The sequence below is a fragment of the Silurus meridionalis genome, chromosome 17, assembly GCF_014805685.1.
Source record: "Silurus meridionalis isolate SWU-2019-XX chromosome 17, ASM1480568v1, whole genome shotgun sequence".
Classification (NCBI taxonomy): Eukaryota; Metazoa; Chordata; class Actinopteri; order Siluriformes; family Siluridae; genus Silurus; species Silurus meridionalis.
In genome coordinates, this window is record NC_060900.1 from 11,186,483 (window position 1) to 11,445,816 (window position 259,334).

The 259,334-nt window shown below is 39.8% G+C and overlaps 3 protein-coding genes and 4 long non-coding RNA genes across 15 annotated transcripts; 3 read left to right on the plus strand and 4 right to left on the minus strand.

Moving 5' to 3' along the window:
• The first annotated feature begins 31,450 nt into the window (after positions 1-31,450).
• Positions 31,451-142,938, plus strand: si:dkeyp-117b11.1 (B-cell linker protein). Of its 4 annotated transcripts, none has more exons than XM_046870603.1 (19): positions 31,451-31,497; positions 47,958-47,983; positions 48,084-48,118; positions 51,117-51,154; positions 58,583-58,676; positions 58,843-58,928; positions 59,026-59,086; positions 61,754-61,840; positions 61,921-61,949; positions 62,102-62,147; positions 89,069-89,093; positions 91,426-91,456; positions 92,203-92,230; positions 94,559-94,655; positions 94,909-94,940; positions 99,543-99,568; positions 127,039-127,122; positions 141,417-141,575; positions 141,710-142,938. In XM_046870603.1, exons 1-19 carry the CDS (start codon positions 31,495-31,497, stop codon positions 141,824-141,826), a joined length of 1,104 nt encoding a protein of 367 aa, XP_046726559.1. In that variant the 5' UTR covers positions 31,451-31,494; the 3' UTR covers positions 141,827-142,938. The 4 variants fall into 4 exon arrangements, with proteins under 4 accessions (XP_046726559.1, XP_046726560.1, XP_046726561.1 ...); XM_046870604.1 differs by having other exon boundaries at positions 89,072-89,093; XM_046870605.1 differs by lacking the exons at positions 141,417-141,575; positions 141,710-142,938 and adding an exon at positions 139,153-140,117.
• LOC124399586 lies at positions 56,015-57,952 on the minus strand. 3 transcript variants are annotated; one of them, XR_006928254.1, is made up of 3 exons: positions 57,878-57,952; positions 56,407-56,532; positions 56,015-56,294 (listed from the first exon to the last, which is right to left on the minus strand). It is a non-coding gene; the product is annotated as an uncharacterized LOC124399586 (long non-coding RNA). The 3 variants fall into 3 exon arrangements; XR_006928253.1 differs by lacking the exon at positions 57,878-57,952 and having other exon boundaries at positions 56,015-56,108; positions 56,191-56,294; positions 56,407-56,670; XR_006928252.1 differs by lacking the exon at positions 57,878-57,952 and having other exon boundaries at positions 56,407-56,670.
• On the minus strand, positions 85,924-87,784 carry LOC124399588. Its single transcript, XR_006928257.1, has 3 exons — positions 86,957-87,784; positions 86,810-86,866; positions 85,924-86,695 (listed from the first exon to the last, which is right to left on the minus strand). It is a non-coding gene; the product is annotated as an uncharacterized LOC124399588 (long non-coding RNA).
• A 174-nt stretch (positions 142,939-143,112) lies between the features above and the next one.
• Positions 143,113-144,679, plus strand: LOC124399587. Of its 2 annotated transcripts, none has more exons than XR_006928255.1 (2): positions 143,113-143,296; positions 143,432-144,679. It is a non-coding gene; the product is annotated as an uncharacterized LOC124399587 (long non-coding RNA). The 2 variants fall into 2 exon arrangements; XR_006928256.1 differs by having other exon boundaries at positions 143,437-144,679.
• A 10,127-nt stretch (positions 144,680-154,806) lies between these two features.
• polb (polymerase (DNA directed), beta) lies at positions 154,807-167,043 on the minus strand. The gene is made up of 14 exons (XM_046872170.1): positions 166,798-167,043; positions 166,037-166,094; positions 165,880-165,946; positions 165,658-165,732; positions 165,454-165,512; positions 165,327-165,376; positions 165,190-165,241; positions 165,045-165,099; positions 164,886-164,958; positions 164,291-164,361; positions 161,342-161,428; positions 161,189-161,256; positions 159,949-160,088; positions 154,807-155,370 (listed from the first exon to the last, which is right to left on the minus strand). The coding sequence occupies exons 1-14, from the start codon at positions 166,856-166,858 to the stop codon at positions 155,276-155,278; spliced, it is 1,011 nt and encodes a 336-aa protein (XP_046728126.1). The 5' UTR covers positions 166,859-167,043; the 3' UTR covers positions 154,807-155,275.
• A 16,606-nt stretch (positions 167,044-183,649) lies between these two features.
• snap29 (synaptosome associated protein 29) lies at positions 183,650-217,214 on the plus strand. Of its 3 annotated transcripts, XM_046870889.1 has the most exons (8): positions 183,650-184,055; positions 184,511-184,573; positions 184,907-185,182; positions 213,783-213,979; positions 214,677-214,763; positions 215,155-215,159; positions 216,493-216,582; positions 216,701-217,214. In XM_046870889.1, exons 3-8 carry the CDS (start codon positions 184,943-184,945, stop codon positions 216,859-216,861), a joined length of 780 nt encoding a protein of 259 aa, XP_046726845.1. In that variant the 5' UTR covers positions 183,650-184,055; positions 184,511-184,573; positions 184,907-184,942; the 3' UTR covers positions 216,862-217,214. The 3 variants fall into 3 exon arrangements, with proteins under 3 accessions (XP_046726845.1, XP_046726844.1, XP_046726846.1); XM_046870888.1 differs by lacking the exon at positions 184,511-184,573 and having other exon boundaries at positions 183,652-184,055; XM_046870890.1 differs by lacking the exons at positions 184,511-184,573; positions 215,155-215,159 and having other exon boundaries at positions 183,653-184,055; positions 214,677-214,762.
• LOC124399740 lies at positions 197,305-203,956 on the minus strand. The gene is made up of 2 exons (XR_006928276.1): positions 203,897-203,956; positions 197,305-197,652 (listed from the first exon to the last, which is right to left on the minus strand). It is a non-coding gene; the product is annotated as an uncharacterized LOC124399740 (long non-coding RNA).
• Positions 217,215-259,334: the final 42,120 nt, after the last annotated feature.

Here is a 259,334-nt window from a genome sequence, read left to right on the forward strand (position 1 = left end):
AAACCCAAAACTCTGCATTAAGGGCAGGTGACGAGGTGGCCTTAAGAACAGAAAGGGCCAAACTGTCCCAGAGCATCAGAGAGGCAAAGCATGCACATGCCCAGAGTATCCACAAACACATCACAGACAGCAGTGACACAAGGCACATGTGGCAGGGCAACCAAACCATCACTAACTACAGGACATCATCACCTGCCTGTAACAGTGATGGCTCCCTCCCAGATGCACTCCCAGATGCGCTTCTATGTGACAGCGGGGATGACCACCCATCCTTCCAACGACTTTCTGAGAAAGCTGAAGAAGGCACAGCTTTCACCACACATCCTTACAACCTTCTACAGAGGGAACATCAAAAGCATCAAGAGCAGCTACATTACTTCCTGGTTTGGGAACTTCACAGTCTCAGGTTGCAAGACAGCAGATAGTGAGGATGGCTGAGAAGATCATCAGGGTCTCTTTTTCTTCCATCATGGACAGTTACAACACACGCTTCATCCATAAAGGCTGACAAAACACACCACTTACACGCACTCTTCACTCTCCTGCCATCTGGAAAGAAGGAAAGAAGCTTTTGGGCCCTCACATACAGACTGTGTAACAGTTTTTTCCCACAAGCCATTAGACTCCTCAACATGAAGGAACTGGACTGATACACACAAATTCAACAGAGGGAAAAAAAACAACTTACCACTTGCACACTTCTGTTAAAACAATAGTTTACTACAACCAAATGATTTCATGTACATTATTTATTTTTTTTATTTGTATTTGGACAATGCTTTTTGCACAACCTTCTGTACTGTATGTGTGCACAACATTTTTGCACACAACCTTTATACTGTATATGGACAACCCTTCTTGCACAGGCTGCTGTACTGGTCGGCTCTACCATGTTACTGTTTTTCACTTGTCTCATGTTGTCTCTATTTTTTCTTCTCCTCCTCTATTTTTTTTTTGCACTAAGTGTTGCACATGTGCACTTTATGTTGTTAGTTTAGAGTTATGTGTACTTCTGTGTTCCTTGTGTTCCTTTTGTTAATTTATGTTGTTTGCTGTATCACCTTAATCATGGGGAAACGTTTCGTTTTACTGTATACTGCACTGTATATGGTTGAAATGACTTCCAGTTAAGCATGTGAGTGAGAGGACACAGGTGAAGTGCAGAGCATTTTATCATATAGCTGAATTCTTTTCAGGCAACCCAAGGCACCCGCCACCTTCATTTTCATTAGCTAAAGTTTTCATCATTCCTGACTTCAGGAAAGATGAAGAGCGGCTTTCACGGCCATGAGGAATAGCTTGTGTGGGAGGAATGTGCGATTCCCTCTAAGATTTTCCACCCGTCTTCTGATAGATCTTGGCTATGATAAGATTCAATTTGATTGCTCTCAAATAGCACAACAATGGTTTCACAAAAGGTATTCTGCATCTTAAAATGACAGTAGGATTATATGCATATTTCACCAATTTATAAATATCTATAAGGTAACTGTAAACCAAGTGGTTTCTGTTTTTAAGTAGCGTTATTGATTGCTTCATACATCAAGAGGATATTGCTTAAAGGCATAGGATTTACGAATGTTGTGGTGCTCTGCCTCTATTGTTTGGGAATGGAAAAAATAAGTTTTATGGTGTTCAGAGGTGGGTGGGAGGGATGTTTATTTATTTTATGTATTTATTTATTTATTTGTATAGTTTATTTATAAAAAATAATAAAAATTCCCCCACTGTCAATCTTTCTTGGTGGTCGGTGGTCTCGTACATCAACCGCCAGGGGGGGTCTCTGATCTCGTCCCCTGTACAGGCTGAAATGTCGGATCCTCTTGTGGTCCCAGGGGAAACTCCTCTCACTGAGAGCAGTTTACATCCCGGGCCCGTTGAATTGGAGAGCAGATGCCCTTTCGAGGCAAGGGCCGAGGCGGTGGAGCATATATGGCAGAGATATTACAGAGCCCAGATAGATCTGTTTGTGACTCGGGAGACCTCGCACTGTCCCGTCTAGTTCTTTTTTTCACACCCAGACCCGCTGGGGCTGGATGCCATGGTTTCCTCTGGTTATGAGTCATCAGGTCTTTTCACTCCTATTGGAGTCAAGGCTCATTCAACCCGGAGTATGGCAGCCTCTACATCTGGTCCGCAGGGGTGCCCCTGCAGGACATATATAAAGCTGCGGGTTGGTCCACCCCTTCGACCTTTGTCAGGTTTTACGACCTCGACGTCAGAGCCACTCCCGGCTCCTCTGATGCTGGTGATGCCCAGACACACTAGGCAGGGAATGGTCAGTATAGTGTGATTGAATACTCGTGTTTTCGATGCAGCTCAATTCCTGAAAGGGAACGTCTCTAGGTTATGTATGTAACCATAATTCCCTGAGGGACTGAGACGCTGCGATACTTCGGGCCATACTCCCTGCATCCCTGCTGTAGCATTTAGGTCCCAGGCATTCCTTTTAACCCTTGACATCTGCATTTATATCAAAGGATGAGCACCACGGCTTACACTTTTATTGGGGGTTTGTATACCACAGTGTCATACTCCCACCCCGGAAGACACGAAGCAGGACAAACCCTGACCTCTCCAGCTGACTTCAAATCAGCATTCAACTGATAACACAAGCCAGTCTCCATACCTTACACAGTACACACACACACACACACACACACACACACACACACACACACACACGCACACACACACACCACCCCAAAAGCCCCGAAAAAATTAACTCTCAAAACTTGGCCCCAGTACGTCTGTTTGTGACACACACACACAAATATACACACACACACACACACACACACACACACACACACACACACACACACACACACACACACACACACCACAAGGGAGCATTCTTTTATTAAATTAATAATAAATAAAGTGTCCCACATTACATAACACAAACATACATCTTGTATGTATCTTCTCCTGTAAATAAAACATTTAACTTCGTCTCAACAATAGTTACACTCTAAAGGTTTATTAATGTACCTCCAATTTTCCTTTCAAGGCCTGATGTCAAAGTTGCTAAAAATTATTTGCTCTTTGCTTTCCGAACAAGGGTGCATTTAATATACCAGAATATAACATTGTATTAACAAAGTTATACCTTAAATACTGGTATGTTAATGGTATGTTAATGTACCTTTGTTTTAATGCTGTCCTTGTTTTTCATGTTTAATATCAAAATGATCACAAAATTATCTGTTCCTAATTTTGCAAACAATGGTGCATTTTACTTGATCATGAAATGTACCATACCGTCTTAATACTCTTTGGAAAAAAACTATAAGTTCTCCAAAGCAAGGATAACCTGGAAACCATGCCCACAAATGCATGAACAAAGGAAGTTTCTCCCTCCAAAATTTAAGCCCATAGCATTGGCCAATCCCCCAAAGCTGGGTGGGATTCAGGACCTTTAAAACATCTTGAACCCAACTAATCAATAATCAGTAAGTCAAGTCAAGTTTGCTTGTTTACTCAGCTCGATTGGAAAGGCTCGGAGGCCTTTTTGGGATCTTCTGGCAAGCCTTACCCTTAAGAACAACAATTCTTCTGATCTTTAGGAGAACCTGGAAGAACATCTGACTCTCTCCTAACCGACTCTTCTAAGATTTCTTTGTCTACCGCATCCGGACTCTTGTGCTCCAAGCCAATGCAAGTAACCGTTTTATCCCAACCAATTGAAATGCGTGTTTAAGTTTGAGCCTCTTAATTTTAAGGTAAATTTGAATTCTTTGCTGATTTTTGTTAGGGTGTGGTTAATTTTGAAGTTTAAGCTTGCCATTCCTTTTCTTTTATTCTCTCTTTCCTTCTTTTCACTTCTCTTCCTCCTTTTTCCTAATTTTAACTTTTTGTTTATTTTTATTTTCTTTATTTCTTTTGTATGTTTGTGTAGTTAGTTTTATGTTGTGTTTTGTCTCATTCAACATTCGATCTGAACTACATGCTCTATTAATTGTACAGTATAAAGTAAAGGGGGGGTCACGTTTTTCTTGGCCAGGGAGATACCTCTTTTTGGGATTTAATAAAATATTATACTGTCTGTTTGGTGAAGAACAGACCAAATAATTATAACGTTAATTCCATTACCGTCAATTTAACAACTTAATTTAAATATTTAGGAGTACTTATAACCCCTTATAATTACTCACAAATAGATTTGGAAGCTACTGGGGGTGCAGCAAAACTTCACATCAGTCACCACCCTATCTCGTCAGGTCAAGTGGAACAAACAATTTGGACGGTGGTCAGCATGTTATGGAAATATGTGTCGGCCAATCAAAAGGACTGGGATATGAAACTTCCTCTGGTGCTCATGGCCATCAGGGCAACAGCACAGGAGTCAACCGGCATCATGCCTTTCGAACTAACGACTGGACGACGGATGACATTGCCACTGCACCTGCTATACCCACCCGGAGACTCCAACCTTATCACAGCTTATACCACCGATCAAATACCTCTAAGAACTGCACAAGCACCTGAGATCCACCTTTTTATTTGCCCAACAACACCTCCAAAAGATTGCTGAAGGTCAAAAGGCATATTACAACCGTAAAGCATCACACGAGGAACTGAACGTGGGCGATAAGGTCTGGTACTACTGCTTCACCCAGCCGACTCAAACTGCCTCTTATCGGCGATCAAAGAAATTCCTGCCGCATTGGATATGACCGCACGAGATTGTAGACAAACTCTCCCCAGTTGCTTACCGAATCAGGCTAAACCAGGGACAGAAAGAACCAGTTCTCAAATGGGTCCATCACAATCAGATCAAGAGACACATGGCCATAAGCTTGGAAAGACCGGCTTGGACTATTGCAAACTAGGCCTCGCCCTACTTCTGTTAAAAAAAAAATCAATGGAGTACAAAGATCCATGAGCAGGTGCACAGCTGCTCTTCCCCGCGCCTTCAACCGCAACCACTGGAGGAGCGAGACTCAGCCAGAGTCAACAATAAGTCTCACCAAACTTACCCTATGCCTGAGGAACCCAGGGCTGAGGGAAGCTAAGAGTCAACATTACCCGACCACCACGATTCACCTGTTTTTGTTTTTTTCCTGACCATCATAATCTACCTACCAGCCGACCTTCATAACTGTTGGATGACGAAGTCTCCCTTCATCAGAAACTTCACATCCGAAAGGGGGATATGTAGCGCCTGGCATGTCCCAGGCATTCCTTTTAACCTATGACATCTTCACCTTAATCAAAAGTTGAAACTTTTATTGGGGGTGGTATATCCATAAAGTGTCACACTCCCCCTTCCAAAGACACGAAACAGGACCAAACTCTGAACTCTTGTGGAGTTCACAAAGACCCTCTAATCCTAAAACACACACCCACACACAACTGGCTCCAGAAGGGCTGGATCCTACCACAAGACGAGATAACCCCATGCAGGTTCTCTGTTTGACCTCATAGGGACCCTCGACCATAAAACACCCACACATCAGAGGTGGCAAAAGTACACACATCCTTTACTTAAGTAGAAGTACAGATACTCATGTTTTAAAATACTCGGGTACAAGTTGAAGTACTGATTATACCTTTTTACTTAAGTGAAAGTAAAGAAGTCTTGTCTCTGACATGTACTTAAGTAAAAAGTAGTTATTACTTCTACCTGTTTTAGCTGTTAACTAGACCTCACATCATATTAACCCTCTGGAGTCTAAATTGCCACCGGCGCCCAAACGTGCTTTTTTTTTCAGATGCCAGCAAAAAGAGCTGAAACTGCTCGGTCATATTTGATCAAAAATGTCAAAGTAATACATCATTTAAATCTGTAATGGGTCTACTTTCATTTGTGTATGCTCACTATATAAACAAAACGTTGTATTTTTTTAAAATAAATAAAATAGTCAGGGTGCGCCATCTGTCGCCTTTGTCTGCGTAAACTTTGTTTAGAAACACGTCATCAAAAAGCGCTGAAACTCGGCCAATAGCTGACACACGGAAATAAAAAATATATCTTTAGACAGCTTAAAGTGTGTAGTTTTAGAATAAGTCGGTGAAATAAAAAACATATGTTTCCAATGAATATAAATCATGTGAAACCAAGTAGAGGCACAGATTTTCCACCGCAGCTCATTATCTGATAATGAGCTGCGAGCGGACACGCCCCCCCGCTATTCACAGGTAAAACAGTTCACACGTTGAGTCACACACACACACACACACACGCCCCCAGACAGTGGCATAAAACAATGCCAGAGAATTTACCTTTTCATCCAAAGAAGATTGCGATTCCGACGAGGAGCGTTTGCATTTTGAAGAGCGAGGACTTTCCAGGAGGTTGCTAAGATGAGTAATTTATTTAGTCTTACATTCTGATCATATACACGTTGCATGGTCGCGCGATCTTACGCGGATCGGGTGGGACTTTTTCCTCACGTTGAGGTTTTTCCGCCGCGTCCTGAGGTGTTATTCACCCCTGCTGAGATTTTCACAGTTCTTCAGCTCGATTCTCCTCCTGCTTTTGTTGTGAAAACCACCCAACACCTGTGAGGCCTGGCACATTTGCATTTGTTTACTGAGAGTGAGAGAGCCTAGTGAGTTCAGGAGACCCACGAGAGCTTGAATTTGGAGCTTGGACTAGCAGAGTTGTCCTCAGCTTTACTGTTAAATTCTGCATATCCTTGTAAAGGACCCTAAGTTGTCGGAGTTCCTCCAGAATGGCTGCCTTATCTTCACGGAGTTGCCAAATCTCCTGTGATGTCCTAGGCAGCTTGTCATTGCTTGGTAAACTGTGTGTCTGCCTCTAGTGTAGCCTGGAGATACAGCCAGTTTTGATCTGTTCTCCCTCGAAATTCAAGCTCTCGTGGGTCTCCTGAACTCATTAGACTCTGAGGGAGATGGTGAACTACAGTGTGAACTACCAGTGGCCATTCGACATCGTGCAACCTGTCACTCAGCACTGACCATTCAGCAGAGTCACTCAGCACTGACCATTCAGCAGTGGTCACTCAGCAGTGGCCTTTCAGCATGCATTCTGCATCACGCAACCTACCGAACAGCAGCTAACAGAAGATAGCAAGAATCACCTCATATACGATCAGTTCTATACCCAGTAAAGTTGAGTGTTCTGAATCTTGTACCGTGTTTTGACTGACACGCTGGGGCGAGTACAATCCCCTGATCAGTGCACACCAGATAGTGAAAATCCTAACATTTTGTCCTTCAAGCTGGATAGGAAACCTTCCTAACAATTGGTCGTGATTCTGTCTATTGTGACTGTGTATGTAAGGGAGTGGCATTGCATGACTACAGCACACAGAGTCTGCTTAGGTTTGTCATTGCCATAGTACATATGATATTTATATAAACCCATTAAGAGTGAGGATCATATAAATTTACCATTCTCTATTTGTTTATCTTCCGACAGCGTAAAATTACAAGCGTGCGCCAAAGCTTCATTTGCCTGTTAGACGTAGGAATGCTGCAGACCATCAGGGAGTCCATCAAGCCCGCAGAACAGAGCCGGACTGGAATTTGGCAATTCATGAACTGATGGCATTCATTTCAATTCTGTTTGTAAGAACAATCATGTGTCCTGTTGGTGCCATTGTGGATTGCTGGTCATAAAGCTTTCTGGTGCCAGTAATCAAAGAGACAATGCCCCGAGATAGATTCATTTCAATTATGCAACACCTTCGATTTGATGACAAGGACACGAGGGCAGAATGGGTGAAAACAGACACAATTGCTGCGATCTCCGAAATCTGGACACACTTCAACAAGAACTGTGCTGAGAGTTTCACTTCAGGAGAACACATGACCATAGATGAACAGCTGTTCCCTACCAAGGTTCGTTGTCCATTCACACAGTATATCGCAACCAAGCCAGACAAATTTGGGATCAAGTTCTGGATGGCCACAGATTTGGAGACCAAATATGTTTGCAATGCATCTCCTTACTTGGGAAAGGACCCCAGTCGTCAGAAGGGACAGAGGCTGACAGAGAACGTGGTCATGAATCTGACTGAGCCATTTTTGGATGATGGGAGAAATGTCACTACGGACAATTTCTTTACTTCACTGTCACTGTCGCACAGACTGCTGCAGTGCAAAACAACACTACTGGGCACGGCGAATAAAGTCCGGTTGTGAACTTTCTCAACTTGCAAAAGACACTGCACAGCGAGAGGTATTCTCCACTTCAGTGCTTAGAAGTGGCAGTGTCTGCTTGACAATTTATATACCTAAAAAACAAGACTGTGTGTGTTCTAAGTTCCATGCACCAAGACGTCACGTGACGATCGGTGACGGCAGAAAGAGGAAACCCAACACGATAACAGACCATAACCACATGAACGTATGTGAATGTGTGTATAATTTTACACCAGTGCTACAATGTTTTCTGATGTGTACTATATAGGCCAATAGAAAAAAAGCACATACACTCATGACACTCTCTCTCTCTCTCTCTCTGCAAATGTGCCAGGCCTCACAGGTAATTGGTGTGTTTGCACAACAAAAGCAGGAGAACAATGGCGCTGCAGGCCTGTGAAAATCTCAGCAGGGGTGCTACTAGGTGTGAGGTCCAGGGAATTTACGCAATTTTGCTTTCGCGTCATGTTCTCCAGCCTGACATCTACCTTCCTTTCCATATTGCTTTCTCATCTTCTGTAAATCTGCCTTTACCTTCTTATAACAATCTAAACATCTACATGTTTTTCTACCCCTACATCTAAATCAACATTTCCTTCCATCTGGATTTCTCCTAAAACCTCCTTTGAGTAAGGGGAATTGACCCTCAGGAGGCACATATGCTGTCTTTTTATTTCTCTCTGCAAACTCGTTTCATTTATCAATGTAGTCTTGTAAATCTTTATCAAAGTTTCCATTTCCTTTCACAATGCTACGTCAAACGTCCCTTCCTTTGGCCATTTCTTCACCATGCTCTAAGTTCTCTTTTGCCATTTATTTGAGATCCTATTTATGTTTTTACACAACGGATGTTTTAACACTAAGGTTTCCACAGGAGAGGCTGCCATTATGTCCTCTAGACGCTATATCGCTACAACCCTAACCTTACTGTTCTACTCACACGTATGCAGCTGTTTTATCATTAAACTTATTAACAATGGTATATAGTCTTATACAATCATATAACTTCACCTACAATGCCGAACAATAATAGTCACATTCTCTATTAATATTTGCCAGCCACTCAAATCATTTAAATAATACTTTCTAAAACATGCATCAGCACGATTTCTATTTTAATATAAGCATGGGTTTAAACAAAATTATATATTTAAGATACACCACTCCACTCAGTCCCTTTATGTACATAGCTCATACACACGGAACTCAGACAGACATAGAGTGCTCATTATCACTTTTTTCACTTATCCTACTCCATTTATGTTATACTCATACAATAACACAATGCTTCAACATACAAAAAGTATGTTCCTCATAAAAATGGTATCTATAAACCACTGGGCGCTCATCTCAACCAATGGCTTAATAGTGAGTATGTTTCCCATTTTATATATTTATATATATATATATATATATATATATATATATATATATATATATATATATATATATATATATACACACACACACACACACACACACACACACACACACAGTCGAACCCACTTATCTCGACCTCGGTTAACTCGCCAACCCTATTAAGTCGACGTTTTTGAAGTGGAACTGCCGAATTCTCGCTTTGTCTTAGCATTTTCTCATCGGTTATGTCGATTCTTATATGTCGCTGAACCCTAATATCTTGAGCACAAGGGGGGGCAAATTTGCCACTTAACGTCGGTTATCTCGATCTCCATGACCAATCGCCGGCTTTTGTCACGTCACCATCTCACTACCGTATTTTCGCGTATATAAGATGCGTCTTATAGAAAGTTTTACATAACCCTCATCCAGAGTGCATCTTATATACGCGAAAATACGGTAGCGAGACGGCACTGTGCAGCCGCAGAAGAACTCGTGAAAGTGGCGGAAAAAAATCAAGCCTTACAGAATGCTACAGGTGTAGGATACTTTTCAAAGCTGTGTCAAAATGAAATGACTCAAGAATTTAATTTTGACACTGGTTAGCTTTTTGTAAAACGAACTACACCCCGCACATTTTTTGTGATTTTGTGAGCGATCTTTGTGTTTATAATGTTGGAGAATATAATAAAGGTTTGTTTTGAGAATCGACGGTGGTTTGTATTGTATACTGGTAAATCTCTGCTGTTAGTTGGTGCACATATTCCTTTTGTTGTTAATGTTATGTGATGAACGGACGGCGAAAGCCGATGTGAAAGCAAATGAGCAGATGAGCATCAAAAGCATAGAATTAACAACGGCAGGATCGGGGGAATCCGGGATGCGCTCTGGGAAAAAAGGCGCAGCCGTTAAGAGAGTGCGGAGTCCAAATGGGAAGGCACGTACCAGGATACGCATGAACGATAACAACCACTGCCGTGAACCAACATATACCAACAATAACGGACGGTGAGAGTGTGGAAGTGAGGGGTTTAAAATAGGAGATGGTGATAAGTGCTAAACGTGCACGATTGAAGCAGGGAGCTTCAGAGAAAGCGGAGGTTTGACAGCCGCCAAAGGGGGCGTGGTAGGTGGTTTCCTGACAGTTAACAAACATGTATGCACATTTTTATAGCATGCCTTCATCAAACAAATCGCGGCAACGCTGTTGTGTAAAAAAAACTCCAAAAACATGTGCATGTACATTCTCATTTAATAATGCACATCATGTACATAAAGAAATTTCAAGCACGTTAATATATTGCCGCCATATTGGTTTTCGTTTGTCTCGATCATCGGTTATCTGGATGCTTTTTGGCGTCCCCTTACGCCCTCGACATAACCGGGTTCCATTGTATATATAACCACTGGAAGCTCTCTCGACCATCAGTACTTATAATTATGCGCACCTATGCCCATTACACCGCTTTTTACAAACACAGACTAATGCATAACCTATGCACATTCCTATACCAGTCTATGCTTATGTAGCCAGTTTGCTGCTAACCGCTGCGACTCCTGTCTGCATTGTTTTCAAGGAAGGCTCAGGTCCCACTTATCTGCTAATTTTCTCTTCCTCCTTTCTCCTTTATTTGCTACCAGCTCACGGCCTCCGATATGTCTGCATTGTGTTCAAGGAAGGCTCAGGTCCCACTTATCCGCTAATTTCCTCTTCCCCCTTTCTCCTTTATTTGCCACCAGCACACGGCTTTCGATATACAGGCACGTCCCTCTGACCTTCTACTTGTATCCTTTTGCCTGTTTCCTCTGCTCCCCTTCGGAATGTTGTTGTCCGATCTTATCTGCCTCGTGGAGGTATGACATCAATGATTTTAGGTAAGTACCATGATCAACAACTACAGGATCATGCAGCACCTGTGTGAACATAACATCTACCAGCAGTCTTGGTATATGCCCAAACATAAGCTGGAATGTTCAGGTGGCACATGTCAATAAGGTCTGAAAGGACGCTCATCCATCAGTCAAATGCGGTGAAAGAACCCTTTAACTTCTCCACAGTCAATGTGTGCTTGGAAAACACATCATGGTACCTTTTCAGTAAACATGTCTTTTGTCTCATGGCTGATGAGCAAGACTTGACGTTAAGATCGGAGAGGCCAACAGTTTCCATCCTCTGTTTGAAGTCAACAGATGAATTAGGTACACTCTGACACTCTTCTACAACCGCTTCAGCACGACTCAGCCCTTTGAGAAGTTCAAAATCCTCCACTGCAACACATGGTTAAACATCAGCTTATTTGCTATTTCTATTTAGAGTGACTGGATTGTCAGAGATGGTGACTTTTACAGGAACCCTGTGATCACCCCAAAATGGCGTGACAACTTGTCCAACCATTATGTCTTTGCACCCAGACCTCAAAGTCGTTGGTTCAAATACAACTGCAATCTTCCCCAGACGAGGTGCTCTTGCCATGCTAAGAGAGTAACACATTGCTGTAGCTTAACAAACTTATCTGTTCCAAACTTATCTGGTGGCTCTGAAACTTTTCAGTGATGTGTTGGCCAAGACATCCAGGAAATGCTCACATTTTGCCTTTGGCTCCACTGTTTGATTAGAAACAATTCTCCAGTAGTCACTGATACCTTTCATGCAATGTGCAAGGAATTTGTGCCAATGATCAGATCATCCTGCTGGCCGAGTACAACGAAAATGGGTACTAGGCAGCGTTCTCCATTAATTTTCAATTCAACTTCAAACATATATTTTGCTCTCGTAACCTTACCGCCACATCCTACTAAGATGACTTCCTCCTGAAGCGGTGTGGGTGTAGACAACACATTATCACATAACATCCTCTTCTCTGCTTCCTCACTAAAAGTGCAGGCCATGGAACCCGTATCAAGCATTCCCTTCAACGAAAACTGACACTTTAAAAAACGTAGAAAACTTTACACTGACTGGTGCATAAAACAACTCGTCGAAGGCCTCAACTGCCTGGACATTTTGTGCTATCACCTTGGTCCCAATAGGAGCCTGTGTGCATGGGAAAGATTAACACTCTCTAGGGGTTCTTCGCTTGCGTTCACCTATCACCCTTTCAAACGTTACCCATCTAGTTTAAAGTTGATGGACCACGGAATGGTGATGGGCCAGGCCTGCACCTGTCAATTATACAGTCTCTCTTACTATGCCCAGGTTGAAAGCATGCAAAACACAGGTGCTCTCATCGACAATGTGTCACAGTAGAGTGATCGTGAGATCTGCACACTCTACAGAACTTGCTCTGTGGCTGCCGAGTAGGCATTTGTACATTTTAAGACAAAGCACGGTCAAGAAGACTAATCAAAGTTCTTATGCAATTGTCATCACTCTGTGCAATACTGACTCTATAGGAGAGCTAACATCCACTTCATCACTCTCATAGGACATCTCAATGTGGCATGTCTGGGAGCATTATGACGTTTTGGTTTGGTTGACATCTGCTCTTTTAAATCTGTCTGGTACCGGTCAAGGTGCTCCTGGATCTCCTCTGCCGTCCATTTTTCTGGTGATTTAAAATGGAATACCGCAGCAAGAGTGGAATTGGGGCAGTACTTCACAAACATATAATAGCCACTTCTTGACATGGGTCCTCCATCCATCGTCCAAGTCTCTTTAAAGCTTCCTCTGCCAGATCCACAGCTTAATTCAGCCGCACCCAGTACTTCTCCTGCTAATGGAACAGTGCCATAAAAGTCGGTCAAGGGCATGCATGAATAGTTGGCATCAACTGGATTTAAAGCTAAATTACAATGAAGGGTAACTTTGACTAAATCTTTAACTTTACCCATCAATCTGCTCAAAATCTCTTGATGTTGTTTTGCTAATGGTATGCCTCTCTTTCGCAAATATGTATCTATCAGCTCCTCCCACTCACACACTCCCAGCTTGTCTGATGAATCACCAAACTGGGGTCTTTTGCATCTGACTGCATGACCCTTACTCCAGTCAAGTTAAATGAAGGTATGTCTGAGCATGTATTACTGGTACTCAACCCTTGCGTTTGTGCACCTCTACTCTGATCTACCCCGTTACTAGCCTCTTTTTGAGAATCTAACATTGTCTGTCTTACTTGTTAAGCGATATGTGCTATCAAACCTTGCCAAATTGGATCATTTATATCTGAGACACCTAAAGGCAAAGTATCAGCTGCTTAATTGGAACTATGATCAGTTACATGTGTGGAGCATATTACAGGAGGTGCTCCATTAACTCTACTCTCCCTGACAATTGGAACTTCACCAAAAAGCTTACCTCTTCCAAAACCAGGATTCCAAGATTCATCTCCTTTTAAACTAAATGCCATGCTCAGACTCACACCAAAAAAACATTATAACTTGATACATTTGTAAATGCAATGATCACGTTAGAAAAATTTATCACTTTGAGAAAAAGTATCACTAATGTGAGAAAATGCGTCAGTCAATATTGTCACAGTTCTCCACTAATAAACAAGTAACCCTTAATGCAGCATCCCTTGGTGACCCAGCTGGCGTAGATCCTGAAGCAAATCTTCATCTGGGTCATGGCACCAATGTAGCCGGTCTGCTGCTAACCGCTGCTACTCTTGTCTGCGTTGTGTTCTAAAGGAGATAAATCACTTGTGGGCACCATGTGACAATGCATTCCTGTATAATACAACACTTGAACCACATTAACAATGAATACCAGTGGCGGCTACTGGTCTGTCAGAGAGGGGAAGCTCATTTTCGGCCTACATCATAAAATTGTCTATTTATTTAAAAGTAAATTCTGCCCTACGTTCCTTTTCAAGAAAATGGTCTGTGACCCTGTCGTACCAACTAGGAGTCTTTTCAAGTGACTTGACCAGTGTCCTCTCAATGGCCAGCAGAGCTAGGCTGCTTAAACGGCCTTGGCCCATTGTGTTTCGGGTGTAGGACTTGAGTCGCTTTAAACAGGAGAAGCTCCTTTCTACACCTGCAGATGTAGCTCCAATTGTTGCCACTAATGAGAACAGTTTGTAAAGCTGAGGCATTGCACTGTCCAACTCCATGTCTTTAAGGAACACCAAGTAATCACACAGCTTTCCCCTGTTACCCTGCAAGTCCTGATCTGAATACAGGACTTGAAGTTCTGACCTCAGTCTTCCTGAATCAAAGTGATGGCCATAACTTTTCAGGACACTTTGGAAATATTAAACTCTGTAAAACTGAAACAAGGAATGTGGTGTATAATTGTGTGAAATGTATGATGAAAATCAAGCAATTTTGCCAAGCAAATATTAAAGAAATAGGTTGCAGCAGTTTTTATTTCGACTGAACTTGAGAAATCTGCGATGGGACTGAGCGCGAATAGCTTCAGTGATTCCTTATAGTACAGAAATTCTGTACTATAAGGAATTTCTCAAGTTCAGTCGAAATAAAAACTGCTGCAACGCAGTTTTTATTTCGACTGAACTTGAGAAATCCGCGATGGGACTGAGCGCGAATAGCTTCAGTGATTCCTTATAGTACAGAATCGCTGTCAGTCAAAAGGAGATGCAGTCTTTCGACAGACCCTCCAATCATCACGCAGAAGCTCGGAGTCCGGGCCAGCCCACTCCCATTCACCCCCAGAGACGCTGAGCGTCCGTGGGCGGGACATAATCGCAGCGTTTATCCAATGACCGTCTAGTTTCGAAGCGCTGAAAAAAACCGTTCAAAGCAGCCCCATTGAAGTCAATGGACGCTGGGCTTCAATAGGGAAATGCACTGTGACGCTGCGGGAATGTATGAGAAGGAAATCGAGTCAGCCGACCTGCTATATGTAACTGATTCTGAACGAACTCGTCTTTGAGATGAACGTTTTCTAACGCATTTTTAGTCAATAAAATGTTAATACAATAGTACATATTTGACCATTAATTTTGTGACATTATAAGGGAAGCCGAGCTTCCCTTGCAGTCTTAAAGAAATCGCCTCTGCTGCATACATATGGCCCACTCGATAAATCCTTACATTCTAAATCCACTTGCACATAAAACATACAACAGAACATCTCATAGTCTCAGAACTGTTTACAAAGTGGAATCAAGTTGATTTATACACTTAATAAGCTTAATTATATCATTAACTGAAGAGCTCTCACAAACACCAGCATCTGCAATGCAAACTGACGAGAGGTATGCGCTCACTTGAAAATGCTGTCCGCATAACACCAAGAGCGAATCTTAACAGCAAACAGCAAAATAAACACTTAATACCCAAAGAAAGAAAACTGAAATAATACAGCCATACAATAGGGATTTTTGTGAAAAAGCAAATTATGTATATTTATATTGCACTCATTGCTCGTTAAATGCTTATTAGCAGCTACTTTTAGATAATTTTTTACATACCTTAAAACCCATTTAACAGTACACTAGTCCAGTGCATGCATTCATTCTGTCTGGAATCAGAACCCTCACAATGTTCTTTATTTAGAGGGGTCTTTCTTAGGTGTCCTTACCACCATGGGTCATCCCCAGGCAACAAAACAAACGAAATATATATTAATCAAAACTGCTTACCTTTTTAGGTGAATACATGTTTGTGCTGCTCACCAAGAACGCCCATGGTGATCAGCCACACCTTTCTAACCCCCATGTTGGGCACCAAATGTTGTAGAAACGACTCAGAGTCACGGGTTTTGCTTCCAGAAGATGACAGCCTATATTATCACTCAACAAAAGCCGGAGTTGGTCCGCCGAGCAACTCCCTTTCCACTCACAATCCCACTTTATTTATACCTGGACCACAAATGCATATCCATACATCGCTATTCTCCATCCATACATTGTTCACCCAACATTTGTATCTCATTTAGAACCCCCTTAAACTTACAATTGTGGCACCCAAATGTCTAGGTACAGACACACACATAACAAACTATACTATTTCATGTATAGATACCACACGTCACATTCCTGTACACACACACATCAGAAGAACATTTTAATAGAAGTTACATACACATGTTGCATATTCATATTTGATTAACTTTATTCTTCTACAACCCAGACAAAGGTGCAAACTGTTGTTTTATATTAGGTGTAAGGTAATTTTTTTTTCACCAAATGGTTACAACTTCCAAGGTATTCTGGGGTTATTACTGTAAGAAATAAGAGATAAGGACATAAAATATCTTAATAAAGAAAACATTTATTACAGCATCAATAACTACAGCAGTGACAAAATACATGAAGTACTTTGGGTTTATCTGATTAAAAAAGAAACCTGGACAATTCCTGCTCAGACAATTTATACTGTTTTTCCTGCTTATAATGTAAATGGGATTTAGTCTTAAATGCGAATTAAGTGTAATAACTGAGTAATGGCGGAAATGGCCATGCAATATGGTCTATCCAGATGTCTGAAAATGGTAATCACTACCACTACCAATACGATTAATTTCAGAAAAAGTTACACACTAAATTGTCTAAAGTAAAATATATGGTGTTATGTGTCTGTGTTGTTTTTTATACTTTACCATTGTTTAGACACTGTTGGTAGAGGAGAGGTGCCACCCATTGTATTTTTTCTGATAGCGTAGCCTAGTGTAGTCAGCTAGTCTGTTGCTGTTTGTTAGTTAGGTTAAGCTTCCAAAATACAGCCTAGAGTAGACTTTTTTTATTATGTTCAATTCTTTGGCACTGTCCTTGTTCTTTTGCCTGTGTGAGTCTAGTCTTATTGACTCTGTTTGAATACTTTTAAAATCTGTTTGTTACCTTGCTGCACTTGACCAATAAAGCAATAACTACTCTAAACTCTAGTCGTACTATTTTTTTTTCAACACTGTCTTTATTAATTTGAAAGTTTAAAGAGAAAACAAAAAATATATATGATTACAATAATAACACAAGTAAACAAAAAAATTAAATAAAAGGGAAGGGGTAAGGTTTACATACTGTCAGGGAATGACCAGCTTCAAATCTCAACACTCCGGCCGTGAATCACCCTCTTACTAAGTGCCGGCACCTGGCGCTCATTATCATCAGACCTATATATAGCTCTCCCTTCCTCAGATCTATTTGTGTATATACACACAAATATATACATACATATGTACACATACATACACATGTACACACACACCCAAAACACATTTTGTCAAAAACAATGGCACATCGATATCCAAAATTAATATATGTTAAGCCAAGTTACCCGGAAAATAGACTCGGATCGTCCACCTTCAAAAAACCTATGAAGGGATTCCATATTCTGAAAAACTTTTCAGGTTTTCTTTTAACAATATATGTGAGTTTTTCCAAAGCCAAACAATGAGATAGTTCTTGTAACCATAGTTTAAAATGAGGGCTTCCTGTATTTTTCCAATGACGAGCTAATACCAGTTTTGCTTGTAATAAAGAGAATATCAAATTTCTTTTTTTTATCAGGGCTAGTAAAGGTGCATGTTGCAGGGAAAATATTTAGTATACAGAGTTTAGGACACTTGGAATTGTTTTGTTTCAACAACAGGGATAGAAAATCATTCAACTTGGGTGCATTTCCATAAACAGTGATATAAAGTTCATTTCTCTAGATTACATTTTATACATTGATCGGGAATGTTGGGATAAAATTTGTGTAGTAATTCAGGAGTGCTGTATACTGTCTTAATCCTTTTATATTGCAGAAGCTTGAATTAATTTGTATTATTTGTCTGAGTTTGGGTCTTTAGACAAATACACTGCCACTCATCTTCTATTATATTTTCATTTATATCTCGACACCATGCCAGATGTATATCTTCAGTATTTTTCTTGGACTTGGTGGAGATTAGTTTATAAAGCATAGAAATTTCCCTACCCCATTGAAGTGGTCTAAAGTAACTTTTTCTAAAGGGGATAGATTCAGCAATAAAGAGGAATGATTTATCTTGTTAATAAAATTCCTAATTTGGAGATTAAAAATGTGTTTTAGGTAGATCAAACTTTTTTTTTAATTCCCGGAATCTAAGCATAGTTTCATTACTATTTAAATCTCCCACCTTACACAAACCGTCTCAAGGTTACGAACGTAACCCTAGTTCGCCGAGGAACGAGACGCTGCGTCGAACGCTATGGGAACGCCTGCGTGACCACGCCTGAACCACGTGTGAAATCTAGCCAATAGGCAAGCCGTGACGTCATAGACAGGCGACGTTGCGTAAACCAGGAAGCTACAAGATGGCTGTGCGGTGGTAGCGACATTAGCTTCTGCAAAGAGAAGGTAAGCGCCGCGGGATGCAGGGAGTGTGGCACGGAGGCGCGGCGTCTCGTTCCTCGGGGAACTAGGGTTACGTTCGTAACCTTGAGACGTTCCCCTTCAGGAACTCGAGCTGCGTCGAAACGCTATGGAAATGAGTGTCCAATCACGCCACACTGACCAGACCCTGCCAAAGAGTGAGGGCCTCGCACCAGCACGCAGGACAGAGGAGCCCGGGTGGCTCTGAGGTCGAGGCCATAGAACCTGACAAAGGTCAGCGGGTGGACCAACCCGCAGGCCACAGACGCCCCGGAGTGACACTCATGTGGACCCGGCCGCAGAGGCCGCCACACTCCGGCGGGCGAGCCCTGAACGGGGACCAGGACTCGCAGCCGAACAACTGCACCGACCACCTCCAAGGACTCGCCCTGTGGAGATAAGCACCCAGTGCTCGCACTGGACACAGCCGGTCTCGTAACCCCTGGTCGGGGCTATAACAGAGGAGGGCAGAATGCCTGTAACACGACACATCGTGGGAGCACCCAGCCTCGTAAGAACACTCTGGCCATGCCAGGGGCAACTCCAGGTGGGACGAGGCAACTGCCAAGTCCCAGACAGGCACTCTGAGTCGTGTCCCGGCCACAGCCTCCGGCGCCGCGGAGGAAACGCGTCACCAATGGGACCTACCCAGCGAACACGGAAACCCTCAGGGTCGAAGGGTTAACCCTGCGGCAAACTGTACCTGCAAAACACCAGAACTGAACCGACCGGCAGTCATCTGGGTCCAAGTCATGGTGCTCACACCGTGACGCGAACAGTCGCCATCGCGGCGGCATACGACCTCCTCATGGAGGGAGCTCTGGAGTGGAGAGGGGCCTCTACTACCTCGGTAGAGAGAACAGCCGCTACAAACCGTGCCCCCTCAGGGGCCACAGTCTCCACAACACCGGGCGGGGGTGAACCAGGGTTCTGCCCGCCAACAAGGTGCTACCCGGAGGAGACAGACTCCCTACCGGCGAACCTATCCCAGAACTCCCGAGAGCAGCGCAATCGGGGGAAAGGCGACAGGCGTAGCCTCGCCAAGACCGCCCCACGGCAGCCACTGTCTCGACAGGGCGCCTGCTCAGGCATCCAACCGCCCCGGATGTAACCGCTCTAAATGAGAGAGTTCGTCCCGGGACCACAAGAGGACCTCCTGCGCCCGTTGCTCGCAAGGGCGAGACCGGAGGTCCCCCCGGTGGTCGATGTGCGAGACCACCGCAGTATTGTCCGAGCGGACCAACACATAGCGATCTCTAAGGACTGGGAGGAAGTGTTGTAACCCCAACAACACTGCCAGCACCTCCCGCAACCTATGTGCCACAAGAGACGCGGGCCGCCCACAGACCCTGGGCGGAGTGGCCACTCATGACCGCCTCCCACCCCGTGATGGAAGCGTCCGTCGTTAGCATTACGCGACGACAAGGAGTCCCTAAACGGGCCTCGGACAGAACGTAAGGTTCTACAATGCAACCAAGGCTCAACCGGCACACCGTGAGACCTTGATGTGACGATACAGACTCCTCAGGGGAGAACCTTCTGCCCGGAGCCACCACTGGAGGGGCCACATGCGGACGCTGCCGACATGAGACCCAGCAGCCTCTGGAACTGCCTCACAGTGACCAGGCGGCCTGCCCCTACCCTCCTGACTGCAGTGAGGATGACTACAAACCGGGCGGGAGACAACCGTGCCGCAACTCGGCCGAGTCCCACACCACGCCGGGAAAGTGGCCCTCCGCTGGGAAAAGTACACACTACCCGGCGTCTCAGTCCGAACCCCAGTACCTTCATGCAGGCGGAACAGCACCTCAATGTTAAACCGCCAGGTGCTCTAACGAGCCACCATCAACCAATCGCTGATATAATACAGAACGCGGATGCCCTGAAGCCGCAGCGGGGTCAGTGCTGCGCTCACGCACTCTGTGAAGGCACGGGTGAGGCGCTAGGCCGCACGGAAGGACCGATATTGGTAAGCTTCCCAGCAACCTCAGGAACCTCCGTGCGGTGAAGGACGGCTGCATGGGAGCATGCAACCTCCAGATCTAGCGATGACAAATCAGTCCTTGACATGACCTGAGACACGACCTCTAAACGAGAAACCTGAACCCGAGCCTCAAAAGTGAGTGGTTCAAGTAGCAGAGATCCAGAATGGGATGCAACCCACCGTCCTTCTTCGAACAACGAAGCACGGGCTGTAGCAGCCTGACTCGCAAACTGAGGGGGAACCACCGATGGCCCCTTTCCCCAGGAGTGTGCGCACTTCCTGTTCCAGGACCAGAGCCTGCACGGGTCCCACCAGGGCGGGACACACCCCGTCGAGCCGGGGAGGAGAAGATGCGAATCGAATCGCGCAGCCCTTCTCCACAGTACGCAGGACCCCCGAGAGACTCCAGGCAGCCCTACAGACTGACAGAAAGTCTCCACAGGGAGAACCAACCCCTCGGGGCTGGCCCCCGACCCACTCAGAGCGGCTGGAGCGGTGCTCTGCAGCCGACCACACCTCCTGAGAGGCGGCGGAACCCCCCGTCCGCAGCGATCATACGTGCGGAATACGGGGAGCAAACCGCTGGAGAAGCTGCGCCCTGAACACGACCCATGGCAGGGCTAACAGACAGTCCTCCTGAACTCGAACGGCAGGAGCAGCGTACTGCGGCCGTTGAAGCCCCCTGAGAGGCGGCGGATGACTCTCATCCGCAACGAACTGTCGGGCGGAAATAAGGGAGTTAAACGCTAGAGGGAGGCAGCGTCCTGAACACCCTGTGGCAGGGCCGACAGACCGGCCTCCCGGTGGTGCCAGGGAGGGACGAGCACCGTAGCATGAGGCGCGCACCGCCCTCCAAGAAGCAAGCCATCAGGCCTATGCACCACAGCCCGTTCACTAGAGGCGAGGACGACCTCAGGCCGTCCAGCCCCTCCTCGGGCCTAGAGAGTCGCCAGGGGCCCCTAGGACCTCCCGCGAGTCGGGTGGCAACACTCTCACCGGGCTATCTCGCTGTGCCTGGACGTACCAGGGCGCGGCTGCCGCTGAGCAGCCCCATCGGAGCAGCGAGGAACTACCACTGAAACGCCACCGCGGTCTCCTGAACCCGCCAGCAATCACCCTTACCCACAGCGTCACCAGGTCAGGCCAGGAGGGACACCATGACGCCAGAAGGAAGCTCGCATCATCCCCATAGCAGGCCAGCCTGGTATGCCTGCAACACACTCATCGTGGTGGAAGCAACCTGTAGCCTGACCTGCCGCCAAGCGCTACCCATCAGAGCCAAGCGGCGCTCAGAGGCAAACCAATAGCCATCACAGACGCAACACTCGGGGAGACATAGCTAGCTAGCGTCTCAACCACAAGCGGCAACGTCCCGTAGCCACGCCACGCAGCTCCAATAACATTCGCGCACAGCGAAAGAACATCGGAAAGCACGCGCGCCCACGGGCCTCCCAGGACCCAGACACCTCGGTGTGCAGATCAGGGAGTCGCTGAGGCTGTGACACAGTGCAGGAAACGCACAACCAGCTCACTGGGAGAAGAAGCAGCCGCCACACGACCGCCAAGCTAATCCAGCTCGGACCGGCCCGTGCCACGACCACAAGGAGCTCCATATACAGCACAGGCTGTGAGGAGTCCGCAGGCTCGCCAGCATCCACCAGCTCAACCTCCTCGGAGAGAGACATGTAATGCTGCGCCGCCGCACTGGGAGAAGAAGCAGCCGCCAGGCATGCTTCCCTAATATCCCGAAATTTCATCCACCTCGGAGGAAGAATACGGAGCACCGCGTCACACACACCGAAAAGAACCGATACCAAACGAGCGCAATCCCGGGAACGGAGCTCGGCTAGCAGCCGAGCGATAGCCACACGGCTAAAGCTAACAGCCGATACCATCGAGAGCCAAAGCCTCGAGGGAGAGCGCCACCGGAGAGCGCCTCTGAAATTCTCCCACCGGAGGAAGAATACGGAGCACCGCACACACACACCGAAAAGAACCGATACCAAACGAGCGCTCTCCCCGGGGAACGGGAGCTCGGCTAGCAGCCGGGAGCGCATAGCCACACGGCTAAAAGCTAACAGCCGATACCATCGAGCCAAAGCCTCGAGGGAGAGCGCCACCTCGAGAGCGCTCTCTGAAATTCTCCCACCTCGGAGGAAGAATACGGAGCACCGCGTCACACACACCGAAAAGAACCGATACCAAACGAGCGCAATCCCGGGAACGGGAGCTCGGCTAGCAGCCAGGAGCGCATAGCCACACGGCTAAATGCTAACAGCCGATACCATCGAGCCAAAGCCGCGAGGAAGAGCGCCACCTCGGAGAGCGCTCCCCGAAAATTCACCCACCTCGGAGGAAGAATACGGAGCACCGCGTCACACGCACCGGAGAAGGAACCGCCAAACGAGCGCAATCCCCGGGGAACGGGAGCTCGCCTTGCAGCCGGGAGCACATAGCCGCACGGCTAAAATGCTAACAACTGATACCCTCGAGAACCGACTAAGCACGCTCCTAAGCTAAGCAAACAACACATCGGCTGCGTGTCACCCCCCCCGAAATGAATCGGGGCAAGCAGGAGACACGCAGACGGAATTTTGCCTGCATATAAGCTCATGACTGCACGGATAACACACTCAAAGCGCTTACCCGAACGAGCAGAAGCTAATGTCGCTACCACCGCACAGCCATCTTGTAGCTTCCTGGTTTACGCGACGTCGCCTCTCTATGACGTCACGGCTTGCCTATTGGCTAGATTTCACACGTGGTTCAGAGCGTGGTCACGCAGGGGCGTTCTCATAGCGTTTCGACGCAGCTCGAGTTCCTGAAGGGGAACTTTTGTTGCCCAAATTTTGAATCCAGCATCATGTGTCCCAGGTGTAAAGTTAGTATTACCCCAAATAGGGGTAATTTGTGATAATTGAGGAACCTCCCCAAGATGTTTCAAGACTTCATACCATACCACAAAAGTATTTTTAACAAAGGGATTTGAAGTAGCTTTTTCAATTTAGGTAGGGGTGCCGAAAACAAATACAGGTTCAAGGTCTGGATATACAGGCCTCAATACATAGCCAAGGGATAGAACCAAAACATTGCTGCTCTTAGCTGAGCTGCTCAGTAATACCATTTAAGATAAGGCAGCTGCAACCCTCGTTCATATGGTAAATACAAAAGAGAGAGCCTCAGTCTAGGACACCGGTTTACCCAAACAAAATCGGAAAAAAAGCTTCTTCATACTACAAAAAAAAATGTTTGTGGCAGTGGTAGGTGTCAGAAATCCACCTGCCATGCCCCCTTCAGCGGCTGTCATGCTGCCGCTTTCTCTGAAGGTCCCGGCTTCAATCACACACACCTGGGACTCATTAAGCACTCATCCCCGGCTCCTACATAAACCCCTCACTCACACACACTCCCTGTCCGTTATTGTTTGTTTGTATGTGTATGCGTATCCCTACACTGTCCTTCCAGTTCAGACTCGTCTATCCTGCCACAGCTGCGCTTTTCCCCAAGCGCACCTCAGACTACTCCTTCCTCTCTTTTCCTTGTACCAGGACTGTGTGGACGTCACCCCTCCAGGGCATACCAAGGATATTACTCTCTCTATCTCTAAGGACTGCTGTATGGTGTGTGTTTGTGTTTCACTCACTTTATTAAACCAAGCGGGCTGCACTCCGGCTTCCGCCTCTGTTCATCTCCACATGACACTAGGAATTGACTGAATTAGGTACAAGATTTTGGGGAGTACATTCATTTTAAGTATATTAATATGTCCAATTTGAGATATTGGCAGAAGTGACCACTTATTAATTGACTCAGTGAATAATTTAGTTATGTAATTATAATTACTGGGGTCCAAATTATATATGTCTGGAATAGTTTTAATTCCAAGATACAGAAAACCTTCATTAACATTCATAAATTGGGTTTAACGTTCCGATTCTTTAAGAAATAAAATCATAGACTTAGACTCATTTATTTTATAGATCCAAATATTTTAATTAGACCAAATAGACATGGTATGGATGTACATAAGTTGGATAGAAATTATATAATATCATCAGCATATAAAGCTAATTCAATTTCAAGATTATTAATTGTAATCCCTGATATATCTTTATTTCTTTGTATTGCACTAGCCAAAGGTTCAATAGCAATGTAAAAAGAAGCAGTGACAGTGGGCATCCCTGGTGTGTGCCTCGTGAGAGCTGGAACGATTTAGAGATTATATTGTTAGTTAATAGTCGGATTTACACATACAATTTTGATCCATTTTCTAAAATAAGAACCAAAACCAAAACGGGACAGGATATCAAAAAGATAGCCCCACTCCACCCTGTCAAAAGCCTTCTTTGCATCTAGGGAGAGCAAAGCAGTATAAGGGGTCTCTTTTTTGAAGTGTATGACATTTAACACGCGTGTCTACCTTTCACAAAGCCATTTTGATCAAGATCAATCAATGATGGCAAATATTTATCAAGTCTACTAGCTAAGACTTAGCAATTATCTTAGTGTCTGAATTAAAGAGACTAATGAGTCTATAAGAACCATATTTCGTGGGGTCTTTCCCTTGTTTAAGAATTAAAGTTATGAGGGCAGAGCGCATGGACAAAGGGAGTTCTTTGTTACTAAATGATTTCTTTAACATTTCAATCATTGGGGTTATCAATTTGTTGTGAAAAATCTTATACATGTCTATAGGCAGACCATTTGGGCCCGGCGCTTTCCCACTATTCATAGAATGAATACGCAAGTCAATTGCTTGATCCAATGCTATGGAGTCTCTTCTGAGAATGTTTTATAAAGATGGGTATTACTTGGGGAAAATGATTTATAATATTATCTTCATAATAGTTTTGAAAAACCTTATTAATTTCATTGGGGATCTCGGTCTTTCGTCCATCTATAACTTCTATTTTGTTAATCACATTTACATTTTGTTGAGCATTGATACACCATGCCAACAGCTTTCCAGGCTTTTCTCCTTGGTCATAATATGTTTGTTTGAGTCTAGTTATATTAGCTACAGCCTTATTAGTAGAGATGTCATTAAATTCTGCTTTAAGCAAAAAAAGTTCCTGTCGAAGTTCAGGAGTATCTTTTCTAAGAATTTCTTCTTCTAAATCCTTAATACTTTGCTCTAATTCTGTCATTTTAAGATTAGTTCTATTGGTCTTGGAACTAGTAAAGCTGATAATTTGCCTACTAATATAGGCCTGAAATGCTTACCATCTTATTGAAGCAGAGATGCATAATCTGATAAAATAATACTACTATATTCACAATTAGATATATATTCAATCAGGACCCTTGAAATAAGAAAATAGTCTATTCTGGAGTAAGTATTAAAAGATGAGGAGTAGCAAGAAAATTCTCTCCTTGCTGGATTTTGAAACCTCCAGATATACGTTTAATCAAGGTCTTTTATGTATTGATTTTGTATATTCCTCCTCTGTGAATGTGAACCATCGGTACCAGTAGAACGGTTCAAACCAGGATTTAAAGTGGAATTAAAATCCCCACCAACTATTAAATTACTCTGAAGAGAGGACAGAATTAAGAAAAGATTATGAAAAAATTGTGGTTCATCTCTGTTTGGACAGTAAACATTCACAAGATTACAATATTCATTAAACATCCTACCTGCAACAATAACGTATCTTCCAGATGGATCACAAAAAGTTTTTAATACCTAAATTGGTACTGATTTATGTATCAGCACAGCAACCCCTCTTGAATGTGAGCTGTAGGATGCAGCTAAAACATGGCCGGGCCATCTTCTATGTAATTTAATGACTTCATCTGGCAATAAGTGTGTTTCCTGTAGGAACAATATTTTAGAATTTAGATATTTAACTCTATTCATCACTTGCTTTAATTAAATTGGATTACAGAGCCCCCGAACATCCCTTGATGTCAGTGTAAAACTAGAACCCATTGACATTTACAGCAAAATGTAATAATACAAAAAAGACCCAGCCAACATTTTCATGTGGGCCCCATGTGGGTTTTTGATGGGCTGTCACTTGGGCCCTGCATGGGTAACCCAAATGGGGCCCAGAGAAATTTGTCCATCGGCTCCACATGGGCCCCATGTGTGTTAGCCCAGATGGGCCACTGATGGGTCCATGGTGGGCTTTAAGTGGGGCCTGTATAGGTGTTCTTTATATGGGCCCATCTGGGTCCCAAATAGGTGATAAAAATGGGGCCCAAGTGGGCTACAAAAAGGACCCGTATGGGGCCCAAATGACTTAATCATGGGTCAACCCACAAATGGCTCCTTTATGGGATTGTTGTGGGACCACAGTGGGTGAGATTTGGGCCCCATTTTTGAATTTCATCATTGATTTCTGTTGGTGAACTTAATGTGTACTTAATCTTACTATGGAAAATCCATTGTCAAACCATTTCAAACCTCAGTTACAATGAAAAACTGTGCCTGACCAAACAAAGAACTAATATTAGTTGATTTTATGTGCTGCTATATGTTTAAAATTACATGGTTGAGTATTTGAACTGTGGAAAATTAATGACTTCAATTTAGAATGTGTAAATCACACTTAATTTAAATTAATTCAAGTAAACAAGAAACAGGAATAACAGAACTCCTAAAATAGAATAGTTCACTGGTGGGTCTATGCAGATGCCTTGGCTGCACACCTACAAATCAGTAAAGAAAGAGAAGACAGTAAAGGCAATTTAGAACATTTTAAAATACTACCATTCACAGCAGCATCTAAAAAAACATGCATCAATATAATAAGACATATCCTAGAATCTCATCAGAGAATTGTTCCCACCTCTGCCTCACACAGTAATAAGTTATGCCGGGGGACCAGTCATGGAACCCAAAATTATGAATATGACAATTAAAATATTAACCTTGCGTCTGAAATTGAATCTCTAATGAATATTTGGCTATTGCCAAAAGCCAGTGATTGAACAATGATTCTGATCAGCTGAAAGATGTAAGTCACACCTCGAATCACGGTGGCCCAAAAAGTTCAATGCACTGCAACTGAAGAAAACATATGCAAATACAAAAAACACCAGCAAATTAATAAAATATCTTCATCAGTTAAACAACACATGCTGCAAATCCTCACAACGCAACTAAATACAGAAACTTCCTGCAAATCCTCACAACACAACCAATTCATTGTGTATTTCATCAGATTATTTAGGATAATAATATTCAAAAGGCCAAGGAATCATAAACAAACAATAATAAAATAAACAAACAACTCACCTTTCAGGTCATCGACAACAACACAGACAAATAGACATTGAACAATAAGCAGTCCCAGACGGGTTTGTCTCTTCTTGTGGCCCCCTTGAAACATTTATTTTGTGATCTGTGCTATTTGGTTGTGTTTTGAGGATTTGCAGTGTGTTTCTGTACTTGGTTGCATTGTGGGGGGTTGCAGCACATGTGTTGTCAAACTAATAACGTTGTTTTTTTAATTTGCTGGTGTTTTTTTCTATTTGCATGTGTTTTCTTAAGTTGCATTAAGTTGAGCTCTCTCAGCCACTGTATAGATGCCTTGAGGATAAGTAATTTATAAGATATTTTTTCATCTCAGGGTGAAGTATTCCTTTAATTAAACAAAGGCAAAAACATTGATCGGGATAAAATATTATTAATTGTGCAGCCCTAGCTATAGGTTATATGACTTACACTTCCGGCTGTTCTGCCCTCCGATCATGGTCCCCCTGGGCTCTCAAAGCACGGTTGAATTCTCTGTCTCTTGCATTTGTGAACCATTTACCAAGCGCTGTCTCCAGCTCTTTCTTACTGACAGTTTTCAGCAAAGGATCTGCTTCAGGCTACCTGTAAAGCAAAAAAAATTATATAAAAGTAGAGCATGCTACTGCATCAACCAGGGAACAACATATTATTTGTATACGTGCAAGCTACATGAGCATAAGACTATGTCAAAAAAAAAAAAGACAAAAAATCACAAGGTTGTAAACACCTTCTAATCTACCATTTGCCCAAACTGTTAACTGATCTGAGTAAATTATTTTAAAATCACACAATACCATGCAAAAAGTTAAATGCATCAATATGGTGAATTTCAGGCTTTGTTGAGATTAATGTTTAGAATAATTAGTGAACATAGATCGATTATTAAATTCGTACTGGTGCACTTTGGACCGTGAATATGAACTGACCACAAAATGCAGTTTATTATCTTTACCGTAATCATGACGTATCATATCTTTAGTAATGTTTACAACTGATATAAATATGAAAGTTTTTATCACCTCTACCTATTTCACCTAAATCACATTAAAATAATGTTAAGTACTGTCACAATCTCCTCAGACCTTTTCTCTGTGTATTGTATATACACATGTTATAAAGGTAGTGAAAGAGAAAGATTACACCACAGTGCTTTTTCTGTTTCACCCTCCTGTTATCATGAGGACACTATATGGAGAAGATACTGGTGAAAATGTTTTGAAAAGTCATTATTTCCACATTTTAGTAGACAATTTCCTGGTTATCTGCTAATCGTTAAGAATGTTCAGTTTTCCACAGGTGTTTATATGGTAAACCAGTTCACTCTCCACACTTACCTTCGTTATATCGTGTCTGTAACTTTAATTACCACAAATCTTTCAGAAGTATACATTATATAAAAACAAACAGTAAAATGTGATTAATTTAAAACAAAAGATAATTTCTTCACATGACAGAGAGGTCAGGTTATCCAGGTCAGGTCAGGTGCTCCAGTGTAGTGAGTGATGAACGTTTCTTCAGAATCAGAAAGCGGGAACACGGGAGCCAATGGGAGACTCTGTGAGCTGCACAACCGATAACAACCCATGGGGGGCCCACATGGACATGTTGGCTGGGGAGGGGGAAGGAGGAGAAGAAAAATAAATAAAAATAAACAAAAAATTTACATCCGAACCACTATAACACAAAGTAACTTCCCAGCACACACATTACTAAAAAAGTGCATGGCGAACATCCCTTCTATGACTAGAATCCTAGTTACGTACTCTAATGGTCCTCTAATAGGTACGCTATAAGGTTGCCGAATTAAGAAGAAAATAAAAACTATCCAAAAAAAACCCCTTTCAATTATTCACGCGCTCTCATATACATTAGATATTATGCCCGTTAACCACAGGTTACTTTACATCAAGCCTATCAACTCAGTTTTAACTTTCTTTTTCTAAATTGGAGCCAGCCTTTGTGGGCTACGAAATCCAAAATTACCAAACTTGCTGTTTTACATTGTAGTGAGATTAAGCACTTGGAAAACGTAAAGAGCCGATAAAAAAAAACGTTAACTTCTACAAATGACTACTCTGTGGTGTGGTTCGCCACTCCTTCAGCATCCTTTTGCAAGCCAGAGATGAATTTGTTTGGTTCTTTGGGAGAGTTAAAGAAGTGACGACAGTCTCCATAGGTGACCAGAAGTTTGGCGGGGAAAATCATCCCGTACTTAATCTTCCTTCTCAAAAGATCTCGCTTTTTACGTCGTCAAATCGCCTTCGTTGTCTCAACACCCCGAGCTGCTCTCAATACTCTGACTTTGTCGGCATAACTTAGAAATTTAAGTATCATTGTTTTTGGCCTTGTTGGTGTATTTCCAGTTTGATTACCACTGGGTAACCTGTGTGCCCGTTCAATAATCACCAGCTTCGGGAAAGAGTCCGCACCCAGAACCTGAGGGAGCCAGTTTTCCAAAAATGAGGCAGGGTTATTTCCCTCGATTCCAGTTGGAAGTCCCAGAATGCGAATATTAGAGTGCTGACTTCTACATTTGGCCAAGTCAAGAGCAGAAGCAAGACCTGATACAGTTTTATCAAGTTTGCAAACCCTGCCTTGAAGATCGCCAAAGTCGTCTTTGGTTTGACCGACCCGGCCTTGGTAAGTCTTTCAGCAAAGGAACAGAAATCCTCTCTGACTTCTTTCATGGCAGCCAGAACCTCCTTGTATTGGGATTAAAATTCACTCTTCAAACCGTTTATAGCCGAAAGAATCTCGCTGTTATCGGGTTGAGTTGCAGCCTCGAGGTTAGCAATGGTGCCAGCTTGTATCACATCTGAATCAGAAATGGATCCTAACAACCCGCAACAACTAAATGGTTATTGTTCCCACACTCCTAACATATGGTTAAATGAGTGAGAGATTAACTAAACCCAAATGGGTAATATAATCAAATTATAAATTTGGCACAACACTGTAAAATTGTGTAAATCTAGAAGTATCTAGTCAGTGTCTAAGTAGTGCTAGATCTAATTGTTAGATCTTGTATTTAAGCCCCAAAGCCTCTCACTCATTGTTTCATATTTGTCATCCATTGTTTGGTGTTTTTTATGTTTTTTATGTTTTTTATGTTTTTTTTACATTAAATTCATTTCAATGATAAATACAATGTATTTGTAATAATTAAACATAAATAATATAAAACATAATACAAATATATATATCTTCCCTCATCTTTGCTTAATTATAATTTAATTTATAAAACAATTAACATGTACTTAGTTCTATACACTATAATCACATAGCTAATATTTGCTTGGGGTTTGATACATTCTGATAATGAGCCTGAAATACACCTATATTAGTTACAGTTATATGAGGAGAAACAAAATGCATGTTCTGATCGTTTTTGTTGATAAGTAACTGGTGGCAGGCAAATTACACCCATGGAGCAGGTATATGCAAAAACCCTAGGGGGAGATCAAATTTCCATTACACAGGCATATTTATTACACCTTTTCCAAGCTGCAAAATATAAGTTACTTATGTGGAAGGGGAAAGGGCTGTCACAATGGTAATGTACAAATGTTTTGAGATTTAAAAAGAAAAAATGCATGTAGTCTATTTGATAAATGATTACATAACTTATTTAATGCATATCATAAGAAAGAAATAATTAGATATAATAAAATTAGATTTAAGATACTATGTTTTTATAGGAAAATATAAACATCACATTTAAAAATCTGGGAAAAATAATGAATAATTTGTATCTGTGAACATTTTTATTAGATAATCACTAAACAAAACATGTTTTCAAAAAGTTGAAGTTAAATTCATTGCTGTTGAATGTGATGTGTTTCTGAACAAAAAAATTATGATAAATATGTTGCTGAGATTAAGTCTGTTTATTAGTAGCTTTATTTTCTGTTTGGCATCACCTACACTAGAGTGACTTAGCTGAGACTATAAAAACAATGAATTATGAAGAGCACATTAATTTAAAGCCTATTATTTGTGTTACAGCCCAACCTATTGTTAATTATATTGCTAATATAGAAAACTTTGTGTAGAATTCAACAGTTTTCATGGTATTCTTTAAGATGATTATATAGGTTTATAATAGAACATTTTGGGAATTCTGTTTTTTTAGGATACAGTACCATTGCAGTATATACTTACATATTATTATACATATATTACTTTGCATATATAGTAACTGAAACCATTTCAATTAACTATTAGATTTTATTTTTGATTTTGTGTGCTCACAAAATCAAAGTGTGATGAATGCCATTGAATTTAATAAACCAAACATTTACAACTCCTAAACCCTTCATACTTTAGACATTTTAACCCCTTTAACGTTTGTAAAAGCAGAAAGATTTTAATTTCATAATGTCAGGATAGAAATTTATTTTTGGGATAGCTCTGCTGGCACACTGGATAAGGCCTATGAAGTTTAATGACACACTGTTGAATGTATTATACATATTCAGATGTACAATTGGCAACTATCCTTTATGTTTTTCCTGCTTCCTTCTTCTTTGCATATTTTCTTCTGACTCCTTGTACCAGGAAGTGGAGATGTAAGAACAGACCTCTGTGAAAAATAATGTCATTGTTACAAAATATTATATATATATATATATATATATATATATATATATATATATATATATATATATATATACATATACATTATATATATACTGTATACTGTATACTGTGTGTGTATATATATATATATATATATATATATATATATATATATATATATATATTAATTTAACTCGTGTGTGTTTGTGTGTGTATATATATATATATATATATATATATATATATATATATATATATATATATACACACACACACACACACACACACGAGTTAAATTAATATATATATATATATATATATATATATATATATATATATATATATATATATATATATATATATATATATATACACACACACACATACATACACACACGAGTTAAATTAATTCCTGTAGAAGGGAAAAAAGCCTTTAAATAAATTAGTAAATACCTTTCTGGGTAACCAAGAGAAATACACCAGCATTACCTTAAATGCCTTTTTTAGTGTTGAAAAGCAACAAAACACTCTGATCTGTGTATCCTGTTATGACCCAGTCTACATAGGGTTTGACAAACTGTCTGATTAAAGACACATGGTGGCAGATTCAAGATTGATATATGAAGTATATTGTATCCTGATTAACCACTCCTCCACACTGCTCCTCCACACTGTAGAATGAGGCTACCCACTTCAGTTCAGGTCTCCTCCACCCCGTTTTCACAGGATCCTTCCCACCCTGGTGGGAAGCCAGCAGGCTCTGTTCATGGAACAGGAAGTAAACACTCTCCTGAGGAAAGAGGTCATCCAACAAGGTGGTCCCTCCATCAGAATGAGAGTCCGGGCTTTACAGCCGGTACTTCATAGTTCCCAAAAAGGACAAAGGGTTGCGTCCTATCTTAGATCTACATCAGCTGAACCGTTCTCTCAAGAGACTCAGGTTTAAGATTCTAAACCTAAAGCAGGTCATGCTTTAAACCAGATCTGGGGACTGGTTTGTCACGGTAGATGTAAAGAATGTGTACTTATATATATATCTACACAAAGCATTTCACTGCATGTCGTACCCTGTATGTATGTGTATGTGACAAATAAAATTTGATTTGATTTGATATCCATTCTACCATCTCACAGGAAATTCCTGAGGTTCCTAGGGCTTATGACAGCTGCGTCCAGTGTTATTCCACTTGGCCTGCTGTACATGAGACCCCTTCATTGGTGGCTCAGGACCCATGGGTTCTCAGAAAGGGCAATTCCCTCCACACCATCAAGGTCATGCGGCGATGCCTACATGCCGTTCCAATCTCTGGGCCCCGTGCTGTGAGTCCCCGGTCGTCACTTAATGCTAATGACGGATGCGTCCCTTACGGGGTGGGGAGCGATCATGAGTGGTTGCTCCGCCCGAGGTCTGTGGGAAGGGCCCCATCTATGTTGGCACATCAACTGCCTAGAGATGCTGGCCGTGCTTCTAGCACTGAAGCATTTCCTCTCACACCTCAGAGGTCACCACCTGGTGGTCCATACGTACAACACTGCGGTGGTCCTCTACATCAACCATTAAGGAGGTCTGCGTTTGTGCCCCCTGTGCAGGCTGGCGCACCAGATCCTCCTTTGGGCCCAGGAGAAACTCTGCTCATTGAGAGCAGTTTACATCCCAGGTTGGTTGAACACGGCAGCAGACACAAGGCAGTGGTTGAGACCTGGGGAATAGCGGCTCCACCCCAAAGTGGTGGAGCAGGTTTGAGAGAAATTCGGAAAAGCCCAGGTGGATCTGTTCATGTCTTGAGAGACGTCGAGAGACTGGTTCTCCCTTACTCCTCCAGTCCCACTGGGGCTAGACACCACGGCTCAGGCATAACCGAGGCAGTGTCTGTACGCCTTTCCCCAGTCACTCTGCTCCCGAGAGTTCTGGAGAGAGTTTGCCAGTAAAGAGACTGTCTCCTCCTGGTAGCTCCAATGTGGCTGAGCAAACCATGGTTTGCAGACCAGGTAGCTCTCCTTGAGCACCCTCCATGGGAGATTCCTCTGAGGAGGGATCTCCTTTCCCATCTAGGGGGCACCATATTTCACCCCCGCACGGAGTTTTGGAGGCTGTGGCTGTGGCCCCTGAGGGGGCACAGCTCCGAGGTTCTGGTCTCTCCACTGAGGTGGTAGAGACCATTCTCATTCGTTTGGGGGGGCTCTGTCTAAGCCTCCCTTCGAGCCGCTAGCTGATGCATCTTGGAGGCACCTTTCCATCAAGGCAGCGTTCTTGTGGCTATCTGCTCTATCAAGAGAGTAGGGGACTTGCAGACCCTTTCTGTGGACCCCTCCTTACTGGGGTATAGCCCAGGTATGGCTAGAGCCTTCCCGCACTCCGTACGGGTTACATCCCCGAGGTGCCCTCGGTCGTCCTTCAAACCATACGATTACAGACATTCTATCCTCCTCCATTTCAGGCCCCAGACCAGGAAGAAATTAACTGGCTCTGTCCGGTGTGCGCACTGGACACCTACTTCCACAGGACAAGTCCTTGGAGGAAGACTGATCAGCTGCTTATCTGCTAAAGCCCTCCAAAGAGAGGCCTCCATGCTAATAAGACTCTGAGCAGGTGGATTGTTGATGCCATCACATCATTTTATGAGTCCTCTGGTCTCCCCGCTTCTTTCAGAATCAGAGTGCCTTAAAAGCTCTGGAGTTCCCCTCTGTGCCATCCACATCATCTACTGGAAGCAGTGCCAAGAGAAACGCTGGTCCTGATGGCACACCACTGCACTGAACGTTTTCGGAAGAAGCATCGGAGTGCCGCGGCTTCCTGCTCCAGGTAAACCTTTATATAGAGATGCAACCGCAGCGATTTCCTTCCGAACGGTCCAAGGTAGCGTTCTTTATCTCACTCCTCTCCGGGAGAGCGCTAGTTTGGGCTCAATCGCTGTGGGATTCGGAAAGCCCGGTATTAAACGCCTATGCTTTGTTTACCGCGCACTTCCTGGAAGTTTTCAGCGCCGCTTCCGGGGTCCTAACCACCGCCGACCAGCTGCTCAGTCTGCGCCAGGGGAGTGTTGACTGTGGCAAGGAAAAACTCCCCGAGATGGCATAAGGAAGAAACCTTGAGAGGAACCAAACCAAAGAGGGAACCCATCCTCATCTGGGGTTCACCAAATGTCCATTTATTACAGATAAACGATGTTGTGGGGTACAGTGATGGTGATCAGAAGCAAACTGTAGTCCTGAGTCAGTGTAGCAGACTGTTGACATTAACTACAGTCCAAATCCATCCTCAAAGCTCCCGTTCTTACTCCAGAATTTTATGAAACCATCCAAGGATATGGATTATTATGTGTCCTTATTGTTGTATAAAAGTTATGGACACTGTGCAGTTGGGGACTCCAGCAAGACTCGCTATAGCACTATAATTAAAACAGAAAACCAGTAGGTAACACAGACTTAAGGGATCTCTGTGATAAGGGACGACCCACCACACCACCGTCAACAAACCTGAGTTCACTGAACATTCTATATCAATGTTCACTCCAGATCTGCTTCTTTAACTAAGAAAAATCTGATAAAAGACTTGACTAAATAAATATGTGTTCAGCCTTGACTTGAACACTAAGACTGTGTCTGAGTCCCGAACACTGATTGGAAGGCTGTTCCATAACTGTGGGGCTTTATAAGAAAAAGGTCTTCCCCCTGCTGTAGTCTTCATTATTTGAGATACCAACAATAGCCTGCACCTTTTGACCTAAGTAAGCATGGAGGATAATATTGGTACAGAAGTTCACTTAGATACTGTGGCTAAAGTGCTTTATACGTAAGTAGTATTATTTTATAAATCAAATCAAATCAAATTTTATTTGTCACATACACATACATACAGGGTACGACATGCACTAATATGCTTTTTACGATGGTCCGGCATGAGGGAATAGGATGGGGAGAAAAATAAACCAAGAAAAATAATGTAGATAAATAAAGTATGAACTATATAAAATATATAAAGATATATATATATATATATATATATATATATATATATATATATATATATATATATATATATATGAGAAGAAAAGTGTATAAACATGGTATGCTTATGACAGTAAAACAGTAAGAATTTAAGGTGGTTGATATGATTGTCCTTAAAGTGTCCGTGTGCATGGTGTGGTATAAACTATAAAGTGCACTGTGCTGTGCAAGTCCAGAGATTAAAGTGTCATAGTGCAAAAAGAAAAAGAACAATATGTGCAGAGAAAAAGTGTGACGATGGAGCGAGTGTACCAGTTCTAAATCCTGGGTGTTTTCTGGTTCAAACTCCGAATGACCTGCGGGAAGAAGCTCCTCCTCATTCTCATGCTTTCAGGGAGCGGAAGCATTTTTCTGAATTCAACAAAGAAAAGAGTCCATTGTTGGGATGGCTGAGGTCCTTTACAATCTTCCTGGCTCTGGTCCGGCACCGCGTGCTGTAGATGTCCTGCAGGTTAGGGAGCTCGGTGTGGATGGTACGTTCAGCTGAACGCACCACCCTCTGGAGGGCTCGCCTGTCCTGCATGGTGCTGTTCCCGAACCAGGAAGTGAGGTTACTTGTCAGGACGCTCTCAATGGTGCATGTGTAGAAAGCCTTTAAACTACCCTCTCAGGTGCTAAAGTCCCTTAAGCGTTTCAGATTGTACAGAAGCTGCCAGGCCTTATTCACCAGAATGTTGGTGTGACAGGACCAAGACAGGTCCTGTGTGATGTGAACACCTAGGTACTGGAAACTGTCCACTCTCTCCACTGGGGTCCCATTGATGTTTAGCGGTTGGTATGACTGCTCCTGCTTCATGCTGAAGTCCACTATCAACTCCTTAGTCTAATTACTGCGGAATTCTAATCAATGCTAAATTTAATTGGGAGCTACTGTAGACTGATTAACCCCCTGAAGTCACCGCTGGCACCCAAACGTGCTTTTTTTTCAGATGCCAGCAAAAAGAGCTTAAACTGCTCTGTCATATTTGATCAAACATGTCAAAGTAATACATCATTTAAATCTGTTAAGGATCTACTTTCTTTACGTACGTCTGTATGTCAAAAAAACTTACACGAAGCCAAAAGACAATCTGGCAAGGGATAACAGGAGCCGGCGTCTATTTATACACACAAAGATGGCCGTCACGCCAGCGCCGCACCCGAAGCGGAAGTTGGATTACCAGAAGTTGGATTACCGGAAGTGCGTGCGCTGTTGGCTGACAGTCTTTTGACCAACCCGGTAATGGGGTGCAGGTCGGCGCCTCCGGTTGGCCCAGCGAGCATAGCTCGGGGAAGCTCTAAGAAGTGCTGTGCGGGCCCTCCTTCAACTGAGTCGACAGAGCCGAAACTGAGCCAATGCAGATGGGATGGAAGCCTTAGCCTCCTGGGTAGAAAATAGAGGGGATTGATAACCACAAACCGTCTGAAAGGAAGATAATCCAGTGGCGGCAGTAGGTAACGAATTATGGGTGTACTCAACCCACAACAGCTTGGAGGACCATGAGGAGGCATCTCACAAAAGCTGCAAGCTGGTGCTCCTGTCCCCCAGAGAGGATGCGGATGTCTAGGAGTGGTTTGGAGAGGGCAGGAAGGATTTGGCTTGGTGAGGACCTCCCCTTCAGCGACGAGCCCAGTCTTTTACTGGGCAGGAAACCGCCATGTGTCCAGCCTCCCCGCAGTAGAGACACAAGCCTCTGGAGCGACGCCTCTTCTTTTCATTTGGGGATAGGTGTCGGCGGGCGATTTTCATAGAACAGGGTGGAGTGTGGGGTTCTGGTACAGTGGTGTCACAAGGGAGTGTTCAACGTCGGTATTTTCCAGAGTTCGCCGGAGAAGGCGAAGAAAGACATGCAGTGGGGGGGTCTGGTTCTCCCACTCAGCAGTGGTCCACTGGAGAGCGGAACCTGATAGCAGGGAAATCACATAGGACACCTTGGCTACTTTGGTGGGAAAAGAAGAGGGTTGAAGTTGAAAGATAATGCCGCACTGAGTGAGAAAGAAGTGGCAGTGTCCTGGTTCCCCGGAGAAACGTGCCGGTGGCATTAGGTGAGGTTCACAGAAACTAACCACGACCGGAGCAGGTTCCATCTCGGTTGATGGTGCAGGTGAGGCTACGGGTGTGGCTACAGCCGAGGTACTGGGAATTCTGGCTATTCACAGGTAAAATAGTTTAATGAGTCACACGCCCCCCGGACAGTGATATAAAACAATGCGATTCCACTGAAATTATTACACATTCAGCTGCGTTTAAAAGATGACACGCTACACCGGTGAGGAAGCTCTTCAGATGGTTTTGGACAGTGATGAAGAATTTACTTTTTCATCCGAAGAAGATTGCAATTTTGACGAGGAGCGTTTGCATTTTGAAGAGGGAATAGACCCATTCGAGGACTTTACAGCAAGTTGCTACGATGAGTAAGTTATTACATCTTACATTCTGATAATATAAAACTAATATTGTTTGTAGACATCTCTGCCTAGCTTTTGTCAGCATTGCCTTTTAATGTTACAACAAATATCTGCCAATATCTGCTCATTTGTAACATTAACTGTTTGTAATCGTATGCCCTTAATATTGTTGATGTTATATAAAGTTATATAGGTCAGTTTTGGTTAGTCTCACTCAACATCCTGAAAGGCTATTATGTAGTGTTAGCTAGCAGAGATGTTCCGGAATGCTGAGGTGTAAATGCTAGCTAAATTACTGCCTTACGAATGTAACATTTTCCATTATTTGCTCAGCTTTAAATAGTGATAGTGTAAATGTCTGAGATGCATTATGGTCTATGGCCCATCAACAAACATTTATCTGTCCTATTGCCCATCAACAAATATGCCTATAGGCTATACAATGCATGCTAACAAATATATTTTGTTCAATTGTATTCATCAAAAATAAAATATATTGTTTGATTATTTTTAGGAATGTGGCTGCATCACCGTTGCCTTCACTGGAAACTCACACCAGGCCATGCAGGCGTCGCTCCATTTTGAGTTCGACTGAGAATCATCCTGAGTAAGTACATATTTTATATTTTCTTAAATTATATTTAGTTTGAATCATTATTGCATTGTATGACATATGCAAACAACTTTATCAATGACACAATTAGTGATGTTCATGTGTCTCTGTGTGTGTTTGTGTTTCATAAACAGATGTGATCAAGCACCTGCTTCAAAAAGGGCAAAGGCAGCACACAGACAGTCCACCATGTCATGGAAGGATCAGACAGATAATGACACAGTTCCACAGACTCTGCGATTCCTGCCCACACGTGAAGCTGGACCTCAACTAAAGTCTTCTGACTCTCATTCTCCATTTAGTCTATTTATAATGTTTTTTCTCAGAGAGTGTTGTGTCAACTCTGTGCCACAACACAAATGCTCAAGCTGCCAAGTCAATAGCCAAGGGACGCAAATACAAATGGAGAGATGTAACCATGAGTGAGATGTATCGCTACATTGGGCTCTTATTTTACATGGCAATGGTAAAGTTGCCCTCCATCATAGACTACTGGTGACAGAGCAGTATTTTCACAGTTCCCTTTCCAGCAACAATTATGTCAAGGGACAGATACGGGATAATTTCCTGGAACATACACATTAGTCACCCAGATGCAGACAAAGAAAATGACAGAAAGAGGGGCACATCTGAACATGACCGTCTGTTCAGAGTGAAACCACTTATGGACACAATCCGTAAGACAAGCAAAGCAATCTATCATTCTAGAAGACATTTAGCCATGTATGAGAGGATGGTAGCATGCAAAGCTAACACTGGGATGACACAGTACATGAAAGCCAAGCCAACTAAATGGGGGTTCAAGTTGTTTGTTCTTGCCGATTCCTCAAATGGATACACCATGGACTTTTCTGTATATACAGGAAAGAACAACTTTCCCACATGCCATGGACTATCATATGATGCTGTACTGTACTGTATTGTTTTATTGTTACACAATTCCCTTTTTAATGCTGTCCTTGCTAATGTGTATTTTAAATAAACCACAAAGGAAACATATTCTTTCTTGTATTACTGTTCTTCTCACTCAAATCCTGGCTCAGTGATCCACAGCTCATTATGTATTCCACAGCTCATTATGGGACCCCTTGTCTACACATCTGTCAGTAACAGCATGTCGACGCCTCTTCGCATATGGCCTTTCAAAGTAGAAAGTGTCTTTTAAATCACTGTATTGTTTAATATGAATGAGCAGGCAGTATGATTTTCACATGATTTAAAAAAAAAACCTACATTAGAAGATCTGTTCTCAAAAAGTCTTGTGAAAACATGTTTACTATAGGTTTTGTGGCTTTATTTCAGTGATTTTTTTGAGCATGTCAAAGTCTCTCAATGGGCCCAAAACACCCTCAGACTCCAGAGGGTTAAACCAGGGGTGAAGTGGTCATATTTGGTCATAGTGAGGACTCTGCATTCTGAACTAACTGAAGCTTATTTTTTGCACTTACTTGAACACCCGACAGTAAAGCATTACAGTAATCTAATCTAGATGTAACAAAAGCTTGAACTAGTTTTTTCTGCATCCTGTAACGACATCATATTTCTAATTTTAGCAATATTTCTAACTAATTTAACATGAGCCTCAAAGGAAAGACTAGGGTCAATAATCACACCAAGGTATTTTACTGTTGTACACACTAAGATAGAAACACCATCCAGAGATGCTACGCAATCAGAAAGTTTACTTCTAGCTGTATGTATTTCTAGTAAAAGTACTTCCATCTTATCTGAGTTGAGCAGATGAAAGTTATCAAGCATCCACTGTCTAATGTACTTTACACACTCCTCAACATTTTCAAGCTGATCTCTCTCATCTGGCTTTGCTAAAATATACAGCTGTGTATCATCAGCATAGCAATGGAAGCGAATACCATGTTTATGTATAATTTCACCCAGAGGCAGCATAAGTGGGCCTAAGACAGATCCTTGCGAAACACCATACTTTAACACAGAGAGTGTGGAGTACTCACCATTTACATCAACAAACTGATAGCGATCATTCAAATAAAACCTAAGCCAGGAGAGAGCGGTTTCCTTTATTCCAACAACTTTCTCAAGTCTAGCAAGCATATTGATAGTATTATCATTAGTGTCAAAAGCTGCACTAAGGTCAAAACAAGTAACGAAACAAAACCCTGATCAGAGGCCAATAACAGGTCATTTACCACCTAAACCGATCGCTATCTCTGTGCTATGATAAGGCCTAAATCCTGACTTATACATTTCAAACATGTTATTCATAAGTAGATGTGAGCATAACTGCTGTGCTACAACCTTTTCTAAAATCTTGAAGATAAGGGGAGACTTGATATTGGCCTATAGTTGGACAGCTGACAAGGGTCAAGGTCAGGTTTCTTAATTAGGGGGGTTTAGGTACAAAAAAAGTTTATTAAATCTTAAACGGGTTCAATTACATCTGGAATTATCTGTTCGAGGAAACTTGTAGTCAAGGGATCAAGAATGCAGGTTGATGATTTTGATGAGAAAATAAATGAAATTAAGTAATTCTTTTAAAAAGGTGTAAAACTTTGTAATTGATTGGAAATAGTTTGGAATTATATTAATCATCTGGATTTTTTGCCTGATGTGTTTTTGCCTGATTTGTCAGTGCAGTGCTTAAATGTTTTGCTAATTTTGCTGCCGTGCTGAATATAAATCTAGGATTATGCTTGTGATTTTCTATGAGGGTGAAGAAATATGCTGATCTGGCAGAACTAAAAGATTTTCTATAACAGGAGGCTCTCCTTCCATGCTATTTGAAATACAGTCAATTTGTTTTAACACTATTTACGTTCTAATTTCTGAGTGGTCTGTTTTAAGGTGTGCAAATGATCATTATACCACAGTGCAAATTTTTTCTCTCTGCTCATGTTGGTTTTAAGGGGAGCTACATCATCTAGAGTGTAACGAAATGTTGATTCTAGGTATTCAGTGGCCCAGTCGAGCTCTGCGGGGTCAGATGGAGATCTAATTAATATCGACAGTTCCAAAAGATTATTGATAAAACTCGCTGCTGTAGCTGATGTGAATGTATGATTAACACGGTAACATGGCGAGGTACTAATGTAATGACTGAGGCAGATTTTGAAAGAGATAAAATAATGATCTGGAATAGATTCAGACCGTGGAATTATGACAAAATGTTTTTGAATCCAAATGTTAATAACAAATCAAGAGTGTCCCCACCAATATGAGTGGGTCCTATAACATTCTGATTAATTCCAACTGAATCTAAAATAGACACAACTGCTGCTCTTGAGTCTTTCTAATTATCTAAATGAATATTAAAGTCAACAACAATTAATGCTTTGTCTAAAGAAGTAGTTAAATTTGTGATGAAATCTGCAAATTCTATGAGAAAATCAGAGTATCACCCTCGGGTCTATAAACAATATTTAATAGAATTGACTGACAAGAGCTGCTTTTGGACACTAAATATTTTATGTTGTGTAAAGAACAACTAGTTTTTTATGTAAAGCTTAGATTATTATTATAAATAGCTGTGACTCTGCCTCCCCTGCCATTTAGACTGGGCTGGTGTATGTAACTATACCCAGGATGACTCACTTCATTTAATGCTATATATTCTTTCGGTTTAATTCACGTTTCTGTCAAACACATTATATTAAACTCCTGGTCGGTAATAATTTTGTTTATAATCAGCACTTTTAACATTAGAGATCTAATATTCAACAATCCTATTTTTAGATCACAGGTTCTGGCTGTGTATTTAGTCCTATTTATTTTCATGTTAATCAGGTTACTTATACAGACTTTCTGAGAATTTCTACATTTTGGTTTCGCTCGGAGGACAGACACAGTCTCAATATGGTGGATCCTGAGTGACGACTCTGTGCAGCTAGCAGACAGTCGGCTTAACCTGTCTGTCTGCTCCCTGGCCTTGGCTCCGGACAGTAACTTGTTGATTAGTGCTGTTCTGAGACTATGACATATACTACCAAAAAATCAGAGCAGCACATATAATACACACCTCTTACCGGCTCCTTAGCCCCTGAGATTATTCGTTGTTGTTGAAACCCCTGTTCTGCTCTACTCTGGTTTTGAACTCTGGACTGGTTTTTGGTTTGTGTTCTGCCCTCCCTGTATTGCTCAGTTTGCTAGCTTTGATTTTTTGGACTGTTTTTTCGGTTTTGTTTTTGTCTTCCCTGCATTGCCCTGTTAGCCTGTGTTTTTGACCCTGGACTGTTTTTGGACTGTGTTTTTGCCTTGCCCCATTGTTCAGGTTATTTCTTTTTTTTTCTTACCCCTTTTCACATCCTGCATTTGAGTTCTCACTCACCCAAACGTTCTGACAGAATAATCTGGTCGTGCATCCTGTCTCACCCGCAAGGTCCCTGACAGAATATTCTGGCTAAAAGATGGACCCATCAAAGTGTTGGGCTTGCTCCACTGCAGACCAGCAATTTAGGGACCCATCCAAGATAGTCTATTTTCGGGGTGCGTCATGAGCAATCTCTGGCAAACCAAATGGTTTTAAATAATCTCCTTGAACGGCTCCAGTGCCTGAGCTATGCTTGCGGGAGCTGCCCAACCTCAGCTTTCCTGTCTGATTGGGGATGTCGCAAAGCTCTTTTGCCCTGCTGAGCATGCCCCCAAGCCGCTCCAGAGTCCCGCCGAGGGTGCCGCTCCGCTCCAGAGTCCCGCCGAGGGCGCCACTCCGCGCCCAATCCTTGCTGACTACATTGCTCCACCCCAGGGTTTCTCCAAGGTGTTTGATGGATCTCCCAGGAGCAGCCCCAGCTACAGCATTATCTGTGTTTCTAACCTGATCGCCCAAGAGATTGTCAGAGAGCCACTCAAGATCCCAATCCTTCCCTGTGTTACGTTACTCTGTGTAACAGCAACTGACAACTGCCCAAGTGGGGAAGGCTACCTCAGACACAAAACAATGCCAATAATGCTACAAGTGGAATGTCATGCTTGCTCTGAACAGCCCCATCATTCTGGGGTTTCCCTGGCTCTAAATACATGATCACATGATTTTATGGCAACACAAAGAAATAAAAAGTTGTTTTGAGTTTTGTCTAGAGAACAACCATCACCACCCATGTAATAATAATAGACACTCCATGTCTAGTACACTGCCTCTGTCCCTGCAAAAATCAGGCCCTCGAGGTTTTTAACAAGAAACATGCCACAGTACTCACACCACCGACAATGGGATGTTACCATACACCATACACCATCCCCAATGTGACACCTCAGTGCTGCCCCTGAGACCAGAGCTATGGAGAAATACATTAAGGAAACATTAGCTGCAACAGAATGGCCCTCACCCTTCACCCTCCACATGAATTACAAATATTTCTGGGTTTTGCAAATTTCTACCAGAGTTTCATTAGGAACTACATTATGAGAGCTGCACCACTGACAGCATTATTACTTGGGAAGCCACATAAACTCTGCACACCTCATTCAGTACTGGACATCCAGAAATAAACTGCCCTTCTCAAATCACTCAAAACTATCAAAACAAAACATAAAATTGAAGTTGCTGTGCAAGGAACTAAGTCCACTATTCATAAGGCCATTCAGAGTTATATTTCAAGCCAACCCGGTGACCTACAGGTACCGCATCTCCCCTCTTTTCTCATCTCTCTACCAAAGCCAACACACCCTTCCGCTTCCTTTTAGAGTGAAGGTACCCCAGCTTATATAGTTCGATCAATTGTGAACTTATGATGGAGAACAGCTTTAGTATTTGGTGGAAAGGGAGGGGTACGGCCGAGAGGAGCAGAGTTGGGTAAACACAAAAGACATTCTGGATGCATCTTTTATTGAAGAGTTTCATCAGAACCAGCCAAATCAGCCAGCACCCAGGAGTAGGGGGCACCGACGAAGAAGAACAACACATGGCGGTGTTCATAGTAAGAGGATTCTGTAACAGTGGAAACTGCTGTATCCCCACCATCCCAACAAAGGGAGTCATCTAAGCACTTCAGGACTACAGGGCACTTCTGGATAATTGTGTTTATAAGGCCTTCTCATGCTAAGCAAGTATTGTCAATTCTTGTTTGCATACCAAGCCTTAGTTTCTGTTTATGCTTCTGTGTGTACTGACCTGTTTGTCTTGTTTTGTTTTACTATGATTCTCTGCCTCTTGACTTTTGGTTTGTTTGCCCTGTGGACTGCTCTACTGTGCTTTTGACACTCTGCCTGTTTTCTGACTTTGTCTTTGCTTCGTTTTCTCTCTTGGGACTGTGTTTTGTGCTATTTCTATTAATAAATCTGCAAATGGATACCCAAAACCTAAACACAGCATTTCACCACAAACACCCCATACCAACTGTCAAGCACAGTGGTGGAGGAGTGATGATTTGAGCTTGTTTTGCGGTCATTAAATTGACTATAAACACCTTTGTATACAAAAGTATTCTAGAGAAAAATGGAAGGCCATCTGTCTGACAGCTAAAACTTGGTCAAAACTTGATCATGCAACAGAACAATGATCCGAACACACCATCAAATCTACAAAAGAATGACTGAAATGCTGTGGCAGGACCTTACGAAAGCTGTGCACCAACAAATGCCCACAAACCTCAATGAACTAAAGCAACATTTCAAAGAGGAGTCTCAATGATGTGAGAGACTAATAAAGTCATACAGAGCATAATTATTTCAAGTTAATGCTGCTAAAGGTGGTTCTAAAGGCTATTGCAACACAAGGTGTACTTAAATTTTTACACACTGTTTCTCCATTTTAGTTATATTTTTGCAAAAATAAATAATGACATGGTGTATTATTTCAGGTGTCGTTTATCTGAGGTTGTTTTTACTTACCTATTTGATTCTGAGAGGGCTCCATTCGCGAGTTCCCACGAGCGCGCTGGTCTGTTCCCGAGTTCCCATGAGCGCACCGCTCTGTTCCCGAGTTGCCAAGAGCGTGCCGCTCCATTCCAGAGTTCCCACGAGCGCGCAGCTCCGGTCTTGAGTTCCCACGAGCGCTCCGCTCCCGATTTCCCACGAGCGTGCCGCTCTAGTCCAGAGTTCCCACTAGCGCGCGGCCCCGTCTCAGAGTTCGCACAAGTGCACCGCTCCATCTCAGAGTTACCACCAGAGCCTGATAACTTCTTTTTTGTCTGACTTAATTGCACAGCAGAGGTACCAAGTACACATCTGTTTGAAATACGTTCAAAACGTAAATAAAATACATTCGAAACGTATATAAATATATTCTTATATAAATAAATAAATATAAAACGGGCAAAATCAAAACCTTTAGCGCAACACGTTTATTTCATTACATCCTTTCTCTTTACTCAGTTATAAAAAATATATAAACTCCGCCAAAAAATAATACAAATAAATAAATAAATTAAGTCTTAAATCAGCACCAAAATCCGACATGACGCACACATCTAGTAACAATTTACAATAACAATACAGGGTAGACAAATGTGTCTGCACATTTTATGCCATTTTTTTTCATCATAACGCCAAAACTAACTTAGATTACTCTGTCTTTTTTTTATCTTACATATAAGAGCAATACATCATTCAAATCTGTAAAGGGTCTACTTTCATTTGTACACACTGATAATAACAACAAAACACTGTGCTTTTGTAAAATAGAGCAAACACAGGGTGCGCCTTCTGCTATCTCTGTCATCTTTCTTCACAGACACACAAATAAAACAACCTGAATCTAAGTAAATAGCTGCCTCACATACATAATAAATAAATGTAGAGAAATTAAGGTCATAAGAGGTACGGTTTCTCCAGTGTCACCTCATTAACTGTTTGTGTGGAAACATAGCAAAGGTTTCGTTTGGTGTCCTAATAATTTACATAATTAAAAAAATCATAATTACCTAAAAACGTTTACAAGAATATTCGGTCTTCGTGCTCTATGTTGAGTTTGGTTTCACAAATAATAAACATACATTGTGTAATGCATCAATATTTGTCCATGCCCATGTTGATTAGAGTTTTAAACAATTGGAAAGTATTAATCTAAGGTACATTTAGAACAGATAAAAATGTGCAATTAAATTGTGATTAATCATAAGTTAACTCATGACAATCATGCACTTAATCGCGATTAAATATTTTATGATTATGACATGACATCCCGTTACCAGAGTGACATTAATACAGGTATAAGTAATGGCTACCTTTCACTTAAGTACATGTCAGATCCCAAACTTCTTTACTTTAACTTGAGTAAAAAAGTAGTCAGTATTTCAACTTTTACCCAAATATTTTAAAACGTATCTGTACTTCTACTTAAGTAAAGGATGTGTGTACTTTTGCCACCTCTGGTGGCAAGTGAATATAATAAAAATATAAGCATATAAAATAAAAACCAATTCTGGAAAATATATCAATGCATTCTGAACAATCAGATTTGATCATTTTATAATGTTTCACATATTTGCATACTTTTTTTCCATACACTTTTTCAGAGTTTCTTTGAAAAGCTGAAAAACTTGTAAGTATTTGTAAATTACATACTTTCTTCAGCTACTATTTGAATATTTATATTCATATATGTTTTTAAGAGTTATGTTATTTTTAATTATTTTGTGCAGACATTGTGGACCTCCTGCTACACCCAAACGAATAGGTATGGTGTATAATTGTTTGTTGAAATAAAATGACTAAACAATAATGTGTAAAACAATTAATCAAGTCCTAATTTATACATTTTGGTAGATGTAGAAGTACAGTCTTGTCTTTAACTGAAGATCTAGAAGTACAAACTTGTTTTTAGCTGAAGAAAAGGCATGTTAATTCTTGTTGAAATTTAGCATAAAACATTTGGAACTTCAACATGCCTTTTTTTTCAGTATTGGAGCCTTCTGGGGTAAGCATGCATTAAAGTCATGGCAGTGGGGTGCACTGTCTATTGTACCTGCTAAAATGTGTAGATTTACTAGTAGTTTTCTATTGGTCCTTGACTCCCTTAGAAGTTATGAGGAAGAAACCTTGAGAAGAACCAGACCCAAAAGTGTAACCCATCCTCATCAACCAGTGATGATGTCTTGTAGCACAACCCTCTTGTTGCCAAGGTCTTGGGAACCTCTTTCTTTCTTTAAATGGATGATGAATTCATGCATTCATGAATTTGTGGGGATTTGTGGTCAACCTTTTTCTAACCTATCAACATGCACTATCCCAGCTGATCTACAACCCCAATTCCAAAAAGTTGGGACACTGTGTAAAATATAAATAAAAACAAATATAATAAATCCATATTCTATTCACCATAAAACAAACAAACAAACAAACAACTAAATGTTTAAACAGAGAATATATACCATTTTAATGCAAAAATAAGGCTGCAAGACATCTAAAAAAATTCAGGACAAGACAAATTTTATCACTATGTAGCATCATAGTAGCATCATGTACTATCACTGTCCATATACTGTACATCTGGGAACTGAGGAGAGCAGTTTTGGGAGAGGAACGTTGTTCCATATGTGTCTGATAAAGGATTCTAGCTGCTTAACAGTTCTGGGTGTCCTTTGTTGTATTATTCACTTCATGATGTGCCAAGTGGTAAAAGGTCTAGACTGCAGGCAGGCCAGTTGAGCACCTAGACTCTTCTACTATGAAGTCATACTACTGTAATAGATGCAGTTAGCGTTGTTAAAAAAAAAAAGATATCTTAATGGAAGCATTTGTTGCTCTAAAGCCTGTATAGATATAGCCTTTTCAAATGAGGATGTGGCATCCATGGTTTTCCAAAATAAATACAATTTGCATTTGTTTGACCACAAAACAGTTTCCCACTTTGCCTCAGAGAGGATAGTGGCATTTCTGGATCATGTTCACACATTCCGTCTTCTTTGCATGATAGAGATTTAACCTGCATTTGTGGATGACATGGAAAACTGTTCACACACAATGATTTCTGTAGTTGTTAATGAGCCCATGCAGGAATGCCACCTAAGGGCCCGAAGGTCATGGGCATTGAATATTAATTTTTGCCCTTGTCGATTTTCCAGATTCTTTGACACTTTTTGATTATATAATGTAATTAAATGTAATTTAATGGTGAGATATTATGTATAACTGTTTTGCAGTTATTTTTTGTTGAGGAACTCTATTCTGAATTTGTTCCAATATTTTGTAAAAAACTAAATCTTTCACAGATTGGTAAAGCTCTTCTTGCTTACTTCTGAGAGACTCTGCCTATCTAAGATTTATACCCATTCATCTTACTGCCCTGTTGTCAATTAACCAAATGAGTTTCAAAATGTTTCTCCAACTGTTTAATTTTAATAACAAAATAATAATTCTTTTTTCAGACTTTAGTTGCCCTATCCCAATTTTTTGAGACATGTTGCAGTCATCAAAATCAAAATTACTTTGTTTTTTCTTCAAATGGTACATTTCCTCAGTTTAAACATTTGATATGTTTTCTATGATCTATTGTTCAAAATAGATCATAAAAACATATCAAATGTTTAAACTGATGAAACATTTACTTTTTCCGCATGAGTTCATGAGATTTGCAAATAATTACATTCTGCTTTTATTTACATTTTACAAAGTGTCCCAGTTTTTTGGAATTAGGGTTGTAAAACACTTTTCACTACTTTGTGAAACCACCTGCTCTCTTGCTCTTGCTTACCTTTTTGGTGTTTTGTTATTTCTTAACATGATTGTATTAGTATGATTTTTTTTAGGTGTATAGAATTCTGGAATTAATATCATAATCTGGTCAAACCTATTCATGTGAACTGCTGAATTGGTAATGTGTTTAATACAAAAAACTGTTAATGTGTTGAATGCTTATTTCCCATTAATACTAATTTCACCATAACTGTGGTCCTTTAAACACAGGACAACAACCAGAATTTGTGTTTAAAACTTATGTATTCTTTTGCCAATGTACATACAATGCTGAGGTCATTTATAAAGTCACAAAGTGAGAGTGTTCCAGCATTTTCTCTAAATAGACACAATCTTAAGGAAAATTATTCTGAAAAAAATAAATCAGTTTACTTTATTTTTGCGAGGTGGTATCAAAATCTTTTTAGACTAGCTTTGTTCTAGCTCTGTCTCTTTTGCCGAATCAGGATCTCTTGTTGTCTTCCAGTGATGTTCTTCCGCTTTTGAAGCGCACATTCCACTCAAAACCCCTTGAATGACTTATTGCAGCATCGCTTTAAACTTGATAAATCATGTCAAAAATCTCTCTGGCAGATTGGGCCAGTTTCACACAGAATTTGTTTGCTCTTTGTTCAAAAACTGCCCATGATCAAATCACAGACATGGTAATGCACATGGTCAGAATAGCACCATTTGCCCAGCTCCCGATGTACGCAGGATGATGTGTTTTAGCACATTGACTTATGAAGATATAAGGTGCTTCCTGTGACTGTGCATCGGCCTTGTGCTGCCATCTGTTGGCATGTTACAAAACTAGCCTAGAAACTTTTTGATAACACCTTATACATGATTGTATACAAAAATACAGGTACTTATTTCAAGTATGAGTAATTATTTCAGAATTATAGGCATATGTTAGAGGATGCATAATACAATAATGAACATGTCCATTTTCATTACCAGGCTGTTGGTACTCTATTTTTTCTATTCACTTTTTTCAGATATCAATGCGGAATGTGGTTGGTCTGAAGATGATTTAGTAAGTATGGTGGTTGCAAACACAAGCTTTTTGTAATCATTTGTCAGCCAAGCACTAAGGGTGCATAGGCAAACAATTGTAATTGTATGTATTTTCATGTTTCTTTAAAACAAATTATGTAGTCAAGCATGTGCTTATAGCACAAATGTTTCTGTTAGCATTTTCTACTATCTCTTACTTTTTTCTTGATATAGCTTATCAGATGGATCAAACCATTGGCCATACAGACAGGAAACATGCTAGTAGGAAGTAAAAAAAACCCTGCAAGTCATAAAAGAAAACCACAAACATATTTCTTTTTAGACTCTTGAGCAAAAAATCATCAATACCTTGTATTCTGGGAACTTGTCCTAGGACTTTTGGAGTTAAACAACTCAACATAGAGTATGACCCCTGATGATTAAAAAAATCTTGTTGAGGTGAAAAATATATCTGCCACATCAACAAATTCAAACATCATTGCATCTGTTTTTTGTATGTGTATTAAAAATAGATTTTGTGTTGATTTTTTGTTATATAATCTGGGATTGTTTGGTTCTTTGTAAAATAATTCTGGAGTTGCTGTCATATCAGCAGGCTCAAAACTGCTTGGGAGAAGGCTTATATCATCTGCTTCTTCTTCTTCTTCTTTCGGCTTCTCCCATTAGGGGTCGCCACAGCAAATCATCCGTCTCCATACCCCTCTGTCCTCTACATCTGCCTCTTTCAACCCAACTACCTGAATGTCTTCCGTAACCACATCCATAAACCGCCTACTTGGCCTTCCTCTTTTCCTCCTTCCGCTTGGCTCCATCCTCAGCATTTTCCTACTGATATACCTCGTGTCCCTTCTCTGCACATGTCCAAACCATCTCAATCTCACCTCCCCTACCTTGTCTCCAAAACGTTCTACATGCGCTGTCCCTATTATAAACTAAGTTCTAATCCTGTCCATTCTTGTCAACCAGCAGTGCCTTCCTACCAGACAAACTCAATCACTTTTTTGCTAATTTTAATCAAGGACAGTTCACCTCAAATGCTGACTCTTTTTCTGCTGACAGTCCACTATCACACTGAACAACAGATATCTATTCAGCATTTAGCAGAGTGGATGCATGCAAAGCACCTGGTCTGGAAGGCAAACCTGGACGTGTGTCAGAGCATGTGCTCGTCAACTGGCACAGGTGTTCACTGGCATTTTCAACCTGTGACTGGCCTAGGCCAATGGTTCCCACATGACTGAAGACTACAAACATTATACCAGTGCCTAAGAAAGAATGAATGATTTTTTCCCAGGTGCACTTACCCATGTTATTATGAAGTGCCTAAAGAAAATAGATCTGAGCCACCTCACTGCGAGCCTACCACTTATATTGGACCCACTCTACTTTGCCTGTTGCCCAAACAGTTAGACAGAGGATGCAATTTCCACGGCTCTTCATTCAGCCCCCACCCACCTGGATAAAAGCAACACTCACATCAGAATGCTGTTCACTGTCTTTAGTTCTGCATTTAAGGCAGTCATCCCCACTGTACTGATCACTAAGATCAGTGACATAGGTATGTTCACCTCCACATGCAAATTAATTTTGGACTTTCTCATCAACAGACCTCAGACTGTTAGGTTGGCAAACAGGTATCCTGAACCCTTATTTTGAACACCGTCATCCAACAGGGCTGTGTTCTGAGCCCACTACTTTACTCCCTGTTCACCCAAGACTGTGCTCCTCTGCAACTTTAACAACTTTAGCAAGTATGCAGATGACACCACAGTGGTTGGCCAGCTCTACCGGGTAGAGATCCGAAGCCTAGCCTGGAACTTAAGTAGAGAAATTCTTGGGAGTCCACATCTCTGAGAATCTGTGCTGGCACCAGAACACTTTAGCTTTGGTTAGGAGGGCACAACACCATCTGTAATTCTTAAGTAATCATAAGAAAATTCATCTGTCTCCAGGGATTCTAATTAGTTTTAACTGCTGCATCATTAAGAGCATCCTAACCAACTCCACCTTGATGTGGTATGGCAAATCCACTGTGTGTGAAGGGAAAGGTGGACAAAAACTACCCACCACATCACTTATTTTACACATATTTTGCCCTACATACATTTTGGTCTAATATTTTACACACACTAATATATATATATATATATATTTCTTTTTTTTTTTTTAGGCCTGTCAAAATTTTAAATTCGTTAATAACTTTTGACAGAGTTTTAGGCTGATAGTATCCTAAGTTTGCAACAATTTCAAACCAGTGTTAATTTATTCAATAATAGACATTTCAAAGCACTTTTGAAGTTAAAATAACTAAAAACCAAAAATGGTTCAAATAGGTGTGCATTGTCTCACTAATCTGTAACAGGATATTAAATCAACATTTAATTAGTTTAATAACATTGCTATCTTTAGGCAATTTTATTTAAATCTAAATTGAATTAGAATTCTGTTTTTTTTTTATATGTATAAGCAAAATTTAGTCGGTGTTTGCACAATACATAACTTTATATATTTAAGTTTAAAGCACTTTATTTTGTTAATTATTGTCTAATATAAATACATTTAAATCCATGTCAATTATAAAGATTATTCTACACACCAAATAAGGCAAAACATCAGTTAAAACATTTTAGGATTCAGAGCCCTTTTATATATATATATATATATATATATATATATATATATATATATATATATATATATATATATATATATATATTCTAGCAGTAAAGGCTATATATTCTGTGCACACATAGTAGGTCTCATCTTTGGGGTTTTTGGTCCCTTGCCATAGGTCTACGAGCATGTTCAGTTCCCTTCAAAATTATTGCCACCCATGGTAAAAATTAACAAAGAAGGCTGTGAAATGTCTTTATTGTTTAACCTTTGGATAATTTATTCAAATAATTTACAAAAATACTCTTCTCTTATAAATGTCAGCCAATTGCAAACAAAACACTTGTATTTATTTTGTAAATAATAAGTAAAATCTATTTAAAGTGTTGACACTATTTAAATTTTTAATGTTTTAGTACACATGGGTGTGTCACAGTGTAGGTCCATGAAGACAGGAAGCCTGAACCTTTTAAGTATCTGGAGATATTTTATACAGATGAATGGTCTCAGTACTCCTGCCATGTATCCAACAACCTCATCAGCCATTCTACAAGAAGACCATCTCTAGGTTACGTATGTAACCGCAGTTTCCTGAGGGAATGAGGCACTGCGTCTAAGCGCTTTGAGAACGTGTGTTCTCTCCATATATCTGGGGTTCGAAGAGCTCGCCTTTATCTCCTTCAGGTTGCATCTCCTGCATAGCACATAGTCCACCTGTGTGCACCTTCCTCCACTCTTATACGTCACCCTATGATCCTCCTTCTTCTTAAAATACGTGTTCTCCACTGCCATTTCCATCCTTTTAGCAAACTCTACCACCATCTGCCCTTCCACATTCCTCTCCTTAAAACCATACCTACCCATCACCTCCTCATCACCTCTGTTCCCTTCACCTACATGCCCATTAAAGTCTGCCCCAATCACCAATTGTTCCTTCCTAGGTACACCATCTACCACTTCATCTAATTCACTCCAGAATCTTTCCTTCTCCTCCATCTCACAGCCAACTTGTGGAGCATAGGCACTGATGACATTTATCATCATCCCTTCAACCTCCACCTTCACGATCATCACCCTATCAGAAACTCTCTTCACCTCCACTACACTCTTACTGTACTCTTCCTTCAGAATCACCCCTACACCATTTCTCTTCCCATCCACACCATGATAAAACAGTTTAAACCCACCTCCAATGTTCCTGGCCTTACTCCCTTTCCACTTTGTCTCCTGAACACACAGCATATCTACCTTTCTCCTCTCCATCATATCAGCTACCTCTCTCCCTTTACCCGTCATAGTACCAACATTTAAAGTACCAACCCGAACCTCTACTCTCCTACACTGCTCCTTTTCCTGCCGTCTCTGTAGACGTCTTCCTCCTCTCCTTCTCCCCCTTCGGCCAACAGTAGCCCAATTTCCACCGGTACCCTGTCGGCTAACGATACCTGTGGCGGTCATTGTTAACCCGGGCCTCGACCGATCCGGTATGAAATTCTCATTTGTGATCCGCATATTTGATTTGGCACGTTTTACGCTGGATGCCCTTCCTAACGCAACCCTCCCCATTTACCCGGGCTTGGGACCGGCACTAAGAGTGCACTGGCTTGTGCCCCCCTAATGGCTGGGTTCAAAATATCCACTACCTTGTTCCCCAATATTTCAACATGTGCTGGTACCCATAAAATAAAACAACCCTTATGCTTATGTTCTTTATGTAACATTATAAAAAAATTTGCAATAATTCATATATAAGATCTTGCCGTGCTGTGGAGATTCCATGCTCTAAACCTTCCAGTGCAAATTTTGAGTTGTGCATATCACAGGGCTTTTTGCCTGCTTTACTTGAATCCATTCTAGAGCTGGTAAGATTGCTATCAGTTTTGTTGAGATTACACATATGATCTGACATTTTGAATTTGTGCTTATAAATATATCATGCTGCAGCTGCCTTGTTTGTCATTCCTGCTGCTTAGTCCTCAACTCCGGAATCCCCAATTTGTTACCAATTTCTTTAGCCTTTTGTCTGTTTTCATATTTGAAGAGGGTGTAAATATTATTGTAGGGTACTATAATGTATGTTGTTTGATTTGGTTTAGTAAATCACATTTTTGTTTTTAACATCTCACTTCTTTCCATTCTGTTGTGTGAATAGTATAAAAAAAATCTTCATAATCAAGTGCAGCATGATCTGAGGCAAAGATTTAAGGCTGTGAATATCCAAAATTGCAATTTTTAAAATCAATTTACAATAGACTTTTCAAATGAATCAGTGAAAGAAGAGTTTAATAAAACATCATTAGTGTCTTTCAACATGTCATTCTTGAGGTGTTGCTAAGTGTAGCAAAATCACTGGTTCCGTGCTGAAAGAAAGAGAGACAGGCAAGCAGAGATTTCTTTATTTACTTAAATTTTTACCACAGTGCTTTCCTTTCCAGTACTCACGCCAGGGCTCACTCATGGCCTCGCTGTTAGGAAAGCCTTTCCAGCTTGTAGCTTGTAATACCCCCCTTCCAGCACAGGGTTTCAGCTCTACTATAGCAAACTCGCTGGTTCCGCACAGGAAGAAAGAGAGACAGGCAAACGTTTACCAAGCAGAGCTTTCTTTTTACTTAAATTTTCACCCCACGCTTTACTTTTTACAATATTTACAATACTCACGCTGGGGCTAACACTCGCAGTTCGGGATCCGCCCGTCTTACTCAGGGATTGGCACGCTTTCTCTTTTAGCTCCCGCCTGATTTTCCATCTAAAACATGGCTTTCTCCCTTTATTGGCATCGACGGACTGAAACGGAGCACACTGATTAGTCTTATCAGCTGCAGGTGTTTATTACCACTCATTTCCATCTGGCGCGGCCCCTTACTCAAGCCCCATTTGCACACTAAGATATAGTGTTAGGGTCCTGTTGGACCATAACCTTGTTTGCCCCCTGGCATCTCTCTTTCCCCATTTTTGTTAATTTCCTCTTCCCCCTCTCCCTCTGCCCTCCCCACTACTTCACCTGTTTCCCATTATCCCTTCCTTATTAACCTGTTAGCCTTCGGCACAGATTTTGGAACTCACAGCTGGAAATGCCCTACCTAATTTTAAATTTTAACAGTTCCTGATAAAAGTGGGCTACATACACAATTTAAATATCATTAAAAAGAAGACACTTTGAGCTTTACTGTCCATTATTTAAAATTTAAATTGCTCAAAAAGATTATAAAATTATTATTAAGTTATAAAATTTGAAGTACTGTGAAAATACATTTCCTGAATTGACATTTTTTTAAATTGCAATCATTCCTGGAGCAATCCAGAAAAGTAATGCGTTAAAAGGCAAATGTCTCATGAGTTTATATTTGAAATTGAATTAAGATATCATGAAAATGAGATTCCTACAAAAGATTTCTCTGAGACTATGTCTAGTTAGCCCTAACCCCACCCAGCCCAAATTTTAGGACTCACAGCTGAAATGTCCTACCTAATTTTAAAAATGTTAACAGTTTTTGACAAAAATGTGGCATATACACAATTTAGATATTGGAAAGAAGACACTTTAAACTTTACTGTCTATCATCAAAGCTGATATTGCTCGAAAAGATATTAAGTTATAGATGATGAAGTGCCATGGATATATTTGGATATATTTCCTACACTGAACATTATTTTTATTTCATATTTAAATACATACATTCAGTCCTGGAGCAATCCAGAAAAATACTGAGTTAAAGGCCACATGTCTTATGAGTTTATATTTTAAATTGTATGAACATTTTCTTGACAAATGAGATTCCTACTCCCACTGTTTTTAGAGCAACCTAATAAACTCAGGTTGCAATTCATACTCTATTCATACAGTCTGCATATAAATGAATGGCTGACCATTAAAGGCTATTGTTGTACATGTTTGGCTATTGATATTAAATTGGCATTCATAATGATGGCTAGGTAGCCAGACAAGCTATTGTTTTACAGTAATGGCCATTCATATTGATTTGTGGCCATTTCATTCCCAACAATACACACACACACTTACTTATCAAGCATTTCTCTTAGAAAAGTAAGTGTGTGTGTATTGTTGGGAATGAAATAGTCACAAATGTTTGCATGTTTGATTTGGCATTTTATATCTTGAAATACCAACCAGAAAATACTCAGAGAAGTCATTCTTGATGGTCGCTTTATTTAGGACACATCACAGCAGCCTAACATACACACATTAAGTGTTAACAGTGGTGAGCCCCGATAGCTCTTCTTCACAGGCTTTTAACAGTGCCAAGACATTACATTACTGCCACCTGCTGGACATACATAGATCGATCCCACCATACAACAGCTGTCTTTACAATTTCCCCTCTTCCCTAGTGAAGGTTTCTCTCTGTTTATGCTTAAGCCGATCATTCTCCTAAGGTAAAAGATCTTGCGGTGTATTTCTCAAGGTTCTAGTTTATTCTTTACCAGGTTCTTATTTTTTTTTGTGGGGGGGATTTTTGCCTCAGAGGTTTTCCTAGTTATTTTTAGATTCAATATTTGACCAGCTTTCTGGTTTCTTTCTGTTGTTTCTCTGTTTGAGTTTTTTATGCTGCTTTTTTCTCTCTTTTTTCCCCCAATAAAAATCCTGTCTGGAATCCCCTGTCTCTGAGCTTGTCTCTGCAAATGGCTCCTTCCCTCACCCTAGCTCTCCTCCCCTTCGCTAGTGTTCGTGTCCCCACCCCTGACATAAAGCCATACTAAATAGCATTAACGTAGAGTTTTTAATGCCTTTAACTGTAGCATGTTTTTATATAATGGATTGTGACTGTGAAAATCTTACAGTCAAGGTTTTTTTTCTCTGGTGATGTTTCTGTAGAATGAGGAAGACGGTGATACATATGAAGCTCCCCCTTGTGAGCGCCCTACCATCAAAGTTCAACATCGGCATTTAGAAGAGAATGTATACCTTGGTAATTCTTGCTAACTTTTTTAAATTTTATTAAACAGATTTAAATGATTTTTTTTTTTTGCATAATGTCAATGCCTTTTTAGTGGATATTCTGTTAAAAAATCTACTTAATAAAGTGCTTAACTATAGTAAAAGCAATGTTTTTAATCTCATTGATTTATGTATAGGCTACCCAGAGAGGCCTATCAACTTCATAAATCCCCAAAGACAAGTAGCACCACCACCAAGACCAGCCAAGAGCATACCTAAAATGGTATTAAATATTATAAAAAATTTACCTGCTTCTACAATTGTAGAGTTAAATATTAGCACAAGAAACAAAATGTGACAGGAAGCTTTTTTCCCCCTAGAAACCACCTAAGCCACTACCTGACCAAGAGCAGTTCTCCAACAGTTCCAACAACAGAAAATGTAAGCTCTTATTTACCTTTAAAGTTGTACATTTCAGAAGTTCATTTGTGTATATATTTCTTTAAGATAAATCTACCTAAAAGTGAAAGGCAAGACTGAGCTTAAATCCCATTTCCCATTCATGTTAACAAACATGCTTTGTTTTATTTTGATGCGATCAGAATTGCTAGTCCATTATTGCATGACAGTTTAAATGATAATGCTTTATTTCTTAGATTGAGAGAGTTTGTGTGTGTTGGGTGTTGTAGTCAGTGTCAATCTCTAAAAATCTTAAAGTAGTTGGGGAGTCGTGGTTATTGGTGGCTAGCTTTGTAAAATGCATTTGAGGATTATAGTAAGCACATATGCGTATTTAATATATATTTAGTTCTAACAAAGCATTATTTTAAAAATGCTAAAGTGTGTGTGTGTGTGTGTAGGTGTAGGTGTAGGTGTACGTGTGTGTGTGAAATATGCAGTCTTAGCTGGTGTAGTGAACACTGGAAAAAAAGTAAATGTTGGTACACAGGTAGCTGCAGCTGTGTGTTGCAACAATGTTGCAGGGTACAGTGATGATGATCAGAATCGAAATATAGTTCTGAGTCAATGTAGCAGTCTGTTGACATTAACTACAGTCCAATCTATCCTCAAAGCTCACGTTCTTACTCCGGAATTTCATGGAACAACCCAAAGCGTTGATGAGAAACCGTCCCGAGCTGCACAGAGTGGCCTGGCAGGCCTGGATGAAGTGGGAAGATCCCCTCTGTGGATCTTCCCACTTCCCACAAACCTGAGTAATTGTGTGAAAGTGAGGGGACGACAGCATACAAATATCCCAGTTCACCAAACACTCTATATCCATGATTCCTCTAGATCTGCGCCTTTACCTAAGAAAAAATATACCGATAAATGGCTTGATTAAGTCGTGGTTGAAAATGTATTTATTTAATCACTGAGACTGTGTCTGAGTCCCGAACACTGATTGGACGGTTGTTCCATAACTGTGGGGCTTTAAAAGAGAAAGATCTGCCCCCTGCTGTAGTCTTCATTATTTGTGGTACCAACAAATAGCCTGCACCTTTTGATTTAATTAGGCATGGAGGATCATACTGGTACTGAAGTTCACTCAGATACTGCGGTGCGAGACCGTTAAGTGCTTTATACGTCAGTGGCAGTATTTTAGAATCAATGCGAGATTTGATTGGGAGCCAGTATAGACTGATTAAAACGGGTGATGTGGAAGCGATCAGGGAAGCGCTTCCGGTCCTTGAAAGCAAACAAAGAGAGAACGAGCAGGAGCTGGCCATTCAGTGTCTAACCCAGGAGACACCCAGCAACTAGTACCTAGACTTGTCTCTCCGTTTTACTTTTCCTTCACTGCACAATTATTTTTGCACTATTGTATATTTCACTTTAACTCTGGACTGTCACTTTAACTTGGGACTGTCACAGCACAGTGTCACTTTGTCACCTTATACCGGCACATGGTCACTTTTTAAAGACAAATCACACTAAAACACTTTAATCTGTACCTCTGTCAATATCTGTCATACACATCCATTTCTGTGCAATTTGTGTGTGTGTGTGTGTGTTTATATATATATATATATATATATATATATATATATATATATATATATATATATATATATATATATATATATTTTTATATATATTTATATATATTTTTTTCCTTCAAGTTTACATGTTGAATAGTCATAAAAAAGCATTCCACTAAATGTACTCTGTATGAATGAATATGTGACAAATTCAATTCTGGTGTGGGTGTAGGTTTTCATTTCAACCAAGAAAGTTCACACCAATTTACTTGTTTAAATCCAATGATTTTTATTTTTTATAATTATAAGGTGTGGCCCTTGATTGGTTGGAATCAAAACCTGCACCCACACTGGCCAGTTGTGGAAAATATTGAGTACCACTGTTATAAACTGTTGAATCTTTGGCCTCCATAGTATTTGCTTAATTTCCTTATACCTGTGACAACACACAGTAATTTCAGGGGGTTAACAATGTTTAAATGTAGTGCTAGCAAGCAAATTACCCTTGAATGTGTTGCTGATCAAAACTCCCATCAAAATGTCTAGGAATTGTTGCGTGTCTTTCCTCTGTATGCTGTTCTGAGGTGTATTAAAAAATGCACAGCTTTTTCTATACCCGATCAAGACAATGATTGAAGGATTCTCTTTCTGCAAAGAAACAGTGCCAGCTTCTGCTTTAATGGGCATTTTACTTCTGAGGCTTTACTTGAATTAAGGTAGACTTCAGTGTGGGTAGGTGTTTTATACAAGATGTATATCTAAGGGCAAACCTTTCCAGATATTTGCTAGCTAGCTTACTTGCACACCAATACATCTAAATCAGAAAAGGGGAAACCATTCAATGTTGCATTTCTCCCAGTACATAAAAAACATGCTAGATGGATTGGCTAAACTAAACTTCCCCTAGGTGTGAATGAATGTGTTTCTGAGGAGCAGTGTTAAGCAGCCATCCTGTTTCTGCCTGACACACAGGGTTCCTAGAATGGGATTCTGAATAAGCTAAATTGGTTTTGAAAGTAAATTAATGCTTTGTCGCAGGTAATTCTAGACCTAGTTTGCAGCCTTCATATTTAAAGACCTTAAAGTACACAATCTCACCACATTTATTCCTCTTTTTTATTTGTTGAAGGTCCTGACACCTCCCATAACTGGGCCAGTAAAAAAATGGCCCCTAGAAAGAACCCTCCACCTTTACCTGCTTCTCACCAAGATGAAGGTTTTTTTTTCACATATATTTTATAGTGACATCAAAATGAAAGGATGTATGTTGTTACTAATCAGAATTTAATCTTTCAGATGTTTACCTGGATCCAAATGAAGGACAGGTAATTTATCTGTATGTAATTTAAAACATATTTAGGATAATAGGCTAATCTTACTGTGTTCCTGCATAGAGCACAATAAGAGCTTTAGTGAACTTTGATGTACATAAGTGAGTGTAATGATTTGTAACAATATTGTGTTTGATTTGTTTCAGCGTGAAAGACAAACTACACATGATTTATATGTGGAACCTACAACAGGTCATTCTGAAACCTAATGTATTGTTATAAAGTGTGTTTAAATGAACAATTCTGACAGCATTAGTGGATAAGATTTTGTAAAAAGATTCAATATCAAATTGTAGGGTGCATCATGTACACTGAATAATCAAAAACATAAAGAGCTTTATTCCCAAGTATGTTTGCACTTACAAGGAATTTGTTTTGGTGACAGAAGCTTCCAGTTGCACTTTTATGATAAATAAAAAAATAAACAAAGTAATAATAATAATAATAATAATAATAATAATAATAATAATAATAATAATAAAAGAATAGTGTTATTGCATGTTTTTTAAAGAAAAATAAATAATGAGTAATATTGCTCTGAAGGCCCAGGAACCTGAATGACTCTACTGTTGCCACAGTGCTGTTCATAATGGTGAGTGGGGGGAGTGCTCGGAGGTTTCTCCTAAAATCAAAAATCATCGCCACTCTTTTGAGCGTGTTAAGCTCCAGGTTGTTATGACTGCACCAGACAGCCAGCTGCTTAACCTCGCTTCTATATGCAGATTCATTACCATCTCTGATGAGGCTGAGTGTCATCTGCAAAATTCAGGAGCTTGATAGATGGGTCTGTAAAGGGGCATAGAAGAGCAGTGTGGAGGCGATTCAGCAGATGAATATTAGGCAGCAAAGTTCTCAAGCCACACCTTCGGAACTTGACCAGTGCGCCGGGTCGCTTCCAACGCTTACGGGCTTGAAGAGCGCAACTGCTCCGCCAACTACAATGTCCTGCAAAATGACCGGATAGTCAAAAACCAGTAAAATACGGAGTTCTGACTGTATTCGGCCCAGGGGAGGAAGCGGTTCCAGGTGGTTTGGTCCTGATTACAGTACGACCGGAGGTATCTTCCGCTCTGCCTGCCTGTTGGTCTGTGGGTGATATCCCGATGACAGGTTTACGGTGACCCCTAGGAGTCTGAAGAACGCCTTCTAAACGTGGGACGTAAACTGGGGACCTCGGTTGGACACAATCTTCTCTGGCAGGCCAAAGTTCCGGAAGACGTGATGGAAAAGTGTCTCCGCAGTCCCTAGGGCCGTAGGCAGGCTGCGGAGTGGAACCAGCTTGCAGGCCTTGGAGAATCGATCCACGGCCACAAGGATGCAGGTGTTGCTATCCGAGCTAGGCAGATCTGTGATGAAATCCACCCCTAGGTGGGACCATGATCACTGCGGAATGGGCAGGGGGATCAGCTTTCCTGTGGGTGTGTCATGGGGTCTTGTATATCGCACAGACAGGGCAGCTCTGGACGTAATGTGCAACCTCCCTGTTCATCCCGGGCCACCAGTAGCGAGCTTGGGCCAGAAGGAGAGTCTGTCTCCCACCCAGGTGGCCCAAGCCTGGGACCTCATGGATCGACTTCAGCAGGGACTGGCGGCACGGCCTGTGGACGAACATCCTTCCTTGGGCTCGTCGGGGACATGGATCTAGGGCAGAGCGTCTGCCTTGCCGTTCTTGGAGCCCGGATGGTAGGTGATGGTGAAGTGGAACGTGGTGAGAAACAGGGCCCATCTGGCTTGTCGGGGGTTTAGGCGCTTGGCTTTCCGCAGGTACTGGAGGTTTTTATGGTCAGTGATGACTGTAAAGGGGTGTTCTGCCCCCTCCAACCAGTGACGCCACTTCTCAAGTGCCAGTTTGATGGCCAAAAGCTCCTGGTTTCCAACATCATAGTTCTGTGGGGGAGAGCTTTCTCGAGAATTAGGTGTGGGGTTGCAGCCACGGGGGGTTTCCCGACTGCTGGGATAAGGCACCCCCTGTGCCGGTGGAGGAGGCATCTACCTCCACAATGAACGGGTGCTGTGGGTCTGGGTGTCGCAGGAGAGGGGCACTACTGAACCTCCTCTTCAGCACCTGGAATGCCTGCTCAGCCTCTGGGGCCCATGCACCTTTCCCTGGTCTATCTGTATACCAGACGCACTGATCACATAGCCTAGGAAACAGCAACTCCTGCCGGTGGAACTCGCACTTCTCCAGGTTGAGGTAGAGGTCGTGTTCCCAGAGTTGCTCTAGGACTTGGGTGACATGGCTGCGGTGTTCTGTAGGATCTCAGGAGAAGACAAGAATATTGTCAATGTACACCACCATGAACCGGTGGAGAAGCGGCCTGAACACTTCGTTCATGAAGGTTTGGAACGCCGCGGGGGAAATGAAAAGACCATAGTAGGAACTGACTTGCGGACGCGCACCAGGTTGTATGCACTGTGAAGGTCTAGTTTCGTGAAGATCCACGCACCCCTTAGATCCTCTAGGGCAACTGGTACCAGGAGGAGCGGGTACAGAAGTGGAGCGATTTAAACGTTCTTGTTGCGATAGTCGAAGCAGGGCCAGAGTCCTCCTCCTTTTCAATCAATCATTGCTTGAAGATAGCCATTGTTGAAATTACAAGAGACTGAACAAGCACCTGGGCAGCCTGTGTGGACAGAAATGGGTACACCTGCTTTCTACTAGCGTGGCCGCTAGGAGGATCGAGATTGGAAGTGGACAAGCAGGTGGTGAAGGCACTGCTCCCTGCACTGGTTGCTCCACTCGAGGACGTCACACGGGTTCCAGGACAACTTCGGTGTGTGTAGTACAGGCCAGGGGTGTCCTCGTGGAGTTCTTGAGGACGAGAAACCAGATCTCCTCACAATGGAGCAAGCCGACCTGGAGGATGACCTTCGGGGCACAGTACTTCACCCAGCCATGCCCCAGGGGTCTCCCTTGGATGGTTTGCACCGCCAGCTCCTGTGATCATCTCTCCTGGCACAGCTGCAGGTGCTCTAGACAGTTATAAGAGATAAAATTTGCCCGTGGGAGCCGGAATCTACAAGGGCTGATACCAGAAGGGAGAGTGTGGGGGTGATTAATGTGACCAGGAGCTTAAAAAGTAGTGAGTGACTTCCGCAGTGAAATCGACCGTATTCACCGCCAGGCGTGGGGGTCGGGCCGGACACTGAGTAATGAGGTGTCCATGCTCGCCACAATATAGGCAAGCTCTGCTGGACAGGCAGTGCTCCCTCTCTCTCCTCAACAGCTGTTGGGATCTGACTTGCATGGGTTCAGGTTCCAGAGTAGATGAGATGGTGCGTGGAGGGGCAGGTTCCATCTCTGGGGAATGACAAGCCGCCAGCCGCTGGGAAATGCAGCTGGACCGCTAAATAAACGCCTCTAGCCCCAGCGTATGGTCATAGATGGCCATAGCCAGCTTAATGTCGGCATTCAATCCTGGGAATCAGGCTGGGAGGCTGGGAGGACCCTTGGCGCAGGGTAAGGAGCTGATCAGCTGTGGTGAGGGCCCCAGTGGCGGTGCAGAACACCTCCGCAAAGTGGCTGGTGAATAGCGCATATGATAGTTATGATACGATGATTGCCCAGGACAGCGCCCCTCTGGTGAGTAAGGAGATAAGGAATGCTATCCAGGATCAGTCTTGTGCAGTTGCATAAGAAAGCCCCTGCACTCAGCTGTGGCTCCGGAATACAAACCTGGAAGAGCCATCGGGCCACTGGAGGTGGAAGGGGAAGCCCCGCAGGTAGAGGCCAGAGCGAAGGCCTCCTGGAGCGCAGCGACGAGTTCCTTGATGGCATCCGAGGTAGAACCCAGCTGCGGATCCATCGAGGTAAGTGGTTGGTACCAGTCCGATCTTCTGTCACGCGTGGACCAAGAGTCTTAAACGGGAGTATGGTTAGACACTTTATTAGATTGAATACACAAGGCAGAGGGGCTTGAGGAAAACACAAACCGAAGAGTCTGTATAATCCGTAATGCGGGTAGAATCCGTAATGTGGGTAGTCCAGGGATGATCGCCAGTGTGAACCGTAGTTTGGACGGTGAGATGAGTGTAGGAGGGAAGCATGGCTGGTGGTTCCCTGACACCTATACTTTTGGTGGAGAATTTATTATTATTATTATTATTATTATTATTATTATTATTATTATTATTATTATTAATAGTTAGCAAAATATATTACAATTTAATAGTCAGATTTCCTCTGTTTGCAGTTGTCATGTCTCCTTCTGTCATGTTATAAATTAGTGTGTGTCTAGTTTACAGTTATTCTTTTCCTTGTTTAATTTATGTCTGTGTAAACACCCCACTGTGTAAATTTTGTGTTTGCGAAGTAGCATATGTTACATTATCTGACAGATTACTATGCTGACATCATGGATGCAGAGGGTGAAAAAAATGCAGTGGATATAAAACACTGTAAGAAAAAATCATGAGGACAACGATGATCGTAATGACTATGATTAAGACTATGATTAGGATTGAACTGAAATTCTACATCAAACTACATAACTGCTTTTGTGAAATTTAAGTGGATGTTGTGGATGAACTCATTTTGATATAGCGTGGGGTGGAATCTGGGTTGTGGCAGACTGTATTTCCCCCTTTGATTCTTTTGGCCATGAAGCATCACATCCACTCCCTTTACACAGATTACACCTCCTGTTTTAGTCAGGTGCCCAGTGGCAGTGAAGCCCTGCTTTAGGTCGTCCTCGACCCTCAAAGAATTTTACCAGTCATCGGATCATCACCTCATGCACACTGGTTATTGCTTAATCCCATTCGGCATGCTTACCATGCAATTTTGGTAAATGTAAAATTGTATCCGTCATTGGGTCATATTAGACATATTTCTATGAAATATTTGAGTATATGTAAAATTTTAACTGGGTTTGGAATGGAGGCCTTCAAGAACCATCACAACCAATAGAGACGTCCTACACTGATCATTGAATTATCCGCAATCTGATGTTTTACCATGCAACACATACACATTTACATAATACATTGACAAATAATTAAAAAAAAACCAGTGAGGCCTTTAAGAACCATGACAACTAACTGAAACATTCTATAGTGATTATAGAATTTGCAATCTGACGTCTTAACATGGATCACATACAATATAATATTTGGCAAATAATGAGGAATATATATACATACAGTGATCTCTAAAGTTACATCCAAAATTAAACCTGAATATGAAATAGCTAACTCCATCATGTATTTGTTTGGACAAAATGTTTTTCTGCTTTCAGACCTGCGCAAGCTTTAGGAATATGACAAACAAGCTTTCTTTTGCATCACTGACATTTGCACATCCTCTAGTTTTGGTAACTAAAAAAAAAAAATTCTGGAATAAAAAAAAAAAAAACAACTAATTGCTCTTCTGGATATTGTCTGTTCATATTGTCTCATCTTCACCAAACCAGCAAGAAGTGCTGGTTGTATCTCTGTGTATTCTTGCATCATTCTTGTCACTGAAAAGGCCAATGTTACCATCCATTCAGCCATCATGGTTTGGTGATTCTGAAAAACTCAGGAAAACAGAAAGGATTGCCCCCCTTCCTCTTTTCACACACAAACGTTTTCAGCGTATCCGGAGTTTCCTCTGAAAACACTGGGCACATTACAAGTAAATGAACATTGAATGGGATGAAAGCCCATTACCAAAGCATCACTTAAGTTTAAGGTGTAGCACCTCTAAATGCTGTGGGGAGAAGCATTACATGTTAAAATTCAGCAGTTAACTCTACTCTTTTTTTTTTGGTGTTACTTATAGTAGAAATAACCCATTATTCTGCCTTTACTAGTGTGTGTGTGTAAACTTGCTTTACCGATAGCTAACAGTCTCCAATAAAGAACCAGGAAGAGTCTTGCTCTTTTAGTGTGTTTTACTGGAAGGACTATGAAACTGTAACATACAGAAACAAAGAATATTACAATCTCAATAGGGTGAATAGACAATGCAAATGTAAAATAAGTATTTAGAATTAACTAAAACCCTCAAAACGATCTCATTAGCAAGCAATTAGCATGATGCTAATATACATGGAAAATGCCACAGGGAAGCTAACAGTAATAACACCACATATTGTCTTACAAATTACAAATAGAAAACATGCAAAAATGACTAAATTTGGTATCTAATTTGGTATCTATTTTAGGGGCCAAAATATTAGTTTACAGACTTTAACACTCTGGAGTATGACTTGCTGTAGGAATGTTAGGAGAATAACTGAACTACGGTAGCTTTGTGTGGACAAAATACAAGAAACTCAAAACACAAATTACTGCCCTCTTGAGGGAAGAGTTCACTCCCTGCCTGGTATACTGCTATAACACTAAACAGGTAAACATTACTGCCTAGCATTTGTTCTTTAGCACTCCACCTCTTGTCCGGCAGATACTGATGTTCCATGGTCCAAACATGTCCACTCTGACGTGTAAAAGGAGGAGTTTGGATGAGATGAACAGCTGGAATGTCTGCCATCTTTTGTTGTTGTACATTTCCTCTTAACCTGCGGCAGGTTGTGCATTTGTTGAGAACATTTGTCACCAACCTTTTTCCTCCAAGGATCCACAGTCCAGCAGACCTGTTGGCTCCTTCTGTGAAGTGTCTACCTTGGTGCAATCTGTTCGTGGTAGAACTGAACCAGCAAAGCGCCAATGTAATGCTTCTTTGGAATAACGATGGGCTGGCTTTTTCTTGAGTTATTTCAGCAGAAGTCACGTGTCCTCCTACTCACACCAGTCCTTCTTCATCCAAAAACACATTGAGATTCTTCAGTGGACTGTGTTTTAGTATGTCCTCTCTTCTGTTTAAAGTGTTTATTTCCTTTCAAATGTCTCGCCTTGAACAGTTCGTACAATAACTAACTTTGTTTGTGTTAGAGCGTCCATCTTTGATACATTTGAGTCAGGAGCTTTTGAGATAGATCTGACCTTTTCAATGAGTTTGACGTTTCCAACTGGAGAAGCGCTCAAACCTGTGTGAGCCGAGCGATTTTGTCACAGTTGTGGTTGCAAATGTTGAGACTTGTAGGCGGACTTCAATGACTGTGGCAGGTTCAACAAGTTGAAAGCTGTTTGGTTGCACAGGACACTCTCCATCACTTTTCCTCAAGAAATCAGGACCAGTAAACCAATAGGTAGAACTAAGTAGTGAAGCTGGCACATGTCGTGTTCCATGGTGGGCAGGATTGATTTCCGTGCTCACAAAGTTCCACTGACTGGGTTCAGATGACTTTCTGATGCGAGCAACATGGTTGGCGACATAGACATAGAACCTTCGGCTGGTGTTGTTGATGTAGCTTAAGACTACTCGGCTGTCAATGTAGTATTTCACTTTGTGTTCATATAGTAGCATATAGTAGCATGTCTGCCAGCTCAACTGCCAGAACTGACGCATATAGCTCCAAGCGAGGTACTGTGTGGATTTGTCTAGGAGTTAATTTGGACTTGCCCATGCAGAAGCCTACAGTGCCTTGCAAAAGTATTGACCCCCCTTGGCATTTTTCCTATTTTGTTGTCTTACAACCTGGAATTAAAATGGATTTTTTGGGGGTTTGTATCATTTGATTTACACAACATGCCTACCACTTTGAAGATGCAAAATATTTTATATTGTAAAACAAACAAGAAATAAGAAAAAAAACCTGAAAACTTGACCGTGCATAACTATTTACCCCCCCCCCCCAAGTCAATACTTTGTAGAGCCACCTTTTACAGCAATTACAGCTGCAAGCCTCTTGGGGTATGTACCTATAAGCTTGGCACATCTAACCACTGGGATTTTTGTCCATTCTTTAAAGCAAAACTGCTCCAGCTCCTTCAAGTTGGATGGGTTCCGCTGGTGTACAGCAATCTTTAGGTCATACCACAGATTCTTAATTGGATTGAGGTCTGGGCTTTGACTAGGCCATTTAAATGTTTCCTCTTAAACCACTCGAGTGTTGCTTTAGCATTATGCTTAGGGTCATTGTCCTGCTGGAAGGTGAACCTCTGTCCCAGTCTTAAATCTCTGGAAGACTGAAACAGGTTTCCCTCAAGAATTTCCCTGTATTTAGCGCCATCCATCATTCCTTCAATTCTGACCAGTTTCCCAGTCCATGCTGATGAAAAACATGGTGTTCTCAGGGTGATGAGAGGTGTTGGGTTTGCGCCAGACATAGCGTTTTCCTCGATGGGCAAAAAGCTCAATTTTAGTCTCATCTGACCAGAGTACCTTCTTCCATATGTTTGGGGAGTCTCCCACATGCCTTTTGGCGTACACCAAACGTGTTTGCTTATTTTTTCTTTAAACAATGGCTTTTTTCTGGCCACTCTTCCGTAAAGCCCAGCTCTGTGGAGTGTACGGCTTAAAGTGGTCTTATGGACAGATACTCCAATCTTCGCTGTGGAGCTTTGCAGCTCCTTTAGAGTTATCTTTGGTCTCTTTGTTGCCTCTCTGATTAATGCCCTCCTTGCCTGGTCCGTGAGTTTTGGTGGGCGGCCCTCTCTTGCCAGGTTTGTTGTGGTGCCATATTCTTTCCATTTTTTAATAATGGCTTTAATGGTGCTCCGTGGGATGTTCAAAGTTTTGGATATTTTTTTATAACCCAACCCTGATCTGTACTTCTCCACAACTTTGTCCCTGACCTGTTTGGCATGCTCCTTGGTCTTCATGGTGCCGCTTGCTTGGTGGTGCCCCTTGCTTAATGGTGTTGCAGACTCTGGGGCCTTTCAGAACAGGTGTATATATATACTGAGATCATGTGACACTTAGATTGCACACAGGTGGACTTTATTTAAGTAATTACCTGACTTCTGAAGGTAATTGGTTGCACCAGATCTTATTTAGAGGCTTAATAGCAAAGGGGGTGAATACATATGCACGCACCACTTTTCCGTTATTTCTTTTTTAGAATTTTTTGGAACAAGTTATTTTTTTTATTTCACTTCACCAATTTGGACTATTTTGTGTATGTCCATTACATGAAATCCAAATAAAAATCAATTTTAAATCCAAGTTGTAAGGCAACAAAATAGGAAAAACGCCAAGTGGGGTCAATACTTTTGCAAGGCACTGTACGTGGATGTGACCTTCGGTGTCTATGGTTTGAAGGTATGCAACTGCTGATATGGCTGATATAGAAGCGTCTGCAAAGACACACAGCTCTCTTTGACAGGTAGATTACAGTGATGTGTTCACATACTGTCTAGGGATTTGTAGTTTCTCAAGGTCAATAAGTGAGTTATACCACGATTTCCATTGTGCCTCTTTTTCTGCTGACAGTGGAGTGTCCATTCACAGTTCTCTGAGCACAATTCTCTGATGAGAGCCTTGCCTTGCATGATAATGGGGGCTGCAAACCCAAGGGGATCATACAAGCTGTTAACAGCAGAAAGAATGCCCCTTCTTGTAAATGGCTTGTCTTCTCTTGACATGAGGAAGGTGAAACAGTCATTTGCAAATCCCAGTTAAGCCCTAAACTTCTCTGTAAGGGCAGGGGCCCCTGCACCAAGGTCAAGGTTTTTCAGTTCCTTTGCACGTTCTTCAGATTGAAACACTTCCATTACATTTGGGCTGTTGGAGGCTATTTTGTGCAAGCAAATGTTAGAGTCTGCAAGCATTTCCTTGGTGCTTTTCAGAGTTTGTATAGCACTGGCATCTAAAGGAAAGGAAGCCAGTCCGTCATCAACGTAAAAGTTTTTAAGAACAAACTGTTTGGCCTCGTCACTGTACTCATCTTGTGTAGCCAGAGCCGCCCTATATTGCTATGGTGGGAGACGGACTATTTCCAAACACGTGTACAGTCATCCTGTATTCTCTGATGACCTTTGTGGGATCATTATCTTCGTACCTCAGGAAACGCACAGTCGCAGTGGTCCTTACGAATGACAAAACAATAGAACATTTGCTCTATGTCCGCAGTGATTGCCACAGGTTCTTTGCGGAAACACAAAAGGACCCCAATAAGTGTGTGTTCATGTCTGGGCCGCTCAACAAAACATCGTTCAGAGACGTGTCTTCGTGAGTGGCACTAGAGTCAAACACTACACGCATCTGTTTAGGTTTGCGAGGATGGTAGACGCCAAAAAACGGTAGGTACCAACACTCTTGGTCTTTGTCGGTTGGCAGGACGGGTTCTGCATGTCCTGACTTAAACATATTCTGCATAAAGTTCAAGAAATGTTCTTTCATGTGGGGCTTTTTGTCAACCACGCGACGCAGCGAACTGAGACGTTTGACTGTTTGGTCTCAGTTGTTGGGTAGTCTGTGCCTGTTTGTTTTCAAGGGTAGTGGCGCCACCCAGCTGTTGGACTCGTCCATAAACATTTGCTCATCAATGATCACCAGGAAGAGTTCATCCTCCACTGACATGGCAGGTTTGTCTTCATGTGGGGTTCTCATGAACAATTTCAGTCGTTTTCATCTATGTCAATCAAGCTGGTCATGTTCAAAGAGTTAAATGGGGAGTCAGTGCTCAGGACCTTTTCTTTGACATAGAATGAGTTGGGGCAAGAGTCCAAAAGAGATGTGCTTCCGTTGCTCAACACTGTTGTGTGATAAACGAGGTCGAGGCGCTGGGCATACGGAGCATTGTGGGGGCCATTGTAGACTCTGACCTTGTGCATTCGTGATATATCTCGTCCAAGGAGGACCAGTATTGAAGCATTAGGGTCCAAATCTGGAATCTTGTCTGCCAGATGCTTGAGGTGAGTGTTGTGTATTGAGTCCTCCGGTGTTGGGATCTCAGACTGATCATCTGGGAGCATGTTGCACTCGATTAATGTGGAACACTAGTGTTGGCGTGCCCTTGTCTCACTTACACCTGAGCAGGTTTTCAACGTGTAAACTTTGGGGCCTGTGTTAACGTTAAAAATCTCAAAGAATTCTGTCTTTCCTAAAGACCTATTGCATAGGCTTTCACTGCATTTTCTTTCTAAAATGACAACATTTGGTATCTAATGGAAGCTAAGATCACTATGAAACAAATACTTACAGACAGATATTTTTAGGGGCCAAAATATTAGTTTACAGACTTTAACACTCTGGAGTATGACTTGCTGTAGGAATGTTAGGAGAATAACTAAACTACGGTAGCTCTGCGTGGACAAAACACAAGAAACTCAAAACACAAATAACTCTTCCCCAAGGGGGCAGTACACCCATACAATTCCACCTTGAGAGATTGGTTTAACTAAATACACATTAGTCTACATATATGTTTGTTACATGTGTAACTTATAGCAGATGTTTCCATAAGAACAACTGCAGAGATTGTAATTTTAATAGTATAAACCTAATTTCAAAGTTGCTTGAAACAAAATACTACTTGGACATTACAGGAGTCTTTTTGGGACCGAAATGCATAAAATGCATAAAAAGTCGTTAACCAAGGCAACATTAGCAAACAGAGTTTTTACTCTTAGGGGACAGCTAACCATTTTACTACAGACCCCATAGCCTTATTGAATACTACTGTGAGTTCACATATAGTTTCTTTTAAATGCACAGTTACCTGATCTGGGTTATCAGAATGTGTATTTCTTCGCCGAAGGAAATAGGTTGGTAGACGTCCATTTCCTAAAGACCAGCATTTGTGGACTATGTGGCCAATTTTTGGCAAAGGGAACAAAATTTACTTTGCTTATCTTGCAACTTCGATTGCTCCCATTCATCTATTTTATCCCAATTATCTGACATCAGTCCTAACACTCCAAGCAGTCCCTGTTTCCTTTTTAACTTATTTGCAGTTCTGCCGTTTACTTTCTGAGTTAAGGCTCCAGACAAGGTGTGTCAGGATCTCCCGGGCACTCTGCGCGCACTTCTGGTTTCGCGGCAAGCACTTCCGGTTCTGCGGTGAGCACGGTGGATATCTTGCCGTTTTTCCCGCACCTCCCAGTATTTAAGGACAACCAGACTTTAGCTCAGGGCCAGATTATCTTACCGGCTACATAGCTACTGAGATTTCTTTTGCCACCCTGCTTGCTCTGGTTCCTGATCCTGTACCTGTTCTGCACTGCCTCTGCCCTGATTTCAACTCTGGACTGTTTGTGGTTTGTGATTCTGCTCTGCCCTTTATTGTTCTGTTTGCCGGTTTATGGATTTTTTTGGACTGTTTTTTGGATTTGTTTTTTTTCTTCTCTGCATCGCCCTGTTTGCCTGTGTTTTCGACCCTGGACTGTTTTTGGACTTTGTTTTTGCCTTTGCCCTATTGCTAATCTTATTAAAACCTGTTTTCTAAATACCCCTGTGTGCATCCTGTATTTGGGTCCTCCCATTCACTCACCTAGCCCTGCACCTGTGTTCCCTGACAAGGTGTCTGACTCTGACCAGAGTCCCTGGTCCAAGCAGTCCCTGTTTCCTTTTTAACTTATTTGCAGTTCTGTCGTTTACTTTCTGAGTTAAGGCTCCAGACAAGGTGTGTCAGGATCTTCCGGGCACTCTGCGCGCACTTCTGGTTTCGTGGCAAGCACTTCCGGTTCTGCGGTGAGCACTTCCGGGCCAGTGGCCATCTTGCTGTTTTTCCCGCGCCTCCCAGTATTTAAGGACAACCAAGACTTTAGCTCAGGGCCAGATTATCTTACCGGCTACATAGCTACTGAGATTTCTTTTGCCACCCTGCTTGCTCTGGTTCCTGATCCTGTACCTGTTCTGCACTGCCTCTGCCCTGATTTTAACTCTGGACTGTTTGTGGTTTGTGATTCTGCTCTGCCCTTCATTGTTCTGTTTGCCGGTTTGTGGATTTTTTTGGACTGTTTTTTGGATTTGGTTTTTTTCTTCTCTGCATCGCCCTGTTTGCCTGTGTTTTCGACCCTGGATTGTTTTTGGACTTTGTTTTTACCTTTGCACTATTGCTAATCCTATTAAAACCTGTTTTCTAAATACCCCAGTGTGCATCCTGCATTTGGGTCCTCCCATTCACTCACCTAGCCCTGCACCTGTGTTCCCTGACAAGGTGTCTGACTCTGACCAGAGTCGAGACTATTGGCTCCTCCTCTCCTTCATTTACTGTCACAGTCGTAGTGACGTGAATTGGTATTATGGGAAATCTAACTGTATAGTCGGAGCATTCACTTTTGAGTGACTGAGAATCTCTCTCAACCCTTATCACTGTCTTTCTGCAAATTAAATATTTCTGGAACTCGGTTTTACAATGCAAAACTACCAACCTTTTACTGGGATTTTCCTCAGTTGTGCCATTCTTTATCAGAAACTGACAGGCAGCCTTAAATTCCTCCAAATCGTTAAACAAGGTTTCAACAGATGATTTGAGCATAACAGTTTTTAGAAATGTGATCTCTTTCTGCAATCTGTCCTTTTATTCTTTCCATATTGTTTCACAGACTTATTAATTTTTGTATAAATGTCTCCGATACTGACTCTAGAATTAAGCTGCTTATTTTTAAACTGTTTTAAACTCTACAGAGCCACTGTGCACCGCGCTCTTTAAATTATCACCAATTTCACTCTTTCTTTAGAAACTTAATAATAATCCCATAGGAAGTTTAAATTTCTTTAGAAACTTTTAAACTTAAGCACTTTGCTTCAGTTACTTTAGAAACAATTCAATTCCAATACAACTCTGCCACCACACTACATCAGAGTGATTCAGTTTTGTTAGAATCTTACACAGAAATATACAGAACTGCTTATACTGAATAAACAAAATCCTTAAATGCCCTTAAAATTTTTCTTTTCTAGATTTTTTAAAACGAGGGGTTTCCCTGAACTAAAATAAAAGCATAGAAGAAAGAAACTGTTTTTCTTACCTTTCCCCACTTTTTATTTTTTTGGAAATCCCTTGCTGGGTGGCTCAGCAATGTAAGAAAATATTATGGACAACCTAAGGCAGGCTTCACCACCACTGGTGTAAGGATGGTCAGATCTGTTCATGGTGCCAGACCCCGAGAACTGCCATGCAACTTCATGAGGCCAGACCCCGAGAACTACCATGCAACAAAACAATAAACCTTCTAATCTGAGTAGAGGATCTCTTTGATCTGAGGAGAGAAAGCCATTTGTTCAGCTGCCCAGTCACCCATCCTTGAGCCCCCCTCTTTCCCCTTCTGGGGAGATGGCTGGATCATGGAAAGGTGACTGAGAAGGTCCCGGAATTCAAGCTACTTTACTTGCATAATATAATAACTACAATTTAGAAATGTATACATTTTACCTTCACATGTTTAGTATCATTTTAAAGGTCTCAGTGTGATTGGAAATATGATCTCATTTCCATATCAGTAGAACAGACCTCAGGTTTGGAGAAATTCTGTCCTACTGACATAAGGGTTGCCCCGGAGAAGAACCTTACCAGGTGGTCTAGGTGACATTTGGTTTTTAGGTCACCAAAGAAAGGGTGTGCAAAGCTTTTATTACTTTGAATTTACAAGTGTTTACGATGGTTTGGGTATTTAAGGAAGTTTGGCAAAACACTCCGGGAAGCATTCGATAGTCAGAACTTCCCACACAGTCTCTGTGTGTCTCTATTGCCAGGTATAGTGATTCTTTAACATTTCCTTAGTAAACTGTATTGCTAAAATTTTTAGTTTAATGCTGATCATGTTATACAACTTTTTCTATTATTTGTTTTATATGTGACATTTGTTTATTGATTATTACCTGGCAAATAAATATAAAATTCTTTATTAACTGTGAAATTTCCTGAAATCATTTATATCTAGTTGATTATGTAGTCTGGCGTTACCGCAAATCTGTGACCAGGATAGTACAAACTGAAGGCTCATAAACGGATGGATTAATGTAACAAAGTGCAATCTATTTAAGTAATCTTTTACAGCCACGCAAGAAGGACTAACACGCAGCATACCTTCACCCACACTAGTGGATTCCGTCATTTGGCCATTGGGTGGGCACCCTACACTGGGCACCTGCCTATGACAGGAGTTGTAATCTGTGTAAAGGGAGTGGATGTGATGCTTCAGTTCAAATAGCATCACAGGCGGTCTGTAAGAATTTACAGTCTGCCACAACCCAGATTCCACCCACACTATATAAAAATGAGCTCATTCACAAATGGCTTAAATTTCACAAAAGTGGTTATGTAGTTTGATGTAGAATTTCAGTTGTATTAATCTTAATCATAGTTTCAATTTAGTCTGGAAGAGCCAGCAAGCTATCAAGGACTATCTCTAACCAAAAGGTGTCTGAGACCATGATTATCATTTAAACAATACCCTAACCTGACCTGCTGGGGGGGCCATTACAACAGTGACCTCTGGCTTGATCAACCAGCCATGTGTTCCTCTATTCATTTCCTACACTTAATTTACATTTAAAAGCTAACTCCTATCCACACTTCAAAGGGAAAACAATATAAAATATCTGGGCAGAGCTTGTTGTTCTTTCTGACTCCGATGAACCCAAAGTGCTTCATGTATTTTGTTACTGCTATGCTGTTATAAACTTCTTCATTACAGTCATTGCTGTCTTCATAATTTTTTCTTAAAACACATACTTGATAAAATGGCAGGTTTTTAAAATGTAAAAAATGAGACCTAAATATATAATTTCAGAAATTTTTACAAAATGTGCCCTTTAATCTGTACAACCCAATAAAAACCAAACTAAAATCTTAAAAAAAAAAAAAATTAAAATTATTAAACTAAAATAATGTGGTTACATTAATATGCACACCCTTAGACTAATACTTTGTTGAAACACCTTTTAATTTTATTACAGCATTCAGTCTTTTTGGGTATGTATCAGCATGGCACATTTTGAGTTGACTTGACCTTTTGCCCACTCTCGTTCTAAATCTGTCAGATTGTGAAGGCATCTCCTGTGCACAGCCATCTTTAGATAATTCCACAGATTTTTTCCACACTTTTCAGACAGATTCAGGTCTGGGCTCTGGCTGGGCCATTCCAACACTTTAATCTTCTTCTGGTGAAAACATTCTTTTGTTGAATTTGATGTATGATTTGGGTCATTGTTGTGCTGAACATTCTAACATTTAACATTCTAGCAGAAGCTTGAAGGTTTTGTGCCAACTTTGATTGGTATTTGAAACTCTTCATAATTCCCTCTGACTTGATAAAGGCTCCAGTTCCAGCTGAAGAAAAATAGCCCCAAAGCATGATGCCGCCTCCACCATGCTTCACTGTGGGTATGGTGTTCTTTTGATGTGCAGTGTGCCAAACATGCCTTTTGGAATTATGGCCAACTCATGTTTCAACCTTGGTTTCATACGACCATAAGACATTTTCACACATTTTCACACTTTTCAGAGACTTCAAATATGTTTTTGCAGAATTTAGCTTTGCTTGGATGTTTTTCTTCATAAGAAAAGGCTTTTCTTTTGCCAGCCTACCTAATAGCCCAGACATATGAAGTATGCAGGAGATTGTTGTCACATGTACTACACAGCCAGTACTTTACCAGTTTTCTCCATCTTTTGTTGTGTGTTGAGTCCGGGTTGTACAGATTAGTCATACAGTTTGTGACGGTGTGTGTGGTGACGGGTGTGTGTGACGGGTGTGTGGTCATCCACAATGCTGTTGGAGATTGTGGAGATTGTCAAGATCACCAAATTCCTTGGTGTTCACTTGGCGGATAATCTCACCTGTTCACTTAACACCAGCTCCATCACCAAGAAAGCCCAGCAGCATCTCTACTTCCTGAGAAGGCTGAGGAAAGCTCATCTGCCTCCCCCCCATCCTGACCATGTTCTACAGAGGAACCATTGAGAGCATCCTGAGCAGCTGCATCACTGCCTGGTTTGGGAACTGCACCGTCTCGGTCCGCAAGACCCTACAGAGGATAATGAGGACAGCTGAGAAGATCATCGGCGTCTCTCTCCCCTCTATTATGCACATTTACACCACACGCTGCATCCGCAAAGCAAACAGCATTGTGGATGACCACACACACCCATCACACACACACTTTTCACTCTCCTGCCATCAGGAAAACGGTTCTGAAGCATTCGGGCCGCCACATTGAGACTGTGCAACAGCTTTTTCCCGCAAGCCATTAGGCTCCTAAATACACAGAACTGAAAGGAAAAACACACACACACACACACACACACACACACACACACACACACATTCAAATGTGTGTTATCAAACTGTACAACCTGGATTTAACACTTAACACACACTGATCACTCATCTCAATCCATTCCACTATCAACTATTTATTATTATTTATACTTGACTGTACTACACTCTTTAACTGCTGTTTTTTGCACCTTTCACTGTTACTGTTTACATGCGTCTTTTGCACCTTCGACTATATTACATTTTACCACACTGTTTACATGCTGTTTTTGCACCTCTTGGCTGCTGCTGTATTTTTGCACTACATTGTGTTTCTTATATTCACTCCCGGGTATAGTTTCTACAGTTCACAGTACTGTATAATCAAGTATACAGTAGGTTTACTGGTAGGTTTGTGTCTTGTCTTGTAATGTCTGTCTGTACTGTTTGTTGCCTGCACTGTTTGCACCAAGTTGCACTCGATGCACTTTATGTAGCTTGTGTTGTGTTGTAGATTTATGTTGTTGTTTAGTGTACCACCAGGGATCCGGAGGAACGTTGTCTCGTTTTTACTGTGTACTGTGTACCACTGTGTATAGTAGAAATGACAATAAAAAGCCTCTTGACTTGACATGTCAAGTCAAGTCAAGTCAAGTTTATTTGTATAGCGCTTTTCACAACAGACATTGTCTCAAAGCAGCTTTACACAAATCAACAGTGATGGTGAATGGTGTGAATTTGTCCCTGATGAGCAAGCCGTGGCGACTGTGGCAAGGAAAAACTCCCTTAGATGTTATGAGGAAGAAACCTTGAGAGGAACCAGACTCAAAAAGGGAACCCATCCTCATCTGGGTGACATCAAGAGTTTGATCATAAATCTTTCAACAATAAAGAACACTGGACAGTGAGAACTAACATGATTACTGGAGTATAAGATTATAAGTGATGGTCTTTCTGCAGTCTTATACAGTCTATATGGTTAGTATGTCCCAGTTAGTGCATTTAAAGCAATCCTGGAGAGCAGACATGGATCCTGCTGGCCAGGTCCTCACCTGCTTTCGAGCTGGTCTTGAACACCTGCTGAGTGGTCTGTATGCTGGGATCAGCATAACAGAGATGTGGTCTGATTACCCAATGTGGGGGCGGGGTTTCGCCCGGTAAGCACCCCGGATGTTTGTGGAAACAACAACCAGCGTGTTTTCTCCTTTGGTTGCAAAGTCCACATTCTGATGATATTTAGGAAGCAAATCAAGTCAAGTCAAGTTCATTTCTATAGCGCTTTTCACAACAGACATTGTCTCAAAGCAGCTTTACAGAAATCAACAGTCAAGGTGAATGGTGTGTATTTATCCCTGATGAGCAAGCCGTAGCGACTGTGGCAAAACTCCCTTAGATGTTATGAGGAAGAAACCTTGAGAGGAACCAGATTTAAAAGAGGGAACCCATCCTCATTTGGGTGACATCAAGAGTTGGATCATAAATCTTTCAACAATACAGAACACTGGAGAGTGAGAACTAACATGAGCACTGGAGTGTGTGATTATAAGTAATGTTCTTTCTACAGTCTTATACAGTCTTTATGGTTATAAAAAACTAGGAGCTACTGAGCAACTCATAAAATAGCTCAACATTTGTGATCATCACAGGTCCAGCACCAGGTTCTCCATTCCAGAGCCTTTAAACACTCCAGGAGGTCCAATGTCAGAACTCCACACATGAAGTGGGATCCCATTGGCACTGGTACGTCCCTAGATGGTTCGGGATGTTTGCGAGTTCGGCATCTATTTTTTTAAAGGTCCATAATCTTCATGAGGTGAGACGTGACTGGAGCTGGCCAAACCTCAGGATGCCTCGGGATGGGGAGAGAAAGAGAAGCAGTGGAGAGAAATTAGCGTAGCTGCTGTTCATGATATTAACAGCACAAGTTGATAATGTGCATGTGAATCAGATGTTCTGGAGCACAAGGTTATGATGTGAGACGTATGTTATGTGTAGGCTTTGCTAAAAAGATACGTTTTTAATCTGCACTTAAACTGGGAGAGTGTGTCTGAGCCCCGACCACTGTCAGAAAGACTATTCCAAAGTTTAGGAGCTAAATGTGAGAATGATCTACCGCCTTTAGTGAACTTTGCTATTCTAGGAACTACTAGAAGTCCAGAGTTTTGAGATCTCAGGGAGCGTGACTGATTGTAGCGTGTTAAAAGATTGGATAGATACATGGAAGCTAAACCATTGTGTTTTGTAAGTAAGTAGTAGTATTTAGTAGTCGATTCAAAACTTCAAAACAGGTAGCCAGTGTAGTGACGATAAGATTGGGGTTATATGATCATATTTTCTTGACCTTGTGAGAACTCTGGCTGCCGCATTCTGAACTAACTGAAGCTTGTTTATTAATGATGCAGGACATCCACCTAGTAGTGCATTACATGGATGAGCTTCTCTGCATCAGATATAGATAACATGTTTCTTAGCTTAGAAAGATTTCTAAGGTGAAAGAAGGCTGTTTTTGTAACTTAGTTGATATGATTTTTGAAAGAGTTGCTGTCTAAAATAACCCCTAGGTCTTTTACCATAGTAGTTACAGAACTAGTAGTTACAGAACAACTGTCTTAATGCCGGTTGAAATGCTGGAGCTTCTGTGGACTGTTTTTTGGGTCAATGAGCAAAATCTTATCAGAATTTAATAGTAGAAAGTTATGGGTCATCCAATCTCTTATTTCTTTAACACACTCAGTTATCCGAGCTATATCGCCTGGTTTTGATGAGATATATAGCTGGGTATCATCAGCATAACAGTGGAATCTAATTCTATGTCTTCTAATAATATTTCCCAAAGGAAGCATGTATATTGTGAAAAGCAGGGGTCCTAGAACTGAACCTTGTGGCACGCCATAGTTTATTAGCATTAACCTGGATAGCTCACCATGTAAGTCTACGAAATGGTAACGATCGGACAGGTAGGATTTAAACCAGCCTGTCCCTGAATGCCAATATAATTTTGTAAGCGATCTAGGAGGAGATCATGATCTATAGTGCAGCACTAAGATCTAGTAAAACGAACAGCGAGATGAAGCCTTGGTCTGAAGCTAAAAACAGGTCATTGGTGATTTTAACTAGAGCAGTTTCTGTGCTATGATGGGGCCTAAAACCTGACTGAAACTTTTCAAAGATATTATTCTCTTGTAAGTGGGAACATAACTGGACAGCATCAATCTTTTCTAAAATCGTAGACATAAATGGGAGATTTTAAATGGGTCTGTAATTTGATAGCATGTTTGGATCCAAATTAGGTTTCTTAATGAGGGGCTTAATAACTGCTAACTTGAGGAATTTAGGGACATGACCTAAAGATAGTGAGGAGGTAATAATATTGAGAAGAGGCTCACCAGCTGTATGTAACACTTCCTTCCATAGATTAGTTGGAATGGGATCTAACTGACATGTTGTTGATTTAGCTTTGGTAATAACATCATACAGCTCTTCCTGTCCTGTACATGTAAAGCAGTGTAGTTGTAGGTAAGATTGTGTCAGGAGATGCTGTCAGAGGTTGGACTGCCACAATTGTTTTTCTAATGCTATCAATTTTTTCAGTGAAGCAATTCATAAAGTCTTCACTACTAAACTGTGATGGAACACATTTTTTAGATACCTGATTTGTAGTTAATTTAGCTACTGTACTAAAAGGAACCTGGGATTGTTTTTGTTGTTTTCTATGAGTTTGCTCAGGTGTTCAGCTCTAGCAGCTTTTAGCGCCTGTCTGTAGCTGAGCATACTGTCTTTATACGCAATTCTAAATACCTCCAATTTAGTTTTCCTCCATTTTCTCTCCAGAATACGGGCTGTTCTTTTGAGGGCATGCGTATGACTATTATACCAAGGTGTAGGTGTTTTTTCTTTAACCTTTTTTAACCGGACGGGAGCAACAGTGTCTAGTGATGTGCTAGTGAGGATACAGTCTATGTTGTTAGCCATTTCAACAAGATTATTAGCAGTTATGGGTTTAGTGAGAAATCAGGCAGGTTATTTATGAATCTGTCCTTAGTGGTCGGAACAATAGTCCTACCACGTAGATAACGTGGTAAAACAGGGCTAATCTGCTCTACTGGTAGTGTGTACAGTATGAGATAATGGTCTATGATGTCATCACTCTGGGGTAAAATATGTATATAAGTGACGTCTGCTCCGTGGGATATTATTAAGTCTAGTGTGTGGTTAAAATGATGAGTTGGTTCGGTGACGTTTTGTTTAAACCCAAAATAGTTTAATAAGTCAACAAATGATAATCCTAGAGCATCGTTTACATCAGGGGTGTAAAACTCAAATTCACAGTGGGCCAAAATTAAAAACCTGGGACGAAGTCGCGGGCCAAACTCAATATTTATTGAAAATTTGACTGCAATCTTCTCTCTATGTGTAATGTTGAACCGTTTCATATGGAAACAAACTTTATTTTTGCATAAACATGGAATCTAAAACAACCAAAGTTTAATATTATAAACACATGAGAAATTAAATTTGAAATAAAACACACATCAATGATATTTCTTATGTGTCTCTCGCGCTTTCATTTTTTTTTATATATATATATATATATATATATATATATATATATATATATATATATATATATATATATATATATATGGCCCAGAAGTGCATTTTCGGTTTTCGGCCGAAAGACTTTGATCACCGAAAAAACACGGCCGAAACAGTTTGTTGTGATGACGCAAACAGAAACCGTGGCCCGCACGTGCATGTCTAAAACAACATGTCTGCGGTGTGGACGTATTTCAGTATATCTGAGAAAGACCCACGGATAGCGATTTGCAAACATGTAATGCCGAAATTTTGTCTGCAAAGACTTTCTCCTTGTCGGGTTTAATTTATCACCTGAAATCCAAACATCCCGATCATTTCATTTCGGTGCATCCCTAATGTATATATATACACACACACACATACAGTGGAACCCACTTATCTCGACCTCGGTTAACTCGACAACCCTATTAAGTCGACGTTTTTGAAGTGGAACCGCCAAATTCTTGCTTTGAATAAGCATTTTTTAATCGGTTATGTCGCCGAACCCTAATATCTCAAACACAAGGGGGGAAAAATTTACCATTTAACGTCGGTTATCTCGGTGCAGCCGCAGAAGAACTCACGAAAGTGGCGAAAAAAACAAGCCTTACAGATGCTACAGGTGTTGTATTGTATACTGGTGAATCTCTGCTGTTAGTTAGTGCACATATGCCTTTTGTTGTTGAATGTTATGCGATGAACGGGAGGCGAAAGTAGAAGCGCGGCGCTGAACAGCACACGGGAGAATGTGGGATAATCAGCAAAAGCATAGAATGAACAACGCCAGGATCGGAGGGGGGGGGAATCCGCGATGCGCTTTGGGAAGAAAAGCGCAGCTGTTGAGAGAGTGCTGGTGGGAAGGCACGTACCGGGATACGCATGAGCGAGAACAACGACCGCCGTAAACCAACATATACCAATAATAACAGACGGTGAGAGTGTGGAAGTATAAATAGGAGCTGGTGATGATGCTAAACGAGCACCATATGTGCGCGATTGAAGCCGAGAGCTTTAGAGAAAGCGGCCAAGAAAGCACCTGCTACACCGAAGGGGGCGCAGCCGGTGGATTCCTGACAGTTAACAAACGTATGTATTTTTATAGCATGCCTTCATCAAACAAATCGCGGCAACGCTGTTGTGTAAAAAACCCTCCAAAAACACGTACATGCACACTCATTTATTAACGCACATCATGTACATAAAGAAATTTCAAGCACGTTAATATATTGCCGCCATATTGATTTTCGTTTATCTCGATCATCGGTTATCTCGATGCTTTTTGGCAACCCCCTAGGACATGAACATAACCGGGTTCCACTGTGTGTGTGTGTGTGTGTGTATATTTTATATATTATATATATATATATATATATATATATATATATATACACACACATATATATATATATATATATATATATATATATATATATATATATATATATATATATATATATATAAAATTCCTTTTAATGTAAAACTTTTCACAGGCCAACAACAAAACAACCAAAAATAATAGTTTCCTTCAATTAAAAAAAAAATAAAATAAATCTTTTAACCATTAACAGTCCATGCCTTGAAGTAGGAAAAGTGCATAAAGACAACCTTCATTCAAGCTTAGTTTTTACACTCTGATTGGTTGAAGCCAGATACCAGGTATCATGTCTGGGTTTAGGCTCTGAGATGAGAAAATCCTCAGGATTGAGTAAATATGTTCATCAGTGAGACTCCTGAGTGGTGTTTTGTTCATCTTCATTAAAGAGAACAGTTACACACAGATATGTGCTGCTGAACATAGAGAGGATTTGAGCAGCTTGGGCATGGAGTTGGAGCAGTGTGTCGGGGAGGAAACATGGAAACTGTGCAGCACACACAGAGTCGTACTTTGACTTGAGCGTGTCACTAAACTGGAGTTCAATCAGCTCCATTTGGAGGTTGGTTGGTGCGCGTTCCACGCCAACCAAAAACGGATTACTGAGCAGTTCAAATCTACATTTCATACGGTGGCCAGAGTGAGAGATAGTAGGGGTTTTCTATATATGTCTGAAAGTACAATTTTAAGAACGAGCACTTCCAACGATTTAAAGATGAATCCTAATCTCTGACTAACATTAAGAGAGGCACTATAAATGGTTGCTACACCACCCCCACAACCAGTCTGACGGGGCTCATGCTTATAAACATATGCTGATTGTGTCGACTCGTTTAGACCCATATAATCATCTGGTTTAATCCAGGTCTCAGTGAGACAGAGTGCATCGAGATTATTTTCTGTGATCATCTCATTTACAATGAGTGCTTTGGGTGCAAGTGATCTAATGTTTAAAAGACCAAACTTTAGAACTTTTTTGTGCTTGCTTATCTGGCATTTTTCAGTTTTAACTGCAGTAAGATTATTTCTTGATCTTGTGTATTTAATTCTTGGTTTTACTACACGAGGAATAGATACGGTTTCTATAAACTGGGCTGTGTGTGTACTTGTAACTATTTGTTTTGTTGTAAAAGTGTTCTCAGTCGTAAATTGCCTGAAAGCAAAGTCCTGAAATTTGCATGTGTAGCAACTACGTCACCCCTTCGAAGCGAATTTGAAGGAGAAAAACACTGTTTAGAGCATGGGCCCAAAAACGAAACCCTTCAGATGCCTAAGGTACAAAAATATATTACAAAATAAGACAGAAAATAATATACATAAACACAAACATGAAATAATTGATACCAGTAGCTCATCCAGAATTTGTCCCAGCTCGCAAAGAATTTAACAGCCAGCTCAAATCTCTCACTATGATCACAGCTTTCGTTGCATGTGGCAAACCTTTAGGCTTGGGGGTACATCCCTCTTACATTATACACTCAAAAGGAAATAGCCACGATTCAAATAATACACGCTCAAAACATAACCCTTCACTCATAGCTACTAAAGAAACACGGCAAACTTAAATCTCATACACAAAGGGATGCACACACGCACACAAAAGACAAGCACCATGATTTAAGCTGGCGACATAAGGCTGGGAAGGGATCATCAATAGAAATAAAAGTGAAAGAATACAAAAAAACAAAGCCCTGGCCAACCGGACTCGTACACAAACAATTCACACGATACACGTGCTGCCACCATGCAGCACACTCCTGAGACCGGCCAACCAGGGAACCAAACAAAAACAACACGGGAGAAACAGCAATTGACAAATCTAAAACAGAAAAACAAAAATTAACAATACATCACATGCTTTAAAACACTGCACATTTAAAACCATGGTTACCAACTGCACACACTTATTTAATTAAAATATTAAATAATTTACCTTCCTTGGCAGATAGCAGATATAACAATCAGTTGATGTTCCAGCAATTATCCAGGTCTGAATCAAAACACATTCCCAAAGAGAAATACAAATAAGACCTTTCATGCCATCTTATTTAAACAAATAAGACAAAGCCCATATATTTACCTACACCAGCAACTGTCAACATACACAGTCAGCATTACTCAATCTATCTGCATCTAAATAAACAAAAACAATTTTCCCATAAAATCAAAATAAATCCCTCTAAATAAACAAACTAAAATAACAAACTTGGCCTACCTCCTCTAGGGCGACCATATCCTATGTGCTTCCAAAACAGGGCCCACATTTCGAGGCCTCTTGCTCAGTGCCTGCTTAAAAAGTCCTGGGATTATTAGCCAACCACACCCCCACTGGTAGGCAGTTGCCTGGCTACACATGGTTTAAATCTCCGGTGACGACAACCTAACCGTCAGGGTGTGTTTTGTAGTTCGCTAATGGTTCCGTAGAGTATGCTGAGCGATTCCTTAGCATTATCACTAGGTGGTATGTACACTCCAAGCACAATAGCGGTGGTGAATTCCTGGGGTAAATAAAAAGGTCTACATCTCACAACAATATAGTGAACACAGAGATGCAGCAGTGTCTGTATTCACGCCGAGTAGCTTGTTGGAGTCGGATGTAGTCCAATTTGTTCCGAGGTCGCGTAGCTTTTGCCGCAGATCATCATTTATTGTGTTATTGGGGTTGTTTCTGATTTATTTGAGTGTTTGGTGGTGGTACACACAAACACCAGTTGCGCCGATGTCCATATGTTGCTCCGATGTCCGTATGTTGCTTGTACACGCTAATGCACGCTAATGTACACACTTGTACACGCTAATGCAATCACAATTTTTTTTTTTTAATAAAATAATTTTTTTTTTTTTTAAGGATTTCTTTGTTTTTCAATTTAGTTGTACAGGTTATAGGTCACATTAAACGTGGAAAAAGTTCTGACATGATTTCTTGGTCAATTTTTGTTACATCACAAAAACATGGCATTTAAACAGGGGTGTGTAGACATTTTATATCCACTGTAGTAATCATGATGTCCTAGCTCAAATCTATCAGTGTCCCTTAGTAGCATTTTTACCTTCCCCAGCTTTGTTTGATGGCTTTTACAAACCTAAATATTTTTTTTATTTTTATGCAATGGCAAATTTATTTTGAAAGTCTGGTGGCTCCAAAGCCTGAGGGGAGTCAATGGCTCATATCTGAGGCTGATTAGGTGCTTGCCAGCCAGATGTTGACAAGGTGGCCCTCAAAGACAAATTTTAGCTAGAGGGTGAAGAGTCCACCCAAGACCTTCTTTTACCAGGGTGTGATGGTGCAGCCTTCCCCCATGACCTGCTCATGCCAGGATGGCCACCTCCACAGACCTGTTCACTCAATATTATACTCTGCACTTGCATCTATTTCTGCCATCATGCATACATTGCATGACAATAGACTGAGCAAAGTAATTGTTGTTGCTTGTAAAAGAAATTAACAAACTCGGTGAAGTAATCATGTATAGAGTTACCCATGTTTGCTTCCTGTCAAAAAGAGGATAGAATGGTGAATTTACAAAGTGTGTAACACTAAGACAAGACTTTTTTTTCTGCTATTCATGTGGTCTTAAAAGTATAGCCTGCTAAACATGTATAAATAAATAACTAATGGCTAATAATTATACACTCATTAAGATCACTCTGAAAAGTAGCATGCATTGATGCAAGTCATATAAAGGGTCACTGAACGCATTACTGAACAAATATGAACAAATCCTTTTGGTAAACAAAATAAAAAATTTGGTCACTAGGTGAATTGGAATAACCATCGCTAGATGTGACAAGCACATGTTCTCAAAGCGAAGTTATATAAGACTTGTTAATTTAACATGTGACTCAAATATTTTAAAGGTCAAGGACTTTCCCATAGAAAAAACAGTAAAAAATAAGTCAGTAAAATGAATTTACCTTGCTTGGTAAACTGTCTAAACTTTTAAAAGTGCATACTCATTTTGTTTATAGGTCTTAAAAAAATAAATAAATAAATAAATAAATAAATAAATAATAAGAAGAATATAGCCTGTTTAAGTATTTCAATAATTCTGTTGTTTTTTGTGATCTGATAGTAACAGCTCATTATTAGACTTAACTATGTGCACATTTTGTTTAATTTATTATTTAAATGACTTTTGCTTGTGCCCCCCTGTGCCCTCTGGTGGTGTTCACATGATGCCATTCGAAACAGTAGTGAAAGATCTTCCTCTACCTGTGTAAGTGTGTGTACATTTAAACATTGCTATGTGAACTGGTACTTATATTTACATTTGTGATATTTGGTAGTGGTACTCCAATGAGACCTGACTCACTTTTAATCTAATTTGGACAAATTATAAAAATTGTATACAGTATTTTTTGCTCAGTGGAGTATACAGGTAGTCCCCAAGTTATAATGGCAATGCTTTTTGATGACTGAATCATAACTTAAAAAATAAGTTGAGACATGGCCTAGCCTAACCAGGAGTTTTAAAGTATGACTATTATTATTTGCTAGTATGCTGTTGTAATTAGTTAATAATTCCAAAAGTTACAGAACATAATTTAGCAAAAAAGCAATTTATACTACCATAATGTTTAAACTTTACAGTATTATATGTATGGTATGTGGCAACTCAGTTTAAGTGTCCAGCGACCCAAATATAAAGGAGTAGGACAAGTGCTAAAATTAGGCTTTTAAACACCAAAAACACAAAAAAAAAAAAGAGCCCTTAAGTCGACTGCTGGCGAGAATAAGTCATCTCACAAGGTGGAAGATGCACACATCCTGGCCTCATACAATCGAAAAAATGTATTCGATCCATTGTAACTTGGGGACAATATAAAGTATATCTCACAAAACTGAATACACCCCTCTCATTTCATTAAACACCAACTCCCAAAAAATTGGGATGTTGTGTGGCTTGTCATGTGTAGTGATCTGCAAATCCTATAAACCCAAGGAAAACATCACATGTTTAAACATAGAAAATATACCTTTTTTTAAACATTAGAAGGTCATTTTAAGATTGATGGTAACATCAACATGTCTCAAAACACATGAGAGTAAGGCATATTACAAAATGGGAGATGCACACATCCTGGCATCATACAATTGAAAATTTTTAATTCAATCCATTGTAACTTGGGGACAATATAAAGTATATCTCATAAAACCCTCCTTATTTCACTTATTTATGCTGAAATGTTAGGGGTGTACTTAATTTTGTGAGCTTGTGTGTGTGTATATATAAACCCCAATTCCAAAAAGGTTGGGATGTTGTGTGGCTTGTCATGTGCAGTGTTTTGCAAATGCTATAAGACCATAGAAAACATATCACATGTTTAAACTTAGAAAATGTACCTTTTTAAGAAAATTACAAGGTAATTTTGAGTTTGATGGCTAAATCAACATGTCTCAAAACAGCTAGGACAGAGCCATTTTTACCACTGTGTAGCATTAATTAGTGGGCCTTAATTGTTTTATTTTTTATGCACTAACTGTTTTTAGTTAGTGAAAAGTTTGGTGGATGCTAAATTGTTCAGCACCTGGACGTTTCTACTAGGAAGCCATGCTGTTAATATATAATAGATAAAGGGAGTGATTTATCATTGAAATATGAAAGGGCTTTCCTGAAATATACTTCTGAATAGAAGCATATGTTGCTCTAAAATCTGTTTATACTTTACAGCACTGATGGTGCCTTTTTATATGTGCAAGCTACCCATTCCATCAGAGATGCAGTCTTTTGAATTGTGTGCTGTTAAGTCAGATAATCCCAATCCTCTTTAGTTCAGAGCATCCATGTTTTCCAAAAATAATTTTGAATTTCGATTTGTCCACTTTGCCACAGTCCATCAGCTTTGGCCCAGAGAAAATGCTCACATATAACTTCTTTGCATGATAGAGTTTTTACCTGCACCTGTGGTAATCATGGCAAAATGTGTTAATTGACATGATTTCTGGAGGTGTTTCCATGCCCATGCAGTCATTACCAATACATGCTTTTAATGCAATGCCACCTGAGGACTGGAAAATTACAGGCGTCCAATAAAAATTGCTGCCTTTTCCTGTGGGCATAGATTTTTCCCAATTCTTGGAAGCATTTTATAATATTATGTACTGTAGATTATAAGATATTGGAAGTTTTTGCAATTGGATGCTATTCTGAAATTGTCCCACAATTTGTTGTAGTTTTTTGCAGATTAGTGAATGTTTGGCCAGCTTTACTTCTAAGAGACTCTGCCTCACTGATACTTTTTTTAATACCCAATTATGTTATTAACCTGTTAGCAATTAGTTAAAAATTCCTTTTAGTAAATGTTTTCTTTTAGTAACATTTAATTTTTTGTTGCCCCTGTCCCAACATTTTCCATACATGCAGAGTTTAAAAAGTTGACCTGTTTTCTATGCTCTATTGCAAATAACATGGATTTGTGAGATTTGCGAATCATGGCATTCTGCTTTAATTTACATGCCATTCAGCATCCTAATTGTTTTGGAATTTGTTTGTTTGTTTGTTTGATGTTATACTAGTTTGTTCAGTGCTTTTTCTGTTGTCTTATCAGTATGAAGCCACCTGTCCCCAGAGCAAAATCTGTAAGTATTGTATACATACTATACTATCAATAAGTCCTGTTGTTACATTGGGAGTGCAATGTAATACCATTATCTATATTTGTATAGCAATACAAATTTGTACACTGACAGAAAAAAAAACTCTTAGGTAGCATTTTATTAAGACTGTTAATTTATTTGATTGGAAAACACATGCACCCACACTCTTGCAATTTACTCCCACCTTTCAGTGGGTAAAACTGAAACACATATACATACATGCACAGATGCTCAGCTCTGCTCAGCATCTCTCTCCTCTGAGGCTCTTTTCTTTCCATCCTTTTCTTCTTCCCTGCTCATTGCAACAGAGAACACTGATTAGACAAATCACCAGCAGGTGTGTGATTCTCACCTCTCGTTTCCTCCAGTGCTGCCTTCCACACACAAACTGGAGCTTGTCCATGACCACACAAACACATATAATAATGTGCATATAACAAAATTATGTTTTCAGTAAATTACATGCATATTTTTTTTGTTCCCAGCAGCAGAAATAAAGTATATATTGTTATTATAGTAATATATTTTTATGTTTTTTTTTATTTCTATTAAAATACTTTTTCCTTTGCCTGGATACTCTACCTATATGTTCAAATATTAATAGCACACTTCAATACATAGAATGTTTGGTTACATCCTTAATGATTGTCACCAGTCAACCAGCCATATGCACATGTATTTCCAGACAAATGCATATTAAAAAAAGTTAATTTATTTGCTATCACTAGAACTCTCTCATCACCAGTGACATGGCAGGTCAGTCTTCCTCTCTCAAGTTCTTTTTGCTTGCACACTTTGTGTTGTTTTTGAGTAGAGTTTAAATATTCATGGTATATATATATATATATATATATTCAAAAAGATAGCAGCTTATTTATGCAGTTACCTTAGTATTTTGTATGTTTATTATATGTTTATAAAAAAATACGATCTTACTGGATGAACAACATCAGTCTTGAATTTCAAACAGGTATTTCAACCAGAATGTTTGCACAATAGTTTTCATTTAAAAAAAAACTGCCATACCAGTAGAGCATGAGTTGTGGATTGAATAAATGGTTTCAGTACAATCATTTTCAAAATTTTACCCCACAGAGGGTGGTAGAGGCCCTGTATATGCTAATAAATGGTCCTCATCCAGCTAACCTACCTTGTTATAAAGTATTCTTTTTTGCACTCAAAAGCACTTTTCTGGGCTTGGAGCAGGGCTGCACACATCTCAAGAAGAGCATGGTCTTGTGTCTGCTGAAAAGTGTGAAGAGCCATCGCAAGCTTGCTACTCCAGCTCTGCTACCCCCAGCTCTGTCTCCTGTCTTTTACTCAATGCCACTGTCTCTAAACCATACAACATAGCAGGTCTCACCAAAGTCTTATAAACGTTTACTCTTGCAGATACCCTTATATCACAAATCACTCCTGCCACTATTCTCCACCCACTCCACCCTGCCTGCACTCTTTTCTTCACTTCTCTAACACATTCTCCATAACTTTGCACTGCTGACCCGAGATACCTGAACTCCTTCACCTTCTCTACCTCTTCTCCCTGCAACCGGTGCGGTTGCAGGGAGAAGAGGTAGAGAAGGTGAAGGAGTTTAGGTACCTCGGGTGAACTGAGTGGTGCACTCCACTGCCCATCCCTCTTATTCACACACATGTACTCTGTCTTACTCCTACTGACTTTCATTCCCCTTTTCTCCAGCGTGTACCTCCACCTCTCCAGGTTCTTCTTAACCTGCTCCCTACTTCCACCACAAATCACAATATCATCCTCGAACATTATAGTCCAGACTCTTGTCTGACCTTGTCCGTCCGTGTCCATCACCACTGCAAACAGGAAAGGGCTTAGAGCCGGGGTTAGTTTCCTTTATCACTTCTGCAGTAGTTGCCCAATTATCCAGCACCTCTTCACCACCACCAAGCCCCTGTCTGACCTCTTCCCTGACTCTCATACTACAGTCTTCCTCCTTTAGTTTCCAAAACGTATTTTCTTTCAGTCCTCACTATCCTCCTTTTTTTCTTCACCTCCAAAACCATCCTACAGACCAACCACCATCCGATGCTGTCTAGCAACACTGTCCCCTGCCAACACCTGACACTTCAGAAACTCACTCTATAATTTTTCCTTCTCCTCCATCACACATCCCACTTGTGGAGCATAGCCACTGATTAGATTTATCATCACCCCTGCAACTTTCAGCTTCATGTTCATCACCCTGTCAGAAACGCTCTTCACCTGTACTGTACTCTTCCTTCAGAATCACCCCTACACCATTTCTCTTTCCATCCACACCATGATAAAACTGTTTAAACCCACCTCTAATGTTTCTGGCCTTACTCCCATTCCACTTGGTGTCCTGAACACACAACATATTTACCCTCCTCCTCTCCGTCATATCAGCTAACTCTCTCCATTTACCAGTCATAGTACTAACATTTAAAGTACCAGCCCGAACCTCCACTCTCCTACACTTCTCCTTTTCCTGCCTTCTCTGTAGAAGTCTTCCCCCTCTCCTTCTTCTTCTTTGGCCAACAGTAGCCCAATTTCCACCGGTACCCTGTTGGCTAACAATACCTGTGGTGGTTGTTGGTAACCCAGGCCTCGACCGATCCGGTATGAATTTCTGATTCGTGATCAGCATATTTGATTTGGCATGTTTTACGCTAGATACCCTCCCCATTCATCTGGGCATGGGATCACCACTAAGAGTGCTCTGGCTTGTGCAACCCTAATGGCTGGGTTGCATACACTCACAGGGTACATTAAATATATTTATAATACAATCAATTCTCTTTCTTGGGACACAAAAAGCATTGAAACCACGAGAGTTTACTATAAAAGACATAAATCAAATAATACACTTTCAAAATGGCAACATACACACACAATCAAATTTTAGCATTATTTAGCATAACCGGCAGTAAGATTTCAACATAGATATTAAGATTAAACATTAAGATTCATTAACATTAATGAACTGAGGGGGGTCATGTTGCACAATTTTATGTTTAAGGCTATACATTAGAAAATGAAACTGTAAAAATCAAGGATTTTTCTTCATGACTAAAACATAGCATCAATTTCAGATGTGAAGGTCCACAATATTCCTGCCCATGTACCATTGCCAATCCAAAATATCAGACATCCTCTTGCTATTGAGGCCTTAAATGATGCCAAGCCCAGGTAAGATGTACGCACTCACAATATGTAGGAATATATAAATTCATTGTATTTACAGAAAAGTGAAATATTAGTAAGGTTTTTTTAATAATAGAGAGTTTACTGTCAAAAGAATAGGTATTTTATTATTTTTTAGAAAGTAGTTATCTAGAAGTAATGAAATGCAGACATGACTGAATGTATTATTTGCTGCATATAACAAACCAATCTCTAACATACTATATGCAAACATAATATATATATTTTTTCTTTTCAGCTCACCCATTTCTCCTTCTGTAGATGGCACTGGTATGTTTTCCTTTGTATTTCATATATATTACTGTACAAAGTTTTAGGCAGTTGTGAAAAAAATGCTGAAAAGTAAGAATGTGTCAGGGATTCCCCTGCCACGCCCCCCTCGGTAGCTGTCAGAGATTCCCCTGCCACGCCCCCCTCGGCCGCTGTCAGAGATGCACCCTGCCACTCCCCCCTCGGTAGCTCTCATGGTATTCACCAGCATTCCCCGCTGGTTCCGTATCCAAGTTCTGTTTCGTCTGGATCACTTGCTGCCGTTGCCGCTTACTTTCGTTTGGACTCTCGGTTTCATTTTGGATTACTCGTTTCGAGTGGATGTTCTTTGTTTGTTTTTCTCGCCTCGGCAGCAGTGAGTGTTTCTTTGTTGAACTAAATAAACTATGATTGACTTGCTTCCGCTTCCGCGTCCTGTCCGTCAGCCTGACAGAAGAACCGACCAAAACCGAAAGCGGAATCGCCCTCCCGCGATTTCGGCCGCGATGGATCGGCAGGCAAACCCGGCTTCAGATTTTCACCGGGAGTTCCAAGCCGTTTCTCGCGGCTCAAAGCCACAGAAGCCGGAGCATGAAAGCGCGGCTGCGCCACGCCCCTCCGCTAACGCGAGGGGATTTCCGGCTCGATTCTCCAGGAAAGGAGAAGAATTGGGCGGATTTCTGAGGAACATCGGAGAGTATGTGGAGGAAAATTTTTCCCAGTTTCCCTCCGAAAGAGCCAAGATCGCCTTCTGCGTTTCTCTCCTGTCTGGTGATGCTCTCTCTAAAACCAGCAGATTATGGAGCGCCAATGGGGGCGATTTCGGCTCACTCGCCGAATTCTGCGAGCTTCTTCTGGGGATGTGTGGGATGGAGGTGGTGGATCTCCACGACAGTCCCCTTGAGGATGAAGAAGCTTCGTTCCATGGGTCTTCAGAGTGCGCTGCTTCGTTCCAGGATTCTCCAAGGTGCTCGGCTTCATTCCGTGGTTCTTCAGAGTGCGTGGCACCGTTCCAGGGTTCTCCAAGGTGCGCGGTTCCATCCCTGGGCATCCAAGAACGCGAGGCTCAGTTCCCGGGTTTCCACGGACACATGGCCCTGCCCCTGGGTCAGTACAAGCGCGCTGCTGTGTTCAGGGGTTCTCGTGGACGCTCTGCACCATCTCCGAGTGTTTGCGAGCGCGCCCTGGCATCCCAGCACTCCCATGAGCAGTCCGTGCCGCCACCGAACATCTACAAGCGTGCTGCCCTGTTTCGAGGTTCCCGTGGGCGTGCCTTTTCGCCACAGTGTCTCCGGGAGCGCGCCTCTTCGCCACAGTGTCTCCAGGAGCGCGCCTCTTCGCCACAGTGTCTCCAGGAGCGCGCCTCTTCGCCACAGTGTCTCCAGCAGCGCGCCTCTTCGCCACAGACCCGTCACGAGAGAGCCGAGCCGCCACAGACCCGTCACGAGAGGCCGAGCCGCCACAGACCCGTCACGAGCGTGCCTCTACGCCACAGACCCGTCACGAGAGAGCCGAGCCGCCACAGACCCGTCACGAGCGCGCCGAGCCGCCACAGACCCGTCACGAGCGCGCCGGGCCGCCACAGACCCGTCACGAGCGCGGGCCGCCACAGACCCGTCACGAGGCGCGGGCCGCCACAGAGTCGTCACGAGAGCGCCGGGCCGCCACAGAGTCGTCACGAGAGCGCCGGGCCGCCACAGAGTCAGCCACCGAGTTCCGCCGAGGGTGCCGCTCAGCCTCAGAGTTCCGCCGAGGGTGCCGCTCAGCCTCAGAGTTCCGCCGAGGTGCCGCCAGCCTCAGAGTTCCGCCGAGGTGCCGCTCAGCCACAGAGTTCCGCCTGGGTGCCGCTCAGCCACAGAGTTCCGCCGAGGTGCCGCTCAGCCACAGAGTCCCGCCGAGGTGTCGCTCAGCCTCAGAGTCCCGCCGAGGGTGCCGCTCAGCCTCAGAGTTCCGCCGAGGGTGCCGCTCAGCCACAGAGTTCCGCCGGGGGTGCCGCTCAGCCACAGAGTTCCGCCGAGGGTGCCGCTCAGCCACAGAGTCCCGCCGAGGGTGTCGCTCAGCCTCAGAGTCCCGCTGAGGGTGCCGCTCAGCCTCAGAGTCCCCAAGAGAGCTCGCTCCCGTTCCAGAGTCCCCAAGAGAGCTCGCTCCTGTTTCGGAGTCCCACAGAGAGGTCAGGCCGCGAAGGGGTCGTCGTTTCCCGGCGCCTGGCCGCGAAGAGGTCGTCGTACCGCCGCCTGGCCGCGAAGAGGTCGTCGTACCGCCGCCTGGCCGCGAAGAGGGCGTCGTACCGCCGCCTGGTCCTCCTCAGGGCGACGGCTCGCCCCCTGGTCCTCCTCAGGGCGACGGCTCGCCCCTTGGTCCTCCTCAGGGCGACGGCTCGCCCCCAGGTCTTCCTCAGGGCGAAGGCTCGCCCCCAGAGATTCCCCTGCCACGCCCCCCTCGGCCGCTGTCAGAGATGCACCCTGCCACGCCCCCCTCGGTAGCTCTCATGGTGCCTCATTATCCCGTGCCTGCCTAATCACCGACAGCTGTGACTCGTTATGGTGCAGACTATATAAACACACGTTCTCGAGTCACAGGCTGTCGGTTCTTGTATTGTCATGCTGGTGATACCCGTGGCTGCTCGACCGCCAGCATTCCCCGCTGGTTCCGTATCCGAGTTCTGTTTCGTCCGGATCACTTGCTGCCGTTGCCGCTTACTTTTGTTTGGACTCTCGGTTTCATTTTGGATTACTCGTTTCGAGTGGATGTTCTTTGTTTGTTTTTCTCGCCTCGGCAGCAGTGAGTGTTTCTTTGTTGAACTAAATAAACTATGATTGACTTGCTTCCGCTTCCGCGTCCTGTCCGTCAGCCTGACAGAATGTAAGTAAAAAGAAAAAAGTGTTTATTTTTTATCCATTAACAAGTTTAGTGCTTTCAGTGTTTACTTTTGCACACTTTATACACTTGCACAAAGTCAGGGATTTTATTTCGCGTGTATGATTAACCAATTATACCAAACAGGTGCTAGTCACCAATTTCATATGTGTGTTGAAACGCAGATAGTACTTATTTGGAAATAGCTGTGTAGGAGGCTTAAAACTGGGTAAGGAACAGTCAATCTCTAATACTAAGGTGAGACAGCTTTATGTGACTGGCCATACACCTTGGCAAGACTGAACAAGAAAAAGCACATGGTAGTTATACTGCATCAGCAAGGTCTTGCCCAGGCAAAGTTTTCAAAGTAGTATCAAAAAGTGCTGTTCGCACTTTTTTGTGTGTTTTTTATATCTGTCCTAACTGTTTGCACTTTTGTCTTGCACTGGCTTTCAAGATGGTGCCATCTTTCTCATGCCTTTATACAAACAATGCCTGTAACTAATCAGTGGCCACTCTTCTTCTTCTTCTTCTTCTTCTTTTTCTTCTTTTTCTTCTTCCGGCTGCTCTCATTATTGGTCAACACAGCGGATCATCCATCTCCATACTACCAATCAGTGGCCACTCTGCAGGATGCGTTAGATGAGGTAGACTGGGACATGTTCAAGTGCAGCTCGGATGACATCATCATATTTACGGGAGCAGTTGTGGGATCTATTGGAAAACTACCAGAAGATCAGAACGTTTCCCAACCAGAAGCCGTGGGTGAATGAAACTATTCACAATGCTCTGGAAGATGTACATTGGAAGATGTCTATCAGTGCCATCAGCAAAGAACTGGTGAAAACCAATAGGACCCATATAGACCTATTTACTATTTAGAGAAGTCTGGCGAGAAATCGTATTCATGGAAAGGTTTTGGCCAAAAACACATACCTCTGACATGGAAACAAGGCTATGCACAAAAACTTAGGAAGTGTGGTGCAGAAAAATATCAAGAGGTTCTCCGGACTGATGAGTCAGAATTTGAAATATTTGGCTGTAGCAAAAAACAAGTTGTTTGGATTATTAAGTCTGACTGGGATTACATGAAAGTGTAAGTTTGTCTCTGATGAGCAAGCCGGTGGCAACTGTGGCAAGGAAAAACTTCCCGAGATGGCATAAGGAAGAAACCTTGAGAGGAACCGGACTCAAGAGGGAACCCATCCTCATCTGGGTTGCACTGAATGTCCATTTATTGCAGATATAGGATGTTGCGGGGCATTAACTACAGCCCAAATCCATCCACAAAACTCCCATTTTAACTCCGGAATTTAATGAAACCACCCAAGGCCATGTGAAACCATCCCCAGCTGCACAGAGTGGCCTCCAAACGAAGAGGATACTGGACGAAGTGGGAAGATCCGCGGAGGGAAGAGGGACAGGAACAGTGGTCACTGGAACCTCAGGAGCATGTTTAACTCGAACAACCTTATTTTCTTCAAAAAACTGTTTTGTGTACCTAGAAGAATTGATGCTGTTTGCAAGTAAAGGGTGGTCTCATTAAATATATTTATTTTATTTTATTCCATTTATTTATTTAAGATTTTGTTCATATCAATAATCACTGTTCATATCAATAATCACACAATAATTACTTTTTACAGCATTTATTTTAAAAGTGCCTAAAACTGTTGCACAGTACTTTATTTCCTTTCTTTCTATATCTAGAGTTAGGGTTTAATATATTTGCTTCAAATTGTCACACCTATTCTTACTCTCTCACAGCACCAGTGGAACACTCTGGAGGAAAGGTAAAAAAAATCTTTTATGCATGGATAGCAAACACCACTCATGTTCATTAATGTCAATAATATACACCACAGTATTTTGGGCTAGGGTTAAACACTATTTGCAAAGTAATCACCTCTCAGCCTTAACCCCCATGTGTGTAACCCGTTTGAAATTCAATTTCAATTTAATTCATTATTATTTTTATAGCGATTTTAACAATGAATATTGTCTCAAAGCAGCTTTACACAGATAATGTGGTGATTAAAAGTGAATATGTTCTTTATAAGTAAGTTTGTCCCTGATGAGCAAGCCGGTGGCGACTGTGGCAAGGAAAAACTCCCCGAGATGGCATAAGGAGAGGAACGATACTCAAGAGGGAACCCATCCTCGTCTGGGTTGCACCGAATGTCCATTTATAGCAGATATACGATGTTGCAGGGTACAGTGATGATGATCAGAAGCTAAATGTAGTCCTGAGTCAGTGTAGCAGACTGTTGACATTAACTACAGTCCAATCCATCTTTAAAGCGCCCGTTCTTACTCCAGAATTTCTTAGAACCACCCAAGGCGTTGATGAGAAACTGTCCCAAGCTGGCCTCCAGTCAAAGAGAACACTATCCAGAGACAGGCCTGGACGAAGTGGGAAGATCCACAGGAGGGAGAGGGGCAGGAACAGTGGTCACTGGAACCTCAGGAGCATGTTTAACTCGACTGAGAGTGAGAGAGAGAGAGAGAGAGAGAGAGAGAGAGAGAGAGAGAGAAGAGGGTGACAGGAAGAGATGGATATGGATTATTAAGTGTCCTTATTGTTGTATCAGAGTTAATATCATTGTGCAGTTTGGACTCCCGCAAGACTCGATATGGCAGCATAAATAAAAGGGAGAACCAGAAGGTAACACCGATATGAGGGATCTCTGGGATAAGAGACGACCCACCACACCACCGTCAACAAACCTGAGTGAACGTGTGAATGTGAGGGGACAACAGCATACAAATATCCCAGTTCACCAAACACTCTATATCTATGTTACCTCCAGATCTGCGCCTTTACCTAAGAAAAAATCTACTGATCAAAGGCTTGACTAAATAAATATGTTTTTAACCTCGACTTAAACACTGAGACCGTGACTCCCGAACACTGATTGGAAGGCTGTTCCATATAATAGAAAGATCTGCCCCGTGCTGTAGTTTTCATTATTTGAGGAACCCACAGATAGCCTGCACCTTTTGGTCTAAGTAGGTGCGGAGGATCATACTGGTAAAGAAGTTAACTCAGATACTGCTTTATACGTCAGTAGTAGTATTTTATAATCAATGCGAGATTTAATTGGGAGCCGGTGTAGACTGATTAAAACAGGAGTTATGTGGTCATATTTCCTAGATCTAGTGAGGACTCTTGCTGCTGCATTCTGATCTAACTAAAGCTTATATATGCACTTACTTGAACACCCAGACAGTAAAGAGTTACAGTAGTCTAATCTAGAAGTAACAAAAGCATGAACTAGTTTTTCTGCATCCTGTAACAACATCATATTTCTAATTTTAGCAATATTTCTAAGGTGAAAGAAGGCGATTCTGTAATATTATTCACATGAACCTCAAAGAATCCATTGTTAAGCTGATATCTCTCATCTGGCTTTGCTGAAATATACAATTCAATTTAATTCATTTTTATTTGTATAGCGCTTTTAACAATAAACATTTCTGTTCATGATGAGCAAGCCGGTGGCGACTGTGTCAAGGAAAAACTCCCCGAGATGGCATAAGGAAAAAAAACAGACTCAAGAGGAAACCCATCCTCATCTGGGTTGCACCGAATGTCCATTTATAGCAGATATAAGATGTTGCAGGGTACAGTGATGATGATCAGGCATATACATATACAACTGTGTATCATCAGCATAGCAATGGAAGTGAATACCATGTGTAATTTCACCAAGAGGCAGCATATATAAAGAAAAAAGCAGTGGGCGTAAGACCAATGTTTACCTCAGAGAGTGTGGAGAACTCACCATTTACATCAACAAACTGATAGCGATCAGTCAAATAAGACCTGAGCTAAGAGAGAGCTGTTCCCTTTATTCCAACAACGTTCTCAAGTCTAGCAAGCAGTATAGTGTGATCAATGGTGTCAAAAGCTGCACTAAGATCGAGCAAAACAAGTAAAGAGACAAAACCCTGATCAGAGGCCAATAACAGGTCAATTTTGCTACCGTGCTGAATAAAAATCAAGTATTATGCTTGTTATTTTCTATGAGGGTGAAGAAATATGCTGATCTAGCAGCACAAATGTTAACAACAAATCAAGAGTGTGTCCACCACTATGAGTGGGTCCTATAACATTCTGAATAATTCCAACTGAATCCAGAATGGACACAACTGCTGCTCTTAAGGAGTCTTCCTGATTATCAAAATTAATATTAAAGTCACCAACTATTAATGCTTTGTCTAAAGAAGTAGCTAAATTTGTGATGAAATTTGCTAATTTGAGAAATGAGAAAATCAGAGTAGGGCACTGGGGGTCTATAAATAATAATTAGTGGAATTGACTGACTGGACCTGCTTTTGTGCATGGTCACTACATATTTTATGTTGTTGTAAAGAACTTCAAATGTTTTACATTTGTCTTTAGTCTTTTGTGTGACGCTTAGATTATTATATATAGCTGCGACTCCGACCTCCTCTGCCATTTAGACGGGGTTGGTGTATGTAACACTACCCAGGAGGACTCGCTTCATTTAATGCTACCTATTCATTCGGTTTAATCCACGTTTCTGACAAACACAATATTTAAACTCCTGGCCGGTAATAATTTTCGTTTATAGTAAGAAAAGATAAGATAAGATAAGATAAGATAAGATAAGATAAGATATACCTTTATTCGTCCCACAGTGGGGAAATTTCTTTGTTACAGCAGCAAAGGAAAGAAATAAAAATAAATACAAATATACACATACTATAATATACAGTATATACACAGTACAATGTATAAATACAAATAAGGGAAGTAAAAAAAGTAGGCATTGCAGGTAGTATTTCACACAGGTGGTATTGCACGTATTGCAGGTAATATTGCACATGTTGCATGTAATATTGAACACAGGTAATGTTATTGCACAGCTAAAAAGTATTAACAGTGTTGTATTTTGGTGACTGGTTTTTACTGGGAACAGCTTTGATTGTAAAGTCTAATAGCAGAAGGAAGAAAAGACCTTCTGTAACGCTCCTTCAGACACTTAGAATGTAACAGTCTTTCACTGAAGGAGCTGCTCAACAATGTAATGGTTACATACAGGGGGTGAGAGGCGTTCTCCAGCAATGATGATAGTTTTGCTACAATCCTCCTTTTTCCCACCCACTGTACAGTGTCCAGGGGAATCCCCAGGACTGAGCTGGCCTTCCTGATCAGCTTGTCCAGTCTCTTCCTGTCTGCAGTAGAGATGCTGCTGCCCCAGCAGACCACTCCATAAAATATGTCTGAGGCCACCACAGAGTCAAAAAAGGTCTTCAGTAGCTCTCCTTGAACTCCAAAAGACTTTAGTCTCCTCAGCAGAAAGAGTCTGCTCTGCCCTTTCTTGTAAATTGCCCCAGTGTTGTCTGTCCAGTCCAGTTTGTTGTTTTGGTGAACACCCAGGTATTTGTAAGAGTCCACTCTCACAATGTCCTTTCCCTGAATGTTCACTGGTGATAAAGTTTGTTTGTGCCTACGGAAATCCACTACCAGTTCTTTGGTTTTCCCTGCATTTATCTTGAGGCAGCTCCGTTGGCACCAGTCCACAAAGTTCTGTATAAGTCCTCTGTACTCCCGGTGATCATCATCCGTGATCAGACCAAAGATGGCAGAGTCATCAGAGAACTTCTGTAGGTGACAGGTTGCTGAGCTTAACATGAAGTCTGCAGTGTAGTAAGCGCTTTTGACGTGAGAGATCTAATATTCAACAATCCTATCTTTAGATCAGAGGTGCTGGCTGTGCGTTTAGTCCTATTTAATTTAATGTTAATCGGGTTACTAAAACAGACTTTCTGAGAATTCCTACATTTTGGTGTCGCTCAGGGGACAGACACAGTCTCAATTATCACCTATACTACAAGAAATGAGAGCAGCACCTTCCCAAGTGGGATGGATACCGTCCCGCACTAACAGGCCAGCCTTGCTCTCAAAATTGCTCCAATTATTTATAAAGCCCACATGGTTTTTGGAGCACCACTCGGACATCCAGCAGTTCAGCGACCATAACCTGCTGTAGGCTACATTGCCACGTCGCATTAGGGTGGGGCCAGAGCATGTTACTGCATCGGACATTGCCTTCGCTAATTTACACACCTCTATAATATTACTCTTGGTAACCTCTGACTGTCGAAGGCATAGATCATTAGCTCCTGTGTGAAAAACTATCTTAGAGAACCTGTGCTTTCCTAAAACCTAAGCTGACCTGCTATGTTCGGCGCCCTGGCTCCCGGTATACACATAACCTGTGCTGCTGGTGCCCCTAAAGGTCTAGCTAATTTCACGTGCCTCAGAATAGAGTCTCCTAAAACCAGAGCTCTTTCAAGTTTCTCAACGGGTGCTTCACTGAGAAGAGCAAACCTGTTGGACACGTGAAGTGGAGAGGAATGGTGCTCCCACGGCGAGCCTTAGCGTTAGCTTTGGCTTTGCGAGTATGATGCTGAGCCGTCACACACTTGCCCAGCTGCAAGGGCTCTAATGCCGGAGTTGGGGGAATGCTAACTCCACCTAGGGCATCCAGACTTTCCCCTGTAGAACCTGGACTGCTCTCACACTCACTACTACTCTCTAGACTCTGGATGCGCTCCTTTAGTGCTAAGATCTTCTCCGTCAAAGAGCAAACTAGCTTACACTTCTCAGAGATACAATTATTGTTAACAACGGAGAAAGACTGACTAAACATGTCACACTTCACACACTGAATGAACAGGATGTTTGCCATAGCAGAGAAATTACATACCTTAATGTGGTTACTGTAGTGTGTGTTTGTAGTTCTGGTGGGAATGTCCTCCACTCACTGCTTTCCTGTTTGGGTTTCTCAAACAGGGAAAAATGCGCTCTTCCGAAAGCCAAAATAGACTAAATGGAGCCAACGGAAAGTAAAGGATGCAAGAAATCAAAACGATATTTTGATATTTTAAAGCGATGAGAGAGAGAAAAAAACAAACTGTAAAAAACGCTGATACAAACAAAATTCCCGGGAAACAATCAACAACAGGAATCAGGAACTGACTTCACCTTGACCTTTGAAATCCCTGCTATCCCTGATCTATACCTTGCCTGGGCTATCAAAGTTAGGTAGAGGAGGTCATTGATAAGGAGATATGGGTTGGGCATAATATGATGCATACCTGATAATGTATCCTGCTAGATTGTGATAGATTTATTAATAAATAGTAGTTACACTACATTTAATTGAGGATTACATTGTTGATATTGCTTAGGATGAGCAATATAGGATAACCACTTTAATAAACAAAGAATAAGCATTTATGAAAATGATTATGAACACTGATCAATTTCTTTTAGTACGTTTTAAGATGGGATTTAAAAACACCCAAGGATTCTGCATACCTAATCTCTGAGGGCAGGGAATTCCACAGTGTGGGAGCCAAAGAAGAAAAAGTCAGATCACCCACAGTTTTCAGCCGTGTTTTTTGGGCAGTTAGAAGACCAGCTTCAGAAGAGCGTAGAGCACATGAAGGTGTGTAGGGGGTTAACAGCTCACACAGATATTGAGGGGCCAAATTATTCAAGGCCTTATGAGCATGAGAATTTTAAATCAATACGAAAACTAACAGAAAGCCAGTGCAATTTTTCCAGGATAGATGCGATGTGTTCCCTCGCACTGGTCCTAGTCAGAATTTTAGCAGCTGAATTTTGTACCACTGTAATTTACTTAGTGTAGCTTTAGGAACTCCAGCCAGCAAAGCATTACAGTAGTCAAGACGTAAAAATACAAAAGTGTTGATCAACTTTTCAGCCACAAAGAAAGTCAGCATGGGACGTATTTTGGCAATGTTTCTGAGATAAAAAAAACGACGCTTTGACAGTGCTATGAACATGATCAAATGTTAAATTGGTGTCAAATATCACCCCCCAATTTTTTTGTTTAGTTTGGAATTGTAAAACAGAGCCATCCAAACTTAAGGTTACGGACTCTGCTTTACACAACTGATGAGGTGAACCAATACGCATCACTTCAGTCTTGTCACTGTTCAGACAAAGAAAAGTTTCAGACATCCATTTCTTAATCTCAGTAAAACAATGAGAAATAAAAGACACAGGCATATTGACATCAGGTTTAGAATGTATATATATGTCATCGGCATAAAAGTGATAGTTAAGACCAAGTGATCTTAAAAGCTGGTTGTTCTAAAATTTTGGCGAGGAATGGAAGATTAGAGATGGGACAAAAATTGTTCGTATTGTCAAAGTTCATGTTGTTAGTTTTTGGTACTAGGGTATACAACACCGGTATACAGAGAGTTATTGATAATTCTCAAAACAACAGGAGAGAGGGAATCAAAACAAGATTTAAACAGACAAGATGGTATCTGATCAACTCTGGAAGTTGAGGCTTTCAGTTGTTAAACCATATTACGTAATGACTGGGAGTCATGAACAGCAAAGTTAGAAAGACAGATACCAGAGAATGCAGACACACTTAAGGATGAGGTAGCTGTTATGCGGAAATGGAGGCGGAAGCCGAGGTAACAGCAAACAAAGCTTTATTTAACTCAAAAAAGGCAGAGCCAACACAAATACCTGCATTCGCAGGGATAATCTGGTGGTGCGCTGGGATGCGCGACCCACAAAGTCCCGAACTGAAAGGGCAGTCTGAAAGTACAATCCCACTGAAGGAATCCGGGAAAAAAGGGAGAGTAATGTTCCTAGGTGCGCCAGGAGAGAGACGCAGTCCACACGAGGAGAGAGAGTCCGAGTCGAACGGTATGTGGCCGAGGAAAAGCATACGCGAACAGGCATAAACGTGCGCACACACATAACCACATGAACCTACAATAACGGACAGTGAGTGTGGGTGAGTGAGCGGTTTATATGGGAGCCGGGAGTGAGTGAGTAACTTGCTTCAGCTGTGCATGATTTGCGCTGCGAGCTTGGGAGCACGCGGAGGCAATGACAGCCACTGAAGGGGGCGTGGCAGGTGGATTCCTGACAGTAGCAGTGTTAACAATGTGATTACGTATATTTTCAATTTTGGTGCTAAAAAACTTCAAAAACATATTACATAGGTGAGTTGAAGCTGGAACATTAGAGAGGCTGTGATTTTTAAGCAGCTTATTGATTGAGTGAAACAGTTTTTTGGGGTTTTTCTGATTATTGACAATTAACTGAGAAAAATACACAGATGTGGCTGATACCATTTCAGCCTTATATTCAAGTAAGCTGACTTTCCATGCCTGGTGATGAACAGTCAAACCTGATATGCACCATCTACGCTCCATTTTGCGACACAAAGCCTTCATTGTATGCAAATCATTATTGTACCACGGAGCAGAGCGTGTAAAAGAAACAGATCGTGACTTCAAGAGAGCCAACGTGTCCAGGCCAGCCAGGAGGAAGGAGTTCAGCATAAAAACATTATTATCCAGATCCTCAGATAGAGAATCACAACTCAAAGAAGAGTCAGTAAAGTCTAAAAAATCAGTGGGCTCAGTAGATCTCCACTTGCGATAATTAATGATGCGAGAAGAAGTAGTGTTCATGACAGATCAGACAGACCTAAATCAAAAGTTGAAATGAGACACAAATGAAACGGAAATCACAAGGTCTAAAGTGTGGCCTTTGTCATGCGTAAGAGTTGGTCTAATTCAAAGCACTCAAATATGGACAAAAAGTCTTTAGTTATTGTGGAGTCTTTTACCTTCACATGGATGTTGAAATCACCCAGGAGAAGAATTCTTTCAAATCTGAGGCAAAGAAAAGAAACATATCTGATAATTCAGATAAAAAGTCTTTATTTGACTTAGGAGGCCTTTAGTCTGTAGCCACTGCAGTAGAAAGGGGGGCAGAAACACTCAAAACAAGGCACTCAAATGAGTCAAATTTGGGGGCAGCCACCAGACGCATGTTGACCTGTTGATTGTGTAACACAATGATACCCCCATCTCTGCCAGAAAAACGCGGAAAGTCAAGTCATCCATAGCCAGCAGGTGTTGGTTCATTAAAAAGAAGACCGTCAGATTCTTTGTGCCACGTCTTAGTTAAACCGACATGGTCCAGCTTTTGTTCTATAATAATGTCAAATAAAATGACAGCTTTGTTGTTGACAGAGCGCGCGTTAAACAGTGCTGATTTCAGCAGACACAAGGGAGGAGATGAATCCGATGCAAGCTCCCCACACCCGAGAGCTGATTATTAAAATTAACTCCTGTAGGTCTAAACAGCAGTCTATGGGGTTTACGCAGAAATCTTGGATAAGCGACAGGTTTAGATGTTGAGCTCTCAAAGCTCCGCCTTGCCGAGCGATGTATGTAACGCTTAGGTCGCAATATTCCAACATGACTGCAGAAAACACGTACATCTTTTGCCAAATCAAAATGTCTGTTCAGGTTCAACAACTGGTATGCAGTGTACCTGTGAGCCATTCGGGGAGGGTCCACACCAACAGCAGCCTCACAGCGGTGTAAGCAGTGTATGTCCTGGACCACGCAACAAAACAGTGAAGTCCAGTAAACAGCACTCAGAGATAAAAGCAGTAATCCAACATAAACGGGGGAGAGGAGCGGCAGCCAAAATGCGCCAGCGTGCCCTTTCAACCGGAAGTCAAGAGTACCCGGTGAATAGACAAAGTTCTTAAGCAAAACTGCCGGAGGTCAGATTTTGGAAAAATCTAACAAAAAAGAGGTTTGAGCGATCAGGGCCTTTAATGTTCCCGTAGCCACACCCATCTTTGGTGGAATGGCCAATACAAGGCATGAACTTTTGAGCGGGATTTTAACAAATGGATTTTTTTGGACATTTTAATTAGCCATTTTAACACCCCAGCAGGCCACTATTAGTACTTGGTCATGTCGTTTGGCCTAATTAATGCCCCAGCTGTCTTCCAGGCCCTGGTCAACGACGTCCTTTTGGACATGCTCCAATGTTTGTGTTCATCTACCTGGACGATATATTAATCTACTCCCGCTCCTTGGAAGAACACCGCTGCCATGTACGAGCTGTGCTCACCCGACTACTTCAGAGCCAGTTGTATGTGAATGATTCTGCCTGGATCCTTACCGTGGAGGAGTGGCCCAAACCTGAAAATCGCAAACAACTGCAGAGATTCCTCAGCTTTGTGAACTTTTACTCCAAGTTCATCAGATGGATCCTGCTTGGATCCTTGCCATGGAGGAGTGGCCCAAACCTGAAAATCGCAAACAACTGCAGAGATTCCTCGGCTTTGCGAACTTCTACCACACATACCTACTGGCCTCTCCCCCTTTCCAGGCCGACAGTGACGGTGGCCCCGCCTTCACTGTGCACCATCTCCTATGCTCAAGACGCAGAGGAAGAGGCTTACAATACCTTATGGACTGGGAGGGCTATGGTCCTGAGGATCATTAATGGGTGCCTGCACGTCACATTTTGGATTCCAACCTCATTTTCTGTTTCCACCGGGAACGCCCGGACCAACCTGGTGGGCCGTCTGGAGCTGGCCTAAGGGGAGGGGTACTGTCAGCCAGCGGTGCGCACATTTCCGGTTCTTTTGCTTCCAACTTCCGCGGGGTAGCGTTAACTTGCAACCGTCTCGGCCGCCATCTTGCTGTTGCGTAAATGGATGCGGATTCCTCGCATTCTCTGCCAGATTGTCTCGTTGGCTTCCGTGTCGGTTTGAGACTTTTCTGCCCCTTGTTTTTTTTGCTTCCCGCATTTTTGGTTTCGGTTTTGGATGTTCTGGTTTTCTTGGATTTGTGCCTTGCCGCCATGTTGAACTGGAGCTGAGTGACGGCCACCACGGAGACCCGGAACGGAGTGACTTCCTAGTGACATCTCTGAGCGAGCCCGGTGACAAAACAACGCCCACGACGGAGGATAGAGGTCAAGCCGTGCCCTCAGCTGGGTCCTAAGGCCAAACAACGTGCTCAGCGGGGATCGGAGACTGAGCCTGACTTTGCTGGAGACTGGGAACAGGACAACGACCTTGGGGGAGACTAGAGACTGAGCAACGGCCTCCGCGGGGTTCAATGGCGTAAGATTGCCTTTCGGGGAGTTTAAGGGCAAGACGTCGCCTTGAGTGGAGCTCGGTTGGGTGACGTTGCCTTGCGAGGAGCTCGGGAGCGAGACGTCGCTTTGGGAGGAGCTCGGGAGCGAGACGTCGCCTCGGGAGGACCTCGGGAGTGAGACGTCGCCTTGGGAGGAGCCAGGGACTGAGACGTCGGCCTTGAAACTAATCTGAGTGCTCTGGGGCGCTCTGGAGCGGAGCTGCACTCTCCTTGGGACCCTGGAATGAAACAGAGCTATCCTGGAGGTCCTGGAGCGGAACGGAGCTCTCCGGGAGGTCCTGGAGCGGAGCGGAGCTCTCAGGAATGCTCTAGAGCGGAGCGGATCTTACAGGGACGCTCTGGAATGGAAAATTCGCCTCCAGTCATGCTCCACAACTCAGTGGCCAGAAAGAGGGACTCTCCAGACAGCAGACAGATATGAAGCGCAATCTTCGCTCTTTCTGAGGGGTAGAAATACGAATACGACTCCATGTATCCGCCTACACTCCGTAAAAATATGCCCTACTCCGCCATATTGCCGGAGAAGCGAGCTCAACACAGGGTAAAGCCAAACACAAACACTCGTCTTGAAATTGAATAATCCGGTGGTGCGCTTCAGGAGCGTGGTCCACTAAGTCCTGAACAGAAACGATAGGCAGTCTATGGATAATCCACGGGTGCGCTTGGTAGAAGCGCGGCGCTGAACAGCACACAGGAGAGCGTGGGATGAGCAGCAAAAGCATAGAATCAACAACAACGGCAGAAGTGGGGTAATCCGGGGTGCGCTTTGGGAAGAAAAGCTCAGCCGTTGGGAGAGTGCGGTTTTATTTGTTCTTAGTCCCTGCCACAGGCTCCTAAAGCCACCATATTGGAACTGTGACTCTTGTTTCCTCCCATAGCGCCTCTTTGCTTCCTTCACCACTCTGTGAACACTGTAAGACGCAGCCTTGTACTCCTCCATGTCCCCGGTGTCAAGCCCCATGTTGTAGGCAGCGGAGCGGGATCTCAGTGTGTCGTGAATGGTTTTATCCAACCACGGCTTCTGGTTGGTAAACGTTCTGATGGTGTTTTTTTGCACCGTATTATCCGCTGTCCGCTGTATAATCCCACAACCGCTTCCGTAAACATGTTGACATCATCAGAGCTGCGCCTGAACATGTCCCAGTCTGCGTCAGAGGTGGGAAGTAACGAAGTACAAATACTTTGTTACTGTACTTAAGTAGATTTTTTTTGTATCAGTACTTTACTCCACTATTTATTTTTCAGACAACTTTTTACTTATTACATTTTTATGCAAATATCTGTACTTTTTACTTCTTACATTTTCAAAACCTAAAGTAACGAGCTGTCGTTACTTTAGTTTTAATCCATTGATTTGGTGAAATATAATTTTTTTTTTCACTGCGCATTGATTTCAGCCGAACAAACAATTTCCTGGTAATGCGCGTCTTTTTTAATCCACTGGTGTATAAAGTCCTGTCTCTCACTCACCACAGATGTAGACTAGTTTACAAAGCTAAGAGCTAAAAATAAGCAAGCAGAAGGCAGTAAGAAGTTTGGGGTTAACGTGGATGAGAGGGAGTCAGTGATGTAAACATGACTAAGAACAGAGACGTTCCTGATCATCATCATCTTTTCTCTGCTTGTGTTCTATATGTGGATGTTCAGCCTGGACACATTCATTAGGTAACAACATTTTAAATTCGTTTTGTATTAATATATATATATATATATATATATATATATATATATATATATATATATATATATACACACACACTGGAGATCAAAATTACAGAACAATTTATAAACAATTGAACAATTCTGAAATAATGCCATCTTCACTGCTCAACAGTTGAAGGAGTTTTTGTCCTGTCTATACCATGCTACCAGAACACCTTTTCCACAAAATAACTAAGGCATTAACAAATAAAAAAACATTATTTTGCAGAGAACACACTGATCAAAATTAGAGAACACTTTCAGATACCTCCCAGTTATTGGTGTTAATCTGGCACCTGGTGCTAATTTCCTTGATTATCTGTCAACCCCTATTTAACTGGCAGCCTAACTTCCAGTTTCACTGACTCTGCAAGATGGTGGGCCATTCTAAAGTGAATGAATGCCTCCGGCAGCAGGTTGTCCAGATGAAGGCCAAAGGGATGACCCTATTAGCCATAGCAAGACAAGTTGGTCATTCCAAATCTGTGATTTCAAGAATATTGAAACTTTACATCAGAAACTCATTCAAGTCTGCCAGGAAGGCTGGTCGTCCACAGAAGACAAATACAAGAGAGGACAGGATACTGCGGCGGATCATAATGGGCAATCGTTTCCACACTGCAGCTGGAATTACTCACCAGTTTAGCGCTGAACAGGGTAAGGATCCGTCTCATCATACAGTGTCTCGACGTTTAAGAGCATTTGGACTGAAAGCCCACTCTGCAGTGACCAAACCTTTCATTAGCAGAAATAATCAAAAGGCTAGCCTAAGCTTTGCTGAGGAGCATGTTGTGTGGACAGAGGAGAACTGATCCAAAGTTCACTTTAGTGATAAAAGCAAGTTTAATTTATTTGGGTCTGATGGGAAACCTTATGTTCGGTGACAAACTGGAGAAAGACTAAACCCAAAGTGTGTAAAGATGTCAGTGAAAGTGTCATGGTTTGGGGCATGTTTTCTGCAGCAGGAGTTGGGCCCCTTATACAGCTACATGGCAGAGTGAATGCAAATGTTTATCAGAACATTCTTTAAAAACATATGGTTCCTTCCCTGTGTTCATCACCCAATCAGCCTGCAGTGTTCATGCAGGACAATGCTCCATGTCACACAGCAAAACGGTAAAGCAGTTCCTTGAAACTGAAAACATTGAAATAATGACATGGCCTGCCCAGAGTCCTGATCTCAAACGAATAGAGAACCTCTAGAAAATCCTTGGCGACAAAGTTATGGCCAAGAAACCCACTACAATCACCAAACTGTGGAGGAGACTGGAAGAAGAGTGGACCAAAATCACACCAGAGCAGTGTGAGAGACTAGTTCTGTCCTGTGGCTGCAGATGTGCTGAAGTTATTCAGAGCAGAGGCCAGTACACTTTATTTTAATTGCTGACTGTTGTAACCTTCAGAAGATTTTGTTGTAATCTTTTTCCATGCTACAGTCATTGTTGTTCTCTAATTTTGATCAGTGTGTTTTCTGCAAAATAACGTTTTTTTTTAAATGCCTTAGTTATTTTGTGGAAAAGGTGTTCTGGTAGCATGGTATAGACAGGACAAAAACTCCTTCAACTGTGGAGCAGTGAGGTGACATTGCATAATTATTCAATTGTTTATAAATTGTTCTCTAATTTTGATCTCCAGTGTATATATTAGGCTGTCAAAATAAAACGTCTTTTAAACGGCACCAAATGTTATTAACGCGTGATCAATTCAGCGCCCATTTCTGTTTTTACCATTTTTATCAAATAAATGTAAATAACTAAATATAAAAGAGATGAAATTAAAACCTTCTGCAAAACATACATTTATCCACAACATCCTTTCTTTACTAAGATATAAAATAAATAAATAAACTCCACTGAAAAATACTTTTAATCAGTAAACTTTTGTTTTATTTCTGTGCCAAGTCTCAATTCAAACACCAAATCCGCCATGATTCACACAATTAACCCTCTAGGTGGCGTTTTGTGGGTTTTTCCCTCATAATGGCAAAACAAGCTTAAATTACTGTCTTTATTGATCGTACAGATTAGATGTAACAATACATCATTCAAATCTGTAAAATGTCTATAATTATTTATATATATTTACTTTCACTTAAGTAAAAAAGTATAATCAGTACTTCAACTTTTACCCGAGTATTTTAAAACATGATTATCTGTACTTCTACTTAAGTAAAGGATGTGTTTAGTTTTGCCACCTCTGGTCTGCATCATCCAAAGCGTCCTGAAGAGCAGCCACCGATTGGTCAGTCCAGTCAATCCGCGACCTCAGGTCAATCCGCAACCTCCCTCTGAACCAGAGCTTCCTGTTTCAGCCTTTGTTTGTAAACAGGCATGAGGAAGATGGCGGCATGGTCCGATTTCCCAAACGGTGGACGTGATTTTGCCTTGTAGCTGTTCTTGAATGTTGTGTAACAGTGGTTCAGTGTCCTTTCACACCTGGTGGGGCTGGTGATGTGCTGATGAAAGTTCGGTAGTGCGCACTTGAGGTTGGCACTGTTCAAATCTCCTATCACAATGAGCGCAGCGTCCCGATGCTGTGTTTAGTGAAGTGTTATTGTCTCATGTAAATCCCATACTGCAGTGTCCATGTCCGCTTGAGGTGGAATATAAACGGCACTGACTATGACCGAGCTGAATTCCCGAGGTAGATAAAAGGGCCGACATTTGATTGTCAGTAGTTCCAGGTTTGGTGTGCAGGAGCGGGAAAGAGGAACGATGCTCACGCTGTTGCACCAGTGCTTGTTCACCATCAGACACACTCCACCTACACTTGACTTCCTCGACTCCTGTTATGTCCATGGGGTAAACCGTGAACTGTCAAGTCAAGTCAAGTTTATTTGTATAGCGCTTTTCACAACAGACATTGTCTCAAAGCAGCTTTACACAAATCAACAGTTAAGGTGAATGGTGTGAATTTGTCCCTGATGAGCAAGACTGTGGCAAGGAAAAACTCCCTTAGATGTTATAAGGAAGAAACCTTGAGAGGAACCAGACTCAAAAGGGGAACCCATCCTCATTTGGGTGACATCAAGAGTTTGATCATAAATCTTTCAACAATACAGAACACTGGAGAGTGAGAACTAACATGATTACTGGAGTATAAGATTATAAGTGATGTTCTTTCTGCAGTCTTATACAGTCTATATGGTTAGTAGCTCCTAGTTTTATAAGCTCAGCATTTGTGATCATCACAGATCCAGCATCAGCTTCTTCATGCCAGAGCCTTCAAAAACTCCAGGAGGTCCAATGTCAAAACTCCACACATGTAGCGGGATCCAAATGGCACTGGTACGTCTCTAACTGTGTTCAGCCATGTCTCGGTGATCTATTATCTATTATGATTATCAATCATAATAGATAATTTTCTAATTATGATTATCTCGGTGATCAATCTATTATTACCATTAGGAAGATTTCTATTTGACAGAGAGGAATCAGCCTTTAACGCCTTGACAAATAATAGAGGTTTGAGTAAAGCAGTGTTAGAGTCCATGAGGTTTCCTTTGTGTCCTCTAGAAGGTACGGATCTCCTTAGCTATGTTTGAGCTTTGATACATGGTCAGCTATGCTACTAGGGAATGAGACCGAGGTGATACGTCTGAAGATCCAGCACATTTATCCACAGAAATTCTCCCACAAACTTAGTAGAAGACACACAATTGCAAATCCAAGATGGCAGCATCCTTGTTTTGTGTGTAAAACGTGTTCTAGTTTTTATACTTATATTTCATATTAGTCGTTCTTACCCTTCGAGTTGTTTTTGTTCTTTTATTCTCCGTGATCAATAGTTTTATGGAAAAGTTGCGAGGGTTTTATATATTTTTAAATACTTCGTAGTTATTGGCTCTGTTTTATTTTGCCACCAATGCGCCGGGTACAGAGTTTTAAAGATTTCACCTATTCTGCAACTAATGAATGCCGAATATGGAGTTCTAAGGATTACACCTTCATTCTTTTGAAGGAAAGTGCACTATTTTACTTTGTATTTTGAAGTGAACTTATCTACTAGTTGTGGTGAGTTGTTTACCGCTGTATTTGTCTTCCGACGACTTTCTTCGTCGTGGTCGTGGATCGATGGCCGTCCCAGCTGGGTATTCCGGGCTCTGATGTCGATACGAACGAGAGGAAGGCGGCGGCCCACCGGGTTTAAATACAATTCCTCTTTCTTAAAGGAAAGTGTCTATTTGGATTTCAAGATATCTTTCGCTGTTTTTGATAGTCTTTTTTTTGTTGGCTTTTTTACCGTGGTCCGTGGTTTGGTGTTGGCGTGGATCTTCTCCCCTGTATCGTGGCGTCTGGCAGCATTTTCGTGGGAAGAAGGCGATCTGGGGGTGCATTTTTCATCAACAAGGAAAGACTTGATTACTCTTGTGGTCATTACCTGTGGATTTTAGAACAATGCGGCACGTAAATTCTATTTGCACCGCGCTGGCGGTTTCACTTTTTATAATAATCAACCTGGGAAACGTCAACTACAGGTATGATTCAGTCTCCACTTTACATCATGAATTCCCTGCTGTTTTAGAATTGACAAACTTGACAAGTATAGGTGTGTACACATATGTATATTTTGCATGGGATCACCAACTGAAGTTATTGCTTTTAAATTTTGTGTTTGATGATTTTATGCCTTTTCAAGCACAAACTGAATATTGCATTGTGAATTACTCCACTTTTTTAAACTCATCTGCTAGAAGTGTAAGTAAGACGGTGAGACAACAGAGTTTTATAATTCTTATGTTATTTATATCTGGAAATGTTTCTCCAAACCCTGGTCCATTTAATGATTGTGATCCTACTTTTAAAGTTCCGGCTGATTTTAGATCTAGATCAGGCCTGGGTTTTATTCATATGAATGTGAGAAGTCTGCTCCCCAAGTTGGATATGGTGCGTATTTGGGCAATGAATACAAGCCCTGATGATTTGGTAATATCTAAAACCTGGCTCAGATAAAATCATAGGTATAGATGGTTATACTGTTTATAGGGCTGATAGACCAAAGAGGGGAGTGGGGGGGTGGCAGTTTATGTTAAGGATAGATTTGAAGTCTCTACACTCTGAGTCAGTAGTAAACAAAGACGAATTTTTAGCTTTAAATCTTATTGTTTCTAAAACCTTGCATCTTACTATAGTTGGATGTTATAGACCTCCATCAGCTAGTAATGATGCTATTTCCTCCTTAATGCATACATTGGCCTCTTTGAACTATAAGGAGTTAGTACTTATGGGTGATTTTAATGTGAACTGGTTACAGCCGCCATCTGATAGTTTCAAAACAATCTGTGATACTGTGAATCTCTTTCAGTTATTAGAGACTCCTACCAGACCAAATTTGAAGGATCCTAAAAAGTCCACATTAATTGATCTAATTTTTAGCAACACTCCCCATAAGTACTCTTCAGCCTCAGTATTTGCTAATGATGTTAGTGACCGTTGCGTCATTGCTACAGTTAGGGATACTAAGTTACCGAAGTATAAGCCTCGTATTATTACAAGGCGATGTTTGCGGCATTTTACCGAGCAAGGTTTTCTCTTTGATATAGCACTGTATTACTGGGACAGGATTTTCCTTATTCCCGATGTTGAGTCTGCTTGAAATTTTTTTTAATGAAGGTTTAATATCGCCTATCAATATGCACGCCCCATTAAAAAAATTCAGAGTTAAAGGTAGAAATAACCCTTGGTTTTCTGAAACTCTATCTGCTCTTATTCGTGAGCGTGATGTTGCGTGGGCAATAGCTAGACAATCCAACTCATGCTCAGATTGGATCTGTTTCAGGCAGCTTCGAAATCGATATACAGCTGCTATTAGAAAAGCTAAGGCTGATTATTTTATTGCAAATACTGCTAACTCAAATAAACCGAAGAAATTTTGGCAGAATATAAAACAGCTAAGAGGAAGTAAGATTAGCTCTAGTTTTCCTTCATGTATAAATATGGATTCCTCTAGTATTTCAGATAAAGAGCAGATGCTCAATTGTTTTAACAATCATTTTGTTGCATCTGGCACTTTGTTTGACACTCAAAATAATACATGTCTGGATTGTAACTCAGACTTTATGAATGCAGAAAGTCATTTTAAATGTGCATCCCTTATATCTGAAATTAGCGCAGATATTATTACTTCCCCATTAACTTACATTTTTAATCTCTCACTAAATACTGGTGTTGTTCCAGAAATATGGAAATCAGCTTATGTATTACCTCTGTTAAAAGGGGGAGAGCCTGCGGAGTTAGATAACTACAGACCAATTTCAAAGCTTTGTGTTTTAACTAAGATTTTAGAATGTTTTGTTAGTGAACAGCTTACTTGTTATTTGAATACAAACAAAGTGTTGTCTATAAATCAATCTGGATTCCGCAAAAATTACAGTACCACTACAGCTGTTTTGAAAGTTTTAAATGACATAGTGGGATCAATTGATAAAGGTAATTTCTGTGCCTCTCTTTTTGTTGATTTATCTAAGGCTTTTGACACGGTGGACCATGATATACTGTTGCATAGATTGAAAAGTGTTGGTTTATCAAGTTACGTAATTTCTTGGTTTAAAAATTATTAAAGCGGAAGAACTCAATGTGTCCAAATTGAAAGATGTTTAACTGGTTCATTAGTTACTGCTAAAGGTGTTCCCCAAGGATCCGTGTTGGGGCCCCTTTTATTCACTATTTATATTAACAGTCTTGATCATGCAAAACAAGATGTTAATCTCCATTTTTATGCAGACAACACTGTCCTGTACTGTAGTGCTTCCTCTGTGCAGCAAGCTCTGTGTAAACTTCAGTTAGCTTTTAATGTCATTCAGTCACGGCTTTCTAATTTAAAGCTTGTTCTGAATAGTGATAAAACTAAATATATGGTGTTCTCGGGTTCAAAGAAACTCGAAGGTAATTTGATTTCTTTTCAGACACTACAAGGTTCAATGAGCAAATTAGTCAAAGAATACAAATACCTTGGCATCATTGTCGACGATGCTTTATCATTTGGCTCTCATATTACTCAACTGAAGAAAAAATTGAAAATTAGGCTTTGGTTTTATTTTAGGAACAAGTTTTGTTTGTCATTTAATGCGCAAAAGAAATTGATTTCTGGTACTTTTTTATCTGTACTTGATTATGGTGACGTAGTATATCAGTTTGCTCCAATCTCTATTCTTTCTACCTTAGATGCTGTTTATCATGGTGCCCTAAGGTTTATACTACATTGTAAATCTTCTGTGCATCATTGTACCTTGTATAAAAGCGTGGGCTGGCCCTCTCTGTTCAGTAGGAGAAAAATTCACTGGTACATAATTATTTATAAAGCTATCTTGGGGATGTTACCTTCGTACCTTTGCAGTTTAACGCAACAGAAATCTGTCACAAAATACTCTTTACGCTCTCAAAACTGCTATACGCTGTCAGTTCCTTTTGCTAGAACTGAACTGGGTAAGAAATCTTTTGCATACGCAGCACCGTTTGACTGGAATCTTATCCAATCGAAATTGAAGTTGCAAAATCTTCTCTTCATGGACCAGTTCAAAGTAGCTATTTGGCAACTGGAAGACGACTCTGTGAAATGTAACTGTTTTTAAACTTTGTTTGTGAAATGTAATTGTTTTAACTGTGTTTGTGATGTGTAAGTCTGTAACTGAATGTATTGCTGCTCATCTTGGCCAGGTCACTCCTGTGGAATGAGATTTTTAATCTCAGTGAGTTTCTACCTGGTTAAATAAAGGTAATAATAATTTGAGGGAAGAACTTGAGGGACAGTCAGCTCCTTTGGCTCCGAAGAAATGAAGACGGGTGTGCATGCATGTGTGTGTGGTTTATCCGCAACGCATAAAGCACAATACCTCTAATAAAAGCAGCCACCATTTTGAACTGGCATCATTCACATACAAATATAGGTTGCTCCTCTCATACAATAACATAAGGATAAATAACATTACATAATGTATTGACTTGCATTGCTAAATATTAACTCCTTCAATTGGATTTACTGACTATATCTTCTTCCTCTTCTTCTTCTTTTGGCTGCTCCCATTAGGGGTCGCCACAGCGGATCATCTGTCTCCATACCACCTTGTCCTCTACATCTGCCTCTTTCAAACCAACTACCTGCATGTCTTCCCTCACCACATCCATAAACCTCCTCCTTGGCCTTCCTCTTTTTCTCCTACCTGGTGGCTCCATCCTCAGCATTCTTCTACCAATATAATTTATGCCCCTCCTCTGCACATGTCCAAACCATCTCAATCTCGCCTCCCTCGCCTTGTCACTGTCTATATATAATAGAAATAAAAAAATAACCTTATTAACAATATGCCAACATTGCACAATCTCTTTTAACAAAGCGAAATATATTTGTTGGCTTCCGGTTTTGGCGCTATATAGCCAGGTTGCTGGGTGGCGCTCTAGTTGGGCGGCTGATTAAAGGAAACGTCAGGCCAGCAACACCGGCGCCGGCAAACACCCAAACACAGGTTAGCTGCACTAACCGTAACTAACAGTAATCCCCTGTTTATCGCAGTGGTTAGGTTCCAAAACTACCTGCAAATAAAGAAAAAATTGCAATAAACGGACGCCACCAGAAAAAATCTAATTGCATGTATACAGTACTGTAATGTATTACATTTTACTTCATTTTTTTATAATTAATGATATCTTTTTAATAATTTTTATTATTTCAACATAAAACTTCATAAAAACAAATCTCTATAAGTTTTTTGGTCTATTGAGACCAGGAAAATCAGCTGAAAGAAACAAGTTATGTGGCAAATACAATTCAGCAATAAACCGAGAGAGTGAGATTAGAACTGCAGTATTTATGATACAGTACATGTATTTTAAATGCATATTTCAAATACAGTGAGGAAAATAAGTATTTGAAAACCCTGCTATTTTGCAAGTTTTCCCACGTAGAAATCATGGAGGGGTCTGAAATTGTCATCGTATGTGCATGTCCACTGTGAGAAACATAATCTAAAAAAAAAATCCAGAAATCACAATATATGATTTTTAAACTATTTATTTGTATGATACAGCTGCAAATAAGTATTTGAACACCTGTCTATCAGCTAGAATTCTGACCCTCAAAGAATTGTTAGTCTGCCTTTAAAATGTCTACCTCCACTACATTTATTATCCTCAATTAGATGCACCTGTTTGAGGTCATTAGCTGCATGAAGACACCTGTTCTCCCCATACAATCAGTAAGAATCCAACTACTAACATGGCCAAGACCAAAGAGCTGTCCAAAGACACTAGAGACAAAATTGTACACCTCCACAAGGCTGGAAAGGGCTACGGGGAAATTGCCAAGCAGCTTGGTGAAAAAAGGTCCACTGTTGGAGCAATCATTAGAAAATGGAAGAAGCTAAACATGACTGTCAATCTCCCTCGCACTGGGGCTCCATGCAAGATCTCACCTCGTGGGGTCTCAATGATCCTAAGGAAGGTGAGAAATCAGCCCAGAACTACACGGGAGGAGCTGGTCAATGACCTGAAAAGAGCTGGGACCACTGTTTCCAAGGTTACTGTTGGTAATACACTAAGATGTCATGGTTTGAAATCATGGATGGCACGGAAGGTTCCCCTGCTTAAACCAGCACATGTCCAGGCACATCTTAAGCTTGCCAATGACCATTTGGATGATCCAGAGGTGTCATTAGAGAAAGTCATGTGGTCAGATGAGACCAAAATAGAACTTTTGGGTCATAATTCCACTAAACGTGTTTGGAGGAAGAAGAATGATGAGTACCATCCTAAGAACACTGTGAAGCTACTGTGAAGCATAGCGTTGGTAGCATCATGCTTTGGCAGTGTTTTACTGCACATGGGACAGGGCGACTGCACTGTATTAAGGTGAGGATGACCGGGGCCATGTATTGCGAGATTTTGGGGAACAACCTCCTTCCCTCAGTTAGAGCACTGAAGATGGGTCTAGGCTGGGTCTTCCAACATGACAATGCCCCGAAGCACACAGCCAGGATAACCAAGTAGTGGCTCTGTAAGAAGCATATCAAGGTTCTGGCATGGCCTAGCCAGTCTCCAGACCTAAACCCAATAGATAATCTTTGGAGGGAGCTCAAACTCCGTGTTTCTCTGCGACAGGCCAGAAGCCTGACTGATCTAGAGAAGATCTGTGTGAAGGAGTGGGCCAAAATCCCTTCTGCAGTGTGTGTGCAAACCTGGTGAAAAACTACAGGAAACGTTTGACCTCTGTAATTGCAAACAAAGGCTACTGTACCAAATATTAACATTGACTTTCTCAGGTGTTCAAATACTTATTTGCAGCTGTATCATACAAATAAATAGTTTAAAAATCATACATTGTGATTTCTGGATATTTTTTTTTACATTATGTCTCTCACAGTGGACATGCACCTACGATGACAAATTCAGACCCCTTCATGATTTCTAAGTGGGAGAACTTGCAAAATAGTAGGGTGTTTAAATACTTATTTTCCTCACTGTATAAAATATGATTTTGTCAAAATAATTTAGTGTTTTGTATTTTTTGTAGCTTTTAAATACTGTAAAATACTTTGTAAGAAGTCTACATGATCACATCGTAAAACTGATAGAACCTCTGATTGGTGCATACTCAGTAGCTTGCCCAGACTTGAGATCTGAGAGATGTTGAGATCAGAAAAGAACATTTATCCATATGGAAGAAGGTGGTCAATGTCGGAAACTGAATATTTTCTGCTAAATATTACCCTAATTATTGTAGCTGTTTCACGGATCATTTTGTATACCATTGTATGAATGACCAGTGTTGGGCAACGTTACTTTTAAAAGTAATGCATTACAATATTGAGTTACTCCCCAAAAAAAGTAACTAATTACGTTACTTAGTTACTTTTTATGGAAAGTAATGCGTTATATTATTTGCCATTAAAAAAGAAGTTATATTAGGGCAAAATACATGTTTTAAATATTTAAAATGCTTAATAACTTCTTAGAGAACAATAAGATGATCGACTAAATTTTGACCACAAGGCTGAACACTTTCCAGTCCACTTCTGTACACTGCTTTGCAATCTGCCTTCGCTATCAGAAATGTAACTATCGTTCATGTATATAAGGTTAAGGGTGTGGGATGTACACCGGTGATGTGGAGGGAGAACATACCTCTTGCTGTCATCTCGTAAAATTTCGTGCAATTCCGTAAATATGACCTCGTCCACATCTACATCATTCTCTGCTTCATCATCAGCTTGAAACATTCTGAACGCTTTTTTACAAAGTTTGCGTAGTGCTGTGCTTTGCATGAAGGTATTGTTGGTTTTTTTTAAGTGGTATTTTTTGCAGTTGACAAGAGCTTTTCACCAACACATAATCTACACTTAACGATTATTCCTTTCTCCTTTTCCTCGACTTTTTCAAAATAATAAGAATTATTATTTACTTTCATTACTTCCATCGCAGTAATGTAATTCTCTGGTTTGCCTCCGCTTCTGACCAGCTTCTGTTCTCGTGGCTCACACGTATAAATGCACGATTCTACGTGACTACGTTTGTTTTAATTCAGTATTTATTTTTTTATGCAAAATAATTTAACTGGAAAGTAACTCGCATTACTTTTTTTTTTAAAAAGTTATTAAAAAAAACCTCAGATATTAATGTGTAAATTTATAAAGTAACGCGCTACTTTACTCGTTTTACTCGTTTACACGTAATATTATTACGTAACGCACATTACTTGTAACGCATTACCCCGAACACTGTAAATGACAATATATTTATGATGAACAATCAAATGATTAATTAGTTAGAAACTAGCTGCTATGAATACAGGTGCCATCAGTTGTCTTCTTATGAATAACTTGGTTGTCACTGAGTCATGATTAATGATGCAAAGTATTACCAATTAAATACCAAACACTAATAAAGTAAATTAGGATACAATTATGAGTCATTCACAAACTGTTAAACAACTGTTGGTTGCTTTGAACTAACTTTTATCTGGCAGATCACAGCGATATGTATGTAAATATTTGATCTGTTAACTGGTTGCATATGTTAGATTTATTGCATGATTCGGCCAGAGTAAAGCTGCTGCTATCAAACATTGTTTACTTAGTCAGCTTAATGGTGAAGGGATCAAATAGGCCAGTTAGCAGGTTTGCGAAGAAATTTCATTCTCCCTTCTAAAAGTATTTATTTATTTATTTTTAAAATACAAAAATACAGTAGATTATTTTGATATATAGTGTGGCTGCTATATATTGTTTTATTTTAATACACTTAAAGTTAAGGTATTTTAAAATACGTTTTGATGCATCTTTGCTAACCTTGTCTACCACCATTGTTAAATTTGCTGATGATAAAAAGGCCTATTTTGGAGAAGATGAAAAGATTTAAAAACAAGTGGAGAACAATTTATTTCTGAAACTTAGCATACAAATGAGATGCTTGTGCATCTTAAATGAAGATCAAAGTGACCCCAGTAAAGAGAGTGGACAGTTTTTAATACCATGATGTTAACATCACACCAGACTTGACACATTCCTGTCAATATCCACACCCGGGGGAAGAAACCCTGTCCTCATTTTTCCACCTAGAATAACTAAGGGACTTACCCTGCTTACGAGTTCTACCTGGCTCTAAGGTTTGTAGATAGCCTGTTCAATGTTGTGGGTTTGGGCTCAAAGGGTCAACTATTCTATGAGAGAGAGTACCAATCACATCACACCTTAAGACCCCGACACAACCCAGGTGGATCTGTTCGCATCTCGAGACGTTTTTGTACCCTAGAACGGGTTACTTCCCTAAAGTGCCCTCGGTCGTCGACCCCTGAGGAGGCCCCAGACCAGGAAAAACTGAACTGGCTGTGCCCGGTGCGAGCCCTAGGCTTACTTCCACAGGACGGTCCACAGGACAATCCCTGTGGGTAGTCTGACCAACTGCTCATCTCATACGGCCCTCTGAGGAGAGGCCTCCCTGCAATAAGCAGACCTTGAGCAGGTGGATCATTGATGCCATCGCATCCTCTTATGAGTCCTCTGGTCTCCCCACTTCATTCGGCATCAGAGCTCACTCGACCCGGTTCAGAGCTGAACTTCGTCCGGTTCTCCAACCTGGACATCGGTGCCACTCCTGGCCCCACTGTCCTTCGACCTAAAGATGAGTCCACTAAGCACGACTTGCCGCGGGAAAACATGGCACATAGTGAAGGTCTCTGGCACATAAATTACATTACCCGTGGGGGGCAGTCATGTTTCATTTCCACTTCAAGCATTTACTGAAGTAATACAATATGCATGCACATACTGACAGCCAGCGACAGAGCTCAAGAACCCTAGAAGAGAAATAAAATATGAATGATTCAGATATTGATGTTTTTTACATAATTGCATGGGTGTTTAAACATTACTGTAGGGTTCATATTCAGTTATTCAGTTCAAATGATTTTTTTTACGTTAGTCTGGTGAACACTACTAAGAACATAAAACATGTTTGACAGGTAATTTATGTAGGATAAGTTAGATGGCTGCCTCTGTGTTTTGTTGCACTTTATGTATTGTTTTTGTGGTTGTTAAAACAGTTTGCTGTGTTGGTACCGGGAGCTCATTCACCAGAAAACAGCTTCAGTTCGTAATAACTTATTTCATGGGTTTATTAAGACATCTGTGATTTTACTTGACATTCTGGTCAATGGTTCTCCAAACGTAAACCCCGGAGGAGAGGAAAATGTGCCGGTGCGCTCGTACACCTCCGCAAGTATCACACACCCGTGCCGGAAATATTTCTCTCCAATGTGTGTTCACTGTGTAACAAAATGTTACAAACTACAGCTTCTGCTGGAAAATAAATGAGACTGTTCTTCGCCCTCCATTATGCACTTTACGAGAACGTGGCTGTGTGAATGGATGCCGGACTCTGTGCTGCAGCTGGCAGTTTTCCAGAGAGCAGACCACAACATGGAGGCAAGACGAAGGGTGGAGGAAATAGTTTCTACATTAACAGTTTTTGGTGCAAAACTGTGTGAAAGTGATTCATTTTGAGTCTTATTTTATAACTATAAGCTCTTCTACTTGCCGTGCGAGTTTATTAATTCATTTATTCTGGATGGTGTTTACATTCAACTGTGCAGGAGGCACAGCACATGCTCGCATACCAGATCCAGTGTGTGGAGTGCGCACAACCAGACTCATGTATTATTGTCTTTGGCGAATTGATGGATTTACCGGGGTGGTAACTGCCACCATAAGAAAATGACAAAAAATATATACCCATAAATAATGGCAAGAAATCTTGTCTTTCTATTATAGCGTAGTCCAAACAAACAAGTCTTACAGTATGTACTGCTTTGTTTTGGTCAACAAAACACACTCAATGCAACTACTCTGATCACTAATCACAAACAAATTAATTTATCCTGATCTTTGACCATGTCATGGTCCATATAACTCCTGCATACAAGCAGAAATTAAAGCTCTCCAAACCTGTTGAACTTTGAGCAAACCAACAGCCTGGATAAGGTTCACTGTCACTTTGAAAGACAATGGGACAGCTTGAATATCATCTCCCACAACACCACAGCTATATCCCATCAGCTTCACCTCCCACATTACAGCAGGGACTGGGGCCTCTACACAGCTGAACACTTTAACCACCCACCCCCCCTAAACCCACCAACAAGGACACATTAGCAGAGCTTTTAAAAGACAGAACCCCCACAAAGAAGCGAGACCAAAACTATTTTATACCCAACAGTAAGAAATTAATCAAGAATAACATTCTACCATTAAAACTTTCTATTAATGACTGCAAGTAAATAACTGTAATTGGTCATCTGAATAAAAATAATAAATATATTTTCTGCCTTTCTTGAAAAACAATACAATTTTACAGTATTTTAGCATTAAAAATATGATTGAGACTAAAGAACTTTGTCCCTTGAAATTATGGTAATACTGTTATTGTAACAGAAGACATAAATAGACTCTAAAACTCTAAATTGACACTTTCTTAAAGATGATGCTTTCAAAAATATATGTATTTATTGTTTTTGTTTGATGTGTGTGAAGTGTTGATCTTTTTTCACTTTACATTTTTTATCTACTAAGTGCCCATTCATTCTTTTGTCTGTAATGTAATGCCCCATGATAAAAAAGACTATAAAACTATAACCTATAATTATACACTTATATTATACACTTAATTATCTTTTGCACTTTGTATTGTATTTTTTGCACGCAAAGGCAGTCATCTTTAAATTTAAATAAATACAAATATTTAACTGGTAGGCAAGTTATTTCTAAAATATGTTTTATTTTCTTTCTACATTCAGAAGGTACTTTTCCAGGAAACCACTGTTTCATTTGAAAAATACTGTAAAATACAGGCCACCCTGATAGTTCATGGTGCTTTGTTCTTCAGGAAAATCACAACTCAGACAACATTGCCTTCAAAGTTCCAAGCAACCTAACAAGGCACTGATATACACACAGTGTAGAGAGAACCCAGCACAAAAAAACTAGTTCTAGACAATTTCAATTTCTCTGCCCATTTTGTGCAGTGTGAACAATGGAGGATGTCAGTAAACAGTATAGTTTATTTTCCAGGGGCGTGGGCTGAAAGACAAAGAGTGGTTTGCTGGAATATGTGGACGCAAAACTGCAGAGGACACCTTACTGAAAGTTAATAAGGTAAGCAGCCTTTAGACAGTGATACCACATAGCATGCAGCTTACAATGCAAATCCTTTATTGCAATGATTGAGGCACAGTCACATACAAATACAATTTGCAATTCCTTTTGAAAATTGTCTGGAATACCCTTTCATAGAGAGAGGTACTGTTCAAGATTTGCTAATTTAAAGTTGTTACTTCAAATTTGTATCAGTACCTGAAACAACACAGAGAAATATATGATGATTGCATGACAGAGAAAACCTATATTAGTAAAGAAACAGCTAAACAAACAACAACAAATAACCTGTTACCTGAACAAAACAAAACACAACTACAGATGTGTCACACCATATGACAAGTCTAACAGATCTCGCTGGTTGGAAGAAAGACGACAGGCGATGGTTTAACATACAGAGCTGTCTTTTATTTTTAATTCACTTTCCTTCCCTCGTACTCACCCACTCACGGTCCCGCAAGTGTTCTCTTGATGCCAACCCGAGAAACCGTACACTGTCCTGGATTGGCACTCTTCACTCAGCGACCACCGCTTCTTTCCATCACGTCTCCATACACACCCTCAGCTCCGCCCAGTCTCTTTTTCTCTGGTGTTTTACATCCTGTGTAAAAAGAGCTGTTTCTAGCCTTTTTGGCACCCTACTCAAGATTCCTACTATCCCCCCCCCATCTTATTTTTGTGAAAAAAAAAGATTATTGTTTTATTTAATTTAGCTCTACTTTTGAGAAAATAAGTTTTACTTTAATGCAAATGTTAAATTTTGTAAAAATAAATATATTTTAAAAACATTCTAGTTTTAGAAATGTACATTTTAGCATTATTACTAATCTGTGTGTGCATTTTCTTTGATAGCCAATCAAGTTAATTCATGGTAACATTTATTATATCGCAATCGCATACTACAATATTGACTTCAATAATCGCAGCATGACATTTTTCCCAAATTGTGCAGCCTTAATTTTAATTAAAGGGGAAAAGGTTTTTGTGTGTTCATACCATTCTCTGTGTAAACACCATAATTTGTACTCTCAGTTTGATAGAAAAAAAAGAAGCAGCTTCCTTCCCTTCATTATGCGATCTGAATGAGCCCAAATATCTGAATATCTAAGTGTTACAATGTAGTGCCTATAGATAATGTCCTGAAGTGAATATTGTAATCGAGGTATTGACAGAAGCAAATGCAGTTAAACATTTTCTCACAGAAGCATCATTAAAAATTTATAGCATGAGGCTTAATTGAGGACAAAGCCCAGGCAATTTACAAACAGTTGTTTTACTGGACAAAGACAAAAAACAAAACCACAAAAGAAGAATCAAATAATAAAATACAAGACTCTATACAATGAATAAGTAGACACATAACACATGCACATAAAAATATAAACTGCCTAGCTAAAAAAAAAAAAAAGAAAAACCTGGTCAGCTATGTTGCTGAATCTAGACTAGACCAATGTTGTAGAGACTAGGCATGATGTGTGCATCTCTTCATTCTCCTCTCTTCTTACCCTGATGCATCTATCACTCTGGAACAATGTACGTCTGGACTTATCTGCCACATAACCTTTTTTCATAACTCTAAAGTCTAGCAAAGTGAAGATTTTTTCCCCCTTATAAGTCTTATTTATAACTTATTTTTATTAAGGCTAGTTAGCTGTTTAGTACCAAACTCTGATGTTCTCTTCAAACTGATAATGTGTAAAAGGAATTCACTTTCACTCTCCAATATAAAATTTGGTTTCACCAAATGTTAGTCATCTATGATCACAATTATTATATATTTATGACAATTACTTTTTTAGGATGATTGTTCATTATCCTAACAGATTGTAAAAGTTAACCTAATTTTAGTAGTTTTAGCAACTCTCCTTATTTGATTTCTTTGCTTGATGCAGGCTAATAACTTGATCCTTGTGAAACGCAGTAACACCTATTCCACAACCACAGAATATGTCTTAGAACAAGTTTAAGAAATTAGAACACGTTTAAGAAAAATTAAGCAACTCCGTGCATCATTGACCGTTATTAACGTGTTGCCAGCTGAATCATTTTAATCACTGCAGTAATTATCCAATGGAAGGCTCTTAATTATTTGCTTAGCTTAATCCAGGTGCTGAACTTTTTTGCCAGGCAGTATATTAACTGTAATGCTTGAATAAGTATTTAATGTGAAGAAATATTGTATGTATTTTTATAATGGTTTGCAAAGTTAACATTTGAAATTGTGTATGAAACTAAGTTTAAAAGATTATCAAATACTAAATATTTAATTAAATAAATTTTTATTTGTATAGCGCTTTTAACAACGAACAAACTCAAAGCAAGAGATCCGAGGAGGGGAGAGGGGCAGGAACAGTGGTCACTGGAACCTCAGGAGCATGTTTCAACCAAGAGAGAGAGAGAGAGAGAGAGAGAGAGAGAGAGAGAGAGAAAAGGGATGACAGGAATAGAAGGATATGGATTATTATGTTTTTATTGCTTGAATGAATTGAATTGAAAAAACATACGCCACCCCAAAAATTTTTTGTATACAGTACTGTACTGTATTAACATTTTACTTTATTTTATAATTAATAATGCTATTTTCATTACAAAATGTTATTATTTCAACATAAAACTCCATAAAAACAAATCCGTTAAATCGGGGGCGTGAGATTCGATCTACAGTAAAGTGGGGGATTACTGTATTTATGATGCATGTATTTTAAATACTTATTTCAAATATAAAATATGATTTTGCTATTTGGATTTGATAGGGTTAATGAAAACGGCTTCATATGTTGTATCAAAATACTTGTGTTTTGTTGTTTTAAAATACTGTAATATACTTTGTGATTAGTCTACATGATGACATCATAAAACTGTTGCCTCTGATTGGTGCATACTCAATAGTTTGCCCAGACTTGAGATTAGAACAAAAAAATGTATCTATATGTAAGAAACAAGAAGGCTACCAGCTTTTCAATATGATGAATATTGTTTGTTTACAACTTTTACAAATATTGTTTGTTGTTTGCTGAGTATTGTTTGTTTGACAATCAACATATAACATGCTAACAGTGTTATTAATAGTTAAACGTTTTGGTGGTGAAGAATAATGCTAGTAGCCACATTCTTAAGTTTATATATATATATATATATATATATATATATATATATATATATATATATATATATATTTGCATGTATATCATATTATTATTATAATATGAAAAAATAGCTTACTTTAAAGGAATCTCTAGCTTGTTACATCTTATTGTGATAGTTAGAAAGACAAAATGTTTGATGGGCTAATTCAGGTAAAAAAAAAGAAAGAAAAAAACAGTAGAAAGGGCTCTTTCAATGTCTAAATCCCTGATGCTCATCTTTATAATTTTAGTATAATAATTATTATCTAAGTATTGAAGTGCAAGATAAGCACTTCCACTAGGAAATTCTACACTTAGAACACTGCTGCTAAGAATAATAGAAGAAGAACGGGAAAAGATAAAAGAATTACAATAGACATTCTTTACTTGCTGCCACATCTCCTTGTACTCCTGCCTACTTTTCTCATCACTCTGTTGATCCCAATTCTGTTTTGCCAGCCTCTTTCTCCTTATGCCCTCCTGCATGTCCCTTATTCAATCACCACGTCTCTTTGTCTTCCTTTATATTTCCAGATGTCACACCAAGTAGCTTCCTAGCTGTCTCCCTTATCACTTCTGCAGTAGTTGCCCAATCATCCAGCACCTCTTTACCACCACCGAGCGCCTGTCTGACCTCTTCCCTGAACATCACACTACACTCTTCCTCATTCAGTTTTCACCATCTTACTCTTCTTTCAGTATTCACTCTCCTTCTCTTCTTCTTCGCCTCCAAAACCAACCTACAGACCACCATCCAATGCTGTCTAGCTACACTGTCCCATGCCAACACCTTACAGTCTCCAATCTCCTTTAGGTTGCATCTCCTACATAGAACATAATCCACCTGTGTGCACCTTCCTCCACTCTTATACATCACCCTATGATCCTCCTTCTTCTTAAAATACGTGTTCACCACTGCCATTTCCATCCTTTTAGCAAAATCTACCACCATCTGCCCTTCCACATTCCTCTCCTTAAGGCCATACCTACCCATAACCTCCTCATCACCTCTGTTCCCTTCACCTACATGTCCATTAAAGTCTGCCCCAATCACCAATCGTTCATTTCTAGGTACACCATCTACCACTTCATCTAATTCACTCCAGAATCTTTCCTTCTCCTATATCTCACTGCCGACTTGTAAAGCATAGGCACTGATGACATTTATCATCATCCCTTCAACTTCCAGCTTCACGTTCATCACCCTATCAGAAACTCTCTTGACTCCTCCATTACACTCTTACTGTACCCTTCCTTCAGGATCACCCCTAAACCATTTCTCTTTCCATCCACACCATAATAGAACAGTTAAAGGTGTCTCCTGAACACACAAAATATCTACCGTTCTCCTCTTCATCATATCAGCTACCTCTCTCCCTTTACCAGTCATAGTGCCAACATTAAAAGTACCAACCCTAACCTCTACTCTCCTACACTTCTCCTTTCCCTGCTGTCTCTGTAGACGTCTTCCTCCTCTCCTTCTCCTCCATCGGCCAACAGTAGCCCAATTTCCACCGGTACCCTGTTGGCCAACGATACCTGTGGCGGTCGTTGGTAACCCGGGCCTCGACCGATCCGGTATGAAATTCTTAATCGTGACTCGCATGTTTGATTTGGCATGTTTTACACTGGATGCCCTTCCTAACACAACCCTCCCCATTTATCCGGGCTTGGGACCGACACTAAGAGTGCACTGGCTGGTGCCTCCCTAATGGCTGGGTTCAGAGCGGGTTGCCAATACAAAATAATAAAACAAGACTAATTCAAAATAAAGTAATGCCAAAGCAGAATAAAGAAATGAACATGAACAGGGAAACTCTGGGAAGACAGGCGGTACACCAGGAGACTCGAGAAGACCAGAGGCTTGGGAAAACTCGGGAGGACAGTGGTGGCATCTTGTGGCCAAAGCAAAAACAAACACCCCAAAAAATATCCAGACCCTGACATTTAATATCTATTTATTTGCTGGGCAATGCTAAGAAGTATATTAAATAGTAGCTGGAGCTTGCCAAAATCAATCACAAGTTGGATTAAAGCTAGGTTTGATTTAAGACAATTTGGCATTTGTCCAATATAGTCTATGCAACAACAAACTGTATAAGTGAATGAAAAGCACATATAGAGGAGGTATGTACACAACAAAGGGCCTTGGATTATTCCTTGTCTGTAAAAACAAGCTTAAGATCAGACTCCCAATTCCACTTTATTTTAGAGAAGGAAAACTGTTTTAAATATGGAATACAGTACCTTTACAGAGATTTGTTTCTGGAACCTGATCAAGCTCTTGTTTAGGAGGTGCATGAGTGCAATGAGAAAATGTATTTCCTATAGATTTATGAATCTGAAGATATGGGGGGGGGGTCAGAAATTATTCTGACGAATGAGAAAAAGTAACAAATGTAGCTTCATGAAAAAGATCATACATGTTTACAATGCCCCTTCTAAACCACAATGCAAGAGAGCCATCAAAATTAGACAGTAAAAAGGTGGGATTTTCATATATAGGTGCCCGATGTTGCCAAAATGTTTTCTAAATTGTTTCCAAATTAGATGTCTTTAATGCAAAGACATCAACAAAGAGAATAATAAAGCATGTAGGGACATGAGTACAGAAACTACATTCCATTTTAATCCATGTCAGAACCCATGGCATTGTCTGTAGTGTGACTGGCTCCAATATCAAATACAATGAATATTTGCCACCCAATAATAGATTTAGAAATAGGAGAGTGCAAAACCGTTGGATAAACGATTTCTGGATTCATATTGGGCCTCTGTTTCAAATAAAATCAGACATCACTTGATCTAAAGTCTTAGAGAAGGTTTTTGGTATACTTTGAAACAGGAAAAGTAATATAGGAAGAATATAATTTTTTTGTAGTATTGAGTCTGCCTGCTAGAGAAAGTGGGAGAGTTGTCCACTTAGGAAGATCTTGTTTTTTTCTCCCAAAATTGCAAAGAAATTATGCTTAAAGAGGTAAACATACATCCATGTTACTGTTACTCCTAGGTATCAGAAATTATCTGATGCTAATTTAAATGCTAATATTATGTTGGAAGAGCTTTCGCAGAAGAATTGATTGGGAAAATCTCACTCTTATGTAAGTTTAATTTATAAACTGAAACACCACTGAACTGTCTTAGAAGAGGTTATTTAGCTATAGCAAACAAAAGAGGGGACAGATGAAGAGGGAAATAATCAGAACTAATAGCATTTGTTTTCCAGACGGCGGGACAAAAATGTATCAATTAAATTTTTTTTATACAGTGGAACCTTGGAAATGTCCCTGAATACGTATAATTCAGAATACGAATCATCATTCGCCAACATTTTCATATCGGTTTACGCATAAGGATTCAGGATAAGAATAATTCGCGGCCAAAATTTTGAGGGGACGTTGGTTCTTCCATCATGCAACCTCTCACTTTTACCGCCTTAGAAATTTATTTAGCATCTTGAATTAATTGTGATAGCACCATCTAAGCGATGTTTATCGCTGTGTCTTTGGTACGTTAATAATACAGTATAGTAGTCATTACTGAACAGCATCGTATACACTTTTATCGAAGTGCATCTTGTGTAATATACCAGTAATTATATTATTTAGTGTTGAAAAAGTGACTATAAATTTTAATCATGTCGCTGAAGGAAAAGAAGCCTGTTATTTAAGGTGGAAGAAAAAAAGAATCCATCACTGTGAAACTAAAGAAGGAGATCATCAAGAAAAAATAACATATAACAGTGATTCCGGTGATAGTTTAACCCACATCATAATGAAAGGAGATTCTCCTTCCAAACAATAATTCTCCTTCTCCTCCACCGAACGTCATCTCCATCATGCCAGCATTCCAGCAATGCTGGAAAGGCACAATAATCCTGGGATACGAGGAAAGTGAAGTGCCAGTGGCGGACACAGTAGAACGCCTTGGAGGTTAGGAAAGGCTGAACGAAGCCTCCAGGTGGCTGCCCCAAGCACTTTCTGGCTGAAGGTCTGAGGTGGAGCGACGCCCTTAGCGGAGGTCTGAGGCGGAGCGACACCCTTTGCGGAGGTCTGAGGCAAAGCAATGCCCTCTGCGGAGGTCTGAGGCAGAGCAATGCCCTCTGCAGAGGTCTGAGGCAGAGCGACGCCCTCTGCAGAGAGGGGCCCAGGAGCCAGGTGAACACTGGAGAAACCCGGGGGTTGAGCAACGTAGTCAGAAATGATTGGGCGCTCGGCGGGACTCTGGAGCGGAGCGGCACCCTCGGCGGGACTCTGGAAAGGCTTAGAGGTAATCTTGGCAGGTTGGAAGGGCAGGGCGATGTTACTAGTCAGACAGGAAGGCTGAGGTTGGGAAGCCCCCCCCCAGCAGAGTTTAGGGGCTGGAGAGACAGCCCTCTCAGGAGGTTATTTAAAACCATTTGGTTTGCCACTGATTGTACATGATGCACCTGAAAATACTCAGCTTACTGCTGGGGGCTGAGATTCAAAATGTCGATCATCTCAGTTGGGTCCCTGAATTGCCGGTCTGGTGAAGCAAGCCCAACGCTTCAAAACATCAGCTGGGTCCATCTTTTGGCCAGATTATTCTGTCAGTGAGCTCATGGGGGTGACTAGGTAAGTGAGGACCCAAATGCAGGATGCACACAGGGTTATGGAGAAAACGGGCTTTAATTGAAGTGCAAGCAGAGCAATAGGGCAAAGTCCAAAAACAGTCTAGGGTCAAAAACAGAGGTGTGAGCCAGATAAAGACTTCCTGTTTACCTTACATACTAACATCGTAAATATTCTATAGACACTGAACAGACAAAGGAATGTGTGTGAAACAGTGTGAAAACCGTCTTAACACTAACAGTCAGCTAGTCTCTGAACTGGCAAAACAATGAGCCAGTTTAAAATAGGACATGGCAAGCTTAATTCAAGATTCAGTCAAGCCGTTGCAAGCCTCTCTTGACACGTTAAGGGAGACAGTAAGCTCGTTTCAACACCGACTCACGTCCACTGAGATCCAGATCCTGAAGGGCTAACCTTCGTATTATTAACATTCTGGAAGGCCAAGGCTGCTGAGGCTTTTTGCAGACAACGCATTCATGCGCAAGATTTAAGACTGGCTTTGGCCATATTAGGCTGCACTGTCTGTGAAGGTAAATAATAATGGTAAAACACTCAGGAATGTGGTCATTAAAAACGCCAAGAAAAGATGTAATTTTTGCATTTGTTTCTGTTTAATGCCTTGTAATTTAAGCTGCACAATTTCAGCTGCACAAACATTATAACAATGCTATGCTGTACTTCATGTATATATAGTGGCTTGGGGTTCCTCAAGAAGTTTGAGTGGTAAAGAATGGAAAACCGGGAGCCATGCGAGTTAAACCGATTTCTGCAGCTTGTTTTAGTTGGGGAAACAAGGGAGTATGTTGGGAAGTTTGGTTATGCGTTCTGTTTATCAAAAATTGCTGGGGAAGTTTTGTTTATGTTATGTCTTCAGAAGTACTTAACGGTGAGGAAATGTGTATATTGCTGATTGCATCTCTGTGTTGTGTCTGCCGATTTAAATTTATATTAGCACCTCTAATATGGCTGATTTAGATACATTTCCGGGGTGGGTCGAAAGTTAGATTTGTTAGCTGGAGTGTTAAAGGCCTAAATGGCCCAGCCAAAAGAGGCAGGATTTTGGCATATTTAAAAAAACTAAAATCTGAAATAATATTTCTACAGGAAACCCACCTATGCATTAGTGATCAGTTTAGACCCAGGAAATAATGGGTGGGACAAATCTTTCACTCTAATTTTAATTCTAAAGCAAGGGGTGCTGCGATTTTGATACACAAAAACATCCAATTTATGGCCTCTGCTTCTATTATAGATCCTCAGGGTAGATAGAGTCTCTGGGAGTGTATATCATGTTCCTGTCTTAGTAGTTAACGTATATTTCTCCAACTGGGATGACGTGAGTTTTATTGATAAGCTTGTTTTTTTACTGCCAGATCTTAACTCCCATCTCCTGATATTTGGTGGTTACATAAATACTGTTATGGATTCACCTCTCGATCGTTCTAATCCCAGGTCTTTATCCTGTTCTAAAATGGCCCAAGCCTTATCCACATTCTTAGATCAAGTGGGGGCCGTTAATCCTTACTGATTTCTGTTTCTACGCAGAAGATTATTTCTATTTCTCACAAGTACACCAATTAGATCTCATTTGTAATCTGAGGTACAATGAACGACCTCTGTGGAGACTGAATCCGTCCTTGTTATCCTGCATTCTGTACATTCGTAACTACAGCCACAGATAAGTTCTTATTACATAACAGATCAGAATCTATATCAGCATCTACATTGTGGAAAACACTTAAAGTAGTTATCAGGGGAGAAATAATCTCATACACACACGGACAAAATTGTTGGTACCCTTCGGTCAATGAAAGAAAAACTCACAATGGTCACAGGAAAAACTTTAATCTGACAAAAGTAATAATAAATAAAAATTCTATGAATGTTAACCAATGAAAGTCAGACATTGCTTTTCAACCATGCTTCAATGGAATTATTCAAAAAAATGAACTCATGGAACATGCCTAGACAAAATTGATGGTACCCCTAACTTAATATTTTGTTGCACAACCTTTTGAGGCAATCACTGCAATCAGACAATTCCTGTAACTGTCAATGAGACTTCTGCACCTCTCAGCAGGTATTTTGGCCCACTCCTCATGAGCAAACTGCTCCAGTTGTTTCAGGTTTGAAGGGTGTCTTTTCCAGATGATATGTTTCAGCTCCTTTCAAAGATGCTCAATAGGAATGAGGTCAGGGCTCATAGAAGGCCACTTTAGAATAATCCAATGTTTGGCTCTTAGCCATTCTTGGGTGTTTTTAGCTGTGTTTTTTGGGTCTTGTTGCAAGACCCATGACCTGCGACCCAAGACCCATGACCTGTTGCAAGACCCATGACTAAGCTTTCTGACACTGGCCAGCACATTTCTGTCTAGAATCCCTTGATAGTCTTCAGATTTTATTGTACCCTGCACAGATTCAAGACACCCTGTGCCAGATGCAGCAAAGCAGCCCCAGAACATAACAGAGCCTCCTCCATGTTTCACAGTAGGAACAGTGTCCTTTTCTTGATATGCTTTATTTTTCCGTCTGTGAACATAGAGCTGATGTGCCTTGGCCAAAAGTTCCATTTTTGTCTCATCTGTCCATAGGAGATTCTCCCAGAAGCTTTGTGGCTTGTCAACATGTAGTTTGGCATATTCTAATCTAGCTTTTTTATGATTTGTTTTCAACAATGGTGTCCTCCTTGGTCGTCTCCCATGCAGTCCACTTTGGCTCAAACAATGACAGATGCAGTCTGTCGCTGATGTTCCTTGAGCATGGAGTTCATCTTGGATCTCTTTAGAAGTCTTTCTGGGCTCTTTTGTTACCATTCGGATTATCCGTCTCTTTGATTTCTCATCAATTTTCCTCCTGCGGCCACGTCCAGGGAGGTTGGATATAGTCCTAAGGATCTTACATTTCTGAATAATATGTGCAACTGTAGTCACAGGAACATCTAGCTGCTTGGAGATGGTCTTATAGCCTTTACCTTTATTATGCTTGTCTATAATTTTCTTTCTAATCTCCTGAGACAACTCTTTCCTTCGCTTCCTCTGGTCCATGTTGAGTGTGGTACACACAATGTCACCAGACAACACAGTGACTACCTGGAGCCTCATATATAGGCCCACTGACTGATTACAATATTGTAGACACCCGTGATGCTTATTAGTGGACACAACTTGAATTAACATGTCCCTTTAGTCACATTATTTTCAGTCTTTTCTAGGGCTACCATCATTTTTGTCTAAGCTTGTTCTATGAGTTTCTTTTTTAAAATAATTCCGTTGAAGCATGGTTGAAGAGCAATGTCTGACTTTCATTGGTTAACATTCATATAATTTTTATTTCTTACTTTTGTCAGATTAAAGTTTTTTCTGTGACCATTTCTGTGACCAATTTTTACAAAAATTTGCAAATAAATTAGCCCCTATTCTTCTTGATATGTTTGAGGACTCTTTTGAAAAGGGAACTTGCCACAAACCTTAAATGAAAGCGAACATAATTATTTTGTTAAAACCTGGCAAAGATGCCTTAAAATGTAATTCTTACAGGTCAATCTCCCTCCTAAATGCTGATACTAAAATCTTGTCAAAAATCCTTGCTTTACGTTTAGATACAGTAATAGAGAATTTAATTTCAAGAGACCAAACAGGTTTTGTCAGGGATTGACATTCTTTTAGTAATATTTAGAGACTGCTGGGGGTAGTCCACTTATCTAAACTTGCTCAGGACCCTGTCCCTCAGGTTGTCATTTTACTAGATGCTGAAAAAGCATTCGACAGGGTTGAGTGGAAATAGTTATTCTCTGTGCTGGAAAGATTTGGCTTTGGAACACATTTTCTCTCACTGGTTAAATTATTAAACTTTTCTCCTGTGGCATTGGTAATTACAAATAGGGAAGTCTTACAAATTACAAATTTGAAGTCTTTTCCTCTATCGAGGGGTACAACACAAGAGTGCCCTCGTAGCCTTTAACTTTTTACTTTATCCATCGAACCCCTATCCATAGCATTAAGATGCTCAAGGCATTTTACTGGCATTAACAGTAGGGACATAGAACATAGAGTATCTTTATATGCCGATGATATGCTGTTGCATCTTTCGGATCCGATTGTATGTATTCCACAAGTAGTTAAGATTTTGAACACAGAAAAATGCGGAATTGATAGAAAGATGCCTCCAAGATCCCGGGAATGGCACCCCCCTCCTTTCTGCAGTTTACTCCAGGTATAGCCAGTGCCTTTTTGTACCCCAGAATGGGTTACATCTCCAAGGTGCCCTCGGTTGTTCCACGACCAGTAAGGTTACATGCATTCTATCCTCCTCAGATTCAGGTCCCAGACCAGGAGAAATTAAACCGGCTGTGTCTGGTACGTGCACTGGACACCTACCTCCACAAGACGGGTCCCTGGAGGAAGTCTGATCAACTGCTCATCTGCTACGCCCCTCCGAGGAGAGGCCTCCCTGCTAATAATTGTTTTGATGCATAAATACGGTCTAGTTTACCATATTGTTCAGAAAGTTAAAAAAGCCTATTACCCAACGTCTTTAAATAAAGACGTCTTTAAATAAGCCGGACTCAGACATTTCTACACGTAAACAAGCTTTAAGCATTTCCCAAAGTATGTTTGCTGTCTATAAAAAATAATCAATACCTGTATGATGAGTTGAAGGAAAAAAGGAAAAGACTGTAAAAGTTGGATTCGGAACAAACAACTTCAAAGGAATTAATTGTTTTCGAAGATTGTGATAAAAGAGTTAATTTGGGAAATTATCTAAAACAGTGTTTAAAACACAATTACAGTCACCTCCCATAATCAGCTGGTAACGGTTCAAGTCTGGGATTTTAGAAAAAACTTTATTTAAAAGTCTGTGTTATTTTAGTGAGGTGCATTAACACTTGCCAGGGTAAATTGATTATTATAGAGGGTGCCTGAGATGATCACATTTAATTAAATTCAAGCTAGATTCTCTAGCGCTTTTCACAATGGACATTGTCTTAAACAGCTTTACAGAATTATAAAACAAATATTTTTGTGAACAATGTGTATTTATCCCCTCACATACAGTACCTAACCCTGGGATCTGAAATAACATTGAAAAAATCTAAGGGAGTATTTTTATTAATTAAGATGGCAGTACCTCAAGCTTTAGAATTAAATTCTAAATGGAAAACCAACCCAACCCATGAACTTAGCAAGCTTTTATGGCACAATTTGATGACAGAAAAACATATACAGTGGAACCTCGTTGTACGAGCATAATTCGTTCTTGAAAATTGCTCGTGTGTCCATTTGCATTTCTAGTGAAATAAAAATAAAAAAAATTTCAAAAGTTACTGTGGGAGAGCGTATGAATACGGGAATAAGGAACGCCACAACCGGTCAGGTGCAAAGGCTTCACATCCACTTTTATTTGGTTTTTATGTGTCGGTCTCTGGCGCGCACACACACACACACACACACACACACACACACACACACACACACACACAACAAAACAAATCAAAAACATAAAAAACCCTTATCCCCTTGTCAGGGATCCACCTGCCACACCCCCTTTTGTGGCTCTCTATGCCTCCGCTTTCCCTAGAGCTCCAGGCTTAACCACGCACACCTGGGGTTCATCATCAATCATGCCTCCGCTCTCTCTGGAGCTCCAGGCTTAATCACGCACACCTAAGCCTAATGATGATTAATCCACCCCGCTCCTACATAAACCCCTCACTCACACTCGCTCCCCGTTCGTTATTGAATGTGTTGGACATTACGTGCTGTATGTATGGGTTCCTTGTGTCACAAAGGGTTCTATGTTTTCCGTTTCTGTTCGGATCTGTACCGGCTGCGCTTCTCCTCCTTGCGCATCTCGGATCAGCTACGCTTCTCCCCAAGCGCACCTCGGACTCGCTCAAACCTAAGGACTGCTGTGTGCGTGTGCATGTGCATGTGTGTGCGCGTGAGTGTGTGTGCACGTGTGTGCTTGTGTGTATCTCTCTCCCTCACTCTCTTCCTTAAAACCCAAACGAGCTATACTCCGGCTTCCGACTCCTGTTTCACTCGTGCCCTGACACCCCTCCACGTGTCCAGAACGAACATAGGATCGAACATCCATAACTTTAATAAACTCAACACCTGGTTCTTTCAACTTTGGCTGCTTTTTCAGTAGTGCTCTGTGAACCAAAATATGATTAAGAGATTATGTTATCAGCAGTACATCATACATGACTAACTGAACATGGTCTCACCCAACTATTATGAAACAAGAGCAAGTTTTGTAAACTTCAAGTGATCAATGCTAAACAAACTGCCAAATTGTGGATTATATTCACTCTATACACAGTCACTCAATTTACAGTATGAGGAATGTCTAACATACATGCTAAACTATTTTAAACATTCAAGGGTTTTCAGTTAATGTTTCATAACTCTGACCATGATATTGTTATTGATGCTATGTGATTTTATGCATTGCACTACTGCCATAATAATAATAATAATAATAATAACTATAATAATAATGATAATAATAATAATAATGCCATAAGGTAAAGAGGTATGTGTGATATATTTTGTATTGTGTTTACCTCAATCAGGATGGCTCCTTCATGGTTAGGTGCAGCACGGCCCAGAATGCAGCACAACCTTTTACTTTAGTTGTTCTTTTTAATCAAAAAGTCTACAACATTCCTGTTCGCTTTCTGAAGGACTCCAGCAGCTATGCCCTGGGCAAAGAGGGAAAGAAATGTGAAGAGGTAAAGTAAAAAAATACTTGATTGTAATTTGTAGAATGTATTTTATTATGATGCACTATTCTTTTTCCTAGTTTATACAAATTATAAAAAGAAGTGCAGCATATTAAACACTTTTTTTTTTTTGTCTGTATCAGCTTTTTAGCAGTCTGCAGGAGATGATTACTCACCACAAGGACAACCCCCTTTTGCTCATTGACAGCAAGAGTCAGGCTAAACAAACAACATATCTCACACACCCTGTACACTTGTAACAAACCAAAATACATGCAGACATGTATACCATACTCCATACTCTGATAATCAGTTAGGATCAGTAGTTGATAACCAGTAAGATATATATAGTAATACATTGATATATAATAGTTTATTCCATTTGATCCAATAGGTTTAAGTCTATTTATCTTTTCTTTTACAGTGCAGAATTTAACAGAGATTATACTGCAATTATTTAGTGATTTTTCAGAGGTGTCTAGTTCCCAAATGCTTCTAATGCTTTTCTTTAATTAAGGTTTATATTAGGGTCTTTTTTTAGCAGCAAATTCATTATTAAGATTTGCAAATTCCAATCTGTGCAAGTCTTGGTGTGTGTCTGGACCGGGTAATAGTGGCACATGTATCTGCATGTCAGCAGTCATTCACACTAAGGACAGACTCACAGTTCCTCAAAGCCTAGAGTAAACAGAACAGCCTTGACCATATGGCTTATATATACTTTTCATGATTTTTAATGTTTAATTGTTTATTTGTTTTAGGCTTTCATTTCAGAGTACTTTAAGACATACATTGAAACTGCATAATTATTAATAACAACTGGAAATATTGAAGCTTGCTAAAACATTTGACTGTTAGTGTATATGCTAATATTCTTCAAAATAATAAACAGATAATAATAATAATCTTTCAGCTATTACTTAATATTTTAACCTATGCACCACTATAATGCCTTTATTACTTATTTTATCATGCAGTATTATTATCGTTTATGGTTTGTGTGCCTGCGTCCTGAAGCGGCCATTGTCTGCAGGTGTTAAGTTAAAAAATCAATTAAATGAAAAGGGGCACAAGTAATCATGAAAAACTACATATCATTCAAAAGTCAATTACTACTAAAGCATTAATTTTCTTTAATGGAACACTTATAAGGAATGTATTTGCTGAATTGGGGGGAGGAAGTATTATTTGTATTCATTAAAAAATAACTTTCACTCAAAACACATAAAAAGAAGCATGGTTTTATAACCTATAGAGTTACAAACACAATGAGACTTCTTCCATTAGGGGTCGCCACAGTGGATCATCCTTCTCCATACCCACTGTCCTCTACATCTGCCTCTTTCAACCGAACTTACCTGCATGTCTTCCCTTACCACATCCATAAACCTCCTCCTTGGTCTTCCTCTTTTCCTCCTTAATGGTGGCTCCATTCTCAGCATTCTCCTACCTATATACCCCATGTCCCTCCTCGCCACATGTCCAAACCATCTCAATCGCACCTCCCTCACCTTGTCTCCAAAACATCCTACATGTGTTGCCCCTGTAATAAACTAATTTATAATCCTGTCCATCCTTGTCACTGCCAACGAAAACCTCAACATCTTCAGCTCTGCTATCTCCAGCTCCACCTCCTGTAGTTTTGTCAAACAAACACAATGGGACTACCCACTAAAAAAGTGACCTGGTGATCTGCATGTGGATGGAAAATCTGGGCATATTTTACATCTGTGAGTTACAATATATCTTCCTTTATAGTTTTATATGATGATTTTCCGTTTGTTTTTACAAGAGAAATGCTTGAAAAATGTGTGTGTGTGTGTGTGTGTGTGTGTGTGTGTGTGTGTGTGTGTGTTTGAATAAAGTCTAGCAGGTGGCTTCAAAACAGGGAGAGAGAGAAAAGGACCAGACATAGTATCAGATAAATGTTTATAGGAATAAAGATTTTTATGCAATCTTCATATCTTCTATATTTAACATTTTTTTAAATATAAACTCTGAACACATATGGCTTTGTCAGGACAGTGAGGACAGGAGCAGAGCGACGCCCTCTGCGGAGATCAGAGGCCGAGCGACACCCTCATCGGAGATCATAGGCTGACCGACGCCCTCGGCGGAGATCAGAGGCCGAGCGACACCCTCGGCAAAGATCAGAAGCAGAGCAACGCCTTCGACAGAGGTCAGAGGCTGACTGGTGCCCTCGGTAGGACTCAGGAGCACAGTGGAGCGGAGCACTTGACGGAACACTGGAGCGGAGTGATGCGCTTGGCGGAAAACTGGAGCGGAGCGCTCGGCGAAACACTAGAGGGGAGCAGCGTGCTCAGTGGAACACTAGAGTGTAGCGGCGCGCTCGGCGGAACACTGGAACGGAGCGGCACCCTCGGCGTAGCACTGGAGCGGACCGTCGCACTTGGCAAAACACTGGAGCTGAACGGCGCGCTCTGCGGAACACTGGGGCAAGCGATGTGCTTGCCGGAACACTGGAGCGGAGTGGCCATAATACACCTTTGTATTATATGCAGTTTTCTTTCTTGATAGATACCCCTATCTGAGTCTTTTCTCCAAATTTTTTTTTTTATGTTGAATATTAAACTCGAAAGTTTCAAAATTTAAACTTCTAAATTTCTAGTTTTAAACTCAGAAATTCCCTGCCCCTCCCCTTTCAGTTTTTTTTAAAATCCCAAAGTACCCCTAATACGGTGTTGTATGTTCGGTATGTGTAATTGATAGTGGAAAAAAGGAATGTTATGGTCCCATTATTTTATCCACTATGCCAAAGTCAAACAGACGGATTATCATGGCTGCGGATACACACGAAGACCAGTCTAAATGATTAGTCATTGGATCATGCACTTTGGGAAACAGCCCTAACTAAAAAATTTAAATTATCCGCACCTATTACTACACACCTCAACAATGGAACTGAAACAAATGGACATTTAGTGCCGGTGGTTTCCTTTTTGATTCTGGTTCCTCTCAAAGTTTCTTCCTCATGCTATTTCATGGAGTTTTTCCTTGCTACAGTCATCACTGGCTTGCCCATCAGGTATAAACAATCTGAGACAATGCTCATAGTAAAAAGCATGTTACAAATAAAATTTAATTAAATGTAATTTTGAAACAGAGTTCCTGGGATTTCCTGTAAAAAGAGTTGTTAAATCAACTTCGGTCAGTATGCACTGCCAAATGTCTAATGTCCTTTACACACTCCTCAAAATTGTTAAGCTGATATCTCTCATCTGGCTTTGCTGAAATATACAGCTGCGTATCATCAGCATTGCAATGGAAGCGAATACCATGTTTATGTATCATTTCACCCAGAGGCAGCATATATAAAAAGAAAAGCAGTGGGCCTAAGACAGATCCTCGCAGAACACCAAACTTTACCTCAAAGAGTGTGGAGAACTCACCATTTACATCAACAAACTGATAGCGATCAGTCAAATAAGACCTGAGTCAAGAGAGAGCTGTTCCCTTTATTCCAAGAACGTTCTCAAGTCTAGCAAACAAAAAATGGTGTCAAAAGCTGCACTAAGGTCGAACAAAACAAGAAAAGAGACAAAACCCTGACCAGAGGCCAATAGCATTTAATTTACCACCTTAACTAGCACCGTCTCTGTGCTATGATGAGGCCTAAATCCTGACTGATACATTTAAAAAATGTTATTCATAAGTAGATGTGAAAAGAACTGCTGTGCTACAGCCTTTTCTAAAATTTTGGATATAAAGTGGAGATTTGATATTGGCCTGTTGTTGGACAGCTGACATGGGTCATGGTCAGGTTTCTTGATTAGGGGGTTGATAACTGCCAGTTTGTAGGATTTAGGTACATAGCCAATGCTAATGGAAGAGTTTATTATTTTTAAAACAGGTTAAATTACCTCTGGAATTATCTGTTTGAGGAAACTTGTAGGCAAGGGATCGAGAATGCAGGTTGATGATTTTCAAGTCAAGAGTCACAAAGCTTTTATTGTCATTTTAACCATATATAGCTGATGCAGTACACAGTGAAATGAAACAACGTTCCTTCAGAACCCTGATGCTACATAAAACAACATAAAACAACAATCACAGTAACAGAAAAAACAGGGCCAAGGACTAGTAAGAAAAATCCTTGCCACATAAAGTGCGTGTGCAACCTAGTGCAACCTAGTGCAACCACTGCAAAAGACAACACAAGACAGTGCAGTACAACACAGGACAGTGCAAGACAATACACAAAACACAAAATAGCTCCACCATTAAACCTGTCATAACAAAATAAAGTAAACAGTAGCAGAAAAATGCAAACAGAATATTGTAAACATAATATTGTGCAAATGAGCAAATAGCAGCAATCAGGATAAAGTGAACTGTAGCAAAAAAAATGTAGACAGAATATTGTATTCAGTGGCTCAGTCAAGCTCTGCGGGGTCAGACGGAGATCTATTTAATATCGTAATTTCTGGAAGATTATTGATAAAACGCGTTGCTGTAGCTGACGTGAATGTACCGTAATTTCTGGACTATTAAGCGCACCCAAATATAAGCCGCACCCTCTGAATTTTACAAAGAATTTTATTTTAAACATAAATAAGTGAAACCAGAAAAAATCCAGGGAAAAGCCATATATTAGACGCTTTATTGTTTAAGCCGCGGGGTTCAAAGCGTGGGGAAAAAAGTAGCGGCTTATAGTCTGGAAAATACGGTACGCTTAAAACGGTAACGTGGTGAGGTACTTATGCAATGACTGAGGCAGATTTTAAAAGAGATGAAATATTAGTCTGAAATAGCTTCAGACTGTGGAATTATGACAATTTTTTTTATTTTTAATCCAAATGTTAACAACAAATTAAGAGTGTGTCCACCACTATGAGTGAGTCCTATAACATTCTGATTAATTCTGACTGAATCTAAAATGGACACAACTGCTGCTCTTAAGGAGTCTTCCTGATTATCAAAATGAATATTAAAGTCACCAACAATTAATGCTTTGTCTAAAGAAGTAGCTAAATTTGTGATGAAATCTGCAAATTCTATGAGGGCCCTGGGGGTCTATAAATAATAATTAATGTAATTGGCTGACTGGACCTGCTTTTGGACACTAAATATTTATGTTGGTGTAAAGAACTTCAAATGTTTTTCATTTGTGTTAAGTCTTTTGTGTGACGCTTAGATTATTATTATTATAAATAGCTGCGACTCCACCTCCTCTGCCATTTAGACGGGGTTGGTGTATGTAACTATACCCAGGAGGGCTTCATTTAATGCTACATATTCATTTGGTTTAATCCACGTTTCTGTCAAACACATTATTTTAAACTCCTGGTCGGTAATAATTTTGTTTATAGTAAACGCTTTTGACGTGAGAGATCTAATATTCAACAACCCTATCTTTAGGTCAGAGGTGCTGGCTGTGCGTTCAGTCCAATTTAATTTAATGTTAATCAGGTTACTTAAAACAGATTTTCTGAGAATTCCTACATTTTGGTTTCGCTCGGGGGACAGACACAGTCTCAATTTGGTAATAATCTGATATTATTATACCATTGTTATGTAGTGAAGGATTAAGAATTGTTAGTACTTGTCCAGGTGCAATAACTAGTCGCTCAATATGACACGGGCTGGGTAGGAATTTTTCCTTGAATTGGCTTTGTTTTTTCACCCACCCCTGTGAGAGAACTAGGTTTGGGAAAGAGCAAAATAAGTTCTTGTCTTTTGGGTCCTTATTACAAGGTAGTGGTTAACATAGTTTGTTACTAGAGGATGATTTGTTAGCCTATTGTAGCCTATCTGAGAATGTGACTTCGCATTTCTGTATTCTGTATTTTTGTACTCTCACAATTAATAGTTATATAGTACGTTACCCACTTTGCACACATGGCATCATACATGGCAGCATGCTAAGCCACTGGAATTAATCTTGCACCTCCCAGTGCATTTCACTCTGCACAGCTCTTTGTCTCCCCAACTCATTCCCTATGTTTTTCATGTTCTCTCCTCACATCCTTATGCTCATGTACTCACTGAGAAACTATGATAATATAAGAAAAATCCTTGAGAGCAACTACAAGAAAATACTTACACATGGTGAGAATGGGTATGTGTGTGTGGTCACCTGTGTGTGCAAAAATAAAAATGACAGTGTGGATGTGGCAGGAATAAAATGCTAAAAAAAAAAAAGCCAAATTTAAGGGGAATCAGAACAAATGTACAAACCCTAAATGACACACAGACGGGATTGAAATTGAAATGTACGCAGATAATGGTAACCAAAGTTTGGGGATTTTTCCAAAGTTAAGTGTTCGGGCAAATTAAGGTAAAGGCACATTGTGTATATATACTACACTGATCATTTTGCCATTGATTTTAAAACTAACTTTGACATGTCATGAGTATGCACTATAGTTGGTTGTGGCTATATTGTAATAAACTCTATCTTGCTTTTTCTCATCCACATTTTCTTTTTTTTTTTTGCAATTTTTTTTTTCCAATCAACATTGGAGCAAAAGTCAGTACAAAAAGAACCAGCTACTGCTGTGTCAATTTTTTGCTTCATGTTCCACTACTTTTGGATGGGGTTGTGTTCGTCTGGTATGTGCATTATTTAATTAACCAATTCATTTCTTTTGAATAAACAATTACTGAATTAAAATTATTCTGCACAATGTAAAGCGATTAACAAGTGTTCTAATAAATCACAGTGGAAGAATGGTACTGGATAATCCATTCAATTTCTTATAGGGTGATGAACGTGAAGCTGGAAGTTGAAGGCATGATGATAAATGTCATCAGTGCTTATGCTCCACAAGTGGGTTATGAGCTGGAGGAGAAGGAATAATTCTGGAGTGAGTTGGATGAAGTGGTAGAAGGTGTACCTAGGAATGAAAGATTGGTGATTGGGGCAGATTTCAATGGGTATGTAGGTACGTGTTTACTGTTAGGAATGTTGTTCCACATCAATATAATTGCCTTATAGACTTATTTGTTATGACACTTCTCAAACTGCTTTCAGTATCATATTATTTATACAATGATGTATATTCAGGTAATCTAAATGTGTGAATGACTCCAGTATCACAGTATCATTTTGCAGCTGCTCTGATTTCTAGTGAAAACCTGTTGAAACTGCATTTTATACAACCCCGATTCCAAAAAATGTTGGGACACTGTAAAATGGAATGCACTGATTTGCAAATCTTACAAACCTATATATTTTTTTTTACAACATAACAGAAATCATATCAAATGCTTAAATATACCATTTTTGGGGAAAAAAATTGATGGCTGCAACACATCTTTAAAAAGTTGGGACAGGGCAACAAAAGACTGGAAAAGTAAGTATTAGTAAAACGAAATAGCTGCAGGAACAGGTTGCAACTTATAAGGTTACTTGGCAACAGGCCAGTAACATGACTGGATGTGGTGAAGGAAGACATGCAGGTAGTTGGGTTGAAAGATAGAATATCTTACAAAGGCAGAGTCTCTCAGAAGTAAAGATCTTCACCAATCTGTGAAAAACTGCATCTACAAATTGTGGAACAAGTTCCGAATAATGTTTCTTAACATAAAATTGTAAAGCTCTTATCATCAAACATCTACTGTGAATAAAATGTGGGGTCATGCGAATTGGAATTAAGGTTGTAGATCCAGACCATTTTTGCATAATCAAGTGGCATCTTTCTTTCGGCTTCTCCCATTAGGGGTCGCCACAGCGGATCATCGGCATGTTTGATTTGGCACATGTTTTTACGCTGGATGCCCTTCCTAACGCAACCCTCCCCATTTATCTGGGCTTGGGACCGGCACTAAGAGTGCACTGGCTTGTGCAACCCTAATGGCTGGGGTCGGTTCCCTGACCGGGGATCGAACCTGGGCCGCAGCGGTGAGAGAGATGTATCCTAACCACTAGACCACAAGGGATCCTCATAAAATAGCCAAATCTATATGTGGTTGTTAGATTCTACCCCTACACATATTTTTTTGTAAAACACAAAAGTTTTGTAAATGAAAATTACTTATTAATTATATTAATTAGTTATAGAGTTGACCAATAATGCAGTAATACTACTTCTTCTTTTGGCTGCTCCCATTAGGGGTCTCCACAGCGGATCATCCATCTCCATACTACTTTGTCCTCTACATCTGCCTCTTTCAAACCAACTACCTGCATGTCTTCCTTCACCACATCCATAACCCTCCTTTTTTGCTCTTTTCCTCCTTCCTGGTGGCTCCATCCTCAGCATTCTCCTACCGATATACCCCATGTCCCTCCTCTACACATGTCCAAACCATCTCAATCAGGCCTCTCTCACTTTGTCCCCAAAGCGTCCTACATGTGCTGTCCCTCTAATAAACTTGTATCTAATCCTGTCCATCCTCGTCACTCCCAATGAAAATCCTCAACATTTTCAGCACAGCCACCTCCAGCTCCACCTCCTGTCTTTTATGTAATGCTACTGTCTCTAAACCATACAACATAGCAGGTCACACGACAGTCCTATAAACTTTCCCTTTCACTCTTGCAGACATCCTTCTGTCACAAATCACTCCTGCCTCTTTTCTCCACCCACTCCAGCCTGCCTGCACTCTTTTCCTCACTTTTCTAACACACTCTCCATTACTTTGAACTTTTGACCCAAGGTACCCACTTTCATCACCTCTTCTCCCTGCAACCGCACCACTCCACTGCCCTTTTAACCTACTCCTACTGACTTTAATTAATGCAGTACTACAAGTGTGTAAAATATATGTATAATTTTTTTGTTTAGTTTCAGGAAAATATTGAATGAAATTAAATATTTACATTTAAAAATAAAAATAATACAACCAACTTTGGTTTTGTGCTCTTTTGGTGAAAACAACAATTCTAAAAGTAAAGAAATCTTTATTGTAGCATCAAATAAAAAGCAGATTAAACAAACACTCCTATTAACATCCCAATAACACAAAGACTAACTAAGAAGCTAGCAGATCATTTTCTGTCAATACACAAATCAATCAATCAAATAAAAATGCATTTGAAGAATTTCTATGAAATTTCAGGTTACTCCCAGTGGCAGGAGGCCAATCAGAACTTGGCCAATCATATCTGAAGTTAAAGCCTGGAAAGAGAAATGGGATAATTCCAGGAGAGTGAGGACTGAAAGAAGAATAAGATGGTGAAAACTGAAGGAGGAAGACGGTAGTATGAGATTCAGGAAAGAAGTCAGACAAGGGGCTAGGTGGAGGTAAACAGGTTTAAGGTGGAGGTGGGACTGCATCAAGTATTGGCTCTGAGCCCTTTCCTGTTTGCAGTGGTGATGGACAGGTTGGTGGACAAGGTCAGACAGGAGTCTCCATTGACTATGATGTTTGCAGATGATATTGTAATTTGTAGGCAAGAGTAGGGAGCAGGTTGAGATGAGCATAATGAGGTGGAGGTATAAGCTGGATCGAAGAGGTGTGGAGTTGTGCAATTGCAGGGAGAAGAGGTGGTGAAGGTGGATGAGTTTAAGTACCTGGGGGCAACAGTGCAAAATAATGGGGAATGTGTTAGAGAGGTGAAGAGTTTATGGGACTCTGGTGAGACCTGTTGTATGGCTCAGAATGTTGTATGGCTCAGATATAGTGGCATTGACAAAAGACAGGAGGCATAGCCTGAGGTGGCAGAGTTGAAGATGCTGAGATCTTCATTGGGAGTGATGAGGATGTCCAGAATAAAAAACGATTATATTAGATGGACCAGGCATGTAGGTAATTTTGGAGACAAAGCGAGAGAGGCACGATTGAGATGATGTGATTGGTAAAAGAATGCTAAGGATAGATGTGGTAAGGGAAGACTCTGAGCAGACACAGTTGCAGAGTGGCTTTCACTCCTTTTTCTTGCAGCTCAAATTGTGAAATAACCAACAGATAATAACTTATTAATAAATAGTACATAATTCTCCCAGGTATTTAGACTTATAAAGTAGGCTTTGGAATTGTAATATTGCTTTAGTTTAGTTTAGTTGTAAAGTAGCAGCAAGTTAGTTTACCTAAGCAAAACTGAAATTATCTTTTCTATCACTTGACATAAAAATTTAACTTTACCAAAATGAAGCAGCTTTCAGTCATGGGTGAGAAAGAAGTCAGTCAGCATGTCCTACGGCCTCTTAGGGGGCACATCCCATACAGCAATGTATGACAGCACGACAAAATGTCTCCTCTTTTCTTATATCATACCCAGTTTAAAAACATGTTTTTCTGGCCTTCGTTGTCTACTGTTTTACACCTCTCATCTACTAATGTACTTATTTTGATTATATACTTTAATGCATAAAGCTCACATATTGCTTGGTACAAAAGTGAAAGTCCTTCCATATGCTTATTGCCCTACATGAGCTTGATTATATTTCATAACTAAGTGTGTCTAAATAAAGGACTTAGACCACCACTACTGAGATTAATAATACTGAAATAAAGACTGAATACTAAGTAATGCTAGATGATTTTTTTTATAAGCTGTTATAATTCAAAGCAAAGCTGGCCTAAGCTAATTTTCTTAAAAATTTCTCTACAGCAGGTAGTTTGAAAGAGGCAGATGGAGATGACAGAGATGCATGATCTGTTGTGGCGGCCCCTTACGGGAGCAGCCGAAAGAAGAGGAAGACAGTCTAGCCCAGGGGTCACCAACATGTTGCACGCAGGCACCAGGTTGCCCGCAAGGAACACGAGTCGCCACGTGGGCCTTTTCTAAAAATAGGTCACTATAGCGCCACTTGGCAGTGAGCTGCATCTAATTTCTTTTATTAAAATATAGATGACTAGATATAGATGAATATCATTAACTATTAATAATAACATATAATTAAAGGTAAATTGAGACAATTTATTTCAGAAGTGTGTATCAAACTGGTAGCCCTTCACATTAATCGGTACCCAAGAAGTAGTTTTCCGTTTCAAAAATATTGGTGACCCCTGGTCTAGCCCATCCACTAATGACAAAGAGAGAAAGTATCCATGCAAACTAGAGGTGCTAATTTTAATTTTATTCCGGTGACTAAAATCTTTTGAATTTTGTTAACCAAAATGATTACTGATGCATTTGGTGACTCTTTCCTATTTCCAAAACTTACATCAGTGCAAACAATCTAATCTTAATCACAAATAATAAGGTCACAAATAATACAGTGGAACCCGGTTATGTCGATGTCCTAGGGCAGGGGTATTCAATTAAAATTCAAAGAGGTCGAGTTACTAAAATTTTCTCCCAGCAAAGGTCCGAATCTTATGTTGTCACTTAAAATAGTGTACCCTCATGTTAATAAAATCAATAACGCACATACATTTCTATATAATTTATTGTTAAATTTCAAGTGTTTTCAAAGTACTATGCTTTTAACATACCGAAAAGTCTGAACTTGTATGGCACTTGAATGGAAAACAATACTGTAGTTGTCTTTACTACATGTCAAGTAACAGACACTGAAATTATTCTGAATAAAATAAATAAAAAGTGCAAACACAGCTTTGAGCAGCCTGAACTTAGGGCCTATTTCAAGTAATGTAAAACATTCAAAATCTTTTGAATAAAATAAAAGTGCTTTTAATCTTCAAGAAAAAAAATAAACAAAAGACATTTGAGCTGCCACCTTTTTAAAACATGAACTACATTTTAAATAAAATAACACAGGAAACTTAGGCGAATGCCTTTTTGTTTACCGTCAAGTAAAGTTTCTGCAGCCGCATTTAAGCACTCCTTTACAACTGTCACATCGCTGAATGCTTTCTTGTGTTGCGCCAAAATCCACGCGATCTTTAACGAACACTCATTTGCACGTTGCTGCCCTGTAAATGCATGCGTGATGACACGAGTAGACCTGTCATACTGTGCTTTCAATTCGATAATTTTACTTGCCCTCACTGCGGACTTCTGCGGGTACATTTCCTCAAACGACCCGTGTTTGGTCTCATAGTGACGCTTAACGCCACATTTTCACAGCATATGAGACACAAAGGTTTATAACTGGCTGCAGGCAGAATAAACATGTATTTGTCCGTCCATTCATTTTTAAAAGTTCGGTTTTCAGCATCTACTTTTTTTAATTTTTGAGCAAGCCATTTTCTTTTATCTCCTCTCTATTTCTCTCTCACACTCGCTGTTGCTGAAAGGTAAACAATCGATTTGATTGGCTTGGCTATTGATGACGCTCCTGTCGTAATTACTAGATTAGCTGCGCATGAACAAATGATTGATATTTTTATTAATATCAAAGATTTTAACGGGTCCGGGCAGACTCGTCACTCGGTCCGGACCCGGACCGCGGTCCGCCATTTGATGATGCCCGTCCTAGGGGGTCGCCAAAAAGCATCGAGGTAACCGATGATAGAGATAAACGAAAATCAAAATGGTGGCAATATATTAACGTGCTTGAAATTTCTTTATGTACATGATGTGTGGTAATAAATGAGAATGTGCATGCACGTGTTTTTGAAGGGGTTCTTTACACAACATTGTTGCCGCGATTTGTTTGATGAAGGCATGCTATAAAAATACGTACAGTACATGTTTATCTGTCAGGAATCCACCTGCCACACCCCCTTCGGCCCCCTTCAGCGTGTCAGGTGTTTTCTCGGCCGCTTTCTCTGAAGCTCTCGAGAAAGCTTTCTTCCACACTCTCACCGTCCGTTATTGTTGGTATATGTTGGTTCACGCCGGTCGTTGTTATCGCATTACGCGTATCCCGCACGTGTCTTCCCACCGGCACTCTCTCAACGGCTGCTCTTTTCTTCCCAAAGCGCATTGCGGACCCCCCCCCCCATCCATCCTGCCGGTGTTCATTCTATGATTTTGCTGGTCATCCCACGTTCTCCCGTGTGCTGTTCAGCGCCACGCTTCTACTTTCGCCTCCCGTTCATCGCATAACATTTAACAACAAAAGGCATATGTGCACTTACTAACAGCAGAGATTCACCAGTATACAATACAACACCTGTAGCAGCTGTAAGCCTTGATTTTTCCGCCACTTCCGCGAGTTCTTCTGCGGCTGCACCGAGATAACCGACGTTAAATGGCACATTTTTTCCCCCCTTGTGCTCGAGATATCCGATAAAAAATGCTTAGACAAAGTGAGAATTTGGCGGTTCCACTTCAAAAACGTCGACTTAATAGGGTTGTCGAGGTAACCGAGGGCGAGATAACCGGGTTCCACTGTATTATGAAATGTAATTTAAGGGAGCAATAAATAAATAATACATACATGCACCAGTCTTGCTTGTTTTCAAAAAGCTTTAAGCAAAATGTTGGTTGTGGATTTTAATAGTCAAATAGAATTTTGCACAGATCTACAATTCACTTTGCAAATTGCATAAAAAGTAGTCGAAATAGTCAGTGTAGAAACTATGGAATAATAATACCAGCTACAATAATACACAGCAGACAACAAAGTTGCATCTCATTTCCTAAATTGTTTAAACGTTGACACATTCTTTGTCCTGTTCATAAGTAACAGTTTGTTGCTAATGTACTTATCCTTACAGCAATCAAGCACATTAAAAAAAGAATGGTAATGGTTAAAATAACAGTAGCTTTAAAAAAAAAAAATAAAAGTAACTTTAAGTAAACATAATAAAAACCTAGTTTTTTTTTTTATCCAAATAATTAAAAAGACAGATATTATATCCACTGCATACTTTTCTTATTTCTGTACAACCCCACAACCAGAAGCTACGATTCCTTGTATTATGTCAATGAAAATTCTTTTTTTTTTTTATTCACTGCGTTCTTTTGGCTCTTTGTATTTCATGTGGATGTAGTCAAATATGTCCTTCTCACTATCCACCATTAGGGGCTCTCCAGGCACACCTGAAACACAACACAGAGGCAAAAATATATTTGCACATTTTGTTTAAATATACAGTGTCATTAAAAGTATTCAGACATGTGAACAATTATTCAACTATTTCTGTCTCCTGTATATATATATAATCCAATTCTATTGAATATAAATTTTAATCGCGAGATTATATTATATATATATATATATATATATATATATATATATATATATATATATATATATATATATATATATACACACACAGTACAGACCAAAAGTTTGGACACACCTGTTTAGAAAAATGACTATGAAAATTGTAGAGTCACACTGAAGGCATCAAAACTATGAATTAACACATGTGGAATTATATACATGTGTGAAACAACTGAAAATATGTCATATTGTAGGTTCTTCAAAGTAGCCACCTTTTGCTTAGATTACTGCTTTGCACACTCTTGATGCCTACTTTGAAGAACCTACAATATGACATTTTCAGTTAACTTTTTTGTTAAGTTATATAATTCCACGTGTTAATTCATAGTTTTGATGCCTTCAGTGTGACTCTACAATTTTCATAGTCATGAAAATAAAGAAAACTCTTTGAATGAGCAGGTGTGTCCAAACTTTTGGTCTGTACTGTGTATATAATACAGTGGAACCCGGTTATGTCGATGTCCTAGGGGGTCGCCAAAAAGGATCGAGGTAACCGATGATCGAGATAAACGAAAATCAAAATGGCGGCAATATATTAACGTGCTTGAAATTTCTTTATGTACATGATGTGCGTTAATAAATGAGAATGTGCATGCATGTGTTTTTGAAGGGTTTTTTTACACAACAGCGTTGCCGCAATTTGTTTGATGAAGGCATGCTATAAAAATACATACAGTACATGTTTATCTGTCAGGAATCCACCTGCAAGGCCTCTTCGGCCCCCTTCAGCGTGGCAGGTGCTTTCTCGGCCGCTTTCTCTGAAGCTCCGGGCTTCAATCGGGCACATATGGTGCTCGTTTAGCATCATCACCAGCTCCTATTTAAACTTCCACACTCTCACTGTCCGTTATTGTTGGTATATGTTGGTTCACGGCGGTCGTTGTTATCGCGCATGCGTATCCCGGTACATGCCTTCCCACCGGCACTCTCTCAACGGCTGCGCTTTTCTTCCCAAAGCGCATCGCGGATTCTGCCAGTGTTCTTCTACTTTCGCCTCCCGTTCATCGCATAACATTTAACAACAAAATGCATATGTGCACTAACTAACAGCAGAGATTCACCAGTATACAATACAACACCTGGAGCAGCTGTAAGCCTTGATTTTTCCGCCACTTTCACGAGTTCTTCTGCGGCTGCACCGAGATAACCGACGTTAAATGGCAAATTTTTCCCCCCCTTGTGCTCGAGATATTAGGGTTCGGCGACATAAAAAAGTCGACATAACCGATAAAAAATGCTAAGAAAAAGCGAAAATTTGGCGGTTCCACTTCAAAAACGTCGACTTAATAGGGTGGTCGAGGTAACCGAGGGCGAGATAACCGGGTTCCACTGTATATATAAACTTTTGGTGTGTACTGTATATAAAATATATATACAGTACACACCAAAAGTTTGGACACACAAGGTGTGTACTGTGTAATGTATATATATAGAATAATAATAGAATTGGATTAAATATAAATTTTAATCGTGAGACATATACATATATATATATATATATATATATATACACACACACACATACAATTTTTTTTTTAGATTATGTCTCTCACAGTGGACATGCCGCCCTTCTTGACAATTTCAGACCCCTCCATGATTTCTGAGTGGGAGAACTTGCAAAATAGCAGGGTGTTCAAATACTTATTTTCCTCATGGTACTATATATGTATTATATACTATTTATAATCACTATTAATACTTTCCAAATTTTTTATAATCTAATCTACATAGGCATGGACAAATATGAATGCTTTATGCAAATGCATGTTTATTATTAAATGTTAATGAAATTATTAAATGTTTTGAAAGTAATTGTTTTTATAATTACATAATTCTTCAGGACACCAAACTGAACTTTTGCTATGTTTCCACAGGATGGTTTTAATTGCCTTATGTGTGCAGCATGGCACTTTTTTGGTTTGGGGAATAGAGATTTAAGTCTCTGATTTATTACCACAGTAGTTTGCAGTATCGAAATTCTTGAGAATGCTACCCACCAATAAAGAAGAATCATGGCGGATTTTGGTTCTTTATTTAAAACTTGGCACATCAGTAAAACAAATCTTTAGAGATTAAAAACAATATTTAGTTGGAGATTATATATTTTTTTTATATCCGAGTGAGGAAAGGATGAAGGTTGAAATCTCTTATTTATTAAAATTTTAAATAAAAAGTCAAACAGAAATGCGTGCTGCGTTAATCACATGTTAATAAAGTTAGTGCCATTAAAATGAATTTGCGGTAACGTGTGTACCCTAAGTGAACATGTGAAACTGTTATGAAATATTAATATTTTATGTGAGCACCATTGTTCCCCTTCAGGAACTCGAGCTGTGTCGAAACGCTATGGGAACGCTCCTGCGTTGTCCACGCTCTGAACCACGTATGAAATCTAGCCAATCGGCAACCCGTGACGTCATAGACAGGTGACGTCGCGTAAACCAGGAAGCTACAAGATGGCTGTGCGGTGGTAGCGAAATTAGCTTCTGTTATCTGTGCAGTCATGAGCTTAAATGAAGGCAGAATTCCGTCAGTGTTGGGGTTACAACACTTTCTCCTAGTCCTGAGAGATTGCCATGTGTTGGGCCGCACGGACAATACGGCGGTGGTCTCGTACATCAACCACCAAAGGGGCCTCCGGTCTCACCCCTTGCAAACGACTGGCGCGGGAGGTCCTCTTGTGGTCCTTGGATGTCTGAGGTAGACGGATGTCTGAGGATGTCTGGGTAGACACCCATTGGTGACATTTCCTTCACGGCGGATGGAGACTCAGAGTGTCTGTCTGGGACTTGGCAGTTGCCTCGTCCCGCCTGGAGTGCTCCCACACGATGTGTTGTGTTACAGGCATTATGCCCTCCTCTGTCTATAGCCCCCGACCAGGGGTTACAAGGCCCGGCTGTGACCAGTGTGAGCACTGGATGCTTATCTCCACAGGACGAGTCCTTGGAGGCGGTCGGTGCAGCTGTTCGTCTGCTGTGGCCTTAATAGGGTGGGTCTTCTGGCCGATGGGCAGACGTTAAGCAGGTGGGTAGCGGATGCCATCCTTTCAGCTGCGAGTCCTGGTCCCTGCTCCGATCGGGGTCAGGGCTTGCTCCACCGGAGTGTGGCGGCCTCTACGGCCGGGTCCGCTGGAGTGTCACTCCGGGACATCTGTGATGCTGCAGGTTGGTCCACCCCGCTGACCTTTGTCAGGTTCTATGGCCTTGACCTCAGAGCCACCCCGGGCTCCTCTGTCCTACGTGCTGGTGCCGAGGCCCTCACTCTCTCTGCAGGGTCTGGTCAGTGTGGCGTGATTGGACACTCGTTCCCATAGCGTTTCGACGCAGCTAGAGTTCATGAAGGGGAACGTCTCTAGGTTACGGACGTAACCCTAGTTCCCTGAGGGAACGAGACGCTGCGTCTCCATGCCACACTCCCTGCACCCCGGGCGGCGCTTACCTTCTCTCTTTGCAGAAGCTAATGTCGCTACCACCGCACAGCCATCTTGTAGCTTCCTGGTTTATGCGACGTCGCCTGTCTATGATGTCACGGCTTGCCGTTTAGCTAGATTTCACACGTGGTTCAGAGCGTGGGAAACGCAGGGGCGTTCCTATAGCGTTTCGATGCAGCGTCTTGTTCCCTCGTGGAACTAGGGTTACGTCCATAACCTAGAGACGTTATCTAGCACTGCTTCAATCCTCCTGGGCATGGAACTTTGGACACAGTTCATGTACACTTAGTGTTTTCTCTCTTTTGTTGCCAACTATTTTGACAATAATGTCTGTATTTTGAGTTATTTTTAGAGGACGGAAAAAATGTTATGCTATGTAAGCTGCACATTGACTACTCTAAAATATACCCAAGTTTCATTTCTGTACTATTGTCCCTTGAGAAGATATACTTAAATGTTTGCTGAAATGTGAGGGGTGTACTCATTTTTATGAGAAACACACACACACACACACACACACACACACACACACACACACACACACACACACACACACACACACACACACACACAGGCCTGCATTAATGTTTAGTCAAGCCACCACTTGTTGCATTAAGTCTTAGGGACAAAGTGACTTTCACCTATTCTTCTCCGCAGACTTGCTGCAGGTTGTATAGGTTGGTTGGGTGATGCTTGAGGACATTTTTTAATGTATTTTTTCAAATACTGCCACAGATTCTAAATTGGATTGAGGAATTGAGAATTGAGGCCACTGTGGGACATTTCCCTATATTTTTTGTTTCATCCAATTTTCCCTTTAATTTCCTTACTAATATATGTAAAACTAAAAGATTTAAAAACTTTATATATTAAACTTTAAGTGCAAAGAAAAAAAAAGGTTAATATCGGCCATTGGAATAGGCAGCAATTGAAACAGTCTGAAGTATTAATATTTTCTTACCCGTGACTCCTAGTGGACGAATAGTGTACTCATTAAGGGTGAAGCCTTTCTCAAGAGCATGGGTTCTCATATTCTTATTAAATATATCACTTCCAGTAAAGTACAACACACCACAGAAATACTGATCTTTAGGAATGAGTCTGTAGATAAAGATAAAGAGAATATTCAGTGTATTCAAACTTAAACCAAAAAAGTGAGTCCACTTTTAACATTATTAAATTAAGTATTCAATTTCTTTCAATTTCCTACTGAAATTATTCAAACAGCAAATACTTATTTTAACAGTTACTGAATATAAAATGTTAATATTATAATAGAAAAATAATTATGTGCCATTTACAAAGCACCAGATGAAAATGTTTTTGAAGCTTTTTATTCCTAAGCCCTCCACCATATTAGGTTTGAGTTGACTTTGATCACTCAAATACTGTATGTAATAACTCCGACATGTAAATGTAAATATGGTGGATTATACCAAACCCAATTCGAAAAATGTTGGGACAATGTAAAATTTAAATAAAAACAGTGAAACAATGATATTAAAATCTAATAACCCCCGTAATTTATTTACAATAGAACATAAGAATTGACCCTTCTTAAAAAGCTTGACTGACAGGCATTCTTATCATGCCGGCATGGCTTGTCAGGTATACGAAGGGTTATGAACTGTGCAAACCATGCAAGGCTTTGGAAATTCAAATGCAAAAGTAATTTAAATTCCTTTTGAGTTTTGGCAGGCTTCACATGCGACACAGAGAAAGTGAAAAAGCTAATACTGTCATTAATATTGATATTTAAATATGACATGGTCATAACTCAAAAGACATGGAAAATACAGTTGCAAATGGACTTTGCCTTTCCATTTGAAATTTGGCAGACACTGTTCCTTTGTCAAAGCAAAAATGCAAACGGTAATGCAAGATTTGCAATTGCTTTTGGATTGTCACAATGTATGTGTCCACATATGGGAAGCACAACTGCAAATACAATTTGCAATTCCTTTTGAATTTTGTCCGGAATATCCTTCTATAATATGTATTAATTAGATTTGCAAATCATTGAATTGATTTTATTAACATTTTGCACATCGTCCCAACTTCTTTTGGAATTTGGGTTGTAATTTACACCACAGGATTCTTATTTCTGCCACTAAAAATATGGCTTAAATATTCAATGCTTAATTAATAATTATTAATTATGCTGTAGTAAATATGAAAGGTTCTTAGTAGAGGACACCAACCTGATATCAATACGGCGGTGATCATAATCCTTCATGTCCTCAGCTTTTCTTTGTAGCTGGCATACACCCTAAGGAAAGACAAGCACAGAATTTTTTTAGAAAGAAAAGGAAAGAAAATTAAAAAAAAATTTTTAAACAATTGACTACTCGCACCATGAATTTTGTATCTCCTTTGGACAAAGTATCAGTGATGAAACCAATAGACTCAAGGTGCACCACAACTGCATGGAGTAACTTGGGCTAGAAGAGAAGGGAATAAAAAGGTGAAAAATATGTGCACAAGACATTTCTCACCGCCTTGGTATTTTTCCACATACCATGTTACAACCTACCTAATCATACACTCATGTGGCAGCAAGACAGTTCATAAAATAATGCCGATACAGGTCAGTAGCTTATAGTTCACATAAAACATAAAAATGGAAAAAAGTGTGCTCTCTGTGACTTTAACCATTGTATAATTGGTGCCAAATTGGCTGGATTAAGTATTTCAGAAACTGATGATCTTTTTTCTAACACAACAGACCCTAGACTTTACACAGAATAGTGCAAACAATACAGTTAGAATTAAGTTAGAATTTATAGCCTGTCAGTTTAGACCATTCTGGCCATTCTTTTCTTAGGTTCTCATCAACAAGGTATTTTAGTATTTACTCACCATTCTGAATAAACTCCAAAAACTTGTGTGAAAATCAAAGGATTTTATTTTAACATTTTGTTTTACAGCCTTAGTCCAAAATGGATAAAATTTATTATTTTCCTCAAAATTCTACAAACAATACACCATAGTGACAATGCGAAAGAAGTATGTTTGACATCTTTGCAAATTTATAAAAAAAATAAAATAAAAAAATTACTCAAGCACCTTTGGCACCAATTATAGCCTTAAGTCTTTTTGAGTATGATGCATAGCTATTTTTGGGCAGCTTGCAGAACCTCTCAATCTCCATCAGGTTGGATGGGGTGTACAGCCATTTTCAAATCTCTCCAAAGATGTTCAATCGTGTTCAAGTCTAGACTCTGGTTGGGCCACTCAAAGACATTCACAGGGTTATCCCATAGCCACTTCTTTATCTTTTTCCTGTTGGAAGATAACCCTTCACCTCCCTGACTAAGGCCCTTCTTCCTCCAATCACTCAGTTTGGCCGGGTGGCCCACTGTCAGAAGAGTACCGTATTTTCCGGACTATAAGCCGCTACTTTTTTCCCAGGCTTTGAACCCCGCGGCTTAAACAATAAAGCTGCTAATTTATGGATTTTCCCTGGGTTTTTCCCGGTTTCACAAGCTTCAAGCCAAAAAACTGAGACCCATAACATTAGACCAATGAAATTGCAGAACGGGTTAAGGTAAACCAATGAAACTCTCTATATTAAATCAGATGTGCTCCCACTGAATCGGCCCGCACCACATCATAAATATGGATGATGTTCCTCTGACGTTTGACCTGCCGCTCACTCGGACTGTCTACAGGAAATGCGAATCATTCGTCATGCTGAAAACAACTGGGCATGAAAAAAACGCACTTCACCTGTGTTCTGAGCTGCACGGCATGGGAGAAAAGATTCACAGATGGTGATTTTTAAACGCACGATGATGCCAAAAGAAAAACTCTCGAGAGAAATAGTTGTGAAAGGAAGGATGAAGACAGTGAACAATTACTTTCTTGGTAGGCTACTGTTTAGATACAAGCCGTTGTAACACGTTGTATCAGGGTCAAGGGATAGCTCGCTAACTCCAGTTGCAACAGAAATCACAGACAGGTTTCCAAAACTCGTGCTTTTTTTAATTTTCTTGGCAACAGCGTTACGGGTTAGTCAAAGAAACTTAGAAATGAGCATCAGAAAATAATAAAGGACATATTCCTCGGCCTTGCACACATGCAGTTATACCGGAAAAATGTGGCGGCAGGCTATTCACAAAATGCCGCTCTGCTCTTAAAGGAGCCACAACATATTTTACCCGTTACACTGTGTAACAGACACTGTCTTTCGTTAAAGCCTGTGTAAAGTTCATTAGTTTCAGTGTAGACACCTGCAGCTTATAGACAGGTGCGGCTTTTTTATGTTCAAAATAAAAATCTTTGTAAAATTCAGTGGGTGCGGCTTATATTTGGGTGCGCTTAATAGTCCGGAAATTACGGTACTGGTAGAGCCAAACTTCTTCCATTTACAGATGATTAAGGCTGCTGTGCTCATCGGGACCTTTAATGCTGCAGAAATGTTCTGTACCCTTTCCCAGACCTGTGCCTTGATATAATCCTGTCTTGAAAGTCTACAGACAATTTCTTGGCTTGGTTTGTGCTCCGACATGCACTGTTAACTGCGGGACCTTATTAGGTGTGTGCCTTTTCAAATCATGTCCAATCAACTGAATTTACCACAGGTAGACTCCAATCAAGTTGTGGAAACAGTGAAAGAGAATCAGTGGAAACAGGATGTACCTGAGCTGTGAAGGCTGTGAATACTTATGTAGATATGACAATTTTCAGTTTCTTATTTTAAATAAATTTGCAAAGATAAAAAAAAAAAACTTCTTTTATGTTGTCATTATGGGGTATTGTTTTTAGCATTTCGAGGAAAGTAATGAATTCTGAAAGATTTTATCCATTATGGAAAAAAGCTGTAACATAAAATATAGAAAAAGTGAAGCGCTGTGAATACTTCCCAGATGCACTGTATGTGTCAGAGTTCCCAGAGATACAAAAATTAAAACTAACTAACTAAAACTAATAAAATTCCACATGCCTTTATAGAATAGAATAGCCTTTATTTGTCACATACACATTACAGCACAGTGAAATGTTGTTCTTCGCATATCCCAGCTTGCTTGAAAGCTGGGGTCAGAGCGCAGGGTCAGCCATGATACGGCGCCCCTGGAGCACAGAGGATTAAGGGCCTTGATCAAGGGCCCAAGAGTGGCAGCTTGGCGAGACCGGGGCTTGAACTCCCGACCTTCTGATCAGTAATCCAGCCCCTTAACAACTGGAGCTACCATTTCCCCCCTTTACTAGGCTTCACTCTTTTAAACCAGCTGCATGCTTTCACAAGAGTCTTTAAAGTGTAAATAAATAAAAAAATTACCAATGTAACATCAAGTACTTACTTGTTTATGGGATTGGGAGGTAAACTCTGGGTGAGTCAGCAGAATATCAATATCACCACTTGACTCTGCTCCTGAAATTGTCAGAGATTATAAGAATTATACAGTAATACCACGGTACTCGTTGGCTGCTTGACTCATCAAATTTGCTATCTATCACGTTATGACTACTGAAAAAGGTTTCGGCACTCATCATATTCTCGGAACACCGCACTGCCCCTTGCAATGAAACTTGTGAGTGCTTCAGGCACTCAGATGCATGTAGAACAGAAGCAAACAGATGCATGTAGTGTCTCCTTTTAGCTCACAAACTGTGCTATAGAGTTCTCTTTAGTGCTTTCTGTGCATTTTAAGCCTAAATCATGAATCCTAAAGTGGTTAAAAATGCTACCAACTACTTCTTGGGGAAACCAGTTTCAGCACACATCACGAGTTCCGGAATGAATTACCGACAAGTACCGAGGTGTTACTGTATGTGATACAATACACAGTGGTTGGAGTAAAGATTATAGTCATTATGTTGTTACTGAGTGGTGATCTAGCAGTTATAATGTATAGTAATGGTGACAGAATTATTAATAATTACAAAGTAGTAAACCTCGTCTGTAGCTGCCACAGATAGTGCCAATGTACTCCTGGTCAATCTGCTCCAACTCTTGTAATATTAAAGCCTGGGGAAAACCACCAAGTAAAATAATATGGCAATACATATAGACTTTCAAAATGCTGAAATTATGAAACTTAATTAACAAACTACCTCCATTTTCTCCATCTCTGAGCGGGGAATTCTCTTCTCAAACTCTTCAAAATATCTTAATAAAGGTAATTAAATTATACTTACATATACATACACACAAATCAATCATCTATATTTTAGACTTAATCTCTGACTGTACACTTACTTTAAGCCAATCTGCTGATGATGGGTCAGTTTATGTTCAATCCTTTTCAGATCTAAAAGCAGGGCAATTAAAAAGCTCTGGCCATAAATTGTAAACAATTAAACAAAAATAAATGTAAATAAATACAGAAGACAAACCATCTAGGGTCTTAACACCTTCATCATAGAACTTTCTAGCAGCAGCTGGGCTACAAAATAAAAGATTTAGACTCAGTAACTGATGAATTAAACAAATTTTGTTATGTAAAAAAAAATATTTACCTACCCTATTCCAGTCACTCTAGTTAAAAAGTTGATGGAGGAACTGGTGTCATCGCTGCGAATCTACATTTGATAAATTAGACACCAATAGTACAACAATTAAAATTTGATTTCTTCCTACTCTTCTGCTCATTGATGCAAACATACCAGCTATAAATATTTGGATAACTGTAAGTAGTCCTGCAAAATTAGCACAAGGACTAAATACCTTTTCCAGTTTACGAAGCTTCCCTGTGGTTAAATACTCATCAATTTTCTCAGCAATCTTTGCACCAACTCCATCCTAAAGGCACAGGATATTTTTGTTTATTACAGCTTGTTTAATAATTCTACATCTATTAAGGTTTATTAAAATTCTCTTTTAAAAAATTTAATTATTATTAAGAGATCAAATTAAAATTTTAATAATAAGGAAACAGTGTTTACTTACCAGTTTCTTGGCTTCTGTGCCACTTTTAATTTTATGTGGGTACTTAGCAATCACAGAAGCAGCTTTTCTATGAACGTATAGTGGGTTACATCTGTTTATTCAAGTATCGCTCTTCAAGTACATATTTACCAGTAATGAACTAATGTTGTTGATTTACCTGTATGCATTGTACTTATGGATGGCCCTGTTTACATTTTTTTCATAATTGGCCAATTCTAAAAAAGAAAAAGTATCCATTCAGAAAAATAGGTAAGGGGAATTAAGGCAACATTAAAGAAAATTTTTAATTTTTATTTTATTTTTTCTTTACATCCACACACAATATTTACTGTATGATTTGGTTATAACATGCATATTTGACATGTTTTTACAAGTCTGTTCATAAAAGCACTGCACCTTTAGACACAGTATAGGCAGTCTTCAGTGTTTTCAGTGTATTCTTATAGTTCTGTTATTCTTGGCATGCAATAAAATATATGATTTTTTTTTTTTTATGAAATAGACTTATCGGTCTTAAGGTGTCAACAGGTTTCTGAAATACAGCCCATTTGGCACCAACAACCATAGCGTGGTCGTGGTTCACATTTTTTCATTCTAATCATTGAGGTGAAGATTAACTTAAGCACGACCTGTAAAAACTTACATTTCACATTTACTATTTTGGGATAGCCCTATCAAAACATCTAAAATTTTCACACAGAAAAGTTAACTAAACCGCAGCTACCCAAGCAGATGTGGCTTTTTAAAGGTGGAGCAAATCTTAACATACTTAATAAATGTAATTAGTCTGCAGTGTCATTTAAATGCACAGAACCGAAGCAACATAAGCAAATCAGCGCATAAAATTAGCTATGCGTACATTTAACTACACAGCTAGCTGTGCCTTTTGTTTGGACTGTCAAGCAACCCAAAACTTACCAATAAGAAAGTCTGTGATGCCTTCATTTAAAGTTTCTTGCGGTGCTTTCCGTTTGCTCATGATTACTGTTGATAAACGCTTCAGTGCCAAAACGCTTAGCAGTATTTCAATTTACTCAAGGTGAGACGAATGACTGAAGAAATAGACAATATCTAAAACAAAGAAATTCGCTGCTGCTGCTGCTACTACCGCAGTAGCTTCTTCTTCTGCTGCTGCTTTGGGCGTTTCATTGCTTTGTTTTGGTACACGGTCTGCCACCTCCTGGAGTGGAGTGCGGATACAGTAAAACCCCGTTTTACGAGCATAATTCGTTCTTGAAAATTGCTCGTAGGTCCATTTGCTCGTACGTTCGAACTGATTTTCCCCATAAGAATAAATGTAAACGTGATTTAATCCGTTCCGAGATCTCATCCGATCGCTTATTTCTGCACTTAAAAAGTATTTGTAGCCTGTTTGAGACGCGCACCACGCTCTTAACCTCCTCGGTTTCCATGGTAATTCTATTTACTTTCGTTTTCAAAGCACCATCACGGATTTTTTTGGGAGACATTTTTCACGATTTCTAGTAAAATAAAAATATATAACTAAAAAAAGTTAAGTTTTTGCTGCACTGAACAACGGGAGCAACCGAGTGATACGTCATCAACTAAGCGACTGATGCGACCCTCCACCGAAAACGGGGAACTGGCAGCATGGGTTTGCTCGTGCCTTCGAAATTTGCTCGTATCTCCGTTTGCTCGTACTATAGGTTGCTCGTACAACAGGGTTTTACTGTATAATAAAGTCTAAAATTAGTCGTTCCTTTTTTTATTTAAGTGAAAATAAAATACTATTGATTGTATCAAGGATGTGCTTTAAATAAGAGCCGTAAAAAATACGTAAATTTAAAAAAAAATTAATAATAATTTTATGGCTCTTATTTATAGCCGCTGTACAGCCTCGCTATATATATATATATATATATATATATATATATATATATACAATGGTGTGAAAAATCTTTGCCCCTTCCTGATTTCTTATTTTTTTGCATGTTTGTCACACTTCAATGTTTCAGATCATCAAACTAATTTAAATCCCAGCCAACATGTCCATGTGGGCCCCACATGGGTTTTATCTGGGTTATATGGGCATCACGTGGGCATGGGGTCAGAGTGGGGACTTTGATGAGCTGAATGTGGGCCCCAGCTTAGACAGGGTTGTGGGCCCCAGTTAGGTTGCCCATTTTGTTTATTCGAGGGCCCTGTATGGGCCACATTTGGGCTATATTTAGCTATATCCCAGCCAACATTGTTATGTGGGCCCCATGTGGGTTTTTGATGGGCTGTCACTTGGGCCCTGCATGGGCAACCCAAAAAGATTTTCAGTCAATACATTGACTTTTTTCAAGTTTAATTTCAAATTTGCTTTCCTCCATTAAATAGAACAGAAATATCTTTTAAATTAGACATGATTCATAGCTTGTCTTAACAATGAGACATTTGAGATGTCATGGCTGGCTCGATTTTTAATGCACTTTGTTGTTACCAGATCGACTTTCTCAGAATAAAATGTAATAAAATTAGAAAGGCACACTGAGTAATGAACAATGCTAAATTCCTAGAGGACTTATCAAATAAAAATGTAAGTTTTGATTACCTATGCATGAAAACTAATCAATACTTTTTCATTTTATGCACAATCAAAGAGGTAACAATGTTGATTGTCCAAACTTTTCCTTTTTTTTTGTTATTGATAAGTTAATCTTATTGTCCCTGCATAGCAAATGCAGGTTGTAGTCACTCAATGCAGCGATGGGCAGAACACTTTTTCCCTTGTGAAAGCTTGTGTTTTAATCAAACTTATCTTAATCCAACAAATTGAACTAATAATTAGTATAGAACCTATTTGATACAATAAAATGAGCTTAATTAAACCTATTTAGCCTATATCTTAATCAAACTCATGTAACCTATTTACTCCAAGTATAATTAAAATAATAGTCTGATACTAATAAATAGATTAAAATAGGGTTTGACTGAAGTTATGCAGGTAAAACATAAACAATGTACAAGGCAGACTTAAGCACGTTTATTGGGGAAAGAGGAGCTTGTAGGCCGTAGTCACTGAAGAAGACATGGGAGAGCAATCAGGATCAGACTCAGGGGAAGATATGGGAGGATAATAATGATTGGGTAATAGAGGGGGGGAATGAGGAGGATAATGAGTATTGGACGAACATGAAGGAAAAGCAGGAGATGATAGATTTAATGCGGGTATGCGAGTCATCATAGTTTTCATTGTCAGTCTGTGTCTCCTGATGACAAACAGCAGGCAGGTCAGACGAGGTCTGTGTGCCCATATCACATGTAAAAGTATGCTACACGACGCGAAGAGGCAGACATGGGTTCTCTGGAACAGCTGGAGTAAAGAGATTTAATAAATTGGACAATTTCAGGTGCGAAGGAGAAGAGTTTAAACTGACGATACTGTCTGCGGAGAATGCTCCTAAGAGCTGTCCCAGAACGTCTAAGAGATGAAGCTGAATAAAAAAGGAAACCAAGAAAACACTATCCAAAGGCAGGCCTGGACAAAGTGGGAAGATCTGCGAAGGGAAAAGAGGCAGGAACAGTGGTCACTGGAGCATGTTTAACTCGACCATGAAAGAGAGAGAAAGAGAGAGAGAGAGAGAGAGAGAGAGAGAGAGAGAGAGAGAGAGAGAGAGAGAGAGAGAGAGAGAGAAGACAGGAAGAGAAGTAAATGGATTATTATGTATCCTTATTGTTGTATGAAAGTTAATGTTACTGTGCAGTTGGGACTCCGGCAAGACTCGCTATAGCAGCATAGTTAAAACCAACCGGAAAAGGTAGGTAGTTTGTAAATGAAAACTTACAGATCATTGGATGAGACACCTGTCATTCACCTGTATATCTTGACTGACAGGTGTCTTGTCCAATGATCTGTAAGTTTACATTCACAAACTATACCTACCTTTTCCGGTTTGTCTGAATCGTTGCACGAAACACATTAATAAATTCGAAAACAGAATGACAAGTCAGACAAACCGAAAAAGGTAGGTATAGTTTGTGAATGGAAACTTATCAATCATTGGACGAGACACCTGTCATCCAAAATATACAGGAAGTACAATATTTTTTTCCCTTTTATTTATTTATTCATTCATTCATTTATTTATTTATTTATTTATTTATTTTAATTAAGCAATTACCCATATACAAACAACATACAAATATACACACATACATAAATAAAATTTATAATAATATTAATAAAATTAAAGTAAAAAAATGATAAAAATAAACAGGGCTATGGTTTATTCTGTAAATCATATTTTTCTATAAAAGACAAAAGATTCATTGCATTTTTCTTTCTAATCACTTTTAGGGCTTTTGTGAAAGAAATAAACCCATTATAAAATCCAAAAAAAAAACGTTGGTTTCAAGTATTTCAAATTTGTATATAAAATTTCCCCATCAGACGTATATTATTAACAAGAAAGTTATCTCTGTTATTGTTTATCACAGTTTGGGTTCCTTGGCGGTCTATGGTTAGGATTTGGTGCTTTCACCGCCACGGCCCAGGTTCAATTCCCGGTCAGGGAACCAAACCCAGCCATTAGGGTTGAACAAACAGTGCCAGTACCAAGCCCAGATAAATGGGTAGGGTTGCGTTAGGAAGGTCATCCAACATAAAACATGTGCCAAATCGTAAAATTTCTTAGATCTTTATGTCATGATATACTGCAGCATCTCCAACATCACTGAATATGAATTTCCTTCCTCAAAGTATCTTTGAATTAATTCCAGTGTTTCCTTGCTTGCCAATGTTTATTTCTGTTATTTTTTAATATTTAAAGGTGTACTAATCCAAATAATATAAAAAAATTTCAAAGTAAACGGAGAACTTTACACATGTACAAGAAACAAAGTTATAAGATTTCATACTTCCTGTATATTTTTAATGACAGGTGTCTCGTCCAATCATCGGTAAGTTTCCATTCACAAACTATACCTACCTTTTCCGGTTTGTTGTATTTGTCGTTGTGTTTTTGGATTTGTTAATGTGTTTCATGCAACGATTCAGACAGACCGGAAAAGGTAGGTATAGTTTGTGAATGGAAACTTACAGATCATTGGACAAGACACCTGTCAGTCAAGATATACAGGTGAATGACAGGTGTCTCGTCCAATGATCTGTAAGTCTAAATTCACAAACTGTTAGTGTTAAGATGGTTTTCACACTGTTTCACACACATTTCTTTGTCTGTTCAGTGTCTATAGAATATTTACAATGTTAGTCTGTAAGGTAAACAGGGAGTCTTATCTGGGCTCACACATCTCCGGCTAGTATATCCTCTTGTCTAAACAGGAAACAACTTTAGGACAGCCTTTTCTCTGTATGTGTAAATATATACGTTCTGTGTCTGCAATAAACCAGAAGAGGAATTACATTTGCTGCATTCCTGTTTATTTCTTCTTCCCTGATATCAGAAAGGCCTACGGGCATCACAGGTCGTATGAAAAACCTCTCCAAGAATTAAGTTTCGTTTGGGCATGATAAAAATCTAACACAAGCTATACCTACCTTTTCCGGTTTGTCTGAATTTTTTTTGTTGTGTTTTTAAATTTGTTAATTTGTTTTCGGATTTGTTATTTTGTTTTTTAATTTGTTATTTTGTTTTTGGATTTAGTGTTTTCTAATTTGATAATTTGTTTTTGGATTTGTTAATGTGTTTTTAGATTTGTTGTTTTGTTTTTGAATTTATTAATTTGTTTTCAGATTTGTTGATTTGTTTTTGAATTTGTTAATTTGTTTTCGGATTTGTTAATTTGTTTTCGGATTTGTTGATTTGTTTTTGGATTTGTTAATTTGTTTTTGGATTTGTTAATTTGGATTTGGATTTGTTAATTTGTTTTCGGATTTGTTAATATTGTTTTGCACTTCTCGGCCACCGTATAAAAGGGAGAACCAGAAGGTAACACAGACATGAGGGATCATGGGACAAGATACGACCTACCACACCATCGTCAACAAACCTGAGTGAACGAGTGAGGGGATGACAGCATACAAATATTCCAGTTTACCAAACACTCTTTATCCTTTAACCCTCCAGATCTGCCCCTTTACCAAAGAAAAATCTACTGATAAAAGACTTGACTAAATAAATATGTTTTCAACCTTAACATGAACACTGAGACTGTGTCTGAGTCCCGAACACTAATTGGAAGGCTTTTCCATAACTGTGGGGCTTTATAAGAGAAAGATCTGCCCCCTGCTGTAGTCTTCATTATTTGAGGATTTAGGTACCAGTGCTGATTAAAGAGTTGATTAATTTTAAAACAAGTTCAATTACTTCTGGAATTATCTTTTTAAAGAATGAAGCGGGCAAGCAGGAACATGCAGACGGAATTCTGCCTGCATGTAAGCCCATGACTGCACAGATAACACACACAAAGCACTTACCCGAATGAGCAGAAGCCTATGTCGCTACCACCGCACAGCCATCTTGTAGCCATCTTGTAGCGTCTGCTGATGATATCACGTCTTGCCTATTGGCCAGATTTCACACGTGGTTCAGAGCGTGGACAATGCAGGGGCTTTTTGACGCAGCTCGAAGTTCCTGAATGGGGAATGCCCATTACCGATTGTATACATATACATATACATATACATATACATATACAAAGCCTTACATTTTTATATGTTGTAATCACAACAAATAATATAAAATAAAATAAAAGGTGTATCCTGAATTTTAAACCTATTAAGGCTAAAGGCATTTCCACATGCTCTCTTTGTGGGCAAAGAAACTGGTAGATTAATCTATAAAATCCTCTTTGATTTTGTTTGGAAAAACAAAATTCACTATGTTAAGAAAGTTGTAATAATGAATACAATTAAATATCGGGGATTACATTTTCTTGATTTTTCATCCCTGAACAACACCTTTCATATTAACTGGATTAAACAGTTTTTGTGTAATACAAATTCAGTCTGGAATTTTATCCCTAATTATTATTTTTCTAAACTAGATGGTCTCCCATTTTTACTCAGTTGCAATTATAACATTCATAGAATCCTTTATAAGTTATCTAAGTTTCATAAGCAAGTATTACTTGCCTGGTTCCTACTTTTTAAGCACAATTTCTCCCCACACCAGCATTTTATTTGGAACAATCAAGACATTGTGTATAAAAACAAGTCTCTATTTTTCCAAAATTGGGTTGAGAAAAACATTTTGACTCTGAGTTGCAATTATAAAATTAAACAGAGTTTCTCCAAAAAGACCCCTACAATCATCACAAGTCAGGCAATTCGGTGAAGGCAAACTGACTTAGAGGATGTCCCTCCCTCTTGTGTCCCGTTGATGGAATGCGCTAAAGGTACATGCCCTGTAGTTAAGCTTTTGGTTGGTGGTGTTGCCTCCCAGTGCCTGCTGGACACTGGTAGTCGGGTGAGCACAATAACTGAGCCGTATTTTCGGAACCATCTGTGTGGGGAAGATGGTGACATGCTCTCCACCACTGGCTGGCTAAAACTCACAGCTGCCAATGGGCTTGACATACGCTATTTTGGCTTCCTGGAGTTGGAGGTTGAGGCCATGGTAATTAAGATGCCGCACTGTGGCTTCTTAGTTGTTAAAGACATTGTTAGCCCTGATAAATCACTCCCATGTATTATAGGCATGAACATAATCAGTCATTGTAGGCAGCTAGTCAATGCAGAATTTGATACTACCTTGGATGCAAAAGTGGATTCCGATTGGAGGGGTGTTTTTCCGAAGGCACAGACGTGTACTATTGAAAGGACCTGTGTTGCAGTGGTCGCTCGGACAGAGCGAATACCTGCTGGGTCTTGGCAAGGGCGTCTAATAGAGATCTTGGAACTGGACAGCTTAGGATGTTAGAACCTTTGAGTACTCCATTGTCAGGAGGTCTGGTAGTCATTCCTACGCTTGTTGATGCAATTAATTTTTGTATACCTTTTGAGATTTTGAATCTTTCTCCGGAGGATGTGTTCTTGTCCCCTGGGACACGGTTGGGTATCCTGTCAAAAGTAGGGTGTGTAGAGAGTTCACAGCATTGTGAAGTGAAATTTCAGTGAATCTCAGCTGACACTGAACAAGTGACTGTAGATGTAATAGGTGAGCCTAATAGAAACTGTTTACAGCACATCTTGGATAAGATTGACATGGCTGGTACTGAGGACGAGCAAGCTCAGTTCAGGTCATTATTAACAAAGTACCTTGATGTATTTGCTGTAGAAGATGAGGACCTGGGGTATACTGTTAAGGTTAAGCATGAGATTCACTTGACCGATGATGATCCTGTTACACAGCCATATCGTAGGATTCCACCAAATCAGTACCGTGAAGTGAGGGAACATATCTCCAACTTGTTACGAAAGGGAGTCATACAGGAGAGTAACAGTGCCTATGCATCACCTATAGTTCTGGTGCGTAAGGCAGACGGAAGCATTAGGTTATGTGTAGATTACCGGAAACTAAATCAGAAGACCAAGAGGGATGCATTTCCTTTACCCTGCATAGATGAGAGCTTTGATGCTCTGCGGGGAACGCGATATTTCTCTACAATTTATCTAGCAAGTGGCTACCATCAGGTGGCGGTGGAGGAAGGAGATCGGCACAAAACAGCATTTTCAACCCCTTTTGGGTTATATGAGTATTTACAGATGCCGTTTGGTATCTGCAATGGGCCTGCGACCTTTCAGAGGTTAATGCAAGCCACCATGAATGACCTAGTCTTTCAGATTCTGCTGGTCTACCTAGATGATATTTTAGTGTATTCCTCAACGTTTCAAGAGCACTTGGCTAGACTGGATACTGTGTTGACGCAGCTGCAAGAGACTGGTCTGAAGGTAAAGCTGGAGAAATTTTATTTTCTTTAGTCAGAGGTTTCATTTTTAGGACACCAGATATCTGCGGATGGTATCAGCACAGACCCCCTGAAGGTAGCTGTTGTAAAGCAGTGGCCGGTTCCAAATACGTTAAAGAATTTAAGATCATTCCCTGGGTTCTGCAGTTACTATAGGGGATTCATTCAGGGGTTCTCTAAAATAGCTGGTCCCTTGCATGATGTGGTAAATTTATGTTTGAATAGTGGAAGTGTAAACTAAACTAATGCTGCGGTGTCTGTGGACTGAAGAATGCCAAGCTGCTTTTGACAGTTTCAAGGATAAGCTTACGTTTGCACCTATACTAGGTTTTGCAGACTTTACCAAACCGTTTATTGTGGAGACGGATGCCAGCATCCAAGGGTTCGGTGCTGTTCTGTACCAGCATCAAGGAGACACCAAGCGGGTGATTGCCTTTGCAAGTAGACGACTAAGGGATGCTGAAAAGAATGATAGAAACTACAGCAGCATAAAGCTTGAACTTCTTGCTCTTAAGTGGGCAATTGGCGAAAAATTTTGAGGATATTTATTGGGTTCCAAGTTCACTGTGATCATAGACAATAACCCTTTGTGCCATCTAAAAACAGCCAAGATTGGTGCAATTGAGCAGAGGTGGGTTTCACAGCTGTCTGTCTTTGATTTTGATGTCCAATACCGTCCAGGATATCGAAATGTAGTAGCTGACACACTCTCTAGGCAGCCATTTGCAGGGGAGCCAGAGCCTGTCTCAGTTGATTCTGAGTATGATGGTTGTGTGGCAATTTGTAGTTTGATTAGACGTGGTACAGCCCTAGACCCCGCACTTGTTTCTGCTGGGCTACACAGCTGTAAAGTAAGGCAGATGCGGCTGGTGGAATATGATGATCCTAATGGGCTGAGGCAAGAAAATACACCCACTTTTCCAGGTTATACTACTGATGAGCTTTGTGCCTTTCAACAGCAGGATTCTGTGCTTAGTGTATTTAGGAGGTTGTGGTAGCAAAAGAAGAGACCATATGGCAAGGAGCACATTGCTCTGCCTAAACCTGTTCAGTCCATGTTGGAACAGTGGGATAGGATCAGGGAGCGTCAAGGTTTACTGTATCGAGTGATTAGGGATGTGGTAGATGGGGAATGTTATCAGCTCTTGTTGAATTCTAGCCTGAAGAAACCAGTTCTGGAGTGTGTGCACAACTCTATGGGCCATCAAGGCATTGAGCGTACCTTGCACTTGCTAAGAAGCAGATGCTTTTGGGTGGGTATGCACAATGATGTTGCCCAGTGCGTTAAAGATAACAGCATTGTGTGTTAACTAAAATGCCACAACCAAAGGACCATCCACCAATTAAGTCATTCTTGGCTTCTAGGCCACTGGAAGTAGTTGCTGTAGACTTCACTGTGCTGGAACCGGCATTAGATAAACGTGAGAATGTTCTTGTCGTCACAGATGTCTTTACAAAATTCACTCAGGCCTTTCCTACTCGTTCAGTTGTAACTAAACTCTGAAGCCTGACCTCTCCAAAGAAGGGGAGTCAAAAGATTCAGATGAAGACATGGTTTTGATGGAGATGAGTAATGGTAACGCAGGGCTGGGACTGCTTCAGTCTGTCTGCCCTCAAGGCGTTGAGTCAGTGGCTGATGCTGACCATGCCAGTTTAAGTGTCTGATTTTGCTAGGACCTCTAAAACAGAGGAAATGTCTGACACCACTAGTAAGACAAAGGGTCCTGTGGCTGCACCACGTAGGAGCAGGAGACTAAATGCAGGTCAGCACTCAAATATGTACCATGAGCCCAAGTCTGTTTTGGACACCGCTACTGTAACTCAATCAACTAGTTCTACTGTATTCTGTGAAGCAGTAAAGGAGGTTGAGAGAAACTTGGTCCTGAAGGAGTAATTGAGGCGCTTACTTTGGTGCAGGAGAATGTAACCGGGTGGTAGTTTAAGGTGCATTTATTTCTTTATGCTACAGATTATGCCTGCCTGGTGAGAATGAACACAGGGTTCTTTAAGAGATGCTTGGTGGCGTCATCGCATATGTGTGTGGCGTGGTCCACCTGAGAATGGAAATCGGGGAGTTAACAGGGATATAGGCTTTATCTAGTTACCTAGTTATCTACTTTAACATTATTAGTTTTCTAGGTGAAGGATCCAGTATCATCCATTATTAAGTAAATTTAAAATAGAGTGCAAATTTCTTACCCGTGTTGTTTTCTGAAGGGTAATGTATGTCTGCAGTAATTTGTGTGGATGCACTATTTGAGGTGCAAAGGTTAGCATAGTGTGAGCTAAGGTCAGTGTTTGGATGTATATTAGTTTAAAATGCATCAAATATCGATTTGTGTTATTTCTAAGAAAGATTTCAGAATTCTAATCGTTCATGAATGTGTTGATTTATTTAGCATATGCAAGCCATACGAGTTCTCTTGGTGTGTTCGGCCTAACAGAGCATAAATAGCACTGAAGGCTAAGTTTGGAAAGTAAATAAACCGGCATGTGCTACATAAATCAACACATTCATGAACGATTAGAATTCTGAAATATGGCATATAGGATCTTGGAGGAGTAATTAACTTTTCCTCAGGTTGGTCAATAATCTAATCTTTAGGCATTTGTTTCTTTTTTTTTTAAGAATTGCCAATGCCGTATTTTGTTTACTGGATAAATGTTGATTTATTGTTTTATATATTGCACACCATAAAAACAGATTCTGTACATCAGGTAGTACTTTATTTTATTGATTTTTATTTTATTTTATTGATATATATATATTTTTTTATATTAATTTTGTTTAATCTAACTCCTCATTTATCTTCTTCCACATAAAAGAAGGATATATATATATATATATATATATATATATATATATATATATATATATATATATATATAGTATTGTGCTAGTTACTAAAGAATAGTAACTAGTTACAGTTATCGTTACTTCATTCAAAAAACTTAGTTACTTTGTTGATTACTTACACCAAAAAGTAATGCGTTACGGTTAAAAGTAACTTTTTAAAAGAACATTCTTTAATGTTCCCATTAATGCCCTTTTATGCGTTATGGTCTATACAAACACAAAACTGACTTAAACACAAAGTCATTTTTAAACAATATTTTATTTAATCAGACCAGCACAAACTGAATATATCACAAGGATTTCTGAAATAAATAACAAAACAAGCTTAATAATATATACAGAATCAAAAACTAAAGTGGCTTCTGCTGTTGAGCCCTTTAAAAATGTTCCTTTCACAGCTTAAGTATGAAAACTATCAACAATGTACAACAGAACACCAGGTTCCGAGTTCCTGGAGGAGCTTCGACAGATTGGAGTTGCTGTTTATCGCAGTGGATACGAGCTTCGAACCAGAAAGACACAGCTTACATTTGACTTAAAAGTTTTTGTCTTTATACTCAACTAAAGTGAAATAATGGGCATATTTCCAATTTGAGAAACTCTTCTTGCTCTCGCCTCGACTTGCCATTACTGCCGCACAGACCTGAATAACCGGAGACACGCCTACAGTGCGTCTTCTTCATGTATACAGAGGGCAATCCACCAATTCTACAATGCGTCCTGCTGTAAACAGGTTAGACTGCTTCATTCATTCATTGTAGTATTCAGTGCATGATACGGTAACGGTTACTTTATTTTTAAAAGTAAGTAAGTAAGTGTGTGTGTATATATCTGTACCGGTAACGCGTTACTTTTGACAGTAACTAATACTGTAAAGCGTTACGGTACAGATATACACACACACATTATATATATATATATATATATATATATATATATATATATATATATATATATATATATATATATATATAAATAATGTGTGTGTGTATATATCTGTACCGGTAACGCTTTACAGTATTTACAAAATACACACACATTATATATATATATATATATATATATATATATATATATATATATATATATATATATATATATATATATATATATATATATATATATAATAATGTGTGTGTGTGTGTATATATCTGTACCGGTAACGCTTTACAGTATTAGTTACTGTCAAAAGTAACGCGTTACGGTACAGATATACACACACACATATATATATATAATAATGTGTGTGTGTATATATCTGTACCGCAACGCGTTACTTTTGACAGTAACTAATACTGTAAGCGTTACGGTACAGATATATACACACACTTACTTACTTACTTTTTAAATGAATGAATTTCGGCTGAAGTGTAGCCTACAGTCTAACCTGTTTACAGCAGGACGCATTGTAGAATTGGTGGATTGCCCTCTGTATACATGAAGAAGACGCACTGTAGGCGTGTCTCCGTTATTCAGGTCTGTGATTCTGTATATATTATTAAGCTTGTTTTGTTATTTATTTCAGAAATCCTTGTGATATATTCAGTTTGTGCTGGTCTGATTAAATAAAATATTGTTTAAAATGACTTTGTGTTTAAGTCAGTTTTGTGTTTGTATAGACCATAACGCATAAAAGGGCATTAATGGGAACATTAAAGAATGTTCTTTTAAAAAGTTACTTTTAACCGTAACGCATTACTTTTTGGTGTAAGTAATCAACAAAGTAACTAAGTTTTTGAATGAAGTAACGATAACTGTAACTAGTTACTATTCTTTAGTAACTAGCACAATACTATATATATATATATATATATATATATATATATATATATATATATATATATATATATATATATATATATATATATATCCTTCTTTTATGTGGAAGAAGATAAATGAGGAGTTAGATTAAACAAAATTAATATAAAAATATATATATATATATATATATATATATATATATATATATATATATATATATATATATATATAAATAATGTGTGTGTGTGTATATATCTGTACCGGTAGCGTTACTTTTGACAGTAACTAATACTGTAAAGCGTTACCGGTACAGATATATACACACACACTTACTTACTTACTTTTAAAAATAAAGTAACTTCGTTACCGTTACCGTATGGTGCGTTACCCGTTACTTTTTTAAATGAATGAATTTCGGCTGAAGTGTAGCCTACAGTCTAACCTGTTTACAGCAGGACGCATTGTAGAATTGGTGGATTGCCCTCTGTATACATGAAGAAGACGCACTGTAGGCGTGTCTCCGGTTATTCAGGTCTGTGATTCTGTATATATTATTAAGCTTGTTTTGTTATTTATTTCAGAAATCCTTGTGATATATTCAGTTTGTGCTGGTCTGATTAAATAAAATATTGTTTAAAAATGACTTTGTGTTTAAGTCAGTTTTGTGTTTGTATAGACCATAACGCATAAAAGGGCATTAATGGGAACATTAAAGAATGTTCTTTTAAAAAGTTACTTTTAACCGTAACGCATTACTTTTTGGTGTAAGTAATCAACAAAGTAACTAAGTTTTTTGAATGAAGTAACGATAACTGTAACTAGTTACTATTCTTTAGTAACTAGCACAATACTATATATATATATATATATATATATATATATATATATATATATATATATATATATCCTTCTTTATGTGGAAGAAGATAAATGAGGAGTTAGATTAAACAAAATTAATATAAAAATATATATATATCAATAAAATAAAAAAATCAATAAAATAAAGTACTACCTGATGTACAGAATCTGTTTTTATGGTGTGCAATATATAAAACAATAAATCAACATTTATCCAGTAAACAAAATACGGCATTGGCAATTCTTAAAAAAAAAAGAAACAAATGCCTAAAGATTAGATTATTGACCAACCTGAGGAAAAGTTAATTACTCCTCCAAGATCCTATATGCCATATTTCAGAATTCTAATCGTTCATGAATGTGTTGATTTATGTAGCACATGCCGGTTTATTTACTTTCCAAACTTAGCCTTCAGTGCTATTTATGCTCTGTTAGGCCGAACACACCAAGAGAACTCGTATGGCTTGCATATGCTAAATAAATCAACACATTCATGAACGATTAGAATTCTGAAATCTTTCTTAGAAATAACACAAATCGCATATTTGATGCATTTTTAAACTAATATACATCCGAAACACTGACCTTAGCTCACACTATGCTAACCTTTGCACCTCGAAATAGTGCATCCACACAAATTACTGCAGACATACATTACCCTTCAGAAAACAACACGGGTAAGAAATTTGCACTCTATTTTAAATTTACTTAATAATGGATGATACTGGATCCTTCACCTAGAAAACTAATAATGTTAAAGTAGATAACTAGGTAACTAGATAAAGCCTATATCCCTGTTAACTCCCCGATTTCCATTCTCAGGTGGACCACGCCACACACATATGCGATGACGTCACCAAGCATCTCTTAAAGAACCCCTGTGTTCATTCTCACCAGGCAGGCATAATCTGTAGCATAAAGAAATAAATGCACCTTAAACTACCACCCGGTTACATTCTCCCTGCACCAAAGTAAGCGCCCTCAATTACTCCTTCAGGACCAAGTTTCTCTCAACCTCCTTTACTGCTTCACAGAATACAGTAGAACTAGTTGATTGAGTTACAGTAGCGGTGTCCAAAACAGACTTGGGCTCATGGTACATATTTGAGTGCTGACCTGCATTTAGTCTCCTGCTCCTACGTGGTGCAGCCACAGGACCCTTTGTCTTACTAGTGGTGTCAGACATTTCCTCTGTTTTAGAGGTCCTAGCAAAATCAGACACACTTAAACTGGCATGGTCAGCATCAGCCACTGACTCAACGCCTTGAGGGCAGACAGACTGAAGCAGTCCCAGCCCTGCGTTACCATTACTCATCTCCATCAAAACCATGTCTTCATCTGAATCTTTTGACTCCCCTTCTTTGGAGAGGTCAGGCTTCAGAGTTTAGTTACAACTGAACGAGTAGGAAAGGCCTGAGTGAATTTTGTAAAGACATCTGTGACGACAAGAACATTCTCACGTTTATCTAATGCCGGTTCCAGCACAGTGAAGTCTACAGCAACTACTTCCAGTGGCCTAGAAGCCAAGAATGACTTAATTGGTGGATGGTCCTTTGGTTGTGGCATTTTAGTTAACACACAATGCTGTTATCTTTAACGCACTGGGCAACATCATATCTGGTGTCCTAAAAATGAAACCTCTGACTAAAGAAAATAAAATTTCTCCAGCTTTACCTTCAGACCAGTCTCTTGCAGCTGCGTCAACACAGTATCCAGTCTAGCCAAGTGCTCCTGAAATGTTGACGAATACACTAAAATATTATCTAGGTAGGCCAGCAGAATCTTAAAGACTTGGTCATTCATGGTGGCTTGCATTAACCTCTGAAAGGTCGCAGGCCCATTGCAGATACCAAACGGCATCTGTAAATACTCATATAACCCAAAAGGGGTTGAAAAGGGGTTTTGTGCCAATCTCCTTCCTCCACCGCCACCTGATGGTAGCCACTTGCTAGATAAATTGTAGAGAAATATCGCGTTCCCCGCAGAGCATCAAAGCTCTCATCTATGCGGGTAAAGGAAATGCATCCCTCTTGGTCTTCTGATTTAGTTTCCGGTAATCTACACATAACCTAATGCTTCCGTCTGCCTTACGCACCAGAACTATAGGTGATGCATAGGCACTGTTACTCTCCTGTATGACTCCCTTTCGTAACAAGTTGGAAGTATATATATATATATATATATATATATATATATATATATATATATATATATACAGTGGAACCCGGTTATCTCGCCCTCGGTTACCTCGACAACCCTATTAAGTCGACGTTTTTGAAGTGGAACAGCCAAATTCTCGCTTTTTCTAAGCATTTTTTATCGGTTATGTCGACTTTTTTTATGTCGCCAAACCCTAATATCTTGAGCACAAGGGGGAAAAATTTGCCATTTAACGTCGGTTATCTTGGTGTAGCCGCAGAAGAACTCGCGGAAGTGGCGGAAAAATCAAGGCTTACAGCTGCTACAGGTGTTGTATTGTATACTGGTGAATCTCTGCTGTTAGTTAGTGCACATATGCCTTTTGTTGTTAAATGTTATGCGATGAACGGGAGGCAAAAGTAGAAGCGCGGCGCTGAACAGCACACGGGAGAATGTGGGATGAGCAGCAAAAGCATAGAATAAACACCGGCAGGATCGGGGGGAATCCGCGATGCGCTTTGGGAAGAAAAGAGCAGCCGTTGAGAGAGTGCCGGTGGGAAGGCACGTACCGGGATACTCTTGAGCGATAACAACGACCGCTGTGAACCAACATATACCAACAATAACGGACAGTGAGAGTGTGGAAGTTTAAATAGGAGCTGGTGAAGATGCTAAACGAGCACCATATGTGTGCGATTGAAGCCGGGAGCTTCAGAGAAAGCGGCCGAGAAAGCACCTGACACGCTGAAGGGGGCCGAAAGGGGCGTGGCAGGTGGATTCCTGACAGTTAACAAACATGTATGTACATTTTTATAGCAGCCCTTATTAAACAAATCACGGCAACGCTGTTGTGTAAAAAAAACCCTCCAAAAACACGTGCATGCACATTTTCATTTATTAACGCACATCATGTACATAAAGAAATTTCAAGCAGGTTAATATACTGCTGCCATTTTGATTTTCGTATATCTCGATCATCGGTTACCTCGTTGCTTTTTGGCACCCCCCTATATTATATATATATATATATATATATATATATATATATATATATATATATATATATATATATATACATTTTTTTTTTTTTTTACACATATATACATACAGAAACAGATATACACATATACTGTGTGACGTATATGACGTGCTGTATGTATATGATATACATACATATTGCACGTCGTATATATTATATCCTGGGCTAGTCGACCCGTAACGGAAACACTATTTATACTGCGCATGTGCGCCTACTTCCTGTCTTAAGTTATGTAATAATTTACGGCAATTTTGGTGAAATAGACGCATTTCCGCACATGCGCAGTTCAAATAGTGTTTCCGATACGACTCGAGTAGCGACACGGGTCCAAAGTGCAAACATGGACGCGGCCATGTTTTACACGTCATTTTAGTCTGGTTGTTCCATGATAAATGTTGCAATTACCAACTCCCAGTTGAGTTAAACGTATCATTGCGGAAGTGGGAAGTCGGAATTCAAGTCATTTTTGACCCAATGCACGAATCGCCCATGTTTTGTTAGCAACGAGCTAGGCAGAGGGTAGTTCTATTTTATGCTTTTTTGACGAGTCACCTCGAGGCTGAGGAGTCCATCCCGTGTTCTCGAGGATTGTTTTCATATTTTTCTTTTGGAAGAGGGGGCAGTTGCTTCGCACACACTTGTGAACGTCAAGACAGGACATATTTTAGACAGTCTAAGCACTAGAATTATTACCGTCAACGATACACGGTAGGCTTGTCCTTTTGTATTTTCAAATCGCTATAATAGTATGGTTGTAGGTTATGTAGACTATCATACACTTTGTAATTGTGTGACTAGTATGCGTAGGAAAATGCACCAAAGCTATGATACGAGATATCCTGACAGATAGATGTGGCAGTGATAATTTTGCAGAAGCTGTTGAGTAAGTACAACAAATATAAAGGCTCTGGGCACTGTAAAATATGTGCAGAAGCTGATGAGCAAGTACACTTAGAATATATATGTAATTTTATTAGTGAAGAATGTGTGCAAGGCACAATATGTTTTGGAAATGTGAAATGTATACATTTACAATGTGGAATATGTGAATTGGATGTAGGATGACGATAGAGGATATTTACTTTTTTTTAAATGACTACAAAACATCACAGTACAGGGTTATTAAAAAAAAAATGAACCGATATCATGACGCGATTCTTTAGTTCTCAAGCATCGTCATGGAATGAGTCAGTGACCATTTGAAAGAGGAGTTATCGAAGTTGATTGTGAGTATAATACTTGTGACTTGGCTGAAGTTTTGTATAACTTTTCCTTAATAAAATATTGCGTAATGAAATTGGATCATTCTTTTTGAATAACCCTGTATTATAATAAATGCAAATCAGAATTGATAATGCAAGGTGTAATTTTCCCCATTTGTAATGTTATAACCTTGTCCATCATATAAAAAAATCTATGTTTAAGTCTATAGTCCACCAGTATACTCCACCATATTGTGATCTCTGTTCAGGGATATTGGCTATTTACCTTATTTAAACACTGCATGTTTCTATGCTTTAGTGCAAAAACTTAAAAGATTCCTATTCCTTTTGATATAGGCTTCCACATTATCCAAACCTTGTCTGTGGTTGGAAATGTATCCAAACTTCCACAACCCATTTGCAAATGACAATGAAGAGCATGCTACAACAGCAGCAAAAAGCTTTAACTATGATAAAGATGATAAAGATGAAAGCACAATGAACCCAGAAGATCGACACCAGAGGCACCTGGAACAAGAGGTGATGCGTACAGCTCAGTCTGCCATGGAGAGTAGCAGTCGCTCCCTTTCCCTCATCTATGATTCAGAGAAAATTGGGAGAGAGACAGCAGAGGTAAGATAATTTTGCTTGTTTATGCACAGTTGCATGTTTAATTTAATAAAATAAATAAAATGCATCCAAATTATTGGTTATTATTTAATACTAAGTATTAATATATTGCATATATTTAAATAATTATATATTGCCAAAAATATGTGAACACATGATCATTACATGTGGGCCTTCCCCAAGTGGTTGTCACAAACTTGTAAGTATACAGTTGAATAAAATGTCATTATATTATACAGTATATTAAACTGAAAAGCTCAGAATTGCCTCATCATGAGAGTATGACTGTACAAAGTGTGGCCCATGGTTTGCTGAAGCTGGTGTGAAAGCTCTTGGTTGCCTGCCATTTTAGCTCATATAAAATTTTAAATCCATGACCATTGTTTTTTTTTCTTCTTGAGATTAGTAAATATAATAATAATAATGATTATTATTATTTATTTTTTTTTATTATTTTATACAGCGTTTTTATATGTGCATCTCAAAGCACTTTACAAGCATTAAAAACACAAATAACAACAAGACAAACATCATACATAAATCACCTGAAAGCCACCCTAAAGAAATACGTTTTAGAAACATGCTTTCAAAACACAGAGTTTCAGCCTTTCTAGTTCCAGTTGGGAGAGAATTTCATAATTTTGGAGCTCAAGAAGAGAAAGACCAGTCAACCATTAACTATAGATGTGTAGAAGAAACAACTAGTAGACCAGAATCACAGGAACGAAGATCAGTGTGTACATGGTTAAAAGATGTGACATACAGTGCTCCCGGACTATTCACATCGCTTCGTTTATACATTTTGTTCTGTTACAGACTTTTTTATTTTAATTTATTTGCAAAGATTTTCAAACACACTTCTTTCACTTTGTAATTATGGAGTATTGTTTCTGAGTTTTAAAGAAAATAATTAATTCAATTAATTTTGGAATAAGTCATCTTCTTCTTCTTCCGGCTTCTCCCATTATGGGTCGCCACAACGGATCATCCGTCTCCATACCCCCCTGTCCTCTACATCTGCCTCTTTCAAACCAACTACCTGCATGTCTTCCCTCACCATATCCATATACCTCTTCCTTGGCCTTTTGTTACAGCCATAATTTTGAAATAAGGCTGTAAAATAATAAAACGTGAAAAAAAGTGAAGTGCTGTAAATACGATCTGGATACACTGGCTGATTGATGTATGTACAAAGTGTACATTTGTGATCCTGGAAAAAACAACAGTATTTCAAATCTGAAATCCAAGATGTATTTATTCATTATTATAATACTGAAGATGATTTTTTTTTGCATGATGAATAAGTATCTGGCTATATTTCTCAGCATTGAAGACACCACTAATTCTGACCAAATCTCCAACTCCAATTGTAGAAATGTAGCCCCCAAACTTACAGGAAACCTACACCATGAGCACCTGTGGCCATTTTCTGCACCTTGTTTCCTATAGTTTTGTGCAGAGTTTGTCACATAGTCTTAGTCATCACTTGAGTTTAGTTATTTGCTGATGGCACTGCTGGACATTTTCTAATGTTGGAGGGAAATATGCATGATGTGTCTTTCCTTTGCTGCATTAAGTTTCCTTGGCCAGCCACTGCATCCTCAACATTACCAGTTTCTTTGTGCTTTTTCAAAATGGCTTGAAAGCTAACAGCACATCTTAAAACCCCAGTCGGCTTTAAAGTCTTTGCCTGGGAGAGACCTTGCTGATGCAGTATAACTGTCATGTTGGAAGTTGGTCTGCCCATTTTCAGCTGTCTAGTTCATGCAGGTTTTTCTTAACAATTTGGATAGACATGGCAGCGTCCATTTTCTCTCCAGTCCTGATGAAACACCAGTCCCCACTGAAGAGAAAGACCCCCACAACATAATCATGCCAGCACCATGCTTCACAGTAGATATGGATATGGTGTTTTTGGTTGTGTTCCGTGTTTGATGATATCTGGCAAAAGGTCCTATGGCCAGATGAAACAAAACTTTGGCAAGAAGCAGAGTTTTTCAGGTATGTTTATGCATAGCTTAAAAGAGATTGAGGATGGCACTTTTTCAGAAAAGCCTTCTTTTTCATACAGACCAGCTTTGTGTAAAGCTTGTGAGATCAGGCTTTTCTTTGACCTCTTGGCAGCTGCTAAAAATTCTCAACGTCCTCATGGTTCTGTCATCCAGTTTGGACAGATGGATTGAGCTAGTCAATGTGTTGGTGGTAGCATACACTTTAATGTTCTTAATGATGCTCTGAACAGTAAACAGAAAGATAGCTAAAGCCTTTGATCTTTAATAAAAAAATGTTTAAGCCTTTTCTTAACTTGTGCCTTTCTTTAACAATCCCAGAGGTCTTTTGCGAGCACTTTCCCAAACATGGTAAATTATTTGCAATACCATGCATTACTAACAGTGGAATCTTTAAGAAACAGCTGGTTTCATCCTGAAGTAATCAGAACCACTACAATTGAGATCAGGTGGGGCAGTTAGTCTGGTGGTTAATCTGGAAGTTAGTTGGTTACACCTGAGCAAGGTTATAATTGTTTACTCTAAGGAAATGATCACTTTACCAAATCATGTTACCAAATGAGGTATTTCACTAATTAATATTTAGTAATCCTCCAGAATGTTTTAAAATGTTTCTACTTTGATGATGGGGGTTATAATGTGTACATACAGCTAAAATATACCTAATTTTCCAGGGTGCACAAAAGGTAAAGGTTTTTACACTGTAAGCCCAGACAAGTTGAATTTACTTAAAATATTTTAGGAAACTGATTGCCTTAAAAAAATTAAGTAATGTGTAATGAAAACTTAAGTTTAACTTAAATGCTAAGTTTATTCAACTTAAAATGTTTTATAATATATTTCACTTTGCCCTTTTATTCCACTTAAAAACGTAATGTTCCAATGCACTAAATTCAAAGTTGATTTAATTTAAAATTGTTTGTAATATCAATTGCTTTATCCCATTTCACCACTTAATACCTTGTTACAGTGAGTAAAATTCTATTTCCATTAAAATCATAAAATTGGAGCATTTAAATTATAAAAAAAAGCAAAACCCAGTATATTTTTTGTTTTTGTTTTTCTTTCAATTTTAAACATGAAATTTTACGTCTTATCTTAAACCTTTATTTATTTATTTATTTATTTATTTTTAATTTTTTTCATTATTTAAACAGAAGTTTCATCATTAGCACTTGAACTACTAGCATTTTGTCAAATGAACGACCGCCTGGTGGTAAAACAGAGAACCACTGGCAGCTACCAAGTTACAGTTTAGAGACGCCTGCTTGGTGTTCCACGCTTGAAACCAAAAGTTGTCATTCTTGTCCTAAGAGCATATTTCACATAAAACAGCCTGAAGTCTAGCAACATTACGCCTCTGCTATTTTAAGAACTGATCTTACTGGTGATTCATGATTCATGTGAATTATTACAGTCAGTATCTTAGAATCAAAACAAATCACATAAAAACTCTGGTATGATAGGGGACACATTCTCTGAACGCTGGTATGTTCATTGTGTGGATAAAATTGGCAATTATATTTTAACATTTGTTTTGAACAAATAAACAATAATGGGAGCACCTATTATGATGCCACTGCCAACAGGCCATAAAACATACACTGTAAACAACATTTTGCTATTTTAAAATGCTTTTTCTAAAGTGTAACATTACAAACTAAACACTGATATTTGGAGCTACCCACAACCCTGCTTCACACTGCATTTTGGGTGCCAGTTCACTTCTACCCAGCTTGAGCATTACCTGCTGAATAAAGCTGAAAGTGTGTTTTATGCTTTTGGGGTAGTCCAGGTGCAGGGCATAAATCAGTCCAAAAAGGACATCGAATGCCTGAGGCAGGTTGGCCAGTTTATCTATCACCACACTCCCTTCCAAGACAATGTCCACTCTGGATGGGTTGAGCTGAGGATTTTCTTGATCAATGCAGAGGATTCCCACTGGAAGTCCTTTTTAGTTTCATCCCAACAGAGGAAAAACCATATAATTAGAGAAGTTGTAATTAGACAGATAATGCTCTCTTGTCCACCAAAAAGTACCTCTGTTTACCTCCATCTATTTATAATGAAAAGCATGGTAACTGCACTGACATTTAATTATTAAATACTGGCTGTAATTTGACTTTTCTTAAACTGCCATAATTGGATCTGTACATTGGTTTTACTTGTTGCAATTCCTCTTCTCTCCCCTGTACCCAACTAACTTTCCACTCTTCATCCTCTAAAAGCAGTGGTTCCCTATTACTCCTTACTAATCCTATCCACTACCTGCTTCACCATCTTCACACCATCTTCACACCTTCCAACCTCGCTCTTTTATTTACCTTCGTTCATCAGCTGTTCAAAATACTCTCTCCATCTTCTTAACACACTTTCCTCGCTAGTCAACACATTTCCATCTTCATCCCTTACTGCTCTAACTTGCAGCACATCCTTTCCAGCTCGGTCCCTCTGCCTGGCCAATCGGTATAAATCCTTTCTCCTTCCTTAGTGTCCAACTTCACATACCTCATATGCCTTTTTTCCTAGGCTTTCGCCACATCAATCTTTACCTGCTGCCGCATCTCCTTGTACTCTTGCTTACCTTTCTCATCTCTCTGCCGATCCCAATTCTGTTTTGCCAACCTCTTTTCCAGATGTCAGACCAAGTACCTTTTTAGCTGTCTCTTCTATTACTTTTGCAGTAGTTGCCCAATCATCCCACACTTTTGTACCACCACCGAGCCCATGTCTGACCTCTTTCCTGAATCTCACACTACAGTCTTGTACGGTGCCCACCCAGTGGCCCAACAACAGAATCCACTGGTGTGGGTGAAGGTAAGCTGTGTGTTAGTCCTTCTCACGCAGCTGTAAAAGATTACTCAAGTGGATTGCACTTTGTTACATGAATCCAATTTATCCAATCCTAATTTTATAATAAAGATTTAACGTGAATATCTATAATTTAAGATGATCACCTTATTGGTTGTACTTCTTTAATTTTAGATTAGATTAGATTAGATTCAACTTTGTCATTACACATGTACAAGTACAAGGCAACGAAATGCAGTTTGGGTCCAACCAGAGTGCAATAACAGCAAGTGCAGGATATATAGTTTTTACATGAATTTACATAGGTAAATAAAATGAAATATAGACTATAAACAGTAATTTAAAGATGTACTATAAATGTAGTATACAGATGAATATATGTACTAAAAACACAATATACAGATTCATATATATATATATATATATATATATATATATATATATATATATATATATATATATATATATATCTACTATGAATATAATTACAGATGAATATGAATATATATGTACTATGAACAATATTTGTACAGATGAATATATATATATATATATATATATATATATATATATATATATATATATATATATATATATATATATATATATATATATATATATATATATATATATATATATATATATATATATATATATATATATATATATATATATATATATATATATATATGTATGTATATATATATATATATATATATATATGTGTATATGTATTGTAAACATGATATACAGATGCCTATTACTATACACAGAGAAGAATCAGAATAGATTATTCTAAGCATTCCATCTTTTTAAATAATCATTTATTATGGTCCTGGAGTCACTTAGAACCTTGTGCTTGGCTAACGATACCTGCTCACGGAGACGCATTGGCCAGTCCGATTCTTAGTCAGAGGATATAACAGTAAACTAATATTCTTTAAGTAGGCCGCCCAATGCTTGCTCATGCATAAAGAATACTGTATTTAGTCACTTAGTAATAACTTGCTAAAGTCAGAGATAGTCAGAAATCAGAAGGTCCCAGACATTGTGCTCTATGCTCCATCCGTTCATGAGCCTTCAGTTTGTACTATCCTGGTCATAGATTTGCGCTAACACCAGACTACATAATTAACTAGATATAAATGATTTCAGGAAATTTCAGAGTTAATCAAGAATTTTGCATTCATTTGCCCGGCAATAATCAATAAACAAATGTCACATCTAGAACAAATAATAGAAGAAAGTTACATAACATGATCAGCATAAAACCAAATGATTTAGCAATGCAGTTTACTAAAGAATTGTTAGAGTTACTGTACCTTGCAACAGAGACACACAGAGACTGTGTGGGAATTTCTGAATACAGAATGCTGAGTGTTTCACCAAATTTCCTTAAATACCCAAACCATCGTAAACACTTGGAAATTTAAAGTGATAAAAGCTTTGCAATCCCTTTCTTGGGACAGGATGTGACCTAAAAACTAAATGTCACCTAGACCACCTGGAAAGGATCTTCTCCAGGGGAACCCTTATATCAGTAGGACAGAATCTCCCAGAACCTGAGGTCTGTTCTACTGATATGGGACTGAGATCATAATTCCAATCACACTGAGACCTTTTAAATTATATCAAACATGTTAAGGTAAAATGTATATATTCCTAAAATGTAATTACTGCATTATGCAAGTAAAGTAGCTTGAATTCCGGGACCGTCTAAGTTACTTTTCCATGACACGACCATCTCCCCAGGAGGGAAAGAGGGGGCTCAAGGATAGGTGACTGGGCAGCTGAACAAATGGCTTTCTCTCCTCAGATCAAAGAGATCCTCTCCTCAGATTAGAAGGTTTATTGTTTTGTTGCATGGCAGTTCTCAGGGTCTGGGATCATGAACAGATCTGACCATCCTTACAGTCTTTCCAACATTTTATTTTTCTTTCAGTCCTTATACTCCTCCTCTTCTTTACCTACAAAACCATCCTACAGACCACCATCCGGCGCTGTCTAGCTACACTGTCCCCTGCCAAAACCTTAGTCTCCAATCTCCTTCAGGTTGCATCTCCTACATAGAACATAGTCCACCTGTGTGCACCTTCTTCCACTCTTATACGTCACCCTATGCTCCTCCTCCTTACTAAAATAAGTATTTACCACTGCCATTTCCATTCTTTTAGCAAAATCTACCACCGTCTGCCCCATACACATTCCTCTCCTTAAGGCCATACCTACCCATCACCTCCCCATCAACTACTACAAATGCCCATTTAAGTCTGCCCCAACAGCAATCGTTCATTCCTAGGTACACTATCCTCCACCAATTCATCTAACTCACTCCAGAATTTTTTTTTCTTCCTGAGTTCCTTGTGTACTTTACGCTTGTTGCTTTGAAAGTGAAGTAGGCCCCGCTTTCAAAGTTAGTAATTTATAAGGACATCTGACTTTATGGTTTTCTTTTAAGTGTGCATTATGCAGGTGAGTAAAGTAGTCAGTTTAGAAGCAAACTTGCCAGACAGACAGCAGAATTTAACTGGTACATCTACATTTGGTTACTGATCTGGAGTTTTGGTGTGAAGGCGGGATAAGTGTACTTTTGGTGAATTGAGTAATTTAACTGTACATAGGCATTCATGATGTAAACAAGGAAATGGTTCTGTTCTTGCACAACTTCCATGTTTTAGCCTATAGTGTTTAAATAAAATAGCTTACAAACAGCCCATGAAATGATATACTTGGTTTTTGTCTTATACTTGGTTTTTGTCTTATACTTGGTTTTTGTCTTTTGTCTTGTCTTGTGTTGTCTGTCTGCACTCTGTCTGTCTGTACTGTTCTTTTGTTTGCACTGTTTGCACCAGGCTGCACTCGATGCACTTTGTTGTTTTGTTGTTTAGTGTAGCACCAGGGTTCCGGAGGAACGTTGTTTCGTTTTTACTGTGTACTGTGTACCACTGTGTATAGTAAAAATGACAATAAAAGCCACTTGACTTGACTTGATAAGGTTACTTTACAGGTGACAGGTAATTGACTATTAAACTAGTTTTTTTAGTAATTTTTTACTTTTCAAAAACAGCCGAAGGAGTGATAAAGCAACATTAGACAAGTTAGCTAGCTAACGTATCAGGTGAAATTACATTATTTGCGCGTTCGTGTTCCCTAGATAAATTAGCAGTTTTAAAATGTCTGTTAAATTGATGAATATTACAACAAAATTTACTCTACTTACAGACTCTACACCTCTCTAGTGAAAAAGCAAACATTATAAAACACAAGGTTCGGACTTCTTGGCAAAAACACTCAACAGATTCAGTAGACCAGGGGTGGCCAACCAGTCAGAGACCGAGAGCCACATTTTTTATTGTGTTACCACAAAGAGCCACATCATACACATGGGCACACATGAACATCACCCATCCCTTCCTCTTACACACACACACACCTCTGCTCAGCCAGATTTATTGTAAATGTCACACACCAACATAATGACAGAAATTGACTCCTACAGTTCTAAGACCACAGGCCAGTCATTTTCAACAATGAACATTGTGTCTCACACACAAACTCTTAGTTTAACCAAGTCTACAAACAAAAATATAATAATTTACAATAGCATTTTTCTGTTATTGTTCATGTTACTTATGTTCATGGACTTTTGGCATTCCTTGCCTTGAACAATCCCCTTCAAATCTGCCTCGTATTCCGTTGTTGCCACTCAAAGCAATTCTTTCACATGGGTGTCAGTCAGAACAGATCAATGCTTTGATTTCACGTGTTTCAGGGTTCATGTGCGTGTTCACTTCGCTTAAGTTTAATACGGTATTTTCGTCAAATGCGCATGTGCATGAGATGAATATACCGCAGGGGTGGGCAATTAATTTTACAAGGGGCCACATGAGAAACCTGAATTGTGTCAGAGGGCCACACCAACGATAATATTTTAGGGATGCACCGAAATGAAAATTCAATTCAAGTCAATGAAATCCATAATTTTATGTGTTATGCCTTTTGCCTTGGCACCATCACTGGAAAACTTTCCTGCCTTTTCAAAAACTTCCGCTACAGACGGAGTGCGCATGCTCGGATTGACTTTACTTTTCTGCGCCGCGTTCTTCTCATATTTAGAATGGCAATTGGGATGTTTGGATTTCAGGTGATAAATTAAACCCGACTTGAAGAAACTCTTTGCAGATACACCCCTCTTGAAATTTCAGCATTGCATGTTTTGCAAATCGCTATTCGCACACCGCAGACATGTTGGCTCTTATCCAGATAACAGTGTGCTGGCTGCGCTTTTTTATTGCGTCATTACAATTTCGTCTGATATACCGCAAAATTTCCCAGTAGGGGCAAGCTCATTTAAGTCTTAAAATACCGCATTGAACTCAAGCGAAGCGAACACGCACATTAAAAAACCAAACAAACACAAACTTCGATATGAACGTGAGAGCCGCATGAAACCAGCCAAAGAGCCGCATGCGGCTCGTGAGCTGGGGGTTGGCCACCCCTGCAGTAGACTGTGGTACAGCAGTCTGACCCATTGCCCTTCGAACTTTCCTGCTGAAAGCAGCCTTTTCCAGTCACTTTGGTGGGAGGTTAATGCTGGGCAGTGTTTGCCCACAGCGACCGTTACACCAGCCCCATGTCAAGGTAATGTTTCAAGCTAATGGGTCACAATCAGCCTCTCGAGTGAGACAACACCACCACTAAAAAAAAAGGTGGAAAATTAATTTTGGTCGAACCAGGCGGGTGAAATAACGTAAATGACAGGTGCACATTCATATCGTGCATTACCTGAAGAAACGGCCAATCACCAACTTTAAATTCTCTCTCTATGGAGATAGAGGCATGGCCACGGCTATAACATACTACTGTTAAGCGATTAAACTTAAAATTATTCACATATTACATTACTATTAAATGCAAGTACAGTGGAACCTCAATACTCAAGATCTCAATAGTTCGCGGCTTTTCATTTGGAACTGGACTAAGTGTAACTTGTGAAAAATCTGATAGTTCGTGAGAAGCTGCGAGTGGCTTGAAAGTTTGGAGTAACAGTTAAAAACTGATTTTGTACTAATAAATTACATTAAAATGTTTGAAAAACTATTTTATTATATTATTTATTTGGAATATTAAATAAAACATTGATCACAAGTAATTCACAATTTTTGTTGAGTTTACAGTACATGTAAGAAAGGATTCCTATTCAGTTGTATTTCCACGCTCACCACTAGAGGCAGACATACAGTTTACCAAGCAATGACAAGCTACCTATGACATCACAATGCACCGTCCTCCATCAAGACTATAAAAGGCCAGAACACAGCAGTTGTCATTGACCAGCGGCCATTCGACATCGTGCAACCTGTCACTCAGCACTGACCATTCAGCAGTGGTCACTCCGCAGTGGCCTTTCAGCATGCATTCTGCATCACACAACCTACCGAACAGCAGCTAACAGAAGACAGCGAGAATCACCTCATATACGATCTATTCTATACCCAGTAAAGTTGAGTGTTCTGAATCCTGTACCGTGTTTTTACTGACACGCTTGGGTGAGGACAATCCCCTGATCAGCGCACACCAGATAGTAAAAATCCTTATATGGTCCTTCGAGCTAGAGATGAAAACTTCCTAACATTTGGTCCTTCGAGCTGGATAGGAAATACTTCCTAACACTTGGTCCTTCACTTGGATGTCAGAGCAACCTTCCTGTGAGTGTCTACGACGCAGAACTCAGCCCCATCCCACCTAAAAGACTATGAGGTGAAATACTATACACAGCGTTCACATGAACAAGAAGAGGATATACAGCAAAACACAATTAGTGATGAATCTAGTGTGTTAACCCCTGATTATAGTGATTCCCTTCCTTTAAGTTCACATACTGATAACATCGACCTAACTGCTGGAGCTACTGGCGCTCCGCATTCGGATGTTAACTTACAACAAGATAGACCATGGCTCACCACACTGCCTTTTGGAAGTGATGGAGAGGAGGAGCCTTTGTTACTAGAGGACGAGACTGCACCCACATCCGTTAGGCATAACTCAAAGCTTTAAGACCTGGAGAAGATAGTTAGGCAACTGTATGAAGATCAAGTGGCCTTTCACGAGGAATACCTACAATTTAAAACCCTTTATCAGGATATGCAGAATTTAACAGTTAATCTGCAAGCAGCTCTGCTAGCACCCCGACTACAGCGGGTCATAGAGACTCCAGCCCCATTGCCCAGAACTATCTTTAAACCACCTAAAGCATTGGTGCCAGAGCCAGTGCCCTATATTCAGCGGTCTACTCCCTGTAGACCCCAAGTGCCACCTAGTAAGAGTCCCTTTAAGTCAGAAACGGATGCATGTGCCTGCGGGACAAAGAACTATCTTTAAACCACCTAAAGCAGTGGTGCCAGAGCCAGTGCCCTATATTCAGCGGTCTACTCCCTGTAGACCCCAAGTGCCACCTAGTAAGAGTCCCTTTAAGTCAGATACAGATGCATGTGCCTGCGGGAGAAGACCACAGCCTGATCCCGATCATAATCTACAATATCCTTCTTTGATGGGGCGGCTTCAGAGTGTTGTATCTCCGGACATGTCCTATAAGAACCTGCATCCAAGAATTTCAAACTTCACCAGTCCAGACCCTAGAGAGTTCACTCATCCAAAGTTAGCCCTTGATAACATTTATTCCCTTCCTTTTTAGTTTTAATATATTAAGTTAATTAAGTTCAATTATTTTAAAAAGTATATTGTTGCCTTTAACCAAAACAAATAATCCAGTTTTATTGATTAGTTTATTCAATGAATCTACAGGTATTAAAATTTTTTTCCAACAAGAATGTGTACAGTACAAAAAATGAAAACTGCCTTTATTTTCCAAAAGTCTTATAAATGTTTACTTATTACAAAAATACTAATAAAACTATAAGCATTTACAAAATAATAATACAAAACAAATATTAAAAAATAAGGCTTTTGTATTATTTCCCTTTTTTTTAAACTGAAAAAAAAAAGCTAACAATGCATCAGTTATTCAATGCAATACCAACATGAAGGAATGAACATGATCAGTACTGAAACAAATGTACTGCTACAGCAAACAGCACAACTTTATGGAGAAAACATACAGTATGTCCTGCCTTATGACAAGAGTTTATTTTTTCCAGGACCTGGACCTTGTTTGAATGCTTGTTTGCATTTAGTTCCATAAATAACTTTTGAAATACTTAAAAAGTGTATCTCAGATCTTGGGGGTAAGCCAAGTTTAATGCATTAATTAGACAAAGTGTCGCAGAACTTGCATTTGCCACATTGTTTAGGTTTTCAAATATTTGGATGCCTTTATTGATGATGCCAACATCTTCATATGGGTCTGTAGCATCTGCTCCTTCATGTACGATGTCATAGATTCCCAGGGTGGGGTTCTGCATCGAGGTTGCAACGACATCATGTTTAACATCCTAAAAATATTGAGTATAAAAAGAGAATTACCAACAGATCAAGGGTGAGAGGGAGGGGATGGTTGCACAGAAACATAAAATACGTTTTAAAAAAATTTAAATGACTTACCATATACTCCTTCACAAGGTTTGACGGTCTTTATTCAGGTAGACAATAAGGGCTTTCAGAATGCATTCTCGTTTTTTTCTCGATGGAGACATTCTGAACAATGTAAAATGAGCATAAGTTAGCGCTTTACTGTACATCTAAAACTCTAAGTAGCATCATACAGATTATCCCACTGTGATGTTTTTACAATAGTCAAGTTTGTCTATCCTAGCGACCAGTACGAGACATCCAAAAATGGTCCTAAATCAGGAGAATTTTTCAATTTCTGCTATGGAAAAGATGCACAATAATCTTTGAGGTCAGAGTTGTTCCAATTGTTGCAGGTGCAAAAACAACTCTGGTGCATACTGTTTCATTAAAACAGTCTGGTTCCAAATGAAAAGTTGAAACTATCCAGGTCGCAGATTCGGTAACACCCCGAAATTGAGTTACAGTACAGAGGTTTTCCAAGACAGGTTCTACATGGAATAGGCCTTGCAAGGGTCTTTAAAGAAGTTGAGTCCTCGCACTGTGCGTCAGGTGCAGCAAAATGTCACAGTACATGTTGGAATCCACAGATTTTTCTGCTTCCACCGCCATGCTTGACTGTACGCAAGACACAGTTTTCTTCGTACTTCTCACCAGGTCGTCGCCACACACGCTGGACTCCATCTGAGCCAGACAAGTTTATCCTAGTCTCATGACTCCAAAAATTCATGCTCTTGGACAGGTTGTTATCCAGCAAACTGTTTGTGGGGTTTCTTATGAGCAGCTTCAGAAGAGGCTCCATCTGTGCATGTGCAGATATTACCTGTTGACCAAAGCGTGGTACTGCAGAAACCACCAACTCTATTTCATTCGTTTTACTTAAATTAGTTGTCTTAAACTGAAATATTACTTTTTTTATTTTGTCAACACAACTCTTAATTTTAATACACAAACTTAAGTACATTATTTAATTTAAACATTTATATTCTTTGGACCAACAGCAGCCACATTTTATTTTTTTGAGTGCAAATTTACAGAGGCTCGCCTAATAGCAGACTCATTCTTGAATTTCTCTCGGCCATAAACAGACACTATGACTATGCTTAATGACAGATATGGACTACCTTTTCAGTTAGCCCTAACTAAGATAGCCGTCATTAGCCAGTTTTAATCTGTTCGCCCTCCAAATTCAAGCTCTCGTGGGTCTTCTGAACTCATTAGGCTCTGAGGGAGATGGCGAACTACAGTGCGCCAACACATGCAGCACGCTTACTCACCAAGTTACCTCCGGATTTGCGTGCTTTATTCAAACAACACCTGCCTCATCAGAATTCCTACACTCTACCGGATCTGGCAGAGTGGCTCAAGCTTGAATCTCGGTGTCAAGAATCTAAGAACTCGAATCAGAGAAAGGATCAGAGAAATAAGATGGTGCGGCCCAAACCAGGCCCAGCGGCGAAGCATAAACTCGCTTCTGTCCTGCATGGAGCTGACCGACCCCCAGAAGCAGTTATTCGAGTGCTGACGCCCTCGCATCAGTCCAAGCCAGGACGGGGATCTGAACAGAGCAGACCTTTGTGCCCATACTGCCATAGTACTGAACATTTATTTAAGCCAGTGTACCACTTTCCAGGCGTTCAGTACAAATCAGATGATCAAGTGGATCAAAGACAAGAACCGTTGTTGGAAATGTGGACGATTAAACTTAGCTAAAGATTGTACCCTAAAGAAGCCCTGTCATCTGTGCAGTGGGAAACATCTTCAAACCCTTCATGTTAATAGCCGACCCTGTATCTAGACAGGCCAGAAGGTTCCAAGCGTGTTCTGCTGAAAGTGATTCCCGTTGTATTACAACACAACAATCGAGCCCTGAACACTTATGCAGTACTCGATGACGGATCCGAAATAACTATGTTACTCCCAGCTGCAGCTAAGAAACTAGGGCTACAAGGACAGAACTTAGGATTTAACATTAAGAACTATTCGACAAGATATCAAGAAACTCAATGGGGCAGCAGTTTCCTTTAGAGTATGCTCTATATTCCAACCCCAAAAGAGTTACTGGATCCAGAATGCCTTTACCTCTGAGCACTTAGGTTTGGCTAAACACTCTTATCCCATTGAAACACTCCAGCAGAGATACCAACACCTGAAGGACATTCCTTTACAGCCTATTGATAAAGTACAACCCCTCCTTTTGATACGAGCAGACCATCCTCACCTTATAACACCCATTGAGCCTGTACGCCTAGGGCCCCCTGGAGTTCCAGCAGCTATCAGAACTAGACTAGGCTGGACATTACAAGGCCCAACATGCTTTTTGCAGCAACAGCTACAGCCTCAACAATGTTTAAATATTTCTATCACTCCTAAAATGGAAGAACTATCCCGGAATGTAGAGAGACTATCGCAAGGTGATACTATTCCACACAGAAATGAGAAATGAATCACGCGATCAAAGCAGGATCGAGTTGCAATGGATCTGTTGCAAACCAGAACAACCAGGGTGATGGTAGATGGAGTGAATCGCTACGCAAGACAACTACCTTTGAGGAAAGCTAATATGCCACAACTCTGTGCCTCTAAGAACTTTGTTATGCCCAATTTAAGAAGACTAGAGCGGCGGTTGGCAAAGGATTCCGTGAATGCAGTTGCATATAATGAAGAGATTAAGAAGACTAGAGCAGTGGTTCTTAACCTAGGGTTGATCGAACCCCAGGGGTTCGGTGAGTCAGTCTCAGGGGTTTGGCAGAGGTCAAGACACACACCCGACTCATATGATTCGTGATGACACGCCCCGCTTGGCCATCATTGGCTGCAGGTGATCACGCAACATCGCTTGGCCTATCTGTGCTGCAGGGAATTTGGTGCGCTCAGTACTCGACTTGTGACTGTCATGATAGTACGTCGTGTGATTTATTTCTTAATATTTTAATCCCTCCATACTAACTATGTCGAGCTAAAAAAGAATGTGGTCAGACGAATATGTACAATATGGATTCACATGTATAACGGAACGTGATGGGAGTCGGCGTCCTAACTGCATGATTTGCAATGCCAAGTTGAGCAAGTCTAGTCTAGCACCGGCAAAACTAAGAGAACACTTCCTTAAGCATGGAGATGGAAAATACAAGTACACAACGCTCGCTGAACTCAAGGTGAAGAGAGCCAGATTAGATGAAAAGGCTACTCTGCCTGTTCTCAGCTTTGTACCCATCAACAAACCAATCCTCACAGCATCGTACGAAGTTGCTTACCTGACCGCAAAGCAGGGCAAACCACACACCATTGGTGAAACACTCATAAAACCAGCTGTGTTGAAGATCGCGAATATCATGCTGGGAAAAGTGGCTGAAGTTAAGTTATACCAAATTCCTCTTTGAAATGACACCATCAGTGACAGAATAGAGGACATGAGCAAAGACATCTTGGCTCAAGTAGTTGCAGATCTGACTTCAAGCCCGGCAAAATACAGCCTTCAACTCGACGAGACCACAGACGTTTCCAATCTAAGCCAGCTTGCTGTATTTGTGCGCTATGTGAAAGACGACATGATAAAGGAAGATTTTTTATTTTGTAAGCCTCTTACAACAACAACTAAGGCAGCCGATGTGAAGAAACTTGTGGTTGACTTCTTCAAAGACAACAATCTTTCGTGGGATATAGTTTCTGCAGTTAGTTCGGACGGAGCTCCAGTCATGCTGGGAAGAATGTCTGGTTTTGGTGCGCTAGTGAAAGCCGATGCACCACATATCATTGTTACGCATTGTATTCTGCACAGGCATGCGTTGGCAACAAAAACCTTGCCTCCAAAACTGGCAGAAGTATTAAAAATTGTAGTGGAATGCGTGAACTATGTGTGAAATTGTGCTCTGAGGCACCGCATCTTCAGTAAACTGTGCAAAGAAATGGGCTCTGAATTCGAGGTACTTTTGTACCATTCTAACGTTCGGTGGTTATCCCAGTATTTGTGCACCAGTAAAATATATATACCTATGTTTTGAATTTGAAAAAAATCATATTTTATTTTTTCAATTAAGAAGGGTTTGGTGGAGGCGCATATGAAACTGGTGGGGGTCAGTAGGAACCACTGGACTAGAGCTTGTTACACCAAACAGGTGGAGTCAAGGTCCACTTGTTTTACTTCAAGCTGAATCAGAGTGGCCAATCCTGCCAACCCTTAAAACCTCTGAAGATAAAGTGGAAAAGAGAGCCAGTATATTTTGCGGTGTCTCACAAACATCAAAGCCCTTAGATCCCAGTAAGTACAATTCTTGGAAGGACCCTGTTGAAGCCACAGTTCAACACAGTCAAAGTGATTTAGATCAACCTAGTATACCTACCGCTAAGGCTTATGTGACAGCAGAACATCTCCTTTTTCATAACATTTAACAAGACAGTTTTCCAGAGGAATACAAACAACTAAACTCTGGTAAGCCCCTATCCACTACAAGTAGATTACTCACTTTAGCCCCAGAATTCGACAAAGCCAGCTATAGACACTGACTCCTTCCTCATGGCTCTGAGGAGATTTGTAGCACGCAGAGGCACCCCCTCAGAACTGATATCTGACCAAGGCACTAACTTTCAGGGTGGAGAGAGAGTGTAAAGAGATACCTTAAAGAATTGCAGCCCGGAACTTTAACCGCATCTAGCCAAAAACAGGATGGAATTTTGGTTCAACCAGCCTAATGCCCTTCACTTTGGTGGCAGCTGAGAAAGAGAGATCCGATCTCCTAAAAATGCCCTCCATACAGTAGTAGGTGCACAAACAGTAACAGAAGAAGTTCTCCAAACAGTACTTATCGAGATAGAGGGAATCCTTAATAGCAAACCTCTAGGTCAGGGGTGGCCGAGCCGCATGTGGCTCTTTGGCTGGTTTCATGCGGCTCTTACGTTCATATCGAAGTTTGTGTGCGTTTTTTTTTTTTAATGTGCGTGTTCGCTTCGCTTGAGTTCAATACGGTATTTTAAGACTTAAATGAGCTTGCCCCTACTGGGAAACTTTGCGGTATATCATACGAAACACAATTGTCATGATGCAGTAATAAAGCGCAGCCAGCACACAGTTATCTGGATAAGAGCAACATGTCTGCGGTGTGTGGATAGCGATTTGCAAAACATGCAATGCTGAAATTTCAAGAGGGGGTGTATCTCCAAAGAGTTTCTCCAAGTCGGGTTTAATTTATCACCTGAAATCCAAACATCCCGATTGCCATTCTAAATATGAGAAGAACACGGCGCAGAAAAGTAAAGTCAATCCGAGCATGCGCACTCCGTCTGTAGAGGACGTTTTTGAAAAGGCAAGAAAGTTTTCCATTGATGGTGCCAAGGCAAAAGGCATAACAAAAAATTATGGATTTTATTGCCTTTTGAATTGAATTTTCATTTCGGTGCATCCCTAAAATATTATCGTTGGTGTGGCCCTCTGACACAATTCAGGTTTCTCATGTGGCCCCTTGAAAGAATTTATTGCCCACCCCTGCGATATATTCATCTCACGCACATGCGCATTTGACGAAAATACCGTATTGAACTCAAGCGAAGTGAACAAGCACATAAAAAAAAAAAAACGCACACAAAGTCCTTGTTTTCTACCCTGAAACACGTGACATCAAAGCATCAATCTGTTCTGACTGACATGTGAAAGAATTGCTTCGAGTGGCAACAACGGAATACGAGCCAGATTTAAAGGGGATTGTTCAAGGCAAGGAATGCCAAAAGTCCCACTAAGTAACATGCATAGTAGAAAAAAAACGCTATTGTAAATTATTATATATTTTTTGTGGACTTGGTTAAACTAAGAGTTTGTGTGTGTGAGACAGTGCAGCGTTCATTGTTGAAAATGACTGTCCTGTGGTCTTAGTACTATAGGAGTCAATTTCTGTCATTATGTTGGTGTGTGACATTTACAATAAATCTGGCTAAGCAGAGGTAGGTGTGTGTGGGTGGGTGTGTTTGTGTGTGAGTGAGTGAGTGTAAGAGGAAGGGATGGGTAATTTTCATGTGTGCCCATGTGTATGATGTGGCTCTTTGCGGTAACACAGTAAAAAAATGTGGCTCTCGGTCTTTGACTGGTTGGCCACCCCTGCTCTAGGTTATGTCTCCTCCAATGTAGCAGATTTCGACTCAGTTACCCCAAATCTCCTGCTCATGGGGCGGTCAGACAGTTCTTTACCTCAAGTGATATACCCTGCCAATGAATCCATTGGACGACGTAGATGGATACAAAGTCAAGTTCTCACTGATCGTTTCTGGTCAAGCTTCATGAGACACTAATTACCCAATCTCCAACTACAATATAAATGGCATGCAGAGACTAAAACCCTTGCAGTTGGGTCTGTTGTTATGATTGTTGATCCCCAGTTACCATGAGCCCTTTGGTTGATCGGGAGAATGTTGAGGACATTCCCTGGAGCAGATGGACAAGTAAGGTCTGCAGAGGTCAACATTAAAGGTTGCTTGGCCAGTTACCCGTCTCATTAATCTACCAGAGATAGCAGATGAGGATGACACTAAGATCAAACCGACAGACTTTTAACTAAGATTTAGGAGCAAATATGCTATGCATATTTGGGGGTGGCAGTGTAAGAAAGGATTCCTATTCAGTTGTATTTTTAAGCTACCTATGATATCACAGTGCACCATCCTTCATCAAGACTATAAAAGGCCAGAACACCGAGCAGCAGTCGTCATTGACCAGTGGCCATTCGACATCATGCAAGCTGCCACTCAGCAGTGGCCTTTTAGCATGCATTCTGCATCACGTAACCTTCCGAACAGCAGCTAACAGAAGACAGCAAGAATCTCCTCATATATGATCTATTCTATACCCAGTAAAGTTGAGTGTTCTTAATCCTGTACCGTGTTTTTACTGTCACGCTGGGACGAGTACAATCCCCTGATCAGCGCACACCAGATAGTGAAAATCCTTATATGGTCCTTCGAGCTAGAGAGGAAAACTTCCTAACATTCAGTCCTTTGAGCCGGATAGGAAAAGCTTCCTAACAGTACATGTACAATTCCCCTTGAAAAAAGGAACCATCAAAAAGAGAGAGTCAAAACCTCGCTTTTTTTTTGTTACTTGTGAGGGGTCATAGAACGTAACTTTAGGTATCTCAATTTGGGAATCGCTTCGGGTGTGACCAATCCAGGAAGCATCAATCACACCACGTCTGTCGGCTGAAAGACTAATCACGACAGTGATGCGGGAAGTCCCGCCTCATTACATACACCGCTGCTGATGGTCCCTGCCTCATTCTCACATATCACTTTTCCATGCACTGCAAGGAGGGAAGTGTGGTGAGATACCTCACTCCTGTTATCAGAGAACCGGGGTTACGTAAGTAACCTAAAGTTCTCTTTCAATCATTCGTTCGGTATCTCACTATGGGATATAGACAACTCCCATATTGCAGATATGCTGTCCTAAGCAGATGTCAACCAAAATATAAAAAAATAACACGAGATTTCCATCCCTCAACGAAGAGAGCGGAAATGTGAGAAATGAAAAAACATCCAATTTACGATGTTTCCATCTCCCTTTGTCATTTTTTTTTTTTTTTTTTTTACACACTCAGGACGGAATGAGACACCGAAGCTCCGTGATGTCCAGCCTATAAAATCGGACAAAAGTCAAGTCAAGAGGCTTTTATTGTCATTTTTACTATACACAGTACACAGTAAAAATGAGACAACGTTCCTCCGGAACCCTGGTGCTACACTAAACAATAACATAAAGCTACAACACAACACAAGCTACATAAAGTGCATCGAGTGTAACCTGGTGCAAACAGTGCAGACAAAAAACAGTACAGACAGACAACACAAGACAAGACACAAAACCAAGATAGCGCCGACCAGTAAACCTACTGTATACTTGGTTATACAGTACTGTGAACTGTAAAAACTATACCTGGGAGTGAGTATAAGAACACAATGTAGTGCAAAAATACAGCAGCAGTCAAGATGTGCAGAAGACAGCATGTAAACACTGTAGTATAATAAAGTTGAAGGTGCAAAAAAAAGCATGTATACAATGTAAACAATATAGTAAAGTGCAAAAGACGGCATGTAAACAGTAATACAGTGAAAGGTGCAGTTAAACAGATATCAGTTATCAAATATAAGGAATTTGGTGCGCTTGACGATCTCCACTGAGGATCCATCAATAATCAGTGGAGATTGGTCGCTCTGTGCTCTCCTGAAGTCCACAACCATCTCTTCCGTTTTGTCCACGTTCAGAGACAGGTTGTTTGCTCCACACCAGGCTGTTAACCGTTGCACCTCCTCTCTGTATGCTGACTCGTCGTTCTTGCTGATTAGACCCACCACGGTCATGTCATCAGTAAAATTGATATGATTCGAGCTGTGCATTGCTACACAGTTGTAAATCAGCAAAGTGAACAGCAGTGGAGTGAGCACACAGCCCTGGGGGCCCCAGTGCTCAGTGTGGTGGTGCTGAAGATGCTGTTCCCGATCCGTACTGACTGAGGTCTCTCAGTCAGGAAGTCCAGGATCCAGTTACAAAGGGAGGTGTTCAGGCCCAGTAGGCTCAACTTCTCAATCAGGTGCTGAGGAATGATTGTGTTGAATGCTAAACTGAAGTCAATGAACAGCATTCGTACATATGAGTCCTTGTTATCCAGATGGGTGAGGGCCAAATGGAGGGTCGTTGGAGATAGCATCATCCGTGAAAAGGTTTGAAAGATACGCAAATTGCATGAGGTCCAGGCAGGGTGGAAGCTGGGTCTTAATGTGCCTCATGACGAGCCTCTCGAAGCACTTCATCATGATGGGAGTGAGCGCGGCGGGACGATAGTCATTGAGGCAGGATATGGTAGACTTCTTCGGCACAGGAATGATGGTCGTTGTCTTAAAGCACGTGGGAACAATGTTACTGTTTAGGGAGATGTTGAAGATGTCAGTAAAGACATCCGCTAGCTGTTCTGCACATTCCCTAAACACTCTGCCAGGAATGTTGTCAGGTCCAGCAGACTTCCATGGGGTTAACTCTGCATAGAGTTTTCCTCACTTCAGCTGTGGTTAGACAGAGTACCTGGTCAGTGGGAGGAGGGGTGGTCTTCCTTGCCTTCACGTTGTTCTGTACCTCAAACCGGGCGTAGAAGTCGTTGAGCGCATCTGAGAGGGAGTCATCACGCACACAAGCAGGTGATGTGGTCTTGTAATTCGTGATCGCCTGGATGCCCTGCCACATGCGCCGAGTGTCTCCACTGTCCTGGAAGTGGTTGTGGATTTTCTTCGCGTGTGCGCGCTTTGCCTCTCTGATGGCACGGGATAGTTTGGCCTTTGCTATTTTTAAGGCCGCCTTGTCCCCTGTTCTGAAGGCAAAGTCTCTTTGTTTCAGCAGCACACAAACATTTGCAGTCATTCACAGCTTCTGGTTGGAGCGTGTAGTGATGGTCTTGGAGATGGTCACATCATCAACGCACTTGCTGATGTAGCTGGTCATTGATGATGTGTACTCCTCCAAGTTGATGGAATCGTCATTGGTTGCAGCCTCTCTAAACATATCCCAGTCAGTGCACTCAAAACAGTCCTGAAGAGCAGAAGTAGCTCCTTCTGGCCAGGTTTTCACCTGTTTCAGAACCGGTTTAGAGCGTCTGATGAGCGGTCTGTATGCTGGCATTAACATAACAGAGCAGTGGTTTGAGTATCCGAGATGGGGGCGGGGCTCCGCACAATACGCACCGTATTGTTGTTTGTGTAAACAAGATCCAGCGTGTTCGCTCCTCTCGTTGCAAAGTCCACATGCTGAATGAGTTTAGGAAGCACAGTCCTGAGATTCACATGTTTGAAATTTCCGGCGATAATAAACAATCCGTCGGGGTGAGCATTCTGCAGGTCGCTAATAGCACTGTAGAGTTCACACAGTGCCTCCTTAGCATTAGCACTGGGAGGAATGTACACTCCAACAATGGAAACAGTGGTGAATTCTCGTGGTAAATAAAAAGGTCTTAGTCTTGAGTCATTTACGAGAAATCCATAGCAAACCGCATACAGGAGTTATGAACTGAAAAGCATGAAGTTCACTTACCTGCTTCGTGGTAGAAAGAGCCAATAACAAAGCGACCTTCAGCGAAAGTAGCTTCAAACCAATACTCACTATAAGCTCAAAAGGAGGCTGAAAGAGCACGCTCAGGACCACTGACAGATCCCATGGTGGAATCAGCGGCTTTGAAAACGTGTTCAGGTGCCGCGCTCCCTTCATAAACCTGCACACAAGCGGGTGATGACCAATAGAATTTCTATCAATCCCTACGTGGCATGCAGAAACAGCGGCGAAGGTAAACCTTAAAGGTTGAAAACGCCCTGCCCATATCTAAAAGTTCTTGCAAAAAGCACAACACCTCTGCCACAGAACAGTGAAAAGCGACAATCTGTTTTTGCGCACACCATAGCTCAAATATACTCCATTTCCTCTTATTTGCAGATCGCCTGAATAGTCTCAATCACCCTCGGAGACAAACCAGTGACAGAGATTCAACCTCTCACGGGCCAGGCCCAGAGAGCCACTCTGTCTGGTGCAGGGTGAAAAATCTCTCTGCGTGCTCGCGAGAGAAGATCTCTGCGCAACGGGAGAGGTCAGGGCCGATCATGCAGGAGTTGAAATATCTCCGTTAGCCACAACTTCCCTGGCCATTGGAGGAAATGCATAAAGCAGTAAGTTTGGCCACGGGTGTGCTAACGCATCCACACCCATAGGTGCACCGTTTCTTGCCAGAGAGAAGAAAAGAGGGCAATGAGTGTTTTCGTGTGAGGCAAAGGGATGTACGGCTGCCCGGCCGAATCTCTCCAATAACAGGTTTACCACCTGAGGGTGGAGAGACCACTCCCCGTACAGGGGATTTCCCCTGGACAAGATGAATGCCCCCACATTCATCACTCCCGGCACAAGTCACTTGTGATGATAGAAAATGCTTCATGCCCCACACCATAAGTTCTCACGCTAGACTGTGAAGTTGAGGAGCGCGCGTTCTGCCCTGGCGATTTATGTACGCCAGCGCCGTTGTGTTGTCTATCCTGCCCTCGCACACTGCACCCCAACCCGATTAGGGTGGAGGTGACATGCCACCGACAGTTTGACGGGGGTTGGGGGTTTGGACAGCCCTAAATCCTCTATATTGTGCACATCCAGTCTAGAGAAACCCTTAACGGGTACTCTATGTGAGATGGGACGGCCAGAGTCAGCTGCTTAACTGGGGAAGTGCGTGATGGCAGCCTCTTCCCATCATATAAATCCCTCTCAGCATCCTGGTGCACCTGCTGAGATGGCCAGTGTATAGATAGCTTTTTGGATGCTTTCCTACACATCTCAACGATGTCTAGCTCACCTGGCATAGGAGGAGGGGCCCATAGCACTTCCAGGCCTGGAGAGAAGATCAGGAGGAAGGATAGCATCCTTCTCGTCATCCTCCAAATCCTCCTTCAAAAAATTAACAACCTCATCATCCTTGTCCCCAACTAAAGGGTTAGAATCAAAGAGCGGAGGAAGGACAGGAGACTCTCCCCAGCTACATGGTGCATGAGAAGCAGCCTCGTTCCTCTCTGCGGGTGGCAGAGAGAGACATGGGTCTCGTTCATTCGAAGAAATGAGAGCAGTGCAGGCTGCCCTTAGGGTTAGTGAGCACAGCCTGTGCGTGTCTAACTCCCAAACACACTTTGCACAGGGGAATTAGAGTCTTTGGCCGAGATCATAGACCCGCATGCACACAGTCAGGAGGGATCTTTCCCCGCCGCCGTGCAACTGGATGGGCTTGCAGTCGCCATAATGGAGGTGCAAACACAGAGAGATAAATGAGATCATCACAATGTGCCTCTCGAAAACGGGTCTCGTACGATACCTTTTTATTTCACTTAACGCAAGGTGAAAGGAAAAGCAGAAGCAAGTATTCGCTTTAACAGTGAAAATTTCCCTCAAAAGAAGCAGCCGCGCTCGAAAACGTACCTCAATGAACAGTTTCGCGACCACCCCTAAAAGATCTGCTGAGGATAGCTTCCTGAAAAGGATTTTCATGGGCAAGTGATCGAGAATGAGGCAGGGACCGTCAGCAGTGGTGTATATAGGTGGGACTTCCCGCATCACTGGCGTGATTGGTCTGTCAGCCGACAAACGTGATGTGATTGATGCGTCCAGGATTGGTCACGCCCGAGGCGATTCCCATAGTGATATACCGAACGGATGTTTGAAAGAGAACCCCACGAGTATCGAGGTTGCACTGTATGTTCTGTTACAAATTAGTATAATATACTCACCTTTAATATTAATGCAATCAAACTAAAAATTATTTTGTACATTGTAATTAACTGTAATTAGCTTCCTGAAAAGGATTTTCATGGGCAAGAGAACGAGAATGAGGCAGGGACCGTCAGCAGTGGTGTATATAGGTGGGACTTCCGCATCACTGGCGTGATTGGTCTGTCAGCCGACAAACGTGATGTGATTGATGCTTCCAGGATTGGTCACGCCCGGCGATTCCCATAGTGATATACCGAACGGATGTTTGAAAGAGAACCCCACGAGTATCGAGGTTGCACTGTATGTTCTGTTACAAATTAGTATAATATACTCACCTTTAATATTAATGCAATCAAACTAAAAATTATTTTGTACATTGTAATTAACTGTAATTAGCTTCCTGAAAAGGATTTTCATGGGCAAGAGAACGAGAATGAGGCAGGGACCGTCAGCAGTGGTGTATATAGGTGGGACTTCCCGCATCACTGGCGTGATTGGTCTGTCAGCCGACAAACGTGATGTGATTGATGCTTCCAGGATTGGTCACGCCCGAGGCGATTCCCATAGTGATATACCGAACGGATGTTTGAAAGAGAACCCCACAAGTATCGAGGTTGCACTGTATGTTCTGTTACAAATTAGTATAATATACTCACCTTTAATATTAATGCAATCAAACTAAAAATTATTTTGTACATTGTAATTAATTGTTTTATTAGATATTAACCTCTTAGGATTCTGGGTCGCGTGAGCGCAACTAATTGCCAATTGTTCTCAGGTGTTAATGTTTAGCAATAGATTAAATTAATAGGGAGAAGAGTAACCATGACTAACTATACATCATTCTAAAGCTCTAAGTCTCAAGCAGCGATTTCAGATCTCTGTTTTTCAATGGAAAACGTATAACGAATGTATTTGCTGAATTTGTGTAAGCAGTACACAACAACATGCATAAAAAAACACACTACTTACATTATTATTGTAATAACGAGTCACAAACACATCCACTGCTGCTAATCCTGGTTTATTAGGAAAGATGAGGGTCGACTGAACAACATGCTGTAAAGCATTTCTGCTCCAAAAAACAATAGTGTTGTAATTTAGATGTTTATTCCTTTGTTTACGTCACAGAACTTCGGCTGGTGTTTGTGTTTATATATTTCCGAATAACTTTATCATAAAAAACATCTTGGTGACAAAAAAGTGTTACAAAACGCTTGAGACAAAAACCAAAAAACACGAAAAAAGTAAAAAAAAAATGATGATAAAAATCTAAAAGAGGCGGAATCCTGGGTGGAGTTTCTACTCTCTCTGCAGGTGTCGTCATGTTTTTTTTATGCGCCGCCTTTCATTTCAAATCTTTTCTTTCCAGCCAGTAGCATTATGGAAACAAAATGACTGATGGACAGTGTAGCCAATAAGTGCAGGATTCTAACGATATATATGAGGATTTTATTCTCCACGTGTGTGAGTCTTAGTTTTATTACTCTTTACAAACTCTTACTGGCTGAAGCAGTGAAGAAGCAGTGACGAGCCAGGAAGTGATGCAGCTCTCAGGTCAACATAAACAGCTGTTTATAACTCGTGCTAACTGTACTTTGTTTACAAAAAAAACAAAACAAAGAAAACAAGGAAAAAAATAATCAATCAAATAAGGTGTTTTATCGGAGATTTGCAAAAAAAAAAGCAGCGATGTGGAAAATATTTTTGGGGGCAGAGTAACAACAGAGACATGGAGATCTCCATCTGTAAGTTACAATAAATCCCCCTTTAGAGTTTATACGATTTTATTGGTTTTATTGCCTGTTTGTTTTTATAAGAGAAATGCTTGAAAAGTAAGTTTGTGTGTGTTAGTGTGTGGGTGTGTATTGTTGAGATTGGAATGGCCAGACATCAATATGAATGGTCATGGCTGTAAAACAATAGCTTGTCTGGCTACCTGGCCATCAATATGAATGCTAAATCAACATCAATAGCCCCAAACATGTATAACAAAAGCCTTTAATGGTCAGCCATTCATTAATATGCAGACTGTATGAATAGAGTATGAATGATCACCTGAGTTTAGCAGGTGGGTCCTCAACAGGGGCAGGGAGAAAACGATTAGACATAGTCTCAGATACATTTTTGTAGGAATCTCATTTGTTATAACATTTTCATAAAATTTGAAATATACATGTGGCTTTCAACCCAGTACTTTTCTGGATTGCTCCAGGACTGATTTCATGTACAGTGGAACCCGCTTATCTCGCCCTCGGTTATCTCGACAACCCTATCAAGTCGCCGTTTTTGAAGTGGAACCGCCAAATTCTCGCTTTTTCTAAGCATTTTTTATCGGTTATCTTAATTTTTATGTCGCCGAACCCTGATACCCGAGCACAAGGGGGGAAAAATTTGCCATTTAACGTCGGTTATCTCGGTGCAGCCGCAGAAGAACTCGCGAAAGTGGCGGAAAAATCAAGGCTTACAGCTGCTACAGGTGTTGTATTGTATACTGGTGAATCTCTGCTGTTAGTTAGTGCACATATGCCTTTTGTTGTTAAATGTTATGCGATGAACGGGAGGTGAAAGCGAACGTGTGATGACCATCCAAAATCATAGAATGAACACCGGCAGGATCGGGGGGAATCCGGAGTGCACTTTGAGAAGAAAAGCGCAGCTGTTGAGAGAGAGCCGGTGGAAAGGCACGTACCGGGATATGCATGCGCGATAACAACGACCGCCGTGAACCAACATATACCAACAATAACGGACAGTGAGAGTGTGGAAGTTTAAATAGGAGCTGGTGATGATGCTAAACGAGCACCATATGTGCGCGATTGAAGCCGCGGGAGCTTCAGAGAAAGCGGCCGAGAAAGCACCTGCCACGCTGAAGGGGGCCGAAGGGGGCGTGGCAGGTGGATTCCTGACAGATAAACATGTACCGTATGTATTTTTATAGCATGCCTTTATGAAACAAATCGCGGCAACGCTGTTGTGTAAAAAAAAAAAAATTTAAAAACACGTGCATGCACATTCTCATTTATTAACGCACATCATGTACATAAATAAATTTCAAGCACGGTAATATATTGCCGCCATTTTGATTTTCGTTTATCTCGATCATCGGTTACCTCGATGCTTTTTGGCAACCCCCTAGGACATCGACATAACCGGGTTCCACTGTATTTATATATGATAATAAAAATAATGTTCAATGCAGGAAATGTCTATCTATGGGACTTAATCATCTATAACTTTATATATTTTTAAGCAATCAATATCAACTTTGATGTTTGACAGTAAAGCTCAAAGTGTCTCCTTTCCAAAGATATTTAAATTGTGTATGTAGCACATTTTTTATCAGGAACTGTTAACATTTAAAGTTAGGCAGAGCATTTCAGCTGTGAGTCCTTAAATCTGGGCGGGGAGGGGAGAACCAGACATAGTCTCAGATAAATGTTTGTAGGAATCTCATTTTTATGATATCTTCATTCAATTTAAAATATAAACTCATGAGACATGTGGCTTTTAACCCATTACTTTTCTGGATTGCTCCAGGACTGATTTCATGTATTTATATATGAAGGAAAAACATTTATTTAAAGGAATTTTTTTTCTACAGTACTTAATCATCTATAACTTATTATTTTTTTGAACAATATAAAACAGTGAATAATGGACAGTAAAGCTCAAAGTGTCTTCTTTTTAGAGATATTTATAGTGTATGTAGCCCACTTTTATCAGGAACTGTTAACATTTAAATTTAGGTAGGGCATTTCAGCTGTGAGTCCCAAAATCTGTGTCGAAGGCTAACAGGTTAAATCTGGTTTACAGGGTATTTAGGAATTGAGGTCAGGGTTTGGGAATCTTAACTTTTTTTCTCTTAACCTTGGCAAATCTATGTAATTTGGTGTTTAATTTGGGTACATGTGTATTGTTTAAAAAAAAAAACAATACACATGTACCTACTTGTAGTGTCCATGTAGTTTTTTTTTTTGTCCTTTTGTCTCAACAGGAGTTGATTTGTCAGGGTGAGGCCTTGAAGAGGACAGAAAAAATGGTGGATAATATGACACAGAACATGAAGACAAGTCAAAAGAACATAAACTCTATTAAGAGTGTATGGGGAGGTTTGGTTAACTACTTCAAAGGAAATTCTGAAACAAGGTCTCCACAGAAGGAACAGCTACCAGTCTATGAGGCCAGCAGCAGGTATAGAGGTTCAGTATTTTAATAAATACAATTTTCCTTTTTTTTTTTATTTGCTGCATTATATTTTGATGTCATTGACACATAGACTTTGAGCTCTAATTTAAAAGTCTTTTAACAACATTCCATTTTTTAATTTCTTAGGGTTGCTGAGCAGCCATAGATGCTTATGGCATGTTATTATGTTTAACGTAGTATGTGGATCATGAGCCCCTTAACTTTTTCCATGCTCCTTTCTTCCCATTAATCTGGTAAACATTAATCTTGGTTTAAACCTTGTTCCAGAACTGGGCATCCCATGAACAGCTATCAGATGCAAATTCACTTTTGTATCACTTGGAATCGACTCTAGATCTTTTATCTCCTGCATGTTTATCAAATTAGGAGGACACCTAAAAATAACTGGATTGCTTTGATGGCTTAATTTCAAATGCATAATGATATATACAAAGGCACAAGTACAACATTTGTGACAATCCAAATACTTATGGAACTGAGTATGGAGTATAAAAACAACAGCTGTAGTACTGTTAATCTATTCAGGCACTACTCTACTCTCTTAATTATACCATTTATATTTACTGATGCCATAATATACACACATTATTTATATATATATATACATACATATATATATATATATATATATATATATATATATATATATATATATATATATATATATATATATATATAATAGATTACAGACTGCCCTGGCAGATAGCAGGGAGCATGAAGATAAATATGAAGCCATCCATCCCAGCCTCAGGAAACTGGACCCAATTGGTAAGCTATTTTTTTCTCTTATTTCAAGTGACTATGATTTTTTTCGCTGTGTACACACAGATAAGATTTAATGTGGCTCAAAGCTGTGTCTATTTGTCCTTAACTGTAGATTTCTGGAATTCGTTTTTCAGCAAATTACCGTAATTTCCGGACTATAAAGCACACCCTTATATAAGCCGCACCCACTGAATTTTACAAATTTATTTTTTTTTTACATAAATAAGCTGCACCTGTCTATAAGCCGAATGTCTACACTGAAACTAATTAACTTTACACAGGCTTTAACAAAAGACACTAAATGCAATATGTTGCGCTTCTATTAGGAGCATAGCGGTATTTTGGGACTTTTCCCAAAATACCGCTATGCTCCTAATAGAAGCGCAACATATTGCATTTAGTGTCTTTCGTTAAATGTGACTGCATTCTGCCGCTATTACTGCGTGTGTGTGCGTGTGAGACAAAGGATTTTCTGGCTCATTTTTAAGTTTCTTTGACTAACCCGTAACGCTGTTGCCAAGAAAAATAAAAAAGCACGAGTTTTGGAAACCTGTCTGTGCTTATATGATTTGTGTTGCAACTGGAGTTACCGAGCTCTCCCTTTACCCAGACTCAATGCGCTACAACGGCTTGTATCTAAACAGTAGCCGACCAAGTAAGTCATTGTTCACTGTCTTCCTCCTTCCTTTCACAACTACAGTGGTACCTTGACCTATGAGTGCATTAATGTACGAGTTTTCCGAGGTACAAGCGGTCACTCGGTCGAATTTTTTTGCTTTGTTACGCGAGCAAAAAATTGAGGTACGAGCTCGAGACGCCGCTGCTAGATGGCGAAGCGAGGCCAGAAAGTGAAGATTGTGACGAAAATTAAGATAAGCAAAGAAGAAAAAGTTAAAATGTAAAAGTTTAGGGATACGTAGTGTACAGCAGCTATAGTAAAAAACTAGTTTTCCCTCCGCCTCCGCTTATCGCCTCTACCACCCCCCTCCACACACACACACACACACACACACACACACACACACACACACCCCCACCGGCACTTTCGTTAGTCGTCTCATCTCCAAGGAAAATGCACTGAATAAAACCTTATTATATCTTTACATATACTCTTTCTATTATGTTTTTATACAAGATTTGTTATTTAGAAATGTATTTTTCAATTTAATAACATGAAACATAAAAACGGGGTGTCATTTTGAGGGTTGGAATGGATTAATGCCATTTTAAGTATTTTCAATATGGAAAACTGTTTTGATGTGCGAGCAAATTGAGATACGAGCTCGTCCACGGAACGAATTAAACTCGTAGGTCAAGGTACCACTGTATTTCTCTGGGGAGTTTATCTTTTGTCATCATCGTGCTGGAATGGTGAGGTGTGTGCGTGAGGTGAGGTGCGTTTTTTCGTTTCCGTTCGGAAATTTTATTGGTCTAATGTTATGTCGCTCAGTTTTTTGGCTTAAAGTTTGTGAATCCGGGAAAAACCCAGGAAAAATCCACAAATAAGACGCTTCGTTGTTTAAGACGCTGGGTTCAAAACGTGGGAAAAAAGTAGCGGCTAATAGTCTGAAAAATACGGTATATTGTTTACTGAAATAATGTCATGTTTGTCAGATTGAACAATTTGTACATCAAAGGGTATATGTAAATAAATTCATATTTTATTAATTTAAATACCGAAACCTATTTTTTTTGTTCAAGATTAAGCTCACATATTATGTTTGCCCAAAAAGGAGCTTCATTTGATAATGGATCATCTCAAAATGGTCACTCAAAGAATAGACACTTGAAAGCTGCTCATCAGCATCTGGACAATAACTTAGGTGAGAAAATAATTAAGAAACAATGTAAGGAATGAACAAACAAATACACCAGCTTTGATTATTCAAATTGTGTGTGTGTCTGTGTGTGTTGTGTGTGCATGTGCGTTTTTTTATTAAGATGAGATGTCTAAGGGGCTGAGTCGACTGAAGAATTTGGGCCTGGGGTTGCAGTCAGAGATCGATGATCATGATGTCTTGCTGGACACACTGCAAAATAAAGTGGATTCTATGGAAAGCAAGATAAGCTCCTCTAACCGCCAGCTAAAAAATCTGAAATGAAATTACAACATTAATTCCATATTTCACTAAAGAGCTTTTATCTTATCTTTTAGCTAAATTACAAACATTTAACATAGTCTGTGCTTATTTTCTAAGCAGGTGTAAGGAGCAAGAACATGTTTCAGTAAAAGAATACCTATTTTAAACTGTAATGTTACATAATCTTTCTTTATATCATGACTTTATATTTTAGGTTCATGGTTTATAGGAATATTTTTCAGTATGATTACTGCCTTCCAAACAAGAAATTCGACACATTTCTCAGTAAAGAGAAATGAAATTTTGCTTACTTGATGTTTAAGTCTGAACATTGTTGTCGGGGACATTTAATAAAATTTGTGCAACATGCATAACTTTCATGTTTTTGCATTATTTGAATAATCTTTTAAAAATGTGTTAGGATAGCTTTCTGGCTCAGAGGATAAGGAAATAATAAGCAGGCAATAGGTCCACAAAGAACCTGGCTTTTCTTTTCCTTTTTTCCTGTTGGAAGGCCCCTCCTCACAGTTTTCACAGCTGACCTCTAGCACACCGAACAACTTATGACCGTATGATAATTATAATGGGGAAAACCCTATGGAGACTTGTGGGACTTTTCATACTGAAAATAATATGGGCTAGATAGTTGGATTATACCCCCATTAGGGGTAGGGGTAGCCACAGCGGATCATCCGTCTCCACACCCCCTGTCATCTAAATCTGCCTCTGTCACACCAACTACCTGCATGTCTTCCTTCACCACATCCATGAACCTCCTCCTTGGCCTTCCTCTTTTCCTCCTTCCTGGTAGCTCCATCCTCAGCATTCTTCACCCTGCCTGCACTCTTTTATTCACTTCTCTAACACACTCTCCATTACTCTGCACTGTTGACCCCATGTACCTGAACTCCTCCACCTTCTCCACCTCTTCTCCCTGCAACCGCCCCACTCCACTGCCCTCCCTTTTATTCACAGACTTGTACTTTGTCTTACTCCTACTGACTTTCATTCCCTTTCTCCTCAGCACATACCTTCACCTCTCCAGGCTCTTCTTAACCTGCTCCCTACTCTCCCCACAAATCATATCATCCGCAAACATCATAGTCCACAGAGACTCCTGTCTGACCTCATCCATCAACCTGTCCATCACCAAAAAGAAAAGAAAAAAGAAAATGGCTCAGAGCCGATCCATGATGCAGTCCAACCTCCACCTTGAACCAGTCTGTTGTTCCTACTGGACACTTAACTGCTGTCACACTGTCCTCATACATGTCCTGCACCACCCTCACATACTTCTCTGACACACCTGACTTTCTCATACAATACCACAATTTGGCACCCTGTTGTACGCTTTCTCTAAATCCACAAACACACAATGCAACTCCTTCTGACCTTGTCTATACTTCTCCATCAACATTCTCAAAGTAAATAAGGCGTCTGTGGTGCTCTTCCTCGCCATGAAACCATACTGCTGCTCACAGATGGTCACCTCTTCTCTCAGCCTAGCTTCCACTACTCGTTCCCATAACTTCATGGTGTGACTGATCAACTTAATTCCCCTGTAATTACAACAGGTCTGCACATCTCTCACTTCCTCCTTACTAATCCTATCCACTTCCTGCTTCACCATCTCCACACCACCCAACCTTCTCTCTCTCTCATTTTCCTCATTTATAAGCTGCTCAAAATACTCCCTCCATCTTTTCAACACACTCTCCTCACTAGTCAACACATTTCCATCTCCATCCTTTATTGCCCAACTTCTTATACAGTTTCTTATATTCCTTCTCCTTTGCTTTCGCCACATCCCTATTTAGACCCTGCCACGTCTCCTTGTATTCCTGCCTACTTTTTTTAAACTCTCTGTCGATCCCAATTCTGTTTTGCCAACCTCTTTCTCCTTATGCTGTCCTGCACTTCCTTATTCCACCACCACGTCTCTTGTCAGTCTTTCCAGATGTCACCCCAAGTACCTTTCTAGCTGTCTCCCTTATCACTTCTGCAGTAGTTGCACAATCATCCAGCACCTCTTCACCACCACAGAGACCCTGTCTAACCTCTTCCCTGAAACTCACACTAAAGTCTTACTCCTTCAGTTTCCACCATCTAAGTCTTCTTTCAGTCCTCGTCCTCTTCTTCTTCACCTCCAAAACCATCCTACAGACCACCATCCGATGCTGTCTAGCTACACTGTCCCCCGCCGACACCTTACAGTCTCCAATCTCCTTCAGGTTGCATCTCCTGCATAGAACATAGTCCATATGTGTGCACCTTTCTCCACTCTTGTACGTCACCCTATGCTCCTCCTTCTTCTTAAAATAAGTGTTCACCACAACCAATTCCATCTGATGTCGAGAAAAATATTCGAATTAACCTTATCTAGCGTGTGTTTTAATCCAACTAATATCCATCCAACAAATTGACCTAATAATTAGTATAGAACCTATTAGATACAATAAAAGAAGTTTGATTGAACCTATTTAGCCTATGTGTTTTAAACAAACTCATGTAGTCTAGAACGTAAATGGCGTCAAACAAAATTAACAGTATTTCAAATAGCATGGAAGGAGAGCCTCCTAAATTATAGAAAATCTCTTAGTGCTGCCAGATCAGCATATTTCTCCACCCTCATAGAAAATAACAAGTATAATCCTAGATTTTTATTCAGCACAGTAGCAAAATTAACAGGGAATAAAAGCACTGCGCTAACATGCACACCATCAATAGGTAGTAATGATTTCATGAACTTTTTTTAATAATAAAATTGAAAACATCAGGCAAGAAATCCAGGCGGTTAAAATAAATCCAAATTATTTTACAAGTAACCCTGTAGACAGCAGTGTCACTATAGCAGACAATCAATTACAAAGCTTCACTCCTATTCATGAGAGTGACTTAATTTCATTAATCTCCTCATCAAAATCATCAACCTGTATTCTCGATCCCTTGCCTACTAGTTTCTTTAAACAGATAGCTCCAGAGGTAATCAAACCTGTTTTAAAAATAATTAACTCTTCCATTAGCACTGGTTATGTACCGAAATCCTTCAAACTGGCAGTTATCCACCCCCTTATTAAGAAACCTGACCTTGACCCATGTCAGTTGTCCAACTACAGACCGATATCAAATCTCCCCTTTATATCCAAAATTTTAGAAAAGGTTGTAGCACAGCAGTTATGCTCACACCTACTTATGAATAACATTTTTGAAATGTATCAGTCAGGATTTCGGCCTCATCATAGCACAGAGACGGCGCTAGTTAAGGTGGTAAATGACCTGTTATTGGCCTCTGATCAGGGTTTTGTCTCCTTACTTGTTTTGCTCGACCTTAGTGCAGCTTTTGACACCATTGATCACACTATACTGCTTGCTAGACTTGAGAACGTTGTAGGAATAAAGGAACAGCTCTCTCTTGGCTCAGGTCTTATTTGACTGATCGCTATCAGTTTGTGGATGTAAATGGTGAGTTCTCCACTCTATGAGGTAAAGTTTGGTGTTCCTCAAGGATCTGTCTTAGGCCCACTGCTTTTCTCTTTATATATGCTGCCTCTTGGTGAAATTATTCATAAACATGGGATTCGCTTCCATTGCTATGCTGATGACACACAGCTGTATATTTCAGCAAAGCCAGATGAGAGAGATCAGCTAAACAATGTTGAGAAGTGTGTAAAGGACATTAGACAGTGGATGCTTAATAACTTTCTTCTGCTCAACTCAGATAAGACGGAAGTACTTTTACTAGGACCACATGCAGCTAGAAGTAAACTTTCCGATTACGTAGCATCTCTGGATGGTGTTTCTGTTTCAGCATGTACAGCTGTCAAAGACCTTGGTGTGATTATTGACCCGAGTCTTTCCTTTGAGTCTCACGTGAATAATATCACCAGAATCGCCTTCTTTCACCTTAGAAATATTGCTAAGATTAGAAATATGATGTCATTACAGGATGCAGAAAAACTAGTTCATGCTTTTGTTACTTCTAGATTAGACTACTGTAATGCTTTACTGTCTGGGTGTGCGAGTAAGTGCATAAATAAGCTTCAGTTAGTCCAGAATGCAGCAGCAAGGGTCCTCACTAGATCTAGGAAATATGACCACATCACCCCTGTTTTAATCAGTCTACACTGGCTCCCAATCAAATCTCGCATTGATTATAAAATATTACTACTGACGTAATAAAGCACTTAACGGTTTCGCACCGCAGTATCTGAGTGAACTTCTGTACCAATATGATCCTCCGCCTACTTAGATCAAAAGGTGCTGGCTATCTGTTGGTTCCTCAAATAATGAAGACTACAGCAGGGGGCAGATCTTTCTCTTATAAAGCCCCACAGTTATGGAACAGCCTTCCAATCAGTGTTCGGGACTCAGACACAGTCTCAGTGTTCAAGTCGAGGTTGAAAACGTATTTATTTAGTCAAGCCTTTTATCAGTAGATTTTCTTAGGTAAAGGCTCAGATCTGGAGGGCATGGATATAGAGTGTTTGGTGAACTGGTATATTTGTATGCTGTCGTCCCTCACATTCACACGCTCACTCAGGTTTGTTGACGGTGGTGTGGTGGGTCGCCTCTTATCCCAGAGATCCCTCATGTCTGTGTTACCTTCTGGTTCTCCCTTTTAGTTATGCTGCCATAGCGAGTCTTGCGAGTCCAAACTGCACAGTGACATTAACTTTCATACACCAATAGTTACACTTAATAATCCATATCCTTCTCTTCCGTCACCCTCTCTCTCTCTCTCTCTCTCTCTCTCTCTCTCTCTCTCTTTCGGTCGAGTTAAACATGCTCCTGAGGCTCCAGTGACCACTGTTCCTGCCCCTCTCCCCTCCATGGATCTTCACACTTCTGTGCAGCTTGGGACGGTCTCTCATCAACATCTTGGGTGGTTCCATGTAATTCCGGAGTAGAACGGGTGCTTTTGAGGACGGATTGGACTGTAGTTGGTGTCGGTGGTCTGCAGCACTGACTCGGGAGTGCAGTTTGCTTCTGATCGTCATCACTGTACCCCACAACATTGTATATCTGCTTCAAATGGACATTTGGTGCAACCCAGATGAGGATGGGTTCCCTCTTGAGTCTGGTTCCTCTCAAGGTTTCTTCCTTTGTCATCTCGGGGAGTTTTTCCTTGCCACAGTTGCTCATCAGGGACAAACATACTTACAAAGAACATATTTGTTTAATCACCACATTATCTGTGTAAAGCTGCTTTGAGACAATGTTCATTGTTAAAAGCGCTATACAAATAAAAATGAATTGAATTGAATTGAATGTAGTCTATGTACTCCTAGTATAATTAACATAATAACGATCAGCTATTAATAAATAGAGTGGAGTAGGGTCTGACTGGTGTTATGAGTGTGTTGGAGAGACAAGAAAGAACAACATACAAGGCAGACTTAAGCATTTTTATTGGGCAGAGAAGAGGTGAGATTGACGATGCTGTCAGTGAAGAATGCTTCTAAGAGATGTACCAGGACGTCTGTGAGTTGGAGCTGAATAAAAGAAACAAACAGAGATCACAATGACTAAAAACATACATTAATATGTGCATGTAACAACAAAAGTATTAAGCTTACAAACATTATAGTTGTGAAGCTTAACACACTATGCAACAGTCAGTTCAGATAATATAAATGAAGTATGACCTAAACACTAACATAACCAAGTAGAATAATGTAGTTAAACACATACAAATAGACAATTTAAGTAAAATAATATAGCTTGATTTAATAAAAATGGGATAGCAAATAACATAATAAAAGCAGAACACTTATACAGAGTACATGTATAGAAGATAAAGTAAGCCGCAAAATGGTTGTCCACACATTAAAAACCTGAGATCTGGAGGAAGCGGTGCCTGGCTGTACCAGAGGGGGTGAAGGTTGTATACACATTCTTTTCTTAAGTGACATAGAGAAAAGGCTGTAAATAAGGGTAATGGGGGGGAACAGGGAACAGGAAAACCCAAATATGGAATCAGAGGAAGGGGACTTTGCTAGGGTGAAGAAACTAGAAAAAAAAATAAAGGCAAAGTGTGTGTACACTTGATCCTTTTTGATGTGATAAAGTGACCACCTTCTATAGGCTCATCAGAACGTGTCTGGAATAAAAACATTTTTGCTCTTTCTCATTGAAGACTGAAGATTTTTTATTGGATTTTGAGGTCTATTTTATTTAATTAGGTTAAGAGTGCTACATTGGGAATTAACTGAAACAAAGAATCCACCCGTGATGTGTCTGCTCAGAGATGTGTTCTGAGTTCGGACACATCCTTTTAGCAAAATCTACCACCATCTGCCCTTCCACATTCTCTCCTTAAAGCCATCTGCCCCAATCACCAATCGTTCATTCCTAGGTACACCATCTACCACTTCATCTAATTCACTTCAGAATTTTCCCTTCTCCTTCATCTCACAGCCGACTTGTGGAGCATAAGCACTGATGACATTTATCATCAACCCTTCAACTTCCAGCTTCACGTTCATCACCCTATCAGAAACTCCCTTCACCTGTACTCTTCCTTCAGGATCACCCCTACACCATTCCTCTTTCCATCCACACCATTGTAGAACAGTTGAAACCCACCTAAAATGTTCCTGGCCTTACTCCCTTTCCACTTGGTCTCCTAAACACACAACATATCCACCTTTCTCCTCTCCATCATATCAGCTACCTCTCTCCCTTTACCAGTCATAGTACCAACATTTAAATACCAACCCAAAACTCCACTCTCCTACACTTCTCCTTTCCCTGCCGTCTCTGTAGACGTCTTCGTCCTCTCCTTCTCCTCCTTCTCCTCGTTCGGCTAACAGTAGCCCAATTTCCACCGGTCCCTGTAGACTAACGATACCTGTGATGGTCGTTGGTAACCCAGGCCTCGACCAATCTGGTATGAAATTCTTATTCATGATCCGTATATTTGATTTGGCGCTGGATGCCCTTCTGAACACAACCCTCCCTTTTTATCCAGGCTTGGCACCAGCACTAAGAGTGCAATGACTTGCGCAACCATAATGGCTGGGTTATTTTCATAAAAAGCCATATTGTGTGAAAAAAGCACTTTTTAACGATTTTTATGAAAATGTTTATGGATATGTTCATTCATATTTTAACAAGGTTTTAATTTTTTATGAAAAAAAAATCATGTTGTCAAAACATGATTTGTCATGTCACCTTACTCGTTTTTTGTTCATGTATTGCACGTTTTAACTTTTTAAAATTAAATTAAGCTTATAAATAGAAAAAATATTTTTTCAAAATAAGTATCATATTTGTATGAAAAAGTCATAATTTATTTATCAAAACATGATTGACACCTTTTTGTACAATTATTGCACTTTTTAATGGTTTTTTTTCATGAAACAAAGTTCATGAATAAGAACATTAAAATTTTCATAAAATCTATCATATTTTTCCGATAAATAGGAAAAGTTTGTCAAAACATGATTTGTCATGTCACTTTTTTGTTTTGCATACAGATAAGAAATTGTTTTTAATAAAATTAAAACTTTTTAAATATAAATCATATTTTTGTGAAAAAAGCATATTTTTTGTTAAAAATTTTCAAGTCACCTTTTTCGTTTAAATAATGGACTTTTTCATAAAATTATGCTCATGAATATGTAAATTAATATTTTCTAAATATCTGTTTTTTATGAATGAAGTTGTTTTTTCAGAAAATGATTTGTCATTTCACCTTTTCCTTTTAAATTTTTTAATATTGCACTTTGTAACAGTTTAATATAAAATCATGATTTTCATAAATCCATCATATTTTTAGGGAAAAAAAATTTACAACGATTTGTCACTTTTTTCTTATTTTGTTCATGTTTTGCACATTGTAAAGGTTTTCATTGAAATTTAACTCAAGAATAGGAAAAATTATACTTTCATAAAAAGCCATATTGTATGAAAAAGGCATATTTTTTGTCAGAACAATTTTTCATAATTTGCCTTTTTGATTACTTTTTTCATGAAATTATGACTTTCTTTTGGCTTCTCCCATCAGGGGTCGCCACAGCAGATCATCCGTATGTTTGATTGGGCACATGTTTTTACGCTGGTTGCCCTTCCTAACACATACCTCCCCATTTATCCGGGCTTGGGACCAGCACTAAGAATGGCTGGGGTTGGTACCCTGACCGGGGATCGAACCCAGGTTGCAGCGCATCCTTACCACTAGAGCACCAGGGGACATATGAAATGATGACTATCAATATAAAAATGTATCTTTTCATTATCATATTTTTATTTTTAAAAAGTTTTTTTTTTTTTTGTCAAAAAATGGTCATGTCACTTTTTTGTTTTTCGTTTAAAAAGAAATTATGTATTTAATGAAAATATAAAATATAAATATTTTTTTTATTTGAAAAAGGCATATTTTTGTCAAAACATAATTTCTCGTCATATTTTTCATTGAAATATTGGACTTTTTAATAGTTTTTAATAAAATTATGCTAATGAATATGTAAATTAATATTTTCAAAATATCTGTTTTTTTTTAATTAAAGTCCCTATTAATATTTTCAAAATATTTTTTTAAAATGTTTTATTAAAGTCCTTTTTTTGTCAGAACATGATTTGTCATGTCACTTTTTCCTTTTTTGTTTTTAATATTGCACTTTGTAACAGTTTAATATGAAATGATTATGAATATAAAAATTTATATTTTCATATCTAGCATATTTTTATATGTAATTTCTTTGTTGTTGTATGATTGGTCATGTAACCTTTCTCGGGGTTTTTTTGTTTAAAAACATGATTTATGTCACCCTTTCATCCACTTATTGTACTTCTTTTTCATAAAAGTAAGCTTATAAATAGGAATATTATTATTTTCATAAAACCTATAGTATTTTTATTTTTAAAAGTCACTTATTTTATGTAATATAAAACAGTTTCCTGCATTTTTGTCCCTTTACAATATTTTTTTAATCGAAATATGCTTATGAATATGAAAATATAAGATAAAATATATTTTATGATGAAATGCGACTTTCTAAAGTAGTTTCCTGCATTTTTTAAATTATGCTTATTGATTTAAATATTTATTTCATAATAAATACCATGTCTTTCAACCTTTAAATATCTCATAGGATTATGCTTATGAATATGAAAATTCATATTTTCATAAAACTACCATGTTTTTATTAAAAAAGTGATATTTTTAGTAAAACATTTGGTGTCATTCCATTTCTCATTAAAAAATGGAAACGAAACTAGGTCAAGTGCATCCTGTAAGTGCAAATATACGATGGTTAGAAAAACACTAGGTTACTTTCGAAACCCTGGTTCTCTGAAACATCGAGTGGAGAGATCCACCTATGGGAAGGACATCCGTACCTGACCTCTGCAGAAGCATCCAAATGCACCAAGTCTGGCTTGACAGACACGCGCATGCCCAATGGCAGGTAAGGCAACGCCCCTTACCCAAATGCATAAGGCACATACGCACTCCTTCTCCTCAGTGAGCATATTCGCTTCTCGTGCAGCAAGCGAGGCAAACTTGGTGGATCTCTCCACTCGATGTTTTAGAGAACCGGGGTTATGAAAGTAACCTATTGTTCTCTTTCACCATCTCATGTTCGAGATCCACCTATGGGAGATATAGACAACTCCTCGGTTGCCCAATACACTCACAGCGAGGCTCCATAAGCCAGAGGACGGCCAGACAGGTGGTGCACGGCACGTCACAAAGCAGCAGACTTAATATACTGCTCGGGATAAAAACCCAGCCATGGAAAGAAACACGACATGTGGTAACACGTATGTTAGAACACCGTTGATGACCAACAAGCGGGGGCACCTGTAGGAAAGAGAACATGTCCATAGACATGTGAATGGACCAACCTAGGTCTCAAGAAAAAGGGGAACTATATGCTTGAAACATACATAACTAGGCCGGGCAGACAGATTTGAAAGGAGTGCAGGCCTAGTAGCACGTGGCTACGAAGAGCCCACACCAAGACCGCCAGGAGGCTGCACACCTCTCGATTTATACACTAAGGAGAAGGCCACTATCAGCCAACGAGAGAGGCATTGCTTAGAGATGGGGTTCCCTGTGTTTTCGCCGGGCCCAAGAGACGAAGAGCTGGTTGCTCCTTTGAAGAGAGTTTGTCCTGTCCAAGTAAACGCACAGGGCACAAAGCATTCAACCCCTGGTCCTCCACAGAGGAAAAAGCAGGGAACTCAATCACCAAAAACCGGAAGCAGAGGTGTCCTGAAGGACAAGAAACTTGAGGGAGAAATCCCAAGAACCCAATCCGGGACTACACCTTCGGTGACCAGGATGGAGCGGCGCGAGCCCTTCATAAATCTACGGAAAAGGAGGTGCTGTCCCACCGTAGTGGCGTAACACGCAGCGATAGCCACTAAATAGACCTTGATCATCAAAAAGGTTCTGCCACGATCGACAAGGTCCCGCCAAAAAAACCCAGAATGTCAGTGACCGAGCACAGATATGAAACGAGCCGGTGTTTCTAGCACCGCAGCTCAAAGACACGCCACGCGCAATCATAGAGAGAACGCATGGAAGAGGCCCTGGCATTCTGAATTGTGGCGATAACACGCGAGGGGCACCCCAAAGTGTTAAAATTCGCCCTCACAGGGGCCAGGCCCAGAAAGCCACCCTGTCTGGGCGAGGATGATAGATTTCCCCGTCCGTTTTTTTTTTGTGTGTTTTTTTTTTTTTTTATGGAAAAACTGAGGCTGTAGTCTTTATAAAATTTGTGAGAGGAGTGTGAAGGGGAGTGTTTGGTGACAGATAGATTGAGCCACAGCGCACGTTCTCCGACCACCATTAAAGCCATAGAACGCCCACTCGCTTGATCGGGCGATGGTGACCCTTTCTCCAGTTGTTTACCCAAGTCGAGCAGGAGTTCGGCCTGATACGTGGACAACAGCGAGGAGACATTGAGAGCTCGAATAGAAAGAGCTGAGGCTTTATATGATGCCTGAAGAATCGGCGCGGAGAACCGATCCATCTTACCCGGGAGGACGGGCTTGGGTGGGGCTGGTGATGGAAGGCTCAATAATGGAGGGATCGCCCATGCCGAGACTCGCCATGTCTTTAACCTCAAGCCCCGCAAGACCGTGTTGCCGATCTTATGTGTTTCGCACATGCAGGGAGGACGGGAAGAAGCTGCTTTCTCGGGCCGGAAGGAGGTCCCAGAAGCTTACTGTCATATACGTCTCTCTCCTGATCAGAAGCATTCAGGAGAGCCGGCCATACGATGTTGAGCCGTGCAGCAGCGCGTTCACAAAGCTCCAGTAAAACCGATTGAGGCAGGGCGGGGAGAACCTGAGGGACCACGGAAGACGGGATGGCTTCCTCGTCGTCCGAGCCATCGAGAAGGCCCGCCTTGATCTCATCCCCGGAACCTGTCTGTCCTTCTGGGAAACGGTTGTCGACCGGTAGCAAATCTTTGAACGGGGAGGCCCCTGGGTGCGCTGCGGCGTCGCTTTTTCCCCTCCGAGTCGGAGAGCTCAAAATAGACACACTGCGAAGCGGGCGTCTTGAGTCTGCGACGCAGGACTTTTTTTCGGGAGCGCCAGGCAATGGCTACAGTTCTCCGGGAGGTCAATACATCTTGCGCATGCTTGAGACCCATACAGACAACGCAGAAGGGATGAGCCGGGCAGGCTCGCGATAGGTTGTTCTAGCCAGACTTGGTACAATTGGATGTTTCTGCAGAGGTCAGGTACGGATGTCCTTCCCATAGGTGGATCTCGAACAACAGATGGAGAAAGAGAACCGCCTTCCTTTCGTTCTACCAGGCTTAGATTTGCGTAATTGCATTTTCAGCTCCTAAGAAGCTCATTCTTAGGAGCACGGCAATGCCTGTTGAAATATTTTTTATGAAATATGACTTTCTACAGCAGATTCCTTTATTTTTTACACTTTTAAACATTTTTTCATAGAATTTTGCTTACGAATATGAAAATTCATAGTTTCGTCAGAGCGACGTACATAAGTGCTTTGAGTCTCTAGCAATGAATAAATCTACACTGGTACGCAAACTTAACACTCACACATTTCTGACACTGGTTCACACACATTACGTTGTCTGTTCAGTGTCTATAGAATATTTAGGATGTTAGTATGTAAGGTATACAGGGAGTCTTTATCTGGGCTCACATATCTCCAGCTAGTATGTCTTCTTATCCAAACAGGAAACAGCTTTAGGTCAGGCTTTTTGTACTTTTGTGTACATATATACTTGCATGCAATAAACCGAAGAAAAACATTGCTCCATTCTGTGTGCTGTGTGATTCTTTCCTGACATCAGAAAAGGCACCACAAGCTTCATAGTTTGTATGGAAAACCTCTCCAAGAATTAAGTTTGGGCATGATGGTTTAAAAAAAATATGACTTTCTTTTATAAAAAATATTGTTTTTATTAAAATATTACATTACATATTAATAACCATAATTTCATAAAAATAACTTTTTCATAAAAATGTTATTGTAAAAATATGAATTTTTTAGCATAATTTCATTAAAAACCATTAAAAAGTGTAATAAGTAAACAAAAAACTTTCACGACAAAACATTTTTTTGACAAAATTATGACGTTTTACGTAAATATGCAATTATATGTAAAATATAAATTTTCATATACAGAAGCATATTTTCATGGAAACCATGTTTGGCAAAAATATGACTATTTTCATATGAATATGAAATAAATTGGTAAAATATGAATTTTTATATACAAAGGAATAATTTAATGAAAAACTGTCAAAAAATTGAAATAATTCAATAAAATAACGTGATCTGACAAATCAAGTTTGTAAAATTTATTGTGAAAAATATGACTTCATCAGCATCATTTAACTAAAAACCCTTAAAAAGTGCAAAAATTCAATGCAAAACGTAATATGACAAACAATGGTTTAAAAATTACTTTTTTTTATAAAAGATGTAAAAAATTATGTTTTTATTAAAATATAATATTTTAGTCATAATCATAATTTCATTTAAAAAAAAACGTTAACCTTTACCATAAAAATATGAGTAATTGTAAAAATATAAATCATATGATCATGGAAAACCTTTAAAAACGTTAATGGAAAACTAAAAAGTGACAATGCTAATCATGTGTTGACAAAAACATTTATTTTTCATAAAAAATGTGATAGTGAAAATATGAATTTCCATATTTATAAGCATAATTGAATAGAAAACAGTTAGAAAGTGAAATATGTAAGCGATAAACTTACATAACTTTTTAAAATAATAATATGAAATTAAATGGTAAAATATACATTTTCATATTCATACTAATAATTTCATAAAAAATATGTTAACCTTTATCATAAAAAAGGTTGTTGTGAAAAAATGAATTTTCAGATTTATAAGCATGATTTATTGTCAAAAACGTTAAAAAGTGCAAGACATGAACGAAAAACGTTACATGACAAACGGTGGTTTAAAAACAATGTCTTTTTTAAATAAGAAGATGATTTCTATTGCAAAAATATTGCAAATTGTTCATAAAAAATATAACCATTATATTTAAAACATTAATTTTGATATTTAGAAGCATCATTTAATTGAAAATCATGAAATATTGCAATAAGTAAACGAAAAACAATAAACTGACATGAAAAATCTTTTTTGGACATATTTTTTTTCATACATAAAACTATGAGTTTTAACAGTTATTGATTTTAATATTAAAATATAATTTTCATATTCATAATCAACATTTCATAAAAACTGCAAAAAGTAAATGAAAATTGCTTAGAAAGTCATTATTAATCAAAAACAAAACAACAGCACATATTTAGCCTTTTACTATGAGTTTCATAGACCCTGAAAATGCGATTCCGCAAGTCTCAGGCTTCTAGGACAAAGAAAAAGCGGTTTTTCAAACCCAGTGAATTTACACAAAACAGCATGCACTTGCCCATAATAATTTTACATGTTTATGATGAGATATGCTATTACAAAACATTTTCTGACCAAAATATGACATTTTTCATTAAAAGTATTTAGTTCTTTCAAAAATATTAATTTTTATATTCATAATCAAAACTTCATAAAAACTGTTTGAAACTGCAAAAAGTGAATGAAAATTGCTAAGAAAGTCATAATTAATCAAAAACAAAACAACAGCACATATTTGGCAAAGCCTTGTACGTGTTGTCAATAATAGGTTTCTTAGACGCTGAAATTGCAATTCCGCATGTCTCAGGCCTACTAGGACAAAGAGAAAGCGGTTTTTCGAACCAAGCGAATATGCACGAACAGCGTGCACTTGCCCATGATAATTTTACATGTTTATGATGAGATTTGCTATTACAAAACATTTTCTGACCAAAATAACGAATCTTTCATAAAAAAGTATTTAGTTATTTTAAAAATATACATTTATATATTCATAATCAAAACTTCATAAAAACTGTTTAAAACTGCAAAACGTGAATGAAAATTGCTTAGAAAGTCATAATTAATCAAAAACAAAACAACAGCACATATTTGGCAAATTCATTAAAAATGCACATGAAATGATATGACAAAAATGACAAGTTTTTAAATGCTATTGTAAAAAATGAATTCATATACATAAGCATCATTTAACTACAAACCGTTAAAAGTGCAAAAATATATTTATATAAATGTACAATATATAAATGTTCTTCATTAGCATAATTTCATTAAAACCCATTAAAAAGTGCAATATATAAATGACAAACCTACATGAAAAACAATGGTTTGAGCAAAAAATATATATTTTTTAATAAACAATATTAAAATAATTGGTAAAATATAAATTCTCATATTCATCAGAATAATAATTAATTAAAAGCTGTTAAAAAGTGCAAAATTCAATGAAAAACTTGCTATGACAAATCAAGTTTTTACAAGTTATTGTGAAATTTTGCGTTTTCATATTCACAAGCATCATTTAATTGAAAAAAATGAAAAAGTGCAAATACTAGACTTTCTTTTATTTAAAAACAATTATTGTTTTTATTAAATGTAATAACATTTCATATTCATTTATATAAATGAAATAAAGATAAATATCAGTTAACCTTCATCATAAAAATATGAGTTACTGTGAAATATAAATCATATGTTAATGGAAATACCATACGTAAATGCAAAACAAAAAAGTGACCATACAAATCATGTTTTGACCTGTGTTAGTTATTTTGAAAATATGAATTTTCATCATTTAATGAAAAAATCGTTAAAAAGTGCAATATTTAAGCAAAAAACTTACATTAAATACCATGGTCTGAAAAAAATATAACTTTTTTTTTATTAAAAATGAGATTAATTGGTAAAATATACATTTTCATATTCATACGAATAATTTCATGCAAAACTGTTAAAAAAATGCAGAAATTAAATGAATAATGTGATATGACAAACCAAGATTTTACAAGTTATTGTGAAAAATTTTACTTTTCATATTCATAATTATAATTTCATAAAAAAATCCTTTACCATAAAAATGAGTTGTTGTAAAAATATGAATTTTCAGATTTATAAGCATAATTTAATGTCAAAAACATTGCAAGACATAAACGAAAAATGTTACATGACAAACAGTGGTTTGAAAAAATATGACTTCTTTGATAAGAATATGATTGTAATTGGGAAAATATTAATTTTTATATTCATAAGCAAATTTAGATTAAAAACCATTCAAATGTGCAATGCTACTGAGGAGGACATAAAATATTGGACTTCTAAACAATGTATATCATTAGAAATGTAGATGGAAAAATGTCTCTGCCTAAACTACCTTTAATAGTGCTGGTGAAGCATTACTATGGGATGTCACCCATTAGCATAGTTAAAGTCACACAGGCTAATACTGTATTGCTGATGTAGCTAAAACAACAAAGCTAGTGTTAGAGTCATGTTTGACTTGTGCCAAAACTAACATACATTGACCTGTACGACATGATGCGCTTACTTTTCCTGAGCAACCTTTCCAACACCTACAGATAGATTTCACACACATATGCCACCTGTATGAAATTTGAGATACCTGTTGGTTATAGTTGACAGATTCAGTCAGTGGCCAGAAGCATTTGCATGCGTGACAGATAACGCTAAACCAGTTGTAAAAATATTAACGAAAGAGATCCTCTCTAGGTTTGGTATTTCTAGTGTGATTGAAATTGATAACGGCACACCGAAATTGAACTGTTGTTCTCCTGGCAGTACTCGCAGAAATGAAAATGACCCCATCTTCAACTACTAAACTGTCACCTTTTGAAATTCTAATGGGCCGGCCTTTCCCGACCCCATGGGTCAGGCGACGCACTGGCATTTCTTCCTCAGGTAACCTGGACATGATGGTGGACGACTACGTTTCTACCCTGGTTAAAAAATTGAATTCTATTAGTGCTAATGCCTCACTAACTCCTCCTCTGCCCACAGAAATAATGCCTAATCAGCATGTCCTCATATGAAGTCTGAAGCCTAGCAAGGTCGGTGAGCTGAAGTATCGGGGTCCAGCGACTGTTATAGCTGCAACCAGAACTGAAAGGGCCAGCTCTGGGGTGAAGATCTGACACGCTTACCCTGATACCTCCTCTAGGTCTAAATTCTATAACAATATGTGCATAGTTGTAAGTACTATCCGAATTTTCCTTGTTCTCTTTAAACACATCATTAAGAGAGAAGAAACTGCTTTTCTGCCATTTTTTGAGAAGATTAAGAATTTCTTCATGAGTGTTAAACACTACTTTGTTTTAGGATTGATTCTTGTATTGATTGTTGGAATTGTACTTTGTATGTTGCCATGTTTGATGACAAGGGTAAGACAGGCCATAAAGGCCTCGATTGGAGTGGTAATGATGAATGAAATGAAATATGTTGTTTTAGTTTTGTCTTTATCTTTTCATTTGCAGTTTATATCACCAATCCTGAAAAGAACATACTATTTTATTGGTGTTTGATGCTAAATCATAAATGATTAAAAGTGGCTTATTGTTAGTGTTAAGATGGTTCTCATTTACATTTACATTCACATTTGCAGCATTTAGCAGACACTCTTATTCAGAGCGACGTACAAAAGTGCTTTGAGTCTCTAGCAATGAATAAATCTACACTTGTATGCAAGATTACAAACTTAACACTCACACATTTCTGACACTGGTTCACACACATTCCTTTGTCTGTTCAGGGTCTATAGAGTATTTACGATGTTAGTATGTCTTCCTATCCAAACAGGAAACAGCTTTAGATCAGGCTTTCTTCCTTATTTGTATATATATGTATATATATGTATATATATATATATATATATATATATATATATATATATATATATATATATATATATATGTTTATATTTATATTTGTCTGTTTCATGCAATATATCGAAGAAGGACATTGCTCCATTCTGTGTGCTGTGTGATTCTTTCCTGATATCAGAAAAGGCACCACAAGCTTCGTAGTTTGTATGGAAAACCTCTCCAAGAATTTTCGGCATGATAAAAATCTAACAAAAGTGCAAATGTTCATTTCAAAAACTGTTATGACAAACAATGGTTTGAAACAAATATGACTTTCTTTTATAAAAAAAAAAAATATATTGTTTCTATTAAAATATTACATTTCATATTCATAACAATTTATTGTGAAAATATGAATTTTTCTAGCATAATTTCATTAAAAACCATTAAAAAGTGCAATATGTAAACAAAAACTTTCACATGACAAACCATGGTTTGACCAAGTTATGACGTTTTACATAAATATGCAATTAATTAGTAAAATATAAATTGTCATATCTATATAACGAAATGCGAACGCATATTTTCAGTGAACAAAAAAGTTTTCATGATAACCATCCTTGGCAAAAATATGACTTTTTTCATATGAATATGGTAAAATATGAATTTTTTTATATACAAAGGAACAATTTAATGAACTTTTCATAGTCATTAGCATCATCGCACTTTGATGCGGATGGGCTACAGCAGCAGAAGACCACACCGGGTGCCACTCCTGACAGCTAAGAACAGGAAACTGAGGCTACAATTGGAACAGGCTCACCAAGATTCGACAATAGAAGATTGGAAAAACGTTGCCTGGTCTGATGAGTCTCGATTTCTGCTGCGACATTCGGATGGTAGGGTCAGAATTTGGAATTTGACTTCAACAACACGAAAGCATGGAGCCATCCTGCCTTGTATCAACGGTTCAGGCTGGTGGTGGTGTAATGGTGTGGGGGATATTTTCTTGGCACACTTTGGGCCCATTACAACCAATTGAGCATCGTGCCACAGCCTACCTGAGTATTGTTGCTGACCATGTCCATCTCGTTATGACCACAGTGTACCCTTCTGATGGCTATTTCCAGCAGGATGTAATAAAGCACGAATCATCTCAGACTGGTTTCGTGAAGATGACAATGAGATCACTGTACTCAAATGGCCTCCACAGTCACCAAATCTCAATCCGAAAGAGCACCTTTGGAGTAGAGTACTCCATGCTCATTATTATGGGAGACTCTGAAAGCCTATTTCAGGGGGCAAATTGTTTCGTACTCTGCTTTTATATATCGGAAGCACAGAGCTCAGTGAAAACTCAGTGAAATTTCATCGGCTATCAGCCAACTCGATCAGAGCTCTTTATAAATCTGAATGCCTTACTGATAATAAGAGACTGTGTGCTTTCCTTCAAATTGTCGATTTTCCTGTTATTGATACAGTCTCTGTAAAGGACTTGGACTCTCCACTATCTCTTGACGAAGTCAGAGCTTCAATATGGGGGATGCAGTCTTATAAAGCCCCAAGCCCAGATGGTTTTTCTTTTGAGTTTTTAAAAGAATGTATCGATAAATTGGGACCGCTGCTCCTTGGTGTGAGCAATGAATCTCTGGATCAGGGCTTGCTACCGCCCACTTTTAATCAAGCCTCAATAGCCCTTCTCTTGAGGAAGGGCAAGGATCCCAACCTGTGCGGGTCGTACAGACCGTTGTCGCTGCTGAATGCCGACGTGAAAGTGCTGGCGAAAGCGATTGCATCCCGGTTAGAAAATGTACTACCATGTATAATAGCTATGTAGCAGACTGGATTCATAAAAGGGCGACATTTATTTTTTTAGCACTCTTCAATATAATTTTACTATAAGCCGTCATCTCTTTTCCCTGTGGTTGTAGTCTCATTATATGCTGAGAAAGCGTTTGATATAGTCGAGTGGGAATACCTGTTTGCAATATTAAAGCTCCGCGTCCTTTATAAAACCCCGCAAGCCAGTGTTCGTACAAATAATATTAGCTCTGATTATTTCAGTCTCGAACCCAGCCATTATGGATGCACAAGCCAGTGCACTCTTAGTGCCGGTCCCAAGCCCGGGTAAATGGGGAGGGTTGCGTTAGGAAGGGCATCCAGCGTAAAAACTTGTGCCAAATCAAATATGCGGGTCACAAATAAGAATTTCATACCGGATCGGTCGAGGCCCGGGTTAACAACGACCGCCACAGGTATCGTTAGCCGACAGGGTATCGGTGGAAATTGGGCTACTGTTGGCCGAAGGAGGAGAAGGAGAGGAGGAAGATGTCTACAGAGACGGCAGGGAAAGGAGCAGTGTAGGAGACTGGAGGTTCGGGTTGGTACGTTAAATGTTGGTACTATGACAGGTAAAGGGAGAGAGGTAGCTGATATGATGGAGAGGAGAAAGGTAGATATGCTGTGTGTTCAGGAGACCAAGTGGAAAGGGAGTAAGGCCAGGAACATTGGAGGTGGATTTAAACTGTTTTATCATGGTGTGGATGGAAAGAGAAATGGTGTAGCGGTGATTCTGAAGGAAGAGTACAGTAAGAGTGTAGTGGAGGTGAAGAGAGTTTCTGATAGGGTGATGATCGTGAAGGTGGAAGTTGAAGGGATGATGATAAATGTCATCAGTGCTTATGCTCCACAAGTTGGCTGTGAGATGGAGGAGAAGGAAAAATTCTGGAGTGAATTAGATGAAGTGGTAGATGGTGTACCTAGGAAAGAACGATTGGTGATTGGGGCAGACTTTAATGGGCATGTAGGTGAAGGGAACAGAGGTGATGAGGAGGTGATGGGTAGGTATGGTTTTAAGGAGAGGAATGTGGAAGGGCAAATGGTGGTAGATTTTGCTAAAAGGATGGAAATGGCAGTGGTAAACACTTATTTTAAGAAGAAGGAGGATCATAGGGTGACGTATAAGAGTGGAGGAAGGTGCACACAGGTGGACTATGTGTTATGCAGGAGATGCAACCTAAAGGAGATTGGAGAGTGTAAGGTGTTGGCAGGGGACAGTGTAGCTAGACAGCATCGGATGGTGGTCTGTAGAATGGTTTTGGAGGTGAAGAAGAAGAGGAGGAGAGTGAGGACTGAAAGAAGAATAAGATGGTGGAAACTGAAGGAGGAAGACTGTAGTGTGAGGTTCAGGGAAGAGGTCAGACAGAGGCTCGGTGGTGGTGAAGAGGTGCTGGATGATTGGGCAACTGCTGCAGGAGTGATGAGGGAGGCAGCTAGAAAAGTACTTGGTGTGACATCTGGAAATAGAAAGCAAGACAAGGAGACGTGGTGGTGGAATGAGGAAGTGCAGGAGAGCATAAAGGGAAAGAAGTTGGCAAAAGAGAAGTGGGATAGACAGAGTGATGAGAAAAGTAAGCAGGAGTACAAGGAGATGTGGCAGCAGGTAAAGAGGGATGTGGCAAAAGCCAAGGAAAAGGCATATGAGGAGCTGTATGAGAGGTTGGACACTAATGAAGGATAAAAGGATTTATACCGATTGGCCAGGCAGAGGGACCGAGCTGGGAAGGATGTACTGCAAGTTAGAGCAGTAAAGGATGGAGAGGAAATGTGTTGACTAGTGAGGAGAGTGTGTTGAGAAGGTGGAGGGAGTATTTTGAGCAGCTGATGAATGAGGAAAATCAGAGAGAGAGAAGGTTGGACGATGTGGAGTTGGTGAAGCAGGATGTAGATAGGATTAGTAAGGTGGAAGTGAGAGCAGCGATTAAGAGGATGAAGAGTGGAAAGTCAGTTGGACCAGATGACATACCGGTAGAAGCGTGGAGATGTTTAGGAGAGATGGCAGTGGAGTTTTTGACCAGGTTGTTTAACAGGATTTTGGAAGGTGAGAAGATGCCTGAGGAATGGAAAAGAAGTGTGCTGGTACCGATCTTTAAGCATAAAGGAGATGTGCAGTCTTGCAGTAATTACAGGGGAATTAAGTTGATCAGTCACACCATGAAGTTATGGGAAAGAGTAGTGGAAGCCAGGCTGAGAGAAGAGGTGACCATCTGTGAGCAACAGTATGGTTTCATGCCGAGGAAGAGCACCACAGATGCCTTATTTGCTTTGAGGATGTTGATGGAGAAGTATAGAGAAGGACAGAAGGAATTGCATTGTGTATTTGTGGATTTAGAGAAAGCGTACGACAGAGTGCCAAGAGAGGAGTTGTGGTATTGTATGAGGAAGTCAGGTGTGTCAGAGAAGTATGTGAGGGTGGTGCAGGACATGTATGAGGACAGTGTGACGGCAGTGAAGTGTGCAGTAGGTACGACAGACTGGTTCAGGGTGAAGGTTGGACTGCATCAAGGATCGGCCCTGAGCCCTTTCCTGTTTGCAGTGGTGATGGACAGGTTGACGGACGAGGTCAGACAGGAGTCTCCTGGACTATGATGTTTGCGGATGATATTGTGATTTGTGGTGAGAGTAGGGAGCAGGTTGAGAAGAGCCTGGAGAGGTGGAGATATGCGTTGAAGAGAAGGGGAATGAGAGTCAGTAGGAGTAAGACAGAGTACATGTGTGTGAATGAGAGGGAGGGGAGTGGAGTGATGCAGTTGCAGGGAGAAGAGGTGGAAAAGGTGGGGGAGTTCAGGTACCTGGGGTCAACAGTGCAAAGTAATGGAGAGTGTGTAAGAGAAGTAAAGAAAAGAGTGCAGGCAGGGTGGAGTGGGTGGAGAAAAGTGGCAGGAGTGATTTGTGATAGAAGAGTATCTGCAAGAATGAAAGGGAAAGTTTATAGGACTGTGGTGAGACCTGCGATGTTGTATGGATTAGAGACAGTGGCATTGAGTAAAAGACAGGAGATGGAGCTGGAGGTAGCAGAGCTAAAGATGTTGAGGTTTTCGTTGGGAGTGACGAGGATGGACAAGATTAGAAATGAGTTTATTAGAGGGACAGCGCATGTAGGATGTTTTGGTGACAAGGTGAGGGAGGCGAGATTGAGATGGTTTGGACATGTGCAAAGGAGGGACATGAATTATATTGGTAGAAGAATGCTGAGATGGAGCCACCAGGTAGGAGGAAAAGAGGAAGGCCAAGGAGGAGGTTCATGGATGTGGTGAGGGAAGACATGCAGGTAGTTGGTGTAAAAGAGGCAGATGTAGAGGACAGGGTGGTATGGAGACGGATGATCCACTGTGGCGACCCCTAATGGGAGCAGCCGAAAGAAGAAGAAGAAGAAGTTTATTTCAGTCTCAGGCGTGGAACCTGGCTGTCACCACTGCTATTCGCCCTTGCCATTGAGATGGCAAAATCAATCCTAGGGTTGAGGACGGATGGGACAGATGTCATGTTTCCCCCTGTCATTTAAGTCATATGTTTTTTCGATGCCCAAAATTACATGCATTCTGGACAAGTTTTTTCGACATTATGTCCTCCATATATGAAGCGCAATTGACGCCATGCCCAATGATCGCTATATTTGTGGTTACCAATGAGCCTGTATCACAAAAAAAATTGCCTAGAAAGTCATAAATAATCAAAAAACAAAACAACAGCACATATTTGGCAAAGCCTTGGACGTGTTGTAAAGAACGAGTTTCATAGACGCTGAAATTGCGATTCTGCAAGTCTCAGATTTCTAGGACAAAGAGAAAGCGGTTTATTGAACCAATCTAATTTTCACAAACAACACGCACTTGCCCATGATCATTTTTACATGTTTATGATGAGATATTATATTACAAAACATTTTATTTCCAAACTAGAAGTTTTTTCTTAAAAAGTAGTTATTTAAAAAAGTTTTTTTAAAATATTACATTTCATATTCATTTCCATAATTTCTTTAAAAAAGTTAAATTTTCATAAAAATGTTATTGTGTAAATATGAAGGTTCATATTCATTAGAATAATTTTATTAAAACACATTAAAAAGTGCAATATGTAAACGAATGACAAACCATGGTTTAAAATATTACATTTCATGTTCATAATTATAATTTCATAGATAAATATCAGTTAACCTTCATCATAAAAATATGTGTTACTGTGAAATATAAATCATATGTTAATGGAAATACCATACGTGAAATGCAAAACAAAAAAGTGATCATGTTTTGACGTGTGTTAGTTATTTTGAAAATATGAATTTTCAAAAAAAAACCGGAAAAACCGTTAAAAAAGTGCAAATTTAAGCAAAATATGAGATTAATTGGTAAAATATACATTTTCATATTCGTACAAAAATAGGATCCATCCTGCCTTGTATCAACGGTTCAGGCTGGTGATGGTGTGTGGGATATTTTCTTGGCACACTTTGGGCCCATTAGAACCAATTGAGCATCGTGGCAACGCCACAGCCTACCTGCGTATTGTTGCTGACCATGACCACCGTGTACCCTTCTGATGGCTACTTCCAGCAGGATAACGCGCCATGTCATAAAGCGCGAATCATCTCAGACTGGTTTCTTGAACATGACAATGAGATCACAGTACTCAAATGGCCTCCACAGTCACCAGATCTCAATCCAATAGTGCACCTTTGGGATGTGGTGGCACAGGAGATTCGCATCATGGATGTGCAGCCGACAAATCTTCAGCAACTGCGTGATGCTATCATGTCAATATGGACCAAAATCTCTGAGGAATGTTTCCAGTACCTTGTTGAATCTATGCCAGGAAGAATTAAGGCAGTTCTGAAGGCAAAAGGGGGTCCAACGCGGTACTAGTAAGGTGTAAAGAATAAAGTGGAAAGTGAGTGTAACATTTCATATTCATTATCATAATTTCATAAAAACACATTAACCTTTACCATAAAAATATGCCTAATTGTGAAAATATAAATCATTTGATCATGTAAAAGCTGGAAAAAAAGTGCAATAAGTGAATAAAAAAATGTTTTGACAAAAAAAGATGACATTTTCAGATAAAATGAAAATATAGATTTTTAACTAGGTGCGGCGACAGCTGTGTGGCATTGAAGGCGGGTTGTTTTGTCCAGCGCGGCTACGTATTACACACAATGGTGTGGGGAAAGATTTTCTTTCACCTGCCGAAGCCAGCAAGCATATAAAAACTATCCAAACTGTATGAACATATTTTTTTGTCGCTGTCGGACGTGATGTTTTGATCATTTATTTTTTAATTGATAGCCATCTTAATCACTCCGTTGTATTTACAGATTATTTGGGCATTTTGATCTCTGATCATGCTCCTCTAGCGTTGGATATCCAATTCTTAACACAATCTCCTTGGTGGTTTAGCAGACAAGGATTTCTGTTCGTCTATTTCTAAAGCCATTGATGAATTCTTGTTGGTTAATCGTCTTGACTCTACTCCATGCTCATTATTATGGGAGACTCTGAAAGCCTATTTCAGGGCGCAAATTGTTTCGTACTCTGCTTTTATATATCGGAAGCACACAGAGCTCAGTGAAAACTCAGTGAAATTTCATCAGCTATCAGCCAACTCGATCAGAGCTACGCGTCCAACCCTTCTCCAGAGCTATACAAAGAACATGTTGAGTTGCAAGCAGAATTCAATCTCCTCTCCACTAAAGAAATTGAACGCATGCTACTACAAACTCGGGGATCGTATTATGAACACCGTGACAAACCAAGCAGATTGTTAGCTCATCAACTAAAATAGCAACCTTACTGATAACAAGAGACCGTGTGCTTTCCTTTAAATTGTCGATTTTCCTGTTATTGATACGGTCTCTGTAAGGGACTTGGACTCTCCACTATCTCTTGACGAAGTCAGAGCTTCAATATGGGCGATGCAGTCTTATAAAGCCCCAAGCCCAGATGGTTTTCCTGTTGAGTTTTTCAGAGAATGTATCGATAAATTGGGACCGCTGATTAAACTGAAAGCCTAGCCTTTAAAGGTATAACTGGCAAGGGTGGCGGAATATAAGGTATCCTTATATGCTGATGATTTGTTGCTATGTGTGACAGATCTTGGATTATGTTGCCTCTTTCTCGTGATACAAAACTACATTTTCATAAGAATGAGTGTTATCCGCTCTACAACTTCAGCATCTGAATCTGCCATTTCTCCAATCTGCCAAATTCAACTGTTCCGTGGTGGGCTTGCTTTGCCCAATTTTCAGATATACTACTGGGCTGCACATATCCAAAAACTAAACTTCTGGACCAATTCAACAGAATCCACTTGGTGCAATCTAGAGCTACTGTCTTGTAGATCATCCACTTATCTGCTCTGCTTTGCTCACCCTTCCGATACCATCGCGATATACTGACAATCCAGTCGTACTGATCAGGCTTATGATTTGGTTTGATTTTAGGCATCACTTTAAATTTAGGGCTCTATTAGCACTGGGTCACGTGAATAAAAATAATTTATTTCCCCCGTCATTTTTAGATTCAGCTTTCTCACTATGGCACAAAAAAGGCATCGAGCAACTTTACAATTTGTACAAATATGGCATCTTTAAAAGTTTGACCAGCCTGTCGGTGGAGTTTGGGCTGCCTATAACTCATTTTTTTCGATAGCTCCAAGATTTTGTACAGAATTCATCTTTCCAAATTGAAAAAAGGCAAAACTCAATCCTAGGGTTGAGGACGGATGGGACAGATGTCATGTTTCCCCCTGTCATTTAAGTCATATGTTTTTTCGATGCCCAAAATTACATGCATTCTGGACAAGTTTTTTCGACATTATGTCCTCCATATATGAAGCGCAATTGACGCCATGCCCAATGATCACTATATTGTGTGGTTACCAATGAGCCTGTATCACAAAAAAAATTGCCTAGAAAGTCATAATTATTCAAAAAACAAAACAACAGCACATATTTGGCAAAGCCTTGGACGTGTTGTAAAGAACGAGTTTCATAGACGCTGAAATTGCGATTCCGCAAGTCTCAGATTTCTAGGACAAAGAGAAAGCGGTTTATTGAACCAATCTAATTTTCACAAACAACACGCACTTGCCCATGATAATTTTTACATGTTTATGATGAGATATTATATTACAAAACATTTTATTTCCAAGCTAGAAGTTTTTTCTTGAAAAGTAGTTATTTCAAAAATATAAATTTTCATATTCAAAAACAAAACTGTTGAAAGTGAATGAGAATTGCTTAGCAACTGCGTGATGCTATCATGTCAATATGGACCAAAATCTCTGAGGAATGTTTCCAGTACCTTGTTGAATCTATGCCAGGAAGAATTAAGGCAGTTCTGAAGGCAAAAGGGGGTCCAACGCGGTACTAGTAAGGTGTAAAGAATAAAGTGGAAAGTGAGTGTAACATTTCATATTCATTATCATAATTTCATAAAAACACATTAACCTTTACCATAAAAATATGCCTAATTGTGAAAATATAAATCATTTGATCATGTAAAAGCTGGAAAAAAAGTGCAATAAGTGAATAAAAAAATGTTTTGACAAAAAAAGATGACATTTTCAGATAAAATGAAAATATAGATTTTTAACTAGGTGCGGCGACAGCTGTGTGTGGCATTGAAGGCGGGTTGTTTTGTCCAGCGCGGCTACGTATTACACACAATGGTGTGGGGAAAGATTTTCTTTCACCTGCCGAAGCCAGCAAGCATATAAAAACTATCCAAACTGTATGAACATATTTTTTTGTCGCTGTCGGACGTGATGTTTTGATCATTTATTTTTTTTAATTGATAGCCATCTTAATCACTCCGTTGTATTTACAGATTATTTGGGCATTTTGATCTCTGATCATGCTCCTCTAGCGTTGGATATCCAATTCTTAACACAATCTCCTTGGTGGTTTAGCAGACAAGGATTTCTGTTCGTCTATTTCTAAAGCCATTGATGAATTCTTGTTGGTTAATCGTCTTGACTCTACTCCATGCTCATTATTATGGGAGACTCTGAAAGCCTATTTCAGGGCGCAAATTGTTTCGTACTCTGCTTTTATATATCGGAAGCACACAGAGCTCAGTGAAAACTCAGTGAAATTTCATCAGCTATCAGCCAACTCGATCAGAGCTACGCGTCCAACCCTTCTCCAGAGCTATACAAAGAACATGTTGAGTTGCAAGCAGAATTCAATCTCCTCTCCACTAAAGAAATTGAACGCATGCTACTACAAACTCGGGATCGTATTATGAACACCGTGACAAACCAAGCAGATTGTTAGCTCATCAACTAAAATAGCAACCTTACTGATAACAAGAGACCGTGTGCTTTCCTTTAAATTGTCGATTTTCCTGTTATTGATACGGTCTCTGTAAGGGACTTGGACTCTCCACTATCTCTTGACGAAGTCAGAGCTTCAATATGGGCGATGCAGTCTTATAAAGCCCCAAGCCCAGATGGTTTTCCTGTTGAGTTTTTCAGAGAATGTATCGATAAATTGGGACCGCTGATTAAACTGAAAGCCTAGCCTTTAAAGGTATAACTGGCAAGGGTGGCGGAATATAAGGTATCCTTATATGCTGATGATTTGTTGCTATGTGTGACAGATCTTGGATTATGTTGCCTCTTTCTCGTGATACAAAACTACATTTTCATAAGAATGAGTGTTATCCGCTCTACAACTTCAGCATCTGAATCTGCCATTTCTCCAATCTGCCAAATTCAACTGTTCCGTGGTGGGCTTGCTTTGCCCAATTTTCAGATATACTACTGGGCTGCACATATCCAAAAACTAAACTTCTGGACCAATTCAACAGAATCCACTTGGTGCAATCTAGAGCTACTGTCTTGTAGATCATCCACTTATCTGCTCTGCTTTGCTCACCCCTTCCGATACCATCGCGATATACTGACAATCCAGTCGTACTGATCAGGCTTATGATTTGGTTTGATTTTAGGCATCACTTTAAATTTAGGGCTCTATTAGCACTGGGTCACGTGAATAAAAATAATTTATTTCCCCCGTCATTTTTAGATTCAGCTTTCTCACTATGGCACAAAAAAGGCATCGAGCAACTTTACAATTTGTACAAATATGGCATCTTTAAAAGTTTGACCAGCCTGTCGGTGGAGTTTGGGCTGCCTATAACTCATTTTTTTCGATAGCTCCAAGATTTTGTACAGAATTCATCTTTCCAAATTGAAAAAAGGCAAAACTCAATCCTAGGGTTGAGGACGGATGGGACAGATGTCATGTTTCCCCCTGTCATTTAAGTCATATGTTTTTTCGATGCCCAAAATTACATGCATTCTGGACAAGTTTTTTCGACATTATGTCCTCCATATATGAAGCGCAATTGACGCCATGCCCAATGATCACTATATTGTGTGGTTACCAATGAGCCTGTATCACAAAAAAAATTGCCTAGAAAGTCATAATTATTCAAAAAACAAAACAACAGCACATATTTGGCAAAGCCTTGGACGTGTTGTAAAGAACGAGTTTCATAGACGCTGAAATTGCGATTCCAAGTCTCAGATTTCTAGGACAAAGAGAAAGCGGTTTATTGAACCAATCTAATTTTCACAAACAACACGCACTTGCCCATGATAATTTTTACATGTTTATGATGAGATATTATATTACAAAACATTTTATTTCCAAGCTAGAAGTTTTTTCTTGAAAAGTAGTTATTTCAAAAATATAAATTTTCATATTCAAAAACAAAACTGTTGAAAGTGAATGAGAATTGCTTAGCAACTGCGTGATGCTATCATGTCAATATGGACCAAAATCTCTGAGGAATGTTTCCAGTACCTTGTTGAATCTATGCCAGGAAGAATTAAGGCAGTTCTGAAGGCAAAAGGGGGTCCAACGCGGTACTAGTAAGGTGTAAAGAATAAAGTGGAAAGTGAGTGTAACATTTCATATTCATTATCATAATTTCATAAAAACACATTAACCTTTACCATAAAAATATGCCTAATTGTGAAAATATAAATCATTTGATCATGTAAAAGCTGGAAAAAAAGTGCAATAAGTGAATAAAAAAATGTTTTGACAAAAAAAGATGACATTTTCAGATAAAATGAAAATATAGATTTTTAACTAGGTGCGGCGACAGCTGTGTGGCATTGAAGGCGGGTTGTTTTGTCCAGCGCGGCTACGTATTACACACAATGGTGTGGGAAAGATTTTCTTTCACCTGCCGAAGCCAGCAAGCATATAAAAACTATCCAAACTGTATGAACATATTTTTTTGTCGCTGTCGGACGTGATGTTTTGATCATTTATTTTTTTTAATTGATAGCCATCTTAATCACTCCGTTGTATTTACAGATTATTTGGGCATTTTGATCTCTGATCATGCTCCTCTAGCGTTGGATATCCAATTCTTAACACAATCTCCTTGGTGGTTTAGCAGACAAGGATTTCTGTTCGTCTATTTCTAAAGCCATTGATGAATTCTTGTTGGTTAATCGTCTTGACTCTACTCCATGCTCATTATTATGGGAGACTCTGAAAGCCTATTTCAGGGCGCAAATTGTTTCGTACTCTGCTTTTATATATCGGAAGCACACAGAGCTCAGTGAAAACTCAGTGAAATTTCATCAGCTATCAGCCAACTCGATCAGAGCTACGCGTCCAACCCTTCTCCAGAGCTATACAAAGAACATGTTGAGTTGCAAGCAGAATTCAATCTCCTCTCCACTAAAGAAATTGAACGCATGCTACTACAAACTCGGGGATCGTATTATGAACACCGTGACAAACCAAGCAGATTGTTAGCTCATCAACTAAAATAGCAACCTTACTGATAACAAGAGACCGTGTGCTTTCCTTTAAATTGTCGATTTTCCTGTTATTGATACGGTCTCTGTAAGGGACTTGGACTCTCCACTATCTCTTGACGAAGTCAGAGCTTCAATATGGGCGATGCAGTCTTATAAAGCCCCAAGCCCAGATGGTTTTCCTGTTGAGTTTTTCAGAGAATGTATCGATAAATTGGGACCGCTGATTAAACTGAAAGCCTAGCCTTTAAAGGTATAACTGGCAAGGGTGGCGGAATATAAGGTATCCTTATATGCTGATGATTTGTTGCTATGTGTGACAGATCTTGGATTATGTTGCCTCTTTCTCGTGATACAAAACTACATTTTCATAAGAATGAGTGTTATCCGCTCTACAACTTCAGCATCTGAATCTGCCATTTCTCCAATCTGCCAAATTCAACTGTTCCGTGGTGGGCTTGCTTTGCCCAATTTTCAGATATACTACTGGGCTGCACATATCCAAAAACTAAACTTCTGGACCAATTCAACAGAATCCACTTGGTGCAATCTAGAGCTACTGTCTTGTAGATCATCCACTTATCTGCTCTGCTTTGCTCACCCTTCCGATACCATCGCGATATACTGACAATCCAGTCGTACTGATCAGGCTTATGATTTGGTTTGATTTTAGGCATCACTTTAAATTTAGGGCTCTATTAGCACTGGGTCACGTGAATAAAAATAATTTATTTCCCCCGTCATTTTTAGATTCAGCTTTCTCACTATGGCACAAAAAAGGCATCGAGCAACTTTACAATTTGTACAAATATGGCATCTTTAAAAGTTTGACCAGCCTGTCGGTGGAGTTTGGGCTGCCTATAACTCATTTTTTTCGATAGCTCCAAGATTTTGTACAGAATTCATCTTTCCAAATTGAAAAAAGGCAAAACTCAATCCTAGGGTTGAGGACGGATGGGACAGATGTCATGTTTCCCCCTGTCATTTAAGTCATATGTTTTTTCGATGCCCAAAATTACATGCATTCTGGACAAGTTTTTTCGACATTATGTCCTCCATATATGAAGCGCAATTGACGCCATGCCCAATGATCACTATATTGTGTGGTTACCAATGAGCCTGTATCACAAAAAATTGCCTAGAAAGTCATAATTATTCAAAAAACAAAACAACAGCACATATTTGGCAAAGCCTTGGACGTGTTGTAAAGAACGAGTTTCATAGACGCTGAAATTGCGATTCCAAGTCTCAGATTTCTAGGACAAAGAGAAAGCGGTTTATTGAACCAATCTAATTTTCACAAACAACACGCACTTGCCCATGATAATTTTTACATGTTTATGATGAGATATTATATTACAAAACATTTTATTTCCAAGCTAGAAGTTTTTTCTTGAAAAGTAGTTATTTCAAAAATATAAATTTTCATATTCAAAAACAAAACTGTTGAAAGTGAATGAGAATTGCTTAGCAACTGCGTGATGCTATCATGTCAATATGGACCAAAATCTCTGAGGAATGTTTCCAGTACCTTGTTGAATCTATGCCAGGAAGAATTAAGGCAGTTCTGAAGGCAAAGGGGTCCAACGCGGTACTAGTAAGGTGTAAAGAATAAAGTGGAAAGTGAGTGTAACATTTCATATTCATTATCATAATTTCATAAAAACACATTAACCTTTACCATAAAAATATGCCTAATTGTGAAAATATAAATCATTTGATCATGTAAAAGCTGGAAAAAAAGTGCAATAAGTGAATAAAAAAATGTTTTGACAAAAAAAGATGACATTTTCAGATAAAATGAAAATATAGATTTTTAACTAGGTGCGGCGACAGCTGTGTGGCATTGAAGGCGGGTTGTTTTGTCCAGCGCGGCTACGTATTACACACAATGGTGTGGGAAAGATTTTCTTTCACCTGCCGAAGCCAGCAAGCATATAAAAACTATCCAAACTGTATGAACATATTTTTTTGTCGCTGTCGGACGTGATGTTTTGATCATTTATTTTTTAATTGATAGCCATCTTAATCACTCCGTTGTATTTACAGATTATTTGGGCATTTTGATCTCTGATCATGCTCCTCTAGCGTTGGATATCCAATTCTTAACACAATCTCCTTGGTGGTTTAGCAGACAAGGATTTCTGTTCGTCTATTTCTAAAGCCATTGATGAATTCTTGTTGGTTAATCGTCTTGACTCTACTCCATGCTCATTATTATGGGAGACTCTGAAAGCCTATTTCAGGGCGCAAATTGTTTCGTACTCTGCTTTTATATATCGGAAGCACACAGAGCTCAGTGAAAACTCAGTGAAATTTCATCAGCTATCAGCCAACTCGATCAGAGCTACGCGTCCAACCCTTCTCCAGAGCTATACAAAGAACATGTTGAGTTGCAAGCAGAATTCAATCTCCTCTCCACTAAAGAAATTGAACGCATGCTACTACAAACTCGGGGATCGTATTATGAACACCGTGACAAACCAAGCAGATTGTTAGCTCATCAACTAAAATAGCAACCTTACTGATAACAAGAGACCGTGTGCTTTCCTTTAAATTGTCGATTTTCCTGTTATTGATACGGTCTCTGTAAGGGACTTGGACTCTCCACTATCTCTTGACGAAGTCAGAGCTTCAATATGGGCGATGCAGTCTTATAAAGCCCCAAGCCCAGATGGTTTTCCTGTTGAGTTTTTCAGAGAATGTATCGATAAATTGGGACCGCTGATTAAACTGAAAGCCTAGCCTTTAAAGGTATAACTGGCAAGGGTGGCGGAATATAAGGTATCCTTATATGCTGATGATTTGTTGCTATGTGTGACAGATCTTGGATTATGTTGCCTCTTTCTCGTGATACAAAACTACATTTTCATAAGAATGAGTGTTATCCGCTCTACAACTTCAGCATCTGAATCTGCCATTTCTCCAATCTGCCAAATTCAACTGTTCCGTGGTGGGCTTGCTTTGCCCAATTTTCAGATATACTACTGGGCTGCACATATCCAAAAACTAAACTTCTGGACCAATTCAACAGAATCCACTTGGTGCAATCTAGAGCTACTGTCTTGTAGATCATCCACTTATCTGCTCTGCTTTGCTCACCCCTTCCGATACCATCGCGATATACTGACAATCCAGTCGTACTGATCAGGCTTATGATTTGGTTTGATTTTAGGCATCACTTTAAATTTAGGGCTCTATTAGCACTGGGTCACGTGAATAAAAATAATTTATTTCCCCCGTCATTTTTAGATTCAGCTTTCTCACTATGGCACAAAAAAGGCATCGAGCAACTTTACAATTTGTACAAATATGGCATCTTTAAAAGTTTGACCAGCCTGTCGGTGGAGTTTGGGCTGCCTATAACTCATTTTTTTCGATAGCTCCAAGATTTTGTACAGAATTCATCTTTCCAAATTGAAAAAAGGCAAAACTCAATCCTAGGGTTGAGGACGGATGGGACAGATGTCATGTTTCCCCCTGTCATTTAAGTCATATGTTTTTTCGATGCCCAAAATTACATGCATTCTGGACAAGTTTTTTCGACATTATGTCCTCCATATATGAAGCGCAATTGACGCCATGCCCAATGATCACTATATTGTGTGGTTACCAATGAGCCTGTATCACAAAAAAAATTGCCTAGAAAGTCATAATTATTCAAAAAACAAAACAACAGCACATATTTGGCAAAGCCTTGGACGTGTTGTAAAGAACGAGTTTCATAGACGCTGAAATTGCGATTCCGCAAGTCTCAGATTTCTAGGACAAAGAGAAAGCGGTTTATTGAACCAATCTAATTTTCACAAACAACACGCACTTGCCCATGATAATTTTTACATGTTTATGATGAGATATTATATTACAAAACATTTTATTTCCAAGCTAGAAGTTTTTTCTTGAAAAGTAGTTATTTCAAAAATATAAATTTTCATATTCAAAAACAAAACTGTTGAAAGTGAATGAGAATTGCTTAGCAACTGCGTGATGCTATCATGTCAATATGGACCAAAATCTCTGAGGAATGTTTCCAGTACCTTGTTGAATCTATGCCAGGAAGAATTGAGGCAGTTCTGAAGGCAAAAGGGGGTCCCCCCCTAGTAAGGTGTATCTAATAAAGTGGAAAGTGAGTGTAACATTTCATATTCATAATCATAATTTCTTAAAAACACATTAACCTTTACCATAAAAATATGCCTAATTGTGAAAATTTAAATCATGTAAAAGCTGGAAAAAAAGTGCAATAAGTGAATAAAAAAATGTTTTGACAAAAAAAGATGACATTTTCAGATAAAATTAAAATATAGATTTTTAACTAGGTGCGGCGACAGCTGTGTGGCATTGAAGGCGTGCGGTACGGGTTGTTTTGTCCAGCGCGGCTACGTATTACACACAATGGTGTGGGGAAAGATTTTCTTTCACCTGCCGAAGCCAGCAAGCATATAAAAACTATCCAAACTGTATGAACATATTTTTTTGTCGCTGTCGGACGTGATGTTTTGATCATTTATTTTTTTTAATTGATAGCCATCTTAATCACTCCGTTGTATTTACAGATTATTTGGGCATTTTGATCTCTGATCATGCTCCTCTAGCGTTGGATATCCAATTCTTAACACAATCTCCTTGGTGGTTTAGCAGACAAGGATTTCTGTTCGTCTATTTCTAAAGCCATTGATGAATTCTTGTTGGTTAATCGTCTTGACTCTACTCCATGCTCATTATTATGGGAGACTCTGAAAGCCTATTTCAGGGCGCAAATTGTTTCGTACTCTGCTTTTATATATCGGAAGCACACAGAGCTCAGTGAAAACTCAGTGAAATTTCATCAGCTATCAGCCAACTCGATCAGAGCTACGCGTCCAACCCTTCTCCAGAGCTATACAAAGTTGCAAGCAGAATTCAATCTCCTCTCCACTAAAGAAATTGAACGCATGCTACTACAAACTCGGGGATCGTATTATGAACACCGTGACAAACCAAGCAGATTGTTAGCTCATCAACTAAGATAGCAGCCTGCATCACTCTTAATACCGAAGATCAATAATGACTTAAATGTTTCCAATCCCATAGAGATCAATGCAGTATTTAAGTCATATGTTTTTCGATGCCCAAAATTACATGCATTCTGGACAAGTTTTTCGACATTATGTCCTCCATATATGAAGCGCAATTGACGCCATGCCCAATGATCACTATATTGTGTGGTTACCAATGAGCCTGTATCACAAAAAAATTGCCTAGAAAGTCATAATTATTCAAAAACAAAACTGTTGAAAGTGAATGAGAATTGCTTAGCAACTGCGTGATGCTATCATGTCAATATGGACCAAAAGCTCTGAGGAATGTTTCCAGTACCTTGTTGAATCTATGCCAGGAAGAATTAAGGCAGTTCTGAAGGCAAAGGGGTCCAACGCGGTACTAGTAAGGTGTATCTAATAAAGTGGAAAGTGAGTGTAACATTTCATATTCATTATCATAATTTCATAAAAACACATTAACCTTTACCATAAAAATATGCCTAATTGTGAAAATATAAATCATTTGATCATGTAAAAGCTGGAAAAAAAGTGCAATAAGTGAATAAAAAAATGTTTTGACAAAAAAAGATGACATTTTCAGTTAAAATTAAAATATAGATTTTTAACTAGGTGCGGCGACAGCTGTGTGGCATTGAAGGCGTGCGGTACGGGTTGTTTTGTCCAGCGCGGCTACGTATTACACACAATGGTGTGGGGAAAGATTTTCTTTCACCTGCCGAAGCCAGCAAGTATATAAAAGCTATCCAAACTGTCTAAAGTATGAACATATTTTATTGTCGCTGTCGGACGTGATGTTTTGATTATTTTTTTTAATTGATAGCCATCTTAATCACTCCGTTGTATTTACAGATTATTTGGGCATTTTGTTCTCTGATCATGCTCCTCTAGCGTTGGATATCCAATTCTTAACACAATCTCCTTGGTGGTTTAATTCGCATCTCCTAGCAGACAAGGATTTCTGTTTGTCTATTTCTAAAGCCATTGATGAATTCTTGTTGTTTAATCGTCTTGACGCTACTCCATGCTCATTATTATGGGAGACTCTGAAAGCCTATTTCAGGGCGCAAATTGTTTCGTACTCTGCTTTTATATAACGGAAGCACAGAGCTCAGTGAAAACTCAGTGAAATTTCATCAGCTATCAGCCAACTCGATCAGAGCTACGCGTCCAACCCTTCTCCAGAGCTATACAAAGAACATGTTGAGTTGCAAGCAGAATTCAATCTCCTCTCCACTAAAGAAATTGAACGCATGCTACTACAAACTCGGGGATCGTATTATGAACACGGTGATAAACCAAGCAGATTGTTAGCTCATCAACTAAGATAGCAGCCTGCATCACTCTTAATACCGAAGATCAATAATGACTTAAATGTTTCCAATCCCATAGAGATCAATGCAGTATTTAAGTCATATGTTTTTTCGATGCCCAAAATTACATGCATTCTGGACAAGTTTTTTCGACATTATGTCCTCCATATATGAAGCGCAATTGACGCCATGCCCAATGATCACTATATTGTGTGGTTACCAATGAGCCTGTATCACAAAAAAAATTGCCTAGAAAGTCATAATTATTCAAAAAACAAAACAACAGCACATATTTGGCAAAGCCTTGGACGTGTTGTAAAGAACGAGTTTCATAGACGCTGAAATTGCGATTCCGCAAGTCTCAGATTTCTAGGACAAAGAGAAAGCGGTTTATTGAACCAATCTAATTTTCACAAACAACACGCACTTGCCCATGATAATTTTTACATGTTTATGATGAGATATTATATTACAAAACATTTTATTTCCAAGCTAGAAGTTTTTTCTTGAAAAGTAGTTATTTCAAAAATATAAATTTTCATATTCAAAAACAAAACTGTTGAAAGTGAATGAGAATTGCTTAGCAACTGCGTGATGCTATCATGTCAATATGGACCAAAATCTCTGAGGAATGTTTCCAGTACCTTGTTGAATCTATGCCAGGAAGAATTAAGGCAGTTCTGAAGGCAAAAGGGGGTCCAACGCGGTACTAGTAAGGTGTAAAGAATAAAGTGGAAAGTGAGTGTAACATTTCATATTCATTATCATAATTTCTTAAAAACACATTAACCTTTACCATAAAAATATGCCTAATTGTGAAAATTTAAATCATGTAAAACCTTAAAAAAAGTGCCATAAGTGAATAAAAAAATGTTTTGACAAAAAAAGATGACATTTTCAGTTAAAATTAAAATATAGATTTTTAACTAGGTGCGGCGACAGCTGTGTGGCATTGAAGGCGGGTTGTTTTGTCCAGCGCGGCTACGTATTACACACAATGGTGTGGGGAAAGATTTTCTTTCACCTGCCGAAGCCAGCAAGTATATAAAAGCTATCCAAACTGTCTAAAGTATGAACATATTTTATTGTCGCTGTCGGACGTGATGTTTTGATTATTTTTTTTAATTGATAGCCATCTTAATCACTCCGTTGTATTTACAGATTATTTGGGCATTTTGTTCTCTGATCATGCTCCTCTAGCGTTGGATATCCAATTCTTAACACAATCTCCTTGGTGGTTTAGCAGACAAGGATTTCTGTTTGTCTATTTCTAAAGCCATTGATGAATTCTTGTTGTTTAATCGTCTTGACGCTACTCCATGCTCATTATTATGGGAGACTCTGAAAGCCTATTTCAGGGCGCAAATTGTTTCGTACTCTGCTTTTATATAACGGAAGCACAGAGCTCAGTGAAAACTCAGTGAAATTTCATCAGCTATCAGCCAACTCGATCAGAGCTACGCGTCCAACCCTTCTCCAGAGCTATACAAAGTTGCAAGCAGAATTCAATCTCCTCTCCACTAAAGAAATTGAACGCATGCTACTACAAACTCGAGGATCGTATTATGAACACGGTGATAAACCAAGCAGATTGTTAGCTCATCAACTAAGATAGCAGCCTGCATCACTCTTAATACCGAAGATCAATAATGACTTAAATGTTTCCAATCCCATAGAGATCAATGCAGTATTTAAGTAATATTACTCTGCTCTTTATAAATCTGAATGCCTTACTGATAATAAGAGACTGTGTGCTTTCCTTCAAATTGTCGATTTTCCTGTTATTGATACGGTCTCTGTAAGGGACTTGGACTCTCCACTATCTCTTGACGAAGTCAGAGCTTCAATATGTGCGATGCAGTCTTATAAAGCCCCAAGCCCAGATGGTTTTCCTGTTGAATTTTTAAAAGAATGTATCGATAAATTGGCACCGCTGCTCCTTGGTGTGATCAGTGAATCTCTGGATCAGGGCGTGCTACCGCCCACTTTTAATCAAGCCTCAATAGCCCTTCTATTGAGGAAAGGCAAGGATCCCAACCTGTGCGGGTCGTACAGACCGTTGTCGCTGCTGAATGCCGATGAGAAAGTGCTGGCGAAAGCGATTGCATCCCGGTTAGAAAATTTACTACCATGTATAATATCTATGGAGCAGACTGGATTTATAAAAGGGCGACATTTATTTTTTTAGCACTCGTACACTCTTCAATATAATTTTACTATAAGCAGTCATCTCTTTTCCCTGTGGTTGTAGTCTCATTGGATGCTGAGAAAGCGTTTGATATAGTCGAGTGGGAATACCTGTTTGCAATATTAAAGCTCCGCGTCCTTTATAAAACCCCGCAAGCCAGTGTTCGTACAAATAATATTAGCTCTGATTATTTCAGTCTCGGGCGTGGAACCTGGCTGTCACCACTGCTATTCGCCCTTGCCATTGAGCCATTATCGATTAAACTTAAATCCTCATTAGCCTTTAAAGGTATAACTCGCAAGGGTGGCGGAATATAAGGTATCCTTTTATGCTGATGATTTGTTGCAATGTGTGACAGATCTTGGATTATTTTGCCTCTTTGTGAGTGTTATCCATGTTAATAATACCACTCTACAACTTCAGCATCTGAATCTGCCATTTCTCCAATCTGCCAAATTCAACTGTTCAGTGGTGGGCTTGTGTAACTGGTATAAAAGGTACTTTGACTAGATTTTTGTTTCGAGTTTCACTTTTATTTATATATTTCTGTATTAATGTTTTTATTTTTTTCTTAAATTATTGTTATTGTTTTTATTAATGTTATACATTTGTGTATATCCATGCTGAAGTAATGAACTTCAAGAAATTTCGTTTGAATCATTTTTGTTTAAATATCTAAAAATGTAGAGGAACTTTTCTTTGAGTACTTGTTGGGGAGGGAGTGTCATCAGCGGGGCACATTGTCATCGTGCATTTTGCGTTGGCCTCAGGTTCACTGCATGAGGCTGGTGGACGCATGCACTGTGCGGTCCTCCCTATAAACATCACTGAGTGTATCAGAGTGAGAGGAGCTGCTACCCCGTTGTGAACTGATGATTTCTCCTTATCAACAGATTAAAAATACCAGATCTCATCGCTAAGTGGTTGTGTGGTCCTTGTGGGTGAGGTTGTCCGTTCCAGACATGCTACACTTGCTTTGCCCAATTTTCAAATATACTACTGGGCTGCACATATCAACTTCGCACTGCATGAGGGAAAAGAGATGTCTTAATTGTTTGGAGTTTGGGCATCAGCGTAAGCAGTGTCACAGGGCTGCTGGGCAAGACATGGCCCAAGCTAGTGACGATCAGGGAAACTAGATCACTCACATTGGGGGGAGGGCGGTGAGAGTGCTAAAAGTCAGCCTCTCACCAGTGAAGATGATCCGATGGTCATCTATAGCAGCAATTGTCAAGTTGAGTCAACACTGTCAGAAAAAAAGGTACAGTGCTGGTACAATTTTGTTCCTAGAGGTACAAAACTCATTTAAAGGTCCACAATTGGTCCTTAGGGTACAAATATGTACCCAAAATGGCTTATAAAGGTACAACATTTTAGGTTTAGATGTGAAAGGTCCATTTTTGTACCTTTTGAAACGTTTTTTTTTTTTTCAGTTAAGCTCCAATAACTTATGTCTGTTTCTTTATTAATTAAATGTATGTCAGGTCAAAATAACAGCAAGACAACATATTAAGTAGTTTTAAATGTTAAAAATAAAATGGTGAGATGTTTTGTAGGACTATATTAGCTATATAAATGAACATACTTCACCATCACTTCATGTAACGTTAGCCTATCCTGTCTGTAAAATAAAATAAATTTTATTTCCAAACATATTAATGATTCTATTAAATTAAATATATGTATAATAATTGTTCATGTTTGTTGTGATTTAGTATAATTTTTTTTTTTTCAACGTTACGATTGTTGTCGCTTTAAGAATTTCCCGCTCTGCTTGATCGTCGTTCATCAGTGTGCGCGCGCGGGCGCGGTCCTGACAGAACTTCAGAACACGATTTCGTCGAGCATTTTTTGGACACATTTTTCAGGTAAATGCGAGATAATGTTATATATTCATATTTCTTCACGTATTGTGCTATGTTATGTTGATTTTGTCTAATTCGATGTTCCCCTGCTTAAAGCCCGCGAAAAGTAAGTTAATGCGTCAGACGTCAGACTGGCCGTTGTACGACGGATTTGGGAAGCGCCTTCAAAAGTTCAGAATGGAGTTGGGAAAAATGAATACCACACAATTAATAAAGGAGCTTATGCAGTTTGGCATCGAAATCACTGATGAGGAGAGAAAAAAATTTGAGGGTGAGTATGATTATTATCACATGTTGAGATGTTTTAAGAAAATCTAACTTAGGCTTTTCTCGAGGATAACAGATATAGACTATAAACTTTCATACCTTTGCCTCGCATACCATATTTATTTGATAAAACTGTGGCCGACACTATATATTGGCAGGGCTAGCCATTGTAATTAGTGGTTATCTCAGTTTTTACATTTTGAGACTAAAATATCCTGCCTGTGATTGCGTCATTTTGTTAGGCCGCATGAGACCTTCCCGACGCAACCCTCCGGCCATCAAACTTAAAATCAAGTGATTAATAAGTAAGGTACAATTTACATCACAGAGGCGGTATGAATATTTATTTATTTGTTAAGCACACTTGATAATATAAAAATAATATTTGATATTAAAGCAGTTGCATTATGCAGCAGACATTATACAGCTCATTGTCTTCATGCAGTTAATTAATCAACCATCGGTTTATTATATCGGCCTTTTTCATGCTATAGTCGATATGCCGATGGTTGTGAATTGTCAAAATTGGCCAATCTCTAAAATTAAAGCTGCAGTCCGCAACTTTTTGTGTTAAAATTTACAAAAATTATATAATGAGAATGTACAACATGAATCCCTTTTCCAAACCGTGTTTTTGTATAATCCTGAATCATTATGGTACACTTATAATAAGTGTTTATATTCGGACTATTTCAGACCAGACTGGTAGGGCTCGCCGCAGAATATCACAGTAACTGCGTGACTCACGGAGAAAAGTAGCTCCGGCTAGAATGTTCCTCCGCAAGACGCGTGCAGTTCTGGGTCCGGTTGCACCAGCTGTGCGCAAGTTTCAACGTAGACCAGTTTTGACGTAAATGGGCACTAAGTTACAACTTAAGCACTACTAAATATTTTGTGTTGCACCATTAAACTTGAAGTGTAACTCTACGTATACACTACATATTTACGGAAGCCTCCTATCAGAAGTAAAGGTTGGAATAAATAGCAGACTGACTGACCTGCATCAATAAGCTCTTGTTTTACCTGACAGACTTCATTCTTTACACATATATGATGCTGCTGACATTTACACTCTTTTACATTTTAAGAAAGAGAACATTATGTGAAAAGATTACTTTGTTAGCCACTCTTCAACACAATCCCGTTAAACAGTGCGCTGTATGCATCGGTCCCATCACTCCGTGCATGTCAAATAAAATCAGTTATAATCAATAATGTAATTTCTTATGTTTTTTTGTATCAGTATTTATTTATCCTTATGGAAGCCCGTTTCCGCCACAAAAAAAAAAAAAGATGAATTGCAACTTTATATCAGAATTCTGACTTTTATCACGCAATTGCGACTTTTTATCTCAGAATTCTGACTTTTATCACGCAATTGCGACTTTATATCTCAGAATTCTGACTTTATATCATGCAATTGCGACTTTATATCTCAGAATTCTGACTTTTATCACGCAATTGCTACTTTATATCTCAAATTCTGACTTTATATCACGCAATTGCGACTTTATATCTCAGAATTCTGACTTTATATCACGCAATTGCGACTTTATATCTCAGAATTCTGACTTTATATCACATAATTGCGACTTTATATCTCAAATTCTGACTTTATATCACGCAATTGCGACTTTATATCACGCAATTGCGACTTTTTATCTCAGAATTCTGACTTTATATCTCAGAATTCTGACTTTATATCATGCAATTGCGACTTTATATCTCAAATTCTGACTTTTATCACGCAATTGCTACTTTATATCTCAAATTCTGACTTTATATCTCAAATTCTGACTTTATAACTTGCAATTGTGAGATATAAACTTGCATCTTTTTTTTTTTTTTGTGGCGGAAATGGGCTTCCATATATCCTTAATAATTTTGTTTCAAATACAGTTTCTGAATGTTATTTACATATAAATACATTTATGATTAAGTAGTAGGTAGGGATGCACCGATCTGCCTTTTTCCCTTCCGAGCCGATACTGAA

Coding starts and splice junctions, on each gene's coding strand:
- si:dkeyp-117b11.1 (XM_046870603.1), top strand. Junction 94,941..99,542: donor TCCTTCTGTAGATGGCACTG/GTATGTTTTCCT, acceptor ACTCTCTCACAG/CACCAGTGGAACACTCTGGA. Junction 127,123..141,416: donor CCTTACTGAAAGTTAATAAG/GTAAGCAGCCTT, acceptor TACCTCAATCAG/GATGGCTCCTTCATGGTTAG.
- polb (XM_046872170.1), bottom strand. CDS start 166,858: ATGAGCAAACGGAAAGCACCGCAAGAAACTTTAAATGAAGGCATCACA. Junction 165,242..165,326: donor AGGTGTTAAGACCCTAGATG/GTTTGTCTTCTG, acceptor CCCTGCTTTTAG/ATCTGAAAAGGATTGAACAT. Junction 161,429..164,290: donor CCTCCCAATCCCATAAACAA/GTAAGTACTTGA, acceptor CTTCTCTTCTAG/CCCAAGTTACTCCATGCAGT.
- snap29 (XM_046870889.1), top strand. CDS start 184,943: ATGTATCCAAACTTCCACAACCCATTTGCAAATGACAATGAAGAGCAT. Junction 185,183..213,782: donor TTGGGAGAGAGACAGCAGAG/GTAAGATAATTT, acceptor TTGTCTCAACAG/GAGTTGATTTGTCAGGGTGA. Junction 213,980..214,676: donor GTCTATGAGGCCAGCAGCAG/GTATAGAGGTTC, acceptor TATATATAATAG/ATTACAGACTGCCCTGGCAG.